The sequence below is a fragment of the Drosophila takahashii genome, chromosome 2L (assembly GCF_030179915.1).
Source record: "Drosophila takahashii strain IR98-3 E-12201 chromosome 2L, DtakHiC1v2, whole genome shotgun sequence".
Taxonomy (NCBI): Eukaryota; Metazoa; Arthropoda; class Insecta; order Diptera; family Drosophilidae; genus Drosophila; species Drosophila takahashii.
In genome coordinates, this window is record NC_091678.1 from 30,365,608 (window position 1) to 30,620,960 (window position 255,353).

The 255,353-nt window shown below is 38.9% G+C and overlaps 7 protein-coding genes and 1 long non-coding RNA gene across 11 annotated transcripts; 4 read left to right on the forward strand and 4 right to left on the reverse strand.

The window, feature by feature from the left end:
- The first annotated feature begins 551 nt into the window (after positions 1–551).
- On the forward strand, positions 552–58,399 carry LOC138914426 (uncharacterized). The gene is made up of 5 exons (XM_070219392.1): positions 552–621; positions 56,578–56,708; positions 56,773–56,838; positions 57,841–57,958; positions 58,019–58,399. The coding sequence occupies exons 1-4, from the start codon at positions 588–590 to the stop codon at positions 57,910–57,912; spliced, it is 303 nt and encodes a 100-aa protein (XP_070075493.1). The 5' UTR covers positions 552–587; the 3' UTR covers positions 57,913–57,958; positions 58,019–58,399.
- Positions 11,442–12,636, forward strand: LOC138914963 (uncharacterized). The gene is made up of 3 exons (XR_011420665.1): positions 11,442–11,542; positions 11,761–11,836; positions 12,278–12,636. It is a non-coding gene; the product is annotated as an uncharacterized lncRNA (long non-coding RNA).
- On the reverse strand, positions 42,422–136,757 carry Tig (Tiggrin). 3 transcript variants are annotated; one of them, XM_044393694.2, is made up of 6 exons: positions 136,625–136,756; positions 135,801–136,038; positions 110,653–113,909; positions 101,652–102,611; positions 42,685–44,535; positions 42,422–42,624 (listed from the first exon to the last, which is right to left on the reverse strand). In XM_044393694.2, exons 2-6 carry the CDS (start codon positions 136,027–136,029, stop codon positions 42,562–42,564), a joined length of 6,360 nt encoding a protein of 2,119 aa, XP_044249629.1. In that variant the 5' UTR covers positions 136,030–136,038; positions 136,625–136,756; the 3' UTR covers positions 42,422–42,561. The 3 variants fall into 3 exon arrangements, with proteins under 3 accessions (XP_044249629.1, XP_044249628.1, XP_070075482.1); XM_044393693.2 differs by having other exon boundaries at positions 136,575–136,756; XM_070219381.1 differs by lacking the exons at positions 42,422–42,624; positions 42,685–44,535; positions 101,652–102,611 and adding an exon at positions 107,163–107,249 and having other exon boundaries at positions 136,575–136,757.
- Positions 64,521–70,382, forward strand: LOC138914403 (uncharacterized). Of its 2 annotated transcripts, none has more exons than XM_070219391.1 (2): positions 64,521–64,793; positions 69,559–70,382. In XM_070219391.1, the coding sequence occupies exon 2, from the start codon at positions 69,668–69,670 to the stop codon at positions 70,076–70,078; it is 411 nt and encodes a 136-aa protein (XP_070075492.1). In that variant the 5' UTR covers positions 64,521–64,793; positions 69,559–69,667; the 3' UTR covers positions 70,079–70,382. The 2 variants fall into 2 exon arrangements, with proteins under 2 accessions (XP_070075492.1, XP_070075491.1); XM_070219390.1 differs by lacking the exon at positions 64,521–64,793 and adding an exon at positions 69,280–69,459.
- A 36,741-nt stretch (positions 136,758–173,498) lies between the features above and the next one.
- On the reverse strand, positions 173,499–174,350 carry LOC123002792 (uncharacterized). Its single transcript, XM_044393416.1, has one exon. It carries the CDS (start codon positions 174,348–174,350, stop codon positions 173,499–173,501), a length of 852 nt encoding a protein of 283 aa, XP_044249351.1.
- Positions 174,351–182,445: 8,095 nt separating this feature from the next.
- On the reverse strand, positions 182,446–186,297 carry LOC138914867 (uncharacterized). The gene is made up of 3 exons (XM_070219564.1): positions 185,611–186,297; positions 183,234–185,492; positions 182,446–182,790 (listed from the first exon to the last, which is right to left on the reverse strand). The coding sequence occupies exons 1-3, from the start codon at positions 186,295–186,297 to the stop codon at positions 182,446–182,448; spliced, it is 3,291 nt and encodes a 1,096-aa protein (XP_070075665.1).
- A 12,931-nt stretch (positions 186,298–199,228) lies between these two features.
- On the forward strand, positions 199,229–204,269 carry LOC123002793 (uncharacterized). Its single transcript, XM_044393417.2, has 4 exons — positions 199,229–200,221; positions 200,919–202,859; positions 203,031–203,378; positions 203,454–204,269. Exons 1-4 carry the CDS (start codon positions 199,229–199,231, stop codon positions 204,267–204,269), a joined length of 4,098 nt encoding a protein of 1,365 aa, XP_044249352.2.
- A 17,778-nt stretch (positions 204,270–222,047) lies between these two features.
- Positions 222,048–222,533, reverse strand: LOC123002794 (uncharacterized). Its single transcript, XM_044393418.1, has one exon. It carries the CDS (start codon positions 222,531–222,533, stop codon positions 222,048–222,050), a length of 486 nt encoding a protein of 161 aa, XP_044249353.1.
- Positions 222,534–255,353: the final 32,820 nt, after the last annotated feature.

Genomic DNA, 255,353 nt, shown 5'->3' on the forward strand with positions numbered 1-255,353 from the left:
GTGGCCTCTGGGCACTGTTACAGAGAGTATTTGGGAAAAAGATAACGATTCTCAAAATTGACGAAGTTACCTCTGGATCAGCCCCTAAACTTGCAAGGAGCCAACTCGCGCTCGAAGCGTGAGCGTGATTGGGGCAGCATTTGATCTAAGACTACACAAAAGAAGTCACATTGGTCAGGAACATAACCTGACATCGGCTACTCTCGTGCTGCATATAGCCGCACATCGGCCACCGTCTTGCAAGCGAAGAGGCAAACCATTGTTTTATATAGCGTGGAGGCAGCAATATTTACCTCTTTCGACCCTGTTCCGACATCAGCGAGAAATATCCACTTTGGATTCAACGATCAACTGTGGGATGAACCCGCCACAATCGAAGAAAGTCACTCAGGAAGGAGAGACGATCTTTTCTCTCGGGATCGCGGACGGATCAGACGTCTGCTCCTCGGTTTCCTTTCGCAGGTAGAGGATCGCAAGACAGGCCAGCTTTGACGCCTGACGCTACCGTCCCCGGGCTTCTAATCGCGTGCGTTCCAACAGTTGGAGTTAGCCAAATTCTACGCAGTGGTTCGCGGGTGATCGTAAGGATGAAAAAGAGACATTTTGAAACGGCCAGTCGAGGTTAGTACGAAATAGAATAGAAGGTAATTGAAATAAATGGTAAAGTCCCTCCGGACCCAATTGTGGACCCTATTCCCGTTAGGTCCAGTAGTTACCTACGTTCCTCCGTAGTTTTGGGATTTGACATCTTTCCCGTGGACATCTTTCCCGCCTTATCCGTAGTTCTAGTTCTCCCGCCTTTTCCGTAGTTGGGACTTTCGTGTGGACATCCGTCCCGCCTTATCCGCAACCCTTGTTTTCCCGCCTTTTCCGTGTTTTTGGGATTCGAGCTTGGACACCCGTCCCTCGTGATCCGTCACCTTAGCCACCTCGTCTTCTTCGTAGTTTTGGGGCTCGCGCGTGGACACACGTCCCGGGTGGTCGATCGGGTCCAACCTCACCATCCTGTTACTACGCCCGCGGAGCGGAACCCCCTGCACCCAGAAAAATGATGGACAACATTTCAGGTCATGCATAGCCTAAAACATTTTAAATGGACTAAAAGTTCCTTTTTAGGTCATGTACTGCATACAAATTTAAATTTGTGGTATATTTGCCCTACTATTTAGGTCCCGTATAGCCTAATATTTTAGGTCATCGTGGGCCTTAAAATTAATGCATTTTACCTAAATAAATTTGCACGGAACTCTGATACCGTTCTGGCGACGCTGTAATTCCCAACCAGTTCTAGCGCGGCTTGCATGGTAACCCACTTCGATCGTTGACCAAGACAGCGATTTCACTGCTGATGATTGTATGCATGTACAGTGAAGTCTCTTCGCTCCTTTTTGTGTGTTGGCATAATGACGACTTCTTGAAGACTAAACCGACATTGACCTCGAGTTAGATACATTTTTCAGTACATATTTTTAGGCCAAAGAAAGCCTTAAATTTTGGATAGGGGTTTTCTCATATTTTTAGGCAGCCAATTACCTAAAATCTAGGCCAAAAATTACCCCCATTTTAGGCCATTAATGACCTAACTTTTTAGGTCATGGAATCCTAAATTTTAGGCCATTCTAGGACTTAGCTCCAGTTTTAGGCCAATTTTACGTAAATTATAGGCCATTTTTTGACATTTTAGGTCATTTTTTTTCTGGGTGTAGTCCGGTGTTTCGGTGATTTACGAATTTTCTTGTAAAGGACTCTTGGATCCGACTGAGATCTGTACCCCGGCCGAGAAAGCATCCTTACAAGTGGCGCCCGAGCAGGGACACCGAGACTAGCTAGGGACTTAGCCGAGGGCCTTAAGACTCACTGAAAAAAAGGAAGTCACCCGGAGAGTCAAGGCGCGACGACTGCCCCTACCCGGCGTCAGGAAGAATTAGGAGTATTTAAGGAGGAAGTCCTCCTTGGACGGCAATACGATAAAGCCGACTTTATCAAAAACCCTGGTGTAGGAGCTCGCTAGGTTTATGCTTGCGAAAAGACGAACTCAACTCCCTTGCCGTTGGGTTCGGCTTTAAAGCTGATGGTACCGTCGAATAGGGCAGGAAGGCGTTTGCCAACTTGGTCAGCTCAGGTTCCTTTCCACAACGGGTGTGGAACCCACTAGCTCAGCTGCAGGATTAGTATATCAGTCGGGTCCCGAGTCGTGTCCCGGCAGGAAAGAACGACGAGACGGGGCAATTTACGTAGTCTCTCCGGGTCTCCGGCGTATCCGACGCTGCGCCGATCGAGACTCCAGCCCGTCATCGAGGGATAAATCCAGGACCTAAACACACTGTCCGAGCGTCGCCAGCAGATGCCCACTTGTCTACTGGCCTGTAAAGGCAGGACATAATGAAGATAATTGGAATAAATGGTAAATAATATATAAAATCGCATATCTCGATCACGTGTTTTTTTTTCCTTTCTTAGACTAGGACAAAACCTAACCTCATTTAACTTCATTCCTACCACTGCTTTGGACCAGAAAGGGGACATCCTTCCCGTTCCTTCCAGAAGTCGTATTTTGTTCGTAGAAAAATATTACCGTGATGCCTTCGGACCAGTAGTTACCCCACCTTTTCCGTAGTATTGGGATTTGCGCGTGAACACCCGTCCTACACCATCCCTGGTGTAGGAGTTCGCTAGATTTACACTCGCGGGAAGACGAACTTAACTCCCTTGCCGTTGAGTTCGGCTTTAAAGCTGATGGTACCGTCGAAGAGGCCAGGAAGGCGTTTGCCATCCGGTCAGCTCGGACTAGCTCAGCTGCAGGAACAGTATAGCAGTCGGGCCCCGAGTCCTGTCCCGCCAGCAAAGAACGACGAGACGGGGCAATTTACAGAGTCCCTGGGTCCCCGTCGTCTCTGACGCTGCCCCGATCGAGGTTCATCGAGGGATACATCCAAGAACGGCACAAGGCCTCTGGGTGTCGCTGGCAGATGCCCGCGTGACCACGGGAATAATGGCACAGGAGGCGCGGAGTAATAAGACTCCCGCCCAGCATTTGCTTTCCGAGAAGATGCATAAGTGGAAACTGCGGCTCGACAATAGCTCAAACCCGTTGACGCTCATTGCCGAAAAAAAAGATGAGCAATAATATTTCTTCAAAAAAGTGGATTTAAAGTTCAAAGCCATTTAAAGCTGCAGAGAGTATTTGGGAAAAAGATGATTCTGAAAATTGACGAAGCTAGTTACCTCTGGATCAGCCCCTAAACTTGCAAGGAGCCAACTCGCGCTCGAAGCGTGAGCGTGAGCGTGATTGGGGCAGAATTTGATCTAAGACTACACAAAGGAAGGCACATTGATCAGGAACATAATCTGACATCGGCGACTCTCGGTGCATAACCACACATCGGCTTCCCTCTTGCAAGCTAGGAGGCTAACCATTGCTGTATAATGCGTAGAGGCAGCAATCTTTACCTCTTTCGAGAGTTCAGCGAGATTTATACGCTTTGGATTCAACGATCAACTGTGTGACGAACCCGCCTAAAAAGCGTGTACACCAAAATCGTCGTTACCACATTTATAATCATATTAGCTTTAAGAGACATATCGTGAAGTCACACTAACACATCAAGTCACATCAACAAACTTTTAAAAACACAGGGCGGAAACACTACTACTATTTAAATGGCAACTGTTTGCTTTTACGTTTGTTGACTATGTTTTCTTGAACTGGTTTCTGCCTTAAAAAAATCATAAAATTATTCTAAGTATGGAGTTTGAAAGATAAAGAGTGTATCTTTAAAACAACATTAACATCAAAACAAACCATGAATCCGTTTGCCTGTGATACCTCCAGAAAGTTGGCCAATTTCAGAATTTTTCCAACTTTGAGGTCCTTGTGCTAAGAATCCTTGCGTCGGGGAATTTTTTGAAAAACGCAGCCTTATTTTGGAATGTGTAAATTACACGCTCTAAACATGCCAAAACTCTTGTAATCTCTCTTCCACTCTCATTCTCTCATTCTAATTTCTCTCTCTCTCTCTCTTGCTTGCTTTACATTTGTAACTGTTCGTGTGTATAGCTGTTGGTGCCCAGTTTCTAATTAAACTCGCGATCTCGCGTTCTTATACTTTGCGTTGTTTTGTGTTTTTGCCAGAGCATGTAAAAAACAGTTTATCGTTTTTTCGTTTGCTGTCTCGGTCTGAACGAAACCGAAAAAAATTTAAAAATTTGGTTTCGGTCTGAGCGAAACTCTTCATTTCAGTTTGTTTCGGTTTTCGGTTGACCGTTCTCAACTGAAAATAAATTTTTTCGGTCCTTCCAAAAACCGATTTTTGGGATCGTTTGTATGAAACGGTCCCAAAAAACTGTTAGTAGATGAACAAAACTTTAAAATGCTCAGTAAAAACCGTCTTTTTTGACAGTTCTGCCATTCCTTTGCCTTACACCTTTAAAAATTTAAGCTGATATATAGAACATCTTGTGGGGGACTACCGTACGAGTGCCACCTACATGTCAGCGACTCTCGGTGAATAACAAAACAGCTGATCTGCGCAAGCTTCACCGGGAATGATACTTATCGTTAGATTAAGCTTTATCCTGATATCTCTTCTCTAGCGGACCTCTGACCAGCGAGCCTCGACGAGTAACGCAACTTGCTAACGATTACTAATTATAATCTTCCCGCAAATTAATAAAAGATTACTGTGATAACAGAACTCCCCACATTGGTGACCCCGACGTGATCTCTGAGCGAAAATCGTGAGGAGATCGCAGTAATCCGCGCAGATTTATTAACTCTGATTGGGAAGCGAACACGTTGTTCGTACATAACCTCGAAACATGGTTAACCACAGCGATGATGAGGACGCCGTTTCGAGGCAGCAAGCGCTGCCGAAACAGGCGCCCCTCCAAATTCAGCAGCAGGCGGACCAACCGCAGTTGCCACTTCAACCGCAATCTCCGCTCCAACCGGCAATTTTGGAGCCGACTGCTCTCCAGCAGCCCGTTGCATTTAGCCCGAGTGCGTCTGCTCCGCTGCAATCGGGCACACCCAAGCTGGGAGTCGACGAGCAGACATCAACTGAGATCAGCCGAGTGTCGTTAAAGGCTCCCCCGCACTTAAAAGGGCACCCGGACGTATTCTTCACCCTGCTGGAGTCGCAATTTGCAAGTCTCCGCATTACGGTGGACGACACAAAATTTCACCTAACTTTAAATATACTGCCTGCAGAATACCTGGAAACGATCATGTACATCCTGCGAAATCTGCCGCCGACTGGAAAATACGAAGCGATAAAGGCCAAAATTATTGACGAACACCAGCCCTCAACTCAGGCCCAGTTCGCGCAGTTGTTCCGGGCGTTGGAGCTCGGCGATAACAAGCCATCTGTACTGCTGCGCCGCATGCGAGATTTGGCCAGAGGTGGCATGGGAGAAGACGCCCTGAAAGCCATGTGGTTGGAGCGGTTGCCCGAGGGCTTGTGGTTGGAGCGGTTGCCCGAGGGCTTGCGACCCGTAGTGGCGATGGCACAAGGTGAGCTCGACAATCTCGCGATAATGGCTGACCGCACTTGGGAGTATGCGCACCCCACGCTCAACGCAATTTCCGCAACCGCCCCGTTTACAACCCATTTCACGACACCTCAGCACGAATCTCTGGAACAGCAAGTGGCGGAGTTGAGGACCATGGTGGCCGGGCTCGGAAAACATCTAGACCGCCAGAGCCGCGATCGATTCAACAGCCCTAACCGAAGTCAACTTAGCCGCAATCGATCGAAGTCCCGAGACGACCGTTTTTGTTACTACCACAATCGATTTGGCGAACAGATGCAGATCGCCTTGCAAGTGGCCGACGGGAAACTAACAGCCACTTCGCACGAGGCAGCATGTGAAGTGGACACGATCCAATCCAGCCGTCTATTCATATTCGACAGAAATACAAACACCGAATATCTGATAGACACAGGTGCGGACATATCAGTTCTGCCCGTCAATGCGTTCCCACACCTCAAACCATCTTCAACCCATCGCCTATATGCCGCCAATGGTACACCAATCAATTCCTAAGGTCTCATCATCGACGTAAAGCGACGAAAAACCATCGATGGGACCACATCACTGTCTACAATCTGTGAGCTTCGCCATGTCCAGTACTCACCTATACCGAGTAATCGTTTCCAACGATTGTGAGTACCACGACATGATCTTGCAATATAAAGACCTGACTCTTCCTCCGGCTTTCGAAGAGGAGCTCGTGCAAAACACCCGAGTGCAGCACTACATTGCGACGGAAGGCCAACCTGTATTTGCTAAGGCTCGCCGACTGAATGCTGAGGCTCTGACCATCGCCAAGGATGAATTCACACGTATGCTTGGAGCGGGGATATGCCGCAGCAGCAGCTGGGCATCGCCATTACATATGGTAAAGAAAAAGAATGGCGAATGGCGGCCATGTGGTGACTATCGACGGTTGAACGCGACTGTTCCCGACCGATACCCACTCCCACACATCCAAGATATCAACCAGGTCTTCGCCGGCAAGTCCATATTCTCTACCATCGATCTGGTCAGCGCCTATCACCAGATCCCGCTCGCCCCGGAAGACCGAGAGAAGACAGCCATCATCACACCGTTTGGGCTTTTCGAATTCAATGTGATGACATTTGGACTCCGCAATGCATCGCAAACGTTTCAACGGCACATGAACAACATCCTCGGCGATCTCGACTTTGTGGCAGTGTATATCGACGACATTTGTGTGGCTTCGTCAAATAAAGCCCAGCACCGTCAACACCTTAAGATTGTTTTTGATCGCCTGCGACAAGCCAACCTACGTATCAACGTGGCCAAGAGTGTATTTGGAAAGACTGACGTAACTTTTCTGGGACACTCTATCACGGCATCCGGCGTATCCCCAACAGTCGAACGAGTGAACGCAATAAATGAGTTCCCGAAGCCGACAAAGATATGCGAGTTGCGCCGATTCATTGCCATGCTGAACTACTACCGCCGATTCTTACCGCATGCAGCCGTCGTCCAAGGCATTCTCCAAGCGCTCATCCCTGGCAACAAAAAAAACGAGCAGTCGCCGTTGGAGTGGACCGAGGATGCCAGTAGAGCATTTGCGCGCTGCAAATCCGACCTGGCCAGCGCAACACGGATTGCGCACCCGATAGCCAATGCACCCCTTGCACTTCAGGTCGATGCCAGCAATTATGCAATCGGTGCAGCGCTTCAAGAAGTTTGTGAAGGGCACCTGCAGCCACTGAGTTTCTACTCTAAGCGCATGACGGACACACAAAAGCGCTATAGTACGTACGACCGGGAGCTTTTAGCAATTTTCCAAGCTGTCAAATTCAATCGCTTCATGATCGAAGGACGCGACTGCACCATTTACACCGATCACAAACCCCTGGTATATGCACTTCGACAGGATCCCGAGAAAGCATCGCCACGACAGGCGAGACAATTGTCATTTATAGCCGAATTCTGCACGAAAATCGAGCATATTAATGGAGCCGAGAACACCGTTGCAGACGCCCTATCCCGCATCGCAGGAATCGAGCAGATCAACATGGACGAATGCGCACGCCTACAAGAAGCGGACGGCGAGCTAAACCGGCTGTTGAGACACATCGAAACGGGCAAATCATCGTTGCAATTGCGCAAACTGCAGCTGCCTAACTCCAACATCAGCATGTATTGTGATATATCCACATCCCGTATTCGTCCATACATTCCGCCGCCAATGAGAAGAACCATATTCAACGTACTGCATGGGTTGGCCCACTCTGGCAAACGTGCCACCGTCAAATTAGTTACTGAACGCTTCGTGTGGCCCAGCATCAACAAAGACATCGCCTCATGGTCATCGTCCTGCCTTCAATGCCAGCGATGCAAAGTTCACCGCTACAACAGAACCGTCCTCAGCAGCTTCGACGTGCCTGATGCCCGATTCCAACACATCAATATAGACTTGATCGGCCCGCTACCACCGTTCATTGGCTACCGCTACTGCTTGACGGTCATCGACCGATTCAGCAGATGGCCAGCTGTATTACCATTGACTGAGATCACTGCTGAGGAGGTGGCACTCGCACTCCTGCACGGATGGGTTGCACATTATGGAGTGCCGGTGAGAATCACGACCGACCAAGGACGACAATTTGAATCTGGCCTCTTCAAAGAGCTGTCGCGCATCCTAGGCGTAAAATTGAGCAGAACCACACCATACAACCCGCAGTCGAATGGCATTATTGAGCGCTTCCATCGCACACTAAAGGCAGCATTAAAATGTCACAATACCACCGACTGGTACAACCGCGTTCCCATCGTCCTGCTTGGACTACGAGCGACACTCAAAACAGACATCAACGCATCACCCGCCGAAATGCTGTATGGCACTACCATACGCCTGCCTGGTGACCTCTTCGAATCAACCCGGATTGAAGATTGCAATTCCGACTTCGTCAAGAACCTGCGGAATATCATGACGCAGCTCCAGCCACTGCAAACTTCAGACCACGCGACAACAAGAACCTCATTCGTCCACAAGCATCTGCAGACGAGCTCACATGTCTTCATCAGAGACGACACCGTACGCTCCTCGTTAAAATCGCCGTACGATGGACCATATCCTGTCCTACACCGAGAGGACAAATTTTTCGACGTAGAAGTGAATCTATTTTTTTTTCTCGTAATCGGCCATGGAAAGACAGATTTTTCTGCTTTTGAACCATACCAATTGATTCTTCCGTTCGCAGGATAAAAATGATTTTGTGTTTTCTTTTCAACGCGATTATACGGCGAAAGAGTGGTAACATTGACAAAATAGGTATGAGGTAAACTATTGGAAGCAAGTGGCTTTGCAATCAATGTGGTACTGTCCACATACAAAAAAAAAAAAAAAGTGGGGTGGCCGGGTTGACATGGAACGTCCCATATATGGTAAATAACAATTATTAGCACCAGGTGCAGTACAATTGCTGATACCATTATCTTCTAAAGAATACGCTGTTTTCAAGTTTTATGATAAAGCGCCATTGGTGATGCTGTTATAAGAGTAAAGACATACAAAGGCTATCATCTTCTGAAGAACTCGCGGTTTCTAAAGAATACGCTGTTTTCAAGTTTTATGATAAAACGCCATTGGTGATGCTGTTATACGAGTAAAGATATACAATGGCCATCATCTCTTGAAGAATTCGCGGATTTAAGTCTTGTAAGATATAGCCTCTAAGTGATGGTGTTATACGAGTAAATATACATAATGACCATCATCTTCTGAAGAACTCGCGGTTTTTTATTTTGTTTGATAAAGCGTCTAAGAGATAGTATTATCCGAGCAAATCATCTTCATCTTCCATAATCTTCTGAAGAATTCGCGGTTTTTCATATTTTACATTAGTTAAGAGACAAGAAGGGAAGCTACCTTCGGCGAGCCGAAGCTTATGTACCCTTGTAGATTAAAGAATGCTTTCTCGGTGCAGTTCCAGGGATTCCAGATTCAGCGTTTCTATTTATTTAAATTTTGTTTTTAAGTAGTCAAGAATCAAAACGCCTACTTCCTACAAAGTCACAATGAATTTTCTTATATTTGTTTGAATATTTCTATGGGAGCCTTAAGATATAGTGGTCCGATCCGGCTCGCTCCGACATATGTACTACCTGCAATAGAAAGAAGACTTTCGGGAAAGTTTCATCGCGATAGCTTTAAAACTGAGAGACTAGAAACGGACAGACGGACAGACGGACATGGCTAGATGGACTCGGCTATTGGTGCTGATCAAGAATATATATACTTTATGTGGTCGGAAACGTCTCCTTCACTGCGTTGCAAACATCTGACTGAAATTATAATACCCTCTACAAGGGTATAATAACTGGAAATATTGGTCTGCTAAAGTTTTGTACTTGTCGTTCAAGCTTAAGACACAATAAAATCCAAAATACTCATTGTTTAAGATTTGTATAAATAAAAAATGGAATTATTTTTAAAAATTAAATTAAGAAAATGTATTTAGGATTAAAATATTTGGAAAAAACAAACAACATTTTTTGTATAAAACATATTCTGTGTTTAAACACATAGGTATAAAAAGTCAAAAGACAGTTCAAACGGTCTTTGATCAACCGAAACCGTTTTGAAACAAAAAAATCGGTTACTGGTTGAGCAAAGACCGAAAACCTTTTGAAACAAAGTAAACAGTTTCTATGTGACTATTTGCTCAAAGGGTCCCAAAGTGAGAGTTATTTTGAGACAGCTAGAAATAGTCAACTGTTTTTTACATGCTCTGGTTTTTGCGGTTTTGCGAATTTGAGACCAGTGCCAAATTTACTTGAGGTATTTATATTTCTTAAAGATAAAGATTCTTTTATTATCTGTTGGCTCTGCGAATCAGTCATGCACGTCAAATGTGCATTATTTACTGCCAGAGTTAAAGACTTCATTGAAATGCATACCGGTCTCATGTGGCAAGTGAGTCTTGCAAGGAAATAAAAGTCGAAATGAGCAGCTTTATGAGGCAGAACCTTTCACTTTCACTACTGAACCTTTCACGAGTTTTAAAACAGCTCAATGACGGGTTCAACTCCGTTTGTGACAAATTTAATAATAACCGAGTCGCCTAAACGAAAAAAAGCCAGCTCAGGGGCAGGTAATAAGACCGTGAAACAAAACAAAACACTGAACTCGGTAGCTGCAGCAGTTCCTGTAGGCACAAGGTGTAAGCGAGCCACCTGTGCCTACGGAAACAGCCAGTTACGGAGGTTACCCTGTTTCTGGATGCCAACCTGACGCATAGAATTCGGAGGGTCTGACCGTAGATACAGTAGGAACCGCTTATAGGTCCCAGCAGAGCGGGGTTCAGATTCCTGCTGGGGGTCGAAAGAGACTGTCGGTATTTGCATCTAGATTTACCCAAAATACAACATCCGAGGATGTCTTGGAATTTATTCGTGAAAAATTCCCATCCGATGACATCGCTGTTGAACAATTTCGTTTTTCTTACTCTCGAGGATATCGTCTTTTAAAATATTTGCTCCGCCTGATGTGTTTAAAGTACTGCTTTCTGAAAGCTTTTGGCTTAATACACTCATAAAAATTAATTTCTAAATTTTGTAAATCTCGCCATTGAATCGGCCTACCTTTGAAAATAGAAAAAAAATTTCTTGTTATTAGAAAATTGGCCTTTGAATACAGAAAACCTTTCTTGATGGAAAAAATTCAAGAAAGAATTTTTCTTAAAAATAGAAAAATGAAAATCTCATATGTTTGTTTTGCCGTCGCAGCCAAAACATTTTTGTACGTATTTAAGGACAAAATCACCTTTGAATATATGAATGAAATGACCCTAGAATATAGGAAAGTAGCCATTGACTTTCTTCGGCTGCCGAATGTTAACGACAAGAAAAACGAAGTGGGACGAAGGGCCTACTCGGCCCGACTACTATCCGGCTACCGACTTCTCTGATCCCCCGAGCGTCAGTTGTGAAAAAAATTCGTGAGTGATGGACGTGATTTTCAAGCGGATAAGAGGTGAAGCCTTTTTCCGAATATTCAAAGGTATGTAAATATGTATATAATTTTTTGTATAGCGGGCGTACAATTGTATGTATGTAATTAAAGGATACATTTCAAATCTCATTACCAAGCGTATACCAATTTAGGTGAATTGTTTTTTAGCTAAGAGCTACGTACATACATACATTTGTACATAAATTTGTGGGTGTACAGTTCTATAATAATTTTATCTTATTACTCGCATTTTATTTATTTTTCAGAGTGAAAATACCTGCAGTTGCATCAGCCAAATAATTTGTTTGTCGAAGCTGTAATTTTGTTTTAAAACCTTCTAAGGTAAGAAAAATATGTTGTATTTGTTTGACATACTTATGTATGCATGTAAATATCTATGCATGTACGCGGCTCACCCGATCTGAAACCCGATTTTCAACCCTTTCATATTCTGCTCCTCTCTCTCGCTCGCTTGACCTACGCGTCGCGACGTTTCTCTCTTCACCTTCTTAAAACTGACACGATCTGCCCTGCTTACATTCGGTCTCCCTTCGCGCAAAGGACTGTATGTAAATATATATGTATGTATGTACGTGTCTCTCCCGTGCCCCTCTCTGTCTGAAATTCGATTTTCAACCCTTCATTTTCTACCTGTCTTGCTCCTCTCTCTCGGTCGTCTGTCCAACGTGTTTGTATTTTGGCTATTATTAACATTACATTATTTCAAAAAAGTTATTTATCTAAAAACAAATCATTGATATCCCAATAACTCTTTTTTTATAGATGAGGAAAGGCGAAGAAAATGGATCACCTTAGGTCATATGAAGTTCAACAGACCTTGGGTAATAATAATGTTTTCTTGAGTCAAAAATGTGTTATTTAAAAATGTTTAAATGTTAAGTGTTAAATGTTTTAAATGTAAATAAATATAATATGCAAAAGAAAAAACCAAGTTACATTTTATTTTTAGGGTTTCAGTGTTAATATAAAACTTCCTTTCAAGAAATATTATTTCTTAAATCAAGAAATAAAATTTCTTGAAAGGAAATTTAAACAAGAAAGAATTTTTCTTGTTTAAAAGGTGCCTTTCTAAAAAACCCTTTCTTGTTTTAAGAAATTTAATTTCTTGAAACAAGAAACAAACCACCTTTGAAACAAGAATAGCCTTTCTTGTTTTAAGATATATTTTTTCTTGTTTTTATGGTGGCTTTCTAAAAAACCCTTAAATTTCTTAAAACAAGAAATATTTTTTCTTGTTTTAATGGTGCCTTTCAAAAAAACCATTTCTTGAAACAAAGGTGAGGTCGCCTTTGGCAAAAATTCAAGAAAGAATTTTCTAGATTTTAAGGAAATTCTTCGATTTTTTTTTATGAGTGTAATGATTTGGTTATAAAAGAATTTTTTCCTAATAAACAGAGAAACCAGGCTGAAACCAGAGATAACCGACTCTAAAGTTCTGTCAAAAAACTTTAATACCTAGAGTACCGATCGGCTTTCTCGTGGGGGTTCGGCGTTCTAATTGCCGTTAGCTCTACCCTAAATTCTGAGAGAATTCACTCTCATGTCCCCAGTGACATTGAATTTGTTTGTGTGAGTGTTACCCTCAAATCCTTGTCTATCCTTATTAAATGTTCCTATATTCCACCTGGCTCTGACCTTATAATTTATGAGCAACATCTAGCTGCTATTAAATCTATTCTATCCTTTCTTTCCAATAGGGACCTTTTGATTGTTTTGGGTGACTTCAATCTCCCGGATATTTCTTGGTCCCCTCACTCAAAATAAATTTAACCCTAAATTTTAGAAAATCGTCGTTAAAATTTATTTTTTCTAAATACAAGAAAGGTTTTTCTAAATATAAGGAAATTTTTCTAAAATCAAGAAAGATTTTCTTAAATCAAGGAAGTTTTTCTTAAATGTAGAAAATGGTTACCATTAACTAAAATCGCCCTAAAAACTAGAAAAAATGCCCTTAAAATTGGAAATTATTTTCTAAAAAATAGAAATGCAAACGAAAATAATAAAATATTTTGGCAACACCTTTTCTAAATATGAGTGCCCTAACCCTAAAATTAAGCGAACCCTTAATAATATAAATGTTTTCTAAAAAGTAGAAAGTTTTTCTAAAAAATAGAAATGTTTGTTTTCATATGCTCTGGCACATTAAAATATTCAATGCCAGAACTTGTCAGCTGCCTGGCGGCTGTACTCGTAGCGCTTGGTTAGGAGTCCCAGCGCCAACTTTTTTTAAACCTTTTTTTATTCTTTTTATACCCGTTACTCGTAAAGTAAAAGGGTATATTGTATTCGTGCAAAAGTATGTAACAGCTAGAAGGAAGCATTTCCGACCCTATAAAGTATATATATTCTTGATCAGGGTCACTAGCCGAGTCGATATAGCCATGTCCGTCTGTCTGTCTGTCTGTCCGTCCGTATGAACGCTGAGATCTCGGAAACTATAAAAGCTAGAAGATTGACATTTTGCATGCAGATTCTAGGAGTTCCTATGCAGCGCAAGGTGCCACGCCCCCTCTAACGCCCACAATCGCTTATATACAATTGTAAAAATTTCAATATTTCGGAAAAGTAAAAATGCAGTTTTATTGTGTTTTTCAATGACTATCGAAATGTAGAAAACATTTTTTAAATCGGACCATTCGTTAAAAAGTTACGGCGGATCAAAGTTTTTATCTCCGTCTCCTTCGCACTCCCTTTAGCTGAGTAACGGGTATGTGATAGTCGGGGCACCCGACTATAGCGTTCTCTCTTGTTTTTATTCTATTTTTTATTATTTCTTTTTGTTTTTTATTCCTTTTTTACTCTTTTTATCTTTTTTTTTATTGAAGGCAAACGGTAAACCGAAAATAATTACGTTTATATTCAGCTATTTACTATTTTACTATATACTACACATAATATAAATTGCGTTAGCATAAATATATACATATGCATAGATGTATTAGAGCCCTGCATAAATCAACAGTATGTTTCGATCACAGTATTACCGTAGTAGGCTAGTATACTGTTACTACTGTGCTTCCCAGTTTCGAGATATAAATCATCCGAAACCTATGTTTCAAATGATTCGGATCATATGAATACACAACAAAAGTTGTAGACCACAGTGTGGATTCGAGACCATGTTTCAAACGTTTCGAGATGTTTCGAAACAATGAAGTAGGCAAAGAGACTACTGTGTAGTCATATGTAAACAAACTTCGCTGAAGACGGTCGTGCTTTTCAATCGCTCCCGAAAACGTTTAGCCTATCGTTGAATTAAGTCTATCTTCATAACCCAACTTGGAATATCTTATCACTTTCGATACGCCGCTTCACTGTGAAAAGCCAACTTTGTAAAGACAGTGACTTTATTGTTAAATTTTAACAAATTAAAACAAGTGCTTCAACCTTTTGTCAATCCTAAAAGTGTTGTTGTTGTTTGGCTTTATCGTCTCACCCGCAACGCTCTCGTTTACGGTTCGCTCAGCGTTGCAGCTTTCCGTTACATAGCTAGCATTTCTCGAGTACGAAACCGCGCTCAGAACATCGCCTGCATATCACGCTCTTCCGCTCTCTCCTCTCTGCGTCCCTCTTCGTTTGATAAACCGCCGCTGGACTTATCGCTCTACTGCTCTCTTATCCGATCTCGCCGCTTTTTCTCTTATCAATTTTCAACTACTCTTCAACTACACAAAAATGTCTTTGATTTGCTGCGCCAAGAAATGCGAATTTAGCGGCACCATCTCTGGTGATAACTACTTAATGTGCTGGCTGTGTGATAACTGCTCACATGTTAAATGTGGCGGTGGCGGTCATAATGGTAGAATTGGCGATATTGTTGGGAAACATAGGCAATTTTACTGGACTTGTACTTCATGCCTAAGCATTACCATGGAAATGAGAACTTTCATGAGGCAAACGAGATCTGGGTTCCAAAAGGTTCGGACTCAACTTAATGTCCTCTCTGACATATTTTGTTCCGTCGAATCTTCATTTCTGGGCCTCAAACTTATAAGTGAATCTCCCAGAGGAAATATTCAACCCAATGCCGAACTTATTGCCGATAATGCACTGCTCTCTGTACCTCGTTCGCCGTTGAACATCTCTGCTACATCGATCTCCATCAATACACCTGTACCAGCCTTACCCAATGCCTCAAACAATGATGACCCAGCTACAGCTACTACTGCTAATGTTCCTGATTCCGCTGACGCCGATCGCACTCTACTGGATTCAACTTCCCTACATACTGAAGTTACAGATGTCGGTCCTGGCACCTTAACTTCCGCACCACGACCGCTTATGGAATTCTCACCTTGCCGACCGTCGGGATCTGCTGGCAACACCAGCGCTACCGCAAATGTTCCCAATCCCGATGAACTGCCGCTAACATCTGTTCCTCGCCCATCTGAATTACCATTGCGCTCAGTCAAACTTCGGAAAGCAATATTTGTGTCCCGCTTGTCACCTGATACTACGCCGGGAGCCGTCAAAAATCATCTATGCTCCAAGTTAAAAGCTACTCCTGATAATTTTATAATTAACAAATTTAATTTTAATCACACGCGTAAAATTTCCTCATTTAAAATTTTCCTTCCCGACAGTCTCCTATCAGAAGCTTTGAATCCTGCATTATGGCCTAATGACACTATTGTTCATGAATTTCTGCCTAAAGACTCGACCCAGGCACCTAAGATTACCGGTTCAAAAAACTAAGTTGCTTTTTTACCGTCATTTATCAAAACGTACGCAGTCTTTTGGGTAAACTTAACCAAATTCACACTAACAGCGCGTCATTTGACTTTGATGCCATCGCTTTTACCGAAACCTGGCTTAACTCTTCCGTTTCCGACCATGAAATCTTTGTTCATAAGTTCTCTACTTATAGAACGGATCGTTCTTCCTTTGCTGGTGGTGTCCTTATCGCGGTAAACAACAATTTCTCCTCTGAGTTGTTTCCTGTTGCTAACCAGACTGGTATTGAATTCGTTGCTGTAAAAGTTTGCATTGGCTCGACTTTTATCTTTTTGACCTGCTCATATATTCCCCCAACGTCAGATTCCTCAGTATATTTAAACCACCTATCTGCCATTCAGTTTGTGATGTCTGCCGTGGGTCAAGCTGACCAAATAATTGTGATGGGTGACTTTAACCTCCCACATATTTCCTGGATTCCCTGTGATGACTCTAATCTTTTGCTACCTAACAATTGTCATGATTTTATCGATGGGTTAACTGACTTGCCCTTAGCTCAAATCAACTCAGTTAAAAATAATCGCAATAGACTTTTGGACCTCATGTTTGTAGGTGATGCCGCTCTTGCAACAGTTTCTAGAGTCAATGCAATTTCCCTTCCTGAAGATCCTTATCACCCCACTCTATCTATATCTGTTGAGCTTTTAAACCAATCTTACAAATCGACTGCACTAGCCCCCTGTCCGATCAAATGTTTTCGGAAAACAGATTACACTGGCCTTAATATATACCTTTCGAGGATTGACTGGTCATTTCTATTAGAAATCCAAGATATGGACTCCGCCGTCCTACAATTTTACAACTCCATTTATCCGGCCTTGGATGCTTTTGTCCCAACACTGGATATATCCCCTTCTTCCAAGCCCCCGTGGTTTTCCAAACATCTCTCGTACCTAAAAAACAAAAAATCTAGGCTTTATAAAAAATATCAAAAATCCGGCTCTCTACTCGACTTTGCCCGTTACTCCACCATCCGCTCCCAATTCCTTACTGAAAACAGTCAATCCTATAATCTATACCTATCACAGTGTAAAGATAACTTTCGCACTAATCCAAAACAATTTTTCTCCTTCGTTAACTCCAAGCGAAAATCTAATGCTTTTCCCCCGTCACTTCGCTATCTCAATAAAACAGAAAACTCTGCTCCCGAGATTTCCAACTTATTTGCATCTTTTTTCCAGTCTACTTATTCTTCTAGACCCTACAACACCTCAACACCGTATCCCTATTACATTCCGCATGCTAATAACATATTTTTACCCCCTTTCACAGAGAGTGTCGTTCTGGAAGGAATGTCCTCTATTGACATTTCATACTCAGCTGGCCCTGATAAGGTGCCAAGCTGCATTTTAAAACACTGTGCCCAAAATCTGTTATATCCAATTACACTTCTTTTTAACTTATCAGTCTCTTTGACCTGCCTACCTAGGATCTGGAATGAGTCTTACATAATTCCTCTTCATAAAAAAGGTTCTCGAGTGGACATCGAAAATTACCGTGGCATTGCCAAACTATCAGCCATTCCTAAACTTCTGGAACATCTTATCACTCTTCAATTACAACATCTCTGCAGTTCCTTAATATCTCCTTCTCAGCATGGGTTTATTAGGCATCGATCAACGACGACCAATCTCCTTGAGTTCTCTCACTTGATTAATCAAGGTTTTCTGCACCGTCTACAAACCGACGTTATATTCACTGATTTTAGCAAGGCTTTCGACTCGGTAAACCATTCACTGCTTCTGCTGAAACTTTCTTATTTGGGATTCCCAAATAACCTTCTAAAATGGATAGAGTCGTACTTAACAAATCGCACCCAACGAGTTCTCTTTATGAATGAGCTATCTCACACTGTGGATGTCACTTCTGGTGTCCCTCAAGGTAGCCACCTTGGACCGTTACTTTTTATTCTTTTTATAAACGACCTACCTCAAGTTATTTCATACTCGTCTATTTTTATGTACGCCGATGACGTCAAAATTTGTTTCTCCTATTCCGATTGGTACCTTCATTCTCACCTTCAATTTGACCTTAACGAATTTCATAAGTGGTGTGTCAGTAATCTCCTTTTCCTAAACCATGCAAAGTGCAAGCTTATGACTTTCCACCGTTCCTCCCCACATCTTGTCTCCTACAGCCTTGGCAATCACAACCTAGACCGCATTACCACCTCAAACGACCTTGGAGTCCTTTTTGACCATAAACTATGCTTCAATAGCCATATTACTGCAACGGCAAACAAAGCCAAGGGTGTGTTAGCTTTCATAAAGCGATGGTCCAAAGAATTTGACGACCCGTACACTACCAAAACACTGTATGTAGCTTTAGTACGTCCTATTCTGGAATACTGTTCCTGTGTGTGGAGCCCGCAATATAAGGAGCCCCAGAACATTATCGAATCGGTACAAAAGCAGTTTCTGATATTTGCACTGCGTAATCTTGGATGGGATTCTGGCAGACTACTTCCATCTTATCGAGCCAGACTTAAATTAATCGACTTGCCGTCTTTACAACACCGTAGAGTTTGCAATGCCATAATGTTTGTCCATAAGCTTCTTTTGGGTCTCGTTGATTCTGAATCACTCCTTTCCTATATACAATTAAACGTCCCATCTAGATTTACTCGTTCATTCCGTCCTTTGCGCTTACCTTTGTGTAGGTCTAATTATGCCCAACATGAACCGTTTCGCGCACTATGTAACAACTACAATAGCCTATACAACATTTTATCTTTTGAATTACCTATCAGCACTCTTCCGTCTAATATTTTAAGTCACCTCGAATCGTTAGAATTGTAATAAGTTAGTGTATCCCTAGTCAAGCATATGTTAGCAGATAATTGTTAACCAACTAAATAAATAAATAATAAAAATAATAATATTGTAGAGCAATTCAGTTTGTCTGTGCTAAGGCTAAAAATGGAGAATATTGATTCTGAAGATATTGTAAGTTAATATTCTAAGTAGCGTCAGAAATCGCGCAGCTCTGAATTGGTGTTGCATTCTTATGTGCATCACATTACGCCACTTCAGTGCTGCAAAAATAAGAAGTAAGGTAGAAGACTGCCTTAAAGAATTTAGTCTTGACATGCGTAAGGCAGTGGTTGCAACAGACCGTGGATCGAACATGATCTCAGACTTCACATTGATCACATTAACTGTGTGAACCACCTTTTAAATAACGTTATTTAAAAAACGTTTAAGTTTAAACTTTTACGTTTAAGTTCTTGAATATCGAACTTGAACTAATGTTATCGACATCCAGCAAAATTGTAAAGTATTTTAAAAAATCCGGCGAAAATAATAATCTAAATTCCAGTTTAAAAAGTATTTGCCCAACTCGTTGGAATACTATTTATTGCACACTTAAATCAATTGAATCCAACTTCAACGACATAACTGCTATACTTTTAAGAAAAAATGAACTAAGCAGAATGAGAGATCTTAACTCGCGAGACCTTAGTTCCGTTACGGAAGTATTGGGCGACTTCGAAAATTCTTCCAAAACTTTAGAAGGAGAAAAATATCCTACGTTACACTTGTTCATACTACATATTGGAAAACTAAACAAAATTTGTTGTGACAATTCGATAAATACACTAGTAGCAAACAAACTTAAAGAATCTTTGGAAAACGGTATAAAAAATGTTGTATTAAAAAACATTTTAAAATTTCACAAACTCGCTCATTTCCTGTTTCCGCCAACAAACCAATTGCTGCAATTCACTCAAGAAGAAAAAATGCAGACTATAGCTCTATGTAAGGAATTGATAACGGCAACCAATGAAAATATGGATGAGGAAAATTTGAATGAAATTGGAGATGAACATATCTTTTCTGATTATGTAACTAAATCGGCCTGTGGTGACGTCCAAGAAAAGTCCGAAAAAGAAGTTCAGCGCTACCTAAACTTACAGGTGAAATACTCTGATGACTTTGATGTCCTAGCTTGGTGGAAAAACAATGAGAACTATGTCCCATCTTTGTACAAGGTTTCAAGAAAAATTTTCTCCATACCTTCAAGTAGCGCTGCTTCAGAGAGAGTATTTTCAAGGGCCAGAAACTTGCTCTCTGAAAAAAGAAGTGCTATAGGATCCAACCCAACCTTAGTTGATGAAATAATGTTTTTAAATAGCAACTACAAATTTATTTAAGTATTGCTGACATGAACATATTCACTATAAAATATTCGAAGTCCCGCAGAAAACATTTTTTTTACTTGTGTCACTGTTTATATAATAAATTTACGATATTTTTAAATTGGTTTAGACTTTTGGTTAAATAACTTAAAAATGATTTTTTTATTCACAGTAGGCGTTTTGCCTACGCAGTGTTTATAATTTATACATTCCCCCATTCCCCCGCAGTCCCGTAGTCCACACTTACAACCACATTTGGCTTTGGTTATATAAGAAATAATAAATAATAATAATAATAATAAATACATAACCTTTAACATTCAAAATATGCAAGACACACAACGCCTGCATACGTACATAGGCAGGAGTACATAATATAAACGTATATAAAAAAATAAATCATGATTGAACGTGTTTTTTTGTTTTGTTTTTAATTTCTATTATTTAGGAAAATTTCCTACTTTTAAGAAATTTTTACCCTTAAATTTAGTAAAATTACCCTAAATTTAAAAAAAATTACCTCGAAAAAAAATCAAAAATATAGGAAAATGTTACCCTAAAATTTAGGGCGAGCTTGTCTTAAAGACAAAAATAGGGCGATTTCCTTGACTTTAGGGTTAATTTTATTTTAAGTGCTCCTACTGAGGATGTCCTTTTATAATTATCGTTACAGCAAGTTAGCTTTATACGAAATTATTTAAATAGACAATTAGATCTTGTGTTTGTTTCCGATCCGATACCGATACCACCCAACTATGGAATTGACACTTTGCCTCCCCAACCTTGATACCATCTCTCCTTTAGTTTCTCCAACTAAAATGAGATGCTTTCGGAAATGTGACTTAAATAAACATAACTTAATGATTTCGCAATATAATTGGACAGATCTTTATAACTGTGTGGACATCGAAAGTGCAACTGAACTTTTCTATAGGCTTTTCCTGATAGGCTGCCTCCAAAACCGCACAGGCTCACCTGGTTTACAAATGCGCTTCAAAGACTTAAAAATTTTTAAACAAACACTTATAAAAAGTATAAAAAATGGGGTAAGCCATCCGATTTTTCGAAATATGGGTGGCTCGATCTGATTTTAATGTTTTTTACAGTCATTGCTATTCTATGTATTGGGTAAGAATTTCTCAACTGCGGTAGGCTTTGAAAAAAATTTTTGTTTCAGATTGTAATTTTAATTTTTCAAAGCCTACTTTCTTAACAATAACAAAACCCATCGATTTGTATGGCAGCTATATGAAGGGACGGTGGTAAAATTATGATATTAATATATGTGCATAATATCAGTAAGTGATTAAGTTGTGCAAACTTTCAGCTTAAACATGTAAGAATTGTACTCATTGGAAATATAAATAGGGTTTTTCTAAATTCGCATAAAAAAATATATATCTTGGAAATGATGAAAAGGAACAAAAATGTTTCTTCGGGTAAATTAAGTTGGTTATGAGATGGACAATCTTGGATAGTTAAGTTTTTTTTACAGGATGAAGAAGACATTCAAAACCGCGATACAAAATTTCAAATAATTAAAATTCATACTTATTGGACAACAAAAAATTTAAGAAAATTATTTTCTAACTCCCCCAGTACACATTTAAAAACGTGTAACGTTGCACGTTGTTCTTCTAAGCCGTTCTTGAGATATACTAATTTGAAGTTTGAGAACAATTTTTAAGTTCTTAACTTCAAAAATTCATAGCGCCCACAAATGGACACCAAAAAATTTCAAAAAAATCACAGATGATAACCAAGGCAAACTCTTCAAAGTACCTGAGTTTGAAGAAAATCTAAAATTTCATATGCGCAGTTGAGAAATTCTTACCCTATTTAAATCGTTGTAAATTTGAACTTACAAATGATCCGAAGCAGTTTTATAACTTTGTTAACGCCAAGCGTAAGTCATTAGCTTTGCCTTCATCGGTTCGTTTTAACTCAATTGAACTCAATTGAAATTGCAGATTTATTTGCCGATTTTTTCCAAACTACTTATAGCACCTTTTCATGTTCAAAATCAAACTACTCTAATCCCTTAAATAGGGCAAATTTTTTTCCTATAATTACCGAAAGTTCTCTCTTACGAGATTTAACAACAACAACGCCAACTTATTCTCCCGGTCCTGATGGACTTTCTGGGTGTGTGCTTAAGTTTTGTGCATCAACCATCTGCAAACCTATTCTTAAACCTTTTCAATTGTCTATTTTACATAGCTCGCAAATAACTGTTGACCGATTCGTGCGGTCCCCAAATAACTGTTTTTCTCTAAGACTTTGAGCAATAAATCAAAGAGCAACCGATTGAATTGCTCGTACAAAAATTTTGCTCGCACTCAGTCGACGAGCAGTTTTTTTGGCTTTCATTTGCTCGGCTCGCTTACAGACCGATTGCTCTGAACGACGCACAGTGGGGCGAAATAGCAAAAAGTATGTCTTAAATCAGCGGAGCCCTATAGCGATTATCTTTTGATGAGGTATTGTTAAAGGCAATTAAGTATATAAAAAAACATCATAAGGTGAATTTTTTTAGTGAACATTTTTTGTTTTAGGAAATTTTTAAGAAAAAAAAAATTGTTTTTCTAAGAAAACAAATACAAAAAAATTACTTACAGGGTTCTAAGTTTCCCAAAATTTTTTTAATTTACCTTTTATTTTTAAATTGGTCAATGATATCCTATAGGTGTCATAGAATCAATCAATGAAATACATCATATTTTCAAAAAAAATCTGGTAGAAATCGGTAGGGGAGTGTAGGGTAAGGTGACGAACGATTCGACTTTTGAATGTAACTTTTCCAAAAATCAATATTTTTCAAAAGTGTAAAAGCAAAAAGTTGCTTACATCTACTGACCATATTTCTGTAAAAGTACGACTCGAAATTTCAACGGAGCTAAATCCTACAGCGTTTAAAGTGAACCAATTTTTTTTGCACTTTTAAAAATTGTAGGGTAAGGTGACGAACGATTCGTTTTTTAACGTAATTTACCCAAAAATCAATATTTTTTTTAAATGTAAAAGCAGAAAGTTGCTTAAATCTACTGAGCATATTTCTGTAAAAGTACGAAATTCGAACTGAGCCAAATTCTTCAGCGTTTGGCGTTCAGCGTTTGGCGTCATAGCTAATTCCTCAAGAGAGATCCCACTTTAAAACCAGTGGCATAAAATCCGTTAAATATGGGGCTTTCTGAAAAAAATATAATGGTATTTTTGCAGACTGGCCCTTTGGACGAAATCCTATTTTTAGACTTTAAAAACGCTATCGCTTGGTCATCTACGGTCCAATAAAATCTATTTTTTTTCTCGTAATCGGCTATGGAAAGACAGATTTTTCTGCTTTTGAACCATGCCAATTGTTTCTTCCGTTCGGAGGATAAAAATGATTTTGTGTTTTCTTTTCAACGCGATTATACAGCGAAAGAGTGGTAACATTGACAAAATAGGTATGAGGTAAACTATTGGAAGCAAGTGGCTTTGCAATCAATGTGGTACTGTCCACATACAAAAAAAAGAAAAAAGTGGGGTGGCCGGGTTGACATGGAACGTCCCATATATAAATTTTTTTTTAAAAAAAGAATTAAACGGGGATCTAGGGTGTAACACTACTTTACATCCAAGAATATGCAAAAAAAACCCAACTTTTTTGGACCACTTTAGAAAAAATAAAAAAATAGTAATTATGCACTTAAAATTTATATCTTTTTTTTTAATATTCTATGAATTTGTTGCTCTTAAAATTTCAATCGTTACATATGGGCACTTCCACCAAAAAGTCCACCAAGCCAAAAAACTTGAAACTTGAAAAAAAAATATTTCCACATGATTTTGCCGCCATATTAGTTTTTAATTAGTTGGATCCTGAGCTAAACTAAAAACTTGGAGTATAGTTGGTGTTGGAGGAGAACGCCTCCGCTGACTATTATTTCTATCACATTGTAAATAGTTTATTTGATTAAATCCGAAATCTTATTATTTTGTATATCGATACATCGATACCCTGGAAGGCACGCGATCTGGCAACACCAGACTCGCTCCTTTCTTACAATCATTTCAGATCACAGAGAAGAATTACGAGCTAGCCTTGGCAAGACTTGAGGCACGGTACGACAACGATGTCCTTATCTTCCTGGATTGCATTTCAAGTCTCTTCAATTTGCCATCGGTGAAGCAACCCGATGCAAGAGCTATACAAAAACTTATCGACAACGCATCTGCTATACGTGGCTCACTGTGCTCTTTAGGATCAGCTGAGGAAATCATGAATTGCATCATAATTCACATTATTCTTACGAAGGTTGACTCCGACACCAAAAGCAAGTATGACGAAAAGCAGTGTTTCGACAAGCTCTCAACCTGGGAGGATTTCTGTAACATCCTCACTCGGCGCTGCCAGTTCCTTGAAAGCCAAGCAACAGGTCAACTGGTCCAGCCCAAAGCGCTCCATCCTGGGAAGCGATCTTTATCCAAAACCTTCATCAGTACAACCTCCGAATGTTTACATTGCCAATCAGCTGCACACTACGTCGGCAGCTGCAAGTCTTTTGCGGAACTTCCGTTGCCGCAACGGTTCGAAATTGTCAAACGCTCGAATGCATGCCTTAATTGTCTTCGTAAGACACACAGGGTTAAGGAATGTCCATCTCGATCACGATGCAGGGTGTGTCGCGCGATGCATCACACCTTATTACACAAATTCGAAGCCACTACAGAACCTTCGGTAACATTCGATCAGCCAACTACGTCTGGCTTAAGTCATTCACACACAACATCGCTCCTCACACGCATGGCCAAGAAAGGAATCCTTCCGACGGCACTTGTTCACGTATACGACAAATCGGGTCAACCCCACGTCTTGCGCGCGCTTCTGGATTCATGCTCAGAGGTCAGCTTCATCACTGAGGAGACAGCAAAGCGACTAAACCTGGACAAACAACGGGTCACACAAGAAGTTAGCGGAATTTCTGGATCCAGTCAAGCTATTAAGTTCAACGCCTTTGCCACTCTTCGAGCCCGGTGCTCAGATTTTCGTTGGTCATCCAACTTTGCAATCATTAAGAAGATTTGTGCTCGCCAACCGCAGGAATCGTTTGACACTTCAAAATGGGAAATTCCTGATGCGTTGCAGTTAGCCGATCCGTTCTTCAACGAGTCACATAAAATCCACATTCTCATCAACACAGAGGGATTTTTTGATGCGATACGAGAAGGAAAGCAAAGCCTCGGCGACAACATGCCATACCTAATTAATACTGCATACGGTTGGATAGTCGGTGGCAACCTAGGACCCGCAATCCGGAATCCTCTGCAGAAATGTTTCTTTGCCCAATCGGACTTGGACCTCGACACCATTGTTAAGAAATTCTGGCAGATTGAAGGCTGTGAATTTCCTATTCCCAAATACACGTCGGAAGAAAGTCTTTGTGAAGCACATTTTTGTAAAAACACGACACTGCAGACAGATGGAAGAGTCAAGGTTCGACTTCCTTTCAAGGACTCTCCAGAATGCTTGGGAGACTCATACGAAACTGCAGTAAAGCGATTCAAATCATTAGAACGCAGACTTGATCGCGACGATCAATTAAAACACGCATATGTGGAATTCCTCAACGAGTATATCAACCTCGGGCACATGGCCCCCATAGAGAATGCGAATACCAAGAATTCCCATTTTTATATACCGCATCACTGCGTCATTAAGCCCGAAAGCCTTACAACGAAGCTTAGGGTCGTATTCGACGCGTCAGCTAAGACGACCTCAGGGAAATCATTGAACGGTCTTCTAATGATTGGCCCAACAATTCAGCAAGATCTTATATTAACCTTCTTATCATTCCGTCTTCATAGGTACGCACTCACAGGCGACATCGAAAAAATGTATCGCCAGTTCCTTATTGACGAAAAAGACAGATGCTACCAAAGAATTCTCTGGAGACCAGAATCCTCAGGAGAAATACAAACATACGAGCTGAGAACCGTAACCTATGGCATGTCAGCAGCGCCTTTCTTGGCTATAAGAGGGCTAAGGCACATCGCGGATCTACATGAGGACAAGTATCCCCTTGGAGCTGCGACGGTGCGAAAAGATCTTTATGTTGATGATTTGTTAACAGGCGCAGACCAGATCATTGAGCTCCAACAGATCAAGGACGAAACTGTCAACATCTTAGCTCGGGCTGGTCTTCATCTTACAAAGTTCAGCAGCAACTGTAAAGAAATTACTAAAACTTCGGAAAACGAGGTGTTTATTGCGCTCGATGACCAGGATATAACCAAAACACTTGGGATGGCTTGGAAGCCAAACACCGACGTCTTTACTTTCAAATATCCTTGCATCCATCACGAGCCATTCACCAAACGAACAATTCTATCAGTTGTTGCCCGCATGTTTGACTTGCTGGGATTCATCAGACCAGTGATCGTGCGATGCAAGATTCTCATCCAAGATATCTCTTTAAAAGGACTCGAATGGGATGAACCAGTCGACGGGCAACTGAAGGAAATATGGATAAACCTATTAGAGGATTTAAAGGACTTACCGAAAATCCAAATCCCAAGATTTGTACACACATCCAAATCGCATCGCAGTGAAATACACGGTTTCGCTGATGCGTCCGAGAGAGCTTACGGATGTTGTATTTATGTCCTTGCTAAGCTCCCTGACAAAATCGAAGTAAATCTGCTCATCGCAAAATCAAAGGTAGCTCCCACAAAGGTACAATCTCTGCCCAAGCTCGAACTTTGCGCAGCGTTACTGTTAAATAGGACGTGGCGTAAAATTGCAGATAATCTCATAAAACACATTGACAAGGTAACGTTTTGGAGCGACTCCAAAATTGTGCTACAGTGGCTCACAATGCATGCATCAAATCTGAACTGCTTCGTAGCGAACCGCGTATCCGAACTCCAAGAGCACACTAGCCAGGCGACTTGGAGGCACGTCCCATCAGCAAAAAATCCTGCGGACATCGTATCGCGTGGCTGCCGTGCAGTCGACCTACTTAGCACCATGTGGCTAACAGGTCCTTCAATCTTATGTCAACCAGAGACTGAGTGGCCACAATTAGCAGAGCCGCTTCCACCACCGATCGAATTACGAACAAGGGCAATCCTTTTGTGTAGCAAAGCAGACAGCGCAAACTCAGAATCTACTTTGAATTCAATCATAAACAATTCGTCATCTTATCTACGTATTATTCATATAATATCATATCTGTTTCGGTGCGTGAACCGTAATAAACCTGACACAATGATAAGATCGACAACAGCAGACAGCCTTCGCATCACAGCAGCTGAATTGTCAGACACTTTCTGGAGAATTGTCTGTCTGATACAGAAAGAGAACTACAAGCATGAGATGGCGTCGCTGGCAAACAACAAGTCCTTGTCACCCAGCCTCCAGCCTCCATTTCTACATAATTTTTCCATAGACAAAACTGAAGTATGTGTGATGAGAGTAGGTGGCCGCTTAGAAAACGCCGATATTCCATTCAACGCAAAGCATCAGGCTCTATTACCCCAAACCCATAGATTTACACAGCTGTATGTAGAATACCTTCATCACAGCAACCTTCATGCTGGCCCAAAAATCGTTTTGTCTCTTCTACGAGAACGGGTAATTAATGCCAGACAATTGATAAGGAAGGTCGTCAGAAACTGCACACGATGTTTTCATTTCAAACCTCGTCTTATGACGCAATTGATGGGGAGTCTACCAGCAGACCGCCTGCGAGCTGAAAGACCGTTTTTGGTCACAGGAGTCGACTTCTGTGGACCCTTTCTAACGTCATACAAACTGCGTGGCAAGCAGCCGTATAAGACATACGCAGCCATTTTTGTATGTTTCGCCTCGAGGGCCATTCACATTGAGTTGGTGTCCGAATTATCGACAAATGCTTTCCTGCTTTGCATCCGAAGATTCATCGCGCGTCGTGGTGTTCCTCTGCGAATGGTTGGCGATAACGCCACAAACTTTGTCGGCGCCGCCAAAAAACTCGACGAATTCAAAACAAAAATGCTTAGCTGAGACATTATCGACATAGTTAAGACTTACAGTACAATCAAAGGTTTTCAATTCTCTTTTATACCCCCCAGGGCACCCCACTTTGGCGGCCTCTGGGAGGCCGCCGTTAAATCGGCAAAGACATTGGTGCTAAAGAACATCGCGAATGCATACTTAACATTCGAGGAACTGCAAACAGTGTTTCTGGATGTGGAAGCCATTCTGAATTCAAGACCAATAGCACCAGCTTCCGATGACCCAAATGACTTTAACGCGTTAACTCCGGCCCATTTGCTAATTGGAACCGAGTTAACCTCAGCACCCGAGTCGTCGCTGCACCATTCTTCGGATGCTCCAGGAAAAGAAATGCGCTACCTGGACAGATGGCAGCGTGTGACCTACCTCAAACAACAGTTTTGGTCAATTTGGCACCGGGACTACATCCACAATCTTCAACAACGCGGCAAGTGGAACCGAGAAGAACCAAATCTGACGATCGGGCAATTAGTCATCGTTCACGAGGATAACACCCCAGCGCAGTATAGGCCGTTGGCAAGGATAGTGTCCGTTACTGCTGGAAACGATGGAAAGGTTCGAGTTGCCGAAGTCAGCACCGGCAAGAGAGTTTTTACGAGACCTATACATAAGCTCGCGCCTCTTCCTGATTAATTTGAAACTGACGCATTTCAACGCGGGGAGGATGTTGGAGGAGAACGCCTCCGCTGACTATTATTTCTATCACATTGTAAATAGTTTATTTGATTAAATCCGAAATCTTATTATTTTGTATATCGATACATCGATACCCTGGAAGGCACGCGATATGGCAACACCAGACTCGCTCCTTTCTCTTTCCTTTTGATACTGCCATTCTGGTCGGAAATTTCCATGCCCACAAGTTTGGAGATTTTCACTGCCTAATGAACGAGCGAATGCGACGAACGCAAAATAAACTCAGCAACCAAGTCCAACTTAACAAGTGTTTTTTATTTAATCGAGAATTAAGCCTACCAGCAGGCATACGACTGCAATTCATCTGGACTACCGGAGCTCCAAAAGGCTGCAATTCATCTGGCCGAGAAAGCGGCCAACAGTTGGATTATTTTTATGACAAACCCCACCAATATACGCAAAAATCAGTTTTTGGCTATTTGTTTGTTATTTTTTGGACCCGTCTTCAGTTGTTAATTTATCCATTAGGAATGCTAATATGTGACATTTTTCTGTACTGAATGCTTCATTTACATGTTAAACTATTAAGTTAAAAGCAAAACATCCAGCAATTGAGGGATAGAGGTAAAGAAATCCGCTTTACAAAACAGTCGGAAAAAATGTCCCGAGCGAATGTGTTTGAAACTGCATAAAAAAAAAACGGTAAACAATTTTTGAGTAAAACGAAAACCATTTCACAGCGACATGTTTGAACAATATTCTAAAAAAAATCGCATTCAAAAATTCATCAGAATTTGCTAATTCTTGGTGTTGAATGAACTTCCCCGAAATCCACTTCTATTTTTGTCCCGAATGAATACGGCAGTTTTCTAACGATATCTTAAAAACTATAAGTGGTACAAAATCAAGATTTTTACAAAAAATAGAGCTTGGGAAGAGTGATAAGAAAAGCCCATAATGAAAATTAAAATAAAAAAATTAATTTTAAATGTCCCGAGCGACATTTTGGAAGTGCTCATATACAACCTAAGCCCTTAGGCGCTTTCAGGAAAAATTCAAAAATGTATAAAAATACTTTTTTTTCTTATTGGCTACTGTTAACGCTGCCAGCTTTTTGGCAGTTTTATTTATTTCAATAATAAACTCGTATATTTAATCGTTATAATATATTTATTTGAGTTTAAATTGCGGGGCAACAACGACAACGACAATATTTATCTCTACCGATCAACGAGCATCCAACCAAAGTGACAAAAGTAATGTCAACGACGAAGAAAAAGAACAACGACAAGAGAGCGAGAGAGTGAGAGAGCAGTTAATGCTGGCAGCTGGAGTTTACAGTGCAATAGATAACAATCGACTGTTTACGTTTTAATTTTAATTTGGCTGTAAAGATTTGTCTGCTCCCGACAGCTACAATTCTATTTCGAAAAATCAACTTTAAAAATCTTTAGTGGGAGAACCATTCATGACAGATCACATTTTCTTTTTGATTTGTATATAGAATTCAATTGTTTTTAAAGTTGCATTGAAACATTTTGAAAAATCTTAAAAAAAAAAACATTTTGGCAGGCTTAAATATACGCCCCAAAGTGCACTATGGGGCATTCGACCTGTTTTTTTTGGCATAAATGTGTTTTTTACAAGTATTCAAATTTTAGAAACATTATTGGAAACGTATTAAGAATTGATCAAAATGAAATGTGACATACCGCAAATGTTAAGTTAATAGTCCAATGTTAAAATAACAGCTGTTAAAGTCAGGTGCAAAGTGTTCATACTTTGCTTGACTTACTTACGCAGTGCATATATAAATTAATATCACTTCAGCGACAAGACGTAGAACCATAAAACTTGAAATGGATATTCATTAAAACTGTCCTTACTTCGTGTTTATACTACTGTGATGCTTATTTCGTGAGTGTATTTGTAGCAATGGCTTCATAGTAGTCTCTCTTAATAGGTTTGGAAAAAAAAAGCCTGTGGGTTGAATCATTTTAAAGGGGGTCAATTCTCGATTGTCTTAATGTCTTAATGTGCACTTTTTGCGACTTTAAGAGAAATTCAATTTTTACGGCACTGCCAAAAATGGTCAAATTAACACTTTATTTGTCTTCTTCTTGTTTTGTAAGATGAAATGTTAAATAAATTTAATGCAAAAGTCTTCGCCATAACATTATATTTGATTTAAAAACATTTTGCGTCTTATTTTCATGGAAAATATTTTTTTATACTGGATATGCCCAGTATTTGCCATACAAAAATGTCGGATTTTACAGGAAAAAGTCAATATCTCTTCAAAGAAGAAAGTTTTCAAACAAATGTTTTTTTGTTTGTTTTAATATTGTTTCGAGGAGATGCTGTTTTGCACCCCACTTCGGCCGTTTCTATTAAATTAAAATAAAAAGACCTAGCTTTCGTTTTTGTTGTGTACTTCGAAGTTTTTAGCGCAGACGAGAGAAGATAATAATAAGTGTTGTACAGTGTTCGATTTAGAGGTTTTACATTCGCACTGTTAAAATTAACATTAACATAGCGCAACGCAGATGCTGCACAGCTGTTAGCAAACTTTACGTTATATTTACAAACTGATAGTAAACAATGAAATTTAGGCGTTCTGCTGCGAACATGCTCCCCCCGTTGGAAGATGACGGCTTTCAACCGGTTTGGTTTCGATTGGCAGAACGGCGATCCTTGCTATGGCTCTCCTGACCAGTGCCTTTGCGGTGCGGATGACGACAACTCTTGAAACGCCGCCCCCTCCTGTGATGACGCTGTCCACTCTGCCAAGGGGCCACTTGAGTGGCGGCGCGTTGTCCTCCTTTATCAGGACCATGGTTCCGGGTTGGAGATTTTGCCGAGTCGTCTTCCACTTCCCACGCTCTTGAAGAAGGGACAAGTAGGATGTGCTCCACTTCCTCCAGAATGCTTGCTGCATCTGGCACACCTTTTGCCAGCGACTGAGGTGTCCTGCGTTTAGGTGGCTCAAGTCAGGTTCGTCGATCGTTGCGTTCGCCTTGCCCCAGATAAAATGGCCGGGTGTGAGAATCTCCAAATCGTTAGGATCTTCTGAAATAGAATAAAGAGGTCTTGAGTTGAGCATTGCTGAGATTTGACAGATGAGGGTTCGAAGCTCGTTGAATGAAAGAGTTGAATTTCCAACGACGCGGTAAAAATGGTACTTTGCTGATTTCACCGCGGCCTCCCATAATCCACCGAAATGTGGTGAACGTGGAGGAATGAAATGCCAATTTACTCCCAACGCTGTACAGTTGTTGAAAATCTCGCTTCTCTGCGGATCACTTAAAAATAATTCGCGAAGTTCCTTCAGCTCGTTCCGAGCACCTAGAAAGTTCGTGGCGTTATCAGTCCATATTGAATGCGGTTTCCCTCGAAGGCTTATGAAGCGTTTCAATGCTGCGAGAAATGATGATGTCGATAAGTCCTCCACCAGTTCTAAATGAACTGCCTTCGTTGCAAAACATATGAAAATTGAGACGTAGCATTTTTCTGGCGCGCGGTTCCTTACTTCCGATTTTGTGTAAAATGGACCGCAAAAGTCAATGCCAGTTACATAAAATGTTGGGCTTGGCTGGACGCGCTCGGCTGGCAGAGGGGCCATTACTTGATCGAGAAGTTTGGGACGCATTCGAAAGCAGCGTATGCATTTATTGATGATACTCGATACAGCTTTGAGCCCTCCAATGGGCCAGTATCGTTGACGAACTGTTGCAAGGAGGAATTGAGGACCAGCGTGAAGGAATGTTGCATGGTAGTGCGCGATTATTGCATCGGTAACTGGATGATGCTTAGGCAGCAAGATCGGATGCCTGGCTTCGTACTCGAGGTTTGAATTCTGAATACGACCTCCGACGCGCAGAAGTCCTTCGTCGTCCAAAAACGGGCATGAAGACCGCAGCTTGCTGCTAGGGGGCAGCGGGCTCTTTAAACTTAGCGCTTTGTACTCCTCGCCGAAATGCACAATGTGAATGCTTTTCAGCAAAAGATGCGTTCCGCCTTTGAGATCATCTGGAGTGAGTAGTGTCTTCGGACTCGTTGAATATGATGCTGTGCGCTTGATGAACTTGTTTACGTATGCAAAAATCCGTTGCAGCTTTGTGAAGGAATTGCTGAATTTGCAGGACGCTGCCAAATCCAGTCGTTGCGTTGAAATAAGTGTTTTTGAGCGCCTCTCGGGTAGATCAGATGGGTGATACACGGTTTGTGGCCAACCTGCACTGCCGGCTTGTAAAAATGAAGGTCCGTTTTTCCAAAGTGGTGATTCTAACAGTTCAAGTGGCTTGCATCCTCTTGACAATATATCCGCCGGGTTTAGCTGTGACGGCACATGATGCCAGATCATTCCCTTTGTACGCTGCTGGATTTGAGCTACCCTGTTGGAAACAAAAATGTTGAAATTAGAAGGGGCTTCTCGTATCCAAGCAAGCGCTACAGTAGAGTCGCTCCAGCAGTGGTATTTGCGGACGAATTTGAATTCCTTGGCGATGTTTGACATAAGATCGGATAAAAGAAGCGCTGCTGAGAGTTCGAGCTTTGGGATTGTCAGCGTTTTTAAAGGAGAGACCCTGGATTTCGAGCATAACAAATGTGACGAATATACACCCTGCAACTCAGATTGGACGTATACGCAAGCGCCATAAGCAGCCATGCTTGCGTCGCAAAACCCATGTAGCTCAATTGTGGCCAGTGGCTTTAGAATGAATCGCGGAAATGTTAGACAAACACTTGAAAGCTGAGAAATTAACAGATTCCATTCGTAGTGCATGGCTTGCGGCAAGCATTCGTCCCAGTCCAACCTTTCTTTCCATAGAGCTTGAAGAAATATTTTGAGTTTGGTAACGACGGGCGAGATTAATCCGAGTGGGTCGTAAACCTTGGCTATCACGGACAAGACACTTCGTTTTGTGATTGGTATATCGGGTAAATTATGTGCGAAGTTAAAGAGCAGGCAATCGGTGCTGGGATCCCAGGCTAAGCCAAGAGCCTTTGCGATGTTGGTGCCATCCTTAAATTCCAAAAGCTTTTCACAATCTGAATCGCTTTCTCCTTCTAATGCGGCAGGCTCGTTTGAGCACCACTTTCGGATCGGAAAATTGCCCTTTGCCAAAAGCTGTTTTACTTGTAGACGGATGTGGACGGCTTCCTCCACGGAGTCTCCTCCTGAAATTAAGTCGTCTACATAAAAATCCTGTCGCACGATTTTCGCAGCTAGTGGGAAGTTTCTTTCTTCGTCGAGAGCCAGCTGCTGCATAGCTCGAATTGCTAGAAAGGCAGCGGGCTTCGTTCCGTACGTTACGGTATCCAACGTGTATGTCCTTATTTCTTCATCGGGATGATCGCGCCATAGGATGCACTGAAGAAATTGATCTGGGTGAGCTACTCGCACGCAGCGATACATCTTGCAAATATCGCCGCACATAGCAACTCTGAGAAGACGAAATTTGATGAGAATGTTGAAGAGTTTGGGCTGTATGGACGGGCCCGTATGTAGCAAATCATTTAGAGATACTCCTGACGTAGATTTGGCTGATCCGTCAAAAACCACACGCAATTTTGTCGTAGAGCTATCAGGTTTCTCAACTCAATGATGCGGCAAATAGAATTGTGGGAAAACATGCTGCTTGGAAGCCAGTGACATATGGCCCAGCTCGATGTATTCGCGCATGAAAGCAGAGTACTTCAGCTTGGTTTGAAGGTTTTTTGCCAGTTTGACTTCGAGCGCCTTGAAGCGTCTAAGTGCGCGTTGAAAGGAATCTCCTAACGTGTCAGTGCTGAATTTAGTCGGCAACCTTACAGAGTACTGACCCGACTCAAGTCTAGAGTAGCCCTGTAGAAACTGCTGCTCGCATATTTCGTCATCAGCGGATGTTGTGGGAGATTCGCCGCAGGAACTGTCGATTTCCCAGAATCTTTTGACAATCTCTGATAAGGAATCATCCTCAAAATTAGGGACTTTACGAAAGGCGGCGAGAGATGAATAGCTGTTGCGTACGAGATAGTGTCCACCTGAAGCCACCCAACCTAGTTTGGTCTTTTGGAGAATTGGTAAATTATCTGCCATTCGAATTTGGCCTACACAAATTAGGTCGAAAAATAGACCGGCCCCAAGCAATAAATCTATTCTCTGAGATTTGAAAAACGTGGGATCTGCGAGGGATATGTTTTTAGGAATGCTCCAGCCTGAGATGTCGAGGCCAAAGTTCGGTTGATAATCTGTTATCGAACGAGTTATAACTGCTGGGAAGGATGTGGTGAATCTCTTGTCACAGGACTGAGCCACAATGTCAGCTGACAAGTTAGATGCGATCGTTGACTCGCCAATTCCTGATATCGATACGGCTGCATGATGAACCTTGATCTGGAGCTGGTTAGCCAGACGCGTGGTGATAAAGTTGAGTTGGGATCCAGAATCCAACAGAGCACGGCATGGTATATATACGCCTGAATAGCTTTTTGCATAAACGATTGCAGTAGGAAGCAATACGTACTCGGAGGACTTGTTGACCACGTTCCTAGAGTTGTCTTCAGGGTAAGTGGCTACGAGAGTAGAAGCTAAGGGCGATGCTAAATCTGGTATACTTGGCTGGGATGCTATTGCAAGCTGCGAGCCAGGTGCAGGTGAGACAGGTGATTGAGCCGCTGGGGGGGCCAAATGCAGTAAAGAATGATGCTTTTGTTGACAGTGCCTGCAATGACCTGAGCGACATTGCTGCAAGCCATGACCTTTCCGGAGACAATTTAGGCACAGATTTAAACGTTTGGCTTCCTTGTGACGTAAGCTTGGGGACAGATTTATGAATAGTGGGCATTTCACGATATAGTGATCCTTAGAATCGCAAAAGGTACAAAGTTGTTGGTTTCTGGTGTTTGTGGCAATGAAAGAGCTTCGATTTGATCTATGGGAGCTTCGGCTCACCTGAAGGCTAGGTGTGGGTACCGTAGCGCTGTTAAGATTTTCCATCATGCGACATCTCCGTTCCAGAAAGGTTGACATATCAGTCCAGCTGGGCAGCTTGTCGGATGGCAGTGCCTCCTCCCATCTTTCCTGAGTGTTTTGGTCGAGCTTGCGTGAGATGATGTGAATGAGTAGTCCATCGGCCAGTTGAGGAATGGTTGACAGGGTGCTAAGTGCCCGAAGGTGTGAGTTGATTTTGTCACTTAAACCGCGCAGAGCTTCTGAAGATCCCTTTTCAACGTTTGCCAGTCCAAAAATAGCTCGAACATGGCCCTGAAAATGTAGCAACTTGTTATCAAAACGCTTTGTAAGTAACTCCAATGCCTTATCGTAATTGGCATCGGCAGGTTCCAAAGATTTGATTGTGCTTAGAGCTGCGCCATCCAAGCATGCGCGCAGGTGTTGAAATTTCTCTATATTGCTTAAATCCTCGTTGTTACCGACGACACTGTTGTACATGGCAATGAAATCTGGCCAATCCTCGTAGCTACCGCTGAACCTGGGCAAGTGCAATTCTGGTAGCCGAGACTTGCGCTTGTTTAGTTGAGAGGATAAATTTAGGCTGCCCTGGTAGGCAGGAAGTGTTGTTGAGTTAGCATCTGCGATGTGTGACTTCATAAAGGTGTCCATGTGGCGAGTCAGCGAAGACTTTGCTTTCCAATAGGAAGTTGCGAACTCGGAGCGCGTATTTGAAGAAAGCTCGAGCAGGTCCACCCTTTCCAGTTTGTCTTGCCACAATTCGAAGTCTTCTTTCATTTTATTAATTGTGTCTATGCGAACTATTAAGTCGGCTTCATCGTAGGTGCTCAAGTCGGCGTTGCTAAAATGGTCGCCCATTGCCTTCAGTTGGCGCTGAATTGATGCGCACTTGGCCTTGTAGAAGTCAATATCAGCCGATCCATCATCTTGATTGTTTGCCGGTGGCAAGTTGTCAGGATCTTTGGGCATCTTAGATGTGGCTCACTGTAGCACGACTAACGGATACAAGAAATTTGCCCTTGACGATTTCGAAAGTCAAATTTGGGCACAGAAAAACGCGATTACCGTTTTCTGGAGACGATTGTATGTGTGTGTGTGTGCCTGACGGCGTTTGGCCAGACAGCTAAAGGTTAGAACCGAAGTTGCGATTTGCACTAAAAAACCCGGATAGTATCACGTCGGGGTCACCAATGTTTCGAGGAGATGCTGTTTTGCACCCCACTTCGGCCGTTTCTATTAAATTAAAATAAAAAGACCTAGCTTTCGTTTTTGTTGTGTACTTCGAAGTTTTTAGCGCAGACGAGAGAAGATAATAATAAGTGTTGTACAGTGTTCGATTTAGAGGTTTTACATTCGCACTGTTAAAATTAACATTAACATAGCGCAACGCAGATGCTGCACAGCTGTTAGCAAACTTTACGTTATATTTACAAACTGATAGTAAACAATGAAATTTAGGCGTTCTGCTGCGAACAAATATGTTTCTTCATTATTAGAAACCATAAAAAAAAAATTTTTTTTTGTAGGTTTAAGAAAAAAAAAATTTTTTTTTTTAATAAATTTGTTATAGTGTTTGATTTTTGCTCAAAAGGATGTATTTAATTATTATAAACATATTTCAAAAACCAAATTCAAAAAAGTAGCTTTGTTTTGCAAATTTTAATTAATGCCAAAAATACAGGTCAAATGCCCCATAGTGCAGTGCGACGATTCAAAAAGTCTTTTGCGCATGTGTGTGTGCATAGTTCAATTTTACAAGGTAGTCCCGTCGGTAGTAAACTGTTACCTACACTGATAGTACGTGCGAGTGAAAGATAGATATCGCCCAAGCACATCAACAGACTAAAAGCCGAAGCATCAGGCAGCCGACGGGACTACCTCGTTCGCACTCCCTATAGCTGAGTGACGGGTATTAGAACCCGAAAACTAAAAAAACTCGTTCAATAGAATATTTTTTTTGAAGATTAGATCATTTTTTCTCTTTATAGAATATTTTTTTAAAGCACTGAAAAATTTTTTTTTATATTTAAGAAAAAATAATATTTTGAGTTTAGGCACTTACCAGACTTTGCGTCGGTCAGCATCCTACAACAAGAATATCACTACAACAAACGCTTCACTCTTGAAATGCTTCACATAAACAATACTCCCACACACACTAGACCAGCGGGCGGCAGCTCCCTATTAAGTGAGCATAGGGAATTGTTCTGCCCATCCTCTGCCTCTCACGTACATTGTAGAATAGCGGTCTGCGCACACACACTAATGAGCTGCCCCGTGCAATTTACTCACACAAATCTAAAACAAAATGTCAATGTATGAGTGTGCCGACCGCTCCACTAGACTAAACTTCAAAACAGACACAGACAAAGTCGCATATATCTACAGACACTTACTTGGCCAAAAGAAAATTATAAATTAGTTTAGAACTCCGCAGTGTCAAGATCGGACACAGCGTCATTCATGTAGATACATAGGTGATTTAAAGGTGTATTAGGAATAATTAAATGTTAAATGCTTGTGTTATTGTTAATATTTGTACAGCCCTGAAGACGGACACCGGAGGGGTTTGAAATATATTGGAAGAAAGGAGGATAAAAGTGTCTTTTAATAGGGGAGTGTAGGGTAACTTACCCTGGGTAAGGTGACGAACGATTCGTTTTTTGAATGTAATAGTCTAGTCACACTATGTGGGGTAACCTATCGAGTGAGCCAATAACCTGATTACTCCAAAAAAATGTTTCCACTGGGTTAACTCCAAATATCGAGTAAAGCCATCTAGTGATTGTTGTTTGTGTTGTTTATTTGACTAGGGAGGGACCAGAGAGCTGCAACGAGTATGATCGAGTACGATCGATCATCTCGCGATCATTTTCGTTTAATCCGGAAAACTCACTCGGCAACGAATAATCACGAACAAACCCGAAAGCCAAAGTACGATCTGATCAACTACCCGACACGCTTCGTAACGATCAATGATGTGATTTTGAACTTCGGGTGTAGGTGAACAAAATGATCATTCCGAAGCGCTCAATCGTTCCCGATGATTGCGACCTCGAGTCAGTTGTACATGAATCGATTGTGAACGGATTAATATGATTTCTTGTGACGACGAAATAAAATAGGGGGAGAGTGCATTCAATGTATTATATGTTTATTGAGAAATATTTATTCCATATGGAACTTTTTCCTTTCCGTTGGCCTGACAACGTGTAGGTTCCATTTGATATTAGTTCTAAAACGCTTTCAAAATCTATTCCTTGTTGTCCTTTTGTGCAAATATAAAAATATGTTGTGCAAAATATTAAGCAATAACACGAACTGCACGGTCATACCGATAGGCGCAAAGCACGATCACACCAATCGATTGCACAAAATATTCGATCACAAACGGGTAAAATCTTCAAGCCGAACGCTCACACACGATCAGATCACACACTTGAACGATCACAAACGATCATTCATGGCACGATCGCATTCGCTCACCGCTCATTTCATTTCGCTCACCCGAAGCGATTAATCAAAACGGATACAAGTAAATGGTCGGGTGTACCCGAAAATGATTGACTCGTTGCAGCTCTCTGGGAGGGACCTTCACCGATAGGAAATAAATACAAAATATACCGAAAAATACAAAAAAATACTCAGAAATACCAAAGACCCTAAAAGTACCTCACTTTTGCCCACATCTAGTTGCCTATACACAGCCTATGTAAAAAAAAAACAGGGTTATGTCAATAGCCCCATAACTCCATAACTCCACCCCAGTGTAAATAGACTATAACTTTTCTAAAAATCAAAAATTTTAATAGTGTAAAAGCAGAAAGTTGCTAACATCTACTGAGCATATTTCTGTAAAATTAGGGTTCGAAATTCCAACGGAGCTGAATTCTACAGCGTTTGGCGAGCACTTTTAAAAAATTGCTTACATCCCACAGATTTTGGCGTGAGCCATCCTTTCCAACTGACTTTACAACTAAAAACAATACAAAACTACAAAAAAAACTGAAGCATTTAATGTAATCTTGTAACGATTAAAATTTTTGAATAAAAAAAATTTGTCACCATACAATATTAAATGTTTGTCACTATACCCTACCAGGTACACTTGGAGCAAAAACGGTGTCAATCTCAATCGGCGCAAAATAAAATAACGCCAAGTACCAAAAACTGTTAATAAAGATCTCATTTATTCGTGTAGGGGAGAGTGGGGTAATTTCGTCAGCATTTTTTCAAAGGTATTTTTTGTCCATCTTGAGACACGTTATCATATTTCTATTTTTATTGTTGAATGCGGTTAGCACCAAGCTTTAAAATGTGACATTCCCCTTTTTGTTTAATTACCTTGGTGATTTTTAAAAAATTAAAAAGAAAAACCAATATACTGGGGCAATCCCGCCACATAGGGGGGTGAAATCGTTACACCACTGGGGCAATTTCGTCACCTGACGTAGGGAATTTTACGCCTTTAAATATGCTACACTGATCAAGCGTACCATTTTTGTTGACGTCCTATATTTGTTGCTGCTGCTGGTAGTCTGTTTGTTAGCCAGCTCGTCAAATAAAAAAAGATGTATCTAAAATAGGTGCGAATTTACCCTAAGCATAGGGTGGCGAAATTTCCCCAGACAGTACTTTTTTAGAAATAATTATTTTTCTTCCGAAATTAGGCGCGAAGTTAAACATCACTAACGCAGAAATGCACATTATAGCACTGTGTATTATACAAAAAAACCTGTATCTTATCCCTTTTCAATTGTGGCATACAGAAAAAACTTCGTCGAGAACTAAATGTAGCTTTTGAACTATTAAAACACATTTAATATTATAGCTTAATTATCTTGGCTTTCTGTGCAAAAAAAAACGCATTGGTTGTGTCTGGCCGTCTTGAAGGACTAAAACAAAAAAATTATATATTTTTACGACTTATGGATTCCGAGATATTGCAGGTGACGAAATTGCCCCTGTGACGAAATTCCCCCACTCTCCCCTATATACTATTCAAACTGTATTATTAAAAAAGGTTTACTTTCTATGAAAAATTTGAATTTTCGTCGAAAAATCGGCTCGCTGGCCCAATGTGCAGTGACGAAATTACCCCACTCTCCCCTATATAAAACCCTAGTCAAAAGTATTTTCACAAATTTGAATGTTAACTGTACTCATATTTTGAACTTATAATATAAACATTTTGGCACCTTTGGAAAGAGCCCTTCAATTCCTTTTAAATGACACAAAAATTTTCTTAACCCATTAAGACCCCTTTGAAAAGTGAGCAAATTTTGCGAAAGTCAAATTTTCTACTTTTTCTCTGGGGCTTAAAACAAAAATGTTTTGATGCAAAGTTGTTCCCCAATCAAAATTAATAATAACTGCAAAAAAAAAATTTCAAAATATTTTTCCTTGTATTTTTTATGATTTTTTGAAAATAGCTATTTTTGCCGCTTTTTCTTCCTTTTTATACAAAATTTTACTGAGAGGTCTCCATTCAAAAAATCATAAAAAATACAAGGAAAAATATTTTGAAAATTTTTTTTGCAGTTATTATTAATTTTGATTGGGGAACAACTTTGCATCAAAACATTTTTGTTTTAAGCCCCAGGAAAAAAGTTGAAAATTTGACTTTCACAAAATTTGCTCACTTTTCAAAGGGGTCTTAATGGGTTAAGAAAATTTTTGTGTCATTTAAACGGAATTGAAGTGCTCTTTCTATAGGTGCCAAAAGTTTATATTATAAGTTCAAAATATAAGTACAGTTAACATTAACATTTGTGAAAATACTTTTGACCACCCCTGTATTTATATGATTTTATTTTCAACACATTTTAACTATGCCACTGCTGAAACCAAATAAATTGAATAGGTTTGCTAAGTTGCGCACCACCTTCTTAGAAAAAAAAACCTCACGATGATATTACGGGGCTCCTTATTAATATTACTGAACATACATTGTCGACACGATAAGGGAATACGACTAGTTGGAATTTTTTTCGTGGCGTCATATGTGAGATTCGACGAGTTCGTACCCTACTACTAAAAACAAAAAGGCAACAAAAACACCTCAACCTTGAACCGGCTAAAGCCCACCATCTATCAAAAAACAAGTCACCAAAAACCACAAAAAAAAAAAACAAAACAAAAATTATTAAGAAATTTTAGAGTCTGTCGCGCCCGTATTTTAAATTTTTTATTACTAGAAAACAACCGTTCATAATTTTTTGGTGAAGGTAATTGTTTTTTTTTTTTAAGTTTTTAAAAACGTTGAAGACTTTGCTTTTCTTTGTCATATAATCATATATGCATATATATTCATGTCTCTTGTAGGTTTGTAGTACAAATAACCCCATAACTCCAACCTAAATATAAATATGTTTCCTTGTCCCACTCTCCCCTAGTATTACAATATTGTATTGTATTTAAACACTTTCTTACACAACAGATTAATGAACTTTAATTGTTCTTTTCGTTGCACAAAAAAATTTAATTTCTTTATTTCTCAAACTAAGCTATGAAAAGTTTGTAATTGGCAGTTAACGGGTTTCCTTTCAGCCGAGCTTTCCCTTGAGCTTCTCCCAAAACGAGGGCTCTGCGGTCGCTTCTACCTCCACCTGTTGAAAGATATTGTACAATTCATTATTCTGAGAGTCTATCGCTAATCGAGCACTTACCGTCGAGGGCTGTTGCAGGGGAGTGTTCTTGATGTTATTCTTGACGATGTTATCCTTCGCTTGGTCAAAGATGGAGCTATCTTCAAAATTACCTTGCAGTTGACCAAGATCTTCCGACTGATGGTTCCAGTCTGTGTCCTCAACCTGCTTCTGCTGCCCAAGATCCTTTAGCCTTTCGTTCCATCCCAGTTCTTCCGCCTGCTGCTGCTGTCCAAGATTTTCCTCCTGTTCAGAGGGCTCATCCCCAGCCGCGCGGTTCCACTTTCCAATGGTTGCGCTTGCACTGGCTGAAGATCCGGTGAGTCCACTGGTAGCCAAGGACGAGGCTGTGACCACCGGCACGTTGAAGGTGTAGTCTTCACGATGGTACTCATAACCTTTAGCAGGTCCACCCCGGTTATATGGGACAGGAGGAGTGGACGCAGTCAGAAAGGTGGAGGAATGTACAGGTCGCGAACCTTTCGCCTCGCCCTCCAGGCCCGGCTCGTCGTCCTCGACAAAGGTTTCCTCGTAATTGTGGGGCGGCTGGTCCCCTCTATCCTTGGAAAATATTGGCTTGTATGCAGCCGAGGCGTTGGTGCTTCCTGGATCCACCACGTATCCACCATTAGCGCCACTGTTCGCTGGCAGGGTAATGAGACCCTGGCTAAGCAGGAATAGAGTACGGCGCCAGGCGACCAACTCTTTTCCAAACTTGCCATAGCGACTCTGCAACCGACTTAAGGACCATTGGTGGCGCTTCTCCCATTTTTGTAATTCGGCAGCAGACAATAGTTGGCGGTGATTTATGTAGGCTATTTGGCTAAGCTCGCCCTCGCGGAATTGTTGCAGGTCGCTCTGCGACATGCTGTAGTACCTAGCCAACTGGTTGATGCGCTCGAGCTCCTGCTTCTGCCAGTCCTTGAGCTGCTGCGCCGTGATCTCATACCTCTGGGCAAATTCTTCTAACAAGTGCGAGTCCTGGCTTTGCCAATTACTAAGTTCCGACTGCGTCATGTTTTGATTGCCGATGAATTCGTACAGGCGGTCACGTTCCCTCTGCTGCCAAGTGGTTAGATGGTTCAGGCGGCGTTGCTCCAGTAAATGCTCGCGCGCCATGTTGCCGGTAAATATGCGCTGCAAGGGCGCCAATTGATTCAGACCCACCTGATAGAGCTGTGCCAATTTCGACTGAAAGCTTGTGTCATGTGAAATAAAATCAAGAAGCTCCTTCTCAGTAATCACTACTCCGACGGCAACTTCACGAAGACGCTTTCGCTCTTGCTCGCGCCAATCGTTGCCCTGTCGCCCTGTATTTAACTCATCGGTCTTCATTGAAAGGCCTAAGCCACTGTCGATTCTGCGCTGCTTCAGCAGTCGGCTAAGCTCGTTCTTGTACCAGACCTTCAACTCTTCGATAGTCACATTATACTGGACGACTGCATCCTTCAAGTGCTTCTGATCGTTGTTCAGTAGAATCTGCAGCTCGTCTATGGTCCACCTCTGCTGCTTGTGTTCTGGATGGCTGAGCAGATTGTCGATGTACAGCCGTTCCTTAACTTGCCACTCAGAGGAGACAAGACCCGTGAGTTTGGCGCTCTGGTCCAGCCACAAGTGGATGTCTTCGATAGTCACGTGGTTCTGGCGTGAGATCTGCTCGAAGATCGGTTTGTTGCGGATCAGGTAGCTCTCGAACTCTTGCCTAGAGAACGGTCGTCGGTGGGTTACGCTTTGAAGGCGGGATAACAATTCGTTTTTCCAGGAAGCAGACTGGTTGCCAATCCAAATGTTGCCTATATCCTCGTACTTCACGTTGTTCTCCGGACGTTCAATCACTCCAATGAGTGAAAGTCGAGCAGCTTCCTTTTCAACCTATAAAAAAATTGTAAGTTGCTGATTTATTTGTTTGTTAATTTAACAATCTGTCGCCCACTCTAAGGGCAGATTTCGCAAAAGTGCAAATGCCATTTTGTTGTGTTTATTATCACCTATGGAAATGTAGAATTTAAATCGGAAATCCATTTAAAAGTTAAATCTCGCACTGTCTTAAGCTAAGTAATGGGCACCCAATAACACTAGTTTACAACTTTAGTTTTTCTTTCGACATAATCTCAGAGACCAATTTTTTTTTAAGTGAAACTTCTTTAGGCGCGCTATGGATTTTTGGGGACGGAGTAAAATCGATTCATGACCGTCACGAAAATCGTACATATCCCTGTCTCTCTTTCACTGCTGACGAACGTTCTCTCTGTCCTCTTCTTACCTCTTTTCGCTCTGAGCGCGCTCGCACATGGTGCAAATAAATATATAAGGTGGTATCGTCAGCTCTGATGATGACGTTAAATATGTTTACTTCTCTGTCTTTCTTAAGCGATAGAATGAGATAGCTAGATTGAGACTGGCACAAATGACGTCCTCAAAAGAGAGCAGCTCTTGCGCTGAGACCACCTTACACATATAGTTGCACCATGCGCTCGCACAATTATTTCTGTGACATCAATTAAGCTGCACACACCTCTCACCCTTCTGACTGCGAATCTGCTGCAGCGCACAGCTGTCGACTAAACAAACCGATCGAGAAAAGAAGACCAATTACATGTATATATTTCCAGGTCGTTCCATAAAATGATAAACGAGTGAGGAATGCTAGAGGTTTCATTCCTATCGTGCGTAGGCTGGACACACCGCTTTTTTATAGTTTTGAGTTGCTGATCCCGCTGAACAAATAAAAAAAAATTCCAAAGAACCATTCTGAAGATATTTGCAAAAATCCAGATTTTCAGCACTTCTTTTAAAAAACTTAATTGATCCATTAGACCAACCAACTTGTTACTGACACTATTTAAAAGGCAACAGATAAACCTTTCCGAAAAGCTTTTACTCGTTGTGATCGGGTCGCAATTAACGGAGATGCAACCTGTGAAAGTTCAAAACAAGTTTAATTTTTGGCGTTTGTTTGTTACAGCTAGCTTACATTTAATTAAAAAAAATATAAATAAAAATGTATAAATTATTGTGAACTTTCAGATCTAAGGGTTTTTTTGTTGTGAACAAATTAAGGCCAAATATTTGCAAAAATTAAACAAAAAAAATAAATTTTTGACTTTGAAAGAGTGCCACAACCAGAGTTTTTGAGATATTCTATGTATGTTAGGTTCAAACAGTTTCTTCATTATTTCTTTACAAAATAAACTTGGTTTCATAAAAATCGGATCTACACAGCAACCTTTGGACAATCCGCAGCTGGCCTACTTTTTATACCCGTTACTCGTAGAGTAAAAGGATATATTGCTAAAAGGAAGTTTTTCCTACCCTATAAAGTACATATGAGTGATTCTTTGTGAATCACGTATCGAGATTTCCTTCATGGTCTCAAAACGATATCTAATTTTTATGACACTATCACACCATTTAAAAAGGATTTTTAAAAAAGTTTCAAAAAAATCCATTTGACAGAAGCGAAGATATGGCGTTGCTATTTTTTTGTTTAATTCATTTATAATTTTAAATTACGCTGGATAAAAAATAAATAAAAATACTCAAAAATTATTATTTTTGCCAAGCTTTCAGATGAAAATAACAACCATAATGGTTCCAATGCAAAATGCGGTCCAAACTTAAAAAAAATTTTTCATTCGCGGTTTTCTGCAAATCGGCATTTTTAATCTTCTTATAAAAAAATAGTATAATGTTCTATACATAATTCTTGTTGGCTCCTAAAAGTTTCGTCATGGGACCTCCATTACTTTCTGCATAATTTAATAAAACATTAAAAAACAAAGCAGTCTTTCGTTGTTATACATTAAATTATAATAGACGATCAGTTTCGTTCTTCATGAATTCCGGGAGAACGACCGTTCCCATTTAGGTAAAACCAATAGGAAAAATGCAGTTTTGTATAACAAATAAATCCCTACCAATTTCAACGTGGGACAATACCTTCTTGCTACTTATGTAGTTCTAAGGAAGAACAACACGTTAGCAACACCTTACATCCAAGCTAAGACCATTCCACGTTCTCAAAAGCACCATCATATTGCTCCAACACCTAATAGCAAACTCTTTTAAAAAGATAGTCATTCGCTGAAGACATTTAAATTTTCCCAGTACACAAATCATTGTAAGGAGGCTTAAAACAACAGTGGAGCGCCGCCACAGGGGGAATCAAGGAGCGAAATGAACCGAACAAGGTGCGTTATTTACAAGGAGCCTGGAATGGTCTTAGCTTGGATGTAATGTGTTGCTATATATTCGAGTGTTCTTCTTTAGAACTAAATAATTAGCAAGAAGTTATTGTCCCTCGTTGAAATTGGTAGGGATTTATTTGTTATACAAAACTGCATTTTTCCTATTGGTTTTACCTAAATGGGAACGGTCGTTCTACCGGAATTCATGAAGAACGAAACTGTTCGTCTAATATAATTTAATGTATAACAACGAAAGACTGCTTTGTTTTTTAATGTTTTATTAAATTATGCAGAAAGTAATGGAGGTCCCATGACGAAACTTTTAGGAGCCAACAAGAATTATGTATAGAACATTATACTATTTTTTATAAAGATTAAAAATGCCGATTTGCAGAAAACCGCGAATGAACATTTTTTTTTTAAGTTTGGACCGTATTTTGCATTGGAACCATTATGGTTGTTATTTTCATCTGAAAGCTTGGCAAAAATAATAATTTTTGAGTATTTTTATTTATTTTTTATCCAGCGTAATTTAAAATTATAAATGAATTAAACAAAAAAATAGCAACGCCATATCTTGGCTTTTGTCAAATGAATTTTTTTTTAAACTTTTTTAAAAATCCTTTTTAAATGGTGTGATAGTATCATAAAAATTAAATATCGTTTTGAGACCATGAAGAAAATCTCGATACGTTTCACAAAGAATCACTCATATATTCTTGATCAGGGTCACAAGCCGTCTGTCTGTATTAACGCTGAGATCTCGGACACTACAAAAGCTAGAAAGTTGGGATTACCCACACATATTCTTGGGCTTTCTACGCAGCGCAAGTTTATTTCAGCCGAGCTCCTAGCCCCCTCTAGCGCCCACAATCGCTCACTAACGATTTTAAAACGTGCCTGGCGACCACTCCATTTCCAATAAGTATAAATGCAATTTTGTTGTGTATATTTATACCTATCGAAGTGTTAAAGACATTTTTCAAATAGGACCATTCATTTAAATGTTATGCGCAATCAAAATTTTATATATCCATCTCCCTCGCACTCCCTTTACCTGAGTGTCGGGTATTAGATATTCGGGACACCAACATGACTATAGCGTTCTCTCTTGTCTAAACTACTATATAATTGGACCTCTAAAAAACGGTCAGTAGCAAATTTCACGGATTGACACAAAAGTCTAAATAAATTGTAATATAACCTGACATAAAAAATTCTCACGGCCGCCATTTTCAAAGATAAAAAAATACAAATTGGTTAAAATTATAAAAGAAAAATGTAAACTGTAAAATCCCAGCACAATCCCTTATTGGTTAAAAAAAATCGCGAAAATAATGAAAAAATTGGAGTTCTAACATATGGAGAAAAACGCGTTTAAGGGGGGAGATACATTCGCCCCTTAAACGCGTTTTTCTCGAAACCACTTTTTTTAAGACATAACTCGAACAAATCTTAACCGATTGATCTGAAATTTTGACAGTATATTCAAAATACATTCCTCTATCGACACGCAAATAATTTTTTAAATTGCTTAATTTTTTATCAACAATTTTGTGACGTTTTTTATTCGTGAAAATGTTAACTTTTTTTCAATCAGTCACCATTTTGCAAAAAATTTTTATATATAAAACAAAAAACCCATCCTAATTTTTTGTTTCAGATCAAAAATTAAGGTCTTTAGCTGTCCGGCCATAGACCCCCTTTAACAAAAAAGGGCCTACGAAGAAATGCTGCACAGCCTCCATTTTGTTTTCGATTTATTCGAAAAAAAATGTATTTTGTACTTTGGATCTAACAAGTGTGCCTAACTAGTATTCGGACGTGTTTTTCTACGCTCCTCCTTCACATCGCGATTTCCCTGTCAAAACCTATTCGGTTCATCTTAGTTTTTGAACATATTGTCAGTAACACTGCAACCTTAAACAATAGGAGCCGTTTGGATAATTTAAAAAGACAGTAACATAATAACTTGCAAAACAAAATTGGCAACAGAATATATTTGCTAATGCTCTGTTTTGCCAGCGTCACCTCTAAACATAATAGTTTGTTGTTGGTGAAACTGCTCTCTTTGTGCTCGAAACTGCAAGTGCATGTACATAAATATATACAGTGTGCCACTTAAGTCTTCATACACCAGTCGATTTTGACTTAATTGGCAAATTGCTTCTTTATTGAAGAACATTAAAAAAAAACTGAGTATGCCATGTTGTTCGTTTCCCTTTTGTTAACAACAATAAAAAAAAAAAATAATAACTTTTCCATTTAATTAACATACAAAATAAGGAAAAACTAAAAAAAAGTCGACATTTTGGCACCACAAAAGTCATTATACTACTATGGCCTGACGCTCCCCTCAAAACTCTGTTTTGTATGGGAATTTTTTTTAATAATAATATTTTTTAATGATTTTTTTTCATGCCCAAAGTACATGAAAAATCCAACAAAATGAGAAATGTTTCATTAAAACAGCGGTCGGCACACACATACGTTGACATTTTGTTTTATATATGTGTGAGTAATTTGCACTGGGCAGCTCATCGATGTGTGTGTGCAGACCGCTGTTCTACGTTATACATGTGCGAGCAGCGCGGCGGCAGAACAAAACCCTATGCTCACTTAATAGGGCGCTGCCGACCGCTGCATTAAAACCAGTCAACAACTTAACGAAAAATGGATCTACTGTATTTCTTATTTAGATAAAAGCTTCGTTTCTATTGAAATTTGTATGCAATTCATGCTGTACGCCAAATCAGTTATTTGACCCAGTAAATAGTATTTACTTAGTAGAATGGACAATTTTGCTGGTTGGGGCCTGTTTGACAATTATTACAGTTGATTTTACCATTTTTTTTTTGTGTGTAGCCAGGTGGTTAGAATGCACCAGGAGCCGATCTCTTTAGCGATTCGAGAGCAGAGTACTCCTGTGTCTCGAAATAAAACGCTATTTTAGTGCTTTCGTGATGCAAGTCTTAGCTCTTCTTAGCAACGTGTCGCAAGCGGTGCCCCAGCATGTTATTCCCCAATTTAGGGTCGGGAGAACAATAGCAAGAAAAATAGGCATATAACGCTTTTGTGTTAAAAATATTTTTGAGACCTTCCCTTGCTCTTAGGCCTTGCAGAGGGTATTATGATTTCAGTCAGAAGTTTGCAACGCAGTGAAGGAGACATTTCCGACCCCATAAAGTATATATATTCTTGATCAGCATCACTAGACGAGTCGATCTAGCCATGTTCGTCTGTCCGTCCGTCTGTCCGTCCGTTTCTACGCAAACTAGTCTCTCAGTTTTCAAGCTATCGGGATAAAACTTTCCCAAAAGTCTTCTTTCTATTGCAGGTAGTATATAAGTCGGAACGAGCCGGATCGGACAACTATATCATATAGCTCTCATAGGAACAATCGGGAAAAAAATGTAAAACAAGAAAGGAAGCTAGCTTCGGCCAGCCGAAGCTTATATACCCTTGCAGATCATTCCTATTAATTAACAAATCGCAAAAATGTTCAATTTTCTAATATTTCTCATTAATTTTCCGATTGTTCCTATGGCAGCTATATGATATAGTCGTCCGATTTTGATCAAATTAAAATTGAAATTCGGAAATATTTAAAAAGAGTCATATCCTAGAGTGGAAGATAATACAAAAAAAATCAAAGAAACTAGAATTTATTTCCTATTACTTTTCCATTAATTTTCCGATCGTTCCTATGGCAGCTGTATGATATAGTAGTCCGATTTTTTAAATAATTAATTCGAAATTCAGAAATATTTAAAAAATAACATCCCCAAAAGTAGAAGGTAATATTTCAAAAAACACCGAAGCTAGAATTTTTTAAAGTTTTTTTTTTCCGATCCTTCCTATGGGAGCTATAAGATATAGTTGTCCGATCCGGTCGGCTCCAACATATATACTACCTGCAATAGAAAGAAGACTTTTGCGAAAGTTTCGTCCCGATAGCTCAAAAACTGAGAGACTAGTTTGCGTAGAAACAGACAGACGGACAGACGGACGGACAGACGGACAGACGGACAGACGGTCAGACGGACAGACGGACAGACGGACATGGCTAGATCGACTCGTCTTGTGATGCTGATCAAGAATATATATACTTTATGGGGTCGGAAACGTCTCCTTCACTGCGTTGCAAACTTCTGACTGAAATCATAATACCCTCTGCAAGGGTATAAAAATACTGAATTCGGTATTTTAAACAAGTATATTTATAATTTATATGAAATCATATGACTTTGATATGAAAAAATATCAAATGTCAACCTATCGTTTCGAATTTAGTTCGAAAGGGAGAAATAGTGTTCCACAGTTTACAACACTACCAATGTGAGACTGTGCAGCACTGCAACTGCACAGCCTAACAGGAGCCTAACTCTGCGACGCAATAATATTCGAGAACAAGGTGAGTTTTTATTGTAAAATTAAATCAATTTGTTATTTTATTGAGTGCTAAGTCGATACATCACAAAGTGCAGGTGATTTTAACTTTGCCGTCGAATTAGCACACAATTTAAAGACATTTTGGTTCTGAATGTGCATGTGTGTGTGTGTGCCGGCCGCAGTTTTACGTTGTGTGTGTCACAGGTTTTGCCTAAAATAATAAAATGTATGTTTTAATTGATAAACTTAATCGTATTGCTGTGAGCCTGTGTAGACACCCATAAATGCAACCGCTGTGTATGTTTGTATGAACAGTTGACACAGAGACGCCGTACGGCGTCGGAAGTTTTGGAGTGCTCGGTTTTCGGAATGCATCCGGCTCGCATCTTTGTCCATAGTAAAAATGCGATACAATGTTGGACAACATCCAGAATGCATTCTAGATATAACCCAAGTCATCACTCCCCTATAGGTTCTTTTGGAAGGCAAAATGGGAGCGATCCGTGCAATCGTAGCTTCTCGTACGTCGCAGCCGAACCCTTGCCGAAACCCGAACGCTTGCCGATCGTTCGTTTTTTTTTCAATCGATGCAATTATAGCATCTATCGGAATGCATCCGGAATGCATCCATTGGAATGGAAAATATGAAATAATAATCTTTGAAACGGTACTTTTGAAAAAACAAATGACAAGAACAAAAGAGACATAGCAAGAACGCACGCGGTTTTTTCGTTTCCTATGCATTTCTTGCCACTTGCTTTTTGGAATTTGGCCAGTTAAGTGTAATTGATTTTTCGGTTAAACCAATTTTAATCGTTTTATTTGATTACACTAGTTTACAGCCGAAATGCTCCCCAGCAATTGATGGCAAATTCTGTTAGATTTGGACCCCAGATCACGAAAATAGCACTAAATTTTTTTTCGGTGGCACAGTTTTTTTTTAAAGATTTTTTAAAGTTTGAAATGTTGAATTTCGGACTTTTTTCGAATTTCTTCTTATATCTCGGCAGATATCCACTCGGTTGGGCCAGTTTTAGTTTTATTTTAAAGTCAATAGATCAGAGCTTAACTTTGCCATACAGATCAATACGATTGGATGAGTAATGGAGGCGCAGAAGCTCGACAAAGAGGAAAAATGTGTTTTTTGGTCGTCTGTAAGTCGGCTGTATATATCGTAAAAACTCGAAATAAATTCGTTGAAAAATCATAATGGGTAAAAACTTAAAGTTTACATCCTACCGAATAAAACAAGCCGGATATGGCCCAAATCCATGGAAAACTGGACTTATGGTGGATTTTTAAAGTTCGGATTTTTCCACTTTTTTCGGTTGACTGAGTCCAAATTTAAGATTTATCATAGGCGGCGACATGTAAACAAAAATAATTGGTGTTGGCAGCCGGGTCACTAAATAGCTAAATCAGATATTTAAAAGCTAGAAAATTATTAAAGTGAATTTAATTTTTTAATTATGGTTACTTTTCTCATAAGAATGAACTATCCAAATGGATAGTACTTAGTTAAAAATACTCACAGTCATAACGCAAGCAATTTTATATTTTTAAAGGAATTTTCAGAAATTAAATTTATTTTATAATTTTCTAGCTTTTAAATTTAGCTATCCGAAATTTAACATTTCGAACTTTAAAAAATCTTAAAAAAAAACTGTGCCATCGAAAAAAAAATAAGTGCTATTTTTGTGATCTAGGGGTCCAGCACTAACAGAATTTACCATCAATTGCTGGGGAGCACACCAAGAATATTATTTTGTAAACTAGTGTTATAGTTCTTGAAAAACAAACCTTTGTGCTTTTTTGTGCCAAGTAAGTATAGTGCGGTGATAAGTGGAAATAATAAATAAAAAATAATAATTCTTAACGAGGTAAAATAGCCATAACCAAATAGTGTATTTAATTTTTTTAACCAAACAAAAATAATTTGGTGTGTGTTTAATAAACAGAGTGCTTTTAAAATAATTCTTATTCGGCCACTGCATCGCGTTGTTAAAGGTTTTTACCTATGCACAGTGTTTGTACATACAGTGAACCCCACGCATAGTCGGACACTCATTTTTTTTCCATCATAAAACTGCTCTAAAATCATACAAAAAAATGTGAAACACAATTTTTTTGGCTCCTTTTTCAATTTTAGTGTTATCTATTAATAGCTTCCATATTTAAAACACACGTGTAAAAAATCAATTAAAAACAATTATGAGTTGTGTTTTAAATATGGAGGTTTTCTGTTTTTGTTAAAATATTAAGAGCTGTCAGTGGCAAGCTTAAATTATTTTATATGTTACTAGCTATACCCGGAGCGACTTCGTTCGCTCAAAAATAGTTTGCAGTTAGGAAATTAGGTTGTCAGGACTTTCTTATATCTTATTTGCGCGTTTGCTGAAAACCTTTGCGTAAACAACCTTTCTAGAAGATTCTTCAAGAGAGAGAATCCGAAGTAGTGAATTTTTATACCTTCTACCAGTTACAATGTTATCAATGCAATTTTAATTTTATTTGTATTTAAGCACATTATGTACTTTCAAGTAGAAGCATAAACACACATTGTGTGTATGTATTGCATTGTACAAATCAAAACATTTCCAAATATGCATATGTACATACGTATTTGGTCAAAAGTTCGAATCTTAAGATTAATATTTAACTTGGAAACATTTTGGCTTTGTTTACAGAATTTGTAGTCATTTTTATACCCGTTACTCGTAGAGTAAAAGGGTATATTAGATTCGTGCAAAAGTATGTAACAGCTAGAAGGAAGCGTTTCCGACCCCATAAAGTATATATATTCTTGATCAGGAGCACTAGCCGAGTCGATCTAGCCATGTCCGTCTGTCCGTCTGTCCGTCTGTCCGTCTGTCTGTCTGTATGAACGCTGAGATCTCAGAAACTACAAAAGCTAGAAGGTTGAGATTTCCCACACATATTCTTTGGCTTCCTACGCAGCGCAAGTTTATTTTAGCCGAGCGCCACGCCCCCTCTAACGCCCACAATCGCCCACTAACGATTTTAAAATGGGTCCTGCGCCCACATCTTTAAAGATTTCCGAGAAGTATAAATGCAATTTTGTTGTGTATATTTATACCTATCGAAATGTAGAAGACATTTTTCAAATCGGACCATTCATTAAAAAGTTATACGCAATCAAAATTTATATATCTATCTCCCTCGCACTCCCTTTAGCTAAGTTACGATTATTAGTCGGGAGTCCAACCCGAGTGCAGCGTTCGAACTGTCTTTAGCTGAGTGACGGGTATTAGATAGTCGGGACACCAACCCGACTATAGCGTTCTCTCTTGTTTATACTCTTCCGTTGTGGAAATTAAGGCTCTTACTTCTGCTACAAAATGAAAAATATTTTTTGAAAAATAAAACCTAAGCATTTGATCTACACGACTGACTTTTGATCGAAAATCATATTGATCGGAACAGCAGTTTAAGTTTTTAAAATTCAAAACAAATTTTAACTTAAATTGCCTTTTTCCCCTCCCCCTTCCACACAGCACTACCCCTCCCCCACGACAGTTTTCTTGGCTGCTGCTCTCTCGGCCGTCGCTCTCTTGGCATCCGCTCTCTGGGTTTCGCTCTCTCGGCAGGCTCCCACAAAATGCAACGCAATAACTTAGGAAATCTAAATAAATTCGTTAAAAATACTTAAAAAAATGTTAAAAATTTAAAAAATTAAACTTAAGCAATTGGGCCATAGAATAACTATTGAGCCAAAACTCATCTTGATCGGAGCAGCGGTTTAGATTTTTTAAATCGAAAAGTTAATTTTAAATGTAGCCCCCAAATTATGGGGGATATCGAAATTTCTTTTAGATTTCTAATTAGGCCCTTTCAAGACCTAAAATTCTGCAAAATCAAAATTTCGAAATTTTAACCTCTTTAGAAGTTAAGCTTAAGTAAATCTAATGATTTTTTGCTCTAAATATGGATATTGGAGCTGTTTGGGGCCACTGGGGGATCATGTCGGACCTTAGTGGGCGCCTACGCCCCCAATGGAATACTGTGAAAAAATTTGGCTGCTCTAGCTCTTATGGTTTAGGCTGTGGTCGTATCCCCCTAAAAATCGGTCTTTCATTTTATAATCTTTAGAGATTAATAAATAACCTTTTAATGTTTAAATAAAGCAGTTTTATGATAGAAAAAAGGGTGTCGGATTATGCGTGGGGTTCACTGTACCTGCAGTGTGCCGAATAAGAATTTTTCACAATATTATACTAACTAATTTTTGTTTTTATTTTTTGCATGACCTCATGGACGGATTTTTGACAACGGAAGAACAACAACATCAACAACTGTAAGTATTAAATTTAATTTTAGTTTTTGTGTAACAAAAGTGCCGTTTTGGTTTCAATTGTAGGCAAAAGGAAGGGTTCTCCACATTTGCTGCATTGAACGAAGCTCTGTACGGTAAGTGTTAAAGATTGTTGCTGTTAATTTGGATATTTCGTCTAACAAAATTTTAAAACTCTATATTTTGCAGAATCTTAGAAAAGGGGAGGGGATAAAGAGACTACACGAAGAAAGGCGACGACCAGTGCAGATAAAGGACCGGACAAGGACAACGAGATAGACAACGATATTGAGGATGATGGGGAAGAAGAAGGCTTAATTTAATTTTAATATGTTTAAAAAAAAAAAAAAAGAAATATGAAATTTGAAAAAAAAAACGTATTTTTTAATTGAGTAGACCAATTTTTTTCACTTGTGAAAGCCGCATATTAAAGCACTCCAAAAGATGAGATCCAGAACGCATCTTTTGGATTGCATCCAGAAGCACTTCAAAGATGCGATCCAGAACGCATCTTTTGGAACGCATTCAGAAGCATTCCAGAAGATGCGTTCTGGATCGCATCTTTTGGAAGGGAAATATGGAAACCAATCCCGAACGTTTCCCGAAGTTAGAACCCATGGCCGATGCGTGAAAAGGGAGAGCTCCAGGAGCGCTTCATCGGATAGCACCCATTTTGTCCCGCTTTGCTGGAAAAAGGAAGCGAGAAGTTCATCGATCGGGCACGCATGCATCGGTGCTTTGGATGCTATCCATCATCTTTTCTGGATGCGTTCCACTTCCGACTGGGGTAACACAATTTGTACATACATACATACATATCCACATTCTTTACTTATGTTACTTTAAGTCGTTTCATTGACTTTTGATTTTTACTGCAAGCATCAAACTAATGAAAATGGAGGAAGATGATGAACAACTTAAAGATTTCATTATAGAAAATTAGATATTAAAGTTTACGACAACTTAAGAGGTCAGTTTTTATGATTAAAATATTTATAAATATTAAATTTATATTATTTTCAGAATGCGGATATAGCTATAAAAGGCTAAAATACATAAACAAAGAAGACCTGTTTGTCATTTTCCCGAACAGAGAAGACAGCGGGCTTCTGTCTGAGTTTCGGGAGAAATTGTTTGATTGGAAGCAAAAAGTGGTACCCTTAGCTTTTCTCCGAATGTTAATTGATTTTGATAAATTAATATTTTTATTGTTTACAGGGCTTAGATGCGAATACACCTTTAAACGAACCGCCCTCTTTAAATAATGATATCCAAAAGGACAAGGTAATTTTGTAGTTCGTTTTTGTTAATTATACCCGCTACTCGTAGAGTAAAAGGGTATATTAGATTCATGCAAAAGTATGTAACAGCTAGAAGGAATCGTTTCCGACCCCATAAAGTATATATATTCTTGATCAGGGTCACTAGCCGAGTCGATCTAGCCATGTCCGTCTGTCCGTCTGTATGAACGCTGAGATCTCAGAAACTACAAAAGCTAGAAGGTTGAGATTTCACACACATATTCTTTGGCTTCCTACGCAGCGCAAGATTATTTTAGCCGAGCGCCACGCCCCCTCTAACGCCCACAATCGCCCAATAACGATTTTAAAATGGGTCCTGCGCCCACATTTTTAAAGATTTCCGAGAAGTATAAATGCAATTTTGTTGTGTATATTTATACCTATCAAAATGTAGAAGACATTTTTCGAATCGGACCATTCATTAAAAAGTTATACGCAATCAAAATATCTACATATATCTATCTCCCTCGCACTCCCTTTAGCTGAGTTACGATTATAGTCGAGACATCAACCCGAGTACAGCGTTCGCACTCCCTTTAGCTGAGTGACGGGTATTAGATAGTCGGGACACCAACCCGACTATAGCGTTCTCTCTTGTTTTAATATAAACTAAATTTGTTATCTAGAATCTTAATTATATTTTGAAGTCCTCTGAAGTCGGTAGACACATTTTAAATCTAAGCCCAAACAAAGCGCTATCAATCCCTGATAGAGACAGACTTGTAAGCCTTATTGCTGAAAGTTTTTACAATCCTGGAAGCAATTGCTATAATGTTCCTAAACTACACGAGATTCAACGCTTCTCGGAGGAAATAATTCATCTTTTTCCTGGGGAAAAAAAGGAAGGAAACAATATCACGGATATCAATTTGCATTCACTTGTGAATAAGTAGTTGAAAGTTTGTGGCGTCGTAGATGGGTTGAATTAATACGTGTAAAATAATTTGTGCGATATTGATTTCTTAAAACATATTTTTTATTCCAGATTGATATAGACTTTGAAAACTGGCATCCGGGAAGACAGTTCAAACTCACTACTTTGTGGAAAGACAAGTAATATAGGCAGCTTTTTATTTCCGCGAATGATTTTTATATTGATCAAAGTTAGTACATTTTTAAAAACTTATATTTTTTTTATTATATATCAATTATTTCTTTTACAGATTCAAAGGACTGTATTTGCTTTACACTGTTAAGTTGCATTCTTAAGCCAACTAACCGGAGCATTCAAGACGATGGACAGGGGTCTCGATTACTTAAAGCTACAATACAGGACTCCATCGACAGTTGTGTGGTTCACCTTAAAACCATAAATGATTTCCAAAATCAAAAGGAAATTCAGAACAAAAAGGCCATTGAAAACCAGTTGACCACTACTATCTAATAATCAAAGAAAATGCAATTGTTGAGCTACATAAAATAGTTAAGATAATTTTAAGTTATATGAACAAAATGTATATTATATCAGAGACCTTTAAAATTAGTAGATTTAAAACATACAAAGTGGGTTCTCCCACGAATATATTTAAAATAAGAAATATTAAAGATTTTGTTGGCCCACCTATACATATGAACACCGACTCAAAAAAATGTGAAATGATTAGAATTAAATTGTTTTAATATAAAATAAAAATTTCTGGGGGTACTAATATACACGAAATAAAATCATTTTGATGAACAAAATTGATAAAAAAAGGATCATTTTGATGACAAAAATTGATTTGAAAACAAGAGAGAACGCTATAACCGGGTTGGTGTCCCGACTATCTAATACCCGTCACTCAGCTAAAGGGAGTTCGAACGCTGTACTCGGGTTGGTGTCACGACTAATAATCGTAACTCAGCTAAAGGGAGTGCGAGGGAGATAAATATATAAATTTTGATTGCGTATAACTTTTTAATGAATGGTCCGATTTGAAAAATGTCTTCTACATTTCGATAGGTATAAGTATACACAATAAAATTCCATTTATACTTCTCGGAAATCTTTAAAGATGTGGGCGCAGGACCCATTTTAAAATCGTTAGTGGGCGATTGTGGGCGTTAGAGGGCGCTCGGCTTAAATAAACTTGCGTAGGAAGCCAAAGAATATGTGTGGGAAATCTCAACCTTCTAGGTTTTGTAGTTTCTGAGATCTTAGCGTTCATACAGACGGACAGACGGACATGGCTAGATCGACTCGGCTAGTGCCCCTGATCAAGAATATATATACTTTATGGGGTCGAACACGCTTCCTTCTAGCAGTTACATACTTTTGCACGAATCTAATATACCCTTTTACTCTACGAGTAACGGGTTTAAATATCATTTTGATGACCAAAAAGTTCAAATGTTATTTTAAAAACTAATCTTTCTTAAGATTGAATTGATATTTAAAAATATCAACTTGATATTCTCGAAAATATCAACTTGATATGTTCGACATATCAATGTTGCATTAATTAATATCGACCCAAAATTGATATGAAATAATGTTAACTTGAGTGCAATTTCATATCAATTTTTTTTCTGTGTAGAAAAAAAAAGAACTATACCAGTACACTTTTTAAGCACCATAGTTTCAATATCCGGTTTAATTTTTATTTTTTCAATTTTTATTTAAAACTCGAAAGAACTTATTCCTTGAGTTTTATTTTTTGATCAGAAAATAAAACTCGAAGTCCAACTTCTTTGAATTTAAGAGGTTTGGCTTTAAAAGCGGTTAGCAAATGTACTAAGAAGACCACGGCCAACACATAAGGGCACTTTTAATTTTATTCAATAACCGGAAACCGCCAAAAACCAAGAAAAAATTCTCTGCTTAAAACTTACATATAATGAAGCCAAATCAGGTGTAATGTGTTCGAAAAGTTTAAGTGTGACTGACTAAGTGTGTGTATATTTTCTTTTGTTTTATGTTGCATAATTAAGGGAAATCACTTCGTTTGGCTTATCCTTTTGTAATTCTCAAATAGTTCTGGGAAATAATTTATGACATCCTGGCTAAAATTAAAATATTTACCGGTAATTATGTGTCAAATTTAAAACGGCTATTGCAAGAGCAGCATTATGAGGTATTTAATAATCAGAATATCCAAAGAGCCGGAGAAAGCCCTACATAAAAAAATAAAAAATTTTCAGTGAGCCTCAGCAAAGAGGAAGTTACAGAAACTTGCATCAGCTTTGTGACGACCGAAAATATGCCGTTTTCGTTATTGGATTCGGACCCTTCAAAGTGCTAACGGAGCAAATTTTTAGTGGGCCTACAATTGAGTGTAAAAGATTTTTTGCAAAACCTTGGCTGTCACGAAGTAATTGATAAAGCTCGAAAAGTGGTCAAAACTTTAAGTAGACCTGTTTACAGGTATGTTTGTATGAATCTGTACATTTATTTTATTGTTAAAGTTTATTTTTAATAGGCTTATAACAATCGCAAAGGGTCTTCCCCAGCCAGAAGTTGATGTAGCCACTCGTTGGAACTCAACATATACTATGTTGAAGAAGCTTTTACTTTTTGAACAATTCTGTGAGCAAGAAAAGGATATACCCCTCAATCTGGACTCTTCGGACTGGGAATCAATGAAAGGTGTTTTTGGTGTACTGCAGCCTGTTTACGCAGCCACGAAGAAGCTTCAGAGCGAACAACTTTTTATGGAACAAATGTGGTTGGAGCTCAAACTCTCTATAAAGGCAATGTCTACTCCCAACAGCATCTTGTTGGAAGACTGCCTACAGAAAAGGGAAGCTACTTTGCTGGAGAACAGAGCCGTTCTATCAGCGGTATATCTGGATCCGAGAATTCGTCGAGCTCTTATAAAAAACAGCTCAAGCCTTATCACTGCGCGGACCAGCTTAACAAAGCTATTTTCCCAAATTAAAAGGGTACACCGCAACGTAAGTCAATAAATAAATTTCCGCATATTGAATAAACAAATAAATTCTTAAATAGGATAATGATGAAAATGTTCCGAGGGAGGAACCATCAACATCGTCGACGAGTTCCTCAAATTCCGAAACCCTATTGAACGAGTTCCTCAATTCCATTGAAGTTGACTCGAACGATGAAAACTCGGATGATGAAATGGATGCTGACCGGAAAATAGCTTGCAGTGAAATCGATAATTATAACCCCAAACCGATCGATTTAGGTGCCGATATTAAGGTGTACTGGGAGGAAAAAAAATTCGTTTACCCAAACTTGTATCTGCTGGCTATAGTTGTTCACTGCGTTCCAGCAACGCAAGTAAGTGTAGAAAGGTCCTTTTCTGCGCTTAAATTAGTACTAACAGAAATGAAAACAAACCTTTCGAGCGACTCCTTAGAAAAATTGCTTTTTGTAAAATTAAATGTATAAAATAAAAACTGTTTATACAAAAACTTAGATTATTAATTATATTTTCAAAAGTAGATAATGTCTATAATCTTACCACCCTGGGTCAGTCATTCTTAAAGTTGGCCACCTTTCTGCTTTTCGAACACATAACACCTGATTTGGCTTCATTATATGTAAGTTTTAGGCAGAGAATTTTTTCTTGGTTTTTGGCGGTTTCCGGGTATTGTATAAAATTAAAAGTGCCCTTAATGTGTTGGCCGTGGTCTACTTTTGCTAACCGCTTTTAAAGCCAAACCTCTTAAATTCAAAGAAATTGAACTCAAGGAACAAGTTTTATTTTTCAATCAGAAAATAAAAATCAAAAAGTAAGCGTTCTTGTCAAGCGAAAAATAAAACTCAAAAAATAATCATTATTTCTAGAGTTGAAATAAAACATTTTTACAAAAAACTCAAAAAATAACGATTATTTTTGGATTAATAAATAAACTCAAAAAATAATCATTAAAGATTGCGTTTTTGGATAAAACTTATAATCATTACGGTCCCTGGTTGGGACACTTTGACCGTGTAAGTTGAGACACCCGTTTTTCATACACACAAAAAAAAGCACGTCGCCGTAAAATCGATAAGTCCAGGTAATTTTCTGGTTATTCCTACTCATATCGTTTTTACCTGAAATATTCATAAAATTTACATTAAATAATATCGTTTTGCCGAAGTCTCTCTCTCGGAGATTCTCTAACTTCGAAAAAGAGCGCAAGAATCAATATGGCGAGCAAAATGACATGAGTGGAAGCGAGAAAGACGTATTTGAAATTCGAACTGACGTACTTCAAGCATGTTTTCTCGCTCGCACTAGAATATGTTTTGGTCAGGAACAATGAAAATTTTCTTTCTTACATTTTCGACCATATCACATTTACCTGGCCCCATATCAAGTTAAAAATGATCTTAAAAAAGGTCAAATTGACCTACGATTCATATCGATTTTTTTTTGGGTGTAGAAAAAGGCCTTAAGGCAACAGAGGTCGCTTTCTGCCTAGTACATTTCTTTAATATTAGGGGAAAAGTGAATGTTCAAATGTATTTCAAGCATGTTTTCTCGCTCGCACTAGAATGTGTTTTGGTCAGGAACAATGAAAATTTTCTTGCTTACATTTTCGACCATATCACATTTACCTGGCCCCATATCAAGTTAAAAATGATCTTAAAAAAGGTCAAATTGACCTACGATTCATATCGATTTTTTTTTGGGTGTAGAAAAAGGCCTTAAGGCAACAGAGGTCGCTTTCTGCCTAGTACATTTCTTTAATATTAGGGGAAAAGTGAATGTTCAAATGTATTTCAAGCATGTTTTCTCGCTCGCACTAGAATGTGTTTTGGTCAGGAACAATGAAAATTTTCTTGCTTACATTTTCGACCATATCACATTTACCTGGCCCCATATCAAGTTAAAAATGATCTTAAAAAAGGTCAAATTGACCTACGATTCATATCGATTTTTTTTTGGGTGTAGAAAAAGGCCTTAAGGCAACAGAGGTCGCTTTCTGCCTAGTACATTTCTTTAATATTAGGGGAAAAGTGAATGTTCAAAGAGCTTTTTGATTTTAATTGTTCTTAGAAAATGGATGGGAAATAATTTAGGACGAACTGAAATGTATTAAATTAACGTAATTAAATAGTTACTTATAGTTTGGAGTACTTTTTGTGTGAGTATTATTGACTTTTAAAAGTGTCTCAACTTACAGACCTATTTTTCAAAGAGTCGTTTTTTAAGACTTTTCAAAAAAAATAATTTTTCAGTTTTCCCTAGAAAAAAATATTTTTTTTGTTTTTTATTAAGCTAATAGACTGACCTTTCGATCAAAATGTCGTTTTTTGGGACTTTTCAAAGAAAATAATTTTTCAGTTTTCCCTAGGGGAAAAAAATATTTTTTTTTGTTTTTTATTAAGCTAATAGACTAACCTTTCGATCAGTACCAAATGCGTAAAGTTTCATAAGTGAATGTCGAAATGGCAGATTAAAAACAAAAGGTGTACCAACCTACAGACCTCCCCCCTATATATATTCTTGATCAGCATTAATAGCCGAGTCCATCTAGCCATGTCCGTCTGTCCGTCTATCCATTTCTATGCGAACTAGTCCCTAGTTTTTAAGCTATCGCGATGAAAAGTCATCTTTCTATTGCAGGTAGTACATATGTCGGAACGAGCCGGATCGGACCACTATATCTTATGGATCCCATAGGAATAACCAAAAAAATAATAGAAAAACCATTGCAACTTTGTAGAAAGTAGGCGTTTTGATTTTTGACATGGTTAAAACCAGGGCTGTGAACCACTCCGGAGCTGAACCATTCCGAACCGGAGTGGTTCACTTTTTTCAAAAAACGAACCGAACCGTAAACCGGAGCGCCGAATTTTTTTGAAATTGAACCGGAACCGAACCGGAACTTTTTTTGATTGATATTCGGTTCGGTTTACGAAAACTTTATTTTGTGTGTTCGTGTTTTTTATTCAACATTGTGGGGGGCTTTCTGATCATATTAAAATAGAGTTTATTTACAAAGGGAAATAAAAATGCGCTAATATTTTGTCTATGCAATGACTGCATCTAACTCAACCAATCTAATAATATATAGCTATCATCTTCCAAAACTTTTCTCAGTATGCCCACATTAAAATTACATGATTAAATCAAAGAGTATACTCTTTGCCTTAACTGGTAAACACTTTATAAATCATAAATCTTGTAACTTTACTTATAAGTCTTAATGTTATGGTACATATTTTAATGAAAATACATCGATATAAATGTTGACTTTATAATTTCATAAAAAAAAATTTTTTTTTTTTAACCCTGGTTCAAACCTGAACCCTGCTCCTGCTCATCATTGAACCGGTTCGCAAACCGGAACATTATCTGTAGATTAGGTTTGAGCCCCGAACCGAACCCATGCAAAAATAATATGGGTTCACAGCCCTGGTTAAAACAACATTTTAAGTAGGCATACCTGCAAGGGTATATAAAATTCGGTTGGCCGAAGTTAACTTCCTTCCTTTTTTTATATAAATTGAAAATAAGTCTTATTCTGCAATTTTTTTTTTGTATTTATTGAATTATTTGGTATCGATGTATCAGTATTATCGATAGCCAATAAGCTCATTGTATCATCTCAAGGAGAAAGACATGAAGAAAGAATAACTTGAAGGTAAACGCCGACTTGGAAACAACGTGTCTGAGTATTTAATTAATAACTACACGTCAGGAACATGGATTGCATCCAGGATTGCGGCATATCTATTGTCGCCCGAACAGGGACATCTTGGAAAAGGTCCAATAACCGGAGGGAGCTAACTTATATAGCTCCAAACAAAATTCGACGACAGCGCGGCCAACCACGTTATAATTGAGGTTAGAATCGGCGACTCATTGCGTCCGAAATTGCTGGAAGCGGAATACGTCTGGAGTTCAATTATTGGAGCTCAATTCACTCATTTGGCGGCGTTGCGGCGCAACTTGGAGTTCTGCGAAAAGTAGCGGTTCATACTGCGGTACGCGGCTACACCTCAGGGTACCGCTGGAAACAGAGAGGTCAACGGCGGCACCGCAACCGAATCGCCAGGTTTGTGAATGCAAGAGGACTCCCATATTCGTCGCACAGACATGTTTAGAATTTTGTTGAATATAATCAAGTGAAATTAAGTACACTTTTATCTCCCCATTCGGCCACGCGGTGGTTGAGGTTAGAATTGATTAACCTAAAGGTAAATAGGTCACCAGCGGGCTTCGACAATTAGCCTCGCGTACACACAAAAAAAAAACTTAGTAAAATCAACTGTAACAAGAAAAAAAGTTAGCTTCGGCCAGCCGAAGCTTATATACCCTTGCAGATCGTTCCTATTAACTTACAAATCGCAAAAATTTTAAATTTCGTATTATTTTAATATTATTTTTTTTATCCTTCCCTATTGCAGCTATATAATATAGTCGTCCGATTTTTGTTAAATTTAATTCAAAAGTATAAGAGAATACAATAAAAACCAACGGAGCTATAATTTCTTTCCAATTAATTTCCCATTAATTTTTCGATCGTTCCTATGGCAGCTATATGATATAGTCGTCCGATTTTGATAAAATGAAAATTGAAATTCGGAAATATTTAAAAAGAGTCATGTTCTAAAGTAGAAGAGAATACAATAAAAACCAAAAAAGCTAAAATTTATTTCTGTGTAACTTTTCCATTAATTTTCCGATCGTTCCTATGGCAGCTATATGATATAGTCGTCCGATTTTTAAAATATTTTATTCGAAATTCTGAAATATTTAAAAAATAATATTTGCAAGAGTAGAAGGTTTTATTTCAAAAAACACCGAAGCTAGAATTTTTTTAACGTTTCCTTCCTATGGGAGCTATAAGATATAGTTATCCGATCCGGTTGGTTCCGACATATATACTACCTGCAATAGAAAGAAGACTTTTGGGAAAGTTTCATCACGATAGCTTCAAAACTGAGAGACTAGTTTGCGTAGAAACGGACGGACAGACGGACAGACGGACGGACAGACGGACATGGCTAGATCGATTCGTCTAGTGATGCTGATCAAGAATATATATACTTTATGGGGTCGGAAACGTCTCCGTCACTGCGTTGCAAACTTCTGACTGAAATCATAATACCCTCTGCAAGGGTATAATAATTGTCAAACAGGCCCCAACCAGCAATATTGTCAATTCTACTAAGTAAGTAGTCATTTCACAACAACAAAATACACACAATTAGCAAAGACACAAACCCAAAGCAAAAACAAAATACACGTAACTATTTTAATAGTTACGTAACTACCTTTGTTGGTCAATTTTACCAAGCAAATTCTTTTGCGTGTAGTACAAGAAAACGAAAATTGTTATTATTCAAGCATTGCTTTGGTGAATAAAGAATTTACTGCGAAATGGCACCAAAAAAGGAAAGAATTGTGAGTTAATCACAGCACGATCAGCGCTAATAAGTTCCTTTCATAGAAATAAGTCATATGTACACACAAAAAAATTTGCTTGGTAAAATTGACCAACAAAGATAGTTACGTAACTATTAAAATAGTTACGTGTATTTTGTTTTTGCTTTGGGTTTGTGTCTTTGCTAATTGTGTGTGTGAAATGACAATTTACTTAGTAGAATTGACAATTTTGCTGGTTGGGGCCTGTTTGACAATTATTACAGTTGATTTTACCAAGTTTTTTCTTTGTGTGTATGAAAGAATCATGCGTCGATGTCTGCAGCCGAAATAGAAGCCCAGATGAGTCTGAATCTAACTTTAGTCAATTTTGCATAATTCAAACTAAATTAGAACAGGAAAACGATGAGGATTTGGTTTTGGAGACTCGGTTTAAGATAGAGGAGCTGTATTGTGAAATAAAATCGAAGCTATTGAGTTCAGTTGGGAACAGAGGTCGCAAGCCTTCAATAAGCGATACTTTAAACAGCACGATGGCGGTTCGCTCATCTAAACTTCCGATAATAAGGCTACCAGTATTTTGGGAAGGTTTACCGAATGGACCAGTTGGTTCAATACCGAGCAGCAATACAAGCAGATTCCGATTCGCTAAGAGTACTAGTCGACAGTGTCAATTTCCAATTGGTAGCTCTAAGATCATTGAGTGAGGAGTCTGAATTACTTAACGTGTTTATTTTAAAATTAGAAATTAGATGAAGAAACCATATATAGATGGGAAAATGAATGGCAGTGTGACAAAATACCCTCAATCGTTGCCTCAGTTCTTGGTGCAAAGAGGAGTAAATATGGCAAATCGGGAGCTGAGGCATTAAAAGGTGGTGCCAAATACATATAAAAAGGATCCGAAAAGAACTAGTTTAGTGGCGGTAGGGAGCTATAGCTCTACATGCTATTGCTGTGCGCAGGATCATGCACTAAAGGTATGTCCCAAATTCAAGGATATGTCTCCTATGCAAAGATACCAAGAGTGCAAACGAAATTCGTTATGCTTGGTATGCTTCAGTAAGCGTCATTCAACAAAAAGTTGAAAGGGTCAGAGGTGTGGGCGCTGTAATAAGCCTCACAATGAATTGCTGCACTGGAATATTGAAGGAAACATACATGGACTTCCAGTAGAATCGGGCTCTATTATAACCAGAGAACCTGAACTGGGATCTTTTCATAGCACTTTGCTAACTATAGCTGCCCAAAGTCTGTTGGCAATGGCAGTAGTACTCATACGTGATGCCAAGGGCAACTTCCAAAATTGTAGGTGCCTTCTAGACTGAGGCAGTCAATTTAACTTGTTGACCCAAAAATTGAATACAAGGTTAAAGCTTCAAGAGAGATATTCAGAGATTCAGAGATTCTGGGACAAGTTAAAGCAACATTTAAGTCAAGAGTAACAAACTTTGAAACTTCTGCTGACTTTGTTGTGCTCCGGGAGATAACTCAATATTTTACTCACATAGGAAGCTATTGGAGTACGGCTAGCGGACCCCGAACTCTATTCGTCACGGGACATTGATATGCTTATTGGGGTATCTATATTCTGTTAAGACACTAAAACATTATGTCTGATATGGAGCCCCAATAAAGATATTTTTAAATATTCTTTCTCAGCTGTAAGCCCAACCGAAGTTATCACAAAGCGATCTATTTTATCTTTCTCAGCACGCCTTTATGACCCTCTTGGTTTACTAAGCCCAATAACAACGAATGCTAAAATCCTTATACAACAACTTTGGCTGTGTAAACTGTGGTGAGACGATCCACTTCCGGAAGACTTCCGTCGAAGTTGGGAATCAATGGCCTCCTGTTTCCTTGAATTGGATAAAATGTCTATACCCCGACATATTGGAGTTAATAACAAAGAGTCGACTCAGATCCATGGTTTCGCAGATGCTTCGGCAAGGGCATTTGGCTGGTGTTTGTATGCGCGTGTTGTTACGCCCAATGGAATCTCAGTCCGGCTTATCACTGCGAAGTCAAGGGTTGCGCCATTAAAAACTAAAACAATTCTAACGCTGGAGTAATGCGCCGCACATTTTTTGGCAAAAGAGAAGAGAATAGTAAGGGAAGATTTGGATTTCGTAGTAGAGCGTATTTTCTTTTGGTCTGACTCAGAAGAAGTTTTACACAGGTTAGAACAGCATTCGTCCACCTTAAATGTATTTGTTGCAAACAGAGTTGCCGATATACAAGAAATGGCAGCGGAAGCGCAATGGCGACACGTGCCAACACACAAAAAAAAACTTGGTAAAATCAACTGTAATAATTGTCAAACAGGACCCAACCAGCAAAATTGTCAATTCTACTCAGTAAATAGTTAATCCACAACAACAAAATACACACAATTAGCAAAGACACACACCCAAAGCAAAAACAAAATATACGTAACTATTTTAATAGTTTCGAAACTATCTTTGTTGGTCAATTTTACCAAGCAAATTTTTTTGTGTGAACTAAAGAAAATCCAGCAGATCTTGTGTCTCGCTGTTGCCCAATTACAGAACTAAATGATTCCTTGTGGTTCAGTGGACCATCATTCCTAAGTGAAAAATTTAAACTTTGGCCTCAAAATCCACATTTTACGCTTTCAGAGGTTGAAACGAGATTCTTGCCTTACTTGAAACTCAGTCAAGGTATATGAAAATCTTAAGAATTGTCGCGTACATACTACGATTCGTTCGAGGACGCAGAGCTGAGCAGTATACATCAGTTGTTATCACGGCCCAAGAATTAAGACATGCCTTTCTCACAATAATACACAGCATACAGCAATTCGAATTTGCTAAGGAGTTTCGCAAGATAGAAAAATCGGGAATACTTAAACCATCCTTGCAAAAGCTAACTCCATTTATTTGTAAACATCAAGATGCACAACGAAACCTTCCCCTTCTACGGGTCGGTGGTCGTTTGATAAATGCGCCACTGCCATACGATGCAAAGCACCCCCTTTTATTACCAAAATCTTGTAAATTTGCTAAACTATTCGTAGAACATCTTCACAGGTTCAACCATCACGGATCAACCATCACAGGTTCAACCATCACGCATACTTGCCGGTTTACTTCAGCAAAAAAGTTGCTCGTCAACGCACGTCAGTTATGCAACACGATCGTCAGGCAATGTACGCATTGCTTTAGATATCAACCTCGATTACTGTCACAAGGCATGGGAAATATACCCGCTGATAGATTAAACGGACAATTTCCATTCGAAGTCAGTGGTGTGGACTTCTGTGGTCCAATTAAGGTTTCGCTAAAGTTGCGTGGCAACCCTCCTGTGAAAATGTATATTGCAGTCTTTTTTGTGTGTTTTATCACCAAGGCTGTACACTTTGAAGTTGTCACAGATTTGACTTCTAACTCTTTCATTATGTGTCTCTCCAGATTCATAGGACGACGAGGGCCTGTTGCTCGGCTATACAGCGACAACGCAACGAATTTTGTCGGCGAACTTCTAGATCTTGTCAAGGCTTTCACTGTTCTCGGCTGCGCAATGGTAGAACATGCTGCAACGCACGGGACAGAGTTCGTCTTCATTCCCCCTCGAGCCCCCCACTTTGGTGGCTTGTGGGAAGCAGCAGTGAAGGTCGCCAAGCATCTTCTCATTCGGGCCATCGGCAGCGCTTTGTTGAGCAAGGACGAGCTCGACGCAATCGTCGTGGAAGTGGAAGCTATACTGAACACCAGGCCAATAGTAGCCGTCACCACCAATCCGAACTACATTCAAGCTATATCCTCAGCACATCTACAAGCTGGTCGAACGATAGGTGCGCTGCCACCCGTGTCCGTGCAACGCGTCAATGACGACAAGCTCTCTTACTTGAGCAGATGGCGGCTCGTGTCCGCCGTCAAGGAGCGCTTTTGGACCAGCTGGTTGAGAGAGTACCTTCTCAGCCTTCAATAGAAGCAGAAGTGGACCAAGGATCAGCACAACCTCGTGGAAGGCACCATCGTATTAATTCACGTGGACAACATTCCGTCGCAAGCGTGGCTAGGCGTCGTCACTAAAGTATTTCCAGGATCGGATGGAAAGGTTCGAGTGGCAGAGGCCAAAACGAAAAACAATCATATCAAACGAGCCATTCATCGACTAGCTCCGCTCCCTATTAACTGATTTGAAGTCTAGAGACTTTCAATGTGGGCGGTGTAAAGTCATTTCGCTGTATTAGATAAACATTAAATTAAATCATGAAATAAATAAAATTGTAAGCAATGAAGAAAACGAATGAAAACACATAATGTTAGGATCAGAACGTATGTTAAGCTTTCCTCCCTTGTATTTGCACATGCAGCCGCTGCGCTTGGCTGCCAGTGAAGCCAGTGAAGGCAGTTAAAAAACAAGAGAAGAACGCTTTGTGTCCCGACTGTCTAATACCCGTCACTCAGCTAAAGGGAGTGCGAGGGAGATGGATATATAAAAAACTTTAATTGCGCATAACTTTTTAATGACTGGTCCGATTTGAAAAATGTCTTCTACATTTCGATAGGTATTTAGTAAATACTAATTACAAACACTATAAACACTACAAACACTATTTTTAAAATCCTAAAAGATGTGGCCGCCAGACACTTTTTAAAATCGTTTGTGGGCGATTGTGGACGATTGTGAGCGCTAGAGAGGGCGTTGCGCTCGGCTGTAACAAACGTAGAAAAAAAAAAAGAATATGTGCGGGAAATCTCAACCTTCTAGCTTTTGTAGTTTCCGAGATCTCAGCGTTCATACGGACGGACAGACAGACAGACAGGCTAGGCGAGTAACGGGTATAATTATACTCTACATATCCACACCGTGTTCAGCATTTTCCTGACGGAAACAGATTAATAATACTTATTAATTTTTGACTATTCATATATTAGTCCACGTAGTGACTAAACGCACCAGGACAGTGTGCGAAGGCGACCACTAATTTATAGCCGCAGAATTTAAAATCTGCTGTGATGGTGCGATACACCAATCAAAAGGTTTTGCAAAAACTAACAGGTTTGCATACCAAGACTTTATAAATTTTAACTGGTTTTGGAAAGAGGGCAATGAAAGTGTGAAAGTGAAAATTTAGCAAATGGAGCTGGTGGAGATAAAAATTTCACTTTACATTAGTACTCCTATTGAGGGGTCATATGATAGAATCCGATGTACTGTTCAAAAGTTATGCCAAAATCAAGATTTTGGAGGACTTTCCAGAATAAAAACTTTTGTCCCTTTGTTTGTGGGCATGCATCAAATCGTGGTTTTAGGCTCTGAACTAAATTTTACAGGGTTTAGCACCTGGATATGAAAAACGTTTGTTCTACGACTGTTCTACCCGCCAGTTTGGTGGAAAATTATTAAAAAAGCTTAATTTTAAAGATATATAGTTTCTAATCGACTCGTGCAATACCTCGTTGAAAAGGTAATTTAATATGCTAATCACGCTGCCTTTGTTAAATCTGGCTAAATACAAGAGTTTACAAAAACCAATTAGATGAGAGCAAATTCTTATTACATATTTTTAAGGTACAAGGAAAACATACAAGCTTGAAATTGACTAACAATTTTATGTAATAAATTAGCAGGGTCGGTAGCCCGCAGCTTCGCCTGCGGAAATTAAAATTGAAAACTAAGCATACCTTTATATTTGGATTTTATTTTACATTTATAAAATTCATTTTTTTATCCTATAAGCCGAGAAAAGATTTTATCATACCCTTGTAGAGGGTATTATAATTTCACTCAGATGTTTGCAACGCAGTGAAGGAGACGTTTCCGACCACATAAAGTATATATATTCTTGATCAGCACCAATAGCCGAGTCAATCTAGCAATGTCCGTCTGTCCGTCGGTCCGTCTGTTTCTACGCAAACTAGTCTCTCAGTTCGTGAGCTATCGGAATGAAACTTTCCCAAAAGTCTTCTTTCTATTGCAGGTAGTATATATGACGGAACCGACCGGATCGGACAACTATATCTTATGGCTCCCATAGGAAGGATCGGAAAAAAAAAACTTTAAAAAATTCTAGCTTCGGTGTTTTTTCAAATATTACCTTCTACTTTTGGGGATGTTATTTTTTATATATTTCTGAATTTTGAACTAAATATTTTAAAAATCGGATCACTATATCATATAGCTGCCACAGGAACGGTCGAAAAATTAAATGGAAATTATTAGGAAAAAAATTATATCTTTGTTGATTTTAATTACATTCTCTTCTACTCTGGGTTAAGACTATTTTTAAATATTTCCAAATTTAAAAAAAAATCGGATCACTATATCATATAGCTGCCACAGGAATGGTCGAAAAATTAAATGGAAATTATTAGGAAAAAAATTATATCTTTGTTGATTTTTATTACATTCTCTTCTACTCTGGGTTATGACTATTTTTAAATATTTCCAAATTTCGATTTAAATTTTAAAAAGATCGAATTACTATATCATATAGCTGCCATAGCCTTATGTGAAATAATAGGAAATTTAACATTTTTGCGATTTGTAAATTAATAGAATGATCTGCAAGGGTATATGGGCCGTTCTTTTACAAACCGAACAGATTTGGCCAAAAAAAAATTTCACGTTTTTGATTTGCCTGAAACTTTTTTTACACGTACTATTCGGAAAATAAGTAAACACGTGTATCAGGATTCTACCGAAAAAAAATTATTTTCCTAGTTAGAATTTTTTTAAGTGTGCCAAAAATTATCAAATTTGAAAAAGTACCCTCTCATTGAAAATCTGTATCTCCGGTTATATGAATCCAATTGACTTCATGTCTTTTGCATTAATTCCTCTAAAACCTCTCCTTTCAAAATAAAATTTCTTAAAAAAAAAATGTTTTTAATTTCTTAAAATAAAAACAAAATAAGATTTAAAAAAATTTTTTAACTATTGCCCCACAAAAAAAAAAAAATTTTTTATTTTAATACTTGCGTTATATTGTTAGTTACAATCGGTTTTTGTAAAAAGTTGGAGCCACGTTTAGTTTTTAAAATATCGAATTTGTTTTAGCAAGGCCTCGGCTTTTTTCTATGAAAAAACGTCGCAGCAAGTAGATCTACTCTCTCACTCTTATCGGATCCTAATGGAATTTATGTTTTCTCATTGTTTACTAGTCCTTTAACAATTCTTAATGATTAAAAGTTAAGTTTTAAGTTTTTTGACAATTTCTGAATGCCAAAAAGTAAAAAGTCATTTTTTAATCAATTAAAAACTTACAACTATTTATTTAAACGTCTATTTAATAAGCAATAATTTTAAATTTATTTTATTTATTATTTTTTTATATTATGTAATTTATTAAACATTTTTAAAGCTAGCTTCTTATCTTGTTTAAATTTGAAATTCCTTTAAAAAATACTTAATTTTAAATTCAAAAATGTTTAAAAATATTTTTCTGAAAGACAAAGTTGCATACCAAATATTAAAATAACTCAGACGAGTCTCAAGTGATGCATAACTGAAAAATCACAGCTAATCTAAAAGATCCTTATATTTCAATCCTCTATCGAAAAAAAAGAATCGATTGATTCTGAGATTTGACCCAAATGGGCCTATAACACCAGTTTACAAAAAAAATTGATGAAATACGCACTTCATAAAACCTTTATTTTCTGTAAAGGGACATCTTTCTAATTAAGAAAAGGGCACATACAATTTTTTGTAAGGTACCAATTTTTGTTAAAGTGTAAAAAACGTTTTTGACACATTTTTTTAATTTCTTACTCGAGTTGTTGTTAACCGATTTCAACCATAAAAGACACATTTTACAGGTAATAGAATGCCCTCCAACTTTCTTATACAGTGCATTAAGTTCCATTTATTAGTTTAGAAGCTACATTTCGTCAAAGTTAAAAAAGTTAGAATAAATACAAAAATGCTGGCATAAAAAACCGAAATTAGTTTTAGAACTTCTACTGGTAGAAGGTACTTTGACAAAGAAAACAAGCTATTGATCATTACAATCCACCAGCTAATTAATTTGATATGCATTTTTGAAGCTTGCGACAACGGTGTTTTTTTTGTCCTTTTACAGCTGTTAACTGACACAAAAGGGCTCTGTAATACCCGTTTGTCCCAACGTAAAAAAACGATATAAAATCGAACCCTGGATTGATTTTTGAGTTGATGGTCTTATTAGTTTCGGCTTTTTGGCGAGTATTTTTAACGAAGCCATTTATGTCAGCATTTTTGCGTTTTTCAAACTTTTTCAACTTTGACAAATTTTAGCTTCTAAACTAATGAATGGTTCAATGCTGTGTATAAAAAAGTTAGAGGGCATTCTATTACCTGTAAAATGAATCTTCGATGGCCGAAATCGCTTAATCACAGCTCGAGTTAGATATTAAAAACGCGTTAAAAACGTTTTTTTCACTTTAAAAAAATTAGTACCATACAAACAATTTTTAAGTGCCCTTTTCTTAATCAGAATGTTGTACCTTTGGGGCTGTCCATATATTACGTAATCACCTAGGGGGGGGGAGGGGGTCATTGAAATGATTATGTTTGATTACATGGGGAGGGGGGGGGTCTTGCACAATGATTACGTAATCATTTTATATAAATTTTTTTATTTAAAGAATTTATTTAAAAACTTTTTCCTTTAACTATATCTACAAACTTAGATAGGAAAGCAGAGAAAAATTTTTTTAGTGGCTGGGCGGCGAAAAAGAAAATGTTTAGTGGTTCAATCACACGAAGGACGCGAAGACCTGGAATGGCTTGACGAAGAGTATGTTGGACATAATTTCAGCGTAGACGAACCGAATGTGTCATACCAAACTCCATTTATAAACAATATATAAGATTGGGTTGCATCTCCGTTTGAATCCACAGATTAAAACAAAAAATTTTATTCTTGGGATTACGTAATCATTGGGGGGGGGGGGGGGGGGTTGTTTATTGAATGATTACGTTTGATCACCAGGGGGGGGGAGGGGGTCAAAAATCACCAAAAACGTGATTACGTAATATATGGACAGCCCCTTTACAAAAAATATAGGTTTCATGAGTGCGTATTTCATCAATTTTTTTTGTAAACTGGTGTAATAAGCCATTATTATATTACTTACAAATGATAAATATAATAATCAAATAACTTACCTTCTTGAGAAAAACACCTTGGTCGATCGTGGGAATCGAACCCCTTACCTCACAGTTTGCTGTCGAACACTCTACTAGCTGCGCCAGGGAAGCATCACGTGAGGCGCTGTACAAAGTACATTCACATTTTCTTCTCTTGGGTTTAAGGTTTATACTTTTATTTATCTATTATGTGTGTGCTAGTTTACGTAAATCCCTTTTTGTTTTGAAGTATACATATTAAAAAGTTAAAAAAAAAAGACGAAAAAAATTGTGGCCTTGACGTGGGATGGAACACACGCTTCCAAATATAATCTCACAAAACCAAAAATCCGCTCGCTTTTGACCCCTACTACCGATTGGTCTGATTTCCTTAAATGTAAGGAGATTTTTTCTTAGTTTCAAAGAATCATTTCTGAAGAACAGAAAGTTTTTTAAAAGCAGATGACGAGAGGAGTTGATCTAATCAAAAAAAAATTGAATTTTTTTTCTGAATTTCAAGGCGATTTTCAAAGTAGCAATGTTCTAAAATTCAGGGGGATTTTTTTTTTTTGACTGTTATAACTTTTTAATTGTCCGATTGATTGATTGATTGTCCGATTTTAAAATTTAAAAGTTTCTGTGACACCCCTTATAGATTTATTTTGGATTTGACACAAGCGATAATTAAGAAAAACTCATGATGACTTATACGCCGCTCGAACTCATAAACGCTAACAGCTAGGCCAGCTAGCCTTCTAATCGGGGGTGTCACAAATCCCATCCAACTAAATTTTTACAGAGAGGTAAAACTCAGTTGTTGAACATTTAAATATTTTTAGTTCAAACTTAAATATTAAACGGGCGATCAGTGTTGAAGAATACATGGTCCTTCGAAGTCAACTATACAGCAACCCTGCAAGCAAACAGGCGATATTTCTATCGCCTATTGTCCAGAAGTCACTTCTTAGTAACTTCTGGAAGATAGAAACACGACAGAACACATTTTACAAAAACAAAATATACATCTATCGCGAAGAAGTCACTTCTTGGTCACTTCTGGACGATTAAAATACGATAGAACACATTTTACAAAAACAACAAGAGAGAACGCTATAGTCGGGTTCGTGTCCCGACTATCTAATACCCGTCACTCGGCTAAAAGGAGTGCGAGGGAGATGGATATATATTTTTGGATTGCGTATAACTTTTTAATGAATGGTCCGATTTGAAAAATGTCTTCTACATTTTGATAGGTATAAATATACACAACAAAATTCCATTTATACTTCTCGGAAATTTTTAAAGGTGTGGCCGCCAGACACATTTTAAAATCGTTAGTGGGCGATTGTGGGCGTTAGAGAGGGCGTGGCGCTCGTCTGAAATAAACTTGCGCTGCGTAGGAAGACCAAGAATATGTGTGGAAAATCTCAACCTTCTAGTTTTTGTAGTTTCTGAGATCTCAGCGTTCATACGGACAGACAGACAGACAGACAGACAGACAGACGGACAGACAGACGGACAGACGGACATGGCTAGATCGACTCGGCTAGTGCCCCTGATCAAGAATATATATACTTTATGGGGTCGGAAACGCTTCCTTCTACCTGTTACATACTTTTGCACGAATCTAATATACCCTTTTACTCTACGAGTAACGGGTATAAAAAGGGTCACGATCGTGGAGAAGTAACTTCTAAGACACTTCTAGGCGATAAAAAGACGATAGAACACATTTTACAAAAACAAAAAGGGTTCAAATCGCGAGGAAGTAACTTCTGAGGCACTTCTGGGCGATAGAATGGCGATAGAACACATTTGACTACCTAAAAAGGGTTCAAATCGCGAAGAAGTAACTTCTGAGGCCTTTCTGGGCGATATAATGGCGATAGATCACATTTGACTACCTAAAAAGGCTTGCGATCGCAAAGAAGTAACTTCTGAGACACCTTTGGGCGATGAAAAGTCGATAGAACACATTTTACAAAAACAAATCCGATGGGAAAAAACATCTTCCAATTAACTTCTGGAAGTTAAATAGAAGATAGAAAGGAATTTGGTTTTATTTTTTTTGAAGTTTTTGGGGTACAGTCCGCTCTTGGCTCTCTCTTTATACCTGAAAACTACCCTTTTTTCTCTTTGACCTACGCACTTTGTATTTTGAATTCGAGCGTCAGTTCGTTTCGAGATTTCTTTGTGATCAGTGCGATTTATTCTAAATTTCTGTGTTTGTGATGAAATTCGGAGTAAACCCGTTATTTTTTAAATATTACATACCGGTGGAATATAAAAAAAATACAACATTTATTTACATCAAAAATTAAAGTGATTGGAGAAATCGAGATTTAAGCGTGTACAAGGCTGTCATGCGAAAGCAAAAGGAATTACTTGGCGTGAAACTCTGGGCAAACCTAAAACTTAACTATACTCCACTTATTTAATTATAAAAGGTAAATACCCCTCAGATTTTTATATGGCACAATATTAATTATTTTTTTGTTGTTTTAAGCATTTTTATAGACGGAACACGGAACTGGAATTAAATAAAATAATACAACACCATTTCCTACAAGCTTATGGACCGTGCTTACATGCCGCAATGCTTTTGTAACTATATATTTCAATAAATGTGTTGAAAGAATAAACATGAAGAATGAGCACAAAAAACATATTTTCCAATTGGGAAAGGGTCTTCTAGGTATCATCTACAAGTGTCTTCTGAGTAACTTCCAGAAGTGACTTCGGCGACACTTCTACAAGTGACTTGCACGATATCGCATTCGGATCGCCGAAGTCACCCCCGTCGGGAAGAACTGTTCCACTAAGGTGGCACTTCTAGAAGTGTCGCCTAAGTCACTTCTGGAAGTAACTTCCGCGATATCGCATTCGGATCGCCGAAGTCACCCCCGTCGGGAAGAAATGTTCCACTACGGCGGCACTTCACGGAGTTTCACGCCAAGTAATTCCTTTTGCTTTCGGAGGACAGCCTTGTACACGCTCATTTCTGGATTTCTCCAATCACTTTAATTTTTGATGTAAATAAATATTGTATTTTATTTATATTCCACCGGTATGTAATATTTAAAAAATAACGGGTTCACTCCGCATTTCATCACAAACACAGAAATTCAGAATAAATCGCACTGATCACAAAGAAATCTCGAAACGAACTGACGCTCGAATTCAAAATACAAAGTGCGTAGGTCAAAGAGAAAAAAGGCTAGTTATACCCGTTACTCGTAGAGTAAAAGGGTATATTAGATTCGTGCAAAAGTATGTAACAGGTAGAAGGAAGCGTTTCCGACCCCATAAAGTATATATATTCTTGATCAGGGTCACTAGCCGAGTCGATCTAGCCATGTCCGTCTGTCCGTCTGTCTGTCCGTCTGTCTGTCTGTCTGTCTGTCTGTCTGTCTGTCTGTCTGTCTGTCTGTATGAACGCTGAGATCTCGGAAACTATAAAAGCTAGAAGATTGACATTTTGCATGCAGATTCTAGGAGTTCCTACGCAGCGCAAGTTTGTTTCAAAAGGGTGCCACGCCCCCTCTAACGCCCACAATCGCTTATATACGATTTTAAAAATTTCAATATTTTGGAAAAGTAAAAATGCAGTGTTATTGTGTTTATCAATACCTATCGAAATGTAGAAGAAATTTTTTAAATCGGACCATTCGTTAAAAAGTTACGGCGGATCAAAGTTTTTCTCCATCTCCTTCGCACTCCCTTTAGCTGAGTAACGGGTATCTGATAGTCGGGGCACCCGACTATAGCGTTCTCTCTTGTTTTCAGGTATAAAGAGAGAGCCAAGAGCGGACTGTACCCCAAAGACTTAAAAAAAATAAAACCAATTTTCCTTTCTATCTTCAATTTAACTTCCAGAAGTGAATTGGAAGATGTTTTTTTCCCATTGGTTTTGTTTTTGTAAAATGTGTTCTATCGCCTTTTCATCGCCCAAAAGTGTCTCAGAAGTTACTTCTTCGCGATCGCAAGCCTTTTTAGGTAGTCAAATGTGATCTATCGCCATTCTATCGTCCAGAAGTGCCTCAGAAGTTACTTCTTCGCGATTTGAACCCTTTTTAGGTAGTCAAATGTGTTTTATCGCCATTCTATCGCCCAGAAGTGCCTCAGAAGTTACTTCCTCGCGATTTGAACCCTTTTTAGGTAGTCAAATGTGTTTTATCGCCATTCTATCGCCCAGAAGTGCCTCAGAAGTTACTTCCTCGCGATTTGAACCCTTTTTGTTTTTGTAAAATGTGTTCTATCGTCTTTCTATCGCCTAGAAGTGTCTTAGAAGTTACTTCTCCACGACCGTAACCCTTTTTGTTTTTGTAAAATGTGTTCTATCGTATTTTAATCGTCCAGAAGTGACCAAGAAGTGACTTCTTCGCGATAGATGTATATTTTGTTTTTGTAAAATGTGTTCTGTCGTGTTTCTATCTTCCAGAAGTTACTAAGAAGTGACTTCTGGACGATAGGCGATAGAAATATCGCCCGTTTGCTTGCAGGGTAGACGACGAATTGAGTTGTGTGTGTGTATTCGCGAAAGTTTGCAATGAGTGCGTTCAACAGAACAACATAATCACTGATGGATCGGTAATCAATGATCAAGTTTGATTTGCTATACGCTCATAATACATTTGGACTACGTAAAAGTAAAAAATATATTAAAAAAAATTATTTTTCCCGTCCCCGCAACTGCAGCCTTGCTGACAGCTATCGTGGATACATTAAAATCAAAAATGGCTGATCCATTATAAAGAATTCCACCGAATTTATGTTTTTTTTTAAATTACACTAGTTTACAAAATAAAATACCATGAAGGAAACCTTTGTTTTCCGGTAAGGTACGTCTTCTTGATTAGACGCCAATTTTTTTTTAAGTGTAAAAAACGTTTTTGACACTTTTTTAATTTCTAACTTTTGTGGTTAAGCCAAAAGACGAATTTTACAGATAATAGATTGCCATCCAACTTTTTATACACGACATTGAGTTCCATTCATTGGTTTAACAGCTACATTTCGTCAAACATGAAAAAGTTAGGAAAAATGCAAAAATGCTGGCACAAATGGCTTCGTTAAAAATACACGCCTAAAAACGCCAAACCCGAGTTCGCGCCCACTTAATGACATGCTGCTCGTCAAAACCGTAGGTGTCACAGCATGCGCGGATCCACGGGGGGTGATATGGGTGATATCACCCCCTACTCCGGTGAAAAATAAAAAATTTGTATTAAAAAAGTACGCAACAAAAAAATTGTTCTGATATTAACTTTTACAACAAAATCCTAGATGCGCCACTGAGTCACAGAAATAATAATAAATAAACCGCCAATCTACATACAGCAGCCCTGAACGGCTGCTTAAATTACTGGACGATGCAAACAGTTACAACACAAAACTTTTTTTGAGAAGTATTTAAGCATACCTTGACGTAAATTTTCCATATTTTTGTTTATTTTGTAGCCCTCTAACACTTTGCACGCCGTTGGGAAACTTTGAAGTAAAATTAGCGCGTTGTTTTTCGAGATGAGCACGTTAATCGATAGACTTTGATCGGCTACAACAAATTATCGGTGGCGCGTAAAATTTTTTTAAAAATTGTTCTAAAAAGTTTAACCATTTTAGTATTAAAAAAAAAAAAAAAAATATTTAAATTAGTACCTAACTTTTTATACCCGTTACTCGTAGAGTAAAAGGGTATATTAGATTCGTGCAAAAGTATGTAACAGCTAGAAGGAAGCTTTTCCGACCCCATAAAGTATATATATTCTTGATCAGGGGCACTAGCCGAGTCGATCTAGCCATGTCCGTCTGTCCGTCTGTCTGTCTGTCCGTCTGTCCGTCTGTCCGTCTGTATGAACGCTGAGATCTCAGAAACTACAAAAGCTAAAAGGTTGAGATTTTCCACACATATTCTTTGGCTTCCTACGCAGCGCAAGTTTATTTTAGCCGAGCGCCACGCCCCCTCTAACGCCCACAATCGCCCACTAACAAATTTTAAAATGTGTCTGGCGCCCACACCTTTAAAGATTTCCGAGAAGTAAAAATGCAATTTTGTTGTGTATAAATATACCTATCGAAATGTAGAAATCGGACCATTCATTAAAAAGTTATACGCAATCAAAATATCTACATATATCTATCTCCCTCGCACTCCCTTTAGCTGAGTTACGATTATTAGTCGGGACACCAGCCCGCGTTCGCACTTCCTTTAGCTGAGTGACGGGTATTAGATAGTCGGGACACCAACCCGACTATAGCGTTCTCTCTTGTTTTTTTTGCGATTATGCCAAAAAAAACTGACTTTTTCCCCATAGTGCAATGATTCGATTACACTCAGAAAAAAACGCATCCTAAATTTGAGCGCGATTTATACTTGATTTCGGATAGTATTTTTTGGGCTTGTTTTAAGAATGAGAATGTTGGGCGTTCTTGAATTAAGAATAAATCATTCTTAAAACCCAAATTATCCGCAAATATTCTTGATTCCAGAACATAATTCAATAAACAGGACGAAACAAGAACGATTTATCCTAAACCCAAGTATAATTTATTCTAAAACAAGAAAAAAGTTATATACCCTTGCAGATCGTTCCTATTAACTTACAAATCGCAAAAATTTTAAATTTCGTATTATTTTAATATTATTTTTTTTATCCTTCCCTATTGCAGCTATATAATATAGTCGTCCGATTTTTGTTAAATTTAATTCAAAAGTATAAGAGAATACAATAAAAACCAACGGAGCTATAATTTCTTTCCAATTAATTTCCCATTAATTTTTCGATCGTTCCTATGGCAGCTATATGATATAGTCGTCCGATTTTGATAAAATGAAAATTGAAATTCGGAAATATTTAAAAAGAGTCATGTTTTAAAGTAGAAGAGAATACAATAAAAACCAAAAAAGCTAAAATTTATTTCTGTGTAACTTTTCCATTAATTTTCCGATCGTTCCTAAGGCAGCTATATGATATAGTCGTCCGATTTTTAAAATATTTTATTCGAAATTCTGAAATATTTAAAAAATAATATTTGCAAGAGTAGAAGGTTTTATTTCAAAAAACACCGAAGCTAGAATTTTTTTAACGTTTCCTTCCTATGGGAGCTATAAGATATAGTTATCCGATCCGGTTGGTTCCGACATATATACTACCTGCAATAGAAAGAAGACTTTTGGGAAAGTTTCATCACGATAGCTTCAAAACTGAGAGACTAGTTTGCGTAGAAACGGACGGACAGACGGACAGACGGACGGACAGACGGACATGGCTAGATCGATTCGTCTAGTGATGCTGATCAAGAATATATATACTTTATGGGGTCGGAAACGTCTCCGTCACTGCGTTGCAAACTTCTGACTGAAATCATAATACCCTCTGCAAGGGTATAAAAATAATTTTTCTTGGTAAGCACAAACATTCTTAATGTGATTACTAAAAGTACTTTATTTCAGAAAATTAGGTTGTAGTATTCTGTAAAAATTATAAATGTATTAAAATTAAAAAATAAAAAGAATTTTGACAAGTACAATTTGTGCTTAAGCCAATGTTAAAATGTACTAATTAATTTAGTTAACGAGTACCAATATTGATTAAAGTAAAATAGAATTGGCGCTAAACTAAAAAAGTCAATATTAGTTCACAAACACTGTATAATGTAGATACATATGTTTATAAAACACAAGTAGTTCAATATTATTAAAAATTAAGAATTAGATCCTCAAAACAAGCAAATTTTGTTAAATTGGAGAAAATGTTGAAATTAATAATTGTTATTCAATACTGTCAAAAACGTGCATCATATATGCTAAAATACGATTCGATTTGAAAAACATTTAAATTTATAGCTAAGAATTAAATTCTCAAATCAAGCCGATTTTATGTTTAAATCGGGGAGAAAATAGCAAATTACGGATTTTGTGTTTTAAAACATTTACATAAAATCACAAGGAGATAAATCACTGTGCGCGTAAGTCCACGTAGTGACGAAGCGCACCAGGAGAGTTTGCGAAGGCGACTACTATTATATAGCCGCAGAATTCAAAATCTGTAATGGAAACGAGTTATACACCAATCAATTGGTTTGGGAGAGAGGGCGTTGAAAGTGTTGGGGCCGGTAGGGATAAATACGCGTCTAATGATATGGTCTTCAAAAGCATATTCTATTGCAGCGTATAGAATGAGATTATTTTATAAAGTATACTTATTTAGACGAATGTCATGTTTTTCGTCACAAAATGTGGTATCAGAACTTTTGTATGTTGATGGTGCGATCGTCACTCCATTTTACCTTGTTAAGAGGTGTTTTTGTTTTATATTATTTAAAACTAAGATTTAAATTCTCAAAACAAGTACACGTTGTACTTAAATTAAGTATGCAAATAAAAGTACTTATGTAGGTTTTTTGGTCATCGCCGCGTAAGAGCGAGCGTGGCCGAGCTGTTAGAACGTCCGACTGTGGTGCGTGAGGTTGCGGGATCGAATCCTAGGAGAGGTATGTGATTTTAACAAAAATGTTTCGTAAGTCTAAAACACATTTTTATCTACAAATCTTTATACATTTATCAGTAATTAGGTTTAAGATTATACAAAATAAGTATTGTTAACTAATAAAACAACACAATGATTTATACTATTAGTTTAAGAACATTTCATACTTAATTACGTCTGTCCGTCTGTCCGTCTGTATGAACGCTGAGATCTCAGAAACTACAAAAGCTAAAAGGTTGAGATTTTCCACACATATTCTTTGGCTTCCTACGCAGCGCAAGTTTATTTTAGCCGAGCGCCACGCCCCCTCTAACGCCCACAATCGCCCACTAACAAATTTTAAAATGTGTCTGGCGCCCACACCTTTAAAGATTTCCGAGAAGTATAAATGCAATTTTGTTGTGTATAAATATACCTATCGAAATGTAGAAATCGGACCATTCATTAAAAAGTTATACGCAATCAAAATATCTACATATATCTATCTCCCTCGCACTCCCTTTAGCTGAGTTACGATTATTAGTCGGGACACCAGCCCGCGTTCGCACTTCCTTTAGCTGAGTGACGGGTATTAGATAGTCGGGACACCAACCCGACTATAGCGTTCTCTCTTGTTTTTTTTGCGATTATGCCAAAAAAAACTGACTTTTTCCCCATAGTGCAATGATTCGATTACACTCAGAAAAAAACGCATCCTAAATTTGAGCGCGATTTATACTTGATTTCGGATAGTATTTTTTGGGCTTGTTTTAAGAATGAGAATGTTGGGCGTTCTTGAATTAAGAATAAATCATTCTTAAAACCCAAATTATCCGCAAATATTCTTGATTCCAGAACATAATTCAATAAACAGGACGAAACAAGAACGATTTATCCTAAACCCAAGTATAATTTATTCTAAAACAAGAAAAAAGTTATATACCCTTGCAGATCGTTCCTATTAACTTACAAATCGCAAAAATTTTAAATTTCGTATTATTTTAATATTATTTTTTTTATCCTTCCCTATTGCAGCTATATAATATAGTCGTCCGATTTTTGTTAAATTTAATTCAAAAGTATAAGAGAATACAATAAAAACCAACGGAGCTATAATTTCTTTCCAATTAATTTCCCATTAATTTTTCGATCGTTCCTATGGCAGCTATATGATATAGTCGTCCGATTTTGATAAAATGAAAATTGAAATTCGGAAATATTTAAAAAGAGTCATGTTTTAAAGTAGAAGAGAATACAATAAAAACCAAAAAAGCTAAAATTTATTTCTGTGTAACTTTTCCATTAATTTTCCGATCGTTCCTAAGGCAGCTATATGATATAGTCGTCCGATTTTTAAAATATTTTATTCGAAATTCTGAAATATTTAAAAAATAATATTTGCAAGAGTAGAAGGTTTTATTTCAAAAAACACCGAAGCTAGAATTTTTTTAACGTTTCCTTCCTATGGGAGCTATAAGATATAGTTATCCGATCCGGTTGGTTCCGACATATATACTACCTGCAATAGAAAGAAGACTTTTGGGAAAGTTTCATCACGATAGCTTCAAAACTGAGAGACTAGTTTGCGTAGAAACGGACGGACAGACGGACAGACGGACGGACAGACGGACATGGCTAGATCGATTCGTCTAGTGATGCTGATCAAGAATATATATACTTTATGGGGTCGGAAACGTCTCCGTCACTGCGTTGCAAACTTCTGACTGAAATCATAATACCCTCTGCAAGGGTATAAAAATAATTTTTCTTGGTAAGCACAAACATTCTTAATGTGATTACTAAAAGTACTTTATTTCAGAAAATTAGGTTGTAGTATTCTGTAAAAATTATAAATGTATTAAAATTAAAAAATAAAAAGAATTTTGACAAGTACAATTTGTGCTTAAGCCAATGTTAAAATGTACTAATTAATTTAGTTAACGAGTACCAATATTGATTAAAGTAAAATAGAATTGGCGCTAAACTAAAAAAGTCAATATTAGTTCACAAACACTGTATAATGTAGATACATATGTTTATAAAACACAAGTAGTTCAATATTATTAAAAATTAAGAATTAGATCCTCAAAACAAGCAAATTTTGTTAAATTGGAGAAAATGTTGAAATTAATAATTGTTATTCAATACTGTCAAAAACGTGCATCATATATGCTAAAATACGATTCGATTTGAAAAACATTTAAATTTATAGCTAAGAATTAAATTCTCAAATCAAGCCGATTTTATGTTTAAATCGGGGAGAAAATAGCAAATTACGGATTTTGTGTTTTAAAACATTTACATAAAATCACAAGGAGATAAATCACTGTGCGCGTAAGTCCACGTAGTGACGAAGCGCACCAGGAGAGTTTGCGAAGGCGACTACTATTATATAGCCGCAGAATTCAAAATCTGTAATGGAAACGAGTTATACACCAATCAATTGGTTTGGGAGAGAGGGCGTTGAAAGTGTTGGGGCCGGTAGGGATAAATACGCGTCTAATGATATGGTCTTCAAAAGCATATTCTATTGCAGCGTATAGAATGAGATTATTTTATAAAGTATACTTATTTAGACGAATGTCATGTTTTTCGTCACAAAATGTGGTATCAGAACTTTTGTATGTTGATGGTGCGATCGTCACTCCATTTTACCTTGTTAAGAGGTGTTTTTGTTTTATATTATTTAAAACTAAGATTTAAATTCTCAAAACAAGTACACGTTGTACTTAAATTAAGTATGCAAATAAAAGTACTTATGTAGGTTTTTTGGTCATCGCCGCGTAAGAGCGAGCGTGGCCGAGCTGTTAGAACGTCCGACTGTGGTGCGTGAGGTTGCGGGATCGAATCCTAGGAGAGGTATGTGATTTTAACAAAAATGTTTCGTAAGTCTAAAACACATTTTTATCTACAAATCTTTATACATTTATCAGTAATTAGGTTTAAGATTATACAAAATAAGTATTGTTAACTAATAAAACAACACAATGATTTATACTATTAGTTTAAGAACATTTCATACTTAATTACGCCCGAAAATGTTCTCAAATTAAGAATGTCGGTTTAAAAATAAAACGTTCTTGAAATGAAAAAACAAGCCCATTTCGTACCTGTCGACCTTTCAAGACCGTTTGGGCTTGAAACAAGCTCAATGTGCTTCGTTTTTTTTCTGAGTGTAGAAGTGGATTTCGGGGAAGTTCATACAACACCAGAAATTGGCGAATTCTGATGGAATATTTGAATGCGATTTTTTTAGAATGTTGTTCAAACATGTCGCTGTGAAATGCTTTAAGTTTTACTCAAAAATTCTTTTCCGTTTTTTTTTTATGCAGTTTCAACCACAATCGCTCGGAACATGTCGCTCGACTGTTTTGTAAAGCGGATTTCTTTACCTCTATCTCTTAATTGCGGGAAGTTTTGGTTTTAACTTAATAGTTTAGCATGTGAATGAAGCATTCAGTACAGAAAAATGTCCCATATTAGCATTCTTATAGGATAAATTAACAACAGAAGACAGGTACAAAAAATAACAAAAAAATAGCCAAAAACTGATTTTTCCGCATATTGGTGGGGTTTGCCATAAAAATAATCAAACTATACTCCAAATTTGTAGTTAAGCTCAGTATCCAACTAATTAGAAACTAATATCGGGGCAAAATCATGTGGAAATATGTTTTATTCAAGTTTCAAGGTTTTTGGCTTGGTGGACTTTTTTTTGGAAGTGCCCATTTGTATCTCCCCCCTTAATCGTAGAACTAGTTTGTTTTTTGTATGGATCATTTATTACTGTTCCCAGAATATACAACTGTCCGAATAAGAATGATATTGCAATGCTAACTTAACGTTTAAATTGGTCAATGTATCTTTTGAGAAGGTGTATGGAAACCAATTCGGTATTTCCTGGAGCAAAAGATATTTGACCAAACGCAAACTGGTAACACTAAAAGTGTTTTGCTCTCGCTCTTCCCTTTTTGATTTTGACATAGAGCGGACAAGTTGGTTTAAAACAAGAAAGGAAGCTAGCTTATATACCCTTGCAGATAAAGCAAACACCTATAGTTTAATGCCCACTCGGTGCAGTTCCAGGGATTCCATATTCAGCGTGCCTATTTAAATTTGGTTTTTAAGTTGTCAAAGATCGAAACGCCTACTTCCTACAAAGTTACAATGAATTTTCTTATATTTGTTTGAATATTCCTATGGGAGCCCTAAGATATAGTGGTCCGATCCGGCTCGCTCTTAAAAACAAGAGGATATGTTTTTGTGGATCATACATAACTTAACCTAAATAAATATATGGGTACTTATAAATAATTGGCAAATTTGCGGCTTTCATTTTTTTTTGTTAGTTTATGCAAAAAGAGACAGAGGGAGAGGTGCGTTTCGACTGGGCTATTTAATCTTATCATTTAGATTTTCCGGTACTATATGGTTTTTTGACGTCATATTACTGCCACAGAACATAGAAGTTACATATATAGAACATTAAAAGTAATTTTAAGTATTATAATTATTTTAAGGTATTGACTCGAAGATCAATCCTGTTTTTAGATTTTTGCAATATACCCATTGCACTATGGGAAAAAGTCTATTTTTTTGCCATAAACTCTAGTTTTAAAGATACAATTTAGAAATTTTTTATATATATTATTAAGATAAAGCTGTAATTTCGGTTTTTGTTGCTTTTTGAATCGGACCATTGCTTTCATCCACCGCCCACGCCGCATATTCAAATTAATTGGCAGGGATTTTAAAAAATTTGTATTTGTATTGGTAAGACGGTAAAATAATTTCGGATTACGTTAATTTTTAAAATTTAAAAAAAAAAAATTGCTGACATGTACAAGAAAAGTGAAATATTATCTAAGAGCAGATGCCAATTTTAGCTTTAATTGGGGTCCAGCTTCTTTATATTTGAGCCCTTTGCAGCCAGGATTTTCACTTGACTTGTCCCTTTCCATGAATTCAATTTTTAAGATTAATGAAAGCCACTTAGATTGTTTTTTTATTTAAAAAATATTTTTTTTTATGTTTATAAGTTGCTGGATTTAAGTCATTTTTTTGAAGAAACGTGCAAAAAGTTGCAAAAATTATTAGTTTTGCGATATTAAGGATACATTTGGTAATAACTTTGCGTTTTTACCTTTTTGCAACTTTGTGCCATTTATAAATTGTACACCACGGAACACAAACAAACTTGTTAGTTTTAAGCTAAAAAGAGACACATTTAAAACAGTTCACAGTTGGACAACAAGCCATAATAATTAAAACATGTAATCTAAGATATATTTTTAAATACCTTTGCTATGATTTGACATGATCAGAAATAATAAACCATTTTGTTGATCCACAAAATAAGCACTGAAAGTTTGCAAAGATATTTCACTTATTTACGCACACAACAAAGTCAATCGAAGAGCTGACTTTGTTCGCTTATCAACACTATAATGTTGTTAGAAAAAAATCTTAGATAACTGTTCTTGGCTAATTAGGGTATGTAAATTCACAAAATATATTTAATTTTTAAAAATAATTTGTAAAATAAGTTGATTTTATGCCAAAAAATTGACTTTTTTCCCATAGTGCATTGGTTAAAAGATATGTGGATTTAATTTTTATTTTCAATTTTTATAATAACAAGAAACGAAGCTAGCTTCGGCCAGCCGAAGCTTATATACCCTTGCAGATAATTCCTATTAATTTACAAATCGCAAAAATGTTAATTTTCCTATTATTTCTCATTAATTTTGCGTTCGTTTCAATGGCAGCTATATGATATAGTAGTTCGATTTTGATAAAATTAAAATCGAAATTCGAAAATATTTGAAAAGAGTTATATCCTAGAGTAGAAGAGAATACAATAAAAACCAACGAAGCAATAATTTATTTACTATTATATTCCCATTAATTTTCCGATCGTTCCTATGGCAGCTATATGATATAGTCGTCCGATTTTGAAAAAATTTGATTTGAAATTCAGAATTTGATAAAAAATTACATTTTCAAAAGTAGGATGTTATAGGTTCAAAAACACCCAAGATATATTTTTTTTATTTTTTTTTTCCCGATTGTTCCTATGAGAGCTATATGATATAGTTGTCCGATCCGGCTCGTTCCGACTTATATACTACCTGCAATAGAAAGAAGACTTTTGGGAAAGTTTTATCCTGATAGCTTGAGAGACTGAGAGACTAGTTTGCGTAGAAACGGACGGACAGACGGACGGACAGACGGACGGACAGATGGACATGGCTAGATCGACTCGTCTAGTGATGCTGATCAAGAATATATATACTTTATGGTGTCGGAAACGTCTCCTTCACTGCGTTGCAAACTTCTGACTGAAATCATAATAAACTCTGCAAGGGTATAAAAATTGGAGAGTAAGAATTATTTTCAATTTATATAATAAAAGTTGGAGAATAAGACTTATTTTCAATATACGAGTATATAATACAAATTGGAGAATAGAACTTATTTTCAATTTTTAAATTTTTTTAATAAAAATTGAAGAATAAGACTTTTCTTTCAATTTTCATAATAAAAATTTTAAAATAAGACTTATTTTCAATTTTTATTAAAAAAAATTTAAAAAAAAGGTTTATCTTGTTTTCCCATTTGCTAAGTGGTATTTTTCCCATATTTTTTGGACGCTGCACAGTGGTCGCGCCCATAGGCCAAAATTCAAAAAATCGCCAGTACCAAAAATGTGTAATAAGTAAAAAAATTCTCTCAAAAATGTCCAAGCTCCTTGATGGCAAACCGGTTTTTTCTGGAAATATAACGGGACTTTCTAAAAATAGAACGCAATGCGTGAACATGTGTTCAGTTTTGTAGCGCAGCGGCGCACAGTGTAAGATTTTGCCAATCTAGGGGAACTTAAATCAGTAGGAGTCGTATTTTTAAAGATATCGGCTTCAAATTTGGAGTGAATATTCTAGTAGGCCCAACGATTATGTGCGTGGCACTTTTGGGGGCGTTAAAAATTGAAAAAAACTGTTTTTTTTAAAGATAAAAACCCCAACAAAAAATATTTTAAAAAAATGTTCGACATTTTTAAGTATTTTCGTATTTTTTGTTATAATTTTCGCCAACTTAAAAAATTTTTTTTTTAATTTTTGGAGACCACTTTTTTTTTTTTTTTGAAAAATGTTGCATTTTGGTTATATGCTCATGTTTTTAGCTGTGACTTCGATGTTATAAGCTGAGCAGCTGCAAATAAGGTTTTATATTAAAGATAATTGATAACAAAAACAAAAAAACTTTGGTTTATATTTTTAAGATTTTTTTTTATTAAATGGTAACAATTCAAACTTCATGTGTACATCGTCTAGTGGAGACAGTGACTTAAAAATGTCTTCTTGAGCACTTATCAACCGTTTTACGGTATGATCAATAAGGGATTGTAAACTTATTTCAGCATAGGATTCTCTTACTTTTATACCAGTAGGATAGCATAACATTTTAGACTCCTTAACGAGATCATAACATGGATATAATTTTGGACAGACAATTTTTGTATGGTGCCGCAAGGTATTGTACTGGTGCATTGATAATTTACTGTCTATCATAAGGGCAAGTGCTTGATCTGCTGAAAGGCGTTTTGCAGTGCTATTAGAAGATAATTTAGCTTTCTTAATTATAGTCCCCGTCGACGCGGGAGCATTTGATAATTCGTTAATTAATTTAGCTGAATCCCGTTTACCTTCCGCCCGCAAAGCCTGTTCTGCGGCTGATAGCAATTGATCCTCATCTATCGTTGACAACAATTCTTGGCTTTTCTTTTTTTGTGTTTTAGGACAACACTCAGAATAGGCTTTTTGTGCCCTCCCTCTTGTATTTGAGGTGGAAGCAATGACATCAATGCGATAGTCTTCGCCATTTAATGTGACCTGAAGCCAACTTGCATTATGAGCCAAAAACCTGGCCTTGTCTCTCCTAGATTTCTCAAATCTGTTTTGAAACTCAAAAGACAGTTTACTCATGTGTAATTTCAATTTGGAGTGATCAATGTCATTGCCAAACACCATCACTGCGTGCTTTACAAGAGCGTCTCGCTGAGCGGTTTTTATGTTTTTCGACCAAACCTCGAAAAATGCAGCACGGCTTATTTCACTCATTTCTAAATAGAAGGTCTTTGGGCAAAATATGGGCAAGATTTTATTTTAGATTCTGAATCAGAATGAATGCATGCGAATGATGTATGTTCTGGTTGGATAGAATACGATAGAATAATATAAGTTTTTTTCCACCAAAAAACAGAAATATGAAAAAATACACTTACTTGTTGGCACTTTTTTCAAAAAATGAGAAAAAAATTTTTTGGTCCCAAAAAAATTTGTTTGTTTTTAAAAGTGGATTAAGAATTGTCTAAAGTTTCTGGGAAAAATAACTTTTGGCTGCTCCCACTGATCACGCGATGCAATTGATAAGACTAAACTTTGTCAACTGTTGCTCGCTTCCCAGTGCAATTTTGCATTCATTTCTAAAGTCCAGCTTTAAAAACCGTTATCTCCCAAAAAAAAATTATTTGTTTTGTTTTGTGCCTGTTTTCGTAATAGTTGAACATCTCTAAAAGTGCTGCTAAAAGCTCATCGACCTCAAAAATAGTTCAACTTTTGCTAAAAGTTCCGCTAGATTGGCAAAATCTTACACTGTGCGGCGTTACGTTAGCATTTCGTCAAAAACAAAGTTGCATTTCAAAGTGGTCAAACGTTCGCAGGAGAGGTCCGATTTCGTTTATTTAAAATAAACTTTAAAGTTTCAGGTATTTACTTTAATAAGTTCATTTTGTGAAATTAATCTGTTTGATTTATTACACAGGCCGACAAAATGTGACATGGGTCGGTGTCCAGGCCCGCCACCATTTTATTTCGATAAATGAGGCTTTTTAAAGCAGGGGTGCTCAGTCCTATGGCACACGAGCACAATTGTTTTTGTAAGAGCACTAAGCATACGGCAGTGCACTCGCAATGCTTGCCTATGCACGAACCGCGTCCTCTTTGTGTCGCTATCCGCAATAGATAAGAGCGAGCCAAGCCAACAACAAATTTCATTGAACTTTTTTTTTCTCCTCAACTCACAGTGCAAAGTGTTGTTGTCTTTTTCATGATGGTGTCTGAGTCGTTACTTGCGTGCGTGTGATTTTCTTTTAATTGTGTTGGTAAGGGCACTGCCGTAAGGCAATTTTGAGCACCCCTGTTTTAAAGCTTAAGTTGCGACTACGTCTATAGTCCATCAGCTCTGGTATTTGCGGTATCTTTCATTTAAGAAAATCACTAATTTTATTCGTCTTTTGGGATATATCTTCAGAGTGGTCAACCAATTTTGGTAATCTTTTCGGAATTAAATAGTTACATGTCTCTTTTATACGGTCGTTTTGGAAAATTCAATCTAACTCAACCACACGAGGAGGTGGGCGCATTTAAAATTTTAAAGTCACAGCAAAGTTTAAAAATCTTCATTTGTGAACAGCGTTTAAAAATGAAATAAAAATATTTTCTTCTACAATGCATTTTTGATCCAAAGACACCTTATGTTCTTAATTTTTAGGACACTCATCAGGTTTTCGTGAATTGTTTTGGAATTTTTAAAATAGTTTTTCTTACTTTCTTCACAGTGACGATTCACAAACAAACCTTTAAAAACACAGGGCGGCAATACTAGCACTATTTTTACCGCAGCTGTATGCTTTTATGTTTTTTGATTATGTTTTCTAAAATTTGTTATTCTAAGTATGGGGTTTAAAAGATAAAGAGTCTATATTTTAAAAAATTTTAACACCGAATCAAACCATGAATCCGTTTGCCTCTGAGAGCTCCGGAAAGTTGGCCTATTTCAGCATTTTTTGAACTTTGAGGTCCTTTTGCTAAAAATCCTTGCGTCGGGGAACTTTTTGGAAAACGCAGTTTTACTTGGGAATTCGCAACGAATCCAATAATATAGCATCCATCGAGGTACATTTTTAATGCTGCATAGTGTTATTAATCCTTTATTTATGTATTATGTGAACGTAATTTTCATGTTTAAATAGACTTTTAGATATGTTACCCCCCGATCCCTCCTTTATGAGTGTTATCAGTGTATTTGTCAATGTTTGAAGGTAATAAAAACGTTAAGTGTAGCTGTTAATATTTTATGATTTAAATAGGATATAACTGGTTGGGAATTATAGCGTCGCTAGAACGGTATCAGAGTTCCGTGCAAATTTATTTAGGTAAAATGCATTAATTTTAAGGCCCGAGATGACCTAAAATATTAGGCTATACGGGACCTAAATAGTAGGGCAAATATACCAAACATTTAAATTTTTAGGCAGTACATGACCTAAAAAGGGACTTTTAGTCCATTTAAAATGTTTTAGGCTATGCATGACCTTAAATGTTGTCCATCATTTTTCTGCGTGTATATATATTCTTGATCAGGGTCACTAGCCGAGTCGATCTAGCCATGTCCTTCTGACCGTCTGTCCGTCTGTCTGTCCGTATAAACGCTGAGATCTCGGAAACTACAAAAGCTAGAAGGTTGAGGTTTTCCACACATATTCTTGGGCCTCCTACGCAGCGCAAGTTTATTTCAGCCGAGCGCCACGTCCCCTCTAACGCCCACAATCGCCCACTAACGATTTTAAAATGTGTCTGCGCCCACATCTTTAAAGATTTCCGAGAAGTATAAATGCAATTTTGTTGTGTATATTTATACTATTTATACCATACCAACATTTTTCAAATCGGACCATTCACTAAAAAGTTATACGCAAAATCAAAATTGTTTATAACATAAAGTATATATATATTCTTGATCAGCACCAATAGCCGAGTCTATCTAGCCATGTCCGTCTGTCCGTTTCTATGCGAACTAGTCTCTCAGTTTTAAAGCTATCGCGATGAAACTTTTTCGAAAGTCTTCTTTCTATTGCAGGTAGTATATATGTCGGAGCGAGCCGGATCGGACCACTATATCTTAAGGCTCCCATAGGAATATTCAAACAAATGTAAGAAAATTCATTGTAACTTTGTAGGAAGTAGGCGTTTTGATTCTTGACTACTTATGTATAAACAAAATTAAAATAGAAACGCTGAATCTGGAATCCCTGGACCTGCACCGAGTGAGCATTACTTTATCTACAAGGGTATATAAGCTTCGGCTGGCCGAAGGTAGCTTCCTTTCTTGTTTTTCTTGTTTTCACTTAAGACTTTTATTATATTAAAAAACATTGTTTTAAAAATATGGTTTTTAAATTTGTTTAATGTTAATTTGACATATTCTGAAGTCATCACAAATGCATGCTACATTTATATTTGCATAGTCCAGATTAGTCATATTTTAGTTCTCACCTGAAGGAAGTACAAGAAATGCTGAATACCATTGGGCATACTTAAGTCCTCCATTAAATCCCTTAAGCCCTCTACCGGGCATTTCACCTCTGCGCTGTAATTTCCTGTTTAACAGTTTTCGGATCTAAACTATATAGATTTCGAAAATACCATGATCGATTAGTGTACGTAAAAAGTTGATTTTAGATGTTAGTCACACTAAAATCAAATTTTGGCGGGCAAAATGTTCACTTAAACCTGAAGAGAAAAAGTACGGCATACTTTTGGGCTCTCTTAGCAAAGCTCATCGAAATGGCTCGACTTCGATTTAAGCCTTCAATTAAAACTTTAATTACCGAAAACCAAGGCAAAACCGCAGCGAGTCGGCGGTATACGCTTTTACTAAATTGATGAACAAACGACAAAAAAACCGTAAAAATCAACAAATACATTTATTTTAGGGAACAAGTAAGACATACGACCTATATTATATTTTTTATTCCTTGAAAGTGATCACATCTACAAGATTCGTGAAAAGTCGAACAGCTACATCAGCATCTTTGGCTTCAAGATTTTTATTAATTTCCATCAATATTTAATAAATTTTTGCACTTTGAAAATACGGTAAAAGAAATCTACTTGCCGGAATTCTTTAAAACTCTGCCATAAATTAGTTTGATGTATTTTGACAAGGAATTCAAACATATATTGGTAATTTTCTTTAAAAAAAAATCGTATTTTTGGCACTGTGCACTGTAACTTCACTGGAAGTATTTTTGCGCACCATCGCCATATCAGCCACTAAGGTGCTATGTGTGCTATAGGATAGAGTCTTCCGATGTAGCCAATTTTTTTTTACTATATATTCAGAATATTTTATTAGATTTTTGGGGAAAATTTCATAACGATATCTCAACAGCTCCATACAAGCCCAACCAGTGTGCGCTGTTTTGGATTTAAATTTTTATACCCTTGCAGAGGGTATTATGATTTCAGTCAGAAGTTTGCAACGCAGTGAAGGAGACGTTTCCGACCCCAAAGTATATATATTCTTGATCAGCATCACAAGACGAGTCGATCTAGCCATGTCCGTCTGTCCGTCTATCCGTCTGTCCGTCCGTCTGTCCGTCTGTCTGTTTCTACGCAAACTAGTCTCTCAGTTTTTGAGCTATCGGGACGAAACTTTCGCAAAAGTCTTCTTTCTATTGCAGGTAGTATATATGTCGGAGCTGACCGGATCGGACAACTATATCTTATAGCTCCCATAGGAAGGATCGGAAAAAAAAAACTTTAAAAAATTCTAGCTTCGGTGTTTTTTGAAATATTACCTTTTACTTTTGGGGATGTTATTTTTTAAATATTTCTGAATTTCGAATTAATTATTTAAAAAATCGGACTACTATATCATATAGCTGCCATAGGAACGATCGGAAAATTAATGGAAAAGTAATAGGAAATAAATTCTAGCTTCTTTGGTTTTTATTGTATTATCTTCTACTCTAGGATATGACTCTTTATAAATATTTCCGAATTTCAATTTTAATTTGATCAAAATCGGACGACTATATCATATAGCTGCCATAGGAACGATCGGAAAATTAACGAGAAATATTAGAAAATTGAACATTTTTGCGATTTGTTAATTAATAGGAATGATCTGCAAGGGTATATAAGCTTCGGCTGGCCGAAGCTAGCTTCCTTTCTTGTTTTAAACTCATAACACTTATTTGCAGTCCATGGTTTAAAGTCCTGGACATTTTTGAGGTTTTATACAGCGGAGAAACTATAGCTGTTCTTGCTATGCCTAAATTTCGTAAGCCCATAACTTGCGAAATACTACAGCTATACCCTTGCGCTTTATTTCATACTAGCTGTACCCGGTGCGACTTCGTTCGCTTAAAATTAGTTTTGAGTAGATTACTTTAAAACCTCTGTGTAAACAACATTTTTAGAAGATCCTTCAGGAGCGAGAATAATAAGGCTACTGGCGGAGCTAACTCTAGAGCATGCGACATAAAATTGTCCATGAGAGAGCAATCTTCTCTAAGATCTAGTCCAGCCAGCTTCAAAGTCTGCCCCTGCGATTTATTTATAGTTATTGCAAAGCAAACTTTTAGAGGGAATTGTAGCCTTTTAAACTGAAACGGCAGACTGGATGGTATTAATGGGATCCTGGGTATAAACACTGTTTTCCCCTTCGCGCATCCCGTAAATACTGTTGCTTCGATTATATTCTTATGAAGACCTTTTATCTGCAATCGTGTCCCATTGCATAACTTTAGGGGACTTAAATTTCTCAATAACATTACGGGTGCTCCAATCCTGACAGATTATGCTGAGGAATTCCTGGAGGATTCAAAGAATTTAAAAATTCAACAGGGTAATGAACAGCATTATCAGCATCAGGAACAGAGTCGACCGATTTATAGAAGACCATCATTCTAAACCATCAAATGAGTTTAGCAATAAATTATTAATAGTGCTCTTTCATTTTTCGTTGTCAAAATGGCGCGCTCAGATAGCCAATCTAAGCTTTTACTTGATATGTTAGAAATGTCAGGAAATATTTTGGATGTAAGATCTTGAACGTTTTTGACTACATTTCCTAAGCGTTATAACTATTTTTCCATCAACTGTTGGATGGACGCCATTCCCAATTTTTAAAAGAGTTTCGGCAAAAATTCCTGCAGAACTGTCTCCTTTTAAGTGCACTCGCATATTTTTCGTGAGCGCTAGTTTTTTTATCTGCGGCCATAAAAATTAAGATTTTAAACAGGCCTTTATTTCGTCAGCTCTTGCACCTCGTGGCACAACAGGAAGGGTTTGGCAAAAGCTGCGGTCAAAATAGTAGCAGTGTTGCCGCCTTCTGTTTTTAAAAGTTTGATGTTGTAATTTTTTCTTATCCAATTAGTCTAATAGTAAAATTATAATCAATACAATATTACCAGGAAAAGATCAATTACAACAACAAACTTTTAAATACACAGGGCGGCAACACTACTACCATTTTGACCGCAGCTGTATACTTTTATGTTTTTTGACTATGTTTTCTAGAATTTGTTTCTGCCTTAAAAAAAATCTTAAAAATTTTTTAAGTATGGGGTTTAAAAGATAAAGGGTGTATCTTTTAAAAAACTTTAACATCGAACCAAACCATGCATCCATTTGCCTCTGAGAGCTCCGCAAAGTTGGCCAATTTCACAATTTTTCGAACTTTGAGGTCCTTTTGCTAAGAATCCTTGCGTCGGGGAACTTTTTGGAAAACTCAGTTTAACTTGGGAATTCGTAACGAATCCAAAAATATAGCATCCATCGAGGTAAATTTTAAAAGCACTAAAAATGCTGCACAGTGTAATTATTAAAATTAAACTCGTCAAATTTTGCATTAGCTGAAAGGAAATGAATAATTTTATTTGTATTTGAGCACATTATCGACTTTCAAATAGAAACATAAACACACATTGTGTGTATGTATTGTATTGTACATGTATTGGACAAATCAAAACATATCCAAATATACATACGTTTTTGGGCTAAAGTTCGAATCTTAAGATATTTAACTTGGAAACATTTTGGCTTTGTTTACAGAATTTGTAGTAATTTTTTATCTTCTTCCATGGTGGAAATTAAATAAGGCTTTTACTTCTGCTACAAAATGAAAAATATTTTTTTTTAAATAAAAAATATTTTTTATCCACAGGACTGACTATTGATCGAAAATCATATTGATCGGAACAGCAGTTAAAGTTTTTAAAATTCAAAACAAATTTTAACTAAAATTGCCCTTTTCCCCTCCCCCTTCCCCACAGCACTACCCCTCCCCATCGACAGTTTTCTTTGCTGCTGCTCTCTCCGCCGTCGCTCTCTTGCCATTCGCTCTCTGGGTTTCGCTCTCTCGGCGGGCTCCCACGAAATGCAACGCAATAACTTAGGAAATCTAAATGAATTCGGTAAAAATACTTTTAAAAAAATGTTAAAAATTTAAAAAACTAAGCTTAAGCATTTGGGCCATAGAATAACCATTTACCAAAAAATCATCTCGATCGGAGCAGCGGTTTAGATTTTTTAAATCGAAAAGTTAATTTTAAATGTAGCCCCCAAATTATGGGGGATATCGAAATTTCTTTTAGATTTCTAATTAGGCCCTTTCAAGACCAAAAATTCTGCAAAATCAAAATTTCGAAATTCCAACCACTTTAGAAGCTAAGCTTAAGTAAATCTAATGATTTTTTGCTCTAAATATGGATATTGGAGCTGTTTGGGGCCATTACTTAGAAATGATGAAGAAAACAAAATATTTATAACCTTTCTTTTTTTTCCTCAAAAGCAGCTTTAACGTTTTAATTAAAAACTTTAATCTATATAGCCCTTGAGATTCCTTAAATTTTGGCATATAACACGTTATTGTAAAAAGTCACGTTTAAAAATTATTCATGAACAAAAGTAGCCATTTTTGCCAGCACAGAACAACTTACGCTGCCTGAGTATTGAACGTTGCGCTGTTGTTGCTTGATGCAAAGTTGCTAAACTAAAATCGTTGTCTTTACTAGTAGGTCTTGCAAATACCAAAATTTTTTTTTACCACTTCGTGAAGAATTAATGAAGCAATATGGGGATAATTTTTTTATTCGGAAACCGCGCGTATTCCGGCGTACAGAATTTTTTTAAATTTAAATTCTCTTAAAAAATACTTAATTTTAAAATTAAAAATTTTTTAAATTATTTTTCTGAAAGACATGAACATGTCTCACAAAGTTGCATACCAAATATTGAAATAACTCAAACGAGTCTCAAGTGATGCATAACTGAAAAATCGGAGCTTAATTAGAAAATTATTTTTTTAAAATAAACGGTAAGAGTTAAAAAAAAAAAAATAAAAACCGATCCTTATATTTCAATCCTCTATCGAAAAAAAAAGTTTCGATTGATTCTGAGATTTGACCCAAATTGGCCTGTCACGTTTCACGTGGAATGAGCCATATATATACGGAAACTTCTCCTTCACTGCGTTGCAAACTTCTGACTGAAATCATAATACCCTCTCCAAGGGTATAATAAAATTTTTAAATTTTTCACCGGGCTAGAAGAAATAGACGTCCGATCGGAACGCGCTTATACCCTGATTGTGCAAGCTTAATTGATGTCACAGAAATGATTTCGGCTTAAAAATCGTATTCTCATACAAGCTTTCAACTTTGTGCGAGCGCATGGTGCAACTATATGTGTAAGGTGGTCTCAGCGCAAGAGCTGCTCTCTTTTGAGGACGGCATTTGTGCCAGTCTCTATCTAGCTATCTCATTCTATCGCTTAAGAGGGACAGAGAAGTAAATATATTTAACGTCATCAGAAGAGCTGACGATACCACCTTATATATGTATTTGCACCATGTGCGAGCGCACTCAGAGCGAAGAGAGGTAAGAAGAGGACAGAGAGAACGTTCGTCAGCAGTGAAAGTGAGACAGGGATATGTACGATTTTCGTGACGGTCATGAATCGATTTTACTCCGTTCCTATGGGACCTACAGGATATAAACGTTTGAGCGGCACGCGCGTCTCTTCTACTCTGGGATATGACTCATGTTAAATATTTCCGATTTTAATTGTATCAAAATTGAACTAATATATCATATAGATGACTTAGGAACGATCGGAAAATTAATGAGAAATAATAGGAAATTTAACATTTTTGCGATTTGTAAATTAATAGGAATGATCTGCAAGGGTATATAAGCTTCAGCTAGATTCTTTTCTTGTTCTTTCTTGACTTTAGAAGTTACATTAAAATTGATAATAGTCAAATTTTCCTAAAAAAAAGGGGATATTTCTGAAAAGGTGGTGGTGAAAGGTGTATGAAAAGGTGGAAAATGCGGATAAAATTGTAAAAAATAAATCATAAAAAATACAAGGAAAACAAGAAAGGAAGTTAACTTCGTCCAGCCGAAGTTTATATACCCTTGCAGGTATACCTACTTAAAATGTTGTTTTTACATTGTCAAAAATCAAAACGCCTACTTTCTACAAAGTTAAAATAGTTTTTCTATTATTTTTTTGAATATTCCTATGGGAGCCATAAGATATAGTGGTCCGATCTGGCTCGTTCCGACATATGTACTACCTGCAATAGAAAGAAGACTTTTGGGATCATCGCGATAGCTTTAAAACTGAGGGACTAGTTCGCATAGAAACGGACAGACGGACATGGCTAGATGGACTCGGCAATTGATGCTGATCAAGAATATATATACTTTATGTGGTCGGAAACGTCTCCTTCACTGCGTTGGAAACATCTGACTGAAATTATAATACCCTCTGCAAGGGTATAAATATTTGACATTTTTTTTTTGCATCAAAACATCTTTGTGTTAAGCCCTGGAAAAAAGTTTAAAATTTGACCTTCACAATAAATTTTCTAATTTTCTAACTGTTCTAAGGGTGCTTAATGGGTTAAGAACATTTTTGTGTCATTTAAACGGGATTGAATTGATACTTTGAGGGTCGGAAGCGTCTCCTTCACTACGTTGCAAACTTCTGACTGAAATCATAATACCCTCTGCAAGGGTATAAAAACAGGGTTATGTCAATAACCCCATATGTGTTTATCTTGAAATTGGTATTAACTTAAAATCAGTAAAAACTTAAAACTTGGTCGTCCAATCTTACCCATTTCTCCACCTGCTCCACAGTCACTTGATAGTCGGAGGCGATGCCGTCCAATCGGTGCTTGTCGCGCTTGAGGAAGTCAACGAAGTCTTGATAGCTAGCTCCATTGCGCTGCTGCTGCAACCAGTGGTTCAAACCGGTGCTGATTTTCTCCTGCCACTGTGTTTGCTCCTTAAATTGGATGAGACCGGAGCTATGCAGGCGCTGTAGCTCTTCGCGAAGCCATTGCTCCACTTGGTCGATGCCCACGTGATGTGTCTGCGAAAGGCTCTGCAGCCGGTCGTGATCCCGATACAGTTCTTGCTCTACCTGCTCGTAAGGCATCTCTTGTTGCTTCTTTAGTAGCAGTTCTATTAGGCGCTGTTGTTCTTCCACCTGCCACTTGCTCATATTCTCGACCTTTACCTGGCCGGTGGTTCGGAGGTTGATTAGCTGCCGACGAAGCCATTCCTCGATCTCCTCGACGTTAACGGAATATTGGTTGGCCAGTTTCTGCAAACGCTCCCGCTCCTGGTTTAGCTCCATCTCGAACTCTACGTAGGTCAGATGGTTTTGTTGTTTAACTAAATTTTGCAGGCGATCCATCTCGGAAACCTGCCAGGCGCTGAGGCTCTTTAGGGATTCCTCCGTGCTGCCCTGCAAACGTTTCAGTTCCGCGATCATCCACTCCTCGATCTGCTCCACACTCAGGCGGTATTGATCAGCAAGGTGATTCAAATGGGCTCGGTCTGCTAACAGTTTTTCCTCGTACTCCGCAGTAGACAGACCGTTCTTGTATTCGGCAATTAGACCCTTAATGTAGTCTCTTTCCACTCTCTGCCATGTTTGCAGTTGCTCGATCTCAAACTGACCGTTTTTCCGTAAGTTCTCAATTACCTGTTTAACATAATTGTCCACTTCTTCAATATGGACGTGGTGTTGCTCCGCAAGCCTTATCAGAAAACGACGATCGTTCTGTATCTGTAAATTGGACGAATTTAATGTTAATCTATTTAAAATAAAACAAGAGAGAATGCTATAGACGGGTGCCCCGACTATCAAATACCCGTTACTTAGCTGGTGTGAGGGAGATGGAGATATAAAACTTTGATCGGGCATTACTTTTTAAGAATGGACATATTTTAAAAATTTCTTTTACATTTCAATAGGTGTTTATACAAACAAACAAAACTGAATTTTTACTTTTTTGAAATCTTCAAAGGTGTGGGCCCCAGTGACCTTTTAAAATCGTTAATGGCGGTTGTGGGTGTTAAAGGGGGCGTTGCCCTCGGCTGAAACAAACTTGCACTACGTAGGAAGCCAAAGAATATGTGTGGGTAGTCCCAACTTTTTAGCTTTTGTTGTTTCCGAGGTTAGTGATCCTGATCAAGAATATTATTATTACTATTTAGTCGCATCTAAAATCATTTTTTGCCACATAAGTTGATATCAGAACTTTTGTACGTTGAAGGTGCGATCGTCACTAGTTTTTTACCTCGTTAAGAGGTGTTTTTATTTGATATCAAAAGTTTTTGTTTGTTTACTTTTGCTCTTATAGGTGCTAATATAAACATTTAAATTTAAATTGGTCATTCATAATTTTTAAACAAGAGAGAACGCTATAGTCGGGTTCGTGTTCCGACTATCTAATACCCGTCACTCGGCTAAAGGGAGTGCGAGGGAGATGGATATATAACCTTTTTTTGATTGCGCATAACTTTTTAATTAATGATCCGATTTAAAAAATGTCTTCTACATTTCGATAGGTATAAATGTGCACAACAAAATTGCTTTTATACTTCTCGGAAATCTTTAAAGGTATGGGCGCCAGACTCATTTTAAAATCGTTAGTGGGCGATTGTGGGCGTTAGGGGGGGGGGGGGGGGCCGGCCCCGCGTGGCACTGGGCTAAAATAAACTTGCGCTGCGTAAGAAGCCCAAGCATATGTGTGGGAAATCTCAACCTTCTAGCTTTTGTAGTTTCCGAGATCTCAGCGTTCATACGTACAGACTAGAGGTCTGCATGAATGCATTCAAACTGACAAATGAATCACTCATTCTTAAAACTTGTATAAGTTTTTCTGTATTCATTACTTTAAATATGAGTGAATGCAGTACTTGTGACTGTATTGCCAAATACTGTACTCACTTTTCCAGACACAGTACAGTATATTGTGAATACAGTGTTTTTGGTGTACAATAACTCATTGTACAGTGAATGAAGTTTTCCCAAAATTACAAGGCCTACTGAATTTATAAAATGTTAAAGCTTGCTTATTTCTTTGTAATATTGTAATCTATCCACTAGCAGAATCACTTAAAACCTAATGCAAGAGACAAAGTGTCGTTAGTCATAAAATATTGACGGATTTATTAATACATTAATCGCTATTCAAGACATTTTCATTAATGCTGTCTATGTTGGAGTTTAAATACATTATTTTGTTGACCAGTCGAAGCAATTTTGGAACGCTTTGCGGAAATTGGATTTTTTGCAATTGAAAACGCCCTCTCCGACGGAGCGCTACTTCCCACCGGGAAAATTCCTCTGGAAAATAACATATTTTCAGGTTTCTCCATAGAAGCGGAAGGGACTAAACCTCATTCACCCCTTACATTTCTTCCATCTCTGGTTTCAAAATACACGGGGGTGACACAAAAAGTAAGGGGGAAATGAGGTTTCTATCTGGATCTCTGGCAGAAGAATGCAGGACAAAATCCACTGGTTTTTCGACTTCCCGCATTATAGATTTTCCACACGTACCCAGTTATGGTTTTCCTCCACTTGCAATATCTGCTTTTCTACACCCTCCCAGTTTTGGTTTTTCCAGACCCTCGCAGTTTTGGTTTTGCACTGCTTTGCAGTATCTGATTTTCCACAATAAAAATCATGTTTTTTGTAATATTTGTTTGTGTATTTATTAATAATATTTACAATCGAAGCATTGGAACTACAAATTTTTAATGCCTGAAGCATTCCCGGGTTTTGCTTGGCCGAATGCAGTACTTAGATATCCATTTCTTGTCTGTCTTCTGAAAATATCAAACATAATTTAGATATGAATGTAAGACCAGGAATAATAATAAGAGTAATTACCATTATTAGGTCTCCGCACAAAATTAAAGGATCTCTCCAGAAATTATGCCTGGTTTGCCATGGCCGATCATTTACCCTCTGTTCAGTTGTTTTATGTCGGGTATCTATATCAAAAACTATGAGAAGAAAAAATAAAATATGACAAGCGCAGGCGCAACACTTCTGGTCCCAAGAAGTCTCAGTCGGCCTGGCTGAAATAAATGTAATATTTTGATTAAGTTAAACAACTAAGTTAGTACTGAAGTACTATTTATACAACCATTTAATGAACACCTCACACCATTTACCACTGGTAAAGATTAAAAACATTTCAAGTGTCACTGAAATGCAGAATTTGTGTTGAAGATAGCATCCGGAGGCGTATATTTATTAATGGGGAAAATATCTGTGATACTAACCTTTGTAACGCTGAAATAAAGGTTATAAAAAGACAAAATTCATTTTATCACTCACCTTTTTATTGTTTTTTAGATTAAAATTAACTATTTTCACTTTTTTTTCACTTTTTCCAACAAATTTAAAAATGATGTGACCCTGCATCATATGCTTGATAATACTAAATGCAGATTTGATATAAATTTCGTTGTAAAGTCCGGTCACACTTTGGCGCCAAATAAGTATTTCGTTTAAAAAATACTTTTCAGGGACCGTAATCATTAAAGGTTACGTATATTATTGGTATGTTAGGCATTTTTCGTGTTATCAATACCACCAACACGAATTTTTATATTTTAACAACACTTAAAAATGGCTTAGGCCACGATCTGACGATCAAATTATTTTATTTCACAGAAAATGTTTAAAAATGTAAAAAGCAACAATAGTTTTCTTTGTAATTTAATGTAATTCCTTGATAAATGTGATCAAATATTTTAATCGTCTTACCGTGGCTTTTCTCTATAATTTGGTTGAATCCCACATTCATCCTTATTATTATTTGAAAAATGTTGAGTAAAATAAATTAATATTATCATTATAGACATTATGATAATAATGTTATATAGTTTAATTTTTTTGATTAACAATTATTAATATTTTTTCTACGACTTTTAAAATTACTAAAAATTAAAACTAAATGTGAGAACAAGTCTTTTGGTTTTGGTGTAAATCATAGGATTTTTGAATATTATATGTTGGTGATTTTCTTGTTTAAAAATATTATAATCGTAGTGCCACAGAAATCACACAGCGCATAAATGGCCTGATATTGATGCTACTCAGAAACCCACCCTCATTTAGCGCTCAGAAATTATCTATCCCTACACCGCCGCCTGCAAAAAGGAACAGGATTTCAAGAACACAAAAACCAACTTCTCACATTCCCGCTGGGTTGCTGGGACCGCTAATATTTGTAGGCCTAGTTTGTATAATAATGGAAATGTTTTCTTATTGATAAATCACCATTGCAGGACATTAAAGTCGTCACTGTACGAGATTTTAACGTGTTTATATCATAGCTCGCAAATAACTGTTGACCGATTCGTGCGGTCCCCAAATAACTGTTTTTCTCTGAGACTTTGAGCAAACAATCAGAGAGCAACCGATTGAATTGTTCGTACAGAAATTTTGCTCGCACTCAGGCGACGAGCAGTTTTTTCGGCTTTCTATTGCTCGGCTCGCTTACAGACTGATTGCTCCTGAACGACGTTTCAAAAAGTCTTTTGCGCATGTGTTAACGTTAACGTGCTTGGGCGATATTGCTCTCCCTTTCACTCGCAAGTACTTTCAAAGGGAATACATTGTATAGTTGTATTAGTGAAAAGACTTTTTGCGATGACTTTTTCAGTCAATCGGTCTTTTAATAAGTCTCCCTGTGCGAGCGACATTCGTAACTCTCATTGAACGAGGTTCGTAACAGAGCGTCTCACGAACAGCTCAACGTAAAAGGCTCAACCGAAAACCAAAACGAAAGGAAACGAAGTGTGCTGCGCAGAGAGAGAACGAGGGGCATGCTATTTTTCGGTTGTTCTCGGGAGTAGAGCGTAAGGAAAAAAACGGTTAACAGTTATTTGCATGCTTTGGTTTATATGTTTCGATTTCATCATTAATTGTATTATGAAGGCTCCCACCGGGAAAATTCCTCTGGAAAATAACATATTTTCAAGAGGTTTCTCCATAGAAGCGGAAGGGACTAAACCTCATTCACCCCTTACATTTCTTCCATCTCTGGAAGAAATGAGGTTTCTATCTGGATCTCTGGCAGAAGAATGCAGGACAAAATCCACGGGTTTTTCAACTTCCCGCGTTATAGATTTTCCACACGTAGCCAGTTATGGTTTTCCTCCACTTGCAATATCTGTTTTTCTACACCCTCCCAGTTTTGGTTTTTCCAGACCCTCGCAGTTTTGGTTTTGCACTGCTTTGCAGTATCTGATTTTCCACAATAAAAATCATGTTTTTTTGTAATATTTGTTTGTGTATTTATTATCGAAGCATTGGAACTACAAATTTTTAATGCATGAAGCTTTCCCGGGTTTTGCTTGGCCGAATGCAGTACTTAGATATCCATTTCTTGTCTGTCTTCTGAAAATATCAAACATAATTTAGATATGAATGTAAGACCAGGAATAATAATAAGAGTAATTACCATTATTAGGTCTCCGCACAAAATTAAAGGATCTCTCCAGAAATTATGCCTGGTTTGCCATGGCCGATCATTTACCCTCTGTTCAGTTGTTTTATGTCGGGTATCTATATCAAAAACTATGAATAGAAAAAATAAAATATGACAAACGCAGGCGCAACACTTCTGGTCCCAAGAAGTCTCAGTCGGCCTGGCTGAAATAAATGTAATATTTTGATTAAGTTAAACAACTAAGTTAGTACTGAAGTACTATTTATACAACCATTTAATGAACACCTCATACCATTTACCACTGGTAAAGATTAAAAACATTTCAAGTGTCACTGAAATGCAGAATTTGTGTTGAAGATAGCATCCGGAGGCGTATATTTATTAATGGCGAAAATATCTGTGATACTAACCTTTGTAACGCTGAAATAAAGGTTATAAAAAGACAAAATTCATTTTATCACTCACCTTTTTATTGTTTTTTAGATTAAAATTAACTATTTTCACTTTTTTTTCACTTTTTCCAACAAATTTAAAAATGATGTGACCCTGCATTATATTCTTGATAATACCATACAAAATGCAGATAATTGTGGGGTAAATTTCGTTGTAAAGTTGGGTCACACTTTGGCGCCGAATAAATATTGAAACAATACTTTTCAGGGACCGTAATCATTAAAGGTTACGTATATTATAGGTATATTAGGCATTTTTCGTGTTATCAATACCACCAACACGGATTTTTATATTTTAACAACACTTAAAAATGGCTTAGGCCACGATCTGACGATCAAATTATTTTATTTCACAGAAAATGTTTAAAAATGTATAAAACCACAATAGTTTTCTTTGTAATTTAATGTAATTCCTTGATTAATGTGATCAAATATTTTAATCGTCTTACCGTGGCTTTTCTCTATAATTTGGTTGAATCCCACATTCATCCTTATTATTATTTGAAAAATGTTGAGTAGACATTACGATAATAGTTATATAGTTTAATTTTTTGATTAACAATTATTCATATTTTTTCTACGAATTTTAAAATTACTGAAAAATTAAAAAAAAATGTGAGAACAAGTCTCTTGGTTTTGGTGCAAATCATAGAATTTTTGAATTTTATAAGTTGGTGATTTTTTTGTTCAAAAATATTATAATCGTGGTGCCACAGAAATCACACAGCGCATAAGTGGCCTGATATTGATGCTACTCAGAAACCCACCCCCATTTAACGCTCAGAAATTATCTAACCCCACACCGCCGCCTGCAAAAAGGAACAGGATTTCAAGAACACAAAAACCAACTTCTCACATTCCCGCTGGGCTATTGCTTTGGATTGGTTGAGTGTAGTCTTCAAAAACAGGATCGATTTGTGGATTAGAATGAGTTATGGAGTCTTCGTCTTCTGATGGGCTATTGCAATACAAATTTGCACTTTTTTTTTTACTCAGAGTACAGTACTGTACAATAGTAATTGAGACGACACTCATAGTATTGTTCAGATTGAGAAGCATAACACATAGTTTTAAAAAAGTGTTCACTCTAAAATAGTGTACTCAGTTACTATCGGTAAAGTGGATACTCTCTACAATATTGTATAAGTACACTAAATTTGAGTACCGTGTACAGCTGTACAGTACTGTAAGTTTGGAAATAAATACATTCATGCAGGCCTCTAGTACAGACAGACAGACAGACAGACGGACAGACGGACATGACTATATCGACTCGGCTAGTGACCCAGATCAAGAATATATATACTTTATAGGGTCGGAAACGCTTCCTTCTTCCTGTTACATACTTTTGCACGAATACAATATACCCTTGTACTCTACGAGTAACGGGTATAACTATTGTATTTTAACGAATTAAGTTAAAAAGGCGTTGAAGTATTTCAAAATACCTTTTAAACGAGGTATAGCACATGTCTGTACCTTTAGTAGTGTAGAACTTACAAACTAACGAAATTTAGCTATTTTTAGCTTTTTCCCGTTAAAGTAGCGGCTTTTTCTAAAAGTCGTAGAACAAAAGATTCCTATATGGAACTCTTAAGTGCAAATTTACTGATTCCATGACCCTAAAATACAGTTCGGATACCCTCACACCAAATTCAATACTCAGGGAGCGTTAGTTGTTCAAGCTGGCAAAAGTGGCTATTTTCATATAAAAATAACTTTTAAACGTGACTTTTTTCAGTAATGTGCTATATACCAAAATTTAAGGAATCTCAAGGGCTATACAGAAAAATTTTGAAAAAAATAAAAAAAAGGTAAAAAAATTCTTTAAAAATTGTCTTTTGTTCATATCTTTTTAACTATTACATTTACACAAAATAGCATTAAAAATACCTTTCAAACGAGATGCAGCACAAGTCTGTAGCTTTAGTAGTATTGAAGTAACGGCTTTCCGAATTTTAGCTATTTATAGCTGTTTTCCCGCTAAACTAGCGAGTTTTTCCAAAAGTGGTAGAACAAAAGTTTTTTATATCGATGTGATGAACGTCATATCAAATTTTCAAAACTTAAAAACCATGTTTTGGACAAACTGACAAACTGACAAACAGAATTAGGTTTTCATTTTGGGAAGACGAAGAAAATCGTATTTTGGCTATAACTTTTGAACGGAGCGTCGGATTTTATCATATCACCCAATAGGAACACAACTAAAACATTGCCAGGGGGCATTTATCCCCACCGGCCCCAACAGCTCCAAATTTCGAAATTTGAACTTTTCACTTTCACAGCTCTCTCTCCCAAGCCAATTGATTTTCTTAAAGTCTTGGTATGCAATCCTTTACGATTTTGTGATAGCTCCCATAGGAAAGATCGGAAAAAAACGTTAAAAAAAATTCTAGCTTCGGTGTTTTTTTAAATATTACCTTCTACTCTTGGGGATATTATTTTTTAAATATATCTGAATTTCGCTTTAAATATTTAAAAAATCGAACGACTACATCATATAGCTGCCATAGGAACGAGCAATCTGGCTCATCAAGCTCTCGCTGACAGATTCGACCATAAGCGCAACCAATACTGCGACTATGACCAATAGTTCTACCAACCTAATATTTAGTAAAAGAAACGCGTTGAGGATGAAATTTCCCTTCAGAAAATACTTATTTCAAAAAATCTCGCGATCGACCAATGTCCAATAAAGCGTCCCGAACAGAATGAAACTATTTTCTTAAATTTGACATTTGTAGCTTAAAGCTCCAATTTTGTATGCAGCCCTCTGGTTCTAGGGAACTTTAGTGTCCCCTTCACTATTTTTGCCCCCTTCCCCACTATTTAAATTGGAATAGCAAGATTGTAAAAAGTTCTTAGTAATAACCCTAATATATATAATAATACACACCTTGGCTTGGAACTGCTCCAAGGTTATGTTGGAGTGTTGTTGGAGAAGCGAAAGGATTCGCTGCTGCTCGGTGCGCTGCCAGGCAGACAGTTGCTCGATGCTGAGTTTTCCCTGCTGTTTCAGTCGATCTATTTCGCTTTTTAGCCACTCCTCGATCTCCTCGACTGAAGTGTGGTACTGGAATGCCATTGTCTGCATGTGTTCACGATCTTTTTCTAGCTCGGTTTTAAGCTCATCAGCGCTCCACTGCTTATTCTGCTTGATGAGGGCCTCCAGACGCTCGCGCTCCGCCAGCTGCCAAGAGGTAAGGTTGTCGATTTGAAGCTGACCCTCATCACGCATGCGCGCCAGCTCTTGCTTCATCCACCTCTCGATCTCCTCTACTTGGACGCTGTACTGGCGGGCTAGGCTTTCAAGTAGTTCTCGATCTTGTCTGAGACGTGTCTCCAATTGCTCTGTAGACTTGTATTGCTGCTGGGCCAGGTTCTCCAGATGCAATCGCTCCACCTCTTGCCAATTGGTCAGCTTTTCACTGGGCTTTAAGAGGCCCATTCCAATGAAGCGCTGCTCCTCCTTTTGAACGAACTGCTCAATCTCCTCAATCTGCACGTTGTGTTGCATAGCCAAGCTCTGCAATTGGGCGCGGTCCTTCAGCAGCCACTTGTGGAACTCCTCAACGGTGTAGTCGCGGTCCTGAACCATGTTGGTGAGATTACCCCGCCACTCCACCTGCCAGTCCTTTAGCTTCTGCATCTCAAGCAGGCCCTGGTCTTGCAACTTTTGAATCTGCTGTTTGATCCACTGCTCGATCTCCTCAACTCGCACCTGGTGCTGTTGGGCCAAGCTGTATAGGTGAGTCTGGTCCCTGCCTATCTTTGACTCGATCTCCTCGATGGAAAGATTATTTTTATTGATAAGGTCTAGTAGGCGCTGGTGCTCAATCTTTTGCCAGTTGTTTAGCTGAGACTCCATCCTCAGGTGTCCCTCTTGTTGGAGGCGATCGCCCTCGGACTTGATCCATTGTTCAATCTCAGATACCTTTACATTATAGGTGTTGGAAAGATCTTGGAGACGTGAACGATCTGACAGCATTTTGCGCTCAAACTCGTCGAGCGAGAATTTATTCTGCTGCACTAGCAACGATATTTGAGCGCGCTCATTCTCTTGCCAGTCCTTCAAGGTTTCAGCCTTGACCAGACCCTCGCTCTGCAAGCGCAGTATCTCCTTTTTAAGCCAGTTCTGAATGTCCTCGACATTGATCTTGTACTTTTCGGCCAGCTGAAAGAAATGCTCCTGATCATTTTTGATTTTTGCCTCCAACTGCTCCACGGTCAGCGTGTTGTGCTGAACGATGACCTGTAGGCGCTCGCGCTCTGCTTGCTGCCACTGAATCAACTCTTCCTCCATACCCTTAAGTAAACCTTCTGACTGTAACTTTTTCAGCTGGATCTTGATCCATTGCTCGATCTCCTCCACCTTTACCTTATATATGCGAGCCATCTCCTCCAAGTGGCCGCGGTCATTGATGATGTAGTTCTGAAACTCCTCAATGGTCAAGTCGTTCTGACTCACAATGTCGCGCAGGTTGGTGCTTACGCGGTTCTGCCAGTCCTTAATGTGGTTCTCCAGCTGCTGTTGTCCACTCACTTGAAGGCGCTGCAGCTCTTCATGCTGCCACTTCTCCAGCTCTTCAACGGTCACTTGGTACTTGGTAGCCAGATTCTGAAGGTAGTTCCGATCTAGGTTTATCCCTTGCTGAACTTCGTCCACAGAGCCCCGGTGTTGTAGCAGGATATTCTCTAGGCGGGAACGCTCTGAGATTTGCCATGCAGTGATCTTGGAAACCTGCTCGTTTTGGACCTTAATTAGTTCTCCGATTCGGGCAACCTCACCGCGAAGCCAATTCGTTTGGCTTTGCATATCACCCTGGTACTTAATTGAAAGATTCTTTAATCGCTGTTGGTCGTTTTTGATGGAGTTTTGAAGAGCGGTAATTGTCGTATTGTGCTGATGAATCAGCTCCTCCAAACGCGTTTGCTCCTTCGTATTATCCTCGGTCAGGGAACTGGATGAGCGGTAGGAGTAGTTGGTTTGCGGCGCTAGCGACTCGTTCACGTGGCTAAAGTGCACGTAAAGACGCTGCAACTCCTGACTCTGCCACTGCCGCAATTCTTTCTGAGTGATGCCATATTGCTGGGCCGCCTGGGCAAGCTTTCGTTCGTTCTCGTTTTGCCAGCGTTCAATTTCCTGGGAAGTGAAGCCATTTTGGTGAATCAGCCAATCCAGGCGACCACGTTCCTGTCTCTGCCAACCGCTTGTGTCCTGAACCTGCGGCTGGTACTGAGCCAGAAGAGCCATGTAGCGGGCCAATTCGCGGCGGTGGAACTCTTTTAGGACGGGAAGAGTTATCTTATAGCGCTGGGCAACGCCTATCAGACGTTCCTCCTGCTGTTGCTGCCAATCGTTAAGTCGTTGCGGTGTAGTTAGATACCAGAACAGTCTTTCGCGCTCCTCGCGCTTCCACTGCTCGTCCCGCGATACTGTCGTCTGACCGAAGGGCTGCCGCTGATCAAATACCAACTTGCCATCCTGCCAGCGCTGCTGCCACTCCGAACCCCCTACGGAACTGGTTCCGTCCGGATTCGTAGTGATCGTTTTGTTAAAGCTATGTATTGACATGGTCGAGCTGACTCCGGGTGACGTAGGGGCAATTTGATTATAGGCGCTCTTTGTCAACTGGCCGTCCACATTAACCACCGAGTTGTAGCCAACGACGCTAGGCTCCATGTTCTCCCTTACCCAGTCATGAATGGTCTTCTTTCGCGTGATGGTGGTCGTAGTGCTGCTGTGTGGCACCGATATCTGTCCTTGCTCGTGAAATCTTTGGTTCCGCTGAGCTGAGCCTCTGAGTCCTGATAACTTTGTGGCTTCAGTACAATTTCGGTGTACAACATAAGTTTTTCCGTCAATAACCTTTACCTCAGCGGGATAGGCGTAGTTCTTGACCTCGTCAAATCCGGTCAAGTCTACTGGTTGAAAGGGACCAAGGCCAACGGTCTGTTGTAGGCTTTTGTGGCTCTCGCTTTTTGCGTAAAGCTCAAGCAGCTCAGTGGCCTTTGCTTCAAAGAAGTTTGGCTGCGCTATTGTACTATAAGTGGTAATGCCCCGGCGCATATCCGCCACCAGCTTCTCGCTTATTTCATAACTCAAGGCATCTAGTTGAGAGGAACTTCTTCCGCTAAGGTTCAAAATAGAAGCTGGAAAACAGGATGAAAATTGATTATTGAAATTTGATCAAGATGTATATTAACATTTAGGTATCTAACATTTCGGCAAGCCGAAGTTTAGATACTATATCCGACTATCGGATAACCGTTACTCATCTAAAAAAAATGTGAGGGAGAAGAAGATAAGCAAGCATCAAAGCGACATCTAGCGCCAAAAACTCGGCTTTTTTTATGGGTATAGATAATATATGTAACATGAAAAATTTACCACGATGAATGCTTCCAAATCTTATTCGCTTTGACACACCAATTTGAAATGCGTTTACAAAAAGACTCCCCTACGCAAGGATTTTGAGAAAATCCGTATTTTGTATTGCATATTATATTCGTGAGAGCTATTAGATACCTGTTACTCAGCTAATCAACTGATCTCGGAAGGTTGAGATTTCCCACACATATTTTTGGGCTTCCTACGCAGCGCAAGTTTATTTCAGCCCGTTGCCACGCCCCATTTAGCGCTCACAATCGCCCACTAACGATTTTTAAATGTGTCTGGCGCCCACACCTTTAAAGTTTTCCGAGAAGTATAAGTGCAATTTAGTTACCTATCAAAATGAAAAATACTTTTTTAAATCGGATCATTCATTAAAAAGCTATGCGCAATTAATAAAATGTTATATATCCATCTCCCTAGCACTCCCTTTAGCCGAGTGACGGGTATTAGACAGTCGGGACACCAACCCGACTATACCGCTCTCTCTTGTTTGAAAATGTAATCTAACTTAACCACTAGAGAAGGAGACCGCATTCAAAATTTAAAAGTCACAGCCAAATTTAAAAATCGTTTTTTTTGTGAACAGCGTTTAAAAATTAAATAAAACACAAATAAATCACTAATTAACAAAAAGGGAGACACGCCCTATAACAATCGCATAATGCAATTGGGAAATAGATTATTTCCAAACAGACAACGAACACAGCTTTCACACACTTTAGAAGTTTAGCGACGAAGCGTAAGTCACACCTATAAGTATGTAATCGAGTATTACTATAAAAGAGTAGATGTCGATTTGCGTCATGTTCCCCCAGCCCAAATCATAAGACCTAAAATTCTGGAATAAATTGGGTCAGAATCGTGTGTTAGAGAAGGTGTGCACTAAGAAAGGATTTTTAAAAATTAGGCTCCTAAGGACTCCCAGGACTCTCGAAAAATGCGAAATTGCGGGTTTAAAACATGAACCATTCCCACAGTTTTCAACCAAACAAGTTGATATTTTTATTTTAAGCTTTATGTGTAGAAATCTTTGAAAGCCCAGAAGATGAGCCCCCACCGACTTCCGGTTGGGGCACTTAATTAATTTTTCCGCACCGATTATGCGATCGCATCCGTTTTTGTTTTAAAGTGTGGAGCTATGCCATACAATTAGTAAGGTAGTTTTTTTTATTTTTTAGACCCACGGTTGATTTTATATGATCCTTTTTGTTTGCGGGGGTTGCGGGGGCCTCTATAGCAGTACGTTTTTTTGTTTTTCGCAGCACTCACGAACGTCAGCAAAAGCAAAGCGACAGAGTAGTGAGCAGAGAGAGAGTCATTTGAAGCGAAAGAGAGGCTGCCAATGTTTATACCCTTGCAGAGGGTATTATGATTTCAGTCAGAAGTTTGCAACGCAGTGAAGGAGACGTTTCCGACCCCATAAAGTATATATATTCTTGATAAGCATCACTAGGCGAGTCGATCTAGCCATGTCCGTCTGTCCGTCTGTCCGTCTGTCCGTCCGTCTGTCCGTCCGTCTGTCCGTCCGTTTCTACGCAAACTAGTCTCTCAGTTTTCAATCTATCGGGATAAAACTTTCCCAAAAGTCTTCTTTCTATTGCAGGTAGTATATAAGTCGGAAAGAGCCGGATCGGACAACTATATCATATAGCTCTCATTGGAACAATCGGGGAAAAAAATGTAAAAAAAATATATCTTGGGTGTTTTTGAACCTATAACATCCTACTTTTGGAAATGTAATTTTTTATCAAATTCTGAATTTCGAATAAAATTTTTTCAAAATCGGACGACTATATCATATAGCTGCCATAGGAACGATCGGAAAATTAATGGGAATATAATAGTAAATAAATTATTGCTTCGTTGGTTTTTATTGTATTCTCTTCTACTCTAGGATATAACTCTTTTCAAACATTTTCGAATTTCGATTTTAATTTTATCAAAATCGAACTACTATATCATATAGCTGCCATTGAAACGAACGCAAAATTAATGAGAAATAATAGGAAAATTAACATTTTTGCGATTTGTAAATTAATAGGAATTATCTGCAAGGGTATATAAGCTTCGGCTGGCCGAAGCTAGCTTCCTTTCTTGTTTTTTTTCTGGTTTAGAAACACCTGATAAAATTTGTACTATTTGGATGCCAGAACGGATTATCTAATGGACGCAATTCTAAGTCAAAGTGTGTAGCCAACCCATTAAATGCAAAAGGAATTTTTGTGTTGATTTTAAAAAAATGTTGGATTGGGTTTCAAAGGGAGAGCAGGAAAAAACTTTCATTTTAAAAAAATGTTGGATTGGGTTTCAAAGGGAGAGCAGGGAAAAACTTTCACTTTTTTGCATGTGAGAAACGCAATGACACACACACACATCGATAAATTTGCATGTACATACATAAGTATGTAATGATTAAATTAGGATAAAATAACGGATCCCCAATACAGCCATTCTAAATCAAATATTTTGCAAAAAGTTAAATTATGTTAAAGACGAGGGGCACACGAAGAAAATTGTTGGCAAATTTCGTCTCCAAAATTGCACCTACTGTTTTCTCCAGCTGTTGATCCCCAGCCGACATTGGGGCACTTCTTTTTTTGTTTACCTACCGATCCTGCGAGCGGATCCGTTTTTCGCTTAAAGCATTTTGGCCGTAGCCTTTCATAGGTATTTGTGTGTTATTTTTTATATAATCTTTTTTATGTTTTTAAGGTTTTTGGGGGTTAGATCTGTTCGAAATCTGCATTCGCTTAGCTAACCAAAATGATATAATTAGGCTACCAGAACGGTGGAGTTAAGGTGGAAATAAGGTGAGGTTAGGGGTTAAGTCGCGATTAAGGAGGTAGGAGGAGGAAGGGTGAAGGTGAGAAAGGTAAGGTTCGTTTGGACTTTAGTGAGGATAAGGACAAGGTGACAAACAAGTTTTACTAAAAAAAGTGAATTTAAAGTAAGTAAGTATAGTAAGAAAAATTTTTTTTCAGGTGAGACTAAAGTTATGTTAACTAAGAAGAGGAAAGACTAGGAAATAGTGAAAACAGCATTAAGGTGCTAAAAAAGTGTGCCAAGGGTTCGAATAAAATAGGTGGGGTTAAGGTGAGGTAATATTAGGGTTAATGCGGTAAGGTATGTTATGGTTAGAAGGATTAGAATATTAGTGCGTTTTATGTGGGTTTACTGTTTAGCTATGGTTAGGCGGGATTTTACTCTGATATTAATTTGAATTTAAATATATGTAAAAATCAGCAATAAATGCTTTGCTAATAGTAGCGGACAACGTCGCTTCGGGTATTGCTAGTCCTTAATTATATATTTCTAGATGTGGTATAAATAGAAGTTTGAACCCTCAGCATTATTGTATTTCGAAATAAATTTGAATTTACTTAAAATTTGTCATTTACCCAATTCAAATTTTTATAAGTTCATTTTTTAGTTTGTTTAAAAAAAATGGTCCATTAATATTTATTTAAATATTATAACAGTAACAGTTTTAAGAAATTGCGTTTTTACTGAACTAATACAAATTATTTAGTCGGATATATGTATACCGCTTTAGAAAGGGTTAAAGGGGTAAGAAGAAGACTTGGTGCATCGCATTGTTTTCGAAGGTTTTCTGAGAGAAGGAGGTTTTGCGTGATTAGTTAAATATTTTGTACATAACTAGCAATACCCGAAGCGACGTTGTCCGCTACTATTAGCAAAGCATTTATTGCTGATTTTTACATATATTTAAATTCAAATTAATATCAGAGTAAAATCCCGCCTAACCATAGCTAAACAGTAAACCCACATAAAACGCACTAATATTCTAATCCTTCTAACCATAACATACCTTACCGCATTAACCCTAATATTACCTCACCTTAACCCCACCTATTTTATTCGAACCCTTGGCACACTTTTTTAGCACCTTAATGCTGTTTTCACTATTTCCTAGTCTTTCCTCTTCTTAGTTAACATAACTCTAGTCTCACCTGAAAAAAAATTTTTCTTACTATACTTACTTACTTTAAATTCACTTTTTTTAGTAAAACTTGTTTGTCACCTTGTCCTTATCCTCACTAAAGTCCAAACGAACCTTACCTTTCTCACCTTCACCCTTCCTCCTCCTACCTCCTTAATCGCGACTTAACCCCTAACCTCACCTTATTTCCACCTTAACTCCACCGTTCTGGTAGCCTAATTATATCATTTTGGTTAGCTAAGCGAATGCAGATTTCGAACAGATCTAACCCCCAAAAACCTTAAAAACATAAAAAAGATTATATAAAAAATAACACACAAATACCTATGAAAGGCTACGGCCAAAATGCTTTAAGCGAAAAACGGATCCGCTCGCAGGATCGGTAGGTAAACAAAAAAAGAAGTGCCCCAATGTCGGCTGGGGATCAACAGCTGGAGAAAACAGTAGGTGCAATTTTGGAGACGAAATTTGCCAACAATTTTCTTCGTGTGCCCCTCGTCTTTAACATAATTTAACTTTTTGCAAAATATTTGATTTAGAATGGCTGTATTGGGGATCCGTTATTTTATCCTAATTTAATCATTACATACTTATGTATGTACATGCAAATTTATCGATGTGTGTGTGTGTCATTGCGTTTCTCACATGCAAAAAAGTGAAAGTTTTTCCCTGCTCTCCCTTTGAAACCCAATCCAACATTTTTTTAAAATGAAAGTTTTTCCCTGCTCTCCCTTTGAAACCCAATCCAACATTTTTTTAAAATCAACACAAAAATTCCTTTTGCATTTAATGGGTTGGCTACACACTTTGACTTAGAATTGCGTCCATTAGATAATCCGTTCTGGCATCCAAATAGTACAAATTTTATCAGGTGTTTCTAAACCAGAAAAAAAACAAGAAAGGAAGCTAGCTTCGGCCAGCCGAAGCTTATATACCCTTGCAGATAATTCCTATTAATTTACAAATCGCAAAAATGTTAATTTTCCTATTATTTCTCATTAATTTTGCGTTCGTTTCAATGGCAGCTATATGATATAGTAGTTCGATTTTGATAAAATTAAAATCGAAATTCGAAAATGTTTGAAAAGAGTTATATCCTAGAGTAGAAGAGAATACAATAAAAACCAACGAAGCAATAATTTATTTACAATTATATTCCCATTAATTTTCCGATCGTTCCTATGGCAGCTATATGATATAGTCGTCCGATTTTGAAAAAATTTTATTCGAAATTCAGAATTTGATAAAAAATTACATTTCCAAAAGTAGGATGTTATAGGTTCAAAAACACCCAAGATATATTTTTTTTACATTTTTTTCCCCGATTGTTCCAATGAGAGCTATATGATATAGTTGTCCGATCCGGCTCTTTCCGACTTATATATTACCTGCAATAGAAAGAAGACTTTTGGGAAAGTTTTATCCCGATAGATTGAAAACTGAGAGACTAGTTTGCGTAGAAACGGACGGACAGACGGACAGACGGACGGACAGACGGACGGACAGACGGACAGACGGACATGGCTAGATCGACTCGCCTAGTGATGCTTATCAAGAATATATATACTTTATGGGGTCGGAAACGTCTCCTTCACTGCGTTGCAAACTTCTGACTGAAATCATAATACCCTCTGCAAGGGTATAAACATTGGCAGCCTCTCTTTCGCTTCAAATGACTCTCTCTCTGCTCACTACTCTGTCGCTTTGCTTTTGCTGACGTTCGTGAGTGCTGCGAAAAACAAAAAAACGTACTGCTATAGAGGCCCCCGCAACCCCCGCAAACAAAAAGGATCATATAAAATCAACCGTGGGTCTAAAAAATAAAAAAAACTACCTTACTAATTGTATGGCATAGCTCCACACTTTAAAACAAAAACGGATGCGATCGCATAATCGGTGCGGAAAAATTAATTAAGTGCCCCAACCGGAAGTCGGTGGGGGCTCATCTTCTGGGCTTTCAAAGATTTCTACACATAAAGCTTAAAATAAATATATCAACTTGTTTGGTTGAAAACTGTGGGAATGGTTCATGTTTTAAACCCGCAATTTCGCATTTTTCGAGAGTCCTGGGAGTCCTTAGGAGCCTAATTTTTAAAAATCCTTTCTTAGTGCACACCTTCTCTAACACACGATTCTGACCCAATTTATTCCAGAATTTTAGGTCTTATGATTTGGGCTGGGGGAACATGACGCAAATCGACATCTACTCTTTTATAGTAATACTCGATTGATATTGTACATAAATTAAAGTCAGGTAAGTGCTACTTTACATGTAAGATATTGTGATATACTTAACTTTAATTTGCACCAAAATGCCTTAAGCTGATTATTTCCGATAGTCTGGTCATTAACTACAATCTGGAGGGAAGCAGCGGGAAAAAATCTTTAAAAGCACGAAAAGGGCTCTATGCGGTGCTTAATGTTCAGTACGCAATTATATGAATATTAAACACAATTGTTTATATTTTTTTTTATATTTTCAGGAGCATTGACCCTTCATTCCGAAGACGCAGACAAGTGCCTAAGAAATGCTTTGCCGAATATTAAAAATAAGTTAGTTACAAAAAATATAAAAACAAGAGAGAACGCTATAGTCGGGTGCCCCGACTATCAGATACCCGTTACTCAGCTAAAGGGAGTGCGAAGGAGATGAAGATACAAATTTTGATCCGCCGTAACTTTTTAACGAATGGTCCGATTTAAAAAATTTCTTCTACATTTTGTTAGGTATTGATAAACACAATAAAACTGAATTTTTACATTTCCGAAATATTGAACTTTTTAAAATCGTATCTGTGTGGGCGTTAGAGGGGGCGTGGCACCCTTTTGAAACCAACTTGCGCTGCGTAGGAACTCCTAGAATCTGCATGCAAAATGTCAATCTTCTAGCTTTTATAGTCTCCGAGATCTCAGCGTTCATACAGACAGACAGACGGACAGACAGACGGACAGACAGACGGACAGACAGACGGACATGGCTAGATCGACTCGGCTAGTGATCCTGATCAAGAATATATATAGCTTATAGGGTCGGAAACTCTTCCTTCTACCTGTTACATACTTTTGCACGAATCTAATATACCCTTTTACTCTACGAGTAACGGGTGTAATAATAATATTAATAATTTCTATAACTTAAATAACACAATTTAAAAAAAAAACAACAGAAAACGTTATATTTCGCAACAGACCAGGAAGCTCGATCCACAATTTCTAGGTTTGGACTCTATTTCGGTCCTCCTGTTGTTGTGCGACCAGTGGATGAGGAAGAGGTCCGTGATCATATTAAGCGATTGGTCCCAACAAAAGCTCCTGGCATGGATAAGGTAGATGGTAAAGTTGCAAAGTCACTACCAAACTCTGTCATTGCGCAGCTCTGCCTTCTCTTAAATGCGTCACTCAACCTTGGCCATTTTCCATCCCCTTGGAAACGCGCTCTAGTTACAATGGTACCCAAAAAGGGCAAAGATCCATGTCCTACAGGCCAATAAGTTTTCTATCCACGTTTTCCAAGATTTTTGAGCGGATCGTACTTAACAGGATCCTGGATATTGACAGCTTTAATGACGCTCTACCAAACCATCAATTTGGTTTCCGTAGTCGCCACTCCGCGGTCGAACCTTAGAAGGTCATAAATATGTCGCCGCCTATGATAAATCTTAAATTTGGACTTTGTCAACCGAAAAAAGTGGAAAAATCCGAACTTTAAAAATCCACCATAAATCCAGTTTTCCATGGATTTGGGGCATATCCGGCTTGTTTTATTCGGTAGGATGTAAACTTTAAGTTTGTAGCCATTATGATTTTTCAACGGATTTATTTTGAGTTTTTACGATATATACAGCCGACTTACAGTCGACCAAAAAACACATTTTTCATCTTTGTCAAGTTTTTGCGCTGCCATTACTTATCCAATCATATTGATCTGTATGGCAAAGTTAAGCTCTGATCTATTGACTTTAAAATAAAACTAAAACTGGCCCAATCGGGTGGATATCTGCCGAGATATAAGAAGAAATTCGAAAAAAGTCAGAAATTTAACATTTCGAACTTTAAAAAATCTTTAAAAAAAAACTGTGCCATCGAAAAAAAAATTAATGCTATTTTCGTGGTCTAGAGTTCCAACACTAACAGAATTTGCCATCAATTGCTGGGGAGCACACCAAGAATATTATTTTGTAAACTAGTGTTATATATTAGTAACTAGCAATACCCGAAGCAACGTTGTCCGCTACTATTAGCAAAGCATTTATTGCTGATTTTTACATATATTCAAATTCAAATTAATATCAGAGTAAAATCCCGCCTAACCTTAGCTAAACAGTAAACCCACATAAAACGCACTAATATTCTAATCCTTCTAACCATAACATACCTTACCGCATTAACCCTAATATTACCTCACCTTAACCCCACCTATTTTATTCGAACCCTTGGCACACTTTTTTAGCACCTTAATGCTGTTTTCACTATTTCCTAGTCTTTCCTCTTCTTAGTTAACATAACTTTAGTCTCACCTGAAAACAAATTTTTCTTACTATACTTACTTACTTTAAATTCACTTTTTTTAGTAAAACTTGTTTGTCACCTTGTCCTTATCCTCACTAAAGTCCAAACGAACCTTACCTTTCTCACCTTCACCCTTCCTCCTCCTACCTCCTTAATCGCGACTTAACCCCTAACCTCACCTTATTTCCACCTTAACTCCACCGTTCTGGTAGCCTAATTATATCATTTTGGTTAGCTAAGCGAATGCAGATTTCGAACAGATCTAACCCCCAAAAACCTTAAAAACATAAAAAAGATTATATAAAAAATAACACACAAATACCTATGAAAGGCTACGGCCAAAATGCTTTAAGCGAAAAACGGATCCGCTCGCAGGATCGGTAGGTAAACAAAAAAAGAAGTGCCCCAATGTCGGCTGGGGATCAACAGCTGGAGAAAACAGTAGGTGCAATTTTGGAGACGAAATTTGCCAACAATTTTCTTCGTGTGCCCCTCGTCTTTAACATAATTTAACTTTTTGCAAAATATTTGATTTAGAATGGCTGCATTGGGGATCCGTTATTTTATCCTAATTTAATCATTACATACTTATGTATGTACATGCAAATTTATCGATGTGTGTGTGTGTCATTGCGTTTCTCACATGCAAAAAAGTGAAAGTTTTTCCCTGCTCTCCCTTTGAAACCCAATCCAACATTTTTTTAAAATGAAAGTTTTTCCCTGCTCTCTTTTTGAAACCCAATCCAACATTTTTTTAAAATCAAAACAAAAATTCCTTTTGCATTTAATGGGTTGGCTACACACTTTGACTTAGAATTGCGTCCATTAGATAATCCGTTCTGGCATCCAAATAGTACAAATTTTATCAGGTGTTTCTAAACCAGAAAAAAAACAAGAAAGGAAGCTAGCTTCGGCCAGCCGAAGCTTATATACCCTTGCAGATAATTCCTATTAATTTACAAATCGCAAAAATGTTAATTTTCCTATTATTTCTCATTAATTTTGCGTTCGTTTCAATGGCAGCTATATGATATAGTAGTTCGATTTTGATAAAATTAAAATCGAAATTCGAAAATATTTGAAAAGAGTTATATCCTAGAGTAGAAGAGAATACAATAAAAACCAACGAAGCAATAATTTATTTACTATTATATTCCCATTAATTTTCCGATCGTTCCTATGGCAGCTATATGATATAGTCGTCCGATTTTAAAAAAATTTTATTCGAAATTCAGAATTTGATAAAAAATTACATTTCCAAAAGTAGGATGTTATAGGTTCAAAAACACCCAGGATATATTTTTTTTACATTTTTTTCCCCGATTGTTCTTATGAGAGCTATATGATATAGTTGTCCGATCCGGCTCTTTCCGACTTATATACTACCTGCAATAGAAAGAAGACTTTTGGGAAAGTTTTATCCCGATTGATTGTATGGCATAGCTCCACACTTTAAAACAAAAACGGATGCGATCGCATAATCGGTGCGGAAAAATTAATTAAGTGCCCCAACCGGAAGTCGGTGGGGGCTCATCTTCTGGGCTTTCAAAGATTTCTACACATAAAGCTTAAAATAAAAATATCAACTTGTTTGGTTGAAAACTGTGGGAATGGTTCATGTTTTAAACCCGCAATTTCGCATTTTTCGAGAGTCCTGGGAGTCCTTAGGAGCCGAATTTTAAAAAATCCTTTCTTAGTGCACACCTCCTCTAACACACGATTCTGACCCAATTTTTTCCAGAATTTTAGGTCTTATGATTTGGGCTGGGGGAACATGACGCAAATCGACATCTACTCTTTTATAGTAATAATCGATAAAACAGCAAATAATCATCTTACCTACCGTTGCAATCGTATAAAATATACAAATAAAGGAAATCTGATAGGATGCTGCTTGTTACCAGTTTTAAAAGTACAGTTTTTTGGCTTATTTTCAGCATTTTCCTTAATTTTAAACATTGTCTTTGGTAAACACAGCAATTTGACAAACAGCTGAAAGAACAGCTGAAATCTTAAAATTTAAAATTCAACTGGTACCATTTTGGGTAGTTCCCTTAATTGCTAAAATTTTTGTTGAATTTTCAACAATTCGAAAAAAAACTGAGTTCGGTATTTTAAAAAAGTATTTAATTATAATTTATATGACATCATATGACTCTGATATAAACAAATATCAAATGTCACCCTATCAGTGCCTAGTACTCAGTTCGGCTAAGGGCCGTTTTCTCGAAGGTTAAACTCCGATTTTCATAAAATTTCATTGTTTTAACCGTACTTTAGATTTAAGCCTAGCACTCAGTACGACGAAAACTGCTAGCTAAGCATAGGAGTAAGCGAGAGCCAAATAGGTGGCTAAAGCCTTTAGCTGGGGCTTTTTTCCACCGCGGTACTCAGTTGAGCTAAGGAAATAGTAAGGAAATACCACAAAAATACTAGATTTAGCGGATGAACTCCGATGAACGTCTTTAGCCGCGGCCCAAAGAATAAAAAATTTAATCTTTGGCTGTGTTTGTGCAGAAGCGGTGTGCCAATAACATATTATAAATGGAATGAAAACCCCAAAAACCAATGGAAAACTGCCTCTAGGAGTTGCGGCAATACATATCCTCAAGCCAACAGCCAATTTAAAGCTTGCGACCCAGGTCGGCTCAGCATTTTGTAATATCTCAAAATTGGCGCCAGGTAATTTGCTTGCTGTTTATGAACCCAGCAGGTTTACAATAAGACCGTGCTGCAAGCAAAGCGGGCGAACTCTGACAACTTCAGTCACACTACAAAAGATTAATATTTTTCGAATTAATTGGCGCCAACTTTGAAATATTACAAAATGTTGAGCCGACCTGGGTCCCAAGCTTTCAATTAATTTGCTTGCTGTTTGTGACAGACAGACAACCAGACAGACAGACAGACATGCAATGTACTGAAACAGCGCAGCTGCAGCTAAGTCGGGTGCAGGGGTGAAGGAAAGGTCTGCCGCAAGCAATGCTATGATGAACAGGTGCGAGGAAAGGGAATCAGCAGGAGGCCAAGTATAAGATCAGATAAGATAAGATAAATTTCGGTTTTAGCTCGGTGCGTATCAGGGTGTATAAGTCGGACACCAAACAGAAGGACCAGCCTTGTGTCGAGCACCTGGTGGTGGCCACCTGGTGGCCACAGAGATGGAGGAGCCAGGCGAAGAGGACGAGGAATACGAGTCGGTGATATCCGAGGCATCCCTTCTCCAGGGCTTCAGTAAGCTGGGTCACGGGGGTACCGACTCCATGAGCGAAAACTTCGAGGACTTTAACGGACCTGGACGCTGACGTGACGGTGATAGGGGCAAATTTGCATGATGTCTCTAGTGGTAGTGCAGATAAACCCCCACCACTGCAAAGCAGCCTCTGCTGCCCTTATGCTTCCTCTAGCGAGAAGCACCTTAGTGCATATATGCTTTATAATTACAGCGATACCTAAATCGATAAGTCTGCAGCTCCAAGACAGGTCGCTACGCGTAGCGTCAGCATACTAAGCGCGATTTTTTCTTATATTTTTTTGGCCTGCGGCGCAGTTTTTCTTCTTCAGTATTAAAAAAGTAGTTTTAGCTGAATAAGGGTTTATGTGTCGCTCAGAAAAATAAATTCAAAGAAAGGTTAAAATATATAATCCTCCTTGGACCGCGATTTCTTCTGATTATCATAATAAAAATACACATGTGGTCATCCATGGTTATGAGAGTTCATAAGAAATTGCTGTCCATCGGGGATCATTTTTACGCGGTTGTGAGGACTAGTTCACTATAATACCATTTACTCAGATTTTTGGAATTTTAAATTAGTCTTATTTTGACAAAAAAGGAAAAGGGTACATATATGATTTTTATAGCAAACGTTAGAAAAACACCCTTGTTTTTTATAGCAAACCCGAGAACTTTGAAATTCAATTACAAGAGAACCATGGCCGACCGCCAAGTTCTTTTTGCACGTAAATTCTTAAGAAATCGCGGTCCATCGAGGATAATTTTTTCGCTAATTTCGGGGGTGAGCCCGCTGATATTACCGAAAATAAAATCAGATAAATATATGCAATATACACACAAAAAAATTTGCTTGGTAAAATTGACCATCAAAGATGGTGTATTTTGTTTTTGCTTTGGGTTTGTGTCTTTGCTAATTGTCTGTATTTTGTTGTTGTGAAATGACTATTTACACTAGTCGGCATAATTATTTTCACAAATTTGAATGTTAACTGTACTCACATTTTGAACTTTTAATATAAACTTTATTAAACTTTTTCCACTAGTTGGCATAATTATTTTGACAAATTTGAATGTTAACTGTACTCACATTTTAAACTTTTAATATAAACTTTTGGCACCTATAGAAATGCACTTCAATTCCGTTTAAATGACACAAAAATGTTTTTAACCCATTAAGACCCCTTTGAAAAGTGAGCAAATTTTGTGAAAGTCAAATTTTCAACTTTTTTTTTGGGGCTTAAAACAAAAATGTTTTGATGCAAAGTTTTTCTCCAATCAAAATAAAAAATAACTGCAAAAAAAAATATTTCAAAATATTTTTCCTTGTATTTTTTATGATTTTTTGAATGAAACGATTTCAGTAAAAATGTTGTATGAAAAGGTGGAAAAAGCGGCTTAAATTGTCATTTTTAGCTTATTTCAAAAAATCATAAAAAATACAAGGAAAAATATTTAAAAAATTTTTTTTTCAGTTATTATTAGTTTTGATTGGGGAAAAACTTTGCATCAAAACATTTTTGTTTTAAACCCCAAAAAAAATTGAAAATTTTACCTCCACAAAAAATTTTCTAATTTATTAACTTTTCAAAGGGTGCCTAATGGACTAAGAACATTGTTGTGTCATTTAAACGGAATTGAGGTGCTCTTTCTATAGGTGCCAAAATGTTTCTATTATAAGTTCAAAATATGAGAAGATTTAACTTTAAAATTTGTCAAAATAATTATGCCGACCAGTGTACTTAGGGGTAAGAATTTCTTAACTGCGCATATGAAATTTTAGATTTTCTTCAAACTCGGGTACCTCGTAGAATTTGGCTTGGTTATCATCTGTGATTTTTTTAAATTTTTTGGTGTCCATTTAGGGGCGCTATGAATTTTTGAAGCTTTTCCCCTAATTTAAGGAAACCCTGTTTATATTTCTAATGAATACATTTCTTACATGTTTAAGCTCAAAAATTTGCATAAATCAATTACTCACTGATATTATAATAATGGACCTTTCAAAAAAGCATCGAAAACAAAAACATTCCGTTTGCCTTCGCAATATTCGCAAATTCTCTCGGTGTCCAAGCCTCCTCAAGATTTGCTTTAATGCGAAAGTAGGGGAATTATCGATCTTTTACCTCACTGTCAAAGGGTTGAAATGTATTGCTCATAATAAATTTACCACACACATGGCAAAAAGTGTCTGGACCATTTAAGCAATTGAATTCCTTAATTTTATTCATTATCACACACAATCACAAGCACAATCCTCTTTTTTTGTTCGTAGTCTTATTTTCGTTTTTTGATACTGCAGTAGGGGAGAGGTCTGTAGGTTGAGACGGTCTGTAAGTTGAGACACTCAATTTTCTCAAAACTTATCCACTAAAAAAATGTTTTTTTTTTTGTAGTCCTTTTTAGTGACAAAACTTTTGGGGAAAACATTATAAGCCAGGCTCTAGCCAGATTAAAGCCATTTTTCACCAAAAAAGTTTTTGTCTACTTTTTTCAAAATTCCATTTAAAATTAATAACGTCCTTAAATTAACTTGGTAAGAAATTTAAAACATTAGTATATTAACTGTTAACTAATTAAAAAAAAGAATCAGCTTAATGTGACAGGCAGAACAAAAGTTATTAATTTTTTCCCGAAACATCCCATTTTGTGTAAGTTGAGACACTTTGAGCGTGTAAGTTGAGACACCCGTTTTTCATACAAAAAGGCCTTAGGCCAACAGAGGTCGCTTTCTGCCTAGTACATTTCTTTGATATTAGGGGAAAAGTGAATGTTCAAAGAGCCTTTTGATTTTAATTGTTATTTGGTCTAAGTTCTTAAAAAATGGATGGGAAATGATTTAGGACGAACTAAAATTGATTAAATTAACATAAATAAAAAGTTCCTTATAGTTTGGAGTACTTTTTGTGTGAGTATTATTGACTTTTAAAAGTGTCTCAAATTACAGACCTCTTTTTCAAAATGTCGTTTTTTGGGACTTTTCAAAAAAAAGAATTTTTCAGTTTTCCCTAAGGAAAAAAAATATTTTTTTTTGTTTTTTATTAAGCTAATAGACTAACCTTTCGATCAGTACCAAATGCGTAAAGTTTCATAAGTGAATGTCGAAATGGCAGATTAAAAACAAAAGGTGTACCAACCTACAGACCTCTCCCCTACTTATTAAGAAAAGCATGCTTTTTTTGAAAGTATGGTTATTTCATAAGAATGAATTATTTAAATGGATATTTATTAAGGGCCGGTTTCTCAAATGGCGGCTAACATTTCTCGAACAGATAAAGTCCCTGCTAAGGCATTTTGGCTTTCTCGATCATCAATGTGAGAGCTGACCTTGACAGGGACTCGAAGTCCCTGTTAAGCGTTTTCGGCTCGATAGAATGACAGCTGATTTCCCAAATCCAACTAAGAAGAAGAAACGAAATTACAGCTGACTTTTCCTTTGAATTATACCCAAACAGCTTATGCAATAATCGAAGCACGCCATTTTTTGCGCTTTACAGCACAATTCTGTGCGTTAACAGCACTCTGTAATTGTTTCTCGTTCAGATCTATTAAAGCAGTCGAGAAAACGGATTTGCTTTTACGAACAGTTTATCTGGTCTTTAAGTTTTTCGAACAGATAGCTATCAGCGACTTTGACAGGGACTCGAGAAACCGGCCCTAAGAGGACATAGTTTTAAAGGGCACCAAATCATCCTTGAATAGGCAGTATATTGCTTTATGAATTTGTAATTATATAACTTGGCCCGAAAGTATATCATAGGACTACCATTTATTTTTTTGAAAGTATGGTTATTTTTTAAAAACTAAAATTCATTTTTATAATTTTTATAACGCAAGCAATTTTATTAATTTTAAGAAATTTTTAAAAACTAAAATTAATTTTTATAATTTTCTAGCCTTTTAATATCTGATTTAGCTATTTTTTGACCCGGCTGCCATCACCACTCATTTTTGTTTACATGTCGCCGCCTAGGATAAAACTAAAATTTGAACTTTGTCAACCGAAAAAAGTTGAAAAATCCGATCTTTAACAAGAAAGGAAGCTAGCTTCGGCCAGCCGAAGCTTATATACCCTTGCAGATAATTCCTATTAATTTACAAATCGCAAAAATGTTAATTTTTCTATTATTTCTCATTAATTTTGCGTTCGTTTCAATGGCAGCTATATGATATAATAGTTCGATTTTGATAAAATTAAAATAGAAATTCGAAAATATTTGAAAAGAGTTATATCCTAGAGTAGAAGAGAATACAATAAAAACCAACGAAGCAATTCCTATTATATTCCCATTAATTTTCCGATCGTTCCTATGGCAGCTATATGATATAGTCGTCCGATTTTGAAAAAATTGTATTCGAAATTCAGAATTAGATAAAAAATGATATTTCCAAAATTAGGATGTTATAGGTTCAAAAACACCAAAGATATAATTTTTATACCCGTTACTCGTAGAGTAAAAGGGTATTAGATTCGTGCAAAAGTATGTAACAGCTAGAAGGAAGCGTTTCCGACCCCATAAAGTATATATATTCTTGATCAGGGGCACTAGCCGAGTCGATCTAGCCATGTCCGTCTGTCCGTCTGTCTGTCTGTATGAACGCTGAGATCTCAGAAACTACAAAAGCTAGAAGGTTGAGACATTTTTCAAATCGGACCATTCATTAAAAAGTTATACGCAATCAAAATTTATATATCTATCTTCCTCGCACTATCCAGTACAGCACGCTGCAGCGTTCGCACTTCCTTTAGCTGAGTGACGGGTATTAGATAGTCGGGACACCAACCCGACTATAGCGTTCTCTCTTGTTTTACATTTTTTTCCCGATTGTTCCTATGAGAGCTATATGATATAGTTGTCCGATCCGGCTCGTTCCAAATTATATACTACCTGCAATAGAAAGAAGACTTTTGGGAAAGTTTTATCCCGATAGCTTGAAAACTGAGAGACTAGTTTGCATAGAAACGGACGGACAGACGGACAGACGGACATGGCTAGATCGACTCGTCTAGTGATGCTGATCAAGAATATATATACTTTATGGGGTCGTCTCCTTCACTGCGTTTCAAACTTCTGACTGAAATCATAATACCCTCTGCAAGGGTATAAAAATCCACCATAAATCCATTTTCCATGGATTTGGGCCATACTCGGCTTGTTTTATTCGGTGGGATGTAAACTTTAAGTTTGTACCCATTATGATTTTTCAATGGATTTATTTCGAGGTTTTACGATACATACAGCCGACTTACAGTGCACCAAAAAACACATTTTTCATCTTTGTCGAGCTGCTGCGCTGTCATTACTTATCCAATCATATTGTATGGCAAAGTTAAGCTGTGATCTATTGACTTTAAAATGAAACAAAAACTGGTCCCATTAGGTGGATATTTGCCGAGATATAACAAGAAATTCGAAAAAAGTCCGATATTTAACATTTTAAACTTAAAAAAATCTTTAAAAAAAACTGTGCCATCGAAAAAAAAATTTGTCGTATTTTCGTGATTTGGGGGTCCAACACTAACAGAATTTGCCATCAATTGCTTTGGAGCTTTCCAAGAATATTATTTTGTAAACTAGTGTTATGCACATATGTTTATCTTATAATTTTACCAATACTATAGCTGCCATAAAAATCGGTGGATTTTCTTATTGTTTAAAAGGGTTTGAAAAATTAAAAGTACCTATCGAAATGTTGAAGAAAATTTTAAAATCGGATAATCCATTTAGAAGTTATGAGCAAAAAATGAAATAGCTGTTGATGGAGCCAGTAGCCTTGACGACTGCATATCTCCATTTTCCTCGCACTCCCTTTAGCTGAGTAACGGGTATTTGATAAATTAGCTCACATAAATTTTCGGATCGGGTAGCTCAGCTCCAACATTTTTACGACGAGCTGTTTGACTTGAACAAAAAAGCAGTAATAATAATTTTAAGTTATCCAAACAGATTTCTAAATAATAAATATTATAAATCCAAACAGAAATATACTACACACAAAAAAAATTGCTTGGTAAAATTGACCAACAAAGATAGTTACGTAACTACTAAAATAGTTACGTGTATTTTGTTTTTGCTTTGGGTATGTGTCTTTGCTAATTGTGTGTATTTTGTTGTTGTGAAATGACTATTTTGCTGGTTGGGGCCTGTTTGACAATTACACCAGCTTACAAAAAAAAATCGATGAAATATACCATGAATGAAACCTTTGTTTTCCGGTAAAGCACGTTTTCCTGATTCAGAAAATGGCACTTAAAATTTTTTTATGGATAAAATTTTTTTTTAAGACTAAAAAACGTTTTTGACATTTTTTTAATTTCTAACTTAAGGTGTTAACCGAGTTTAACCATAATTAACTCATTTTACAGGTAATAGAATGCCCTCCAATTTTTTCTATACCCTGCATTGAGTTCCATTCATTAGTTTAGGAGCTACACTTCGTAAAAGTTGTAAAAGTGAGAAAAAATGCAAAAATGCTGGCATAAATGGCATCGTTTAAAATATACGCCTAAAAACCGAAATTAGTTTTATGACTTATATTTAAAGATACATCTTTAAGTCAACTGACAAGACCATCAACAAAAAAATCAATCAATATTTCGATTTTATATCGATTTTTTACGTTGGGAAAAACGGGTATTACAGCCCTGTTAGGGCCCTGTTGTGTCAGTTAACAGCTGTAAACGGCCAAAAAAACACCGTTGCACAGTGGCGCCTTGGGCCAAAAAACGTGCAATAAATCACTTTTTCGACTTTGTCCTAGAAAGTTGTGACCCATACCAATCGACAGGTAATTGATCCACTATTACAAATATGTAACCCTTTTTCAAATCAAAATTTTTGTAAAAGATATGAATTTTCAAAGTTGAACAATTTTTCACTTAAAAAAAACACACCGTTTTTAGGTAATTTTTCGCACTTCCGGGGGGTTTTTCTTAAAAACTAGGTATCGAATCGCTTTGCTTCTTTTTTCCACGGATTGGTGTGTTAGTTAAGAGTAAAAAAAGTAAAACATATTGCAGTTTGCCATGCGCATCTCTTAGTTATGAGTTATTTGCGAAACGTCCATTTTTTCCATATTTTTCAACTTTGATGAAAAATAAAAAAAAACTATTTAATACTATTTTTTTTATACTTCCGTAAAACGTTATTTGGACTTTCTTCTTGATATTACGAAAGTTGTAGCTGCGTCCGCCTGCGTCCGCGGTTTTAAGAGCCAAAAAAGGGAAAAAAGTCATGGTCCCAGAAATTGCATATGGCGCAACCTTGTGAAAGATTTGTCCAAAACATGGTTTTAAAGTCCTGAAAATTTTATATGATGTTCAACAGCTCGATATAAGAAATTTTAGTTCTACCACTTTCGGAAAAACTCGCTAGTTTAGCGGGAAAACAGCTATAAATAGCTAAAATACGGAAGGCCGTAACTTCTAAACTACAGAAGCAACAGACTTGTGCTGTATCTCGTTTGAAAGGTTTTTAAAAAAGCTTTAAGCGCCTCCTAAATGTAGTTTGTGTAAATGTAATATTGAAAAAAATATGCACAAAACAATTTTTTTTTAAATTTTTTTGTTTAGTTTTTTTTATTTTTCTCGAAAACAGCTCTAACGATTTTCTTTAAAACTTTAAACTGTATAGCCCTTGAGATTCCTTAAATTTTGGTATATATCATGTTACTGTAAAAAATCACGTTTAAATGTTATTCAGAAACGAAAATAGCCACTTTTGCCAGCTCAAAACAACTTACGCTGCCTAAGCATTGAATTTAGTATGTGCGAATCCAAACTGTATTCTAGGGTCATGGAATCACAACCTTGTCACAGAGTTAGAATCTTGTAATTATAGTCCAGAAATGTTAAGTCTATTGGATTTACCAAGTTTACCAAATTGTGACCATTATTTCAAAAAACATGAAATATAAAAATTTTTATTTTTAAAAAAAAACTTTAATTTTTTTGTTTTTGTTTTTTTAGTTTTTAAAAATTAAAACATAAAAAAATAAACTAAACAAAACGTAATTTTTTTAAAAAAAAAAAAATTTTTTTTTTAAAATTCCAATTTTTTATTTATTTTTTTGTAATAAGTTTTAAAAATTACAACATGAAAAAAGAAACTAAAAAAAACAAAAACTTTTTAAAAAAAGTTTTTTTTTGTCGGAAAAAAATGGATTTGTTTTTAAATTCTGACTTTGCCGATTTGTAAGTACGCCTCTGCCACGCCCACTCCCTGTCTCAAGCAATAATTTGAAAGGTGGATCAATTATCTATCATTTGCCGTTTACAAAATTCAATTATCTTCACTGGTTCAAAAGTTATGATTTATTACCAAAAAAAAGTCAAAAGGCGCCACTGTGCGTTGTCGCAAGGTTCAAAAATGCATATCAATGCAATGCTGGTGAATTGTAATGATCAATAGCTTGTTTTTTTTGTCAAAGCACCTTCTACCAGTAGAAGTTATAAAAATAATTTCGGTTTTTAGGCGTGTATTTTTAACGAAGCCATTTATGCCAGCATTTTTGCATTTTTTCTAACTTCTTTAACTTTGACGAAATGTAGCTTCTAAACTAATGAATAGAACTCTATGCAGTGTATAAGAAAGTTGGAGGGCATTCTATTAGCTGTAAAATATGTCATTTATGGATGAAATCGGTTAACCACAACTCAAGTTAAAAATTAAAGAAATGTCAAAAACGTTTTTTACACTTAAAAAAAAATTTTATCCATACAAAAAATTTTAAGTGCCATTTTCTTAAACAGGAAGAGGTACCTTACTGGAAAACAAAGGTTTTATTCATGGTATATTTCATCGATTTTTTTTGTAAACTGGTGTTATTACAGTTGATTTTACCAAGTTTTTTTTTGGTGTGTACGCAAACAAAAAAATGTTATACATCCATCCCCCTCGCACTCCCTTTAGCCGAGTGACGGGTATTAGATAGTCGGGACAACAACCCGACTATAGCGTTCTCTCTTGTTAATAAGAATTTTTTATACCCGTTACTCGAAGAGTAAAAGGGTATATTGTATTCGTGCAAAAGTATGTAACAGGAAGAAGGAAGCGTTTCCATAGGGTCTTGGTCATGGCTAGATGGACTCGGATATTGATGCTGATCAAAATTATATATACTTTATGTGGTCGGAAACGTCTCCTTCATTGCGTTGCAAACATCTGACTGAAATTATAATACCATCTGCAAGGGTATAAAATGTGACAAAACTAACCTTAGTAATATCTATTCTAGCTAAAGAAGTAGAGGTCGCCCAACTTGGTGATTGGAAACTGTTGAAGTTAAAGGTTCAAAGTACGATTTCCGCTAAATTTTGACTCTGGGTTACGAAGAGTTTAGTTTTTATTAAACCATAAAAAGTGCCTTTAAATAGAACATTTGGAACTTTGACCACGGTGTCGATGGAAAGTTTCAAAGTATGAGGTAGTAATCTAAAACTTAAAACCTTTCAGGTTTTGCAGCGTTTAGTCTTTTTGTCGATCTGTGTAATTCTTTAAATAAAAAAATAAAAATCAGTCTTTCTACGGTGCGGGTTGATTTTTTAATTATTAATCGAAATTTTAAAAGCAAATATACCCAAAGTGCACAGAGCAATTGGATTTATCTCAAAACCACGTTTAAAAAGTCCGTGTTCATTGTTGTAATATTTTGTAGCTTAAATTATTGTTTAAGCGAATGACGGAGCTTATCATTAAATTAAATTAAATTATTAAATTAAGAAACAAATCAAAACGCGTTTTTTTTTTTAATTTTTAACTAAAGTACTAAGTATTACATTGGGCTTCAACTTTCTTATACACAATATAGAGTTCAGTTTTTTATTCGCTTTAAATTTACAGTTGAGTGATAACTTCACCGGTTTTCTTCACTGTACATACACTAAATTTTATATGACTACCGAATTACGTGTTGGATTATATTATTAACATCTTGACTTACCACTCCAAGGAGATGTGTAACCGAAGTCAGTAGATCCCTGAGAAAGAACGTTGAATTTCTGCTTCAGTTGATTGGCAAGCTCTCGCACCTCATTGAAGTGCCCGGACGCCCAAGCTGTGAGGTGTGGCACTATCTTTGAGGGCTGTTCATTTCCGTAAGAACTCAACGACACTTCGCCTTGACAGATAGTCACCGCCAAAAGCAAGGTGAGCCCTCCCAGAGCCCTCATCCTGATAAGCTGCAAAAAAAAAAACAAATTACATCAAACAATTTCAATAAGGGCTTTCGCAGAAATTCCAAATTATATTTTTAAGCCTAAGCACAAGTATTTTCGGCGCTGATAACGAGAGGATGTCGAATCTAGTTCAGACCGTAAGAAAAAGATTATCGCAACAGCTCCGGACTGTGGGTCGCCAAAGGTTAATCAGGCGATAGTAAGCGCTCTACCCGGGATCAGCTCATGAAAAATTACTTTTATTTGAAGATCACTAGTCACTTAGAGTTTTATTCTTTCTTTTTTTGACAAAAATTAAACTTATGAGGCCCCGATTCCCTTTTCATCCGGTTCATGTTGATAAGTCGGACAAACTTCAATGCCCCTTCAAAACGAATTCTCAAATGGGTCACCCATGTTTTTCTCAATTTAGTATTATTTATTTCTGGAATCATTTTTGGGGCGACTGCAGCAGTCTCTAGTTATTTTTAAATATTTTTCCAAGTTTTTTTTCTTTTATTCTATTATTAACTTATAGATAATAACTAGAAATAACGTACTGATATACAGAATTACACTGCTATTCACTTTGAAGAGGAATCTTTATTACCCGAATAAGTATTATTGTCAGTTAACTTGGAATGGATTTGACTCAGGACACTTTACTCAAGGCACCCTATCTTTTGATTCGAGAGAAAACCGTTGCGACTTGACGCGCGTTCTGAGAGCAACTGACAGCTGAGAATCCAGCACGAAGTTTTTATGAAAAGATCGCTTGCGGCTAGAGGCTACAACATACAGAGAAATCTCTGTGTCACTCACAAGAGCCAGATTAGCATTGGAAGTGGGAGACTGAGTTGAATATCACTTGGTAAATAAAACCTATAGTTTTGAACTATGTGATCGCTATCATATTTAAAATTTGAGAATTCGATTTTGAAAGTTTCGAAATAAATGGTAAACAAATGACAAGTGATTCGGCTTGCGAATCTGTTCTCCGATTTCGTTTTGATTAAGCTTAGCTCAATCGATCAATCAAAACTGTCAAAATTAAGTGACCTTCAACCGAGTCAAATTAAAATCCAAATTGGTAATCATCGGATTTTAGGTAAAACATATTTTTAAAGAGCAGTCCAAATTTTTGTTGGATTGCATACAAATTTGTTTCATGTGACGTAGATTATTTTGAACGCAGCATATTTATACCCGTTACTCGTAGAGTAAAAGGGTATATAGTATTCGTGCAAAAGTATGTAACAGCTAGAAGGAAGCGTTTCCGACCCTATAAACTATATATATTCTTGATCAGGATCACTAGCCGAGTCGATCTAGTCATGTCCGTCTGTCCGTCTGTCCGTCTGTCCGTCTGTCTGTCTGTATGAACGCTGAGATCTCGGAAACTATAAAAGCTAGATTGACATTTTACATGCAGATTCTAGGAGTTCCTACGCAGCGCAAGTTTGTTTCAAAAGGGTGCCACGCCCCCTCTAACGCCCACAATCGCTTATATACGATTTTAAAAATTTCAATATTTTGGAAAAGTAAAAATGCAGTTTTATTGTATTTATCAATACCTATCGAAATGAAGAAGAAATTTTTTAAATCGGACCATTCGTTAAAAAGTTACGGCGGATCACAGTTTTTATCTCCATCTCCTTCGTAGAGCTGGCAAACTATCGATGGAACTATCTATAATATCGATGGTTAGCAGCCAGCTTGCTCCATCGATGTTATGAAAACTATCACGATATTATCGCCGTCATATACACACCACTACTTTTTTTGTGTTTTCGCTACAGCTAAGAGAAAAATTGTAATATTTGTATTATAATATTTACATTAAACCTTGGTTTTCTTTAGACAGTGGAAAGTGATTTGTGGTTCTACAGCGGTGCCCGTCAGGAACACCTTAAATCAGTAAGGATGTTCAAGTATATAAAAGCTTTTACTTATTTTCTTTAACAAAAATTTGTGGATTTCCGATTATAATGTTTAAATTTAAGGTTGATCTCAATTAAAGCGGCTGGACCGCTACTTTGTTTTTGGAAAAATAGATAACACAATAACAATAATTCTAAATTTATTAAAATTGCAAACTAATTTATAAAGAATGCCCTTATTATTTTAGCTTTCTAAGAAAGGAATAGCCTCTATATGACCAAATTTGTTTAATTCGATATTATCGCGATAGTATCGATGGTTTCCGAAAAAAACCTCGAAAACATCGATAGAGTCACTATCGATGTTTTGCCAGCTCTACTCCTTCGCACTCCCTTTAGCTGAGTAACGGGTATCTGATAGTCGGGGCACCCGACTATAGCGTTCTCTCTTGTTTTTTTCTAAATTCGACCTTTTTACATGTCTGTAACCTAAAGTAATATTTCGGTACATGTCAATTTTTTTGTTACTTTTTTTTTACTTTTTTTTATTGGACATATATGCTCCCATGTAACACCAGCTTACAAAAAAAATACGATGAAATATACCATAAAGGAAACCTTTGTTTTCCGGTAAGGTACGTCTTTCTGATTAAGAAAAGGGCACTTACAATTTTTTTTATGGAGCTAATTTTGTTTTAAGTGAAAACATTTTTTTAATTTCTAACTCGACAAAGACTCATTTTACAGCTAATATAATGACCTCTAACTTTCTTATACACGGCATTGAGTTCTATTCATTAGTTTAGTCAATGTTGTCATCGTTAAAAATACACGCCTAAAACACGAAATTATATTTATAACTTATACTTAAAGATACATTTTTAAGCTAACTAACAAGACCATCGAATGAAAAATCAATCAAGGGTTCGATTTTATATCGATTTTTTACGTTGAAAAAAACGGGTATTACAGCTCTGTCAGAGCCCTGTTGTGTCAGTAAACCGCTGTAGGCGCCCAAAAAATCACCGTTGTTGCAAGCTTCAAAAATGCATATCAAATTAATTTGCTAGTGGATTGTAATGCTCAATAGCTTGATTTCTTTGTCAATGTACCTTCTACCAGTAGAAGTTATAAAACTAATTTCGGTTTTTAGGCGTGAATTTTTATGGGGGGTTAGGGTCTTTGGCACCTTAAAATCGACTTACGTTGCGATTTTGTCTATAAAAACTGGTTGGATGGATTTAATTCAAACCTTTTGTATATTACACAGGAACCATTTCAAGTTTTCCATGATATTTCGGTGCTCCTGAGTAAAAGTCCCATACAAATTTATGTCCCATCACCTACAAGTTCTGCGGTATAGCTAAGAATACAAGAAACCGATGTTTTCCGACATTTTGAATTACGTGGTCTATATAATTGGACTAACCTTTATTATTTCCGCTAAAAATGATCCGATTTCCATTTTGTTTTTACATTTCGCTTAAGAATTTACAAAACCTGCCCCCTGGGAAGCCCTTTTTTAATTTTTAACACAGGTCAACAAAATGGACTTTATTAAAAGGTGCAGGCCTATTGGCATTAAAACATGTTAATATAGACGTATATAGGCATATCTGCATACTTAGTTTTCGCGTTTAACGGGTGGTATTTGGGCAATCGCGGTTTGAAAAAAATAGCAACATTTAATTTTTTGATTTAAGATATCTTCGAGGGTCTGTGCTCAGTTGTAATAATACCTATGCCAAAAAATTGCTTAGATGCCCCTCTACATTATTGCACTTAAGGTTCCATCATAATGTGAGTCAATCACAGCCTATGAGCCATTGAAGTAATTTGTTCACCTCTATTCCCAACCAACTTGATGCGGTGAACACGTTAAAAAAAATACAAGGAAAAATATGTGCCCTAAAATATTTTACATGCATCTAGAGGCGTCTTTCACCGATTTTTTAAGACAAATAAGACCATTGTACGTCGAAGGATAGAATTTACAGAATTTTTTCCGTAATAACTTAAACAGTAACAACTATTTTTAAATCCCATTTTACATAAATATCTGACACATTCGTAAAAATGTGCCTTTCAAATTGGTTAGCAGTAGGCGCCGAACATAGACAAATTATATTTTTAAGGGGTTAATATGCCTTAAAAAAAATCCCCACCACAATTTTAAGGCGACGCCACTGTTATCTTTAAAAAGCCTACTGTGTAAAATCACGACAAACTCGTTACGTAAGAGTGACTCTAAAATACTTGTTACTTTTCCCATTCTTACGGAAAAAATTCTATAAATTCCATTTTTCGAATTACAATAGTGGGATTTATCTCAAAAATTCGGGAAAAGACGCCTCTAGATGCATGTAAAATATTTTAGGGCACCTATTTTTCCTTGTATTTTTTTAAACCTGTTCACCGCATCAAGTTGGTTGTAAATAGAGGTGAACAAATTACTTCAATGGCTCATAGGCTTTTATTAACTCAAATAATGATGGAACCTTAAATGCAATTATGTAGAAGGGCATCTAAGCAATTTTTTGGCATAGGTTTTATTACAACTGAGCACAGACCCTCGAAGATATCTTAAATGAAAATATAAAATGTTGATACTTTTTTCAAACCGCGATTGCACAAATACCACCCGTTAAACTCGAAAACTAAGTATGCAGATATGCTTATATCCGTCTATATTAACACAATTTAATGCCCATAGGGCTGCACCAAAAACACTGTTGGCCTGTGATTATATGATATAAGTCAAAAATGCGTTTTCCAACTAAAAAATGTGACTTTCGGCTTAAAAAAATTTGAAGTTAAGAAATAAAAAAACGCTTCCCAGGGGGCGGGCTTTTTTTATGCAGAAAAATATGCGACAAACTTGAAAACGATCGGTTGAGCCGTTTAGAAAGGCCGATGAACACGGACTTTCGAAACGTGGTTTCGAGAAAAGCACACTTAAATATGCACTTACGTACCTAAAGTCTTAGAGGTTAGGGTACGAAATTTAACATAACTTCTAAAGTTTTTGTCCGATTTAAAAAGAATTTGTTAAAATGTTTCGCTTGTGTAAAAGCACGGTGCTATTTGTTTTGCAAAAAATATTTTTGCGACTTGAATCTATATTTAAAAAAGTAAGTGCATTCATTTGGTTTAACTAATTCCATATAATCAAAAACCATTATTACAGGGAACCGACAATGCACAATGAGATAGAGCTTGAAAATTATCGATGTCAGTATCGATATTATCGATACTTTTGATATTTTTCAAACATCGATGTTTATCAGAAACATCGATGTTTTTCTATATGTGCCAAGTAAAATTTGTATTTTCACATAAATTGGAATAATTATCTCAGTTACTCTGTGATTTTCTCTTATATAAGGAAGTGAAAGCAAAGACAAATATGGAGGAATTACCAAGTAAGTATAATGATTCTTAAGAAGGAACAAATTAAAACCCACTTAAGGGGCTGCCCATATATTACGTAATCACCTAGGGGGGGGGAGGGGGTCATTGAAATGATTATGTTTGATTACATGGGGAGGGGGGGGTCTTGTACAATGATTACGTAATCATTTTATATTAATTTTTTTATTTAAAGAATTTATTGAAAAACTTTTTTCCTTTAAATTTATCTACAAACCAGGGACCAAAAATAAGTGTTATTGTAAATTTTTCATACAAAAAAATCACGCATTGTAGTTTACAAATCCGTAATGATTTTTATTTTTTGATTTTTATAATAAAACTCAAAAAATAACTGTTATTTTTTGATTTTTATGAATAACAGTTATTCCCTTGACATTTTTGAAAAAATGAAATAATTAAAAAAAACATGATTCCCGTGTTTTATATAACTTACTAAAAATTTGTTAAAAAAGGCAACCGTGCATATTTTATACCTATATTTTTTTTAAATTTATTTTACCCACAAAATCGCCATAAATCATGTTTGAGTTTTATTTTTGATCACGACGAATAACTGTTATTTGCCAACTTTTATTATAAAACTCAAAAAATAACAGTTATTCCCAGGGATCGCAAGTAAGAGTTACTTTTTTAAAAAAATTGACAAATAAGTTTTATTTTTCAATTTCTATTATAAAAGTTGACAAATAAGTCTTATGCTTCAATTTTTATTATAAAAGTTGACAAATAACTCTTATGCTTCAATTTTTATTATAAAAATCAACAAATAAGAGTTATTTGTCAACTTTTATAATAAAATAAAGATTGAATTGAAATAACTCTTAAACTGTGGGGTACATTGGTTTAAAATTTAAAAATATATAATCTACGCTTTAATACCTTTCTGTTGATATGCCATATGTCCCCAAAATATTTTTTATGATGTAACAAATATTATTATTATAAAAAATATTTTGGGGACATATGGCATATCAACAGAAAGGTATTAAAGCGTAGATTATATATATATAAATTTTAAACCAATGTACCGTACAGTTCAAGAGTTATATCAATTCAATCTTTATTTTCAATTTTTATTATAAAAGTTGACAAATAACTCTTATGCTTCAATTTTTATTATAAAAATTAACAAATAAGAGTTATTTGTCAACTTTTATAATAAAAATTGAAAAATAAAACTTATTTGTCAATTTTTTTAAAAAAGTAACTCTTACTTGCGATCCCTGGTTATTCCTTGAGTTTTACTTTACAAATCAGAAAATAACTGTTAAGGTGTGATTTTTAAAATAAAACTTATAACAGTTACGGTCCCTGCTACAAACTTAAATAGGAAAGCAGAGAAAAAATTTTTGTAGTGGCTGGGCGGCGAAAAAAAGAATGTTTAGTGGTTCAATCACACGAAGGACGCGAAGACCTGGAATGGCTTGACGAAGAGTATGTTGGGGATAATATCAGCGTAGACGAACCGAATGTGTCATACCAAACTTCATTTATAAACAATATTAAAGATTGGGTTGCATCTCCGTTTGAATCCACAGATTAAAACAAAAAAAAATTTATTCTGGGGATTACGTAATCATTGGGGGGGGGGGGGGTGTTTATTGAATGATTACGTTTGATCACCAGGGGGGGGAGGGGGTCAAAAATCACCAAAAACTTGATTACGTAATATATGGACAGCCCCTAACCTGTAGCGACTTCATCAAATGAATATCGCGCTCCAAAGCGCAGGCGCGAAGTTTCTCTTGTGTGGCAGCATTTTAAGCGATGCAATGAAAATGCAACTTGTAATAGATGTGGTAAGGAGTACAAGACTTCAGGAAACACCACAAATTTGTTAACCCACTTAAAGCGGATGCATCCCGAATTTATTAATGATGGCAATATAGTTGAATGAGACACTTGTTTTGCATACAAAATAGGTTGGTTTCTGCCAAGTACATTTCTTTGATATACGGGGAAATGTGATCGTTCAACAAGAGAGAACGCTATAGTCGGGTTGGTGTCCCGACTATCTAATACCCGTCACTCAGCTAAAGGGAGTGCGAACGCTGTACTCGGGTTGGTGTCCCGACTTTCTAATAATCGAACCTCAGGAGTGCGAGAGAGATAGATATATAAACAATTTTGATTGCGTATAACTTTTTAATGAATGGTCCGATTTGAAAAATTTTCTCTACATTTCACAACAAAATTGCATATATAATTCTCGGAAATCTTTAAAGATTGGCGCAGGACACATTTTAAGAGCGTTAGTGGGCGATTGTGGGCGTTAGAGGTTACTCTACGAGTAACGGGTATAATGGTTTAATTTATTAATTGGTGTATGTTCTTAAAAAATGGAGGGGAAATAATTTAAAACGAACTAAAATTGATTAAAATAACATAAATAAATATTTTCTGAAAGTTTAAAGTACTTTTATTGTAAGTCTTATTGACTTTTAAAAGTGTCCCAACTTACAGACCACTTTTTGAGAATATCGTTTTTTGGCACTTTTCAAAAAAAATAATTTTTTAGTTTTCCCGGAGGAAAAAAAATATTTTCTATTGTTTTTCAAAAACAAATGGTGTACCAACCTACAGACCTCCCCCCTATATTAGGCATTTTTTGCCACTTCGATTTCATGTTAAGTATTATCAATACTACAAACGCGAAATTTTATTTTTATACCCTTGTAGAGGGTATTATAATTTCAGTCAGATGTTTGCAACGCAGTGAAGGAGACGTTTCCGACCACATAAAGTATATATATTCTTGATCAGCATCACTAGACGAGTCGATCTAGCCATGTCCGTCTGTCCGTCTGTCCGACGGTCCGTCTGTCCGTTTCTATGCGAACTAGTCTCTCAGTTTTAAAGATATCGCGATGAAACTTTCCCGAAAGTCTTCTTTCTATTGCAGGTAATACATATGTCGGAGCGAGCCGAATCGGACCACTATATCTTAAGGCTCCCATAGGAATATTCAAAGATATATAAGAAAATTCATTGTTTTGTAGGAAGTAGGCGTTTTAATTCTTGACTCTTTGAAAACAAAATTCAAAAATAGAAACGCTGAATCTGAAATCCCTGGTACAGCACCGAGTGAGCATTACTTTATCTGCAAGGGTATATACGCTTCGGCTGGCCAAAGGTAGCTTCCTTTCTTGTTTTTTAATATTTTAGAAAATTCTGGTTGTAAGTTTGAAATAAAATTGCCACAGAATCTTATTCAAAATCCGTGAGTAAAATAAATTACAATCATCAATAATTATTATGGTTTTAATTGACTTCCTTCGGCTACCGAATGTTAGCGACAAGAATAACGAAGTAGAACGAAAGGTCTACTCGGCCCGACTACTAAGCGGCTACCAACTCCTCTGATCACCCGAGCGTCAGGTTATGTTAGGTTAGGTTAACCCGGAAAGTTCTCACGGGGCCACGCATAGGCTAATGTGGCCCTTAGTTGTCCGGTTGATGCGTATGAACCTTGAGATAAGCTAAGAGGTCCATAAGGATCGAGGTGTTTTTGGCGAAGTTCTGTCGTTCGTCAGCTCTACGCCATCCTTTGCAAGAACGTCAGCTGTCTCGTTTCCATCGATGCCCTGGTGACTGGAAACCTGCCTTTGTCGTGCAAAGGTTGTTTAATGCCTCGCTGCTCGCCATTACATTTTTGGAACTGACTGTTGACGACTGCATGGATCTTATCGCCGCTTGATTGTCCACGAACACGTTGACCACATCGTGTGGTCGGCTTATATTTTGAGCCACTTCAGCAGCTTTCCTTATAGCGAAGACTTCCGCCTGGAATATGCTGTAGTCGTTGGGTAGCTTAAAATACACCCTTATTTCAGGGTCCGTACAGCATAAGCCCGTTCCTACTCCTCCTTCCATCTTGGAGCCGTTCGTGTATATATTGAGGTGTTCAGTCTGGTCCCGACCCGTTTTCCAGCCATGAACGAGGTTGTTTTAACCTCCGGGCACGTTCTAGGGGACATATGGTCCGTTTTATTGATCATGCTTCGGCCGATTGAACTATGCCCGAAGCTTTGCGCCGTCATGTTACCTGTTGTAACTAGACGTTGTGCTGCCTTTCCTGCAGTCAGTTGTGCGTGGATGTCTATGGGGTCGACTCCGAGCTAAAGCTTTAGTTGGGGTTGACTTCAGCGCCCCCGTTATGCAGACCAATGCCTGCCGCTGAATTCTCTCCATAAGCTCGGTGTACGTCGTCTTTTTAGTGGCTTGCCACCACACTAAGGCTCCATACAGCAGAGTCGGACGCACCACCGAGATCTACATCTCGGATCTGGATCTACAGCAGGGTGACAAGCCTCATGTGCTGCTAAGCATCTTCTTGGATGTATATAGCGCAATGGTGGCCTTTTTCACCCTTTCCACTACATTGGGTCTCCATTCCAGCTTGCAGTCCAGTAATGTGCCTATGTACTTGACCAATGTTTTTAGAGTCAGCCTGGTTACGCCGATTTTCGGGGGGTCCATTTTATATCTTAGACGTTGATGCACTATGGTCAGTACAATCAAGTGGCCCTTACGACACCAAGCAATGCTTGTTACGCGCGGGGCCCTACACCGTTTTGGGCGAGTAAACGAAATCGCGGACAAAGAAGACAATTTCACAATAGACAATTAAAAATACATGCAGGTCAAAATACGAATAGTCAAGAAACATAAAGTAAAACTAATTATTTGCTAAGTAGGATAGTATTATTGCTTTAAAGATAGGCAGTGAGTCGGTAGTAGATATTAGGTGATATAGTCTAAGTTAACACCACAGCCATTCAACTGTCCCCCCTACCATCATCGACACCTCGATGAGCCCCTCACCACATCCACACATATCGCACATGCCGGCGAAATATCTGCTGAGTACCCAAGTCTCGCTTCCCCCCGGACCCCTGCCGGCGAAGTATCTGCTGAGCACCCAAGCCTCGCTTCCCCCCGGCCCCCTGCGCAGAGTCAGCATTCTATGTGCCGTTGACTCTCACGATATCCGGTGCCGGCCCAACGGCCGATCGTCAGCAGAACTGGGCCAACAACGACGGAGTAGTGCAGCGATGGAAATTGCAACGCTTGCAATCGCCAACGACAAGCTACAGCGCAGCGCAGCCGCTGCAGTCAACCCGCTGGAGACAACAACACTTGCCGGGACAGGTGACCACAAAGCTACAAGACGACGCCGGCAGCGACGTCAACCGAGAGCGCAGCGAAGCTAGCCGGCACCGAGGAAAAACTTGGGAAAGCAGACTGGATCCGGACGGCGAACCAATCAATTGCATTGAATACACAGGAACACAAAATTAAACTTTGTGAAATTTCCACGAACCATTTCAAGTTTTCCATGATATGTGGGTGCTTCTGAGTAAAAGTCCCATACAAAATTATTTTCCATCACCTACAGGTTCCGCGGTACAGCTAAGAATACAAAAAACCGATGTTTACCGACATTTTGAATTACGTGGCTTATATAATTGGACTAACCTTTATTATTTTCGGTAGGACATACTCTTAATACATCACGGCATTCCTAAAAAATAGTCCCCATTTTAAACCATTGCCCATGTCTTTGGAATTCGACGCCAAAGGTAAAAATCCCAAAATTGTAGAAATTTTTCTGATGGAAAAACAATTCTGAGAATTAAATCTTGAGTGGAACTAATTTTAACTATTCATTGTATTTATTGTTCATTGTATGCTTTAATTTCGGTTTAAAGCGTTTTCATGAGGACATTTTATTGGATTTCTTATACTAATAAAACCGTTTTTTCTATTTCTTTATCTACTCCTAAATGTTGTCAAACTTTAAAAAAGTCAAGGCATCCTACAAAATGAAAGTAAACATATAGATTTCTCTATGTATGTTCAGTGAACGTATTTAGTTTCTTAGTTCTAGAGGTTGCCATGACTTATTCAAAATTTGACAACATTTAGGAGTAGATAATGAAATCAAAAAATCGGTTTTATTAGTATAAGAAATCCAATAAAATGTCCTCATGAAAACGCTTTAAACCGAAATTAAAGCATACAATGAACAATAGATACAATGAATAGTTAAAATTAGTTCCATTCAAGATTTAACTCTCAGAATTGTTTTTCCATCAGAAAAATCTCTACAATTTTGGGATTTTCACCTTTGGCGTCGAATTCCAAAGACATGGGCAATGGTTCACAATGGGGACTATTTTTTAGGAATGCCGTGATGTATTGAGAGTAGATTTCAGCGAAAATAATTAAGGTAAGTCCAATTATATCGGCCACATAAATCGAAATGTCGTCAAACATCGGATTTTTGTATTCTTAGCTATACCGCGGAACCTGTAGGTGATGGGACATAAGTTTGTATGGGACTTTTACTCAGGAGCACCTAATAATCATGGAAAACTAGAAATGGTTCGTGGAAATTTTTTGCTGTGTACCTGTGATATTAAATTAACTTTAACTTTAATTTTAAATAAATCATTATAACGTACCCAAACGAGCCTAAATTATTCTGGGAGGCAGCTGGGACCCTATGGAAATACCTATCCTTAGGTAATGATTGGCACCTGCCCTAGGGGACAGGATGCTGACAGGCTCCTGTCTGGACAGGCAGAAGTCTTAACTGGCGCCCGAACAGGGACCCATCCAACAAGCGATGGGATCCTTTGGAAAAGGAATAAAATTGACTGGAAAGTGGAAGGTGATGGGTATGTGTGAAGTGTGTACAAAAATGAATGAAGCAATCGATTCCAAAAATAATGATCGCCAACGAAATCGTGATCGTGAAATAAAATGAGAAATGCCAACCCGCTGCGGTGATCTGCTATACAGCACATTCACGAGCGCAAAGGTCATATAAAATAAAGAAGCAACCTACCCTACCTAATTCACAAGTGCATTTGTGCTGCAAAAATAAAATAAAATAACCCGATAAACACTGCGGTAACCTGTTTACGAGCGGCCCCATGTTTAATAAAGTGAAATTATAAAGCAAAAAGTGACAAAGGTAACCTACTAGATACGCTCCGTGTTACCCGCACGATGGGAGACGCCTAGTGGGTTGTGTGCTTAACCGTACCTGAGCAGGCGAAAAGCCAAAACGAGGAAATACGGCCCACCATGCTTAACGTCGGAATGAATGGAATTTATCAGAATTGCGAAATAAAAAAAGGAAAGAATAAAAGAATTAAAGAATAAAATATCCACAAAAAAGAAAAATAATAAAGATGGAAAACCCAGGGAAAATACGCACGTAAATAAAAGAGCGATAATAAAAATTCATGAATGCACACTCACACTTACAACTCACTTACCGCTCCCCAAAGAAATTTACTAGGTTGACAAAACACTAAAAAGAAATTTTTTTACCCTTAGAACCTACATCTTGTAAGTGGCCAACAACCGGGAGGAAATTTACACACCACCCACCATCTTATACACACCAAAACACAAAGGCCTAAATAACTTAACAGCAGAAACAGAGGCCTAGAGAACATAAAAACACACAAACCACGGGTGAGTGAAGCGTTTCCGATAATAAGTCTTAATTTCCATAATACTTCCTATTCGACCGTCATCTTGGCAAAACCACAAAAAAATATATAAGAAAACAAAAATAAAAAACTTGCGACCCCTTCTGTCCAAAATAGGAGGAGATATACAAATTTAATTCTTTCTTTCCCTTGACAAATTTGGAAAACCAAGCAGCCTACCTGTTTAAGATAAAAAAAGCTTTAAGGAATTTTTTTGAGAGCAGACTTGAGAAAATTAGACATTTAAAAAATGGAAGAGATGAAGGAAACCCTGACCAAATTTGAGGCTACGCTGTCGACCTTACTTGGCCAAATGGCCAACGTAAAGGAAGACATAAAAAAGGTTGGAGAAAAGGTGACCGGATTGGGGGTGACCGGGAGAAGGACAATCGGGTTGTTCCGACGCCCAAGCCCTTGACCGCCGCTCGCACTGAGTATGAGTTAAAGGAAATTTTGAGATTACCAGACTGCGTGAAAGAATTACAAACCTTTGAGGGGGAGTCCGGTAGTTACGATTTATGGATTGGAAGGGCTGAGGCGGACTTGAAGGATTACGAAGTAATCAGGGATAGACCCTTATACCGTTCCATAGTACTCAGAAGGGACCGAAAATAATGATTATTTTTTTTGAGTAAAAAATAAAAATCTCCATTTAATGATTATTTTGTAAGCAAAAAAAATATCGCTCAGAAATAATGATTATTTTGTGAGCGATATATTTCGCTCAAAAATATCACTCAAAGTGGGATTGCATCCGTCCTACGCGGAATTTTACAAAGATTTAAATGTGCTCTTGTAGGTAGAACCACGGAGCACATATTCCGTTAAGAAAAAAATAAATTTTCTTTGTATAAACCGCTTAAAAAAACAAAAAAAATCTTTTTGTATAAAAACACTTTCTGTGGGAATCGAACTCGTGCTTACAGCTCGGTGGACCAACACACTAACACCCAGCCCACATGTCGGGTTGGATCTAAGTGGAATAGTTCTTAACATCTTGTTAAGTCGTTTTACTAATAAATAAATGACATAAAGTTCTAAGGTTGATACAACTTGTTGTATTTAAGCATACCTCATGTCAACTAAAAACCGCGTTTTAAAAAGTTTATAAAAAGAAATCACCTTCTTTTATTAACTCGATGTGTGCTCCGTGGTTCTACCTACAAGCAGAAATTTAAAAGTTTGTAAAATTCCGTACAGAACGGCTGTAATCGCACTTTGAGTGATATTTTTAAGCGAAATAATATCGCTCACATAATAATCATTATTTCTGAGCGATATTTTTTTCGCTTACAAAATAATCATTAAATGGAGATTTTTATTTTTTCACTTATAATGATTACGGTCCCTGGTACTCAGTATCAGGCAGAAGACTAGGGGTAATGCTGAGACGACCCTGTTGTCGTATAATGTTCCGGACGATGATTGGCCCGAAATTAAGCGGGTGTTGTCCCTCCATTACGCGGACAGGCGCGACCTTCGCACATTGGAGCACCAGATGGGTCAAATGACCCAGGGTACGAAGTCCATTGATACATTTTATTCAAGTGTTAACAACCACTTTGCACTCATAATTCGCTGCCTTAAGAACGGCAGCCAGATCGCGGAAGTTGCGAACGCCTTAGTGGAAGCTTACAGAGATAGGGCCTTAGACGTGTTCATTAGAGGCTTGAACGGCGACTTTTCGAAATTGTTAATCATCATGCCAGAAGCTTACGCAATCTGCCTTGAGTTGCAGAACTTGACGTCCAAAACGCAAGTTACCTACTCCTCTTCTCTCCCTATATACTCCAATAAACCCCATAACTATCAGAACTACCGCCCCAGGTACACCTGGACGAACCACTCGGCTAATGACCAATATCAAGACCCGGGGAAAGGTTCACAATCTTTCTCGAAATATTCAAATCCACGGGCCATAAAAATGAAACCCAGTCCATCAGGGAACTCTTATCGATCTAACCAAAACCAAAGTGTAAAACGGAGCCCCAGCACTTCTTCCAACCTTAACCCTTTCCGAAAATCCCAGAGATTATATCACCTGAACGCTTCTCCGTCCTCGACGAACGCCGTCCGAAACGAGTATGAAGAAAGGGCTGTTGGCGAAACTTATCGTGAAAGCACAGACCCGGCCGACTGCCGCACGGAAGGTGAAGTCGATAGGATCGACGAAGCAAATTTTATGGCCGACACCTCTCCAGCGTACCATACATAGAGTATAGCGCGAAGGATGGGGTTAAATTACCATTTCTCGTAGATACTGGCGCAAATAAAAATTTCATTAGCCCCCAAATAGCCAAGGGTTGCACTCCCTTGCCCAAACCTTTTAAAGTCCAATCCGCAGCAGGGGATATAAAAATAACCCACCAAGTAACCGGACCCTTCTTTAAGCCAGTAGGCAACAATTCCTCTATTGAATTTTTTGTCCTCCCCGGCCTTACCGCCTTCCATGGTATTATCGGGGATGACACATTAAAAACCTTAAATGCAATAATCGATAGAAAGAATGATTCCCTAACTCCCTAGCTCCTGGAATTAAAATTCCTTTATTAGCTAGGGAATCCCACAATATTCATTCGCTGATCGACGATCAGCACCCAGAGGAAGCGAAAAAATCACTTGATGCGTTAATTAAAGAATATTCAACCATCTTTGACCCACTCACACCTGGCGAGGCTGTGGATACGGCTGTAAGAGCCGAAATCCGCACCAGCACTCAAGAGCCAATCTATTCGAAAAGTTATCCTTACCCCGTCAATATGAGGGGAGAGGTAGAGAGACAGGTCGAAGAATTGCTCCGCGAGAGTTACCGTACCGGTACCATCGACTATGCTACCGCCTAAACCTCCCCGTGTTACCCTCTTCCAAGTGGACAGTGACCGGCAGCTAGCCGTTCGTTGTCCCACATAAGATCGACATAAGAAATGCAACATCAGCACAAGGCAGGATGTTGCTAAACGACACCCACTCAGCAGAGCTCCAGAAAATACTTTGTTAGCATTTAATCACATACACATACATAATTGTAAACATATAAAATTCTTTGGCAGAGGTTTGATTCTAATCTCAAACCACAATAAAATTATTCCGTTTGGAACTACCAAAGAGAACACAGCTAGTGTTAATTCAATTCGCATTTAAATATTGGATGACCAACAAGCCCCCCCTTTAACCACTTCATACTATAACTGGCGCAGCCGGACCTATCAGCCGGAAGGAGAAAGGACACACATACCCGGAGGACTGAGAGGACCGAGATGAGGAAGTCAATTATTTTTGTAATCTATATACAACAGTAAGTCAAAAGTGATGTGATGGAAGTGAGGTGTGTGGTAATAGAAAAGAAAAGGTGTACAGATGTAATAACAACAACAAAGAACATTGGCAAAAATAAATTAAATTAAATAATGTGGAATGTGAATCTTGTGCGACGCAACCTGGCGACCTGCAACGTCGTCGAACCATTTAGTTCGACGGATTGAGTTGCAAGTGGGATGTTCGAAGGTTCGATGTTGGACGCGACTGGCGACCTGCAACGTCATCGAACCATTTAGTTCGACGGATTGAGTTGCAGGTAAGATGTTCGAAGTTGGACGCGAACATCAAACATGTAACTTGGGAAAAGAAACCCAGGTCGCTGGTTGAATACTCTGCATGTCAATAAATGAAAAAGAAAAGATTATAAAAGAAATATCTATTGCAAGTGACTGTCCGCTCGTGGCTGGAATAAATGCATCGCGCAGGAATTCCAGTTAGCTTCAGCACAGTGCAAAAAATGAGAAAGTGTGAAAGAAAAAATTGTTTATTAGTTGCTGCCATTAGTGCAACTGCATCGCGCAAGGGTAACCGATGGACAACGTAAAATAGAAAAAATATAGTAAACAGATAGGGAAATCCCAAAGACCACTGCATCGCGCAAGGGTATATGGTGAATCTCAAAGTTAAATAAAAGAAGGAATAAATTATAACACATACAAGAAGAAATTTTGCCATATCGGAAACCACTGCATCGCGCAAGGGTGACGGTTATGCAATAATAATAGAATATATATATGTTACAAAAATACAAGGGAACCCGATACCACTGCATCGCGCAAGGGTATGGAGGGTGAAAAGAAAATTAAGAAACACATACACAACACTTCCAACACAGTACAAAAATTTTTAGTTAATAAAACAATTGAACAAATGATAATAACAAAATTTTACAGATAAAAGACACCGACACACACCTCACTTCTAAGGAAAAGGAATTATTAAAGACGCACCAGGAAAAAGCTAAGAAAATACATAATACAATATATACAGATATATCAACATACACATATACCATAGAATAAGCATAAACAAAAAAAAAAAAATAATAGTTAAAGGAGTAAACAAAAGAGAATTGTAAATGTCAAAAATTAGCAAAGTCAAAGAGTCACTTAGACCCCTGACTAGAAGTAAAGTTATAAAAAAGGCTACCAGTTTGCCAACGATAGTTGAACAGTTAAATTTTGAGCCCTCAACTTCTGGAGCAGTGCAGAACAGGGAAGCTAATACAATGGCGCATCAGGACAATTTAGGAATGCAACAGGCAACATTTGAGATGTTAGGTACTGTGAAAATTTCCGACGTGATCCGGTCGATGCATGTTTTTATGGGGGAAAAAGAAAGGATAAACGAGTTTATCTTAAACGCAGAAGAGATTCTTTTAATGATTAGAGGAATGGATCAAACACCTATGGGATTAATGATCCTTAGGCAAATAAGGAATAAAATCCAAGGAAAGGCCGATGACATTTTGGTAAAATCAAATTGTGGATTAAATTGGGATGAAATTAAAAGAATTTTGATAGCCCATTTTGCAGACAAAAGGTCAGAACCTGATTTACTGAGGGAGTTAAACCATTTGGAAAATAAAAAATTAACAGTAGAAGTATTTTACTCAGAGATATCTGACGTACATAAGGCATTGTGTAATGTTATAGACAGGACAGATACGAACCCCATCGCAATTCAGGCGAAGAAAAAGTTATATGAGGAAACGTGTCTGGAGGCGTTCGTAACGGGTCTTAAAGGCAATTTAGGTAGTGCCGTTAGGGGAAGAGTTCCGAAGACGCTCTTGGAAGCATACGAGATAGCGGTTAAGGAGAGAGACATTTATTACCGGTCTAAAGAGGTACCTAGGAACAATAATTTTAGTATGGCAGGGGGTTATAACAGGCAGAACTTTGGATATAATAGAAACAGAGGATACAATAACAACTTTAACAGAGATAATGAAGGATATAGGCAACAAGGAGGATATAATAGGAACCCCAGGTGGAATAAGGAAGGAAATAGGAATAGAGGATTTGACAATCAGTCGACCTCTAACTCTTCAGGGTATAATAAAAAAGCAATAATGCCAAAACAAGAAATTGCAGAATGCTCAACAACTGGGCCTAGAAGTGCCAAACGATGGCAGTCAGGGCAATTAAATACAGTAGAAAGAGAGGAGGAGCAGGAGTTGAATAACATTGAGGACGAAGGAAATTTTTGCCAGAATGCCTCAAAAAACAGACAGGGTATATAAGGAAGGATACCCATCAGGCGACATTACCATACGTAATAGTTAAAGTAAATAACGAAAAAGAACTAAAATTATTAATAGATTCGGGAGCTACAAACTCGTATTTAAATCCTGCAATGGTTAGTAAAGATCAACAGCAAAAATTGAAAGAAAACTTTGTAGTTAAAACTCCAATAGGGAGTCATAAAATAAACAGTTATATAAAGGATGTTGAGCTGCAGGGAATTGCAAAAGGGGAATCGTTTGATTTCTTTTTATTTCATTTTCATTCCTGGTTTGATGGATTATTGGGGATGGACATATTAATTAAGTTAGGTGCAAGTTTAGATTTAGAAAATCTCGTATTAAGAACCAAGACAGGGACAGCTAAAGTTCATTTGAAGCCCAATAGGACCACTGACATACATATTCTGGAGGAGGCGACTAAAACAATTGTCACCTTACCAGTTTCAGTAAACAATGGGTCATTTTTGATACAAACGACACTAGTGGAAGAAGGGTTAGAAATAACTGGTGGAATTTATTATGCAAAGAAGGGACAGGCCGACCTAGAAGTTGTCAATTTCACAGGAAAAGCCGTTGGTTGTCACTGCATATGATCCCAAAGATTATGTAGAAATCGAAATGCTAAGACCATTTAAACAGGAGTATGTATGCAGGGAGATGAACACAATGGAATTAGCTGGGGATGATGCAGGACATGCAAAATTGGATATGTCCCATCTAAATACAGAAGAGGCGGCAAGCCTTAAAAAACTGTATTCGGAATTTCCAAGTATTTTTCACACAAAGGGAAATCAACTGACATTTACCAATGCGGTAACTCACTCAATTCCGACAACGGACGATATTCCTATCTATAAAAAACCATATAGATATGGATTTAAACAAAGAGAAGAAATAAAGAATCAGATACAGGAATTGTTAGAACAGGAAGTTATTAGACACAGTCACTCACCTTGGAGTGCACCAGTTTGGCTAGTACCAAAGAAGATGGACCTGTCAGGAAAACAAAAGTGGAGATTGGTGGTAGATTTTAGGAAGTTGAATGAGAAGACAGTGAAGGATAGGTATCCGATGCCAGTAATTGGCGAAGTACTCGATAAACTGGGAAAAGCCATGTATTTCTCGGTATTAGATTTAGCTAGCGGATACCATCAGATTGAGATGGAAAAACAAGACATTCCAAAAACAGCATTTACAACAGATAACGGGCATTTTGAATATGTAAGGATGCCATTTGGATTGACAAATGCTCCAGCGACGTTTCAACGAGTGATGAATAACCTGATGGGAGAGTTGGTAGGCAAGATTTGTCTGGTCTACATGGATGACATAATTGTGTATTCCCCGTCCCTACAAAGTCACATGCAAGATTTGAGGACAGTTTTTAAAAGGATAAGTGGAGCAAATTTTAAACTTCAAACAGACAAATCTGAATTTTTAAAGAAGGAGATAGAGTATTTAGGGCACAGGACACAGGAAGGAGTCAGACCAAACCCAAAGAAGATTGAAGCCATAAAGCTTTTTCCTTTGCCCAAAACACCAAAGGAAATAAAATCATTTCTTGGACTTATTGGCTATTACAGGAAGTTCATAAAAGATTTTGCAAAAATAACGAAACCATTAACTAAGAGACTAAAAGGAAAACAACAAATAATCGTAGATGAGGAGTATACAAAAACGTTTGAATATTGCAAGACGTTGTTATGCAATGATCCATTGTTGAGATATCCAGATTTTACAAAACCCTTTATCTTGACCACAGATGCTAGCAATTTTGCTATTGGTGCAGTGTTATCACAAGGAGCAATGGGAAGTGATCGACCAATCGCATTTGCAAGCAGAACGTTAAATGAGGCTGAAGTAAATTATTCCACAGTAGAAAAAGAAATGCTTGCCATAGTTTGGGGCATAAAACACTTCAGACCGTACTTGTTCGGTCATAAATTCACAATAGTCACAGATCATCGCCCACTAACTTGGCTCATGGGATTTAAAGAACCAAATTCCAAGTTGGTGAGGTGGAAGCTGCAACTATTGGAATATGACTACGAGGTGACTTACAAAAAGGGGTCACAAAACGTCGTGGCAGACGCTTTGAGCAGAATTGAACTACAAGTTCACAACAGCGAGCTAGAGTCAACTCAGGCTACTTGTGCGGCCCATACAAGTGAACTGGAATTAAGTTGCATTCATGTGGCAGAGAAGCCACTGAATGACTTTAATATCCAGTTAATATTTGAGGTTGGGTCGACACCAGGCAGAACAGTGGTGACACCTTTTAGGAATAAGACAAGAAGGACGATAACAGAAAAGGAATTCACAAAAGAGGAAATTGCTAAAATTCTTAGGGAGGTGCTTAAACCATACAGGTTGTGTGCGATATACACGTCAGATGAAATTTTTAAAAAGGTAGAAGAAGCGTTTCAGAGTTATTTTTGCAGGAGCAAACTGTATAAAGCAGTACGATGTCTTACCTTCATGCGGGAAATAACAGACATTAGTGAACAAAGAGAAGAAATAGAAAGGTATCACACTTCAGGGAATCATAGGGGAATAGATGAAACGTTTTGGAAAATGAGACGTGACATTTATTTTCCATTTATGAAAAACCGAGTAACACAGGTCATTAATGCATGTGAAACTTGCCAGACATTGAAATACGATCGGCAACCGCAAAGGGTGGTATTTCAAAATACGGAAACCCCGTGTAAGCCACTTGATATCGTTCATACGGACTTATATACAATCAACAAAAACTACGTAATAACAATAATAGACAAGTTTTCAAGGTTTGCTGTGGGATACACTATACCGGCAAGGGACAGTTTAAATATTGTTAAATCAATAAAGAAGTTCATAAGTCAGTACGGCGTTCCTAAAAAGATCATATGTGACCAAGGCGCAGAGTATGCCTCGGCACTATTCAAGGATTTCTGTAGGCAGTACGGAATTGAATTGCATGTAACTTCGTTTCAACAATCGTCCAGCAATTCACCGGTTGAAAGGCTTCATTCAACACTGACAGAAATTTATAGAATAATTATGAAAACAAGGAAGGACTTAAAACTAGAAAATGAGCATGAGGAAGTTTTAGATGAAGTTTTTCTAACTTATAATAACTCAATACACTCCAGTACGAAGTTGAAGCCGTTCGAATTATTCTCGGGGAGAACACACGTTTTTGAACGGGAAATTAATTTCGATACGGAGCATGAGTACTTAAGGAAGTTAAATGCGTATCAGGAGGAAATGTATAAGGAAGTTAAGAACAGGTTGGAAAGACAAAAACAGGAAAGGACGCGAAAACTAAATGAAGGAAGAGAAGAACCCATGGAGTTGGAAAAAGAGGATGTAGTTTATAGGAAGGAGAATAGGAGAAATAAGTTAACACCTAGGTTTACGGAACACACAGTAGATGAGGATAATGGCGTTACATTCGTTACAAAAAGGAAACAGAAGATACATAAATCAAAAATTAAAAAAAGAATTAAACAAAATGAAAACTAATCAATCACGGTTACAGGTGCATATTGGTCCATGGACAGACAATGGATGTGCAAACACTAAAACGAGAAGAGGCGATCGTAAAAATGGAACTGGGAAAGGCAAGAGTAATGGTCGGAGCGAAGATGTTCGACCATATAATAAACTTTAAGGACTATGAAGGTAATATTGCACAGATTGAGAACGCGTTGTTAGACATAGAGAAGGTTAGATTCTCAGGTGAGGCAGTCCAGGTGGTTAAGGAAAAATTGTATCAGGTAAAGGAGAAGCTAGAAGTACTTAAACCAAGAAATAGGGTCAAAAGAGGAATTTTTAATGGATTAGGAAGCATGATAAAAATAGTTTCGGGAAATATGGATGCATATGATGAGGAGAAAATAGGAAATAGAATAAAAGAATTAAGAAATGAAACAAGGTTTCTTACAAAAGAAGCGGACGAGCAAAGAACCTTTTATCAGGAAACCATGAGTAGGTTTACGAAAATTACTAAGCATATAAATAAGGAGCAGGAAGATATAAATTTGTTTATAAAGAATTATAAGAATAACGTATTTAGGGAACTAACACAAGAGCACAATGAAATACATATGCTCCAGCACTTGAATAGGATTAGTTACAGTATTGATTTGTTAACAGTACACTTGAACAATATTGCGGAAAGCATATTGTTAGCGAAACTTCGCATTCATTAGATAGGATTATACAGTTTGTCGAGAGTCAAGGGCTCAAAATTGTTTCAAATGAACAAGTGTATGAACTAATAAATATACAGACACAAATAAATGAGACAGACATAATATTTAGGGTAAGAGCTCCAATTTTTGAGCCAAATGTCTATCAGCTATATCATGTTATACCAATTCCAATTAATGGAACACATTTATTAATAATACCAAATTATGTAGCAATTAATAAGTATAAAATAAGTTTCTTTAACAACCAATGTTCAAAAGTTCATGAAACTTTTATTTGTGAGAGCGAAGAGTTGGGTGTTGAGACAAAAGGAAAGGAGTGCTTGAGGAAGATTTTAACGAACAAACCACCAATATGCGATTCAGTAAATCTAGAAGGAAGAGAAATGGTTTTGGCACCTGAGGATGGACACATAGTCATTTTCAATGCCTTGAACTTACCTGTAAACAACACGTGTGGAGAAGATATTACAGTATCGGGGGCGTTAGCAATCAAATATGCAAACTGTTCGATCGAAATAAATGGCATAAAATATGATGGCCAAGTTACGGAACATAAAGAGGACCATATAGTACTTACCACTACAATAAGTAAGCAGATACTTATAAATAACACCAAACAGGAGTTAAACCTAGAAATCCTACATCTTGAAGATATGAGAAACCTCAAAAAAGTAGTGTACATGGGAAAGGTACAGGAAACACATTTTTCCGTAATATATGGTATGCTGGTGTTTCTAGCGATAACGGTACTGGCAATATGGAGAATTAGAAAAACAAGGACAATCTTCACCCCCAATGCTTTTCTGCACAATGTCGCTCTGGATATACCACAGATGTGGCCATCGCTCCATTCCAGGGGGGGAGGAGTTACCGTACCGGTACCATCGACTATGCTACCGCCTAAACCTCCCCGTGTTACCCTCTTCCAAGTGGACAGTGACCGGCAGCTAGCCGTTCGTTGTCCCACATAAGATCGACATAAGAAATGCAACATCAGCACAAGGCAGGATGTTGCTAAACGACACCCACTCAGCAGAGCTCCAGAAAATACTTTGTTAGCATTTAATCACATACACATACATAATTGTAAACATATAAAATTCTTTGGCAGAGGTTTGATTCGAATCTCAAACCACAATAAAATTATTCCGTTTGGAACTACCAAAGAGAACACAGCTAGTGTTAATTCAATTCGCATTTAAATATTGGATGACCAACAAGCCCCCCCTTTAACCACTTCATACTATAACTCGAGCCCCTATAACTCTCCAATATGGGTGGTCCCTAAAAAGCCAAATCCGAATGGGGAGAAGCAATACCGGATGGTGGTCGATTTTAAGCGTCTTAACGCCGTCACCATCTCGGACACTTACCCAATTCCGGATATAACATCCACCCTTTCCAGCCTAGGAGAAGCAACATTCTTCACGACCCACGATTCCATCAAATTCATATGAAGGAATCCGATATTCCTAAAACAGCTTTCTCTACCTTAAACGGGAAGTACGAATTTTTGCGTCTTCCATTTGGGTTGAAAAATGCCCCTGCCGTATTTCAAAGAATGATCGACGATGTGCTGCGTGAGTACATTGGGAAAATTTTTTACGTCTATATAGACGATATTATTGTTTTTAGCAAAGATTACGAGTCCCACTGGCACAATCTCCGGGCCGTATTCTAAAGACTCAAACAGGCTCGACTACAGGTCAATTTAAGAAAAACACAGTTCCTGCGTACTCAGGTTGAGTTCCTGGGTTACGTCGTAACCGCAACGGGAATCCGTGCGGATGAAAAAAAAGTAAAGGCAATACGCGAAATGCAACCGCCTACCAACCTGAAGGAGCTCAAAAGTCTCCTAGGAATGACCTCTTATTATAGGAAGTTTATCTGCGATTATGCGAAAATCGCCAAGCCCCTAACAAATCTCACAAGAGGGGAACATGCCAAGGCTAAGGCTTCACACTCTAAGAGAATCCCTATCCTGCTCGATGATGATAGTCTAAAGGCTTTTAACGAGCTGAAAACTATCCTAGCCTTCCCCGACTTTAATAAACCTTTTCATTTAACTACTGACGCGTCAAACTATGCAATCGGAGCCGTTCTTTCCCAGAATGACAATGGGAAAGATCGCCCAGTTGCTTATGTTTCGCGATCACTAAATAAGACAAAGGAAAATTATGCGGTGAACGAGAAGGAAATGCTGGCAATTGTGTGGGCACTCGATAACCTCCGTTCCTATCTGTACGGGGCCGCGTCAATTAAGGTTCATACAGACCATCAGCCATTGACTTTCGCGTTAGGCAACCGAAATTATAATGCGAAATTAAAACGATGGAAAGCGCGCTTAGAAGAATACAACTGCGAGCTTATTTATAAGCCAGGCAGGTCTAATGTAGTCGCCGATGCCCGTTCCCGTATTACATCGAATGTTAATTATCTTGGTGCCGATACAATTTCAACCCCAACAGCAGAATCAATTGCTACAGTCCACAGTGTTTCTCAGGACGCCTCGGATCTTATCCCGCACGTCGAGGTTCCTCTCAATGTATTCAGGAATCAGCTTGTCTTCGATCCGGACAGACTAGGTTATGTTTGCGAAACCCCACACGTTGGCTTTGTACGCCATTTAATTCCGCTCACCTCCGTGGAATCTTAGGTTAGTAACGGATCTGACGGACGAGGAGGAAACCTGTAGGATGGTGAGGGAAGAGCATTTGAGGGCTCACCGAAACCCCCGGGAAATAAAGCTACAGATCCTTGAGAGATTTTATTTTCCCAGAATGGCCAGTCGTATTAAGGCCCTAGTTTCTTCTTGTCACACATGTAAGGTGTTTAAATACGATAGACACCCTGCAAAACCAGAATTACAACCAACCCCCATCCCTACTTACCCATGCGAAATTCTCCATATTGATATCTTTACAATAGATAAATTTTCTAAATTTGCAAAACTTTTCCCGCTAGAATCCAAGTGGATGGACAAGTATAACAATTCTTTCCATTCAACGACAAACCGAAAGCCGGTCGATATTTTTTTTTGATAGAACCTCAAGAATAAATTATCAGGGCCTCACAAATTTTAGGGAGCAGACCCTAGAAGATATAAACAAAAACCAGCCGCAGACCGGCTCAACAAAAACAGAACAGAACCCTTAAATTTTGGACAGGGGGATACGATCTATGTTGCCAACAAACAAATAAAAAGCCAGGAGAAGCCAAGGTCACCGTCAAAACAAAGTCAGGGAAGATTGTTCATAAAGCCCATATAAAAAATTAGGGGCTCAAGATAAAAAAGACACTGAAAACGCTTCACGAAACCAACTAAATAAACAAGGAAGAAAGCTAGCTTCGGCCAGCCGAAGCTTATATACCATTGCAGATCATTCCTATTAATTTACAAATCGCAAAAATTTTAAATTTCGTATTATTTTAATATTATTTGTTCTATCCTTCCCTATTGCAGCTATATAACATAGTCGTCCGATTTTTGTTAAATTTAATTAAAAACTCTGAAATATTAAAAAGAAATCATATCCTAGAGTATAAGAGAAAACAATAAAAACCAACGCACACTGGGCCAGCCGATCAGATTTTTGGCCAAAAATACGTTTTTCTTTTTTAAGAAAATGACCAAATTGAGTTTGGGATCCTTTTTATAACACATTAAACTAATTTATGCCAAAGTTTCAAAGAATTCGGGCAAGTAGTTTTCTTTTACCATATTTTCAAAGTGAAAAATTCATAAAATATTGATGGAAATGAAAAAAAATTTAGAAGTCAAAGATGCTGATGTTGCTGTTCGACTTCTTTCCGAAACTTGCAGAAGGGATTATTTTCAACAAGTAAAAAATATAATATAGCTCGTATGTCTTACTTGTTTGCTAAAATAAATGTAATTGTTAATTTTTACGCTTTTTTTCAGCAAATGAGTACTTTGCTTTTCGAGTGCCTTCGAGTGCCATCCCCAAATTAGTTCATTCCTTCAAAAAAAAAATTCGTTGATCAATTTACTAAAAGCGTAGCCCACTGACTCGATGCGGTTTTGCCTTAGTTTTCGGTAATTTAAGTTTTAATTGAAGGCTTAACTCGAAGTCGAGCTATTTTGAAGAGCTTAGCTAAGAGAGCCCAAGAGTATGCCATACTTTATTTCTTCAGGTTTTGGTGAACATTTTGCGCTCAAAAATTTGATTTTAGTGTGACTAACATCTAAAATCTACTTTTTACGTACACTAATCGATTATGGTATTTTTCAAACCAATATCTATCTATTTAATCAGGACTATGCAAATAAAAATGTAGCATACTTTTGTGATGACTTCAGAAAATGTCAAATTAACATTATATAACAATATTTTTAACAATATTTTTAAACAATTTTTTTTACATAATTTGATTATATAAAACTTAAAAGGTAACAAGAACACAAAAATAGACATTTTTTTAAATCGATTGTTTGATAAACGTTGATGTGGGAGCCTCCGAAAGTTGCACTTTTTAACGGTTCATAAATCTTAAATGACATAATATTTTTTAGTGATGTTAATTTTTTTTAGTTTGTTTTATCTCATACTTTATTGTTTTCGAAAATGGAAGAAGTGCGTCTTCTAGTTATTTTTTTAAAAATAAAAAACCGAAAAGTACGTAAAATTTTCCGACTTTGGTCTGGATTATCTATATCATATTAAATTCCAAGAAATTTTACTTTTAGTTCGTTGGAAAGTTCAATCTTTTAAGAAAAAAACGCAAAAAACTGCATCCTTCTAACTGTCCTAGGAAAGAAATTACAGATTTTTGGCCAAAAAATTAACTTTCTGGCCCAGTGTGCAACGGTGCTATTATTTGTTTCCAATTAATTTCCCATTAATTTTTCGATCGTTCCTATGGCAGCTATATGATATAGTCGTCCGATTGTGATAAAATTAAAATTGAAATTCGGAAACATTTAAAAAGAGTCATGTCTTAAAGTAGAAAAGAATACAATAAAAACCAAAAAAGCTAAAATTTATTTCCTATTACTTTCCCATTAATTTTCCGATCGTTCCTATGGCAGCTATATGATAAAGTCGTCCGATTTTTTAAATATTTTATTCGAAATTCTGAAATATTTAACAAATAATATCCTCAAGAGTAGAAGGTAATATTCCAAAAAACACAAAAGCTAGAATTTTTTTAACGTTTCCTTCCTATGGGAGCTATAAGATATAGTTGCCCGATCCGGTTGGTTCCGACTTATATACTACCTGCAATAGAAAGAAGACTTTTGGGAAAGTTTCATCGCGATAGCTTCAAAACTGAGAGACTAGTTTGCGTAGAAACGGACGGACAGACGGACATGGCTAGATCGACTCGTCTAGTGATGCTGATCAAGAATATATATACTTTATGGGGTCGGAAACGTCTCCTTCACTGCGTTGCAAACTTCTGACTGAAATCATAATACCCTCTGCAAGGGTATAATAAATAAACACAAAGGAAAAACACAAAAATCAATAATTCAAAAAAGAAGACACGCATATAACAAAGTAACACTTAAGAAAAAATTAAAAAAAAAAATTAGATTTAGACTAGCCCTTAAGTATACACCATAGAACAATTAAGTAACATCTCTTCTTAAAGAATGGCAACCGTCTATGTTGCCACGGCGCTTCACATCTTTAAATACGACGCGCCGGTCGTCCCACTCCAGAAAGGGGTGGTATGGCGAGTCAACGGGGCGTTGAAACTCGCCCACGTCATTGATCTGTCACAGGTGCAACGGATCATTGACAAAACTACCGAGGAAACAGCACTAATCATGGACAACCGGATATCGGAACTTGTGCGACACGGAGGGCATTAAGAAAATGACCTCAACGCACCGCCACGCACGCTCCATAGACTGGTTAGGATCCGCTTGGAAGTGGGTTGCCGATTCGCCTGACGCCTCGGATTGGAATGCCATTCTCCGATCCCAGGAGGGCGTAATTCAAAACAACAACCAACAGGTTTTAATTAATAACAGAATGTTTGACGCGACGCACACACCTTGCGGAAGCTGGACGACGTAATGGCAAGGGTGAATGCCATTGACGTAGTGGAATACCAACCTACTGGACCAAAAAGAGGTGGAAACCCTCCTGGCGGAAACCCAAAGTCTTTCATACCAGAATGTTGTCGAAGCGGTGGAATTTGCGGAACCGTCGATTCTAACCAATGGAACCTCACTGCTGTACGTTCTTTCGCTACCCAAAGTGGTGGATAAAAAATTCAGGCTGATGCTCCTGTACCCCACGATCCTATCTGGAAAACAGATAGTGTTACCGTTTATAAAGTTGGCAGTGGACCCCCACGACGGTTTGCAGGGAGAAAAATCTAAGGAAACTGGATGAAAACGGCTGTATACCTAGGCTGCTCAAGAGAGGCCACGCCTCCTGCGACTACCTGAGGAATGATCAGATAGTGATTGAATCAGTCGACGATGGCACGCTGTTCCTCACGAATTTCAACGGAACAATTTTGGCGGAATCCACAGAACACCCACTATCAGGCTCTTTCATTGTCCAATATGATAACGAAACGGTCAGCATCGGTAACATGTCGTACGGCAGCTATACATCAATACATCTAATGCCAATGCCTGCTGTCTAGACCAATGTATCCGCCGCTGGATATCAACTCTCGCTGAAATATGTGCACGACTTCAGCCTTCAGAACCTAAAAAAGCTGTCTTCTATATCTAACCACTTTTTATTTTCCTTTTCGACAGAAGTAGCGGTGGTTCTTATCGGCGCCTCCCTGTTGTACATCTTGTGGAAGAAGGTGACCTCCACGAAGGGCATCCCGTTCCATCGGGGCATCGAAGAACTGGAGTCACAAACGGCCAGTTCAATGCCCCCAAAAGACCACTGATCTGCGGGCCGCAGATTTTTGGAGGGGGAAGAGTTAACACCACAGCCATTCAACTGTCCCCCTACCATCATCGACACCTCGATGAGCCCCTCACCACATCCACACATATCGCCGCACATGCCGGCGAAATATCTGCTGAGTACCCAAGTCTCGCTTCCCCCCGGCCCCCTGCCGGCGAAGTATCTGCTGAGCACCCAAGCCTCGCTTCCCCCCGGCCCCCTGCGCAGAGTCAGCATTCTATGTGCCGTTGGCTCTCACGATATCCGGTGCCGGCCCAACGGCCGATCGTCAGCAGAACTGGGCCAACAACGACGGAGTAGTGCAGCGATGGAAATTGCAACGCTTGCAATCGCCAACGACAAGCTACAGCGCAGCGCAGCCGCTGCAGTCAACCCGCTGGAGACAACAACACTTGCCGGGACAGGTGACCACAAAGCTACAAGACGACGCCGGCAGCGACGTCAACCGAGAGCGCAGCGAAGCTAGCCGGCACCGAGGAAAAACTTGGGAAAGCAGACTGGATCCGGACGGCGAACCAATCAATTGCATTGAATATTAAATTAACTTTAACTTTATTTTTAAATAAATCATTATAACGTACCCAAACGAGCCTAAATTTGAATCCTATTCTGGGAGGCAGCTGGGACCCTATGGAAATACCTATCTTTAGGTAATGATTGGCACCTGCCCTAGGGAACAGGATGCTGACAGGCTCCTGCCTGGACAGGCAGAAGTCTTAACTTCTATTATAGTCATTGCAGAGTACTCTAAAAGGTTCATGCATTGCATAATTTAAAACTAGAGGAATATAGTTTCTTGTGAATCTATTTGGCCCATTAAAATGCAGGTGACCCAGTAACTCGGGACTCTCCACATCCTCATGAATAAGATTCCTAATAAACGTAATACCAAGCATAGTTCTTCGATTAACTAATGATGGCAAGTTAATTAGAAGTAGTCTACTAGAATAGGATGGCAGTATTAGGCTTGTATCCCAGTTAAGTCCCCGTAGAGCAAATATTAAAAAGTTTTTTTGAACAGACTCAATCCGGTCTATATGCACCCCATATTGGGGACTCCAAACTGGAGCGCAGTACTCAATAATTGGTCGGACTAATGAAATAAACAAGGTCTTTGTGACATAAGGATCATCGAATTCCTTCGACCTCCTTTTGATAAATGCAAGCACTCCCCTGGCTTTATTTACCATGGTAGTAATGTGATCCGAAAATTTAAGTTTGGGATCCATATAGGTTCCAAGGTCGTCAGCATGCGTTATTCCATCTAACACACAACCGCTCAAAGTATAAGTTGAATAGTGAGGGCTGACACGAAAAAAGGTCATTAGTTTACACTTAGAACCATTTAAATTTAAATCATTATTCAAGCACCACCAAATGCAATGAGATCAGATTGTAAAGCTAAATTTTGTGCGGGATCATTAAATTGCAGGCACATTTTAACGTCATCTGCGTACATAAGTACACATGAGTTCGTTAGGACTAGAGGAAGGTCATTTATAAATAATGTAAACAGGAGCGGACCAAGATGACTTCCTTGTGGTACACCGGACGTAACTCGGATTAGGAATGATAAAGAGTTTTTAAAAATGACCCTTTGAGTCCTGCCATTCAAATAACTTAAGATCCACCTAAGAAGATCATCAGGAAACCCCAAAAGGTCCAATTTCCGAACTAAAATCAGATGGTTTACAGAGTCAAACGCCTTACTGAAATCAGTGTAAACCACATCAGTCTGACAATTTGTTCTAGAACCATTTAACACAAATGAAGTAAACTCCAAAAGGTTGGTTGTCGTTGACCTACGTTTTATAAATCCGTGCTGACAAGAGGAAATAAGAAACCTACAACTGTGTTGCAAATGGGGAGTAATAATGTTCTCGAAGAGCTTCGGAATAGCTGATAGCTTTGAAATACCTCTGTAATTACATGCGTTCAATTTGCTCCCCTTTTTATGAAGCGGGATAACAAACGATTCCTTCCATCTATGCGGGAAATCTGACGTTTCTAAAGACAAAGTAAAAAGTTTATGCAATGGTCTACACAAAGTCTCAGCGCAATACTTGAGCACACATCCAGGGACTCCGTCAGGACCCGGAGAGTAGACTGGTTTTTGTAATACTGAGCGTTAAGCACGGTAAAATCCGACCGAGCACTTAAGTAGGGAAGAGTGCGGTAAATTCGTCAGCATTTTTTCAAAGTTTTTTTTTGTCCATCTTGAGACACGTTATCATATTTCTATTTTTATTGTTGAATGCGGTTAGAACCAAGCTTTAAAATGTGACATTCTCCTATTTTTTTAATTACCTTGGTCATTTATAAAAAATTAAAAAATAAAACCAGTATACTGGGGAAATCTCGCCACTTAGGGGGGTAAAATCGCCACACCACAGGGGCAATTTCGTCACCTGAAAAATGTAGGGAACTTTACGCCTGTAAGTATGCTACACTGATCAAGCATACCATTTTTGTTGACGTCCTATATTTGTTGCTGCTGCCGGTAGTCTGTTCGTTAGCCAGCTCGTCAAATAAAAAAACATATGTATTTAAAATAGGTGCGAATTTACCCTAAGCATAGGGTGGCGAAATTTCCCCAGACAGTACTTTTTTAGAAATAATTATTTTTCTTCCGAAATTAGGCGCGAAGTTAAAAGTCACTAACGCAGAAATGCACATTATAGCACTGTGTATTATATAAAAAATCGTGTATCTTATTCCTTTTGAATTGTGGCATACAGAAAAAATTTCGCCGAGAACTAAATGTAGCTTTTGAACTGTTAAAACACATTTAATATTATAGCTTAATTATCTTGGCCTTCTGTGCAAAAAAATGCATTGGTTGTGTCATGCCGTCTTGAGGGACTAAAACAAATTATATATTTTTAAGACTTATGGATTCCGATATATTGCAGGGGACGAAATTGCCCCTGTGACGAAATTACCCCACTCTCCCCTATCGGGAAAAGGCAGCATGTGATCCGGAAGCTCTAAACTTTTTGTAGTGACAACTCTTTACTAAACCACGAAGGTTGGCTAGAAATTTTAGGATAATACGTAGGTACGCATGTATCAAAAACTGCGTTTAATACGTTATAAAATATATTAACAGCTTCAGTCATATTAGTACATAAGTACAGATTAGACCAATCCGAGCAAGCGATAAGGCTCTTGAGAAGTGCAAAGTTTGCTCTACGAAAGCAGGGGATGCGTTTAGCTGACTTTTCACATATTTCAATTAATTTGGTACCCGTGTCAACAGTCAGCTCTAGCGTTGGGTGATATGGGTCTTCTGGTAAAGTAATTGCAGAGGTTTTAACTATGCAGACACAATCTGGACTTGAAACAAAGCATAGATTAGGACGATTACTGGTCCTAACGAATTTAGAACATGGTTTATTTGAGACAATGAAATATCAAGCAAACCATCAAGAAAATCATGCTGCGTTGAAGGTAACAATATATTCGAGGTTTCGACGGTGGACCATGTCGGTCTAGGTATATTAAAGTCGCCTAAAACTATTAACTGATCCCTATCTAATAGTTTACTTGAAATAAACTGGATAGCGGACAGATGATTAGCATATATTGGGAATTCAGATGACGGCGGAATATAAGAACATGTTATGTATATAGAAATACCCTGAAGGGATAGTTTTATACACAGAAATTCAATGTCCATTATTTCGTCGGACGTTATTTCTTCAGACGTTAATTCTGAGTCAACTGCAATTAAAGCTCCACCTCCACGTCGGGAGGGACGATCAAGCCTGTACGTTGTGAACTTACTTGGAAAAACTTCGGAACTAAGAATTTCCGGTTTTAACCAAGTTTCTGTGAACACAATAACATGGGAAGACAAGTAAAAACTATCAGTATACAATTTGGTCAACTTACTTTGTAAACCTCTGGTATTCTGATAGGAAAGCAGAAGGAAAGAATCTAGTTTTTTGAGACAGATACAGATGAAGATGTGGATGGCTCTTTAAAGGGATTACCAACTTCCTTTGAACGAATTTTCTTTTTTCTAGCTTCGTACTCTTTAACAAAAATGCCTGCTGGCCAAAAAATGGGCGAGCACATCGTTGCAAAATGAGCATAGGGAACACCGATCTTAAATGATGATACTTCCCTAGCATATGGAAAATTAAATCGTTCAACCTTTAGATCATCAATCTGAACTTTGTTACGGATATAGGCCGTAATGTCCAGGGATGAAAGGTAAGGATTCAGCCGAGAAACAAAAAACTTGTTTCCGCTGCGGTACACAGGTGACTGTTTTAGGTACCACGCATGTGACAGGTTTTGGTACTGCAGCATTTATGGCAGCACTACCAGTTCCAGCCGGTACTCCAGACGTTAAGTCAACATGCGGCATTGGAGTCATTTCTTTATTTTTTTTAACAGATTTTTCGGATGTCTCATGCGGCAAAATCTCACGATCTTTACATTCGGATACCGAATCTTTTTTAGCTTTCGACCTCAGTACCATTTGTGCGGCAGCTGAGATCGACTGCTGCACTGCAGACCCCGGATCGCCAGAGAGAGATGCACTAGCGTCTTCCGTGGGTTGTCTATCGACCGCGATCTTTTTACGCTTAGGAGAATCGGGCTCAGATAGCCTACGGCTAGTGAGCTGCGACTCAAGCGCCACAAGCAGATTCGTATTTCTACGGCTGTTACGAATTAATTCCGTTACAGTGCTTTTTGTGAGCCGTCTTATAGAGATTGCCTGGATTTCATACGCGATACATTCTTCACAATAGTAGCGCAAGCCACTTCTCATGTCGATTGCATCGCGAACCAGGCCCGAATAGCCAAGACATTTTGCATGAAAAATACTATCGCACGAATGGCACGGAATGCTCTGTTGTCCAGCCAAAATCAACGACTTGCATTTCTTCGAACAACAGACAGCCATTATCGCTATATTCCGAACCACGGTGCAAAGAGAAAAAAGCTACGAGAGTAAGAGAGAGCGGGAGAGAGTGAGCAGGAGTGAGTAAGCGGGGGAGCGTAAGTTTAAGCTGTGCCAACAACAACGTTTTATGCGGGAGTGCGGGAGTGCGGGAGAGCGGGTAACTACCGTATAGATTCTTGCCGCTCCAAACAGCGTTTGGTAGAAAAGGAGAATGCAATCTCTTTGTAAAGAGAATGAGGGCCGTTTTGTCCGCATTGATACTGAGTCCCACATTTTCCGCCCACTCACATATCTCCCTGAGTGTTGATTCCATTATAGAGCTGAGGGTCGATTACTCCCGTAATAATTATGCCTATGTCGTCCCTATAGGCTGTTATTTTTAAGGCTCTCCTCTCGAATCTTTTGATTAGACCGTCGACCACCAAATTCCATAGGCGTGAGGACCCCACCTTAATGTGTGCCTCTGTGTGCCCCCTTTACCATGGATGCGGTGCCCCACTCTGAATGTACCCGCCTGCAGCTAAGCAGGTTTCTTATCCAGAGGCTTTTTGCGGGGTCCGTGTTGGTTGCTTCTAGGCGATCCATTATAGCATCCGGTTTGACATTGTTGAATGCTCCGGATATATCTACTAATACTCCAAGCGCATATTCCTTAATGTGTAGGGCTCTCTCAACGGTTGCTACTAGCGAGTATAGTGCCGTTTCTACAGATTTCTCCTTGGTGTAGGCGTGCTGGTTGGATGACATGAGGGTCCCTACATCATTCCTGATGTGTAGATTCAGCAGCTTTTCCAGTGCCTTGAGTATGAAAGAGGTGATGCTTATCGGCCTGTAATCCTTGGGGCTCGCGTGACTGCACTTTCCCGCTTTCGGGAGGAAGACAATCCGAGAGGTCCTCCATTGGATTGGGATATAGCCCGTGCTTAGACATGCAGAGTATATTTCATATAGCCATGGGGTGATCCTTTCCTTGGTCGCCTGTAACATGGGTGGAAATATTCCATCTAGTCCTGGTGCCTTGTAGCCCGCAAAGGAGTCTATGGCCCAGTTGATTTTCGTAGTTGTTATTAGATCGTTTGGGGGGCGTTCTTCGCCAGTTGCTATGTCTTGGTGCGTGCTTGCGTCTAAGACATCCGTGCATCCTGGGAAGTGCGATTGCATAAGTGCTGTTAGGGCCTCTTCACTGCCCTCAGTCTACTGTCCGTCGTCGCGTTTTAGCTGGAGCAGAAGTTTCTCCACGAGCTTCTCTGCGCCCTGCTTGTTTCCTTCTCGTAAACCTTCAGTAGGATTTTGTATTCCTCGTTAATGATCCCATCGTCTACCTTTTTGGCGATTTTGAAGAATTCTCGGAGGTTATGTCTTTGGAGTGTAAGTTCCCGATTCCACCATGGTGGCCTGGTCTTCTCCCTTGTTCTTGAAGTCGGTCATGATGCGTGATACGCATCCAGTAATTCCTGGGACAGGGTCTCTAGGGCTGGTCGCGAGTTTTGAGGTCACTGTCCTTGTAAACTTTTCGCAGTTCGTGTTCCGGGGGTTACCATAGACAGCTAACTTTGTAGTGCTTTTAAAATCATATCTGAACGGAATATACCTATGGTCCGAGAAAGATGGCACGTTTGACGAGGTGGGACCTACGAAGGTGTGCTCCTCCCCCACGTTTGCTATATATAGATTACACCAGTTTACAAAAAAAAATCGATGAAATATACCATGAATGAAACCTTTGTTTTCCGGTAAGGTACGTCTTCCTGATTAAGGAAATGGCACTTAACATTTTTTTATGGGTAAAAATTTTTTCAAAGTGTAAAAAAGTTTTTGACACTTTTTTAATTTTTAACTTGATTTGTGGTTTACTGATTTCAACCATAAATGACTCATTTTACAGGTAAAAAATCCAAAAAATCCGAAAATGCTGGCATAAATGGCTTCGTTAAAAATACACGCCTAAAAACCGAAATTATTTTTATAACTTCTACTGGTAGAAGGTGCTTTGACAAAAAAAGACAAGTTATTGATCATTACAATCCACTAGCAAATTAATTTGATATGCATTTTTGAAGCTTGCGACAACGGTGTTTTTTTGGCCGTTTACAGCTGTTAACTGACACAACAGGGCTCTAACAGGGCTGTAATACCCGTTTTTACCAACGTGTAAAATCGATATAAAATCGAACTATTGATTGATTTTTTTGTTGATGGTCTTGTTAGTTGACTTAAAGATGTATCTTCAAGGATAAGTCATAAAACTAATTTCGGTTTTTAGGCGTGTATTTTTAACGAAGCCATTTATGCCAGCATTTTTGAATTTTTTCTAACTTTTTCAACTTTGACGAAGTGTAGCTTCTAAACTAATGAATGGAACTCAATGCAGTGAAGAAGAAAGTTGGAGGGCATTATATTACCTGTAAAATGAGTCATTTATGGTTGAAATCGGTTAACCACAACTCAAGTTAGAAATTAAAAAAAATGTCAAAAACGTTTTTTACACTTTAAAAAAATTGTATCCATAAAAAAAATTGTAAGTGATAATTTCCTTAATTAGGAAGACGTACCTTACCGGAAAACAAAGGTTTCATTCATGGTATATTTCATCGATTTTTTTTTGTAAACTGGTGTTAGTAGATAGAATAAAGTCTAAGAGTGACTCACCTCTGTCGTTGTTGTCTGACCTTCCCCACACGCTGAAGTGTGCATTGGCATCTGCACCAATGAGGAGTTGGTCATCCCTCGAGACTAGCTCTACCAAGCTGCTCAGCTCGTCTGGTGGCGCCGATCTGTCATGTGCCATGTAGCCCCTCGATTTCTAGCATCACCGCAGTCAAGTCGTCAGATCTGTAATGAGGCATAGGGTTAGCATGGATACCCTTGCGCACAAGTACGGCGCTTCTGTTCCTGCTTACCGTTGGTGAGTAGAATGTATTGTAGTTTGAGGACCTTAGTCCGGCCACGATATTGCCCGAGGCAATCCATGGCTCTTGAACCAAGGCTATGTCGACGGGTCCTTGCTCTAGGGCAATCAGGAGCTCCGCCGATGCGAGTCTGCTTTTATGAAGATTGAGCTGCAGCACCCCCAGTGTCATGGGTGGCTCTCATCTCCGCTCGACGGGTTGGCTATTACAGTCAGGTCACCGTCCTCTTCGTCTTCCGAGTCGTCCAGAGCAAGTTCCTGGGCGGCATCCACGATGGCTTCAGCCCTGGGTCCTTCTCCACCTCGCATGCCTGCAGGATGTGTGCGCCTTTGTCGTCGGGGTGTCGCTTCTTGAGGCGCAGGTAGACGCCACCCCCACGCCATCTTCCCGAATCTTAGGTACAGCAGATCCTCCGCCTCCTTGTTGATTTGGAGAAGCACACTTTGGCCCCCCTCGTTGGGTAGAGGGCTGGCCATGTGCAGAATCTTCCAATTCGCCGTTGGGACGTCTGGATTCTGCCGTTGAAGCAGCTTCAGCGCCCGATCCCCTTGGATTGAGACGGGGAAGAGCACTTTCGCCTTTGGTATGGATGGGATTAATTCCCTGTCCACAACCTCTAGCTTGGCGCCCTCCCACAGCGCCTCCAGTTGGCAGACCGTTTGCGTCAGCCACTTCCTGGTCGGATCGTCGTTGCACTTGAGGATTTTCACGCCGTTCAACCTCCCTGCACCATCGAATGTGGGCATGGGGGCTGTGGGTGATTCATCCATCCGTGCAAAGAGAGACTCGATCAGTCGCGCATGGACGAACTTCCAGCGCGCCTTCGTCATCTTCCTGTTTTCGTCGTTCCTGTCAATGAGTGCCGCAATCAGGTGTCGGTTGACTAGATCACTGAATTTAGCCCTCTTGTTGGGCTTGGGTGGCGGAGGGCCTGTCTCCTTGTGCCCGAGCTCCCGCTTGCTCACCGGAATGTCCTTGGCGGCACTCTCGTGTGAGCGTTGCCTTTTGGAGGCAGGCATCTCCTCCACCTTGTTGGCAAATCCACCCGTCGACGCGATTGCAGGTTTGCTTGCGAAGTGTTGCCTTCCTTCCTCAATCCTTTGCTCTGCCCAGGCTAGCTTTTCCTTCTCCTCCTGGGGAAGGTTCGCAATCCTTACCGCTGGCGACACGCAGAGAGGATTGCTCCTCCCCGTGCCCGCCGATGGTAGCAGTCGTACTTCCCACCGACGTTTGGGCTGACATCCCAGCCCTGATTTGCTCCTTATCTCCGTCCATACTGGTTTGTTTTTCCGGGGAACCACCCACTTGCGTTTTATGCCTACCGCCAGGCACCTCCAACCATCGCTACTGATTCAAGGGGGTTGAACCAGTTGCCTTAGCTAGACACTGCATTGCCCCGGGCAGGACAATCAACAATGCATTAACCTGCTCGGGGTAATGCCGTTACCATTGCCCAGCCGGCACCCTTGTGGAGGGTTCAGCTGGAGGATTTTCGCCAGCCAAAATTGGCACAGAATCTTATTCAAAATCAGTGTGGCACGGCAAGTTTTGTTTTTGAGTAAAATAAATTACAATCATCAATAATTATTATGGTTTTAATTGACTTCCTTCGGCTACCGAATGTTAGCGACAAAAATAACGAAGTAGGACGAAAGGTCTACTCGGCCCGACTACTAATCGGCTACCGACTTCTCTGTTCACCCGAGCGTCAGGTTATGTTAGGTTAGGTTAACCCGGAAGGCTCTCACGGGGCCGCGCATAGGACAATATGGCCCTTAGTTGTCCGGTTGATGCGTATGAACCTTGAGATAAGCTAAGAGGTTTTTATTAGAGCCCTGCACAAGTAACCTGACTTGTTTGTCAAACCTTAAATCCAACCGACCTACTTGAAATTCATTTGACTTGGGTCGTTTGGGTTTGGGTATTTGGGTAAGTGAGTCAATTTTTACCCAAAAGCAAACGACCGAAGTCAATTGGGTTTCAAGTAGAACAGTTCAGGTTTAGGGTTACCCAAAGAAAAAAAAATATTTTTAAATAAGACGATAATCACAATTTACACAGCTCATCGACCCGTTGCGAATTCTTAAGGTCAAGATGGTTATTTGTGTTTCTTGTTTCTTAGTTTCTTAGTTAAGTTATGTATGATCCACACAAAGAAATCCTCTTGTTCCCAATAATTCGCGGTCTTTGAAAAAATCTATTAATTTAAGAACTTCTATCACTATGGACGGCAGTCCATGTAGTGACGAAGCGCACGAGGAGAGTGTGCGAAGGCGACTACTATATATACACGAAGAAATGAAAATTTACTGTGATGGTCCGATCATAATGAATGATACACCTATCGAAAGGTATTGCGAAAACTAACATGATTGCATACCAAGACTCTAAGAAAATCAATTGGCTTGGAAGAGAGAGCGGTAAAAGTAAGAAAGTCAAAATTTCGAAATTTGGAGCTGTTGGGGCCGGTGGGGATAAATGCCCCCTCGCAATATTTTTGTTGTATTCCTTTTGAAAATACCCGTCGAATGAGGGGTCATTTGTCAAAATCCGACGCTCCGTTCAAAAGTTATAGCCAAAATAAGATTTTCTTCGTCTTCCCAAAATGAAAATTTAATTCTGTTTGTCAGTTTGTCAGTTTGTCCAAAACATGTTTTTTAAGTTTTGAAAATTTGATATGACGTTCATCACATCGATATAAAAAACTTTTGTTCTACCACTTTTGGAAAAACTCGCTAGTTTAGCGGGAAAACAGCTATAAATAGCTACAATTCGGAAAGCAGTAACTTCTATACTACTAAAGCTACAGACTTGTGCTGCATCTCGTTTGAAAGGTATTTTTAAATGCTATAAACGCCATCTATATGCAATTTGTGTAAATGTAATAGTTAAAAAAATATGAACAAAAGACAATTTTTTAAAACTTTTTTTTTAGTTTTTTATTTTTTTCAAAAACGGCTCTAACGATTTTCTTTAAAACTTTAAACTGTAAAGCCCTTGAGATTCCTTAAATTTTGGTATATAACACATTACTGTAAAGAGTCACGTTTAAAAGTTATTTTTATACGAAAATAGCCACTTTTGCCAGCTCGAACAATTAACGCTCCCTGAGTATTGAATTTTGTGGGAGGGTATCCGAACTGTATTTTAGGGTCATGTAATCAGTAAATTTGCACTTAAGAGTTCTGTTTATTGATTGGCTTAGGTGCCTGGCATACAGTACATAAACTGTCTGCCTAAAGTCGTCGCATCTAGAACTTGAACCAGTTGGACTAAGGATTGCATATGAGGATCTGAAGACTAGAGCGACAGCCTCTGTTGAATGCAAAATGAGTACAACTTGAGTGTAGGAGTCAAAATTGTTACTTATTTTATTGTATAAACTTAACGGTATTTATAGGTAAAAAGTGCATAGGTTAACAGAATAGGTATAAAGCAAGTGTCGGTTATTATGCATTATGCAAGCCCGGATAGTTACAATTCAGCAGAATAAGCTTGTGCCAATAAGTGGGTCATTGATAATGTTGCTGACGGCTTGACCCGATATATGATACTTCAGAGCGCTGACTTATAACTATTGCTGCGACTGAACATTCTCCCGGCCGTTGAACAAGTGTTCAACCATCGCTAATGCTGAACGCAAAACTCCGTGGGGTAGGTTCAGGTGATGGCTGCTCGTCGTTCTCTTGGTTGGTGCAGGTTGGCTGTCGTGGCTTCCAGTTGACGAATCGCCTTCTGAGACTATATCCAATGATCAATATTATTGATATTGCTAACGCAGCATACGTGGCTACTTGATGATGCTGCACAGTGGTAAATTGATTTGACCATGCTGTATCCTTTAGCTTAGCCAGCCTTTGTTGTAGACGATCCAGTTCGTCTGATTCAGATGGTTGGGTTGCAGTCTCTCGAGTTGACTCTTATGTATCTTCCACATCGGGAGATGTTATATTGCCAAAACGTATGTACGCTAAATGTGATTCGGTGATCATCGTGCTGAATGTGCTAATGCTGATGTTCACGTTTCGTGCGGTGCAGCCTGAGGACAGAGATAATAAACCCGATCCATTAAGGTGAATAGTGGATGGCACGCCCTTGCATACAGCTTGAAGTTCTATTTGGTTGTAGGTCGCAAACATCCATCTGTTTCGTTGATGCGTTCTTAACCAAATCAAGTCTGCTTTCGACTTAATAATCTCACAGAGTGTTTCAGATTTGTTGTTGAATAGCTGAAATTCACATCGATTTTCAGCGTTGAATGAGGCTTGATGGTTGAAACAAATGTGTTCGTTGTTGGATACTACTAGACATTGCACTATAGGCTGGATGACCACTTTAGGTGGCCAAAAGTAATTTTTTGAAAGTCCCTAAAATTAGGATCCAATGATATCATTCTGTTAGGATAACATCAGACTTTAATGTTACATACCAGAAATTTTAACAGAGGCTCGCACTGTTAAGGTACAGGCTGTTAAAACAGCTGTTGGCAGTGACGGGCGCACGTGGATCAAATAATTTAATAAAAACAAGAACTTTTAAATTAATTCAAAGAGCAATTTAGAACGATTATAACAACCGGTGCTTTACGGCATCGAAAGAGAGTGGATTAAACTAATTATTTGTATATTTTAAGTGTTAAAATATAATGCGGTTTCTTTGCAATTGACAATTTATTTATACCCCTTTAACTTTTAACAAATCGAAATAAAAACTCATCTTTAAATAGACAAACAAAGAGAATGTGACCTAGTTTCACCTTAATATTTATACTGGGTTGTGGGGATTTCGATTCTTGTCATATGTATGTAATTTGAAGGTCCACTTTTGCCCACTTTTTCGAAAATCTGTATTTAAAGGCCTCGACCTAAAACGGCAAAACACACGCAAAATTGGTGCACAAATGTCAATTGCGATGATATTTTTAATGAACGGTATACAGGTATCTTTCTAATTATATATTAGTAATTAAAAAATTTTTTAACACCATCTTTTCAAAAGAATAACTTTGTTAAAAAGTATTTTTTAATTTTTTGTGTATCTTATATTGATTTTAATAACACTATGCAGCATCGAAAATTAACCTCGATGAATGCTATATTTTTGGATTTGTTACGAATTCCCAAGTTAAACTGCGTTTTCCAGAGAGTTCCCCGACGCAAGGATTCTTAGCAAAAGGACCTCAATGTTCGAAAAATGCTGAAATTGGCCAACTTTGCGGAGCTCTCAGAGGCAAATGGATGCATGGTTTGATTCGATGTTAATGTTTTTTAAAAGATACACCTTTTATCTTTCAAACCCCATACATAAAATAATTTTAGGATTTTTTTTAAGGCAGAAATAAATTCCAAAAAACATAGTCAAAAAACCGAAAAACATACAGCTGCGGTAAAAATAGTAGCAGTGTTGCCGCCTTGTGTTTTTAAAAGTTTGATGTTGTAATTTTTTCTTATCCAATTAGTCTAATAGTAAAATTATAATCAATACAAAATTACCAGGAAAAGATCAATTACAACAACAAACTTTTAAATACACAGGGCGGCAACACTACTACCATTTTGACCGCAGCTGTATACTTTTATGTTTTTTGACTATGTTTTCTAGAATTTGTTTCTGCCTTAAAAAAAATCTTAAAAATTTTTTAAGTATGGGGTTTAAAAGATAAAGGGCGTATCTTTTAAAAAACTTTAACATCGAATCAAACCATGCATCCATTTGCCTCTGAGAGCTCCGCAAAGTTGGCCAATTTCAGCATTTTTCGAACTTTGAGGTCCTTTTGCTAAGAATCCTTGCGTCGGGGAACTTTTTGGAAAGCGCAGTTTAACTTGGGAATTCGTAAGGAATCCAAAAATATAGCATCCATCGAGGTAAATTTAAAAAGCACTAAAAATGCTGCACAGTGTAATTATCATGATAAAACTCTAATGCACTTAACAAAAAAATGGAAGTCACTCAATTTTTTTTTTGGTAATTATATTCTTTTTATTATAAACAAAACAATACAAAAATATAATTTTTAAAGTTTATTTTTGTCATAAAAAATTTTTTTTTTTTTTGAAAAAAGGCGTGACTATGCCCATTTTACATAACATAAATTTAATATTATATATGCAATTAAAAAAAAAAAACCTTTAAATTGTTGCTTCGTTTTTAAGTTATTAATTAAGGCCACAAAAAGTGGTCATCCAGCCTATAGTGCATTGCTCGAACTCATCCTCAGTAAGACCGATGAATTGATCTCTATGGGAATTTACAGAGATGATAGGTGTCTTAATGTCAAACCGATTCCAGCCTCCTGAGTGCCACGTTGGGATGGGGATGATGCTGAAGACTTCCTGCTGTGCTGTTGATACCAGAGGCACTGTCATTTTGAATATAACATGATCTGTAGTTGTAGTTCCCTCGGCGCGCATGATTTTATAGAGTTCCATTACATTTTCCGACGAGACCGGCAACATCTGATCCGGAAGTAGATGATCCCGAATTTTGTCTAATTGGTCTCTTAGCTGCTTAGGAGTTACCAGCATAGGACTGATGGTTCGATGACGAACGTCAGTAAGAACGCTTGCATCCGCTGCATTCCAGTAGCCAACAGCGTTAGCTGGGCAGTCAAGATCACAAATGCTTGCTGTAAGTGGTCGCCTTGATATCTGCCTCGTTCCTTGTTGATGGTTGCAAGTTGCTGCTCCAAATTTCTGATGCGGTTATCAGTGGATGACTTGCTTTTCCTGACTATGTTTATAGTAGAATCCAAGATCGACGTTTGATTCTTAAGCAGTATCATCAACTTGGATTTCACCTCATTGATAACCTTGGCCATGTCGTCTGCATACCTGGCGTCAAGTACACCAAATAGTGAGTTAGCCACGGTACCTACTACATCGAGTGGTGATCTTCGCTGTCGGGAATGGTTGATCAGATAACTTCCTTCTTGTAGCTCTTCATATACATGTTGAAAATGCGTAACTATCGAGTTGCATGCGTTTTCGTTATGGAGCTCAGAACACTTGTGCCTGAGTTCCTTAATCCCAGTGGACAATATGTTCATATCGCTCCAATACGGTTTCAAATCATAATACGTTCATAGAATATTCCGGGCTGATTGGCGAACTGAGTTACACTTGTTGACTGTCCCACTGCGAGCGGAAGAATAAGTAGCATTGCTAGTAACGTTGGTAGAACTGGAATTTTTACTTTCTTCCTTTTTGGGACTTCTTCTGAAACTATTGCTCCTTCGATGGACATATTAGACCGCTTTGTCGATACTTCTTCTTTAAGAAGCGGGGCGAGCCGTGTGATTGGTCGCTGAACTACGCGAGAACCAATTTTTACGTCTACTACACGTACGTAATTATCTTTGCCAGGATATGTCTTTACTATTTTTCCCATCGGCCAACTCAACACCGGCAGGTTATCTTCTTTTATTAATACAAGTAGCCCTTCTTTGACGTTCTGCGACATGGTCTTCCATTTGTTGCGCGTTTGAAGCTCTTGAAGGTATTCCATTGACCACTGCTTCCAGAATGCGTGCTTAAGTCTAGACACTAATTCCCATCTTTTTACCAACGTTTTGTTGGTTGGGGAGAGATTTACATCGGGTGGGGCCGTTAGTGGCTCACCAATCAGAAAATGGCCTGGGGTTAATGCAGACACATCCGTAGGATCAGACGACATGGGTGTAATAGGTCGAGAATTAAGAATTGCTTCGACTTCCACTATTACAGTGTTAAACTCCTCAAACGCCAATGATGCGGTGGCTGTGACTGATACTAGTAACCGTTTCGCAGATTTTACTGCAGCCTCCCACAGCCCGCCGAACGATGGAGCTCGGGGCGGTATGAACTTAAAATCCACCTGTCTCTGATTGCAATGGTTGATGATCTGGGCTTGTGCCTTATCCGTGAAGATCGCTTCTTCTAAGGCCTTTAGTTTATTGTTGGCGCCGACGAAGTTGGTTGCATTATCGCAGTGGATGGTCTGACACCTTCCACGTCGACTCAAGAAACGTCGAAGAGCCCCTAAGAATGCATCTGTTGTTAGGTCGCTTACCAACTCTAGATGTACTGCCTTCGTAGCGAAACAGCAAACGGAGTTTATGGTGAATCCAAATTGGCCCGCAGTAATCAACACCAGAATTAAAGAACGGTCGAGCTTGTGTTACTCGGTCGACTGGCAGATTGCCCATGATTTGTTGCATTAGTTTGGGCCGTGCCTTTGTACACTTGACACAACAATGTATAATGCTCCTCGCCATTGTTTTATCATTGATAATCCAATATTGCTGTCTGGCAATGGCTCTTAATGCCTGAGCACCGCAATGCATGTTCTCTTCATGCATTTCTCGCAACAGCATTCTTACTATTGGATCATTGTAAGGAAGCAAGATTTGATGCTTTGCGTTATACGGGAGTTTAGATTCTTCTTATCTCCCTCCGACTCTGATGAGGCTATCCTTGCCGATCATGGGGGATAGAGAGACGAGAGCGCTCTTTTTGTCCACGGCCTTGTGGGCAACAAATTGCTTGTACTCACATGCGAAGTCAATTTTCTGAATGGTGCGCAGTATGATAGTACGAGCGTGAGTTAGTTCGCCAATGCATAGGGTGGTTGTACTTGATCTGTTTCTTTTGTAACAGAAACGCATCATATATGCCACAATTCTTTGTAGCTTTCGAAAACTATTGCTATGCTTGCAATTATAGAGTTCTTCCCCTGTCTGACCCTGACATGCTGGAAGACTCACTTGTTTTGTTCGCCGTTCAAGATCTCTTAGACCGATTATGGGCCTCTTGATCCATTTGTCACTTGAACCGTGTAGAAAAAGTGGTCCATACAGCCAGAGGGTATGTTCTGATAATTTGCTGGCTGCAATTCCTCTTGATAGCACATCTGCTGGATTGTTTGCCGAGGACACGTGTCGCCATTGAGATGGATCTGAGACAGCTTGGATTTTTGCTATCCGATTCGAGACGAACGTGTGGTATGCGGCCGACGATGCGTTTATCCAGGACAAAAGTTGAGTCAGTCCAGAAGTATCCAGACGCCTTCTCGATCGGTAATCGCAAATCCTTTCTTACTCTGTGTGTTAGTTCCGCGCCCAACAGCGCAGCACATAGTTCAAGGCGGGACAAAGTTTCTTTCGCGGATGGAGCCACTCGTGACTTGGAGCAAAGAAGCATAGAGTATGTCGTTCAAAGACTTGTTGCTGGTGGTTTTGCATGAAACGTCGAATACTACCCTCAACTTGGTTGTACTGCTCTCCGGCTTTAGCATGAATGAATGAAGTAGAATGAAGTAGTGATTAGCGGGTATATCTGTTTGATGCACTTGTTTCATGTGTCCGAGTGCTTCGTATTCATTCATAAAGTCCACGTAGCCTTTCCAGACTTCAGGTGACGTTCTTCTTTCTAGAGCCAGAAATCTATTCGTGGCTGTTTTCTGTGATGCCCCCAGGGCTGAAGACTGTTCAGAAAATGGGAGTTTCACAACAAATTTGCCATCCTTTGCCACTCCCAAGTTTCCTACGAAGTGCATTTCGCAATGAGCCTCTATTGGTGATCGATGCCTTTCCTCGGTTTCAAGATTTTCTAGAGTCGTACCGAAATTTGATTGTTTTTGTAGGTAGCTCTTATATATACTGCTGCTCCGTACGCACGCTCTGATGCATCCACAAATGTGTGTACTTCTTGATGGACTGGAACCTTTCCATTATAGATGTGCCTAGGAATTTGCATACTGTTTAATGTTTGGAGATCCGATCGATAGTTCTTCCAATCATTTTGAAGTTCTTGAGGGAGCTCATCGTCCCAACTCAGGTTCAACGCCCAAAGCGTTTGCATAAATATTTTTGCCACGGGGGCAAATAGTCCAAGTGGGTCAAAAATTTGTGCTGACTCGGAACTTACCACGCGTTTGGTGATGATTGACGCCTCGCTTTTCTGGGATCGCCCACACAGTTGATCCCTTTGTGGCATCCATACCAAACCCAACGTCTTGACACTGTAGTGTTTCAATGTTTCGTCTAGCTTGACGGTTTTGATGGTGTCTGCTTCGGGAACGTCTGTGAGAATTTGCCCATTATTGGAGAACCATTTTCGGAGCTTGAAACCGGATGGTAACAGTATTTTATTTAATTCCTTTTGAATTTGGACTGCTTCCGCAACGCTGTTTGCTCCAGTGAGACAGTCATCTACGTAGAAATCGTGCTTTAGAGCAGACGATCCAAGCGGGAGTTGATCCTTTGCCTTCTCGGACAAGTAATCTAAGCATTTTGTTGCTAGGAATGGGGCTGACGTTGTATCGTATGTTACGGTTTTGAGCCGATAATATTTAAGATCATCTGATGGGTTCATTCTCCAGACGATTAGTTGATGATATTGATCGTCAGGGTGTATCCACACCTGCCGATACATTTTCTCTATGTCCGCTGTAAACACGTATTTATGAGTGCGGAAGCGTAATAGAATTGCAAATAGCTCGCTTTGCACCGTGGGTCCAGCATAGAGTATGTCGTTCAAAGACTTGTTGCAGGTGGTTTTGCATGAAGCGTCGAATACTACCCTCAACTTTGTTGTACTGCTCTCCGGCTTTAGCACACAGTGGTGTGAAATGAAGTAGTGATTAGCGGGTATATCTGTTTGATGCACTTGTTTCATGTGTCCGAGTGCTTCGTATTCATTCATAAAGTCCACGTAGCCTTTCCAGACTTCAGGTGACGTTCTTCTTTCTAGAGCCAGAAATCTATTCGTGGCTGTTTTCTGTGATGCCCCCAGGGCTGAAGACTGTTCAGAAAATGGGAGTTTCACAACAAATTTGCCATCCTTTGCCACTCCCAAGTTTCCTACGAAGTGCATTTCGCAATGAGCCTCTATTGGTGATCGATGCCTTTCCTCGGTTTCAAGATTTTCTAGAGTCCAGAATCGTTCCAATAGTGTGTCAACTTCTTCGTCTGTAGCTACGGCGGCACAAACCGCCGCTGAATCGTGATCCGAGGAGATCCGTCCGGCAATGATCCATCCAAGTTTTGTATTCTGAAGAACTGGTCCTCCTGTCTTTAGTATAGACTGGTTTGGCAGCAGCAATGAATAGTAGTGCTCTGCTCCGATAAGCATGTCAATCTTTCCTGGCTTATCGAAATTTGGATCGGCTAGAGCTATGTTGCTTGGGATTTGTAGGCTTGCCGAATTTAACTGATGCGCCGGTTGATCAGCTATTATGTGTGGTAGGACAAAGGCTTCAACTTCTTGTGCGAAGGCGTTATGCATTGATTTTATTTGAACGTTTGCTCTTGCTCTACTGGTTTTTGGATTGCCTCCAATGCCCTCGATCCGTAGAGAAGTTCCATGAAGTTTCAGTGATAGTACTGAAGCCATTCGTTCGGAAATCAGATTTATTTGTGATCCTGAATCTAGCAGCGCTCTGAAGGTAGGAACTTGACCATTGCTAGCCTTCACTGATACTTTGACTGTGGCCAGCAAGTTATAATTCTTGTTGCTTGCTGCACCTACAGGGTGAATGTTGATTGGATGATGCACCTGATGTGGTTTCCAGATGCAACAAAGTATGATGTTTCTTGTCGCACTTAAAACACGGGCGACCACGGCAATCCCTTGCCTTATGGTCATTGCTGAAGCAGTTGACACACAGTCTTTGTTTTGTACCCAATTAACTCGTTCGGGTATTGTTTTGCTGCGGAAGTCATCGCCATTATAGAGCCAGTGATTCCTTTTGCAAAATTGACAGCATGGTCCTTTTCCAGTACTGGCTGATGAGCATGTAGGACCCTTCTGTTCCTTTCTTGATTGTTGTCCCTTTTTTCCTGTTCCAAGAACTCGGATGCGCTGGTCCAGAAAGCTGAACAGTGTGTCGAGACCCTGTAACTCTCGGGACCCATCTAACGACTGCTCGTATAGGGCTCTGCTTGCAAGATCCAATTTTTGCTTGATGATGGCAATCAATATTGTATTCCAACTTGATACATCGATGCCCAGTCCCTTTAATGATGCTAGAGACTCGATAGTTGTAATGTACAACTCTTTTAATGACCTTGGATCGTCACTAACTGTGTTTTGATGCAGGAAACGATTGAGAATCGTGTCTGCCACATGTCGGGGATTGTTGTAGGAATCGACTAATATACCCCAGGCGCTGAGGTAATTTTCTTCCTTAAGATCGATATGTCTTATCAATCTTTCAGCCTCTCCAGTTACGGTGGTTTTTAGGTACCACAGACTCGATAGTTGTAATGTACAACTCTTTTAATGACCTTGGATCGTCACTAACTGTGTTTTGATGCAGGAAACGATTGAGAATCGTGTCTGCCACATGTCGGGGATTGTTGTAGGAATCGACTAATATACCCCAGGCGCTGAGGTAATTTTCTTCCTTAAGATCGATATGTCTTATCAATCTTTCAGCCTCTCCAGTTACGGTGGTTTTTAGGTACCACATTTTCCGTACCGTCGGCATGTTAGTATCATGGACCATGCATTTAAATAAGTCAAAAAACTGAGTCCATTTGGGTAGATCCCCATCGAATTTGGGGATGCCGACTCTGGGCAAATGCATATCTTCATTGCTAGAGGAGTTTGATTTTGCTCCTAAGATATCTTGAATTTCCTTTTCAAGTTTCAGGAAGGATTTCATGTCATATCCTCCTTTGCTTGGATCATCGTATTCTTCATGTACCGAGAAATGGATCTCTTGCGTTTGCGCCCATAGTGATTTTATCAAATCACTTGTTACGATCTTTCCCGTATCTGAATACTCCTTCAGAGCGCGCCTAATAGAATCTGATATTGCCTTTTGTCGACGACATGCAGATATTAGTTTCTGAAACCCTATCGTGGGATGCTGAATGCTTGCAGGGTTACCAGTTGGGTCTTTCTTGAAGTTGATGATGAATTTGGAGATTTCTTGACTGATCTCCTCTTGCACGTCTAGTGCTTCTTTGACTGCTTGCTCCTCCATGTCACTCATATTTATTACCTTGTGTTAAAACTTCTGACCCGTTGGGAGTGTTTTATTTGCTTGTATAGCTGGATACGCTCCTATTCGCAACCGAAATGGTCTAAGAAGCCTTTAACACTTATGAATGATTTGAGTGAATTTGATGACAGCAACTGTGGTGATGAGTTCTCGTATTCTGAGAATGTTTGATTCTGGTTTCAAAGTGTCGCCTGTTGACAACTTCGAGAATGTGTCCGGGATTGGATGATCTAAATCCGTTTACCGGGATCACAAAAAACGATTTTATTAAATCGTTGACGGAGCTGGTCGCCTTGTTGACCAGTCTTCCAACTTCCTGAGTCGACTTTGCTCAGGTGTCCTTAATCTGTCGCCTTGTTGACGACTTGGGCAAAAGGACTTGTATGTGTGATCTCTTGGTGAGATCACGTCGGGGTCACCAAAATGTTTATTGATTGGCTTAGGTGCCTGGCATACAGTATATAAACTGTCTGCCTAAAGTCGTCGCAACTAGAACTTGAACCAGTTGGACTAAGGATTGCATATGAGGATCTGAAGACTAGAGCGACAGCCTCTGTTGAATGCAAAATGAGTACAACTTGAGTGTAGGAGTCAAAATTGTTACTTATTTTATTGTATAAACTTAACGGTATTTATAGGTAAAAAGTGCATAGGTTAACAGAATAGGTATAAAGCAAGTGTCGGTTATTATGCATTATGCAAGCCCGGATAGTTACAATTCAGCAGAATAAGCTTGTGCCAATAAGTGGGTCATTGATAATGTTGCTCACGGCTTGACCCGATATATGATACTTCAGAGCGCTGACTTATAACTATTGCTGCGACTGAACAAGTTCCATATAGAAATCTTTTGTTCTACGACTTTTGGAAAAAGCCGCTACTTTAGCGGGAAAAAGCTAAAAATAGCTCAATTTCGTTAGTTTGTAAGTTCTAAAGGTATAAAGGTATATTTAAAAGGTATTTTGAAATACTTAAACGCCTTTTTAACTTAAATTGTTTAAATACAATGGCTTACAAATTATGATTGACCAATTTAAATTTAAATGTATATATTAGCTCCTATGAGAGCAAATGTAAACAAACAAAAACTTCTGATATCAAATAAAAACACCTCTTAACGAGGTAAAAAACTAGTGACGATCGCACCTTCAACATGCAAAAGTTCTGATATCAACATTTGTGACGAAAAATTATTACACTCGTGATTATTTAATGACTTTAAGACTTTCTAATATTTTCTCATTCGGCACGCTGCAATAGAAAATGCCTCTGAAGGGAAAAAGGCTGGAATAGTTTGCAAGGGCGGGCCGAATGAGAAAATATTAGAAAGTCTATTTAATGACGAGTGTAATAATTTTTCGTCACAAATGTTGATATCAGAACTTTTGTATGTTGAAGGTGCGATCGTCACTAGTTTTTTACCTTGTTAAGAGGTGTTTTTATTTGATAGATTTTATATTAGTTCTTCCAACCCGCGAATTCTTAAGAACAGGAGGATCTTCAGATTGGTTGGGCCGTGTTCTTCTTAGCTAAACACTAATGCTTATACTTGGCTCTATAACACAGGCCGACAAAATGTGACATGGGTCGGTGTCCAGGCCTGCCACCATTTTATTTCGTTAAATAAGGCTTTTCTAAGCATAAGTTGCCACTACGCCTATAGTCCATCAGCTCTGGTATTTGCGGTATCTTTAATTTAAGAAAATCACAAATTTTCTTCGTCTTTTGGGATATATCTTCAAGAGTGGTCAACCAATTTTGGTAATCTTTTCGGAATTAAATAGTTACATGTCTCTTTTATACGGTCGTTTTGAAAAATTCAATCTAACTGAACCACAAGAGAAGGTGGGCGCATTTAAAATTTTAAAGTCACAGCAAAGTTTAAAAATCTTCATTTGTGAACAGCGTTTAAAAATTAAATAAAAATATTTTCGGTAATAGTCTAGAAGAGCGGCCTGAGCACCAAAAACCGCGAAAAAATTACCCTCGATGGACCGCGATTTCTTGAGAATTTACGTGCAGAAGATTATTTGCGGAAATGCATGGTTCTCTTGTAATTGCATTTCAAAGTTGCGTGTTTTGCTATAAAAACAAAGTAGGATTTTGAGGTGTTTTGTGTCATTTTGCTATTAAAACAATGTAGCGTTTTCTAGGAATTTATGGGTTTGCTATAAAAAACAAGTAGGCTTTTGTTGCTTAATCAGAAATTGCACTTTTGATTTTTGTTTACTGTGGATTCCTGCAACGGGTGCACTATTTCTTATAAAGACTTTCTTGCCATGGACGAAGAAGAAGTGTTTTCATTTCTGCAGAGACATGGAGTTGTTCTAAAGAGCAAGGACTGTCCCAACTGCAGTAAGCCCGCAACATTGTCTTTCAATGGGAAGAGACCGATTAGTACACCATTTTGGAGGTGCCGCAGGATGATAAGTAATCATCAACAGAAACGGAAATTAAGAAAAGTTCAATGCTCCTTTAAGGTAAACGGAAAACGGAGCACTACCAAGGGTACCTAGCGCGATTCACTTTTTTGAAAAGGCACCCAAACCACACCTCAAGATTCCATGCAATTTTCTCAGCAATGGGCGAATTGTTTAATCCTGAACGCGATGTTAGTATTTAAAAAGAGATGGGAAATGGTAAAAAAGCGCCGGAGGCAAAAAAATTAAAAAAAAAAATCGCGCGATTTTTTTTTTTTAATTTTTTTGCCTCCGGCGCTTTTTTACCATTTCCCATCTCTTTTTAAATACTAACAATTAACTATCTTAAATTTCAGGAATCCACCGATACGGACAATGAAAAGAAATAGGTTTAATCTGTACCACTAACCAGCATTTTTTTTAAATAAATATTTACTGTCCAATCATTAACCATAGTTTAATATAGCATTTTATTTACTATTACAAATGAGTTACAAGTATAAGGAGGTACTGAACTAAAAACTCTCGTAATTGGCTTTGATAAAGACTAAGGTTGATCCTCCTCGGATTGCGATTTCTTAAGATTCATCTTAAAAATGTATATGTTGGTCATCAATGGTCGCCCAAGCTCTTAAGGAATCACGGTCCATCGAGGATATTAATGCGCGGTTGTGGGGTCTGGCCTGCTATAAAAACAATTTCACATTTTTCTCGAATTTTTTCGAAAGCTTATTATTTTGACAACAAACGGAAAGCCCATATGTTTTTTATAGCAAAATGACACAAAACACCTCAAAATCCTAGAAAATCCTACTTTGTTTTTATAGAAAAACACGCAACTTTGAAATGCAATTACAAGAGAACAATGCATTTCCGCAAATAATCTTCTGCACGTAAATTCCTAAGAAATCGCGGTCCATCGAGGGTAATTTTTTCGCGGTTTTTGGTGCTCAGGCCGCTCTTCTAGACTATTACCATATTTTCTTCTACAATGCATTTTTGATCCAAAGACACCTTATGTCCCTAATTTTTAGGAAACTCATCAGGTTTTTGTGTATTGTTTTGGGATTTTTAAAAATTGTTTTTCTTACTTCCTTCACAGTGACAATTCTCAAACAGTGCCCAAACCTGTCACAATTTTAAATATCATAATTCTAAACGATCTAAGGGCCGGTTTCTCGAGTGCCGGCTAACATTTCTCGAACAGATAAAGTCCCTGCTAAGGCATTTTGGCTTTCTCGAGCAACAATGTGAGAGCTAACTTTGACATGGACTCGGTGCCCCTGTTAAGCGCTTTCGATTCGATAGAATGACAGCTGATTTCCCAAAGCCAACTAAGAATAGGAAACGAAATCACAGCTGACTTTTCCTTTGAATTATACCCAAACAGCTGATGAAATAATCGAAGCACTCCATTTTTTGCCCTTCACAGCACAATTCTGTGCGTTAACAGCACTCTGTAATTGTTTCTCGTTCAGATAAATTAAAGCAGTCGAGAAAGCGGATTTGCTTTTACGAACAGTTTATCTGGTATTTAAGTTTTTCGAACAGATAGCTATCAGGGACTTTGACAGGGACTCGAGAAACCGGCCCTAAGTAGTTTTGCTTTGAGTATAAGCACATGAGCGTAGCCTACTAATCTTTGGGGGCTGAAATGCTTGAAGTGTAATCCCCCTCCAGCTTTTAGCTTACGCCCATGTATAAATATTTTTAAAGCAAGGGTCACTTGTGCTCAAAAATAGTTATGAGTTACGTAAAATAGTGACAGGTTTGGGCACTGTTTGTGAATTGTCACTGTGAAGGAAGTAAGAAAAACAATTTTAAAAATTCCAAAACAATACACAAAAACCTGATGAGTTTCCTAAAAATTAGGGACATAAGGTGTCTTTGGATCAAAAATGCATTGTAGAAGAAAATATTTTTATTTAATTTTTAAACGCTGTTCACAAATGAAGATTTTTAAACTTTGCTGTGACTTTAAAATTTTAAGTGCGCCCACCTTCTCTTGTGGTTCAGTTAGATTGAATTTTTCAAAACGACCGTATAAAAGAGACATGTAACTATTTAATTCCGAAAAGATTACCAAAATTGGTTGACCACTCTTGAAGATATATCCCAAAAGACGAAGAAAATTTGTGATTTTCTTAAATTAAAGATACCGCAAATACCAGAGCTGATGGACTATAGGCGTAGTGGCAACTTATGCTTAGAAAAGCCTCATTTATCGAAATAAAATGGTGGCAGGCCTGGACACCGACCCATGTCACATTTTGTCGGCCTGTGTAATTATTGATTCTTTAAAAACCGCGAGTTCTTAGGATTAAGATGATATATTTGTGTGGATCATACATAACTTAGCTAAAGAAACCTAGTGATATATTCTATATCGATTTTTCAAAAACCGCGAATTCTTTAGAGCAAAAGAGTATGTTTTTTTGTAAGAAGTGGAAACAAATGTCGATATATCGTATCCTTTAATTTTAAATATTATACACAAATACCCATCTGGACCTTAAGAAATCGCGACGGGTCGATAAGCTGTGAAAATTGTGATCATCGTCTTATTTAAAAATCAATTGTTTTATTTGGGTAACCTTAAACCTGAACTGATCTACTTGAAACCCATTTGACTTGGGTCGTTTGGGTTTGGGTATTTGGGTAAATGGGTAAAATTTTACCCAAACCCAAATGACTCGAAAATGTTGGGGTCAGGTTGGGTAGGTACATTTTTAAAAGAAAGCCTGACCTACTTGACCTGAAATTTGGTTTGGGTACCCAAATAACCCATTTTGTATACCCATGCAGGGCTCTAGTTTTTATGTCCATAAGGATCGAGGTGTTTTTGGCGAAGGCAAGAAGTTCTCCTGGTTCCTTGCTGGAGGCGTCTCCTAGTGATACCAGTACTGGGGCACCGAGGTATCTTCTTCTCGCTCTTGAGAGAGCCGGGCAGTTGCAAATAAGATGTTCGAGGGTTTTGATAGCCCCCGATTCATCACATTTCCTGCAGGTGCGGCTGTTGAGTATTCCGAGTGTGGTTGCGTGTTATGCGGCCAGACAATGGATTCCCACTAACACTCTGCAGTCTTTCCGTGGTAGACGCAGTACATACTGGCTGAGTTTGTCGTTGCGCTCTTTGCACATAGTTCTTGAGACTCGCAAGTCTTGGTATTCCTCCACCTTCTTTTTGCTCGCGTGTCCGCCTGTTTCTCCAGGGCGCTTTGTAGCGTTCGGAGGGAAACAGGCACGTACTCCGTTCTGTCGTTCGTCAGCTCTACGCCATCCTTTGCAAGAACGTCAGCTCTTTCGTTGCCATCGATGCCCTGGTGACTGGGAACCCAATAGACCTGAACTGACTTTGTCGTGCTAAGGTTGTCTAATGCCTCGCTGCTCGCCATTACATTTTTGGAACTGACTGTTGACGACTGCATGGATCTTATCGTCGCTTGGCTGTCCACGAACACGTTTATATTTTGAGCCACTTCAGCAGCTTTCCTTATGGGCAGGGATCGTAAATAAGAGTTAACCTATTCAAAAAAATTGACATATAACTCTTATTCTCCAGTTTTTATTATAAAAGTTGACAAATAACTCTTACGCTTCAATTTTTGTTATAAGAATCAACAAATAAGAGTTATTTGCCAACTTTTATAATAAAAATTGAAAATAAAGATTGAATTGAAATAACTCTTGAACTCAGGGGTGCATTGGTTAAAAATTTATATGTATGTAATCCACGATTAAATACCTTTCTGTTGATATGCCATATGTCCCTAGAATATTTTGTATAATGTACCAAATGGGATATGAAAAATAAATAAATATATTGAGGTGTTGAGTCCCGACCCGTTTTCCAGTCATCTGAGCCCATGAACGAAGTTGATTTAACCTCCGGGCACGGGGTAATGGTCGTCGTTCTGGACGGGATGCTCGTCTATTACTTTGCAGCCAGAAAACCCCAAAACCAATAGTTGTACTAAATCCCAATTAGACTATATTTTACGGCAGCGAGGGGTAATCTTAGCTTAGCATTTGCGTATCAGATGCCTGGTTCGCCGCCTCCAATTTGGAGCAATATTTTCAAGACGTTCCAAGAAATAAAAGCTTGAGAGTCTGGAAATTTTCGGTACATACATATACGCCCAGACGGTTGCAATCAGTCTCTTTCACAACCCACAAAAATATTCTTAAAAGCGCCACTAGGTTAAATTCGACGCACCATTGATAAAGTCTATCACGCCGCTTAATTTGTACAAAACCTAAACCGTAATCGTTTTTGCATAACTGAAAGAAAACATTCCGATCGCATGTGGCAGATTGCAGTCGTGAAGGGCATAACTTCGTGTACCCCAATCACGTGCTGGTTAGTGCAAACCCTTCCGGAAGATCTTCTCCGCTTCTGCTCTTTTTTCAATTTCATAAAAAAGCCTCTTAGATCACAGGTACGGGACACCTCTAAAGTATTCCCTTACCCTTCAGCATTCTTGGCAGTTAAAGGGCTGCTCCTTGCCCAATCTCCAATACGCCGGCGGCCTGCCGTAGGAGGTCGTACGGCGTAGGAGGGAGAATTACCCTAGCTAAAGAAACCTAGTGATATATTCTATATCGATTTTTCAAAAACCGCGAATTCTTTAGAGCAAAAGAGTATGTTTTTTTGTAAGAAGTGGAAACAAATGTCGATATATCGTATCCTTTAATTTTAAATATTATACACAAATACCCATCTGGACCTTAAGAAATCGCGACGGGTCGATGAGCTGTGAAAATTGTGATCATCGTCTTATTTAAAAATCAATTTTTTTATTTGGGTAACCTTAAACCTGAACTGATCTACTTGAAACCCATTTGACTTGGGTCGTTTGGGTTTGGGTATTTGGGTAAATGGGTAAAATTTTACCCAAACCCAAATGACTCGAAAATGTTGGGGTCAGGTTGGGTAGGTACATTTTTAAAAGAAAGCCTGACCTACTTGACCTGAAATTTGGTTTGGGTACCCAAATAACCCATTTTGTATACCCATGCAGGGCTCTAGTTTTTATGTCCATAAGGATCGAGGTGTTTTTGGCGAAGGCAAGAAGTTCTCCTGGTTCCTTGCTGGAGGCGTCTCCTAGTGATACCAGTACTGGGGCACCGAGGTATCTTCTTCTCGCTCTTGAGAGAGCCGGGCAGTTGCAAATAAAATGTTCGAGGGTTTTGATAGCCCCCGATTCATCACATTTCCTGCAGGTGCGGCTGTTGAGTATTCCGAGTGTGGTTGCGTGTTATGCGGCCAGACAATGGATTCCCACTAACACTCTGCAGTCTTTCCGTGGTAGACGCAGTACATACTGGCTGAGTTTGTCGTTGCGCTCTTTGCACATAGTTCTTGAGACTCGCAAGTCTTGGTATTCCTCCACCTTCTTTTTGCTCGCGTGTCCGCCTGTTTCTCCAGGGCGCTTTGTAGCGTTCGGAGGGAAACAGGCACGTACTCCGTTCTGTCGTTCGTCAGCTCTACGCCATCCTTTGCAAGAACGTCAGCTCTTTCGTTGCCATCGATGCCCTGGTGACTGGGAACCCAATAGACCTGAACTGACTTTGTCGTGCTAAGGTTGTCTAATGCCTCGCTGCTCGCCATTACATTTTTGGAACTGACTGTTGACGACTGCATGGATCTTATCGTCGCTTGGCTGTCCACGAACACGTTTATATTTTGAGCCACTTCAGCAGCTTTCCTTATGGGCAGGGATCGTAAATAAGAGTTAACCTATTCAAAAAAATTGACATATAACTCTTATTCTCCAGTTTTTATTATAAAAGTTGACAAATAACTCTTACGCTTCAATTTTTGTTATAAGAATCAACAAATAGAGCCCTGCATGAATCATTCAATTTTTGTTTTATCATAGTATGCCATGAAATTTCTGATTTGTTTAATTCAATTCTATGTGAAATAAATTGAATGTTGTTCTAATTCATTTCAAATTGAATGAATCGAATGAAAGATTTTATGAATTGTTTGAATTTTTCAGATTTTTTTGGTGTTTTCTTTTGAGAACAAAAAGTGGAAAATTTTTAACAAATCAATGTTAACTGCATAGTAAATAAAATTCAGGTAGATTTAATCACAAAATAATGGCCCTTTCTTCCTCAAAATAAATTGTCGTTTGAATTATTTCGGAATTCATGTCATTCATTTATTCAATTCTATTAAAGTCAAAATTCAAATTCATTCAATTCTATTAAACACAAAATTCTAATTAATTCATTCATATAACAGAAAAAAATTCAAAATAATTCATTGAATCCATTCATGCAGGGCTCTATCAACAAATAAGAGTTATTTGCCAACTTTTATAATAAAAATTGAAAATAAAGATTGAATTGAAATAACTCTTGAACTCAGGGGTGCATTGGTTAAAAATTTATATGTATGTAATCCACGATTAAATACCTTTCTGTTGATATGCCATATGTCCCTAGAATATTTTGTATAATGTACCAAATGGGATATGAAAAATAAATAAATATATTGAGGTGTTGAGTCCCGACCCGTTTTCCAGTCATCTGAGCCCATGAACGAAGTTGATTTAACCTCCGGGCACGGGGTAATGGTCGTCGTTCTGGACGGGATGCTCGTCTATTACTTTGCAGCCAGAAAACCCCAAAACCAATAGTTGTACTAAATCCCAATTAGACTATATTTTACGGCAGCGAGGGGTAATCTTAGCTTAGCATTTGCGTATCAGATGCCTGGTTCGCCGCCTCCAATTTGGAGCAATATTTTCAAGACGTTCCAAGAAATAAAAGCTTGAGAGTCTGGAAATTTTCGGTACATACATATACGCCCAGACGGTTGCAATCAGTCTCTTTCACAACCCACAAAAATATTCTTAAAAGCGCCACTAGGTTAAATTCGACGCACCATTGATAAAGTCTATCACGCCGCTTAATTTGTACAAAACCTAAACCGTAATCGTTTTTGCATAACTGAAAGAAAACATTCCGATCGCATGTGGCAGATTGCAGTCGTGAAGGGCATAACCTCGTGTACCCCAATCACGTGCTGGTTAGTGCAAACCCTTCCGGAAGATCTTCTCCGCTTCTGCTCTTTTTTCAACTTCATAAAAAAGCCTCTTAGATCACAGGTACGGGACACCTCTAAAGTATTCCCTTACCCTTCAGCATTCTTGGCAGTTAAAGGGCTGCTCCTTGCCCAATCTCCAATACGCCGGCGGCCTGCCGTAGGAGGTCGTACGGCGTAGAAGGGAGAATTACCCTGGCTTTAACGGTTCTGGAAGGTATCATCCTACCCCAATAATTACCGGCATTAACGACGGTCTCACCTATTAACGCGACGGAGGAACAAAGATTCGAAGCAGACAGCGACTCGTTTGACTACCCCACTAGGAATCGTGACAGACCCCTCAAGACTAGGAACTCCTATAATTCTTTGCAGCCTTCTTAAAGAAACATATGGGCCGTTCTTTTACAAGCCAAACAGATTTGGCCAAAAAAAAATTTCACATTTTTTATTTGCCTCAAACTTTTTTTACACGTACTATTCTTTAACAATCTGTATCTCCAGTTATATGAATCCAATTGAATTCATGTCTTTCGTTTCTTAATTTCCTAAAAATAAAATCAAATTAAGATTTAAAAAAATTTTTTAACCATTGCCCCCACAAAAAAAATATTTTTTTTATTTTAAGACTTGCGCCATATTGTTAGTTACAATCGTTTTTTGTAAAAAGATGGAGCCACTTTTAGTTTTTAAAATATCGAATTTGTTTTAGCAAGGACTCGGCTTTTTTCTATGAAAAAACGTCACTCTTATCGGATCCTTAAGGAATTCATGTTTTCTCATCGTTTACTAGTCCTTTAACAATTGTTAATGAATAAAAGTTAACTTTTAGGTGTTTTGACAATTTCTGAATGACAAAAAGTAATCTATTAAAATTAATTAATCTATTAAAAACTTACAAATATTTATTTAACCGTCCATTTAAAAAGCAAGAATTTTAAAATTTTTTTATTTATTATTTTTTTGTATTATGTAATTTATTCAACATTGTTCGCGCCAGAGCGGCGCCCCCAGTCCCGGCCCATTTTCCCTTCAAGCGCCCCTGGAGCCTTGACAGTCGAGACAGCAGTTCTTCCAGATCGCTCGCATCTCGCTCTCTCGCACTGTTAAGTGTCTCCACTCCGCTCTTCAAGCGGCTCTTGGAGCTTCCACTCTGTAGTTTTAAGTTAGTTCTAATTTACCAGTGTAACGAACCGTACGCAATTGAAGTCAATAAAATCGTGGAGTATTATTTTATAAAGTGAAAACGAAAACATTTCGGCCGTCTTAAATTGACTTCTCGGGATCGGTAGCACCAGCACAAACATCCCCAATTGGAAAATCCCGCCCCCCGACATATCATGGTCCTTCGAGCCGGATAATTTCTAGAAGAGGAGACGAAGTTCCAGCACCAGCGTTCAACCAGGCGGATTTTTCCTTGATTTCCTTTCCATCAATTTAAGATAAGTACGACCGTTCTTATATCTACGTATTGCTGCCGACCAGCCAGATATTTCCAATTTTTCCAATCCAATTTCGTATATCTGTCTGATCGGCCATTTCCATTTGTGCATACGATCGCCATATTCCGGCTTCTTTTTCGTATTGCTATTTCCATTTTCATATGACCGCCATTTTCCGGCTTCTTTTTCGTATTGCTATTTCCATTTTCATACGACCGCCATATTCCGGCTTCTTTTTTCGTATTGCTATTTCCATCTTCATACGACCGCCATTTTCCGGCTTTGCTTTACATAGTTCCCACTTTCCATACATATTTGGGTTCATACGGACATACAATCCAGATGCACACTTTTTAATGTACGTACATACATATGCCTGACCAGCGCAACATATGTACGTAAGCTAACATACACGTACCTCCGCGTTACACCCTGCGAACATTTCTACAGCGACATTTACCATACAGTCCACATTATCTCCAATTTACAAAATATTTAAAATTACAATTTTAAAACACACATCCATACGCCCATACATACACATATATCCACATTATCTCCAATTTACAAAATATTTAAAATTACAATTTTAAAACACATCCATACGCCCATACATACACATATATCCACATTATCTCCAATTTACAAAATATTTAAAATTACAATTTTAAAACACACATCCATACGCCCATACATACACACATATACAGAATACTAATGCATGCTTATTAATGTACGTACATATCGACATATCCATTTCCACGTATGTACAGAAGGGAAAAGTCACGTAACGTAACGTTAGGCAACGTAAGCACGATACACACGTACGTTCCTTCTCGGTACACCTTACAAACATTTCCAAATCAACATTTAAAATACAGCCCACATCATTTATAATTTCCGAAGATAAAATATACAATATATATACACAAATTAAAAACATATAATCCTGATGCTGATACACCTATTAATATATGGACAATTATATATATTCTCCACCCAACACAATTAATTATATTATACACAATACCAAAATAACTTGTTTCCGCTGAACACAATTTATTATATATTGCATAAAATTACAAAAAAAATAACCTGGTTCCACCGAACCCACCAGCACGATACGCCTGTCCAGAACTTGCATGGTATTTATTTCAGCAGCGCTAATTCGCACACACCGGCGGCTCACATCCATTAAAATAAAAATAAATAAATATTTTTTGTGACCAAGCCGTGACGGTGCGCGATATATATATTTTCCCATTCCTACCGCTCATTTTCGCAGCACAGCAACCGACTGCAAATATCTTGCAGAATATTTTTTTCCACACCAACGATATTTTCCTCGCACGTTAAAATAGTTGTTTCGAAAACCTTGAAATTTTTATTGGTGTTCCGTTTCCACATATTCCAAAGTAGACCACGGAGCTGCAACGCTAGGAAACAAAAGCGGACCGCTTGCAATCTATACCGAGGAAACTAAGAAGCCACTGCGATATATTAACATTTTTGTTTTTTTTTAAAACAAAATTGAACTAATTCCGTAATATTTTTTGTCGCGTCGATCCACTATTGTTGACATTCAGCTATTAGATTTTTTGAAATTTTGGGGCCGTATTTTCCGGAAGTTATCCATTTTTTCGTCGGTCCTTTTCTTTGCCAATCAATCCCGGTGATCCGCAACAGCGTGACCACATTCCAGGACGGACCTTTCTGGAATGCCAGGAGACAAAACTAAGTTGTCAGTTCCGTCTGCAAATAAAACGCGATCGCTATCCGCATCACCACGCGCGCGCACCTCAAGCCCAGTAGCCCCAAATCCAATATCAAAGGCAAAGAGCGAAACTTCAGTAGCCAGCCAAGCAGGCGACAAGAAGTTGTCTGTTCCTACAATCCATCCGAAACGATTGTCTCTAAGTCCGCTCACGCCTAAAGTTAGGTCGCAAATCCAGACCAAGTCCGTAAAGTCGCTAGCAACTCGTTCTCAGGCAAAAATGAGTAACGAAATTGCAGTTGCAGCCCTCGCGCGGTTTATCACGGTGTCCGACCGTATGAGCCATTTCAGAGCGACTATAGAAACTCCAGGAGCTGCCGCTCCGTCCGTCCACACCTGCAAAGTCCGAAAAGAACAAGTCCGTTCACTCTGGGACAAAGCCGAGAAGGAATTTGAAGCTTGTCTAGACACGATTTCCAGCCTTACGACTGACGAGGCGTCGGATATTTTGGCGACTCTACACCGAAAATATGAATATTGCTATTCGGTGTACGAGGAGCTATCGGTTCAGCTCAGCGAGTTAATTGACCGAGCCAGTTCACAGCAGCCGTTGTCGAGCACCGACAATCAGTCCGCGTACATTCCGTCTGGGTGCCGGTTGCCTCCATGTGATACAGAAGTATTTGAGGGAGACTATCTCAAATGGCCAACATTCAGGGACCTTTTCACTGCCGTCTACGTCAACAACACACGGTTGACGCCGGTCGAGAAGTTATTCCATCTCAACGCGAAAACGAGCGGTGAGGCAAAGGCAATTGTTGCCAAGTCCCCGCTCACTAATGATGGTTTCGCTTCCGCTTGGGAGGCGCTTCGAGACCGTTTCGAAAACAAAAGACTTTTAGTGAACAGTCAGCTCAAGCTCCTATTTAACTTAAGTTCCGTTAATGCCGAAACTGGCCACTCCATAAAAGAGCTTCAGAGCACCATCCAAGGGTGCCTGACAGCATTAGCCCACTCCAAAATATCAACCGAAAATTGGGATTGCTTGCTGGTCTACCTGTGCGCCAGTAAGTTGCCCAGATTGACCCTTTCCTTGTGTGAACAATCCCTTACATCAAAGTCTGATGTTCCTACATGGGATGAGATGAACGCGTTCCTTAGCGATAGGTATAGAACCTTAGAAGCCATTGAGGACATGAAGCAGAGTCTTGGTGGTCCGTCAACTTCCAAAAATTCCCAAGTTACGAAGAAGCTTAACTCCTTTGAAGCCAAAGTGAGTGTCAAACCAAAGAGTTGCGATTTGTGCTCTAAGGAGACTCACCCAGTGCGGTTGTGCGCTCGCTTCATTCAGATGGCAGTAGAGGCGCGGGAAAACTACATAAAAAAGAAGCAGTTATGCTTGAATTGCTTCGCGAGAGGCCATCAGCTCCGGGATTGTTCCAGTACGCACAGCTGCTTTGTATGCCGAGGGAGACATCACACGCTTTTGCATCGAGGCAACCCATTTTCCAACAATCCAAGTTCCTCTGGACATGCGAGACCTAGATCCGATCCTCCGTCGGGAGGCTCAGACTTTCCCGATGAACACTCAAATGTACAAGTCTGTTTTGCCTCGGGCAAATTGCACGGCAATGATTGATATTTGCCACCTCGGCACCCACTTCCGAGCACGCGCTTTGATCGACTCGGGATCTGAAGCGACGTTCATAACGGAGCGTCTTTTCAAGTTGGTCAATCTGCCGTTCCGCCCCATTCAAGCTCAAGTGTCTGGTTTAAATCAGACCGTTTCTGCCCAGTCAACAAGGCTTTGCCATTTCGCCATTCGTTCTCCTACTAAGCCGGGCCTGCAGTTAGACACCGCAGCGTATGTTCTGCCAGAACTAGCAGGCAGATTACCCTCACATTCCATTCCACAAGATATCCTGAGAGATTTGCCAAACCTTCAATGGGCAGATCCCACATTTCTCCAGAGTTCCCAGATAGACGTTCTTATCGGAGCTGATATTCTTCCATCCGTGCTGCTGAGTGGCACAAAGACCAACATCTGCGGATCTCTTTTTGGGCAAGAGACCATCTTCGGGTGGGTGCTCACTGGTCCAGTGTCCATGTCCACGAGCAACCGAGTCTCAGCCTTTACGACTCAAATTACAAAAACAAGTGAGGCATCCTTAGACAAACTTCTTACGAAGTTTTGGGAGGTGGAAGATCTACCATCAAAAATGGTAAAAGAGTCCGATTCCGTCTGCGAAAGTAATTTTCTACGAACCACAACTAGAGACGCGAGCGGGAAGTACGTAGTGACGTTACCGTTCTGGGACCCCGATCATTGTGGATCAGAGTTGGGTTACTCAAGGTCTATAGCACTTGCTCAGTTTCTGAGAAACGAGAATCGTTTACGAAGGGACACTCCATTAAATGAGCAGTACAACTCCGTAATTCAAGAATATTTGGATTTAGGCCATATGAGAGAGGTTTCGCCCACTCACAATTCTCCAAACTACTACCTCCCACACCATGCGGTTATAAAACCCGAAAGCACGACCACGAAACTCCGGGTGGTATTCAACGCTTCCAGCCCGTCAGCAAATGGGACTAGCTTGAACGAGGAAGGTGACATTCGAGATTACGAGCTGAAAACCGTAACATTCGGTGTCAATTGCGCGCCCTATCTCGCCATCCGAGTGCTGAAACAGCTGGCTGATGACGTCGATCAGCAGTTTCCAAAAGCCAGTCATATAATCCGCAACTTCATGTATGTTGATGACGTTTTAGCAGGATCGAATTCTCAACAAGAAGCTCAACTTGCCATCCAGGAGTTAGTAACCGCTTTGAATTCGGCCGGTTTTCCGCTTAGAAAGTGGACTTCCAACCACAAGGGGGTTTTAAAGGACATTCCAAATGAGCATCTTCTCCATTCTGAGTTCCTAAATATTGATGCCGAAAGCACAGCCAAAACCCTCGGCATTCGTTGGAGAGCAACCACCGACGAGTTCTACTTCGTGCCCCCAGAAATATCCGTCAAGTCCTCCTATACTAAAAGAGAAGTTCTCTTCCAGATCGCAAAGCTATTCGATCCCGCTGGATGGCTTGCACCGTTCATCGTCCGTGCCAAAATTTTTATGCAGGAGATCTGGCTGCAAGAGTTAGGCTGGGATGACAACCTTCCCGACGAAATGAGCCATAGATGGCAAGTGTTCCTGCAAAGTTATTCCGATCTCGATCAAATCCGTATTCCGAGATGGGTCGGTTACCAGCCCCAGGTAAAAATCGAGCTTCACGGGTTCTGTGACGCTTCCCAAAAAGCCTATGGGGCGGCGCTGTATGTCAGGGTTGAAGTCGGTCAGCAGATATTGACTAATCTGCTAACGGCAAAGACCCGGGTTGCCCCTGTGAAAACTGTATCTCTCCCCCGACTCGAGCTATGTGGTGCCCTATTGCTGGCAGATATGGCATCTACCATCCTTCCAAATATGCTGTCAAAAAGCTCTGAGATTTTCTGCTGGACAGATTCTACCATTGTCCTGGCATGGTTAAAGAAACCAGCCTGCTCCTGGACCACATTCGTAGCCAACCGCATAACCAAAATAGCTCAAGCTACAAAGATTGAGAATTGGTCACATGTGCGGTCAGAACACAATCCTGCCGACCTAGCTAGTCGCGGCGTGTCCCTGCAAGAGCTGGGCGATAGCAACATCTGGTGGCATGGGCCCCAGTGGTTACAATTGCCCAAACTTCAATGGCCAGAAACTTCGGATCCACACCCAGTCACTGAATTAGAGCAGCGCGCGGTGAAGGTTCATTTCGTAAAGCTCCCCGCTGATGATTTCCTTGACCGTTTTTCCAGACTAGACAAGGCTTTAGGAGTCCTAGCTTACGTCCAAAGGTTCCTAAATCGCTGTCGTAAGGCTCCGGTAAGTCCGGATAAGCAGCTCAGTAATCGGGAGATCCGGGAGGCTGAGAGGACCTACATAATACTTGCCCAGCGTGAAGAGTACGCGCTCGAGCTTTGATTGTTACGAAGCAAAAGATCCATACCCGCATCAAGCCCAATTGCTAATTTGTTTCCATTTATATACCAACAGGGACTCTTAAGAGCATGTGGTCGCTTAACTGCCTCCAAGGTCCTGCAGTATGACGAGCGCCATCCTGTATTACTCCCGTACAGCTGTCGGTTATCTCGTCTTCTTGTCCAATTCACGCACCAGATTACGCTTCATGGCGGCAACCAATTGATAGTGCGCCTGATGCGATCCAAATATTGGATTCCTAAAGTCAAGAATCTGGTAAAGGGCGTGGTGAATTCATGCAAGGTGTGCACCATTTATAAGAAAAGACTGCAGACCCAATTGATGGGCGATTTTCCGACTGATCGAGCCTCTTTTTCCAGGCCATTTACTTACACCGGCGTCGATTACGCCGGCCCCTTTGAGGTAAAAAACTATACAGGGAGAGCTTGTCTCATCACTAAGGGATATGTTTGTGTGTTTGTGTGCTTTTCTACAAAGGCCATCCATTTGGAACCCACCTCCGACCTTACAACTGAGAAGTTTCTAGCAGCGTTTGCGCGTTTTGTAGCTAGAAGAGGTTGTCCTCAGCGGGTCCATTCCGACAACGGCAAAACCTTTGTTGGCGCCTCAAGTCGTATTTCCCGTGACTTTACGCAAGCACTAAAGGAGTCAGTGACCAATGCGTATAGCCATCAGGGACTCGTGTGGCGTTTCATACCCCCAGGAGCTCCTCATATGGGAGGCCTGTGGGAGGCAGGAGTAAAGAGTTTTAAAACGCTGTTTTACAAATCCACGTCCGCTCGCAAGTATACATTCGAAGAGCTTTCCACGCTTCTGGCAAAGATTGAAGCCTGCCTTAATTCCAGACCACTCTCTCCAATGTCAGAGGACCCGACAGACTTGCTGGCACTGACGCCAGGCCATTTTCTGATCGGGGGACCGTTGCTTTCCACGGCGGAGCCTGAAATTAAAGGCGAAGCCCAGTCAATCATAAATCGATGGCAACATCTCAAGGCCCAGCATCAACAATTTAGTTCGCGATGGAAAGAAGAGTATCTAAAGGAACTCCACAAGCGCAACAAGTGGTTGAGTCCATCCAGAAATCTGCAAGTCGACGATATGGTAGTCATCAAGGACGATAATTTGCCATCAAATGACTGGCTGCTCGGCAGGATCGTAGCTGCTATCCCAGGAGCTGATACTAGAGTACGCGTCGTAGATATTCTTACTTCTCGTGGAACCATCCAACGTCCGGTCCACAAACTAGTACTTCTTCCTATGGAGGACAAGGCAATCTCCGCACTTCCGCAATAATAACTTCTGTCCTCATTCTAGTACTTCTTCCTATGGAGGCCAAGGCAACCTCCGCTTTCCAAAAATAGTGCCTTCTGTCCTTATTTTTCAAAATCCGTTCACAAATTGATACTAAATTTGCTTATCATTTTTTATTAAAGCATCAAAACCATGGCTCCACGTCCTCGCAGCGCCCAAACCTTGGACGACAGACGTTCACAAGGTACTCGATCCTACCGCTGCCGAGTCTGTCGAGGAATCCATCCTCTACGAAAGTGCACCCGCTTCCTTAGGCTCAGCACGGAGAAGCGGCTCCGTGCCGTCCTCATCAATAAATATTGTGCGAATTGCCTGGCCCATCAACACTCAGGGGGGCAATGTCGCAGTGGCGACACGTGCAAAAAGTGCGGGCAGAATCATCACACGCTGCTGCACCTGCACGAGATGTCCGGGACTACTCGGCAACCGCCCATCCAGCAGCGTCGTCAATCGCCATCCCCGCCACGTCGCCAATCGCCATCCTCGCAACATTGCGGATCGACCACTCGGCTGTCAAGGGCAGTCTCGCGGTCTCCATCGCCAGCGGCACGGGAAGCACGGACACCGGTCCGACGTCCAGCGTCAGCAGCAACTCCATCAGTGGCGGCTCTCCTGCAGCATCAGAGCCTCCACATTCTTCCGACGGCTATCGTGTTGCTGGAGTCTGGGGCCACCACCTTCGAGACGGCTGCGTTAATCGACCCTTGCACGCCCGTCAGCACCATCGACAGCTCCCTGGCAACTGCGTTCAAGTTGCCCACGACGACAGTGAGAGGCGAAGAAGTTTGCTCGACGACAATCCGGTCGAGGACGGGCGATTTCCAGATCGACGTGCTGCTGAAGATCAGTCAGAGTCTACGAATCCGCACCCCTATCCGCGCGCTAAGCGATTCTATGCGAGCCCAATTTGATGATATCCGTCTGGCCGATGAGCAGTTCCATCGCCCAGCGACAGTCTCGCTGGTGTTGGGCTCGGACGTATACCCCGACGTAATCAGGCCCGGGTTCCTAAATATACGAGATGGGCTGCCCGTCGCACAGGGCACGGTCTTTGGATGGGTCGTGTCTGGAGCATGCAGACACGCCTAAGGATTAATCCTTTGCTACGTTCGCCCTCGCAAGGGGGGGGAGAATGTTCGCGCCAGAGCGGCGCCCCCAGTCCCGGCCCATTTTCCCTTCAAGCGCCCCTGGAGCCTTGACAGTCGAGACAGCAGTTCTTCCAGATCGCTCGCATCTCGCTGTCTCGCACTGTTAAGTGTCTCCACTCCGCTCTCCAAGCGGCTCTTGGAGCTTCCACTCTGTAGTTTTAAGTTAGTTCTAATTTACCAGTGTAACGAACCGTACGCAATTGAAGTCAATAAAATCGTGGAGTATTATTTTATAAAGTGAAAACGAAAACATTTCGGCCGTCTTAAATTGACTTCTCGGGATCGGTAGCACCAGCACAAACATCCCCAATTGGAAAATCCCGCCCCCCGACATTTCAAACATTTTTAAATATTTTTTTTTAATTTTTTAAAAAAATGTATTTAATAAAAATAAAAAAATATAAATTATAACCATCACAAGATACAAGTTGATCACTAACAAGAGACGAGAACCATGTTTCAGAAACGCAGACACCATCAACACCTAAGTTAACAAACAAGTATCTAAACTCCTCTATCTTTTTGTTTCATTTGTTTTTTTACAAAGAAGCTCAACCATTGTCCTGCTGATTGTTTTGGAATATGTTATGCTATTAGCCATTTAAATGGATTTTTGAAGATCCCTATTCTAATTAAGAGCGCCCGCTGACAATTAAATACATGGTGACACATAAATAAACAATTACACTTAAGAAATAAAATTAAGAATAGAAAACTTATACTATCAAATACATAAAAAAACTAATGAGATATTTAGCGAAATAAATTACTTTGTAAAGCATTTTGATTCTGATTTGCCCCCAGCAACGCAAGCTCTTTTGTGCTGATAACTTGTACGGGCTCAGCGTTTCTAGATACCTCAACGAAAACAAAGGCTCGGCGACAAAAAACAGCTGAGAGAAGCTTTCGTTTTTTCATGCCCATTGCTGCCTTAAAAATGTCGTAGTTGTAACGAATCCGCTTTCATTCACGTAGAATGGGACCTGAGAGTCAAAGCCCAACTGCGGTAGACACAGCTGCTTTTTATGTTCGCGGCGAAATAATTCGATCTTGTCGCTCACGTGTTCCATTTTTACTATTATGGCCGTGTCAACTGTGGTGTTATTTTCGGTACGTCGTCGGATTCGGTCAATGCTACTTAATTTAAAGGTGTGATATTAACTGCAAAACAGAGAGTGTTAAAGACGGTCTTCAGCTTTTCTCCTTCATAAAAGGAAACTCAATGAATGCGCAGTTCAGAAACAATTTCTTCATTTGCCTGGGCCGCCTCACTTGCCTGCAGCTTTGCCTCCAGCTGATCAACCTTGACCATAAGTGCGGGAACTCCCTCGGCGTCACCCTCCAGCTGGTCCCCCCGACGACTAAGTTGCACCTCAAGTTGTACCACACGCTGGTTCAGCTGCTCCACTACTCCAGCCAGATTCCCGACCTGGTCGGTCAGCACACCCATTATGCGCTCCATAATGTGGTTTTCATCAGATTGGATGCTGGCAGATAGGAGATAGGAGATCAAGAAACTTTGGAGACAGTGCTTCAGAGTCGTGACCTCCCTTAAGATCAGTTGTAGTTCGCTGACGTTTGGGCGGTGCTGGTGCCATTATTGTTGTTTGTTTTGTGCACTGAGTGAAATTTTGAGTGGCTTGAGTTATTCTTTTCGTATTTGACATTTGTCGAGTGTTCGTAATTGCAGCGTTAAAAAAACGGAATAATATATATGTTTGTTTGTTTGCTGCGCCGAGTCTCAAAAGTTATGTATTTGTTTAAAATACGCAAAACAAATTGTTTTCCTTTCTCACTATGATTGGAAAATAAAAAGCCAACTTTTGTTTACAGTTTTATCGCGATTTTAAAATTTTTAAGAGTTATTTAAACTTGTTTTGGTGCTTTGTTCACGGAGCGTGTGTCTTACTTCCTCGCACAGCGATGAGTGATTGATTGATTGACTGAAATACTTAGGATATCCCTTCATAAATTATCTAACCGAAATATCGGGGTTTAACCTTAAAAATTAAAGCTCTTTTATTAAGTCCTACGGATGGGGGACTTGCTGATCAACCAACCTTAAAGCTGGCTCATAACGGAAACAAAAAGAGAGCTCATACGGTAACAAATGGACCCACAGAGGTCTAAGTGTGCCAGGCTGTAGTCTGGCAGTCGTCCTAACTTAACCATAAGAGTTGTCTACTGTGGATACTTTCCAAAAAACACCTGTTTGCTAAATCGCCAAAAGTGTTTGGTTTTTATTTACCTTTCCTTTAATTTCATAAAAGAATAAATTAAGGAAAAAGTTTTGATAAAATCTTTTCTTGGCTTATATGGTAAAAATAAGGACCTTTTTGAATTCAAAATATGTAGCAAATATAAAGGTATGCTTAAGGGGTTATATGGGCTCGAAAAAAACATATTTCCACATGATTTTGCTGCCATATTAGTTTCTAATTAGTTGGATCCTGAGCTAAACTAAAAATTTGGAGTATAGTATAAAGTATAAAATTTTATGACAAACCCCAATAATATACACAAAAGTTGATTTTTTTGTTATTTTTTGGACCTGTCTTCTGTTGCTAATTTATCCTATAGGAATGCTAATATGTGACATTTTTCTGTACTGAATGCTTCATTCACATGTTAAACTATTAAGTTAAAAGCGAAACATCCAGCAATTGAGAGATAGAGGTAAAGAAATCCGCTTTACAAAACAGTCGGAAAAAATGTCCCGAGCGAATGTGGTTGAAACTGCATAAAAAAAAACGGCAAAGAATTTTTGAGTTAAACCAAAAGCATTTCACAGCGACATGTTTGAACAACATTTAAAAAAAAATCGCATTCAAATTTTCCATCAGAATTCGCTAATTTCTGGTGTTGTATGAACTTCCCCGAAATCCACTTCTATTTTTGTCCCGAGCGAATAGGTCAGTTTTATAACGATATCTAAAAGTGGAACGAAATCAAGATTTTTACAAAAAATAGAGCTTGGAAAGAGTGAAAAGAAAAGCCCATAATTAAAATTAAAATCCATTGTTCTACAATTTTTTTTAAACTTTAAAGGTGTGCATATGTCCCGAGCGACATTATGGAAGTGCCCATATACAGTTATGATAGATGAAAAAATCGATTTTTTTTATTGCATATTCTTGAAGTATATACTGTTGAGAATACTCTTACAAAAAATCATGACGATCGGAGCATTAGAACCGAAGTTGTAGCTATTTATAGCGCACTACCTGCACATCGGCCGTTACAAACTTGAAACTTTAATCGCGATTATCTCAGAATCTTCTTTTTTCGAAACTACCTTTGCGGTGAACACGATTACTAAAAAAGTATTAATCCGATCGACACCAAATTTTGACCACTTATTTATTATAATTTTCAATTTTTTTGAAAGCTTCTTTTTCACCGTCAAAAAGGACGATCTTGGAATTTGGCCATAACATTTTTATTATTTAATATTTTTTTATGAAAAAATTTTAATAAGTACCCAGAAACATGAACTAAACAACGTCGGCAAAAAATTTGTAATAAATATTTTTTATGGTGTCAAAAAAAATTCCATAAAATTTCATTTTTTTGAGCGGTACAACTGTATATAACCCCTTAATTATATCCGTTACTCGTAGAGTAAAAGGGTATATTGTATTCGTGCAAAAGTATGCTTCAGGGAAAAGGAAGCGTTTCCGACCCTATAAACTATATATATTCTTGATCAGGATCACTAGCCGAGTCGATCTAGTCATGTCCGTCTGTCCGTCTGTCTGTCTGTATGAGCGCTGAGATCTCGGAAACTACAAAAGCTAGAAGGTTGAGATTTTCCAGCCTTGGGCTGCCTACGCAGCGCAAGTTTATTTCAGCCGAGCGCCACGCTTCTTTTAACGCCTACAATCCCCCACTAACGAATTTAAAACGTGTCTGGCGCCCACACCTTTAAAGATTTCCGAGAAGTATAAATCAAATAAAAACACCTCTTAACGAGGTAAAAAACTAGTGACGATCGCACCTTCAACATGCAAAAGTTCTGATATCAACATTTGTGACGAAAAATTATTACACTCGTCATTAAATAGACTTTCTAATATTTTCTCATTCGGCCCGCCCTAGCAAACTATTCCAGCCTTTTTCCCTTCAGAGGCATTTTCTATTGCAGCGTGCCGAATGAGAAAATATTAGAAAGTGTTAAAGTCATTAAATAATGACGAGTGTAATAATTTTTCGTCACAAATGTTGATATCAGAACTTTTGCATGTTGAAGGTGCGATCGTCACTAGTTTTTTACCTCGTTAAGAGCTGTTTTTATTTGATATCAGAAGTTTTTGTTTGTTTACATTTGCTCTCATAGGAGCTAATATATACATTTAAATTTAAATTGGTCAATCATAATTTGTAAGCCATTGTATTTAAACAATTTAAGTTAAAAAGGCATTTAAGTATTTCAAAATACCTTTTAAACGAGGTATAGCACATGTCGGTACCTTTAGTAGTGTAGAACTTACAAACTAACAAAATTTAGCTATTTTTAGCTTTTTCCCGCTAAAGTAGCGGCTTTTTCCAAAAGTCGTAGAACAAAAGATTTCTATATGAAACTCTTAAGTGCAAATTTACTGATTACATGACCCAAAAATACAGTTCGGATACCCTCCCACAAAATTCAATACTCAGGGAGCGTTAATTGTTCGAGCTGGCAAAAGTGGCTATTTTCGTATAAAAATAACTTTTAAACTTCTTTACAGTAATGTGTTATATACCAAAATTAAAGGAATCTCAAGGGCTTTACAGTTTAAAGTTTTAAAGAAAATCGTTAGAGCCGTTTTTGAGAAAAAAAAAAAAACTAAAAAAATAATTCGCGGTCTTTGAAAAAATGTATTAATTTAAGAACTTCTATCACTATGGACGGCAGTCCATATAGTGACGAAGCGCACCAGGAGAGTGTGCGAAGGCGACTACTATATATACACGAAGAAATGAAAATCTACTGTGATGGTCCGATCATAATGAATGATACACCTATCGAAAGGTATTGCGAAAACTAACAGGATTGCATACCAAGACTCTAAGAAAATTAATTGGCTTGGGAGAGAGAGCGGTGAAAGTGAAAAAGTGAAAATTTCGAAATTTGGAGCTGTTGGGGCCGGTGGGGATAAAAGCCCCCTCGAAATGTTTTAGTTGTATTCCTTTTGAAAAATGAGGGGTCATTTGTCAAAATCCGACGCTCCGTTCAAAAGTTATAGCCAAAATAAGATTTCCTTCGTCTTCCCAAAATGAAAATTTAATTCTGTTTGTCAGTTTGTCAGTTTGTCCAAAACATGTTTTTTAAGTTTTGAAAATTTGATATGACGTTCATCACATCGATATGAAAAACTTTTGTTCTACCACTTTTGGAAAAACTCGCTAGTTTAGCGGGAAAACAGCTATAAATAGCTAAAATTCGGAAATCCGTAACTTATATACTACTAAAGCTACAGACTTGTGCTGCATCTCGTTTGAAAGGTATTTTTAAATGCTATAAACGCCTTCTATATGCAATTTGTGTAAATGTAATAATTAAATAAATATGAACAAAAGACAATTTTTTAAAACTTTTTTTTTAGCTTTTTTTTATTTTTCTCAAAAACGGCTCTAACGATTTTCTTTAAAACCTTAAACTGTATAGCCCTTGAGATTCCTTAAATTTTGGTATATAACACATTACTGTAAAAAGTCACGTTTAAAAGTTATTTTTATACGAAAATAGCCACTTTTGCCAGCTCGAACAATTAACGCTCCCTGAGTATTGAATTTTGTGGGAGGGTATCCGAACTGTATTTTAGGGTCATGGAATCAGTAAATTTGCACTTAAGAGTTCCATATAGGAATCTTTTGTTCTACGACTTTTGGAAAAAGCCGCTACTTTAGCGGGAAAAAGCTAAAAATAGCTAAATTTCGTTAGTTTGTAAGTTCTACACTACTAAAGGTACAGACATGTGCTCGTTTAAAAGGTATTTTAAAATACTTCAACGCCTTTTTAACTTAATTTGTTAAAATACAATAGTTTAAAAATTATGATTGACCAATTTAAATTTAAATGTATATATTAGCTCCTATGAGAGCAAATGTAAACAAACAAAAACTTCTGATATCAAGTAAAAACACCTCTTAACGAGGTAAAAAACTAGTGACGACCGCACCTTCAACATACAAAAGTTCTGATATCAACATTTGTGACGATAAATTATTACACTCGTCATTAAATAGACTTTCTAATCTTTTCTCATTCGTCACGCTGCAATAGAAAATGCCTGTAAAGGGAAAAAGGCTGGAATAGTTTGCTAGGGCGGGCCGAATGAGAAAATATTAGAAAGTCTATTTAATGACGAGTGTAATAATTTTTCGTCACAAATGTTGATATCAGAACTTTTGTATGTTGAAGGTGCGGTCGTCACTAGTTTTTTACCTCGTTAAGAGGTGTTTTTATTTGATTTATTTTACTCAAAAACAAAACTTGCCGTGCCACACTGATTTTGAATAAGATTCTGTGCCAATTTTGGCTGGCGAAAATCCTCCAGCTGAACCCTCCACAAGGGTGCCGGCTGGGCAATGGTAACTGCATTACCCCGAGCAGGTTAATGCATTGTTGATTGTCCTGCCCGGGGCAATGCAGTGTCTAGCTAAGGCAACTGGTTCAACCCCCTTGAATCAGTAGCGATGGTTGGAGGTGCCTGGCGGTAGGCATAAAACGCAAGTGGGTGGTTCCCCGGAAAAACAAACCAGTATGGACGGAGATAAGGAGCAAATCAGGGCTGGGATGTCAGCCCAAACGTCGGTGGGAAGTACGACTGCTACCATCGGCGGGCACGGGGAGGAGCAATCCTCTCTGCGTGTCGCCAGCGGTAAGGAAAAGCTAGCCTGGGCAGAGCAAAGGATTGAGGAAGAAAGGCAACACTTCGCAAGCAAACCTGCAATGGCGTCGACGGGTGGATTTGCCAACAAGGTGGAGGAGATGCCTGCCAACAAAAGGCAATGCTCACACGAGAGTGCCGCCAAGGACATTCCGGCGAGCAAGCGGAAGCTCGGGCACAAGGAGACAGGCCCTCCGCCACCCAAGCCCAACAAGAGGGCTAAATTCAGTGATGTAGTCAACCGACACCTAATCGTGGCACTCATTGACAGGAACGACGAAAACAGGAAGATGACGAAGGCACGCTAGAAGTTCGTCCATGCGCGACTCATTGAGTCTCTCTTTGCTCGGATGGAAGTAGCACCCACAGCCCCCATGCCCACATTCGATGGTGCAGGGAGGTTGAACGGCGTGAAAATCCTGAAGAGCAACGATGATCCGACCAGGAAGTGGCTGACGCAAACGGTCTGCCAACTGGAGTCAAGCTAGAGGTTGTGGACAGGGAATTAATCCCATCCACACTAAAGGCGAAAGTGCTCTTTCCCGTCTAGGGTAGTGTCTACCTGCGCCTCAAAAAGCGACACCCCGACGACAAAGGCGCACACATCCAGCAGGCAGGCGAGATGGAGAAGGACCTAGGTCTGAAAGATCATCGTGGATGACGCTCAGGAACTTGCTCTGGACGACTCGGAAGACGAAGAGGACGGTGATCTGACTGTAATAGCCAACCCGTCGAGCGGAGATGAGCCAGCCACCCATGACACTGGGGGTGCTGCAGCTCAATCTTCATAAAAGCAGACTCGCATCGGCGGAGCTCCTGATTGCCCTAGAGCAAGGGCCCGTTGACATAGCCTTGGTTCAAGAGCCATGGATTGCCTTGGGCAATATCGTAGCCGGACTAAGGTCCTCAAACTACAATACATTCTACTCACCAACGGTAAGCAGGAACAGAAGCGCCTTACTTGTGCGGAAGCGTATCCATGCTAACCTTATGCCTCCTTACAGCTCTGACGACTTGACTGCGGTGATGCTAGATAGAGAGGAGCAGCGCCACTAAGTAGCCTACTGCAACATGGCACACGACAGACCGGCGCCACCAGACGAGCTGAGCAGCTTGGTGGAGCTAGGCTCGAAGGATAACGACAGAGGTGAGTCACTCTTAGACTTCATCCTATCTACTAATCTATATATAGCAAACGTGGGGGAGGAGCACACCTTCGTAGGTCCCACCTCGTCAAACTTGCTAGTTTACAAGGACAGTGACCCCGAAACTCGGGACTAGCCCAGGCGTAGTAAAATCCGAGAGGGAAATAGAAACGTTCCTAGAGACCCTGGCCACCATTGCGCTTAGCAGCACATGGGGCCTGTCACCTACTCTGATGCACTGGATCTACATCTCGGTGGTGCGTCTAACTCTGCTGTACGGAGCCTTAGTGTGGTGGCAAGCCACTGAAAAGACGACGTACACCGAGCTTATGGAGAGAATTCAGCGGCAGGCATTGGTCTGCATAACGGAGGCGCTGAAGTCAACCCCAACTAAAGCTCTAGAAACAATCCTCGGAGTCGACCCCATAGACCTCCTCACAGAACTGACTGAAGGAAAGGCAGCACAACGTCTAGTTGCATCAGGTAACATGATGGCGCAAAGCTTGGGGCATAGTACAATCGGCTGAACATGATCAACAAAACGGACCATATGACCCCCAGAACGTGCCCGGAGGTTAAAACAACCTCGTTCATGGGCCCAGATGACTGGAAAACAGGTCGGGATCATACTTAACACCTCAATATATACAAGGACGGCTCCAAGATGGAAGCAGGAGTAGGAGCGGTCTTATACTGTACGGACCCTGAAATAAGGGGGTCTTTAAGGTTAAAACAACCTCGCTCATGGGCCCAGATGACTGGAAAACGGGTCGGGACCAGACTCAACAGCTCAATATTAGAGCCCTGCATGAGTAGAGTCATAGCTCCCTTTGATTTCATGAGCCATTCGATCTATCTACACACAAAACAAAAAACTGTGTAAAATTAACATAGAAAAATAGTATTTCACTATTTTCTGAATTTTTCATGTATTTTGTTGTTTTATTTTTTGGGTCATTGAATAGTATTTAACAATTAAAATAGTAGAAAACCTATTTACGAAACTTGCATGTATTTTGTTGTTATATTCATTTGGAAAGTTAATAGTAACGTCTCAATAAATATCGTAGCAAAACTATTTTATTTGTTTGCGTGTACTTTGTTGTTTTATTTTTTTGGGCATTAAATAGTAACACCACAATTAATATCGTAACACAACTATTTTTTTCCTTCATATATTTTGTTGTTTTAAAAATACGATTATAAATTAGGGTGGTTAGAGTATCCGACTCATAATCTCTGGGTCGTGAGTTCAAATCCCGCTTTTGCAGATGATGTTTTTCTTTTTTTTGTTTTGTTAAATGTTGATTTCAAGTCTATAGATTATCCTCTACGAAAATCATTCTTCTGTGGCCTAGTGGTTAGAGTGCTCGACTCCAATGGTTGCGGCCCCGGTTCGATCCCCAGCGGAGGCAAAAAACCTGATTTGTAAGTTTAAGTATCTGTGAAATGTAAGTGTCTATAAATAACTTCCATATAAATTCATATAACAAATTAAATTAAAAATAAAAAAAGTTAAAACATAAATTAAAAAAAACAACAATTTTTTTCGGGTTATATACTATTTTGTAGGGCATCTACTATTTTAGAGGTAATCTACTATTTTTTGGGGAATTTTCTATTTTTTATGGGTTGGGACAGTTTTCACTATTAAATAGTTGATTTTACATAGTTTTTTTTTTGTGTGTATGCTTTTCAAGTCATGACTCCTATGAAACATGGCTCATACTATTCAAGGATCTTATATCATATAAAAATATTTATACTGCCTTTACAAAAATAACAAGAGAGAACGCTATTGTCGGGTTGGTGTCCCGACTATCTAATACCCGTCATTCAGCTAAAGGGAGTGCGAACGCTGTACTCGGGTTGGTGTCCCGACTATCTAATATCCGAACCTCAGCTAAAGGGAGTGCGAGGGAGATAGATATATACATTTTAATTGCGTATACCTTTTTAATTAATGGTCCGATTTGAAAAATGTCTTCTACATTTCGATAGGTATAAATATACACAACAAAATTGCATTTATACTTCTCGGAAATTGTAAGGAAGCTACTACGGCCGGGGTGATCCTCAGCGGCCCAGAGTTCCCCACAAAATTTATAATATTCTGAGACGGCCAAGACATAAGACGCCAATGATTTGTCTGGGGTTTTCTTAGAGGGGAACGAACAAGGTGGGGTTGTTAGGGACTATGCGGAGCCAGCGGGGCTATCGGCGACTACTGCTGTGGCCCGGAATGCTCCAGCGGCCAATGCCTCTGTCCGGCCCGGAATAATCCAGCGGCGCGTACACGAGTCGGCGCCCGGAAATTGTCCAGCGGCCCGTGCTCCAGTCCGTGCCCGGAATAATCCAGCGGCGCGTACGCAAGTCGGCGCCCGGAAATTGTCCAGCGGCCCGTGCTCAAGCCTGTACCCGGAATAATCCAGCGGTCAGCGCTCAAGCCTGTACCCGGAATAATCCAGCGGTTAGCGCTCAAGCCTGTACCCGGAAATGGTCCAGCGGTCACAGGAAGAAGGATCAGGCACCCCGGCGAAGAGTCCTAGTTGAAGGTCCCGGGGTACGCGAGGAAAAGAAGAGGAGTGATCTATTCGTCCTTTTATTTGTTCCAAAGGTTCTAGCAGTTCCATTGTTGGCCGGCGACCATGCTCACCCGTAGCGGAGCGCCTCGATGTGTGTCCTCTGGTTACTTGTCACTTTCGCGTCCGATCACTTCGCTGGTTTACTTTCGACTCCCCTTCCCTTTTTCTGATCGTGATTCCTGGGACTTAATTCTGCCGAAAACTCCGGGACAGCGCTGCTTTGCGCGAGAGCGCTGTTTTAAGCTTCGGCGACAGCGCTGCTGGAAACTTTGGCGGCAGAGCTGCTCGCGTCGTTGGTGGTCTCTTTCGCTCCTTGGCTTGTGGGAGCGGCACGGCTGCCGTCTTTGATCGGTGCTTGCTCTTCGTCTCTTAGTTCTCTTTGTACTTCTAGTTCTCTTAACATATAACTGACTTTGTGGCTTCGTGCCCTCTTAAATTAGATAACGTGTGGCTTCGTGTCCTCGTAAATTAGATAACGTGTGGCTTCGTGCCCAATTAAACTAAATCTTATGCTAATGTGCTTATATGCTTATGTCAAATTTGTGACTTCGTCACAAAATTTTTAAAGATGTGGGCGCAGGACACATTTTAAAATCGTTAGTGGGCGATTGTGGGCGTTAGAGGGGGCGTGGCGCTCGGCTGAAAATCTTAACCTTCTAGCTTTTGTAGTTTTCGAGATCTCCGCGTTCATACGGACAGACAGATGGACAGACGGACATGGCTAGATCGACTCGGCTAGTGACCCTAATCAAGAATATATATACTTTATGGGGTCGGAAACGCTTCCTTCTAGCTGTTACATACTTTTGCACGAATACACACAAAAAAATTTGCTTGGTAAAATTGACCAACGAAGATAGTAACGTAACTATTTAAATAGTTACGTGTATTTTGTTTTTGCTTTAGGTGTGTGTCTTTGCTAATTGTGTGTATTTTGTTGTTGTGGAATAACTATTTACTTAGTAGAATTGACAATTTTGCTGGTTGGGGCCTGTTTGACAATTATTACAGTTGATTTTACGAAGTTTTTTTTTTTGTGTGTACAATATACCCTTTTATATTGTGATTAACAGAGAGATTTTTTTGACCTGAGTCATGACTCAGAGGGAGTCATGAGCTATTGGAATCATGAGGTTGTAGATCAGATCAAGTGGATCACGTTAGCCAGGCCATGAGCTGAGCCAATCAGATCCAACAAATTTTCCGACATGAGCTACTCGAACCTTTTTTGAAAATGTGAGTCAAAGGGCCCTATGACTCCACTCATGCGGGGCTCTACTCAATATATACACGAACGGCTCCAAGATGGAAGGAGGAGTAGGAGCGGGCTTATGCTTTACGGACCCTGAAATAAGGGTGTATTTTAAGCTACCCAACGACTACAGCATATTCCAGGCGGAAGTCTTCGCATTAAGGAAAGCTGCTGAAGTGGCTCAAAATATAAGCCGACCACACGATGTGGTCAACGTGTTCGTGGACAGCCAAGCGGCGATAAGATCCATGCAGTCGTCAACAGTCAGTTCAAAAAATGTAATGGCGAGCAGCGAGGCATTAAACAACCTTTGCACGACAAAGTCAGGTTTCCAGTCACAAGGGCATCGATGGCAACGAGACAGCTGACGTTCTTGCAAAGGATGGCGTAGAGCTGACGAACGACAGAACGGAAAACGTACCTGTTTCCCTCCGAAGGCTACAAAGCGCCCTGGAGAAACAGGCGGATATGCGAGCAAAAAGAAGGTGGAGGATTACCAAGACTTGCCGAATCTCAAGAACTATGTGCAAAGAGCGCAACGACAAACTCAGCCAGTATGTACTGAGTCTACCACGGAAAGACTGCAGACTGTTAGTAGGAATCCTTACGGGCCATTGTCTGACCGCATCACACGCAACCACACTCGGAATACTCAACAGCCGCACCTGCAGGAAATGTGATGAATCGGGGGCTATCGAAACCCTGGAACATCTTATCTGCAACTGCCCGGTGATCAGAGAAGTCGGTAGCCGGTTAGTAGTCGGGCCGAGTAGACCTTTCGTTCTACTTCGTTATTCTTGTGGCTAACATTCGGTAGCCGAAGGAAGTCAATTAAAATCATAATAATTATTGATGATTGTAATTTATTTTACTTACGGATTTTGAATAAGATTCTGTGGCAATTTTATTTCAAACTAACAACCAAAATTTTCTAAAATATAAAAAAAAAATAAAAATTCGCGTTTTTTAGTATTGATAACACTTAACATGAAATCGAAGCGGCGAAAAATGCCTAATATAGGGGGGAGGTCTGTAGGTTGGTACACCTTTTGTTTTTGATCTTCCATTTCGACATTCACTTATATAACTTTACGAATCAAAATTCAAAGGTTAGTCTATTAGCTTTAAAAAAAAACAATAAAAAATATTTATTTCCTCAAGGAAAACTAAAAAATAATTTTTTATTTATGGCCGTTTCTCGTCCGTCCTGCAAAGTATGATTTAGCTCATGGAAGTATACATTTGTCCAGGCGGTAAATCGGTTTTCGTTTTCTCGTCCGTCATTTAAAACTCCAAATAGAAGGCGCACTAATTTGGGACTAGGTGGCAACCCTACAACAGAAGAGTTAACTAATTGTCAAAAATTAATCGAATAACTATCGAAAAAAAGCATTAAACACTCATACTAACAGCTGATGATATAAACAAAATTTCTAACTAATAAAGAAACAATGTCGGCAGAAAAAAAGTTTAGTGGTAAAAATTATACCGATGAACAGGAGACAATTCTTGTAGAACTGGTGTCTTCGGAATCGCCTCCGGGAGATTGAGTTCTTACATGCGTACAATCTATGTATGGCTCCTTTGACTTTCAAAAACTTGGCTATTTTATAAAAATCAACAAAATTGACATAAAGATCTTCAAAACGCGGAGCTTAATAAATTGTTCTGGTAAAGACGCTATACCAAAAGAAACGTCCTTTACAACTCGACTGGCTGTGGTTACGCTAACATTACCAAAATCGCCTACAGTTGTAAGAAAACTGCCGCTTGCATAGAATCTAAGTGTAATAATGGTTTTGATTGATAATTGAGGCTAGGTGGCAACCCCAGAACAAAAAAGTTAAGTAATTGTTGTTACCTACCTACGTAGGTAGAAGTGGTGAGGTACTCTGATGACATCCTTGTAGAGCTGAGCTCCGTTTTGATCCAAACCCTCATAAATGGTTGTGTCCGCGTTCTCTTCAGTACCAGCCTGCGTCATTTAGAAAACCTAGGATTGCAGTTATCCTCTGTTTTCCTAATTCTCCCAATGATTCCAGCTGATACGCCCCGAAGTATCTCGCCCTAATGTGGTTAAGTGCTGGGTGACATGTGCTCAGGTGTCTCCTGTGTGTCTGTTGCGTTGTACGGAAGCCCCATCTTCATGGCTTGCGTGCCAATGGCCCAATGGCCTGTAATGAGTGCCGTGATCCTTCTAATATCCCTTTTACTTTTGGATATTAGCTCTCGAGTTCTCTTGCTATAGACGGTTGGCCAGCAGAGCTTTGATCTCATGAGACCTTGCTTTTCCGACGAACTTTTACTGGCTTGTATTTTGTATTGTTCGTGAATCCTTGCTTGGACTGTATTTAGGGATTCAGGTAGACTAGTTGTATAGGAGTCGTCTGCCGACCCCATTCGTGGAAGTTCATCCGCCTTTCCGTTTCCTGGTATATCATTGTGGCCTGGCACCCATGTTATCTGTACATGGTTGCTTATTGCTAGTATGTTAAGGCCGACTTATAATCGGCTATTAGTGTCGAGTTGGTTCTTGCTCCTGCGATAGATTTGATAGCCGCTTGGCTATCAGAGTATTTCCTTACCTTGGTATTCCTGAGGCATTGCTGAATCGAAAGCTTGGCTGCTTCTAAAATAGCAAGTACCTCAGCCTGAAAAACTGTCTTTGATTCTGGAAGGTGGAATTTCGATTCTATCCCCCAGCTTTCAGAGTAAATTCCAGCCCCTACACTATAGTCCACCTTGGAGCCGTCAGTGTAGAGTTATACCTCATCTTGTCCGGTTACTCTGTCATTCTCCCAGTCTTCCCTCGTTGGAAAGATAGTCGTGAATCCGTTTCCAAATCTTATCTCCGCCGTCATATAATCCGTTCTTTGCCAGATAGTTGCTGTCCTCTAAGATACGGCAGTACCCTGAAAGGCTACCGCCTTTCAGCATTCACTTGCCTTCAGTCTGGTCGCACTCTGCGCTGCCGTATCCTTTATGAAAAGTTCTATAGGCATTATATTGAGAATAGTGGTCAACGCGGCAGCCGGGCATGATCGTAATGCCCCTGTAGCTCCTGCGTAAGCTGATCTCTGTATTTTTGTCAGCTTGGTAATATTGTATGCTCTTGTCAGGGCTGGCCACCAGACAAGTGCCCCGTATGTGAGCATTGGCCTTACCACTGCTGTATAAAGCCATAATATTATCTTAGGGTGTATACCTCAGTTTTTGCCAAACATTTTCCTGCACGAGTAGAATGCTATACTGGCCTTTTTTACCCGTTCTGTGATGTTCTGTTTCCACGAGAGCTTCGGGTCTAGTAATACTCCTAGGTACTTAGCTTTACTCGATAGCTCGAGTTCGATTCCACCTATTTTTGGTTTACTGTATGTTGGGATCTTTGTTCTTCGCGTGAAGAGCATTAGTTCGGTTTTACTCGGGTTTATACCTAGTCCGCAGGTTTTTGCTCATTCATTGAGTCGGGTAAGGGCCCCGTCATTATGTTACTAATAACATCTGGTCCTGATGAGCTCTTCTAATATGTCGTTCATGTTCATAAGCCAGAGCAGTGGGGATAGAACCCCGCCCTTGGGTGTGCCTCTCTTCACAAAGCGTGTGAGGTAAGTGCCACTCAGTTCGGCTCTTATCGTCCTGCTCGTGAGCATAACTCCGATCCAAGCTCTGATGTCTCCTTCAATGCCGATCTAGTTGAGGGAGCTCAGTATGGATTCGGCGTTTACATTATTGAACGCACCTTCTATATCTAAGAAGGTGGCCATTGTATATTGGTTAAAATGTAGCGATTTTTCTATGTGGCAGACTACTTCGTGTAATGCCGTTTCTGTCGATCTGCCCTTTCGGTACGCATGCTGATCGGTGTTTTCCCGGATATGAATATCGATCATTCGTTCCAGCGTTTTCATTAGGAAGGAGGTAAGGCTGATCGGCCTGTAATCCTTTGCTAGGATATGACCTCTTCTTCCTTGTTTTGGTATATATACAACTTTGGCTTCCTTCCATAGAAGCGATATGTGTGTTAGTCTGATGCAAGCCGTGTAAATGGCTTGCAGCCACCTACTGATGCTGTCCTGTGTTGCTTGAAGCACACTAGTGTCTCTAGGGATTCTGCCACTGTTGTAGTCGCTGATCCGTCTTGTTTGTGTAATAGAGTTGGGCTGTTATACCCTTTAGCAAGGACCTTGCTTAGTCTAGCCGAGTCTTTTATACCTTCGAGCGATTCGCAGTAAGTCCTCCAAGAGTCCTTCTTGGCTGCGTATATCACTTTTTTGTATGCTTTTTGTGCTTCTTTGTATGGCTCCCATTCCTTGGTAGCATAGCTGGAGTTATAGGCTTTTCTTGCCCTCTTTCTCAGAGTGCAAAGCTCTTTGGTCCACCATAAAGGGTGTTGTTTCTTAGAGTATGAAACCTTGCATGTTTCCTTATATGCATTGTTTAGAATGTTTGTTATACTGCTCTCGGCCTACCTGTCGAGTTAGTATAAAAGAGTGTATATCCTTGTTGTGTTAGACCCGAGATTTGTCTGTCTCGAGTCCATGGTTCTTGAACAATGCCTATGTCAATGTTCCTCTCACTGAGGACTGCAAGATTGGCTGAAGCATGCGCGCTGTGCTTCAGTTTAATCTGCACGACTTTAGGCATAGGTGTTGGGTGTTACGTCTAGGGTCTTGTCGTCGATGACCAGGTCATCCAACAGCTTGTTGGTGTCATCGACCTCCTCGAGAACATCATCCGGCTCTGCCAGGACGACCTTGATCATGGCCTTCCGTAGGCCGTACCGGATGGTGTAGTCTGCCTTCTCAAGCTGAGGAAGAGGAACGGCTGGCTCGTTGTCATCTCCTTCTCTACTTCGAGTATCGCCCAGTCCTCTGTGTGCACTTCAGGGTTCAGAGCCCTCAGCAGCGACAGCACTTTTCCTTGGTCAGTCTGCTCCTTTGGCAACCAAATGCGAGCCCGCGGCCTCCTTGGAATCTCCCTGGCGTGGACGAGCCTAATACTAAGGCCGTCCCATGAATTTCCAATTTTGGCTATGCATTCCGCCAGGAAGAACCCTGAGAACGAGTCATCGCACTTGATCACCCGGTGCCCCCTGACCATGTCCGACGATTCGAAGGAGGGGATCGGACCATTTGGCACGGCTGATAACCTTTCAGCTATCATATCGGCCACCTTGATCTCGATCTCCTCCCACTTCTCCGACAGGAGGCGTCCGTCGTCGTGCAGGCCGTCCACCAGAGCCATCGCGAGGCTGTCTCTGGCTACGTCGCTGAACTTCTTGGCCTTCTTTACAAAGGAGGTCGGTCTTGGCCTCCCCTTAGCGTCCTTTGCCCGTTTGGATGCGCAGTGAAACGAGCCCGACTGACCTTGGCCTTGCGCTGCTGATGCGTAGCAGTAGCTGCCTTGGTGGTACCCGGCTGGGTTCCGCTATTGTGTGGGTTGATGTTCTTGGTGTCTAGAGGGGTGCTGGTCTTAGCGGCTCATTCGGTTCCCATCAGTGCCGGAGAACTCTGGCTGGGTGTTCGCGGCCCTTCCTCGATGGTAGCGGAAACGGTTTGGGGTTTAACATTCCCCGTGAGGTCCGAAGCTACGGTGTTAAATTTCATTGTTCTTGCTCCGTTAAAACAAAGCTGGATTTACCCCTCAGTTGCGAACCTGAAAGTCAGTGGGCCGGGACGCTTGACTCGCCTGACTTGAGGGTAGGTTCTTTAAAGACCTACCCAGGTACGCCCGACTACGATTCGTCAGCATCCATAGTCATAGCTAGACTATGGACTTGCTTTCAGCCGACCTCACGGGGAGAGTATAGTCGCACTACCATCGCTATACACAGTTACGGCAGGGAACGAGTCCCCCGTTAGTCCCCCTGTGTACCCGACGGCTGACTAATAGTCAAAAATTAGTCGAATAACTATCGAAAAATACCATTAAACACTCATTCTAACAGCTGATGATATAAGCTAAATTTCTAACTAATAAAAAAACAATTTCGGCAGAAAAAAAGTTTCGCGGTAAAAATTATACCGATGAGCAGGAGACAATTCTTGTAGAACCGGTGTCTTCGAAATCGCCTCCGGGAATTGAAATCTTACATGCGTACAATCTATGACTCCTATGACTTTCTTGAAGGTCTTTAATACGCGGGTACTTCATAAATTGTTTTGAAAAAGACGCTATAGCAAAAGAAACTTCCTTAACAACTCAACTGGCTGTGGCCATTCAAACCAGGGACCGTAATGATTATAAGTTTTATCCAAAAACTCAATCTTTAATGATTATTTTTTGAGTTTATTTATTAATCCAAAAATAATCGTTATTTTTTGAGTTTTTTGTAAAACTCTAAAAGTAATGATTATTTTTTGAGTTGTATTTCAACTCTAGAAATAATGATTATTTTTTGAGTATTATTTTCCGCTTGACAAATAACGCTTACTTTTTGATTTTTATTTTCTGATTGAAAAATAAAACTTATTCCTTGAGTTTTATTTTTTGATCAGAAAATAAAACTCGAAGTCCAATTTCATTGAATTTAAGAGGTTTGGCTTTAAAAGCGGTTAGCAAATGTACTAAGTAGACCACGGCCAACACATTAAGGGCACTTTTAATTTTATACAATAACCGGAAACCGCCAAAAACCAAGAATAAATTCTCTGCCTAAAACTTACATATAATGAAGCCAAATCAGGTGTTATGCGTTCGAAAAGCAGAAAGGTGGCAAACTTTAAGAATGATTGACCCAGGGTGGTAAGATTATAGACATCATCTACTTTTGAAAATATAATTAATAATTTAATAATTTTAGGATTTATTTTTAAGGCAGAAATAAATTCCAGAAAACATAGTCAAAAAACTTAAAAACATACAGCTGCGGTCAAAATAGTAGTAGTGTTGCCGCCCTGTGTTTTTAAAAGTTTGATGTTGTAACTTTTTTTATCCAATTAGTCTAATAGTAAAATTATAATCAATACAATATTACCAGGAAAAGATCAATTACAACAACAAACTTTAAAATAACCAGGGCGGCAACACTACTACTATTTTGACCGCAGCTGTATACTTTTATGTTTTTTGACTATGTTTTCTAGAATTTGTTTCTGCCTTAAAAAAATTATTCTAAGTATGGAGTTCGAAAGATAAAGAGTGTATCTTTTAAAAAACTTATACATCGAATCAAACTATGCATCCGTTTGCCTCTGAGATTTCTGGAAAGTTGGCCAATTTCAGCATTTTTCGAACTTTGAGGTCCTTTTGCTAAGAATCCTTGCGTCGGGGAACTTTTCGGAAAACGCAGTTTAGGTAAATTTAAAAAACACTAAAAATGCTGCACAGTGTAATCCATGTTGTTGAAAAAAAGATGATCTTTTACAGAATTTGCGCTTTTTATATCATATAATAAAGTGTCTTTGGTGACGCCATTTTACCAGTATTTAGCTACATGGCCATCATCTATTTAAAAATTTGCGATTTTTTGTTTATGTTTGTGTTCCTCTCTGGATTTAAGAGTTTATCGGCAACACCTAAGATTCTTTATCATATAAGAATACAAACCGCGAATTCTTTAGAAACATTTAAGAACAGTGAATCACCTTAGCTTCTTTTTGTGTGTTGGCATTAGGAAGAATATTAGATTTCTTTAAGTAACCATGTTTAGATGCCTTGCATGGTCTGCGGTGTCACTACCGACCGCTAGGATCGCTCTTAGATGCCCATTTTAATTTGGCACACGACTGCAGCGTTACTTAATGTTTTGCTCTACTTGCTTAAGACGAGTACTTTGTCTTTGTTTTTGGCGGTTCCCGGTAATTGTACAAACTTAAAAATATCCTTAATTTGTTGGCCGTGGTCTACTTAGTATATTTGCTAACCACTTTCACAGCCTAACCTCTTGAATTCAAAGAAATTAGACTTCGAGTTTTATTTTCTGATCAAAAAATAAAACTCAAGGAATGAGTTTTATTTTTCAATCAGAAAATAAAAATCAAAAAGTAAGCGTTATTTGTCAAGCGGAAAATAATACTCAAAAAATAATCATTATTTCTAGAGTTGAAATAAAACTCAAAAAATAATCATTACTTTTAGAGTTTTATAAAAAACTCAAAAAATAACGATTATCCTTCGAGTTTTAAATAAAAATTGGAAAAATAAAAATTAAACCGGATATTGAAACTATGGTACTTAAAAAGTGTACTGGTATAGTTATTTTTTTTCTAGGATTGTTCTTTGACCATGATTTTTTTATTAAAAAACAAGAAAGGAAGCTACCTTCTGCCAGCCGAAGCTTATATACCCTTGTAGATAAAAGAATACTCACTCGGTGCAGTTCCAGGGATTCCAGATTCAGCGTTTCGATTTATTTCAATTTTGTTTTTAAGTAGTCAAGAATCAAAACGCCTACTTCCTACAAAGTTACAATTAATTTTCTTATATTTGTTTGGGAGCCTTAAGATATAGAGGTCCGATCCGGCTGGCTCCGACATATGTACTACCTGCAATAGAAAGAAGACCTTCGGGAAAGTTTCATCGCGATAGCTTTAAAACTGAGAGACTAGTTCGCATAGAAACGGACAGACGGACAGACGGACATGGCTAGATAGACTCGGCTATTGGTGCTGATCAAGAATATATATACTTTATGTGGTCGGAAACGTCTCCTTCACTGCGTTGCAAACATCTGACTGAAATTATAATACCCTCTACAAGGGTATAAAAAATTAATAATGATTATTTACGGTCCCTGATTCAAACACCACAAAAATCGCCAACAGTTATAAGAAAACTGCCGCTTGCGTAGAATCTAAGAGCTATTAGAAGCTTAACCCATGGCTGCATTGTCGTTTCCCTGTATTAATGGTTTTTGATTATATTGAATTAGTTAAGCCAAATAAATGAACTAATTTTTTTTACTTTAGATTCAAGTCGCAAAAGAATTTTTTGCAAAACAAATAGCGCCGTGCTTTTACACAAGCGAAACCTTTTAACAAATTCTTCATCACTGTAATGTTCGAAATATTTATTTATATTTAACTGTAAATTGAATTAGCTGTTTTCGAATGAAGAGTGGAACCAGATTGACAGCGCTCGAATGTCTGGTAGCACTTGCGCTCAAATCCACCCGCTCAAATTTGAAAAATTTATTGCTCCGATGTCCCGGCAGGCAAATTAAAGTACAGATGAGAAAACGGCCCTTAAAGTGTCCCAACTTACACAAAATGGGTTATTTCGCGAAAAAAACAATAACTTTTTACTGACTGTCAAATTAATATGATTTTTTTAATATATGTTAAACGTTTAATGACCTATGTTTTAGCATTTTATCAAATATATTAAGCCCGTTATTAATTTTTTATGGAATTTTGAAAAAAGTGGGTAAAAACTTTTTTGGTAAAAATGGTACACGAGTGTCACAGCTTAAATTTTACTTAGGCCTGGCTTACCCCAAACGTTTTGTTAAAGTTTTGGCAAAGTTTGTTAACCGTCACTGGGAAGGAAGTAAGAAAAACAATTTTAAAAATTCCAAAACTATTCACAAAAATTTGATGAGTATTTTTAAAATTAAGGACATAAGGTATCTTTGGGTCGAAAATGCATTGTAGAAGAAACAGTTTTTATTTAATTTTTAAACGGTGTTCACAAACGAATATTTTTAAACTAAGCTGTGACTTTAAAATTTTGAATGCGCCCACCTTCTCTTATGTTTTTAAAATGACCGCATAAAGGAGACATGTAACTATATATTTCCGAAAAGGTTACCAACATTGATTGACCACTCTTGAAGATATATCCCAACAGACGAAGAAAAATTGTGATTTTCTTAAATTAAATTTTGTCGGCCTGTGTAATTTACGTAACCTTTAATAAATACGGTCCCTGAAATATATTATTTAAACGAAATAGTTATTTGCGGGCAAAGCATGACCTTAACTTACAACGAAATTTTGACCAATTATTATTTTTTCTTCGGAATATTGGTATTATCAAATGTATGATGCAGGGTCACATCAATCTAATTTTTGGTGGAAAAAGTGAAAAAAAATTAAAATAGTTAATTTTAATCCAAAAAATAATAAAAATGTGACTGATAAAATAAATGATGTCTTTTAAAAATCTTTATTTCAGCGTTACCGAGGCTAGTACCACAGATATTTTCGCCATTATTAAATATAAGCCTCCGGATGCTATCTTCAACACAAATTCTGCATTTCAATGACACTTGAAATGTTTCTAATCTTCACCAGTGGTAAATGGTGTGAGGTGTTCATAAAATGTCGGTCGTGTTTTTCATTCGCTCCTAAACTCTTTTCGATTTCACTAATAAAATCTATCCGCTTATCAAAATATGTATAAAGAAACAAGATAGTTCCATATTATCGTCGTTTTGATAACATTTCAAACATAGACTGTGATTTAAAAACGTATTTAAATACGAATTAATATCAACACAAACCAAAACAAAAACAAAGCTTTGCATAACTCCGCGTTTCTGCCGCTTGTGTTCTGTTGCTGCTTACACTCTCCGTTGCTCTCCGAATCGAGCTTCTCTAATCTTTCGAACGCGTATTGCTCTCTAAGCGGTCATTACCTCTCTAACGGTACTTCCTTCGCTGTCTGATTTGTGCGTGCTGCTGAAACTCACCGGTTGCCCGGATAATCAACGGCTCTCCTGCCTAATATTTCTTGAAGTCTCTTTCATCGCTCTTTTATCCGAGCTCGCCTACTTGGTCTTTAAGTTCCCTTAATCTTTTTAACAGAGCACGTAAAAATCGGTCAACCGAATTTTTCTAATCGGGCTTCTCAGTTGAGACCGAAAAATTGAGAATGTCTAGCTCAGGGACTGAGCAACAACCCTTTTTTCGTATCGGTCTCGGTCTCGGGTTTTCGGTTGACCGGAACAATCGGATCGGTCGCCAACTGACCGCTCGATCCGAACAAAATCGTTCGTCGCTCATATATTGACAGTCAGTAGGTGAGCAAAACAACAAAGGGTCTCCTACAAAAGGTCTTTATTTTTGTTGCTGGGATTGCTTGTGTTGTTGTCCCAGATATTTTGTGACAGGGAAAGCATTTGGGAGAGAGCGAAAGAAGGAGAGATAGGTAGAACAAAAATTATAGCGCGCTTTTTCTGCGTTAAACGCATACTCCTGTGAATCAATAAAATAGAAATATCTATGCGCCAAAAAAACTAATATTTTGAAATGTAGTAATGTTTTTATTATAAATAAATTATTACAACTAAAATTACTGATATTATATTTTAAATTACAAATTTAGTTTTACAATTAACAGAGAATTTATATTATCCGCACTTAACGAGGAGCGTCTTTCGGTAAGTATGAAATTGAGTGCCGAGAACGACCTTTCCACCGATACTTGGGAAGCAGGTGTGGCTAGCACCACTTTGGAAACTTCTGTCAAATGCGGTGACTTGAATTTGAGGTCGCCGTAAAAGTCCATTATGTTGGTCGTTAATGGTAATTGGTCATGAACAGAATTTAAGTTCTCAATTTCCAAATAGATGTTTGACAGTTTATCGGAAACTTCTTCTCCCCTCTCCTCTTTCACTGACTGAATTCCGTCCAGAAGGCTGGAAAAAAGGGATGACCCCTGAGAGTCATCAAGGCTGCTCAACGAGGAAGGAGCCAGGGAAGCTGCATCCGATTCACAGTTAGCATCAATCTTAATAGATATGGGGAAATTATATAATATGTAAATATAAATATAAACTAATGACATATTTAACGAGGACGATATCACTAGCTAAAAACATAAATATACAAACACATATTTACTTCTACAACACGAGACTTCTACGTTTTCAATTCTTTTTTACATTGTACTTGTCCTACTGTCTACTGTCTTACTTGATATAAATTAAAATAGCGCTTAGCTATTGTTTTTAAGTTTTGTTTTGCTGACTTTTTTTGGTGATCGGTTAAAATTAAATTAAACCTAGGATCTAAGTAAATTGCTGAAAGCAACGCTTCGTTTTCGAGCAATTTCGTTTCTCGCAATTGGAGTTGAGCTAACAAAGCCTTAGCTATCACGTTTTGGCTGTTTTGGCACTTCAGCTTTAGCTCCATCCATGCTATAAAAAAATCGCTGTAAGCTAGTTGCTCCTGTTGCAGTCTGAGAGTTGTATCATACGCATCTCTAAACGCATTAAGATAGAGTTCAACCCACTCCCAGTCTGCGTCTATAAAAATGGTACTTTCCGAAGCAATAAAGCTCTTCAAGTCCATTAGTTTTTCCAACATTAAATAAGTTGAGTTCCACCTAGTGGTGACATCCAGAGTGGGAATTGTCTGCTTATGCTCCATTAAAGTGCGTCTGCAAAGAGTTCAATTTCATCACCTTTACTTTTTATATAATAAACAAGAAGGGAAGCTACCTTCGGCCAGCCGAAGCTTATATTCCCTTGTAGATTAAAGAATGCTTACTCGGTGCAGTTCCAGGGATTCCAGATTCAGCGTTTCTATTTATTTAAATTTTGTTTTTAAGTAGTCAAGAATCAAAACGCCTACTTCCTACAAAGTTACAATGAATTTTCTTATATTTGTTTGAATATTCCTATGGGAGCCTTAAGATATAGTGGTCCGATCCGGCTCGGTCCGACATATGTACTACCTGCAATAGAAAGAAGACTTTCGGGAAAGTTTCATCGCGATAGCTTTAAAACTGAGAGACTAGTTCGCATAGAAACGGACAGACGGACAGACGGACATGGCTAGATGGACTCGGCTATTGGTGCTGATCAAGAATATATATACTTTATGTGGTCGGAAACGTCTCCTTCACTGCGTTGCAAACATCTGACTGAAATTATAATACCCTCTACAAGGGTATAAAAACCAGTTAAAAATACCTATACTTTCCCGAACGCAGAGTTTTGCATATTTGCCGGCATTCATGGACCTTGCTGCTGATCTCGTCCTTCCTGTTCACGTTATACACACACAGTTGTAATGTGTGCGCAGCACATCACACCAGTTGTACATTGTTAAATGACATGGTATCTAACATATCCAAAACATCATTGCCCTTGTCGTCATCCCTTGAAAGCTCCTGTACCGCATCATCATTTAACAGCTCAACAGCCTTCACCATATTTCGGCCATTATCGGATGTAATGCTAGTTAATGGCAGTTTATTTATTAATACAATTATCATTCAATATTTTAAAAAATGGTATCAATATTAATTATATCCTTACCTTTTTTATATACATTCCTGTTTGGGAATGATTGAGCTCGACCATTCCGAGAGTTTTAATGATGATTTCGTTCTTTTGGAATGTGGACTGCATTGTTTGAAGGTTTATACCTAAAATAGATTTGTCCAATCTAGTCGCTACGTCGATTTTGAGCGATACTAGCTTTCGCTTAACAAGACTCTTAATTTCATTCTTGATCGCGATTTCTCTAGCTCTTACATGGTCCGTTATGTTCCTCGAAGTTATTGGGGTCATATGGACAGCATTGTAGATAGGACTCATTATACCCCGAAAGCCGTTGCTGTCCAATAAAATCAATGGTCTACCATCAGTGGTGACCATTTCAACAAGCGATTTTGCGTTTTTTTGCTATGGTTGTCTTAATATTGTTATCTTTAAGTGCATCAAAGGCATCCTTATGCTTCGTTATTAAATGCCGCCTTAAGTTTGTTAAATGGTTTCCAGCCAGTTTGGCGCCACATATGTTGCACGTTGATTTGTAAACCGATTTTTCAAACTTAAAAAAAAAATGCACTTCCTTGTTCATTTTAAGAAGTTACAATTCACAGCGTCCGTCTCAATTTAGACAATAAGACTGACTAAAAATTTTACCGAGCTATATGACAGCACACATACGTACAAGCTGCCTAAAAATTTTACCGAGCTATATGACAGCACACATACGTACAAGCTGCCTAAAAATTTTTACCGAGCTATACGAGAAGCACACATACATGCTCAAAAGACCTTTTCCGAATATTTACGACGAAAAGGGTCTCGGGTGAGCAGAGACCCGACCGAGCAAACGAAATCTCTCACCGGTTGAGCAGAGAGCAAGTCTAAGGCAAACGAAATTTTAGGGTCTCTCTCTGACAGCTTCGTATGGGGTCAGTATGTGAGGGGTTTTTTTCTGACAACAATCACAATGAGACCTTTTCTTACGAGCTCTGCTTTTTAAATCTCTTACCGTGTACCGTGCACAGCCAAAAAATGCGAATACAATGGCACCAATGTTGGTGATTCCTATTTACTATGTTGGCTGTGCGACAATTGTGCTCATATTAAATGCGCTGGTGCCGGCGCTAATGGTCGCATCGCTGATCTACTTTCCAAAAGAATATGATTTCTTTGGACCTGCAGCGGTTGCCTTGATACGGCGTATTGTATGCGCACTTTCATGAGACAAACGCGGGATAACTTCAGAGATGTCCATAAACTGGTTACTGCCTTAACTGATAAGTTTTCTAAAGTTATATCGCAATTCCGTGAATACAAAATTGCGGACGAATCTCCAAAAACGAAAATCGCTATCAACAACAGCCTTGAGGTGCCGGCAGATGGGTTCCCATCGATGCTGACCCCAACCGGACATGGCTACTGCACTAGCCATCCCCGCCCCGGTGCTAAACTTTGTGCTTCCAGCCTCTGAGCGAGCAAACCTGTCTCCGGGAACACTGCCTAGAAACAGTGTATAAAATACGCCAGCAACATCCACAATTATGGCTTTACAAATTCCACCAAATTCTATGCCGAAAGATCCAGTCAATCTAGGCAGATCCGAAGTCTATATCCAACCCTCCACAAGCTCTAATAGTACTCAAAATCCGTCCAAGCCTCATCCGAACGTCCAGGATGCACGTCCCATACGTGGTACTCGTAGACCCCTCGCTGCCGTGTCCTTAAAGGCGGTCGAATCTAAGAAGGCTATCTTTGTCTCTCGGCTTTGTCCTGATACCCCCGAAGATGAAGTTAGGGGACATCTATGTGATATGTTCAAGGTCTCTTCCGACATTTTCATAATTTCCAAGTTCAATTTTAATTATAAGCGAAAAGTTGCTTCTTTTAAAATTATTCTTCCGGAATCTTTCTTACTTCAAGCATTAGGTCCTGGATTGTGGCCAGTTGATACCGTAGTCCATGAGTTTGCTCGCAAGGAACTGTCCTCTAATGAAATTTCTTCGCTTCCAAAAAACTAGATTTCATTTTGCACTATCAAAATGTTCGTGGCCTTCTCAGCAAGCTAACTAGTTTGCATGCAAAGAGTGCTGCTTTTGACTCGAGCATTATTGCCTTCACAGAGACTTGGCTTAATTCTACCGTATCCGATAGTGAAATAATGTCAAATAAATATTTCATTTATAGGCGTGACCGCCCCCCTCGTCGAGGTGGTGGTGTCCTAATTGCCGTAAAATCCGACTTGTCGTCCCATGCGTTGTCCATTGCTGACACGGCCGATATCGAGTTTATTGCTGTAAAAATATGCCTGCAAAGCTCCAACCTCTTTGTAACTTGTTCCGATGCTTCTACACATTTGCAGCACCTCGCCGCTATTGGGAACATTTCCTCATCCGCTGATGCTTCAGATCCCCTTATTGTTTTGGGTGACTTCAATATTCCTCAACTATCCTGGCTGCCATATGATGATCTTGCTGCACTAGTTCCCAGCGATCAGAATGATTTCCTAGATGGTCTTCTCGCCTTATCCCTTGGCCAAGTAAATTCCATACCCAATCAGAATGGGAGAATTCTAGACCTTATATTTGTATCTGACTTTTGCGATACCAGTATAACGCGCTGTACTCCGTTGTCCAGTCCTGAGGACCCCTATCATCCGACACTACAAATTATCATTAATAGTGCGGTTCAGTTCCCAAATACTTATGAAAAAGCGATTCGGACTCGATGCTTCCGGAAAGTCGATTACTCGCTACTGTCGGCTTCCTTGACCCAAGTGGACTGGTCTATACTCCAAAATCTTTCGCTTGAAAATTCAGTATCAACCTTTTACAATATTATGTTTTCCTTGTTTGATAAACTTGTTCCTTCCATAATTCAAAGCCCACCGTGGTCATCGAAACACTTGGCTCACCTAAAAATTAAAAGACGAAACTGTATAAGAAGTTCGCTCCAATCTGATTTTTGCAAATACAGTGTAGCCAAATCTAGTTATTTCCTGCATAATTCTGAATGCTATAATAGCTACCTGTTACGCTGCAAATATATTCCGCAGTAATCCCAAGCTATTTTACTCTTTTGTTAACTCAAAGTGTAAGTCCAAAATGTTTCCACCTTCTCTTCATTTGAACAACATATCAGCGTCAAATGTCCAGGGAATCAGTAACCTGTTCGCGGACGTTTTTCAGTCCACATATTCGCCTTATTCAAATCACCCAAAGTCCGATTTCAGCTATTCCTATCAGCTAGCCCACACGGACTCCATATATTGTCCTGTAATTGATGAACGTGATGTCAGTCGCAGCCTATCCTCGATAAAGCTGTCTTATTCTCCAGGTCCCGATATGGTAACCAGCTCCGTTCTAAAATATTGCGCAGATCCACTTTCTGTTCCATTAACCATGATTTTCCAAAAATCTATCCATCTCTGCACCTTTCCGGCCGTTTGGAAGGAGTCCTTTATTATTCCACTTCATAAGAAAGGCAGCAAGTTTGATATTATGAACTATAGTGGGAGTGCCAAACTAAGTGCTATTCCTAAGCTATTTGAAAAACTCATATGCGATCAATTGGAGCATCAGTGTCGCTCCTTATTATCTCCAAATCAACTTGGTTTTACAAAATGTCGTTCAACTACAACTAACCTGCTGGAGTTTACTTCCTACATCAATAAAGGCTTCCTATCCTCTAATCAAACTGATGTCATTTTCACTGATTTTAGCAAAGCTTTTGATTCAGTGTGCCATGAGCTTCTTCACAAGCTTCACAAGCTGCGCCTTTTTGGTTTCCCACCAGCTCTTCTGATGTGGATTCAGTCATACCTTACAGCCCGTTTCCAAAAGGTACAATTTAATAATTTACTTTTCAAAAAGTGTATCTGTAAGCTCCGGAGTATCTCAAGGTAGCCATCTTGGTCCATTGCTATTTGGTCTATTTATTAATGATCTTCCTCAAATTATCGTGGCCTCCTAAGTTCTTATATATGCGGATGATGTCAAGTTGTGTATGCATATGACATCGCCTGGATCCCACATGCTGCTCCAGCCTGACTTAAATAACCTTCAATCCTGGTGCCAAGTCAATAAGCTACTGCTTAATCCAGATAAATGTAAATCCATGACATTTTTTCGCTCCAATCCAGCTCCATTGGCCAATCCGCGCTAGAACGCATTGAAACCGTCCTAGATCTTGGAATCCTATTTGACCACAAGATATGCTTTAATCGCCATGTCAGCACTATCTCCAATAAAGCTAAGGCCTTATTAGCTTTCATCAAACGCTGGTCCAAGGAAGTCGATGATCCGCATATCACAAAGCTCCTGTATGTTTCCTTAGTTCGTCCAACGCTGGAATACTGCTCATGCGTATGGTCTCCGCAGTATGAGCACTATTATGACATTATTGAGTCTATTCAGAAGCAGTTTCTCCTATTTACCTTACGTGGTTTGAACTGGGACTCTGGAAGCCGACTACCTTCCTACAGAGACCGGCTGCGACTTGTGAATCTGCCAACTTTAAAGCACCGTCGAATATGTACTGGCATGATCTTCCTTTACAAGCTCCTTACTGGCGGTGTGGACTCACTTCACCTGATAACGTCCATAAATTGGAACGTTCCTTCTAGACCAACTCGTCGATTTCGGCCATTAGCACTGGAAATTGCCAGGTCAAACTACTCCCGTTTTGACCCATTCCGAGTTTTATGCGACAACTATAATGAACTGTACCACTTATTATCCTATGAGTGTTCCTACGATGTAAATTCAATCAGAGTCACTGCGTTCCTGTCATCCGCAAATAATCAATAATATTGAAAATTTCTTGTATATTTATACCCGTTACTCGTAGAGTAAAAGGGTATATTAGATTCGTGCAAAAGTATGTAACAGGTAGAAGGAAGCGTTTCTTGATCAGGATCACTAGCCGAGTCGATCTAGCCATGTCCGTCTGTCTGTCCGTCTGTATGAACGCTGAGATCTCGGAAACTACAAAAGCTAGAAACATATTCTTGGGCTTCCTACGCAGCGCAAGTTTATTTTAGCCGAGCGTCACGCCCCCTCTAACGCCCACAATCGCCCACTAACGATTTTAAAATCTGTCTGGCGCCCACACCTTCAAAGATTTCCGAGAAGTATAAATGCAATTTTGTTGTGCATATTTATACCTATCGAAATGTAGAAGACATGTTTTAAATCGGACCGTTCATTAAAAAGTTATACGCAATAAAAAAAATGGTCTATATCCATCTCCCTCGCACTCCCTTTAGCCGAGTGACGGGTATTAGATAGTCGGGACACGAACCCGACTATAGCGTTCTCTCTTGTTTTAAAGTCCAATGAGCTTTATATATTAAATAAATAAAAGAATAGTATTTCGGTACTAACTTAGTTGTTTGACCTAATCAAAATAAAACATTTATTTCAGCCAGGCCGATTGAGACTTCTTGGGACCTGAACTGTTGCGCCTGCATTTTCCATATTTGATTTCTTCTTCTCATACTTTTTGATATAGATACCCGACATAAAACAGCTAATCAGAGGGTAAATGATCGGCCATGGCAAACCAGGCATAATTTCTAGAGAGATCCTTTAATTTTGTGCGCAGACGTAATAATGATAATTAATCTTATTATTATTCCTGGTCTTACATTCATATCTCAATTATTTTTGATAAGAACTGCATTCGGCCAACCAAAAACCGGGAATGCTTCAGGCATTAACAATTTTTAATTCCATTGCTTCGATTGTAAATATTATTAATAATACATACATAAGCAAATATTAAAAAAAAAAAAGAAAGGAAGCTATCTCGGCCAGCCGAAGCTTATTTACCCTTGTAGATAAAGTAATGCTTACTCGGTGCAGTTCCAGGAATTCCAATTTTGTTTTTAAGTAGTCAATAATAAAAACGCCTACTTCCTACAAAGTTACAATGAATTGTCTTATATTTGTTTGAATTTTCCTATGGGAGCCTTAAGATATAGTGGTCAAATCCGGCTCGCTCCGACATATGTACTACCTGCAATAGAAAGAAGACTTTCGGGAAAGTTTCATCGCGATAGCTTTAAAACTGAGAGACTAGTTCGCATAGAAACGGACAGACGGACAGACGGACGGACAGACGGACATGGCTAGATCGACTCGTCTAGTGATGCTGATCAAGAATATATATACTTTATGTGGTCGGAAACGTCTCCTTCACTGCGTTGCAAACATCTGACTGAAATTATAATACCCTCTACAAGGGTATACAAAATTATTTTTATTGTGGAAAATCAGATACTGCTAAGCAGTGCAAAACCAAAACTGAGAGGGTCTGGAAAACATATATTCGGGGTAACGACTTAATTTCTCCGACATAATTCCTCCGTTTTTAAACGACATAATTTCGCGCGATCTTAAGACGTTTGAGAACGCCATAAATTCTCCGCAGAAAAAACGACATAATTTCTCCAGCCGAGAAATTATGTCGCTGCCAAACGACATAAAATCGCGCGAAATTATGTCGTTTCAAAATTAGATATGGCGAACTTATGACGCTTTAAAGTGACATAAGTTCGCGGCAGAAAAACGACTTAATTTCGCCGGCACATGTATAGTTATATATATATATGTCAAACATAGTTCACGATATCAATAGCTGTCATCGGCCAGGTCAGCTGTGCTTCGGTATCGACGGTGTGGCCAGATCGGAAAGAGATAAGAAAGACTGGGGCAAGAAAAGTGGAAGGAACACACAGAGGGTGTGGACCGGAGGGTCTATCGCAAATCCAATGGAATTGAAGTCGTCAAGAGTCATTACATTCCGTTGCTCTAAGTGTCGTCGCTCTAAGTTCCGTTCTTCGAAGTCGTTTCGTAACCAACTATTATTGATTTATCATTATTCCATACAAATATCTTATGTACTATTAAATAAACCAGGCCCAGTACCTTACATTTGGGGGCTCGACCCGGTCAACTCGTTGGACACGACGATTACAAGCTCATCAGCTAAATCGAAAAGTTGCGAAATTGAGGCGTCACAACGTGACGGAAAGGAAGACAGAGAATTGGTGCTTTAACTCGGTTGCAGAAAAATCGCAACGAGTCAAACGAGCGAGAAGTGAAAATTGAGCAAAGAGAAAAGGAACGCCAAAATATAAATCTATCCGAAATGAATAACGAAAGTCTTGGGAAAATAATTCAGCTTCTTACGCTGAAAATTAATGCAGACGAAATTGCGGAAAGAGATCGAAATAGGCCAACAATTTCAGTGGACAACTTCGCGAACATTGTTCCAGACTTTGACGGAGAGAGTATTCCTGTGGAACAGTGGTTCAACAATTTTGAACAAAATGCTGACGCGTATGGACTAAGTGATCAGCAAAAATATGTACAAGCACGAGGAAAGATGGTAAAGCTGGCCAAGCTGTTCCTGGAGTCGGAAGTCATTAATTCGTTCGATCAGCTAAAAAATGTGCTAATGGGAGAGTTCAAGCGCACAATGCGAAGCGCCGATCTACATGCCAAACTAGCAGAAAGGAAGAAAAAGAACGACGAGAGTTTTCAGGAGTACATATTTATAATGAAAAATATAGCTTTACAGGGCTCAATTGACGGAGAGTCTCTCATTGCGTACATTGTGGATGGTTTGGATATACCAAGTGAGTTTAAGTTTAACTTGTACAGCTGTAAGGAGTTTCAAGAGCTAAAAGAAAAGTTCTAAATATACCAACGCAAGTGTCAATCGAACAACCAAGTCAAGCAGCACAGTGGTGCCAAAAAAAACATGTCTACTGTAACCAGCCACAACAGTCGTTGCTTTAATTGTGGATCAGCGGACCACCTGAGGAAGGACTGCAAGACGGACACCAAATGCTTTAAATGTGATGGTATTGGACATATTTCTAAGGACTGTCCACAGGTGACCAGATCTGTGCAAGTGATCAAATCATCAAAGCGCCTGAAGGGGATCAGACTGAACGGATTGAACATACAGTGCCTTGTATTTGCTACTCAGCGTTTAAAAAGATGCTCGACGTAAAGCTGGAAAAAAGTTATGCCGTGCTGCGAGGTCTAGGAAACATTCAGACAAAGCCGCTGGGTACCTTCATCGGCAGCGTAGACGTCGATGGACTGGTTGTTGAGCAAAAATTTTTTGTAGTTCCGGATAACCATATCGAAGTCGAAGCTCTGCTAGGTTTTGACTTCGCATCCAAGTTTCGGGTCATCTTAGATGAAAATGGATTCACCATTCACCAAGGTGTCAGCGCAGCCAGAGAGCGCTGGAGGAGAGGAGCTAAGTATCTAAAACATTGTTGAGGTCGAGGATAACATTAACGTCTCCCCACAGTTTAAGCCGCTCATCCAATCGATGGTCGACAAGTACAAGCCGATTGAACCCCCAGTTGAGTGTCCTGTTCAATTAAAGATAGTACCTGATGAGCAGATAAAGCCTTTCCGTCACCAACCGAGTCGATACTTACCAGTAGAGGAAGACGCCGTAAGACAACAAGTGAAAAAATGGCTCGCGGAGGGCGTAATACGGAAGTCTACGTCAAACTTCGCAAATCGAGTGGTCGTCGTAAGGAAGAAGGATGGCACAAACAGAATTTGCATTGATTTCCGCCAGCTCAGAGACAGATTCCCTGTTCCACTAATGGATGATGTTTTAGGAAAGCTGCAAACGGCAAAGGTGTTCACAGTCATGGATCTGGAAAATAGTTTCTTACATGTACCGATTGAAGAGCCCAGTCGCCGCTACACTGCATTCATAACAAAAGAGGGCCTCTTTGAATTCTGCAAAGCTCCATTCGGATTTTGCAATTCACCCGCAGTGTTTAACCGTTTTGTCAACTGTGTTTTCCAAGATCTAATTCAAGATGACGTTATGCAGATCTACGTTGATGAAATAATTATCTTTGCACAAACGGATGAAGAATGCATAATGAAGTTGGAAAAAGTACTACAGGAGGCCGCAAAATATGGACTACGTGCCATTTCTTAGAGAAAAGGATCAGTTTCTTGGGTCACACAATCGAAGACAGCAAAATATGAAGCAGCTGAGATAAACGCCATGAAAGAGTTGAAAGATATCTTATCGCAAGAACCAGTCCTTCGGTTATATTGCAGAGAAGCGCCAACAGAACTGTACACTGATGCTTCAATGAACGGTTTCGGGGGCATACTGATGCAGAGATTCGACGGTTATATTCTCACAATTATATTCTTGAAGTAAAGGCAGCTTACCTAGCTGTAAAGAAGTTTCGCCACTACCTTCTGGGGATTGGATTCAAATTGGTAACCGACTGTGCCTCGTTTTCCCAGACTGTAGAAAAAAAAAGATGTACCAAGAGAAGTCGCAGATTGGATTCTATACCTCGAGGACTTCACATTCCATGTTGAGCATCGCGCCGGGGAGAAAATGAAACACGTAGACAGTCTCAGTCGTCACCCAGTTGATGTTTTTACGGTAACATCAGAAGTCTCTGTTCAAGTAAAGATGGCCCAACAAAAGGACAATTATATCTCTGCCATTCTCGAGATACTGAAGTCGCAGCCCTACAAAGACTTTCAACTAAAAGAAGGAATCCTGTTCAAAGTGGTGGATGGAAATGATGTTATGGTTGTACCTAAGTCAATAGAGTACGAAGTTATAAAGGAAGCCCACGACGTCGGTCATTTCGCACTGCAGAAAACTATGCATGCCTTGCAACAGCAGTTCTGGTGGCCCAGATTATCAACAATTGTGTCAAATGCATTCTTATAAATAAAAAAGTTGGAAAGCAAGAAGGTCTTCTGTATTGCATTGAGAAGGGAGATAAACCACCGCACACTCTTCATGTGGATCACCTTGGACCAATGGATGCGACATCTAAGCAATATCGGTTCGTTTTTGCAGCCGTGGATGCTTTTACCAAATTTGTTTGGTTATTCCCAACCAAAAGCAGCGGAAGTGACGAGGTTGCGAAGAAGTTGGAGGAATGGTCGGTAGTATTTGGTCACCCAGTACGGATCGTAAGCGACAGAGGAGTCCCGTTTACATCGAATCAATTTCAGGAGTACGTCGTAGGAAATGGCATTGAACATGTTTGGACTACTATAGGAGTTGCTAGAGGAAATGGCCAAATTGAACGCGTAAACAGGATAATAATTTCGATGGTCGCTAAATTGTCTGCAGAAGATCCTTCTAAATGGTATAAGGTTGTAGCTACAGTACAAAAAGCCATAAACTCGCACGTCCACTGCTCCACGAAGAAGACGCCGTTTCAACTGCTGTTTGGTGTACAAATGCATTACAAAGTTTGCGATAGTGTGTTGGCTGTACTGGAACAAGAAATGATCAATGATTTTGATATGGAAAGGAACCAATTACGTCAGGAGGCGAATATTCAAATTCAAGAAGCCCAAGAGAAGTACAAAAGAAATTACGTCAAGAAACGAGTTATGGAAAAAGTTTATAAAGAAGAAGATCTAGTAGCCATAAAGAGGACACAATTTGTTGCTGGGAAAAAGCTTGCTAGCTCTTTCCTTGGTCCTTATACAGTAACCAATGTGAAGAGAAATGGACGATATGACGTCAAAAAAGCTGCACTAGTTAATGACCTGATTGCTACATCGACTAGTTCGGATAATATGAAGCTATGGAAGTACGTAGTCGAAAATGAGGATGGACCATCGTCTGGGTCAGACTCGGAGTATCAGGATGGCCAAATGTCAAACATAGTTCACGATATCAATAGCTGTCATCGGCCAGGTCAGCTGTGCTCCGGTATAGACGGTGTGGCCAGATCGGATGGAGACAAGAAAGACTGGGGCAAGAAAAGTGGAAGGAACACACAGAGAGTTGAACTACCGAAGAGATCACATCGGGAGAATATTGCTAAGAGGAAATTAAAGTCGTCGCCGTGGAATCAAGTCCGAGTACAAGAAGTTGGTACGCCGGAGGGTCCATCGCAAATCCAGTTGAATCAAGTCGTCAAGTAACATCAGAAGTCTCTGTTCAAGTAAAGATGGCCCAACAAAAGGACAATTATATCTCTGCCATTCTCGAGATACTGAAGTCGCAGCCCTACAAAGACTTTCAACTAAAAGAAGGAATCCTGTTCAAAGTGGTGGATGGAAATGATGTTATGGTTGTACCTAAGTCAATAGAGTACGAAGTTATAAAGGAAGCCCACGACGTCGGTCATTTCGCACTGCAGAAAACTATGCATGCCTTGCAACAGCAGTTCTGGTGGCCCAGATTATCAACAATTGTGTCAAATGCATTCTTATAAATAAAAAAGTTGGAAAGCAAGAAGGTCTTCTGTATTGCATTGAGAAGGGAGATAAACCACCGCACACTCTTCATGTGGATCACCTTGGACCAATGGATGCGACATCTAAGCAATATCGGTTCGTTTTTGCAGCCGTGGATGCTTTTACCAAATTTGTTTGGTTATTCCCAACCAAAAGCAGCGGAAGTGACGAGGTTGCGAAGAAGTTGGAGGAATGGTCGGTAGTATTTGGTCACCCAGTACGGATCGTAAGCGACAGAGGAGTCCCGTTTACATCGAATCAATTTCAGGAGTACGTCGTAGGAAATGGCATTGAACATGTTTGGACTACTATAGGAGTTGCTAGAGGAAATGGCCAAATTGAACGCGTAAACAGGATAATAATTTCGATGGTCGCTAAATTGTCTGCAGAAGATCCTTCTAAATGGTATAAGGTTGTAGCTACAGTACAAAAAGCCATAAACTCGCACGTCCACTGCTCCACGAAGAAGACGCCGTTTCAACTGTTTGCGATAGTGTGTTGGCTGTACTGGAACAAGAAATGATCAATGATTTTGATATGGAAAGGAACCAATTACGTCAGGAGGCGAAAATTCAAATTCAAGAAGCCCAAGAGAAGTACAAAAGAAATTACGTCAAGAAACGAGTTATGGAAAAAGTTTATAAAGAAGAAGATCTAGTAGCCATAAAGAGGACACAATTTGTTGCTGGGAAAAAGCTTGCTAGCTCTTTCCTTGGTCCTTATACAGTAACCAATGTGAAGAGAAATGGACGATATGACGTCAAAAAAGCTGCACTAGTTAATGACCTGATTGCTACATCGACTAGTTCGGATAATATGAAGCTATGGAAGTACGTAGTCGAAAATGAGGATGGACCATCGTCTGGGTCAGACTCGGAGTATCAGGATGGCCAAATGTCAAACATAGTTCACGATATCAATAGCTGTCATCGGCCAGGTCAGCTGTGCTCCGGTATAGACGGTGTGGCCAGATCGGATGGAGACAAGAAAGACTGGGGCAAGAAAAGTGGAAGGAACACACAGAGAGTTGAACTACCGAAGAGATCACATCGGGAGAATATTGCTAAGAGGAAATTAAAGTCGTCGCCGTGGAATCAAGTCCGAGTACAAGAAGTTGGTACGCCGGAGGGTCCATCGCAAATCCAGTTGAATCAAGTCGTCAAGAGTCATTACATTCAGTTGCTCTAAGTGTCGTCGCTCTAAGTTCCGTTCTTCGAAGTCGTTTCGTAACCAACTACCATTGATTTATCATTTCTCGGCTGGAGAAATTATGTCGTTTATTCCTCGGAGGACTTATGTCACTTTTAAACGTCATAAGTTCTCCACGAATAATTTTTAAACGACACAATTTCGCGCGATCTTATGACGTTTAGCAGCGACATAATTTCTCCAGAAAAAAACGACATAAGTTCTCGGACCAAATGTACTGGGAGGAATTATGACGGAGGAATTATGAGGCTATGCCCATATATTCCAAGGAGTGGAAAACCAAAACCTGGTGTTAGCGGCTCTTTCCGTTCCCATCTGAGCCGGAGCACTCTGGCTGGGTGTTTGCGGCCCTTCCTCGATGGTAACGGTTTGGGGTTTAACCTTCCCCGTGAGGACCGAAGCTACGGTGTTGGGTTTCATTGTTCTTGCTCCGTTAAAACAAAGCTGGATTTACCCCTCAGCTGCGAACCTGAAAGTCAGTGGGCAAGGGACGCTTGACACGCCTGACTTGAGGGTAGGTACTTTAAAGACCTACCCAGGTACGCCCGACTACGATTCGTCAGCATCCATAGTCATAGCTAGATTATGGACCTGCTTTCAGACGACCTCACGGGGAGAGTATAGTCGCACTAACATCGCTATACACAGTTACGGCAGGGGACGAGTTTCCCGTTGGTCCCCCTGTGTACCCGACGGCTGGCTAATAGTCAAAAATTAGTCGAATAACTATCGAAAAATACCATTAAACACTCATACTAACAGCTGAAAAAATTTCTAACTAATAAGAAAATAATGTCGGCAGAAAAAAAGTTTCGCGGTAAAAATTATACCGATGAGCAGGAGACAATTCTTGTAGAACCGGTGTCTTCGAAATCGCCTCCGGTGATTGAAATTTTACATGCGTACAATCTATGACTCCTACGACTTTCGGAAACTTGGCTATTTTATAAAAATCAACAACATTTTCTTGAAGATCTTTAATACGCCGGTACTTCATAAATTGTTTTGAAAAAGACGCTATAGCAAAATAAACGCCCTTAACAACTTGACTGGCTGTGGCCACGCTAGCACCACAGAAATCGCCTACAGTTATAAGAAAACTGCCGCTTGTTACTTTTCACATTCTTAGGGAAAAAATTCTATAAATTCTATCCTTTGAGGTATAATAAAAGAGAATATAAACACTAAGAGGTGTAACGCCCATACAACTGAATGTACGGCAAAATTTTTGGTGTGGATTCAGAAAGTGGATTTATAATTTCCTAGTGTGCGTTTGTAATGGGTAACCTTTAAAAACAATATAGGCAAGATGGAATTCTCGGGTATAGCCGGCACGTCTGATATTTCTCCGGCTTGACTGGCTCGTCGGCAACTGGGGGGGATGTTATAATGGTGCTATACCACGAGGCCTACAATCTTATTATTAAATTAAAACGTGCAAAAACGAACCAAAAAAAAATGCTAAACCGGACGGAGAGAACAAGTTACACGTATGACAGCTAGAAGGACATGCAAAGAAAATATGGATATCGGAGAGGGTCCGCTGATCGTGTTGCGGCCCAATATGCCCACCCAACCTTGGCCACGAAGTTCCACTTCACCTTGTTCATGGCCCCTTTCGTTTTAAGGGTTAGGGGTTATTTAGCGGGGATCAAGAAGATGGTATTTACGCAAACATTATAATGATTTATTACAGACTAAAAATTACAATATAAAATTTCATAGCTTTCTTCGGTTTTTCTTCAAAAGGTTTAAGTTATAAATTTAAATATATTTCTTTAAGTAATTTAGTTTTAAGATGTACTTTTTCGATTTAATTCTTCAAATTCAAAACAACAAAACCACTTTGTTTACCATCTGATTTAATTTCACTTTTATACATCGCTGTTAATTAGCAGTTTTAGTTATGTTAACTAAGGTAAACAAAGGGTTTTCTGTTCCCATGTTATCGTTGGCAAACAGTGGCTTTACATAAAGGCGAATGGAAAAAAACACACAAGCAAAAATTCAAATTCGCAAAAATTGTTTCAAATAATAAAAATGTAACAAGATCACTCACATTATTATCGGTTCCAACGTAGAAAGCGCTTTCCAGAGGTCGTTCCTGTTTGTCTTGTGGGAGGGTTTAAAATATTAATTATTTCAAAAAAATGTGTGTAATTTTATTTATTTTTTTTCCACACTCGCACTGTGTCACGCTCACCGAGGCCATTGGGACATTTTTTCCAAACTAACAAAACTTAAAATATAAACAGACACTTTCTTACATAACTACCCACTAATCTAATTTCCCATCCCCGCTCTCCGCTGATCGGTCATTGCTCTTTTTTCTGCGTTTAAGCTATGCTTTCTCTCTTTCTAACACAATACCGCATACGGAGCCGCTCTCTCGGGTTGTTGTCTGCGCTACGCTCTCTCACTGTTCTCTGCTTCTGTTATAGGCCTGCGATGGAATATTTTCCAACGGGCAGAAAATTACCGGCTATTTAAATCGTACCGGAAACGGACACATGACGGAAACTTAGGGCATTTTCCGTGGCCTTTATGGCTTTTTCCGGATTCGGAACACCATAGAATTACGTAACTGGGGTATGGGTCAAGAAACAGGGTTAGGGACGATCACGGCACTGCATTAGTTTTCACAGCGTTTTCCACATTTCTGCTTCGCCACAAATCTGCCTCACTGCATCCTATTAGCCCTTAGGCTCCCCCAAACATCCCAACGGCCTTTTTAGCGCACGCGCGGACCGAAAAAAACCGGGCTTAAACTAGCAGCTCTCTAACGTCGTCGTGTCAGCTGCTCGCGATGTCGAAAACTGGATCTTCTTCTTCTCTCTTTTGGGGCTGTAGCACCGCTTCTCTCCCGACGTACTTCTGGCTTTTTTTCCCGCTTGGTATGGGAAAGCTTCTTGCCGTAGATTTCCCGTACTTTCGCCTCCAGGTATCTGGACGCGAAACCTAATCCAAAATTAACTTTCAGACACCTGTGAAATACCTAACTTCTTGAATAGACTCACCCAGTGGATTTAGCACAGAAAATTTAATTCATTTAATTTGTATTTGGTTTGTTTAGGCTATGGCCGTAGGTTTTTATGTTTATTTCGGTTTTTTTCCTTTTTGGGGACACACGCGCAAACTTATGTGATGCTCCTGACCTGACTTTTAGGTTGGAGTTCACTGAAAAAGCGAGTTGTAAAAAGTACTCCGAACCTACGACCTTCTCTGCTCGAGAATCAAAAACCAAAAGAAGGTAACTTTGCCCTTCAGCGACCATGCAACCTGACTTTCCCTTTTTCTTTTCGCAGCTATTGACACTATTCCCTGTTAATCGTTATTTTCCTTTGACCCTATCTGAGCTCTGTAAGCTTTAACAGTGCTGTTAAGCAGATGCTCACTGACATCTTTTCGATCCTATTTGGAGAAGCCCAGCCACTGTATCTTACGGATACGGTCTAACGGAATTTTGGTCTAAGCTTGTTAAGGGTATTTTAGGGGCAGCTACTAGAATCATTACAAATTCCCCCCTACCAAAATCAGGCTTGGGGTTGGGTAACAAAACATCAGCAAGACCCACAAGACTGATAAAACGGAGCTGCTATTGACGCAAGTCCTTGGCGTGACAGGTTCCAATGCTTTTCCCTTGCATGTCTTCCAGTTCATAAATGGAGTTTCCTTTCCTCTGTCTGATCCTTGCTTTCACAAACATCGGTCCCAATTTGGCGTTATAACCAGCCTGAAAATTGCTTTGTTTAAAGTTTCGCCTATATACTTCCTGGCCAACTTTGTACTGCACCTCTCTGGCCCGCAAGTTATAATGCCGTTCATTTCGTTCGTTCTGCTTGTTCATCATATCGCATGCTTTCTTTCGTACCAACTCTAAGGAATCTTCCCGATTGAAAATGAATGCCCTATCCTCTAATAACCCTAACGATCGTAATAATGGGTAAGTACCACCAGACGTCACCATCTGCTGACCGAATACCATGTAGTAGGGTGTTGTGCCAAGACCAGAATGTACCGAGGAACGAAGCGCACAACATATTTGACTTAAGGTCTCATCCCAATCCTTTTGATCAGGCCGGATGTACGAGCGAATGGCCGCTATTACTGAGCGATTAACCCGCTCTGACGCGTTAGCCTGCGGAGCATGCACTGCCGTAAAGGTATGTTTGATTTTATTGTTCCGCAAAAGATTCTGAAAACTGTCAGCTCTGAACTGCGATCCGTTATCGGAGACAATTGTTTCCGGCATTCCAAAAGTGAAAAACAAATCATCCCGCAAATATTTAATAACGACGTCAGCAGTCAATTTTTTAACTGCTTTGAGAAAGACAAATTTAGAGTAATGATCTAGAACAATAAAAATAGCGACATTTCCACTTCTTGACCTAGGATACGGACCTAAAAAATCCACATAAAGACGTTGGAAAAACCTGTGCGACTCAGCTGGTTTCCCTATGGGTGGCCTCAAAGTAATATTCGGAGCCTTGGTCATTTTACATTGACTGCAAGCTGCAATGTAATCTTTTACATGCGCAACTAAACCTGGCCAGTAGAAATATCTCCTAATCCTCTCTAATGTTTTATGTACTCCCCCGTGAGATGCTAATGGGTCATCATGTCCCTTGCGCAAGACCTCGGATATCAACTCCTTTGGGAGCCATAACTTCCACGCATACGAGTCATGCAAGAGTTCTCCTTTAGTATGCTCTGAACGTCGATAAAGGAATTTATCCACTATTTTTAGATCCGGCAGTTGATCGATGTTGGCTGCCACGCGGTCCTTTAAGTCCTGGTATTCCGGCGAATCAAAATAAGGGGATTCCAAATCGACTAATAACCCGTTCTGCATATCCACGCCGGCTATGTGATCTTCCTGGACGCGTGAAAGCGCATCCGGTACTACGTTTAACTTCCCTTTCCGATGTTCAATATGGAACCTAAAACCCTGCAGTTTTAACGCCCACCTGGCTAATCTAGAATTTAGATCGCCCTGCGTCATTAGCCATTTGAGAGACGCATGATCTGTAATCACAGTGAAATCAAGTCCCTCAACATAAGCTCGAAATTTCTTTATGCTAATTAGTGCGGCTAAGCATTCCTGTTCCGTAACAGTATAGTTACGCTGGGCCCTGTTCAATTTTTTAGACACAAACGCAATCGGCATCTCTTCTCCTTGGTCGGTTTTTTGGACCAACACACCTCCTACTCCAGTTTTACTCGCATCGCAATGAATATAAAATGGGCGAGTAAAGTCAGGACTACGTAGCACTGGAGCGGTAGAAAGCATAGTTTTCAGGACTCCGAATGCCTCTTTTCCCTCAGCTGACATTACAAATTTTTGTTTTGGTTTTAACAGGTCGGTCAATGGGGCTGCTACTGCTGCGAAATTATTTATAAACTTCCTGTACCATCCTGCTAAACCCAAGAAACTTCTTAGCGATTTTAATGTTGTTGGCAAGGGAAAATTGGAAATAGCTGAGATTTTCTCGGGATCGGTGCGGATTCCACCTTCTCCTATAATGTGACCCAAATACTTCACAGAACGCTTGCAAAAATGACTTTTCCCAATATTTATTGTCAATCCAGCTTTTTCGATGTGTCCTGCCACCGTGTGCAAAACCTTTAAATGGTTTTCAAAATTGTCGGAAATCACAAGCAAGTCATCGAGATAAACAAAAACTTCATTTCTGAGAGAAGCTGGGATAACCCTATCCATAAGTCTGGACATTGTCTGCGGCGCATTACAAAGGCCAAAGGGCATGACCTTGTAATGATAAAGAGGCCTCCCTGGGACTGTAAAAGCAGTCTTGCCTCTCGAAGCGGGATCCAATGGAATCTGCCAGAACGCATCTTTTAAGTCTAAACTACTTATAAAAACGGCTTTGGGCAATCGGCTGAGAATGCCATCAATCTGAGGCAATGGATAAGCATCCTTCTCAGTTACCGAGTTTACTTTCCGACTATCTAAGCAAAGTCTAACTTTTCCTGGCTTCTGGACTAGAACGACTGGCGACGACCATGCACTTTCAGACTCCTCTATTACCCCTAGCTGAAGCATTCTATCGATCTCTGCATAAAGCAGCTTCTCTATAGCCGGGGAAACTGGAAAATGCCTCTGTTTGATCGCTTCGCGGTACCTGTCTCTATGGTGTGAGATAACAAAGTTGTTTTTCCCAATCCCTTGGCAGCGAAAGACGGAAATTTTTGGATGGTCTTATCTAATTCTGCACTTTGTACTGGGGTAAGGATATGGTGTTCGGATTCAGCTTCCACTTCTTCGATCGCCAGTGGACTGGGCAAAAGATTAAAATTCTCCCAAAAGTCTATGCCAAGATATAGGTCTTGCTTAAGTGAAGGTATTATAAATAATTCAATTTCATGTTCAACTCCCTTATACTCTATATTAGTGCTAAATTTACCAACTATCTTTTGGTTGCTTCCATCCGCCGTGCAGGCGCTAGATAGCACTCTTTTAAATGGCTTATTACTACAAATAAATTCATTAGCTAAATCTCCGCCTATACAACTCATAGCAGCACCAGTGTCTAACAATCCTTCCCTAACCTTACCCAGAAGATTTACTTCCGCATAAGGCCGCTTATCATTTTTGCTTCGACGAATCGCTCCAATAATCTTGGTGGTTTTCCAAAACTCTTTCAAACGTCGACTACTACGGGACCCCGTACGATGTACCTCTCCTTGGCTGGGAGCGGGATACTTAATGAAGGCATCGAGCTTCCTATGCCAGAACTCGATCGGCTCCTCGCTAGGGAAGGAATCCTGAACGACAGTCTGCTGTATTTGCTTGCTCAATCCCTCTGAGCTGTTGGATTTGCTGGAACACTGATCGGCTGGCGAGTGGCTGGGGTGTTCCTTGCTGGGTTTTTTGAACACTTAGGACAATGATTCCTGTAGGTGTTTGGCCTACCACAAGTGTAACAAAAGACCTTCATTTTAGAATTGCATTCCTGGTATCTATGTCCTTCCTTATGACAGTTCCAGCATATAAGGGATAGAGCTCCAATTTCTCTCAACTCCTCCTCTTCAAACTCGGACTTATCTTCCATCTCGTCAACTGTTAAGAGCTCTGCTACCTGCCTTTTAAACGGTGCGGCTTTTTGATAGCCATGAGTCTTACGAACTTCATCCAGAAAACATTCCCGTTTTCTACAGATTTCTCGAAGGGTTTCCATTGAATCCAACGAAATATTTAATATCTCATGCTGGATCTCTGGACGTAAGTTTCTACGCACTATTTCAATTAAAGTTTTTTCTGCCATAGGCTGATCTAGACGGTCCACAAGCTTTAGTATCGCATCGTGAAATGCTTCAAAAGTTTCTTTTTCTTTTTGCTTGCGGTCCCTAATCATTTGGAGAATGTCTACGTCCGTCCTGGAGTCCCTGAATTGTTTCTTCAGTGCTACACAAAGTTCTTGCCAGCGCACTACCCCCACAGCTTTATGATGCCGCCAAAAGAAATCGGCAGCTTTACCCTCGAACAACGTATTAGCATTGCTGCAAAGAAGTGTAAAGTTTCCTTCTAAGGTCTGATGAGTCAATGCCTCAACCCTATAAATAAAACTGTCTACACCTAAAGTATCGCCAGCTCCGGAAAACCGAAGTTTTCAGTTGTTCATTATGTGGCCTACTTTGTCGGGCCTTTGAGACAGATCGGAGAAATTGCTTCTCAAGGGAGTTGGTCCTGTTGCTGATTGGCCAGCATTCTCTTGAGGGATGGCTAACCCTAACAGTTGCTCTAGTGGAACATTTCGGCTAGTATTAGCCGCTTGCTGCTGAATATCTTGCTCCTGCTCTTGCCTGCTGCCTAACCGAGCTTCCATATTCGTCTGAATGAGCGTAGCCATTTTCTCGGTCAGCTGCGTTAGTAGATTGTTTTGCATCGCTTCTACAGCAGCTGCAATTTCCTCGCTTACGTTACTCATTTTAGTATTTTGCTTCGAACTTGTCCCTGGACAATCTTCAAATGTTTCTGCTAAATTTACTTCGCTTGATGCTCGCGAGAGTGATACAAACAACGATTGCTGACGCGTTTGGAGTGAAAGATTTGTCGGTTGGGATAGCTTCTGGGAAATACACCTTTTTTGGCAAACTGGACAGTTCGGCGATGCCGAAAAATGGGTTTTAATGCAGGCTTTGTGGAAATCGTGCCCACACTTTGTTGTGTATTTTTCCTGTGTTTCTATAGTACTATGGCAAAGGCTGCATATGATAACTGGAGGTGCTACCTCTTCCTCAGGAGTCCGATCTAATCCCATGGATCTCCTTTTTAAATGTGCAGCTAAAGTTGCATATAGACTTCAGCTTTATAAATTTCGTTTAACTCAACTATTATTATTTTCTATTATTTAATTTATATTTAATTAATTTCCTATTATTTAATTTAAAATTGTTTTTTTCTTGAAAAGATAATCCAACGATTTTTGTATGTAATTATTTGATCTCCCAACTAAATTTTACCACCTTTCCCGTCCACAAATTAATTCCGATTTTTCCAATTTAATGCATGTGAAAAATGATTTTAAAATATAGATTTAATGGACCCCTTAAATCGTGGATAGGTGGCAGTCCTGTGAACCATCGCTTCCTATTTCCTACTCGATTCATAAAGAACATTAACGACAAGAAGACTATAGATATAGTTCGCACACTTTACCAATTTGGCCGCAGAATCAGCTGTGGTCAGGTGTACCTTTTTGAAATGTATCTCCTGAATATCCTATGCAACTGATCGCTGTCAAAGTACGCAAATAAAAGAAAAGATAAAAATTTTAAACGCTTTGTTAGACGTGGTCAACGGTCAGCTACTCATAGCCAATCTCGCTGCCATCCATCACCTAGTTTCAGCATCTCCTTTTCATCGAAAAATAAATAGAAAAATCGAACCCACATTAACATTGGACAAACTAGCCTCTCTAGAGTTGCTTAGCTTGTCATCCAAATAAAACATGCGGACCAATAAAAGCGGAAAATAAAACTGATTTGCTGCTACTACTACTATCGAGGCAGACAAATCAAACACAAAAATGAAATTAAAGCAAAGATAAATAGAAAGGGTCATACGTATAAGTGAGTCACACTAGCTTATTTTGATCAACTAAATCGAGAAATAGATGAAATAAACTAAAGCCGACACTTTGGGCGCCAAAAATAATAAGCTTATTTAATTTATATCTGTAATGGGTAACCTTTAAAAACAATATAGGCAAGATGGAATTCTCGGGTATAGCCGGCACGTCTGATATTTCTACGGCTTGACTGGCTCGTCGGCAACTGGGGGGGATGTTATAATGGTGCTATACCACGAGGCCTACAATCTTATTATTAAATTAAAACGTGCAAAAACGAACCAAAAAAAAATGCTAAACCGGACGGAGAGAACAAGTTACACGTATGACAGCTAGAAGGACATGCAAAGAAAATATGGATATCGGAGAGGGTCCGCTGATCGTGTTGCGGCCCAATATGCCCACCCAACCTTGGCCACGAAGTTCCACTTCACCTTGTTCATGGCCCCTTTCGTTTTAAGGGTTAGGGGTTATTTAGCGGGGATCAAGAAGATGGTATTTACGCAAACATTATAATGATTTATTACAGACTAAAAATTACAATATACAATTTCATAGCTTTCTTCGGTTTTTCTTCAAAAGGTTTAAGTTATAAATTTAAATATATTTCTTTAAGTAATTTAGTTTTAAGATGTACTTTTTCGATTTAATTCTTCAAATTCAAAACAACAAAACCACTTTGTTTACCATCTGATTTAATTTCACTTTTATACATCGCTGTTAATTAGCAGTTTTAGTTATGTTAACTAAGGTAAACAAAGGGTTTTCTGTTCCCATGTTATCGTTGGCAAACAGTGGCTTTACATAAAGGCGAATGGAAAAAAACACACAAGCAAAAATTCAAATTCGCAAAAATTGTTTCAAATAATAAAAATGTAACAAGATCACTCACATTATTATCGGTTCCAACGTAGAAAGCGCTTTCCAGAGGTTGTTCCTGTTTGTCTTGTGGGAGGGTTTAAAATATTAATTATTTCAAAAAAATGTGTGTAATTTTATTTATTTTTTTTCCACACTCGCACTGTGTCACGCTCACCGAGGCCATTGGGACATTTTTTCCAAACTAACAAAACTTAAAATATAAACAGACACTTTCTTACATAACTACCCACTAATCTAATTTCCCATCCCCGCTCTCCGCTGATCGGTCATTGCTCTTTTTTCTGCGTTTAAGCTATGCTTTCTCTCTTTCTAACACAATACCGCATACGGAGCCGCTCTCTCGGGTTGTTGTCTGCGCTACGCTCTCTCACTGTTCTCTGCTTCTGTTATAGGCCTGCGATGGAATATTTTCCAACGGGCAGAAAATTACCGGCTATTTAAATCGTACCGGAAACGGACACATGACGGAAACTTAGGGCATTTTCCGTGGCCTTTATGGCTTTTTCCGGATTCGGAACACCATAGAATTACGTAACTGGGGTATGGGTCAAGAAACAGGGTTAGGGACGATCACGGCACTGCATTAGTTTTCACAGCGTTTTCCACATTTCTGCTTCGCCACAAATCTGCCTCACTGCATCCTATTAGCCCTTAGGCTCCCCCAAACATCCCAACGGCCTTTTTAGCGCACGCGCGGACCGAAAAAAACCGGGCTTAAACTAGCAGCTCTCTAACGTCGTCGTGTCAGCTGCTCGCGATGTCGAAAACTGGATCTTCTTCTTCTCTCTTTTGGGGCTGTAGCACCGCTTCTCTCCCGACGTACTTCTGGCTTTTTTTCCCGCTTGGTATGGGATAGCTTCTTGCCGTAGATTTCCCGTACTTTCGCCTCCAGGTATCTGGACGCGAAACCTAATCCAAAATTAACTTTCAGACACCTGTGAAATACCTAACTTCTTGAATAGACTCACCCAGTGGATTTAGCACAGAAAATTTAATTCATTTAATTTGTATTTGGTTTGTTTAGGCTATGGCCGTAGGTTTTTATGTTTATTTCGGTTTTTTTCCTTTTTGGGGACACACGCGCAAACTTATGTGATGCTCCTGACCTGACTTTTAGGTTGGAGTTCACTGAAAAAGCGAGTTGTAAAAAGTACTCCGAACCTACGACCTTCTCTGCTCGAGAATCAAAAACCAAAAGAAGGTAACTTTGCCCTTCAGCGACCATGCAACCTGACTTTCCCTTTTTCTTTTCGCAGCTATTGACACTATTCCCTGTTAATCGTTATTTTCCTTTGACCCTATCTGAGCTCTGTAAGCTTTAACAGTGCTGTTAAGCAGATGCTCACTGACATCTTTTCGATCCTATTTGGAGAAGCCCAGCCACTGTATCTTACGGATACGGTCTAACGGAATTTTGGTCTAAGCTTGTTAAGGGTATTTTAGGGGCAGCTACTAGAATCATTACACGTTGTCCGTGTTAGATTCTTTGGTTGTGTTAGTGTGCAATTTCGTTTGCTCTGCTGCGAAATAGGCTCAATCACGCATCTGTCTGACGTCTCGAAAGAAGGCACTGTGGGCTAGGGGTGTAGTCGCTCGACTGCGGATCGTGTCGGACCGAGTTCAACTCCGACTGAGCGCAACCTTTTTTTTAAGTATTTTTTATACCCTTGTAGAGGGTATTATAATTTCAGTCAGATGTTTGCAACGCAGTGAAGGATACGTTTCCGACCACATAAAGTATATATATTCTTGATCAGCACCAATAGCCGAGTCTATCTAGCCATGTCCGTCTGTCCGTCTGTCCGTTTCTATGCGAACTAGTCTCTCAGTTTTAAAGCTATCGCGATGAAACTTTCCCGAAGGTCTTCTTTCTATTGCAGGTAGTACATATGTCGGAGCCAGCCGGATCGGACCACTATATCTTAAGGCTCCCAAACAAATATAAGAAAATTCATTGTAACTTTGTAGGAAGTAGGCGTTTTGATTCTTGACTACTTAAAAACAAAATTCAAAAATAGAAACGCTGAATCTGGAATCCCTGGAACTGCACCGAGTGAGTATTCTTTTATCTACAAGGGTATATAAGCTTCGGCTGGCCGAAGGTAGCTTCCTTTCTTGTTTTTTTTTAACATTGTTTATTGAATATATTGAATATATGATTCCGATATAATGCTTCCTGTCGAGCTGGACTCGATAATTTACGAGCCCAATGAAAATAAACTTGTGAGCAATGACGAAAGCTCTGTTTCATATTCGGAAATCGTGAAGAAAAATTATGATTACTTCGATAGCTCCGCAGATGATTTTCTTTGCACCAATATACCCATTGAATTGACTTCAAGCCGTTATTTTGTAGGATATATTGCTAAGGGATCAAACTGCAAAAAATGTGAATTAATTATTTTAAAAAAGGAAGAAATGTTGACTTCGCCTTCCAAAATAT

Bases quoted from the DNA above. Each gene is read 5' to 3' on its own strand.
- LOC138914426 (XM_070219392.1), top strand. From the start codon at position 588: ATGAAAAAGAGACATTTTGAAACGGCCAGTCGAG. The intron at 622-56,577 runs GTTAGTACGAAA...TATTATTTTCAG, and splicing joins TTTTGAAACGGCCAGTCGAG to AATGCGGATATAGCTATAAA. The intron at 56,839-57,840 runs GTAATTTTGTAG...TTTTTATTCCAG, and splicing joins ATGATATCCAAAAGGACAAG to ATTGATATAGACTTTGAAAA.
- Tig (XM_044393694.2), bottom strand. From the start codon at position 136,029: ATGAGGGCTCTGGGAGGGCTCACCTTGCTTTTGGCGGTGACTATCTGT. The intron at 113,910-135,800 runs GTAAGTCAAGAT...CCTGTTTTCCAG, and splicing joins TTACACATCTCCTTGGAGTG to CTTCTATTTTGAACCTTAGC. The intron at 44,536-101,651 runs GTAAGATTGGAC...ATTTTTTTATAG, and splicing joins TGGAGCAGGTGGAGAAATGG to GTTGAAAAGGAAGCTGCTCG.
- LOC138914403 (XM_070219390.1), top strand. From the start codon at position 69,341: ATGGGAAATATACCCGCTGATAGATTAAACGGACAATTTCCATTCGAA. The intron at 69,460-69,558 runs GTATATTGCAGT...GTGTCTCTCCAG, and splicing joins GGCAACCCTCCTGTGAAAAT to ATTCATAGGACGACGAGGGC.
- LOC123002794 (XM_044393418.1), bottom strand. From the start codon at position 222,533: ATGGCTCTGGTGGACGGCCTGCACGACGACGGACGCCTCCTGTCGGAG.
- LOC123002793 (XM_044393417.2), top strand. From the start codon at position 199,229: ATGAGTAACGAAATTGCAGTTGCAGCCCTCGCGCGGTTTATCACGGTG. The intron at 200,222-200,918 runs GTGAGTGTCAAA...ACATTTCTCCAG, and splicing joins TTAACTCCTTTGAAGCCAAA to AGTTCCCAGATAGACGTTCT. The intron at 202,860-203,030 runs GTAAGTCCGGAT...ATATACCAACAG, and splicing joins ATCGCTGTCGTAAGGCTCCG to GGACTCTTAAGAGCATGTGG.
- LOC138914867 (XM_070219564.1), bottom strand. From the start codon at position 186,297: ATGGAGGAGCAAGCAGTCAAAGAAGCACTAGACGTGCAAGAGGAGATC. The intron at 185,493-185,610 runs GTTAGTGACGAT...ATCGATCTTAAG, and splicing joins GTTTCCTGCATCAAAACACA to GAAGAAAATTACCTCAGCGC. The intron at 182,791-183,233 runs GTAAGTTCCGAG...TTTTCTGAACAG, and splicing joins CAATCATCACCAAACGCGTG to TCTTCAGCCCTGGGGGCATC.
- LOC123002792 (XM_044393416.1), bottom strand. From the start codon at position 174,350: ATGCCTGCCTCCAAAAGGCAACGCTCACACGAGAGTGCCGCCAAGGAC.